Source organism: Bos taurus, chromosome 20 (genome assembly GCF_002263795.3).
Source record: "Bos taurus isolate L1 Dominette 01449 registration number 42190680 breed Hereford chromosome 20, ARS-UCD2.0, whole genome shotgun sequence".
In the NCBI taxonomy this organism is placed as follows: domain Eukaryota; kingdom Metazoa; phylum Chordata; class Mammalia; order Artiodactyla; family Bovidae; genus Bos; species Bos taurus.
This window is the reverse complement of record NC_037347.1, coordinates 69421070-69709427: the sequence shown is the minus strand read 5'-3', so window position 1 is coordinate 69709427 and position 288358 is coordinate 69421070.

The following is a 288358-nucleotide window of genomic DNA, read 5'->3' as shown; positions in this document are numbered from 1 at the left end:
TTCAGACCATCTAACACCAACAGCCTCCCCTTCTGTGCATGAGAGGAGAGATCCAGACTGCAATTTCCCTACTCGAATGATGCTTCCCCATCCAACCAGAGAGAGAAGAAAGCCCTGGCACCAATGAGCATGTACACATCTTTCTGACCCCAGAAGGTCCCAAGCCTGGTCCGGTGGACAGTCTACAGTCACCCCCGAGTTCCATGACTCCGTCAAGAGTGACGAACAGGAACCTGCCGTGCTCCCAGGGACAGGAAGGCTGCAGGGAAAATGGGGAGCCCATCAACTCCGTAGCACGCCTGTTCACCTCCTGTGGGCAGGACAGCACCTGCCTGGGCATCGCCGACAGAAAGAGAAGCAAAGCCTGATTCTGAACCTGGATGAAGACACAGACCTCCCCTTCCTCTCCTCTCCCTCCTACTTTCGCTGAAAATATGCACTCATCAGTCAGTGGCTGTTTTGTACGGGACAACTTGGTTCCAGGTCCCCTGGACAGAGCTTCCCCCTGATCTGCAGGGGGCTGAGTGCCCTGGGTTGCTGGTTAAGACACCACAGACTGCAGGTCAGCAGGTCCAGGCTGGGTCAGCCTGATGGCCAAGTGTGCTGGGCCTGAGGACAGCTCTGCCCTCCCAGCCTTGCACTCTCCCCCCAGTCCACCCCCCTGGCTGCCTTTGTCCTGAAGCTGCTACAAGCACCATGCTGCCCACCGTCGGCCAGGGCCCAGGTGAGCTGCCCACGCTGGGTGCCTCCCCACCTGCGGTGCACACACCCCCTGTGAGGGGAGAGTGCCCGGCAGATGCTGCAATGAAAGACAGTCATGAGAGACTTTCATCATCTCAAAACAGAATCTAGTTACATTTATCCATGAAGGGGAGGCTTCTATACTTCAGATGTCATTTCAACTATTGTAAATTTGAGTGGTAGTTTTCAAAAATTTAATTTCCAAAATTGCGTACCTATTGTGCAAAGCAAATTTCTCCTTAATGACAGAGAACGATCTGAGAAACACATCACCAGGTCATGAAAATAAATAGCAGGTAGCCATTTCAAGCAAGAAACTTGATTTTAAAAATATGTTTACTGAAAATAACAACAAATATCTCATTACCACAGAAAGAAAATAATTCTATTTGAAGTTATATGCAAAGCTATATGCAAATCCAAATGTGATCCGCTATCTAGTAAGCTATTATTTCTTTTTTATAATTTTTTAAAGTAACAAGTATTTCACAGACAAGTAACAAGTATTTTAAATCCACAGACATCATGTAAGTTCACTGTCTACATATTTAACATTTCCTATGGGCTTCTCAGGTGGCCCTACTGGTAAAGACCCCACCTGAGACATAAGGGACTCAGGTTCAATCCCTGGGTTGAGAAGATCCCCTGGAGGAGGGCATGGCAACCCACTCCAGTATTCTTGCCTGGAGAATCCCATGGGCAGAGGAGCCTGGCGGGCTACGGTCCACGGGGTCACAAAGAGTCGGACACGACGGAAGTACTCATGCGTATACAGGCTTCCCAGGGGGCACCAGTAGTGAAGAATCCAGCTGACAAAGCAGGAGACATAAGAAATGCAGACTCAATCCCTGGGTCAGGAAGATCCCCTGGATGAGGTCACGGCAACTCACTCCAGTGTTCTTGCCTGGAGAATCCCATGGACAGAGGAGCCTCGCGGACTGCCGTCCAGGGGTCACACAGAGTCAGACACGACTGAAGTGACTTAGCACACATGCATCTGTGACCTATCTTTTCTAAGTTTGGGAAGCACTGTTCTGTTAAAATATGTTACCTTGACTTTGGTAGTTTAAAATATCACTTCAGGGTGAGCCATGGCCACAGGAAAGCAAAATGTGGATCATCTTCGTGACGGATGGACAAGACTGGTCCAGTTACAGCGGGAAAGTGGGCTGAAAGGTGGCCCTCAGTGAGTGAGGACCAGTGGGGAGGAGCAAAGACTAGATGCCACCCTTGAGAGAAGGCCTTTTTCTGAAGCTATGATATGAAGGGCAGTCGGGGAGGGAGAAACACACAGAGTGGAAACCACACACTTGTGTAATAGTATACCTGAATAGAGGCAATGACAAAACAGCCGCTCTGGAACAGCAGCATTGTGGCTGCAAATTGTGGACCATATTGAATTCTAGCTGGGCCAGCTCAGAGATAAGGGGATCCCGTATACGTCTGGTGAGACACTAGAACAACATCAGTTCAGTTCAGTCGCTCACTTGTGTCCGACTCTTTGTGACCCCATGAATCGTAGCACGCCAGGCATCCCTGTTCATCACCAACTCCCAGAGTTCACTCAAACTCATGTCCATTGAGTCGGTGATGCCATCCAGCCATTTTATCCTCTGTCGTCCCCTTCTCCTCCTGCCCCCAATCCTTCCCAGCATCAGAGTCTTTTCCGATGGGTCAACTCTTCACATGAGGTAGCCAAAGTATTGGAGTTTCAGCTTTAGCATCAGCCCTTCCAATGAACACCCAGGACTGATCTCCTTCAGAATGGACTGGTTGGATCTCCTTGCAGTCCAAGGGACTCTCAGGAGTCTTCTCCAACACCACAGTTCAAAAGCATCAATTCTTTGGCACTCAGCTTTCTTCACAGTCCAACTTTCACATCCATACAAGACCACTGGAAAAACCTAGCCGTGACTAGACAGACCTTTGTTGGCAAAGTAATGTCTCTGCTTTTTAATATGCTATCTAGATTGGTCATAACTTTGCTTCCAAGGAGTAAGCATCTTTTTTTAATTTTTTTAAATTTTATTTTATTTTTAAACTTTACAATATTGTATTAGTTTTGCCAAATATCGAAATGAATCCACCACAGGTATACCTGTGTTCCCCATCCTGAACCCTCCTCCCTCCTCCCTCCCCATACCCTCCCTCTGGGTCGCCCCAGTGCACCAGCCCCAAGCATCCAGTATCGTGCATTGAACCTGGATTGGCGACTCGTTTCATACATGATATTATACATGTTTCAATGCCATTCTCCCAAATCTCCCCACCCTCTCCCTTAAGCGTCTTTTAATTTCATGGCTGCAGTCACCATCTGCAGTGATTTTGGAGCCCCCCAAAAATAAAGTCTGACACTGTTTCCATTGTTTCTCCATCTATTTGCCATGAAGTGATGGGACCAGATGTCATGATCTTAGTTTTCTGAATGTTGAGCTTTAAGCCAACTTTTTCACTCTCCTCTTTCACTTTCATCAAGAGGCTTTTGAGTTCCTCTTCACTTTCTGCCATAAGGGTGGTGTCATCTGCATATCTGAGATTATTGATATTTCTCCCAGCAATCTTGATTCCAGCTTGTGCTTCTTCCAGCCCAGTGTTTCTCATGATGTACTCTGCATATAAGTTAAACAAACAGGGTGAGAATATACAGCCTTGACGTACTCCTTTTCCTATTTGGAATCAGTCTGTTGTTCTATGTCCAGTTCTAACTGTTGCTTCTTGACCTGCATACCGATTTCTCAAGAAGCAGGTCAGGTGTTCTGGTATTTCCATCTTTCAGAATTTCCCACAGTTTGTTGTGATCCACACAGTCAAAGGCTTTGGCATAGTCAATAAAACAGAAATAGATGTTTTTCTGGAACTCTCTTGCTTTTTTTATGATCCAGCAGATGTTGGCAATTTGATCTCTGGTTCCTCTGCCTTTTCTAAAACCAGCTTGAACATCTGGAAGCTCACAGTTCACGTATTGCTGAAGCCTGGCTTGGAGAATTTTGAGCATTACTTTACTAGCGTGTGAGATGACTGCAATTGTGTGGTAGTTTGAGCATTCTTTGGCATTGCCTTTCTTTGGGATTGGGATGAAAACTGACCTTTTCCAGTCCTTTGGCCACTGCTGAGTTTTCCAAATTTGCTGGCATATTGAGTGCAGCACTTTCACAGCATCATCTTTTAGGATTTGAAATAGCTCAACTGGAATTCCATCACCTCCATTACCTTTGTTTGCAGTGATGCTTTCTAAGGCCCACTTGACTTCACATTCCAGGATGTTTGGCTCTAGGTGAGTGATCACACCATCGTGATTATCTGGGTCATGAAGATCTTTTTTGTACAGTTCTTCTGTGTATTCTTGCCACTTCTTCTTAATATCTTCTGCTTCTGTTAGGTCCATACCATTTCTGTCTTTATCGAGCCCATCTTTGCATGAAATTTTCACTTGGTATCTCTAACATAGTATAATATTATTAACAAAAAGGTGAATTTATATACAGAATGAAAAACCCAGCAGGTTTTTATGCAGAAGTTGACAAGTTGATTCTGAAATATATACAGAAATGGAAAGAACCTAAATTGGCCAAGACAAATTTGAACTAGAAGAATACAGCTGTGGGATTTACACTTTTTTTTCATTAAATTTCAGAGCTGTCTCTAAGTCTGCAGTAACCAAGGCAATGTGATGTAGAAGTAATGGGAGTCTAACAGATGAAAAGACTAGGAGAGAGTCCTGAAATAGTCCCTCAATCTGCACAGCGAAAGTTGATTTTCTACAGTGGTGCCAAGGGAATTCAATAGATGAAGGAAAGTCTTTTCAGGGAATGACGTTGAAACAACTGCATATACATATGGGAAAAAAAAAAACCCACCCCTTACCTGCCACCATACTTAATAATCATTTGAGATGGCTATAATAGCTAGATACAATAAGTATAATAGCTAAATCTACCAAGGTTTTGGAAGGAAATACAGAAGGAAATCTTCACAGCTGTGAGGTTGGTAAAGATTTCTTGGATGAGACACAAAGTGTATTAACCATAAAAGAAAAAAAACCTGACAAACTGCTTTTATCAAAATTAAAAATGTGTGATATTGAAAACATCATTAAGAAAATCAAAAGCAAGTTACAGTGCAGAACAGACCCCTATATCTGCCTAGTGACTAGCATGCAAAACGTACACACCAACTTTTCAACTTAACACTAAGCAGACGCACAGCCTAATACAAGGGGGCAAATAACTTGAAGATACACTTCAAAGAGGAGGATATGTGAACAGCCAATAAGGACATGCAACGGTGTTCAACAGTCACCGGGAAAATTCTAATCATGTGCGTAACGAGAAGCCACTTCAGACCCAGTGGAGCAGGTAAGTTGAAGAAGACTTCCACCACCACCAAGCCGGCTAACGTGAGGACACGTGGAACAGTCAAACTCTCCAATATTTTTGAAATTCTCATACTTTCCACTTTGGAAAATCATTTGGCATTTAAAAATCGAAGGCAAACATCTACTTCCTTCGTGAACCAGCAATTCTATTCTTAGATGATGAAACCAGCCCTTTTCTCGACTGAAGTGTGCGTCACACAGGCGCAAAGTGGTCAAGACTCACAGCACCAGACACTCACCGTCTGTATGTTCACTGCACCTGAGCACTGTGGGCAGAACGGATGAGGGGAGAGGCAGCCAGGCAGAAACTGTGCTTAGGAGATGCTGGCAGAGGCGGACATCACAAGGGCTGATGTCCTTGGTAGATGCAGCAAAGAGAAGGGTCCCTCCATGTCTTTCCAGGAGACGTCCTCGTCCATCTCCTTACTGAGGACAAATCACGTGGTCCGAAAAAGAGAAACAACTCTCGATGACATAGATGTTTCAGTCCATACTTCAGTACCCATTCTAAAAAGCACGTGTGTTAGTGCAATTGCACACATGCGTGCTCAGTCCTGTCCAACTATTTGTGACCCCTACAGGCTATAGACCGCCAGGCGCCTCTGTCCATGGGATTCTCCAGGCAAGAGTACTGGAGAGGGTTGCCATTTCCTCCCCCAGGGGATCTTCCCGATCCAGGGATTGAACCAGAGTCTCCTGCATTTCCTGCATTGCAGGAGGATTCTTTACCTCTGAGCCAGTGGGGAAGTCTGTTAGTATAATTAATAATATCTATATTAACTCCAACTAAACACACACACACAATTTCTAAATTACGTTTGCCTATCTTTGCATTCTTTTCTTCAAGCCAACTGAAATAAGGAAGCAAACTTCTTAAAAGGAATGTGCTAACTAATATGAAAAGTTTTATGACTAATTCCCCCATAATTATGCTGAGCAAACTGTGATCATGAAATCGTGTCTACATGGAAATTCTGGAAGCTGCTCTTCCCTAAACCCCTATTGTCCTACACACAGCATTCAGTGACCTCCACGCTTAAGTAACGTGACAAACGCCGAAGTTCCAGTCACGTGCCTGCCGTGAGAACAAGAAAGTCAGAATGAAGGCTCTTGCCCTGAGGAGGGGGGGTCCACTGTGGTCTTGGTGGGCTCGCAGAGTGGGCTGTGTGTCGTGGGCTGTGGGTATGAGACACCTTCAAGGACCAGACACTGGAGCCGTGGCGGGGATGCAGGACACGCCAGGCTCAGCTCTGCTCAGGCGCCATGGTTATTGTGTTGTGGTCACCCTGGCAGACGCGAGATGTGGGTACAGAGGAGGCAGTGGGGACAGGGACGGGGATCCCACCAAGGGCGTGGGGCTCAGTCCTGAAGACCCAGGTGCAAGGTGGAGCTGGCAGGGAAGGCCGCTGGACCAAGGCTGGTGTCACTCTGTGTGGGCAACACCGTGATGATCTCCCAGGCCTACCAGTGCCTGGGGTGTCCCGGGTGGTTGACGGGTCAGGAGCCTGAGGCGAGTCCCAAACCCCAGAGAACACAGAACTGGAGTCTGATTGCCAAGGGCCACCCCCTGGTCAGTGGGACTCCTCAGTTGCAGCTTGACCACGTCCCTCCAGCGGGAGCAGCTGCTGACCTCCGCGAAGACTCTGAGAGGCACCCCATGCAGCCCCAAGTAACCATTTTCATGAGGTGTTCCCTGGAAGTTCACGGACTAAAGTATCACCACGGTACTTAGGCTCTGCAATGGCATATGCCAATTGAAAATGAGCTGGAGTGCTGTTACTGAAATGTGCTCACAAACAAGAGGGAAAGCAAGGAAAGAAAGAAAAGAAAGAAAGTGAAGTCATTTAGTCGTGTCCGACTCTTTGCGACCCCATAGACTGTAACCTACCAGGCTCCTCCGTCCATGGCATTTTCCAGGCAAGAGTACTGGAGGGGGTTGCCATTTCCTTAAGGCAATAAAGACCTTTATCAGCGATGGTGGAGGCTGACCACGGCCCTGCTGAGTTAAGCCGTTTCCTCCGGATACTCACTCTGAATATACTGAAGTTAAAGTGTGTGTAGCTTTGCCAAACTGTGTTTCCACCCGCAGAAGGATAAGACCCCAGCTGATAGCCCAGGGCTCAAGACTGTGTGTCTGGGCCTTTGAAGCCTCCTGTGGCCACAGGGAGAGTGTGCTACCCGGGCTCTCGCATGGACACGACCCCACCCGTGGCTCTTCCTGGTCGGGAGCCCGCTGTCCCTGGCTCTCAGAATCTCAGACTCCTGGCTGGACATGAGCCCTGGGAACACAGTAGCAAACAGGGCATCAGTTGAAGCTGGACCACAGACAAAAAATGGTCAGTAAATATTACCAGGAGCCCCAAAGGAGAAAGGCTCTGCATTGATTTGCTCCAGTAAAAAGACACAATTTGACTTTCTAGCAAAGAATTCCAAGGCATAATACATGCTAAAACATACTAAAAGGGAACAAATGAATTTACTCTGAAATTTTACTCAACATGAATAGACTCTCCAGGGAGAGAGGGACGTCCTGGGTGTTATCAAATTTAAATAAAGGAATATTGGTTAATAAAAGAAAAAGATATTTATATGTGAAAGTAGACAAGAAATGAAAATAAGACCCCACAACAATACTGTTGACATTATTTAATAGGGCAAGAAACTATTTAATTTAAAAATTCATGCACCATGTAATCCCACATAATCAGACCGATTTGTTCCACTGCCAAGCTCGAGATCTGATCTATATTCAATTTTGGTCCAACTTGCCATGGAAGCTAAATTGGAGTTGCTCCACATTGTCGAACCAAGATAAATACCACTAACAAAAATTATATAGGCTTTTGAGGCTCAGTTTTTTAAAAATTAGATGGTTACTTTCTCCAATTTTTATGATGTTACAGTGAAACTGCCTAAGCGTGCCATTGTTGTTATGAACAGAAATCATGAATAAGACTGATGCTTGAGGATTACATTATTTTCAAAGAGATCAAAGTAATTTCTGAGCTACTAAAATGATATAAAGGCATTCAAGGTAAGTCATCACAGACTGGGGTTGGTTACCAGGAAAAGATGAATAACGGCTGGATGAATGTGCACGCGTGTGCATGATCGTGTTTACCAACAGAGAAGCCCATGAAATCTCGGTCTTGATGATGCTCGACTAATTGAAAAAGGACTTCATCTTCTAATCTTATAAAAAAAATCTTAGATCAACAGTTACGCTACACCTTGCTTCCAAGTTTGATGTCATTTTTGTCTTTCCCACTTTGAGTTTTCTACAAAAAAACAGGGTCAAAGTGTGAGCTCCATTCAGGAAGACTGTGAGCATGGGCCCAGTGAGCCCACTGAATTGAATCCAAAGAAGAACCACTGACCAGAAAAATCTCTCCTGATTGCCAGTGGGCACTGCCAGCTGCCAGTTCCACTGACAAACGCGACAGAAAGAACACAAACCCCCATGAGAAGGTGCCATGACAGGCATCTTTGAGCAGAGAACCCCCTGGTCAGAGACTGAAGGCCTCTCCCACCCCAGAAGGTCTTCACCGGTGAGCAACCAGGAGACCACACCCACAGTAGCGTCTCAACAAAACGCAGCAAGCAGAGGGGATGCTGCGGACCTGCCCACCTGCCCGCTGGGTGGTCGGTGCTGTCAGTTCTGGCGTGGTTGCTCCATCAGGCGGAGGTAGACCCACGTTCAGACGCGCCAGCTCACGGTTTGTCTCTGGACTGAGCCCAGGCACCCTCTGAGCTCCATGCGAGCAGCTCAACTTCTGTCAGCAACCGGAAGTGCACATGTAAATATGGCCCCAGACAGGAAGTGGGGGCCGCCGGATGGACGGCTCTCCCCCTGGACTAGTGACGGTATTTACCACACAATTCCAAGACAGAGACAGGGGAAGGACGGCCGGCTAACGACTTTTTTCATGAACTTGTCACAACGCACAAGACCAGTAGACCCTCCCTGGAGCCCGTTCTGAGGACACGCTGCTATGGCTGAGGAGGAATAAAATGAATTTTCCAAAGGTAAGACCTTGTCCTCGGGCCAAAGAGTTCTCCAAGAGGAGGAGGGGTTCTTTCAGTCCAGTTCAGTCTCAGTCGTGACCGACTCTTTGGGACCCCATGGACTGCAGCATGCCAAACCTCCCTGTCCTTCGCCAACTCCCAGAGTTTACTCAAACTCATGTCAGTTGAGTTGGTGATGCCATCCAACCATCTCATCCTCTGTCGTCCCCTTCTCCTCCTGCCCTCAATCTTCCCTAGCATCAGGGTCTTTTCAAATGAGTCAGCTGTTCACATCAGGTGGCCAAAGTATTGGAGTTTCAGCTTCAACATCAGTCCTTCCAATGAATATTCAGGGCTGATTTTTTATAGGATCGACTGGTTGGATTTCCTTGCAGTCCAAGGGGCTCTCAAGAGTCTTCTCCAGCACCATAGTTCAAAAGAATCAATTCTTCCACACTCAGCCTTCTTTATAGCCCAACATTTGCATCCATACATGACTACTGGAAAAACTATAGCTTTGACTATATAGACCTTTACTGGCAAAGTGATGTCTTTGCTTTCTAATATGCTGTCTAGGTTTGTCATAGCTTTTCTTCTAAGGAGCAAGCACCTTTTAATTTCGTGACTGCAGCCACCATCCTCAGTGATTTTGGAGCCCAAGAAAATAAAATCTGTCAGTGCTTTTATTTTTTCCCCTTCTGTTTGCCATGAAGTGATGGGGCCAGATGCCATGGGACCAGATGGTTTTAATGGAACCCCACAAACATTCATGGACTGCTTCCCGTGAGCTTCTCCGAGGAGTCAGAGCTTGGCACCGCAGTGCCCACTGTCAGAGTCGTGCAGCATAGGCACACCAGTGACCCTGACGTGGGACACAGGGCAGACAGGCAGCTTCCCTTTTCCTCTCTCTACGGGGTCATTCCATCAGCCTAGACACACCCTGCCTTCCTCATCCTAAAATAAAGCATACCAAATGTGAAAAGAATCTCTGTGGATTTCACTTGGCCCACCAGCCTCCACTCCACTTTTCTGCTTCATCCTGCAGCCAGACTTCTCCAGGGGTGGTCTATACCGGTCTCCAAGTTTTCTTCCTCCTGCAGTGTTGCCTCACCCCCCAAACCTTAAATCTCCTGTCCTTCATCCTGGAAATAGCAGCCCTCATACTTGTCCTGCCTTGGCCTCACCCACACTGTCTTGTTGGCTGCAAGGACTCTGCTCCCATGGTTTTGTTTTTAGTTATGTTTTTTCCCAATCATGTGAAACATTCCTTCACAATCTCCCACATTCCTGCTCGGTCTTCTCTTGAGCTTGGAAAGTTGAAGGGTCCTCTTCTCTTCTGTCTACACAGAAGCCTCAACCAGGGCAGGGAGCTTGTTAACACGTGAGTTCTGACCTGGTGGGGTGATGCTGATGTCCTGTATTTCTTTTTTTTTTTTCTCTTTTTATGCAAACTTTTAAAAAACTTTTTATTATTTTGGGATATAGTTGATTTACAATGCTGTGTTCATTTCAGGTGTGTAGCAAAGTGATCCCACTATACATATATTGTTGTTCAGTCACTAAGTCGTGTCTGACTCTGTGCACTCCATGTACTGCAGCACACCAGGCTTCACCTTTCGCTGTCTTGCAGAGTTTGCTCAACATGTGTCCATTGAGTCAATAATGCCATTCAACTATCTCATCCTCTGTCACCCTCTTCTCCGCCTGCCCTCAATCTCTTGCTGAGTTTCAGCATCAGTACTTTCAATGAATATTCAGGGTTGATTTTCTTTAGGATTGACTGGTTTGATCTCTTTGCTGTCCAAGGGACTCTCAAGAGTCTTCCAGAGCACCACAATTCGAAAGCATCAAATCTTTAGTGCTCAGCCATCTTTATGGTCCAACTGTCACATCCGTACATGACTACTGGAAAAACTAGAGTTTTGACTATATGGACCTTTGTCAGCAGCGTACCTTTTAATATACTGTCTACATTTGTTATGGCTTTTCTTCCAAGGAGCAAGTGTCTTTTAATTTTATGGACGCACTGGCCATCTGCAGTGATTTTTTCAGTCAGTTCAGTCCAGTTGCTCAGTTGTGTGTGACTCTTTGTGACCCCATTGACTGCAGCACGCCAGGCCTCCCTGTCCATCACCAATTCCTGGAGCTTGCTCAAACTCATGCCCATTGAGTCCGTGATGCCATCCAACCATCTCATCCTCTGTCATCCCCTTCTCCTCCTGCCTTCAATCTTTCCCAGCATCAGGGTCTTTTCCAAGGAGTCAGTTCTTCACATCAGGTGTCCTAAGTATTGGAGTTTCAGCTTCAGCATCAGTCCTTCCAGTGAATATTCTGGACCGATTTCCTATAGGATTGACTGGTTGGATTTCTTTGCAGTCCAAGGCGCTTCCAAGACTCTTCTGCAACAGCACAGTTCACAAGCATGAAGTCTTGGGTGCGCAGCTCTCTTCATGGCACTCGGCAGCGATTCTGGAGCCCCTACAATAAATGGCACCTGGCAGCGATTCTGGAGCCCCTACAGTAAAGTCTGTCACTCCGTTTTCAGCATCTATTTGCCATAAAGTGATGGGAGCAGATGCCATGATCTTAGGGTGTCACAGAATATTACAGTGGACCCTTGTTTGTTATCTTATATGTAGTACTACTACACATTACTGTATGTATCTTATATGTAGTAGTGTGTATCTGTTCATTCCAGACTTCTAACAGGCTCCCAGGTGAGGCTGTGCTGCTGTACACACCTGTTGGCTGGGACAACAGTCCCACCCCCGGCTTACAGTCGTAAGTGCTGTCCACGTGCTCGTGACTCCCAAATGCATCTGTTTAGCCCAGACCTCCCTTCTCAGTCCCAGCTGCCCTTGTGGATGTCTAACCAGCCCCTTGGGACCCTGCCTGGACCAGTTCAGGCCTCCACCTCAGAGGTGAAAATCATACCCTCTTTGTGGCTCATGTTAAATCCCAAAACCCCACGTAATTTCTCAACATATTCTCTCAGCTTTATGTCCAGGATGTTTCAGAAGCCAACTACTGCTATCTGCCCTCCACTCTTGCCGCCTGGACTGATGATTTCTCTGCCCTAACCAGTGGCCTGGCCTCCCTATCTGGGCAAGGTCCCCTCGTGATTGCCTGTCTCCCAGTGACCCATCAGCTGTGACCTTCTACACATAAGCCAGCCTGCCCTGCCCTGCTCAAGGTTCCCACAGCCCACAGTGGCCGTCTGCTCCTAGGGGGACTGCCAGTCTGACTTCCTCCCTGACCTCGTCTTCCCACCTCGCTCCTTGCCAGTCACTCTGGCTCCGTGGTTTTTCCAACATGCCAGACATGTTCCCACCTCAGGGTCTTTGCCCTGGCCATTCCCTCTGCCAGGAGTACTTCACACAGAGAAGACTTGTGAGCCTGACTCATGCCCTCTCCTGCTTCAGCTTTGCTCTCACACACCATCATTTCCAGAAACTCTTCCCTGCCCAGCCAGTTAAAATTGCAATCAAATTCCCCTCCTCACCACCTCAGTGCTGCTCTGGTTTTCTCCAGAGCACTTGCCATGCTCTTCCTTGGACATTGTTTGTTGATCTTATTTGTTTCTTGCTGGTGTCATGGCTCTTCTTGCAGACTATTAGCTCACTGAGGGCAGGGCTTGGTCAGTTCTGCGGGCTGGTGCGCCCTGGGTACCAGGGCTTGGTCAATTCTGTGGACTGGTGCAGCCTGGGTACCAGGGCTTGGTCAGTTCTGCAGGCTAGTGCGCCCTGGGTACCAGGACTTGGTCAGTTCTGCAGGCTGGTGCACCCTGGGTACCAGGGCTTGGTCAGTTCTGTGGGCTGGCACAGCCTGGGTACCAGGGCTTGGTCAGTTCTGCGGGCTGGTGCATCCTGGGTACCAGGGCTTGGTCAGTTCTGTGGGCTGGTGTGCCCAGGGTACCAGACACAGACCAGGCATTCAGTGACAGTGGAAAAAGGATTTTTTAAAACCTGAGACAAATTCAAGTTGATAGCTGGATTTGAGGCCCAGCAAGATGAATTAATTAGTGGAAAATTTTACCATGCTAGTTCTGCTTGAAAATGCTTAATGATTTCAGAAAGAAAAGATAAAGGGTTCTGATGCCATGCCAGACTTTCTAGGGAACCCTCCATCCCCTAGACAACCTTCTGTATCTTCCTCAGACCTCCTGACCTGCTCCTCTCCCAGTGATCACCTTGCTTCTTGTGTTTCTAAGAAAATCTGAGCAGAAAGAAGAGTGACTGTGCCCTCCCACCACCAAACTCTCCAGGCTGTAAGCATCACATCTCCTTCTCCACTCTTCTTCTTGGCCCAGGATGGACTCTCTCCTTCTAGCTATTGTTCCCTCCTGGGCCCTGAATCAGGGGGCACTTGACATCTGAGTTTGCCTTGATGATTCTTGTTTATGACTTGTTTGTGCGCCCTTTCACTCTCAAGAATATCTTGTTCTTTTTAAAAAAATAAAGTTTTAAAAGCTATAAAGGACATAATTCAGACAATGAGTGAAATTTTAATATAAATTAAGATTAAATTCTAGCATTGTATCCATGTTATTTTTTTGATTTTGAAAAATACCCTGTGGTTTTTGCAACAGAATAGGAAATAGACATTGAAGCATTTTGAGTAAAAGATCAAAATATCTCCAACTCACTCATGCATAGTTCAGGACAAGAAATGCACATCTGCAAATAGAGAAGATAAAACAAATGAGGCAAAATGTGGACACCCAGTGAATCTGCAGAAAGTGTATGAAGGGCTTAGAAGAAATGGGCATTATGAAACAACCATAAAATCTCTGTTTTGCTTCCAGAATCATGGAAGAGATACACTTCTTCCTATTCCCCGAAACACAACTGAAAACCCTGTGCATCATGTATAAGACTAACAAGAAGATTCTAGAAGACACAATCCACAGAAGATTGCAATCCAGCTTGAGTCCTGGGGATAAAAGATGGACCCAGGGGTGAGCTCTCCAGATGTCCTTCGGTCTCAAACACCCCAGGCTTGGGCATAGAGGTGCTCAGGATGGAAATCCCAGGGGCAGCAGACAAAGAAAACTCAGCAAAAACCTGCTGTCTCTGGTCACAGATCCAGGAGAGGAGCACCTTAGCAGGAGAGACCACATGGAGATAATAATCACTCCATCCGGCCAGACACGATACAGTAACAAAGCTGTGGCCCCATCTTAGCTACATGGGCAAAGGTCAGAACCCGGGAGCCTGAAACGAGGTGGTGGTGGCCAAGCCCAGACTGCCCCCCACAGGGGTGGTGACCCCCCCATGTTGGTGGGGACCAGTGAGGGCGGCAGTGAGGCACTGCTTCCTCGACGAGGAGGCACCGGGGGGCCCTGGGGGGCCCAGGACTCCCACGCGGGGCCACCACCCCACATGCCCTTGCAGACCAAGTGCGGAAGCTGGATGGCCCCCACCGGGCAGAGCCAATGTAGAGCCCGCCCTGCCCTGTGTCAGAAAAATCCACTTCCCACCTCGGGGGCTTATCTAAGCCTCATAACAGAACACGCAAATGCTCAGGCTTCAATCACCACTCACTGATCACACCCAGGACGAGGAGAGCCCCTGACTCAATGAAAACTATAACCAACAGATCCCAGTTTCAAGATAAATGATAGAGATGCTAGAATTATCTGACGAATATTTTAGAGCAGTCATTGTAACATTGCTTCAGCAATTAAAAGCATCTTTGAAACAAGTTGGGGAGAAAATAGAAAATCTTAACAGTGGGGCAGAGTTTCAACTGTGCAAAATGAAGTGAGTTCTGGAGACAGAGGGAGTGATGGCTGTCCAGCAGTGTGAATACACCAAATACTCCTGATGTGTGCATGGGTAAATGGTTTTAAAGGGGTGCATTTTATGTCTTGTGTATTTTACCAGGATTAATAATAATAAAGATGTCAAGGTCATAAAAATTCATAAGAGGGGGAAATGGTGTTGAAAGTGATGGGAAATTGAGTACTGATAAATTCATATAATCTAGTCACAATCCAAACACAGGATGATCACAGAGTAAAATTTCCTAAAATCCATGAAGGTCCAATGTATTGTTTATCCGCAAAAATCTTCAATCTTCTGATTGGCATCTCATGCAGTAATTTAACATTAATTTTCCTAGTTGCCTCTGTTTAAAATATAAATTAATGAAGTATCTTTAGTGATGGACTTCCCAGGTGGCACTTGTGGTAAAGAACCAGCTTAATGCATGAAACTTAAGAGATGCGAGTTTGATCCCTGGGTGGGGAAGATCCCCTGGAAGAGGACATGACAACCCACTCCAGTGTCCTTGCCTGGAGAATCCCATGGACAGAGGCTGCAGCCCATGAGATGGCAAAGAGTCAGACACGACTGAAGTGACTTAGCATGCATGCATAGCATCTTTAGTGACATTTGCAATGTTCCTTCTCCTTAGGAGTAGAAAGTGCACTTTAAGATCATGGGCAGACAGTCTTGGGCTTGGGGAGCTGGTATAACCTGAATGCCTAAAGGCCAGCTTTGAGCAAGGTTGTGGTCATTCCCGGCCTCGGGAAAATGGAGTTCTTATGCCGCATGTGCAGACTCTAAATGAGCAGGCACAGAGGTGTGCCAGGTGTTTCAGACCCACAGGGGCAGGTCAGTAAGGTCTGGGCACCTTCCCAGGGCTTTAGGAGGAGAAAGGAGGACCGAGGTGCAGGCTAAGGGCGCCAGGCTGAGGTCCCAACCTGACGCTCAGGCCCGGACAGATGGGAAGCTGCCAGCTCCTCCCTGTCCTGCAGTCTCCCCAGGCTTTGCTCGGCAGCCCCTCTCAGGATGGTTCGGGTCCCAGGCCCGGAGGAACAGCGAGGCTTTCCCTGGGCCGGGCCTGCAGGCTGACCGCGGCCGGGCTGTGCTGTGTTTGCAGGGCAGACACGTCAGTGCCGGTTTTGTGTGCAGCTGAAGCAGAACAAGAGCCCTAAACAAACAGCTCGGCCCCCTGAGCCCCCCATTTATCAAACTGCCCGACAGGCCCCTCCTCTGGGCCCGCCTGCGTCTCTCACCACCCCCCATCCTTTATTAATTTGAAGGTTTTATCTCCTTAAACCCCTTCTTTTCCAAACAAGTGTAGAACCCCGCCAGGTTCAGGGAGTCATTTTGGATAATCAAGGAGGTGAAACAGCGCTGATAGAGAAGTTTGAAAGTTCTCGGGCCGTTGGGGAAACAGGGAAATCACGTCCGTGTAGACACAACAACACCAGTCACCTCAGGGGAAGGACTTACTGGCTCCTTCAGGATATGAGTTTCCAAGCTGTGTAAATTTAGAAGCATTCAAATACCCCAGCAAGAAAAACATACAAGGTATAACCCTAATATTTAGCAGGAGCACAGAAAGTCCAACAGGGTGATGGTTAAAACGTGTGCATCTGTGCGTGCCGTGCGGACAGGTATGTCAATTCTGAGCAGGCAGGAGAGGTGCAGGGCTTGGTGCCCGAGGCAGAACTGTTAGGATGGAATTCCACGCTGGTGGTTCTCTTCCCAGGGCAGCTCTGCCCCCCTGGGGAGCCTTGGCACTGCCTGAATGGAGATATTTTGCTGGTGACCACTGGCATCAGACTTCCCTGGTAAAGAATCTGCCTGCAGTGAAGGAGACATGGGTTTGACCCCTGGGTCGGAAAGATCTCCTGCAGAAGGAAATGGCAACTTGGCTGGGAAATCCCATGGACAGAGGAGCCTGGTGGACCCCACGGAATCCATGGGGTAACTGACACGTTCACACTCCCACTGGCATCGAGTGGGTGGGAATCACGGCTGCTACGAGGTGCCCTCTCGCAGCAGAGCAGCCCCAGGACAGGTGACCCAGCCCCAAGTGACAGCGGTGGGCAGCTGGGAAGTCTGTCCCCAGGGAATTCCGAGAAATTCCAGTTTTGAGCAGCAATCAGCCTGACTGTGAGGTCTTTTTTCTCTTTTGCATTCAGCCACCAAACGGAATAAAGCATCAAGTATTTCTGTATCAGGAAACTAATAAAACTCTGCAAAAGTAGCAAAAAACTCATGCTGTTGTTCAACTGCTGTCACATCCGACTCTTTGCAACCCCGTGGACTGCCGCACGCCAGGCTTCCCTTTCCTTCACCGTCTCCCGGAGCTGCCTCAAACTCACAGCCATTGAGTCGGTAATGCCATCTGACCATCTCATCCTCTTTCATCCCCTTCTCCTCCTGCCTTCAATCTTCCCTGCATCAGGGCTCACTAAAACTGACCAAAACGGTCAAGAGACTAGCCAAACTTCAAGTGTTGTTGCAAAAGAAATGGCATACTCTACCGATTCAACAGATTCTAAGAAGTAGCCCACTCGGCCTCTGGACATCAGGGGAAGGACTCCTGTGGAGGCATTTACCCCGGGACAGACAGGTGGGGAGACCACAGTCACCCACACGGTGAATGAGGTGTCGCTGTGCATGGCGCCTCAGTGAAGGCCGTGACGAAGGCTCACTGGGGCCTGGTTCCTGCTTGGGAACCGAGAAGGTTCCCTGATGACCTGATAGTCAAACTGAGGCCTGGAGGATGAGAATCCAACCCCCTCTTTTAAAAGAATTAATTTATTTATTTTTTAATTGAAGGATAATTGCTTTACAGAATTTTGCTGTTTTCTGCCAAATTCTGAGGGTTGTGACAGCCACCCAGGAAGAGGGGAAGGCATGTACGAAGTCCCTGAGGCCCAGGGACCTTGACCAGGTGCAGGGCAGGTGGGAAAGGGGTCATGAAACTGAGCTATCAGCTAAGGTGGGGAGTGACTTGAGATGAGACAAGAGAGGTGAGAAGGAGATCTCCCAAGGCCAGCTGATGGTCAGCCCAGAATTTTAGCTTTTCCCAAGGCCTGTGGAAGAATTTTAAGCAAGAAAAAGGAAAGCTCAGACCTTCATCCTGAAAATGCCTCTCTAGTTGGGGCCTGGAGAAGAAGGGAAGCCATGTTGGCAAAAGCAGAGAAAGCAGCTTAGAAGGCTGTTCATCCAAGCCAGGGGAGGTGGTGACTCAGGCCAGGGTGAGGGCAAGGAGGTCAGTCTGACGTGCCGAAGAATAGGGGAGACAGGCACTGCCTTCCTGCCCCCTCACCCGGATAAGCTTGACGGGCGATGCCTCGGCTTCCCTGTGCCTGGTCCTTCCAGGACGTGGGTCAGGACAAACTCCGGACACCTTTCAGAAGCTCAGCTGTCAGTCGGCATGTGACGGACAGACACAGGCCGAGACGGCAGTTGGGTTACGTGAGGCCAGGGTTAGTAAAAGTCGGTGGCTGGGGGTCAGTCAAGGTCAAGCAGGACTTGAGCCAGAGGGTGCTCGGTGTCCAGGTCAGGAAAGCATCTCGGAAGCAGAAGGCCAGGCCCAAGGGTGGACGCCTGCTTCCCTGGGTCGGGGAGGGCGTTGGGGGGTGGGGGGTGCAGAGGCATGCGGTGGAGGTGGTGTCTGGACCCTGAGTTCAAGAGCACCAGCTCCCAGGCCCACGGCCTGGTCTGCCGCTGCCACCCCTCCCCCACGGTCTAGTGCTCCCGCCTCACCCTGGTGACAGAGGCCGTGCCGTGACTCACCCCTTCAGAGCATCGTTCTCTGCATCTGATGGGAAAGCCAGATTTTCTGACCTCTACGGGGCCGTGGAAGGCAGGCATTTGCAGACCAAACAGGAGGTATTCTCATCAGAGGTGATTCTCTGCAGCCCTTCTCCCCCTCTTCGGGGCATGGAGCCAGTGCAGGAAATGCCAAATGCTGTTGATATAGATGACTCCATCTCATGAGTGGACTTTTAAACTCAAAGTAAAGTTTTCCTTAGGAAAAAAAACAAAACTGAGTTTGGCTAAATTTTCTAAAATTTAGAAATTCTTTTCTAAAATTACTTCTGGTAATTTTCAAAAATCAACTCGATAGCCATTGAGACTTTTAAAAATCAACATCTTGAACTGTGAAAAGTGAAAGTAGAAGTGAAAGTCACTCAGTCGTGTCCGACTCTTTGTGATCCCCTGGACTGTCCATGGAATTCCCCAGGCCAGAATACTGCAGTGGGTAGCCGTTTCCTTCTCCAGGGGATCTTCCCAACCCAGGGATCGAACCCAGGTCTCCTGCATTACAGGCGGATTGTTCACCAGCTGAGCCACTAGGGAAGCCCAGGAATACTGGAGTGGGTAGCCCATCCCTTCTCCAGGGGATCTTTCCAACCCAGGGATCAAACCGGGGTCTCCTGCATTGCAGGTGGATTCTTTACCAACTGAGCTATCAGGGAAGCCCTCTTGAGCTATAATTTGAATATAATAAAATGTACTCATTTTAAGTGTACACTTTGATGAGTTTTGACAAATGTTTAAACCCAGATAATTACTATAAAGAAGACTTAGAACATTGCCATCCCCCCAGATTTCCTTGTGGTCTGTCTCAATCAACCCACGTTCTCACCCCCAGGTCATTTTAAATACACAAAAATGTATAAGCGTAAGACATTCATGTGACATAAATAAATACACACACACCTATAAACTATAAAGGTTTAGTACATTTATAGGTTCTATTTTCTACCTTTTTTACACAACTTAAAGTTGCATTTTAAATCTTTGGTCATAATGCAAAAAGGCAACAAATCAGACAGTTTTCTGAAATCCACATGAATTTGGAGAGGAGTAAAGGAGTCATGAGATTTGAGCTAACACCACGAGTGAAAATGTAAAGGGCGATTGTGTCCGCGGCCTGTCACGTTTGCTCCTTGTTACTCTTCCAGCTGTCCTGGGTTACTTATAGGACTGACCTCCCTGGGCCCTAAATCAGGTTACAGTGATGACTTTGTAGATTTATTACTATCCTAATGCTAGACACTTCACCATCTTAAAAATGAAAACTTTTCTACAAGTTACAGAAGCACCCTTCTAGAATCCCTGAAGAACACTGTGTAGAAGATTAAAATCTGATGCAGAAAGGGCATATTTTGAATGAAAGATCAAGTAGAAAAGTCAAAATACAAGAAATTGGATTTAATAAGAAAAGAAATGCTGATCATCTCCTAATGGATCCTACTGGCCATTTTCCATATTGTCTCTGAAGTAGCCCGTGTAGAATAAGCATATAATTTTGTTCCTAAGGGTCCTATTATTTGCATATCATTGGATAAGTTGGGGAAATATTTACATAAATCACAACTTATCCCATGATATGCAAATAAGATGACCCTTGGAAGCAAAAGTACATGTCTATTATACATAAAATGCATAATATGTATCATACATAAAACAGAGAATACAGAATTTATTTACATACATTGGTTGTGTAACTGAAGGAACATTACAGTCTGATGGTGAAAAGTGAGCTCTGTCCCCCATGGAGGGGCCAGAATGGACTCAGTCTGTCTACTGCAAGTCCACTCCTGGAGCCAAATCAGTAGAGAAACAGCCAGCATCCACCACCATTTCCAACATGCCTGAGTCCTTCTGGACCAACGAGCATGGTGCAAGTCCTGCTGACTGGCAGCTGTTGGGATTACCTTGCAGTCTGGGTGGTGAGGACTCATTAAGCACCATTGGTGCTCAATAATCTTTCGACTCGATTTAGGTCATATCTGAATGGTCTAGTGGTTTTCACTACTTTCTTCAGTTTAAGTCTGAATTTGGCAATGAGTTCATGATCTGAGCCACAGTCAGCTCCCAGTCCTGTTTTTGCTGACTGTATAGGGTTTCTCCATCTTTGGCTGCAAAGAATATAATTACTCTGATTTCAGTGTTGACCATCTGGTGATGTCCGTGTGTAGAGTCATCTCTTGTATTGTTGGAAGAGAGTGTTTGCTATGACGAGTGTGTTCTCTTGACAAAACTGTTAACTTTTGCCCTGCTTCATTCATTCTGTATGCCAAGGCCAAATTTGCCCGTTACTCCAGTTATTTCTTGACGTTCTACTTTTGCATTCCTGTCCCCTATAATGAAAAGGACATCTTTTGGGGGTGTTAGTTCTAGAAGGTCTTGTGGATCTTCCTAGAACCATTCAACTTCAGCTTCAGCATTACTGGTCGGGGCATAGACATGGATTACTGTGATATTGAATGGTTTGCCTTGGAAACGAACAGCAATCATTCAGTCATTTTTGAGATTGTACCCATGTACAGCATTTCAGACTCTTCTGTTGACTATGAAAGCTACTCCATTTCTTCTAAGGGATTCTTGCCCACAGTAGTAGATATAATGGTCATCTGAGTTAAATTCACTCATTTCAGTTCACTGATTCCTAAAATATTGATGTTCACTCTTGCCACCTCCTGTTTGACGACTTCTAATTTGCCTTGATTCATGGACCTAACTTTCCAGGTTCCTATGCAATATTGCTCTTTACAGCATTGGACCTTGCTTCTTTCACCAGTCACATCCACAACTCGGTGATGTTTTTGCTTTGGCTCCGTCTCTTCATTCTTTCTGGAGTTATTTCTCCATTATTCTCCAGTAGCATATTGGGCACCTACTGACCTAGGGAGTTCATCTTTCAGTGTCTTATTTTGCCTTTTCATACTGTTCAGACTTAAATGGGAGGAAGTAAGGAAAACCACTAGAGCATTCAGATATGACCTAAATCAAATCACTTATGATCATACAGTGGAAGTGACAAATAGATTTAAGGGATTAGATCTGATAGACAGGGTCTGAAGAACTATGGATGGAGGTTCATTACATTGTACAGAAGGCAGTGATCAAGACCATCCCCAAGAAAAAGAAATACAAAAAGGCAAAATGATTGTCCTAGGAAGACTTACAAACAGCTATGAAAAGGAGAGAAGTGAAAGGCAAAGGAGAAAAAGAAAGATATATCCATTTGATGGAGAGTTCCAAGGAATAGCAAGGAGAGAGATAAGAAAGCCTTCCTCAGCAATCAATGTGGGGAAAAAAAAAAAAAACAGAGGAAAACAACAGAATGGGAAAGACTAGAGATCTCTTCAAGAAAATTAGAGATACCAAGGGAACATTTCATGCAAAGATGGGCACAATAAAGGACAGAAATGGTATGGACCTAACAGAAGCAGAAGATATTAAGAAGAGGTGGCAAGAATACACAGAAGAACTGTACAAAAAAGACCTTCACGACCCAGATAGCCACAATGATGTGATCGCTCACCTAGAGCCAGACATCCTGGAATGCGAAGTCAAGTGGACCTCAGGAAGCATCACTATGAACAAAGTTAGTGGAGGTGATGGAATTCCAGTTGAGCTATTTCAAGTCCTGAAAGATGATGCTGTGAAAGTGCTGCACTCAATATGCCAGCAAATTTGGAAAACTCAGCAGTGGCCACAGGACTGGAAAAGGTCTGTTTTCATTCCAATCCCAAAGAAAGGCAATGCCAAAGAATGCTCAAACTACCGCACAATTGCACCCATCTCACATGCTAACAAAGTAATGCTCAAAATTCTCCAAGCCAGGCTTCAGCAATATGTGAACTGTGAACTTCCTGATGTTCAAGCTGGTTTTAGAAAAGGCAGAGGAGCCAGAGACCAAATTGCCAACCTCCGTTGGATCATCGAAAAGGAGAGAGAGTTCCAGAAAAGCATCTACTTTTGCTTTATTGACTACACCAAAGCCTTTGACTGCATGGATCACAACAAACTGTGGAAAATTCTTAAAGAGATGGGAATACCAGACCACCTGACCTGCCTCTTGAGAAACCTGTATGCAGGTAAAGAAGCAACAGTTAGAACTGGACATGGAACAACAGACTGGTTCCAAATAGGAAAAGGAGTATGTCAAGGCTGTATATTGTCACCCTGCTTATTTAACTTATATGTAGAGTGCATCATGCAAAATGTTGGACTGGATGAACCACAAACTGGAATCAAGATTGCCAGGAGAAATATCAATAACCTCAGATATGCAGATGACACAACCCTTATGGCAGAAAGTGAAGAAGAGCTAAATAGCCTCTTGATGAAAGTGAAAGAGGAGAGTGAAAAAGTTGGCTTAAAACTCAACATGCAGAAAACTAAGATCATGGCATCTGGTCCCATCACCTCAAAGCAAATAGATGGGGAAACAGTGGAAACAGTGACAGATTTTATTTCTGGGGGCTCCAAAATCATGGTGATTGCAGCTATGGAATTTAAAGGCACTTGCTCCTTGGAAGAAAAGTTATGACCAACCTAGACAGCACATTAAAAAATAGAGACGCTACTTTGCCAACAAAGGTCCATCTAGTCAAAGCTATGGTTTTTCCAGTAGTCATGCATGGATGTGAGATTTGGACTATAAAGAAAGCTGAGCACTGAAGAATTGATGCTTTTGAACTGTGGTGTTGGAGAAGACTCTCGAAAGCCCTTTGGACTGCAAGAAGATCCAACCAGTCCATCCTAAAGGAAACTGGTCCTGAATATTCACTGGAAGGACTGATGCTGAAGCTGAAACTCAAATACTTTGGTCACCTGATGTGAAGAACTGCTCATTGGAAAAGACCCTGATGCTGGGAAAGATTGAAGGTGGGAGGAGAAGGGGACAGCAGAGGATGAGATGGCTGGATGGCATCACCGACTCAATGAGTGTGAGTTGGTGATGGACAGGGAGGCCTGGTGTGCTGCAGTCCATGGGGTTGCAAAGAGTCACACATGACTGAGTGACTGAACTGAACCGAATCTTCCAACTTCTGTCTTGTACCTTGGGTCAGTGGGGAGTTAGAGAAAAAACATTGTTTCAGTGAAGCTCGATTGCTTACACCACAGAATTGTTTAACGCAATTGGTAAAGTGCAAACCCACAGGAAGTTTTTGTTGTTCACCTGTGACTCTTTGAGAGCCCATAAACTGCAACACATCAGGATTTCCCCTCCTTCATGATATCCCGTCATTTGATGAGACTCCTGTCCCTTGAATCAGTTATACCACCCAACCATGTCATCCTCTGTCGCCCCTTTCTCCTTCTGTCCTCAGTCTTCCCCAGTGTCAGGGTCTTTTCCAATAAGTCAGCTGTTTGCATCAAGTGGCCAAAGTATTGGAGTTTCAGCTTCAGCATCAGTCCTTCAGTGAATATTCAGGACTGGTTTCCTTTAGGATGGACTGGTTGGATCGCCTTGCTGCATTTACTGTCCTTGCAGACTCCACCCAGGACTCAGGTCCCTGCAGGAGAGCACAGGGGACTTGCTTTGTGTGCGCTCACCAAGTGACCGATGAGACTGCATACTGGGCGAGGAGGTGTCCTGGTCATCTCTATATGGTGTGCTGCACGGAGTCACCCCCAGACCCTCGGGGCAGACAGGCAACAGTAACTCGGTCCTGAGTCCTGAGTCTGACCAGACTAGGGAGCCCCAATCTTGCTGGCATGAGTGTCTCTGGTCAGGGTCACGTGGTTAAGTGGTGTTACCATTCTGGACTGGGCTTGCCCACCAGTAGGCTGTTCTAGGGTGGCCTAGCTGGGGTGTGGGTGACTTGGCTCTGCTGCCTGTGTGCCGTCTGCTAGCTAGCCCCCGCGGGCGTGTTCTTCCTGCAGGAGCGGACAGGAGGCCGGCGCTCTTCTCCCAACACCTCCCGCCACCTGCGCTTTTCAGACCCCTGCATCCGTCACCTCGCATACCATCAGCCAAGTAACTCAGACGCTGAACTGGGAGCAGGGAAAGAGGCCCCACTCCATTTTCCATTAATTTTTCTTGGACTATTGATTTACTGTGTTAGTTTCTGCTGTACAGAAACATGACTCAGTGATGCATACACTTATATCCACTCTTCTTTAGATTCCTTTCCCATGTAGGTTATCACAAAGTATCGAGTAGAGTCCCGGTGCTTATAAAGCAGGTCCTTATTAGCTACCTATTCTAAGTGTAGCAGTGCATGCATGCCAACCCCAGGCTGCCAATCTGTTCCTCCCCCCGTCTCCCCAGGAACCACGTTTGTTTTCTACATCTGTGACTCTATTTTTGTCTTATAGATAAATTCATTTGCACCCTTTTTAAGATTCCACAAGTCAGGATAGTAACCTGGGAAATGATGGGGTGATCTATTTAAACATACAGCTGCTGCTGCTGCTGCTAAGTCGCTTCAGTCGTGTCCGACTCTGTGGGACCCCATAGATGGCAGCCCACCAGGCTCCCCCGTCCCTGGGATTCTCCAGGCAAGACCACTGGAGTGGGTTGCCATTTCCTTCTCCAATGCAGGCAAGGAAAAGTGAAAGTGAAGTCGCTCAGTCATGTCTGACTCTTAGCGACCCCATGCACTGCAGCCTACCAGGCTCCTCCGTCCATGGGATTTGCCAGGCAAGAGTACTGGAGTGGGGTGCCATTGCCTTCTCCATTAAACATACAGAGGCTCCTCCAAAAGAATTTCTGTTGCTGTTAGGAAAAGTAAAAATAAGAAGAAAAAAGATGAATAAATTTGGCATTCAACTATCAGAGCCTGATATTTTCTTTTCAAAAATGCTACCGAAATCATCAAGATGATATACCAGGAGGCAGTTAAAATGAAGGGAGACCGCAAGCCCATTCTGCAGAGGTTTCCAGAGCTGTGTCATTGGCCACACGGCCTTATGCCAACCTGTCCTGAACACAGATTCAAACTTCTTACCCAGAGCAACCTGAAGGGCTGCACTCACTCAAACACCTCCTCTGAGCCCTGGTTCCTGGACTCGGCCCTGCTCAGAAGACAGGTGGCTGTCCAGCCCTCCCTTCTCCTAGGGCTGTGCCCTGGGGCAGCCAGGGTCCTGCCCTCCCTGCCCCGACACCCCAAGGCCGGCAGGGAATCTGGGCATACAGGACGGGATCAGCCTTGCCATGCGTGCCGCGGGTGGGGTCAGGCAGAGGGAGGCGTGGTTCTTTGTGCACCACGTGTCCAGGTACACGGTTCTCCAGAGTCAGAAGAGAAACGCATGCGAGTAGGAATAGATTTCACTTCCGGCCACTAAGGCCCCTGGGAGAGAGCACCTTTAAGGCACTACGATGCTTATCTGCCTCCATTCTGGATTGAGTGTGAAGGGTGCTCAAGGACAGAAGGGACAGAGTTATACGGTGCCCCCTGCGGCTGCAGACAGCAGTCTTCAACCTACCCACCAGTGCTCAAGGGTGAATAAACCCAACAAGAGGTTAACACGTGCTCCCAATAGTGGGCAGACTGTATTCTCACAAAAATGTTCCATTTTTTAGAGGAAAAGCCACCTCTAAAACAATTTTTTTTTTTTTGCAGGGAGCAAAAGACAAGATAGAAAGTGTCCTTCCCCCTGATTTGTCCATTTCCTCTGGGAGCAGGCAAAGACTACAGTTGCTGAGGAATGGAGATTTGTCCATCTCCTCTGGGAGCAGGCAAAGACTACAGTTGCTGAGGGATGGAGATTTGTCCATCTCCTCTGGGAGCAGGCAAAGACTACAGTTGCTGAGGGATGGAGATTTGTCCATCTCCTCTGGAGCAGGCAAAGACTACAGTTGCTGAGGAATGGAGCAGGCTGCGCAGGAAGAGAGAGGCCAGGTGGACACAGCTGTATGAAAAAATCTAAACTGAAGGAGGAAATATAAAAAAACCCTCAAACTAATCATGCAATTAAATTCCTATTCAGCACATGAAAAAGAAAGCTCCTAGGGCAGAATGCTGAATCAGTGATCTGAAGGAGAGACTTAGGATTCCTTCAGGACGTCCAGGAAAAAACTCCAAAGACCTGGGAGACAATGGATGACAAGGACACAGCAAGCGTTTCTACCACGCGAGCCCCTGTGACTATTAGAAGTCACACCTACCAGAGCAGAGTAAATTACCAACATATCGGTATTCACAGGGCTTCCGCTGGCCCAGCATTAAAGGACGCACCTGCAGTGCAGAAGACCCAGGTTGGATCCCCGGGTCAGGGCCATTCCCCTGCATAGAAGGTGGTAACCTGCTCAGGTGTTCTTGCCCCAGAGTCCCGTGGACAGAGGAGCCTGGCGGGCTACAGCCTACAGGGCTGCACGGAGTCAGGCGCGGCAGAGGCAGCCAAGCACGCTCACTGTTGACAACACCGACGGCAACACTCAGCAAACTACCTAGAAAACGCTCCTGGGCTGAAAGAAATTTTCTCTCTATTGTTGAAACAGTCTGAGTGTGGGTTGGAAAAGATTTTCCAAACAAAGAGCATTTCAGAAAGGAGTGAGTTTATGAAGAACAAAGAGCAGAGATAATGGGAGCCTGCAAGCACACTGGGCTGACCTCCTGACAGGCCAGCGGCAGCTGACACTTTCCATGGGTTAGTAGCCAGTTTATATAGCTTCAAGACAAAGAAAATTCTTGCAGGAAGGGCGGCATTAGGTGACCGGTTAGGGTGCTATAGAGTCAGCACCGGGCTGGGTATTTTTGCCTGATATGGGGTCAGGAAGCTGACAGGTAAGGAGCAGGGAGGCTCTTGGCAACCTTTACAGTGGGTCTTGGTCAGTTCCAGAGGTGACCTCGGTTCTGAGCTCCACGTCTGTGGCCTTGCTGAGAGGTCTTCACTCCAGATCTCTCCTCAGGATAATAGTGTCAAAGGAAAAAGGATTACGTTTAGGTCTCATCATTTTCTGCCCTTTTATTTTCAAGTATACAGAGAAAAATCCTATGAACTTTCAGAGAAAATTAAAAATAAAGCCTAAATCAGGCTGCTCTCAGAATTCTCCCCAGACCACGGCAGAAGACCGGGGTGGTATGAAGCCAGGGCCTTGGGAGGGAGGAGGGAGACAGTCTAAACAATGAGAGTGAGCGAGGACGGAGGGAGGAGGGAGACAGTCTAAACGAGAGTGAGCGAGGACGGGAGGGAGGAGGGAGACAGTCTAAACAATGAGAGTGAGCGAGGACGGGGATTTTTTTTTTTAAAGAATTCTGTACTCACTGGAGTCATCACTCAAATACAGAAGTAATACATTGTTACCAATTAAAGAATTAGAAAGTTCTATGTAATTATTGCAAAAATGTTTTTAAAGAATACTCCAATTATAAAAATCAAAATCACAAATTTAAGAACATAACAATAATATATTTATATAATTATGAGTAAATGGCTAGGCACAGTGATATGATCACTATGGTTTCAAAATTAATGCAAATGCAAACAATAATGCTTGAAAAAAATTGTGTATCAAAAGGTTGAGTATAAAATATGATTAAACTAATAAAGACTGGGAAGTAGAGAAGAGAGTCATAGACTAAATGAGATTAAAACATGAAACTTGTGACATGATTTGAAACATAAAAACCCTACATATAAACATATTTAAATTTTGACAATTAATTGAAAAGATATTTTAATTTTTAATTTCAATTTATTTAAAAACAAAGGATGATTTCTTTACAATATTGTTTTGATTTCTGCCACATATCAACATACAAGGGAGAGTTCTGACAAAACGTGGTCCACTGGAGAAGGGAATGGCAAATATTCTTGCCTTGAGAACCTGGTGAACAGTATGAAAAGGCAAAAAGATATGACACTGAAAGATGAACTCCCCAGGTTGATAGATGCCCAATATGCTACTGGAGAAAAGTGGAGAAATAGCTCCAGAAAGAATGAAGAGATAGAGCCAAAACAATGCCGAGTTGTGAATGTGACTGGTGATGGAAGCCAAGTCTGATGCTGTAAAGAACAATATTGCACAGGGACCTGGACTGTTAGGTCCATGTTTCAAGGTGAACTGGAAGTGGTCAAACAGGAGACGGCAAGACGGAACATTGACATTTTAGCAATCAGTGAACTAAAATAGACCGGGATGGGTGAATTTAATTCAGATGACCATTATATCTACTACTGTGGGCAAGAATACCTTAAAAGAAATGGAGTAACCATCAAAGTCAACAAGAGTCCAAAACGCAGTACTTGGATGCAATCTCAAGAACGATAGAACAATCTCTGTTCGTTTCTAAGGCAAACCATTCAATATCACAGTAATACAAGTCTATGCCCCAACCACTAATGCCAAAGAAGCTGAAGTTGAAAGGTTCTATGGTGACCTACAAGACCTTACGGAACTAGCACTAAAAAAGACGTCCTTTTCATCATAAGCAACTGGAGGGCAAAAGTAGGAAGTCAAGAGATCCCTGGATTAATAGGCAAGTTTGGCCTTGGAGTACAAAATGAAGTAGGGAAAACGCTAACAGTTTTGCCAAGAGAACACCCTGGTCATAGCAAACACCCTCTTCCAACAACACAAGGGAAGACTCTACACATGGACGTCACCAGATGGTCAATACCTAAATCAGACTGATTATATTCTTTGCAGCCAAAGATGGAGAAGCTCTATACAGTCAGCAAAAACAAGACCGAGAGCTGACTGTGGCTCAGATCATGAACACCTTATTACAAAATTCAGACTTAAATTGAAGAAAATAGTGAAAACCACTAGACCAATCAACTATGACCTAAATCAAATCCCTTATGATTATACAGTGGAAGTGACAAATAGATTTAAGGGATTAGATCTGATAGACAGAGTGCCTGAAGAATTATGGACAGAGGTTTGTGACATTGTATAGGAGGCAGAGATCAAGACCACCCCCAAGAAAAAGAAATGCAAAAAGGCAAAATGGTTGTCTGAGGAGGCCTTACAAATAGCTAGGAAAAGAAAATACGTGAAAGGCAAAGGAGAAAAGGGAAGATATACCCATTTGAATGCAGAGTTCTAAAGAATAGCAAGGAGAGATAGTAAAGCTTTCCTCAGTGATCAATGCAAAGAAATAGAGGAAAACAATAGAATGGGAAAGAGTAGAGATCTCTTCAAGAAAATTAGAGATACCAAAGGAATATTTCATGCAAAGATGGGCACAATAAAGGACCTAACAGAAGCAGAAGATATTAAGAAGAGGTGGAAAGAATACGCAGAAGAACTGTACAAAAAAGATCTTCATGACCCATATAACAATGCTGGTGTGGTCACTTACCTAGAGCCAGACATCCTGAACTCTAGTGAGCCTTAGCAAGCATCACTCTGAACAAAGCTAGTGGAGGTGATGGAATTCCAGCTTAACTATTTCAAATCCTAAAACACTTTTGGACATAAAATATATTCTATTAGTATAAGGCTTTCCAGGTGGTGCAGTGGTAAAGAACCTGTCTGCAGATACAAGAGATGTGGGTTCAATTACTGTGTTGGGAAGATCCCCTGGAGGAGGAAATGGAAACCCACTTGACTATTCTTGCCTTGAAAATTCCACGAACAGAAGAGCCTGGTGGGTTAGAGTCCATGGGGTCGCAAAGAGTTGGACAAGACTGAGAACACACACACACATCCTCAGCTTATATTTTAATTTTAATTATGTTCTTTTTTGTCATGACAAAGTTGCAAATGATAATGAAGCCAGATTAATTAATAATAATCTCTATGATTCATATATATATATATGTTTTTCTCATTCAAGAAATTCTTATGATTACCTTATATCTTGTTAGATTGTATTTGCAGAGATTTTATTTAGGATATTTACATATGTAATATCAATATAAATTGATACTATCAATATTGATCAAGGATTATAAAATATTAACATACTATGATATTGGGTAATATATTGTAAAATAGTATATGCAAGAATATATATTACAAGAGTGATTAACCTATGCAGTTTTTTTCCACACCTTTCCAGGTATAAGACCATGAGTGAATTATTCCAACATTCTGCTTCAGTCGTCTCACAAGTAAGACAGAGATTATAGTATTCATCCCTGTCTAGATGTCAGTATCAAATGAGATGATAAAAGTAAGGTGGTTAGAACAAAATGGTATGTATTACAAAGCTATTAAATTAAATAATTTTATGATAAGTACTATTTTTTTTTACTGTTTTTTGGCTTTGGTGTGAAGGTTATTATGACATTATAAAGTGGCATAAATTTTATTTTTGTGTGATTTAAAAAAAATTTCTAGTTATATTTCATCTTGAGATTTTTAAAAAAATCACACAAAAGATGTGCTAAAGATGATGCTGTTAAAGTGCTGCACTCAATAGGCCAGCAAATTTGGAAAACTCAGCAGTGGCCACAGGACTGGAAAAGGTCAGATTTCATTCCAATCCCAAAGAAAGACAATGCCAAAGAATGTTCAAAGACCACACAATTGCACTCATCTCACATGATAGGAAAGTAATGCTCAAAATTCTCCAAACTAGGCTTCAACAGTATGTGAACTGAGAACTTCCAGATGTTCAAGCTGAATTTAGAAAAGGCAGAGAAACCAGAGATCAAATTGCCAACATCCTTTGGATCATCAAAAAAGAGAGCTCCAGAAAAACATCTACTTCTGCTTCATTGACTACTCTAAAGTCTGACTATGTGGATCACAACAAACTGTGGAAAATTTTTAAAGAGACAGGAATACCAGATCACCTTACCTGCCTCTGGGGAAACCTGTATGCAGGTCAAGAAGCAACAGTTAGGAATGGACATGGAACAACAGACTGGTTCCAAATCGGGAAAGGAGTACTTCAAGGCTCTATATTGTCACCCTGCTTATTTAACTTCTATGAAGAGTACATCATGCAAAATGCTGGGCTGGATGAAGCACAGGTGGAATCAAGATTGCCAGGAGAAATGTCAATAACCTCAGATATGTGGATGGCACCACCCTTATGGCAGAAAATGAAGACGAACTAAAGAGCCTATTGATGAAAGTGAAAGAGGAGAGTGAAAAAGCAGGCTTAAAACTTGACATTCAAATAACAAAGATCATGTATCCAGTCCCATCACTTCAGGGTAAATAGATGGGGAAACAACAAAAGCAATTACAGACTTTACTTTCTTGGGCTCCAAAATCACTGCAGATGGTGACTACAGCCATGAAATTAAAAGACGTTTGCTCCTTGGAAGAAAAGCTATGACAAATCTAGACAGTGTATTCAAAGCAGAGACATTACGTTGCCAACAAAGGTCCATCTAGTCAAACCTATGGTTTTTCCAGAGTGATTGGGTGTATGGGCCCAGTCACGTATGGGTATGAGAGTTAGACCATAAAAAAGGCTGAGTGCTGAAGAATTGTTGCTTTTGAACTGTAGTGTTGGAGAAGACTCTTGAGAGTCCTTGGATTGCAAGGAGATCCAACCAGTCAATCCTGCTGAAGCTCCAATACTTTGGCCATCTGATGCAAGGAGCTGACTCACTGGAAGAGACCCTGATGCTGGGAAAGATTGAAGGCAGGAGAAGAAGGGGATGACAGAGGACAGTATGGTTGGATGGCAACACTGACTCAATGGACGTGAGTTTGTGCAAGCTCTGGCAGATGGTGAGGGACAGGGAAGCCTGGCATGCTGCAGACCATGGGGTCACAAAGAGTCAGACAGGACTGAATGACTGAACAACAATATTTCGTTTTACAATCACAATGTTATTTAAATATGCATTTTATCAGGCTTTTAAATGGTTGTAGATTATCAATCTTTTAGTGAAAAGATAGACTTTTTCATAAAGGTTTTCTTAATTTTGTGAAATTTAACTTATATTTATAAGCATTTTTCAAACCACTTTTCTTGAACTTTGCTGTTGCCCATTTTTCAGCTGTTTGCGTTGCTTGACGCTCACGCGTCATCCTCTGGTGGTGCTTGGATATTAGTGACAGCTTTCCCTCTCAGTGCTGTGTGTTGGTGGGCCTTAAAGTGTTTTCACTATCAGTTTTTGAAATATTTCAATTTATATTATAATTTCTCCTCAAAACATAAATTATTATGACCAGATTTTAATTTCTTTTTATTTTATTTTATTTTTAAACTTTACATAATTTTATTAGTTTTGCCAAATATCAAAATGAATCCATCATAGGTATACAAGTGCTTTGGTTGGTTATTATTTTGTGCTCCTTTCTAATGGTATGTTTTTGTCAGCAGAAAATAGCCTGATGTAAAAATGCTTGAACTTCAAATTTTTTAAAAAATTTCATTGCATATTAAATTTTCAGCAGTTAAATGTATCTAAAGGATGAATGAGAAATCTCTGATCATTGGGTGCAGAGTTCTATGTATTTCTGTGATCAAGGTTTATGGTTCATATATTCAATTTTAAAAAATAATACTTTTATTTGCTTGCTTTATATTCAGGATATCTCAGTAAATTTACCAATTATGATGATGGACTAGTTAATTTTAGTCAGTATATATTCTGAATCTATGTTATTATGTGCATTTAAGAGAAGCACTTTTACAGGTTTTTGGTGAATTATTCTCTTTATAACTGAGAAATGACCACAATCCTGGATGCTTGGGGCTAGTGCACTGGGACGACCCAGAGGGATGGTATAGGGAGGGAGGAGGGAGGAGGGTTCAGGATGGGGAGCACATGTATACCTGTGATGGATTCATTTTGATATTTGGCAAAACTAATACAATTATGTAAAGTTTAAAAATTAAAAAAAAAAGAAATGACCTTATTTTTATTTTTTATTATTATTGTTTTCATTGGTTAGTATTAGTGCTGTTATCATTTATTGGCTAGTATTTTCTCTGTGTACATCTTTTAGTATTTCCTCATCTTTAAATAGGACATGGAATTATTCTCATTTGTTTCTCCTGATAATATCTATCTCAATGAGGCCATTTATTATTTTTTATCAATTTTAATTGCTACCATATTGGGATAATTTCTGCCAAATAATGCTAATTTTTCATTTACTATCTATTTTTTCCTCTTTTTTGAGGTCTACTTCTACTTTGCACATTGTGCTAAATTAGATTTATTTATTCATTTTCTCCTTGTTGTTAATTTGGAAGTTTTGAGTTCCATTTGTATAAAAAATGAAAGTATTTTCTTAGTATATAAAATTGATCAATAGTTTTATGTTAATTTTATGATTAACTTCATTTCTTTCATTAACAAATGTTTAATATTTAACTGATAATTTCTTTTACCTTCAAAGATGTTTTGCTGTTATGCTATTTCCATATTGTTTTTCAACTCACACATGACTAATTCTATAAATAATAACTGAATTAAAAGAAATGATTTTTAATAATTTATCTATTCAGCAATGTGTTTTCTCAACATATTTTCCCCATCACACGTCTTGTTTCTATATTCAAGTTTACTACATTGAAGTAATAAATATTAATTTCCTCCTAGCCTTGGTGAGATAATGTAAAGATTCCTCAGTCTTGATTTTTAGTTATATTCTTTAATTTCTCAATGTCTATTTTATACTCTCCATCTATTCATTTTTCTGGGATATCTTCTCTGTAATTTCCTTCTCCCATCCTCCAGTGTAGTAATTCTCACTTATCCATACATAACCACTTATTTAATTATTGATTATACTTTAAAAATCTATGTCTATTACCGTATATACAATATAATCATCAATATCTTTTATTGTATCAGTGACATTCTATTTCACCTCATTTATGAACTCTTTGACATTCTCCCATTTCAGATTGTATTTCTTTTACCAAAAAGAATCTCCTCTTAGTATTTCTTTCCGTGTATGTCTGTTGGTAGTAAATTTTCTATGTTTTTTATGTTTATCTGTGCATATATTTATTTTGATTTGTGCAGGTCATTTTGGTTGGTTGTAGAATTCTAATTTCGCAATTATTTTCTTCCAGCCATTTAGACGGGCAGTTTAGAGGACACTTGCATAGCCGTGTCTCCTCCTTCATTTCTGCGAGGAGTCGGCCTCAGGTCCTGTAGGAAGGCTCTTCTCTGAACCCTTTGTGGCAGCACACCTCTCGTGTCCCGCGTACGACGTCCTGGGTTTATCCTGCCTGTCGTCTTTAGATGTTCTGAACATGTGGGCTCACGTTTGTTCTAAGTTTGAAAAAAAAATGCTAGTCATTATCTCTGCGAATATATGTATATTTTGCCTCTTTTTTTCTTTTCTAAGTCTCTAATTACATGTATGTTAGTCTTTGTCACTGTGTCTTATTTGTAGTTGTATTATTTTTCTCTATATTTTTTAGATCCCTCTTTCTCTGAGTTTTAGTTCAGGTACTTCCACCGACCCATCTTTTACTTATTTAACTCTCTTCTCTTCATTTAGTCTGCTCTTTAAGCCCATCAATTCAGTAATAGCATTAATATTATGCTTTTCGTTATACAATTTCTTCTTTCTTTTTATCTGAGTTTACCTTCTAGTAAAAATTCCATTTATTGATCATATTTTTGTCCAATGTTACAATTTTCTTGAAGATGTTACTTATATTTATTTTAGAGTCCCTAAATGACAGCTTCAAGATCTTGATTACTTTTGAGTCTTGTAATCTTTTTTCTCATAAGTTTTTTTTTTTCTTTCATAACATTCATTTCCTGCAGTCTTTGTACTTTCTGAGTGAATACCAGATCCTGTGCGTTAACCGTTGTGGAGACGCTGAGTGATTTGCATTTTTCATTAGATTATTTCTTCTTTACTTTGACAGGGAGAGGCCGAGGCCTAGTCACCTTTGTTCATTCAGGGACTAATTTAAAGTTGTCTTTATTATGTTTTTATTATCAAATATTATATTTTTCATTTCTAGAAGTTTTGTTTTTTCAAACCATTTCTTTCTCTTTAGTGTCCGTTTTTCCAAGACTGTTCCATCCCTTCTTATACCTGTCATAACTTTGAATACATGTGTTTTATGTGTATATGTATATATACACATAATGCTTCGCATCTGAAGCAGTCTGTTTCACACTGCTTATTTACTGACACTTTTAGTTACTTTGGAGGACCATTTGACTTTCAGCCATCATGTTTGTTTGTTTCATAATTTTTGCTGTGAGTTTACCTTCCTTTTCCTCACTGACAGCTTGGGTTGTGGAAATATCCTTACGGGACCATGATGCGTACCCCGGGGCTCCGGGAACTGTAGCCGCAGGTAACATGTTTTCACTTGATCAGTTAGGGAACCTTGCACAAACTGGTATAGCGTTTAACCCTCTGCCCACTCATTCATGGTGACAATGTGGAATTTTTTTTCCCTTGGGAAGGAAGTGATTCTAAGTAGTTCCAGGGGCAGTGAAGAGCTTCCCTGCTGCCTTCTTGAAACAGCGAACTGGAGGTTCTGTCCTCCCCTCCCTCCCCAACCCAGTCATCTAATGAGTGGTCCTTTCAGGGTCCTGGGTGAGTGGCAGATTGTCCAGTGTGCTCTCTGCTTTGAGTGGGCTTTTCCCCTGTGCCGATGGCAGAGGAGGCGGTTGTGAAGTCCATGCTCTGGGGTCTGAGCTGTATCAGAGTCTAATGCCTTCCCAGGTCACTTCCACAAAAGTCCCCCCCCCCAGCTTGTCACTCTGGCTTTGCATTTTAATTTACTTTGTGTTGCCTGGAGATCTCACTTTTTTTCTATTTTGAGGTCTGCCTTATTGGTCTATCTTGTTGTATTTCATCCATGCTTCATGTTTAAAATGAGAAGATACCAATTCATTTTCCACTACTTTTTTGGTCAGAATCCCCAGTCTATTGTCTGCTTCATAAAATTTATGCATTTATCCTTTGAAACTTAATCTTAAATTCTCAAAATCCAGTTTCGACTTTTTAGGACAACATTCTCCACAATGTGACTCAGAAGTCTTAAAATCTAAAACTTGGGAATGTTGTTATTTATAAATGAAAATCATAACTCTATGTCTAGAACAGGTAACACTATCCAGTGAACTGATGGAGCATGTTTATGCAACATTAACTAATACTTCAATGTATTATTGTTCTAAATGTGCTTTATCTATTTATTATGAGATTGCCATCAAATCAATAGTAATTCCCATATTTATTGTCATCTTGAAAAAGACAAACATAATACTCATCAGCTATCAAGTAATCAGTCTAATTTGCTTTATGCTGTGACTTTCAGATTACTAGTGTGTTTAAATAAAGTAACAATTAGCCTTGGGTGAAATGATTACTTTTTAGGACTATTCAACTCATGTTCATGTGTTAAATCCCCTTCATGAAAATTAGAAAAGTTAGGGAAAAAAGTTAGAAAAAATTTTTCATTAAAATTAGAGAAAAAATTATCCAAGAACGGACGTGTGAACTCAGGTACAAGTTAGTATAATTTATCCATATATTTTATTAGATATGAGGAAATATCACTACTCAGTTTCTTAGTGAAAAGAGGTCTTGTTTGTCTTATAATATTGAATTAATCACCTGGGACAGCAGAGTAACTCAGGCCAGCTGTAGTTGTATGCAACCTCTTGAAGCTTTCTGAGAAATGTGGTCACAAACGTGGAAGGTATTCCATTAAATCAAAATTAAACTAGAAAACTACATTACTGGAAAAGAGACTTCATGTGAGTGATAAATTGATGATAACGTATCCAATACACTACAGATACATTTACTATATGATAAATATGTGTGCATAATACATGCATTAAAAAATATACACACTTTAAGCAGAAGTGATCAAGCTATGCTAAGTTACTTCAGTCGTGTCCGACTCTGTGCGACCCCATAGATGGCAGCCCACTAGGCTCCCCCGTCCCTGGGATTCTCCAGGCAAGAACACTGGAATGGGTTGCCATTTCCTTCTTTCTCTAATTGGCCTTTTCCTTTTTAAAGTCCAAGTACTTTTAAAAGTTCCTCAAAGTCTAACTTAAAAAATAATTGAATAAAACCCCAAACAAGTAAAGATATGTGAGCCCTATTCAACAAATATGCTTTGAGGAATAAAGAACCTGCTAATATTTCTATGTATTAATTTAAAAATAAAATAAATTAATAACTCACTCACTTGATTTTTAGTATAAATATAGTTGACTTTTCTCTGCTGCATTTTACTTGAGGCAAATTTAAACTAGACAGAGCTTTGTAAAATGTTTCATGCTTTTAAAATACAGTTTCATTTAAGAAACTTGGAAGTCCCTTAGAAATAAAACCTGGAAGTCCTTAAGAAATAAGGACCAAAATTTCCCCGTGCTTGAACTTGCCAGACTCTGAGTCTTGGTTGTTACTGGCAGACTCTTGAGGATGAGTAGATGTTTGTACAAGACCCAAATTCCTTCTTTGATGAGGAAAAGAATGATCGCTATTAAATGATCATTACTGAATCCAACCTGGGGATTGGGAAGTTAGGGGACAGTCTTCCCTGACACAGAGTGAGAACCAGACCAGAATGGCAAGGAGAAGACTAGGTGTGGGGGGCCTTGTGAGGGCACATGGGCAAACTAGGCTTTGGGAGGAGCACAGCGGGTGGAGGGGGGAAAGTGAGAAGTGGAACCTTGTCTGGAGGTAAACTGGGAGGTTCTGCCCTGTGAAGCTGGGCAGTGGTGCCCCATCCATGCAGTCGCTGGGCCACACTGTGAAGCAGCAGGAAGGGTCACGTACTGGTCCAACCATGCGGCCCACACTCTGTACCTCACCCCTACCCCTCCTCAGCAATCCTTAAAGCTAAGCCCCACTTTCCTCCTTTAAACGACATGGAAACAGTTTCCTGGGAGGCAAAGCAGCTTGTCCAAAGTGAGATCTCAGCTCAGATTACTCGGACCCAAGTGCTGGGCTGGGCTCACCACCAGGCTCTTCCCAAGGGGACTGGGAGTGGGAAGGGAGGCGGGAAGGACTGGGGATGTGAGGAGGGTGGTGCGCAGGGCTCACCACCAGGCTCTTCCCACAGGGACTGGGAGTGGGGAAGGGAGGCGGGAAGGACTGGGGGGTGAGGAGGGTGGGTGCTCAGGGTGGCACGTCCCTGCTTACTGCCTGAGACGTGGAAGAGCCATCACCTCCCACAGCAAACCCTATGAGCCACAAAGTCCACAGGCAACTTGGCCTCCAGGACACGGGAGGCACGTTTCTTCTGTCCAAGGCAGCGCTCACCACCAGCCCCTGCCTTGGCACTCTGTAACAGGTGGCACGGGTAGGTGGAGAATCACAGGTGCATGCCCCAGCGAAAGACCCCAGGTAAAGCAGACAGGGCTCCCCAAGACGTCTGTGTGACTGTTTAATAACTATGCAGTTGTGAAGCAGACAAGTGATGGCTGTCCTGATTTAATTAGAAACCCCTCTAACCAGCCTCTTTCCTCCAAGAGCGGATTTGTCAGTTTCTCCTGCATCGGCCGCGCTGGTGAGGGAATCTTTCCCATATTCGCTGGCAAGCCCGCTGTGGCCGACACGTCGGGGGGTGTCAGCTTTTAATTGTAACTGTCTTGCAGAGCAGTGTTGTTTTAATATCCTGTATAGATTTTTATGTAATACACTCACTTGCAGGCAGCCCGAAGCAAGAATCAATTCTGTGAAGGGTTCTTCTTTTGTTAAAAGCCAATCTTGTTTTAATGATGCATGAAGAAATATTCGAGCATTGACATTTTTCTGTCAGGTTTCTTTTGAAAAATCAATTAAGATAATACTGCTTTGACCTAGTTATCTAGTTAATGCTTATTAGGAATGTAATATGATTTACTGTCAGCATAATAATTTTTGTATCTTATCCCATTAGCTTGTGCATATTTCAAAGTGTATTACACAATGGTCACTTCTTAAAACGTGATGTAGCAGAATACATTAATTAGACTGACTGGGATCATTAGGCAGAAACTATCTCATTGGTGGCTTGTATCAAATTTGTATACAGTCTCTATCAAGATACGGCTTTATTTGCATGGCCGAAAACCCGCCACGTAATCAGAGGGTGGACAACTGTGTCCACCGTCTTGAGGTCCATCCCCAGCAACTCTTGCCCAAATGACAGATGGCAGATAGCTTCGCTTAAAATGGATGGGTTTGGGATTGCTCATTATGCGTGGGGTTTAAGAAAAATACATTTTGGACACGTTGAAGCCCACCCTCTGGGGCTCAGGGCTCCATGCCCCGGGTTAGGAAGGCAGGCTGCTGCTCTGCGGTGCTCCGACCTGTCCACCAAAGATGCAGAACCTGACGCTCTTGCAGAAACAGACCTTGCGGTTCTTTGTTGACTCTGCACTGAGCGATGTCGATGGCGCTGTCGGGAGGGAGTGCTTGCAGAGACCCTTCCGGGGAAATTGTTGATTTCTGCCCGTTCGGGATTCACTGCTGGCTTCACCTTGCTAAGTAGAGCCTGATCAAACCTCTCCCCTCTCCCCTTAGGACAGACGACAACGAACGTCAGACTGCCCCCTGGTTAACAGACGCACCCTGAGTGCTGCAGGTCTGCCCGACACGTCAGAGGAGGCCAGGCGACGTGGCATCCTGCAGAAAGGATCTTAGAGAGCTGAGAACGAACCATGTGTTACCCGGGGCTGGAGCTGGCATGCTGTTTGTGTCTTTTGTCTGATGGGCACAGCCTCTCGCATATCCGCCACCTCGTCTGCCTCCTTCTTCACCTCTCGGAGAGTCGCCGTTGGCCCTTACATTAGCACGGTCCTTACCCTCTGCTGTCCATCTCTCCCCATCTGTATCATTAACATTCCACCCGGTAACATGCAAGTAAACACATCCCTGCTGCCCCACTCCATCACGGGACATTCAAAATAAGCCCACAGCATAGGAGAACTTAGGGTGTCGATTAACAAAAGAGCAGGGTGTCTAAAGAACTTCTTACTTGATTTGTCTCTTTCTGCCTGTTAACTTCTTGCCTCTTTAACCTTCTCACTGAATCACGGGGACCCAGCGATGGCATTTTGAGCTGTATGTCTGCCATGCATCATTTCAAGTTTACCAGTGAGAGACTTGCACTTTACAGAAGTGACCTTGTTTTCCAGACAAACATGATGAATTGATGTGGGCAGCTTAGTGGAGCTGTTCACTCTCAGCCTGGCAACATTTTAATTAAATAAATTTTTTAGAAAATCAATGGCTGTAGATTCAGATTTTACAATTTCCTCTTTAAAATTCCAAGGGTTTTAGAAAATTGTTTCATTTTTTTGTTGTTGGTTACATAATAGCTCGTGTGTGTGTCTGTGTGTGTGTGTGTTTCAAAATGTATTTCTCCAGGGGCATTTAGGGTCCAGAAGGAGGCTGACTGTTCTCAGACAGTATCTGAATCCTGTAGGGTCTTGATTTGAATAAAGCCAGGAGTTGTTGCACTAATGTGATGGCATCTTGAATTGCTAAGTGGGGAGGAAGCTGAAAGCCCAGTATGGCCGCGGAGGAGCACAGGAACACGCACAAAGGAAAGCAGAAGGAAGCAGGGAGCCGTCCAGATGCAGACTCAGTGGAAACTCCTTGTCGACCGGAAGGAGGAGCGCGCCGCTCCCTCGCGTGTGCCCGTGCGCACACAGCTCCCGCCTGGGACGCGGGTCCCCCGGCACCTTGCGCGCCCAATTAGTCGACTCGAGTTCGGGGAGATGCCTCCTTTCAGAGAGCTGCTCCGGCAGACTGCGGTTTTAATTACTGAGAATGCAAATCGCGGATTAAAACGGGAAACCTGGAATTATTGTTTCATCACCATTGATCAAACACGTAATCCGGATAAAGAAAATTAGGATGGTGGGCAGGAACGTGAGGACTCAGGTTTATATTATTATCTCCTGCCTCACTAGGCACTTTTCCTGGTATCTGAACTCTTTCGCCTTTTAACTGTGCTTGCAGTTGCTATAGTGATGGCATAATTTTGTAATGCTCTAAAAATGACACCGGCATAGATACTGACAGATAGGAATTAATTCACTAACAAGTAATTATGTCGCGAAATGTTGACTGCCACGCAGAGGGTGCGCGGTGACACATTCTCTGCTTTTCTGGGATGGCAGCAACATTAGCGCTGGTCATTAGTGGTAGACATCTCAGTAGTGTTGGGTACGGACTTATATGCAGACCTATTTAGTTACCTGTGTGACAGCCTTGTTCAGGACACCAGAAACAGCTGTCCCAGCCTGTATGAGCCAAAATAATTAGGCCTGTCATCTCCCCGCTCTGATTTCCCCTTCAACCTGCTCCACAAAATGCAAATATTTTGCTTTCATTGTCACATTCACCTTGACATGGATATAGCTTTGGCGCGTAACTGGATAAGATGACTCAGAATTTGCATTGTTCATTCTAATAAATTTGCTTCCCCACCACTGCATGGCAGGACCCATCAGATAAAGTCTCCCGGAGTGTCATCAATCACGCGTCCTGACACACGCTTTTGCCTTCATTTGTTACATACGAGAACATGCTTAATTATTTGTCCTGTAATTAGTTGGGAAAATGTCAGGAAATGTCAACTCTCTGTTCGCCGTGGAAGGACTCGGCTTGAAAGCCGGGATGACTGAAGTGTCATTAATGCTGCCTAACTAGAGGAGGATCAGCTGGAAAGTGAGCGCTGCTAAAAAAGTAATCACGGTGAGTTACGGAAAACGGGAAATCAGGCCCCAGAACGGGATGAGAGTCCTATTAGCAAACGGTTGTATTTTTCACCCGCGAGTCTCCACAATAAAATATGGGCAAGCAAACCTCAGAGCAGGCATATGGGGTTGATATCATTTCTGTCACATCCTTGTCGGCACCCCCTAAGCCAATCATGCTTAATGTATTACTAGAGGGGGCATCTAATATTTAATTTGCAGATTTAAAGCTCATCTTACCATCCGAACCACACGGCGCAAAATTCAGTGAATATGCAAAGGTGAACGGTTTTTGCATTTCATCTGGCACAGTGATGGATGGAATATGTGAAATTAAAACTGTCATTCTGCTTTTAGAAGCCTTTGCTAATAAGGGCAAATTGCCATTAATCATCACTTGGCAACCCTAAACCTCAAACAAACAAACAAAAAATATGTGTAAAAAGAGGCAGGGGGGACAAAACCGGGCAGGCACAGAACAAGTTCGCTAGATAGATGTCTCGCCCACACCCAGAATGCCAGAAAGAGCTCTTTGTTGATTCCAGCAGTGGGGCAGAAGGCCTTCACGCTATTTCCCAGCTAAATCAGAGAGAAACAGATGCATCGGGAAGAAAGGACAATTTTATCACATGACAGGCGATCTCATTTTGAAGTGGATGCGCCTGGGTTTCTAATTGTGCTCTGACGCCCTAGTACCTGATGGTGTGTGTGCTTGGTGGCACTCGGGGAAGGGCCTGGTGCCTCCCCATCACATGCAGGACTCCCGCGTTTGTTCCTAAAATGCCCCCAGCAAACTCCACATCACAGGCACCTGCTCTTTTCTGTATTGTTGTCAAAATAACATGGTCACGTGAAAGCTTCCTTGACTTAATTACTGACATCATTTTGGGTCTCCAGAGCAAGTGAATTATCGTTAGGCCTCTCAGGAAAGAAGAATTAAGATGGCATTCTGTAGTTGAACAGTTCACAACTTGTCACAGGTAGGGCTGAGCTAATTATCAAATGGTTAAACATCGATTCTGGGGTGGGAGGGGCAGCGGTGGGGTGTGGAAATGTGTGTGCAGCGCCATGCAAGCCAACTGTGCTTAAAACAAGGCCGCCCCAGCCCACAGAAGCTTCAGAAAGCATGGAAAGTTTGATCTACCGTGCTGCAGATCAGGCTTCAGAAAAGCAGATATATTATTTCATCTCTCCAAATCCAACAAATGAACAGAGCCAACCATCGGAAGCTGGGCGAAAGTTAGAGACACGGAAGGGCCATTCCTTCTTGATATCCCGATTTTTGAGAAAGATGAAAATGCAGCCACAGTTATTTTGAGTAGGCAGGATTTCAAAGCTTATTAATTTAACCTTTGTCCCCAAAATTCATCCATGTGAGGGACTATTACTAATTGTCCTGGGGGAAGGCCTTCATGTGGGCAGCGGGAATACTTCCATCCCCGCCTTTTTTTAAGAAAAGGCTCTGCTAGGCTTTCAAAGGCTCAGCCGTTGTGGGACTGATTTTGAAATTTCTAGCAATTAACCACACAGAAGAATAACATTTTCTTTCTAATATCCTGGGCTTTTCTTTCATTCCTTCTTTTTTTTTTTACAGGTGGAACCATCTTTAATGAATGTCAAGGGGACAGTTGTTTTTTTTTTTTTTTAAGCCTTCTTTTTCAGTTAAGTCTTTGGATATTCGTGTCTGGGAGGTGGGGATGGAGTGAGCGACAGAAGCAGACTGAAAAATCACTTTTGGTAACAGTGGGAATGGGAAGGTTAAAGCCTCCTGGCTAAACACCGGGAGGAGGTGGAAAGTGGAGAGGTGAGTTCTGCACGGTCCGCATTTACCTTGGACCTTTGGACTGGCCGCTGCAAACACAGACACCCTCTCTGAGGGTGGCAGGGAGCTTCACACTGACCCGGAGCAGCTTCCAAACCGCTTATCTTCCGGGAGGTGGAAACCGCTCCGATTTGGCTGGTCGGGGCTGCAGGGCAAGGGGAGTCTGTCCTCTGATGCCCTTCTCTGGCTGCCACCAGGAGCTCCGGTCCCCATCCGGTCCCCATCCGTCCTGGATGGGCTTACAGACTCGCGCCGTCTGCCACCGCCCCCCCACTACAACCTTGATGACCGCTGCAGATAAAAGACACTCGCTGTTCCTCGGGGAAGAGAAGACCCTGGGGATGGAGGCCCCCCAGGGATCTCCGCACCTTCATCCCTGCTGCGTGCTCGTGCAGGGCGGGGGCGGAGTGCCCCAGTGTGTGCCTGGGCCCTGAGCTCAGGGGTGGGGGGTGGGGGGTCCCCACCACACGGCTGAGCTCCCCCGGGCGGCCCTGGCTTGTCTTGGGGACCAAGGCTGTCCACTCGGGCAGCTGCTGGGCAGTGGGAGAGGGGCCCGGAAACGTTTCACTGACTTTTCCTCCAGTGGCCGCCCGTGTGCGGAAGCGACTGTTGCCAGCAGTTCCCAAAAAGACGAATGTCTTTTTTCGGGGGGAGGGGGGTTGATCAAATCACTCGCCTTCATGGGGACAAGGCACATCTTATTAGTGGCAGAAACCCACGGGTGAATTTGTTTTCCCTTTTTCTTAAATGCCCTGTCGCAAGGCAGGTTGTCACGTGTAAAGTCTGAAAATGGGATTTGCAGCCCCTGTGTTTACCTACATACCTATGTGTTGGTTTTACTTTCACCTCTAAAGCGAGTCTCTGCGAGGGGGAGTGAAGATAAGTGACTCCTTTCTTTAGGGAGCCGGCAAGGCCTTTTCTTTTTCTGGAGAAAGAGAAAAAAGCCGAGAGAATCGGTCAAGAGTCTTTGGTGCTTCAGAGGCAGGGGGGAAAAAAAACACGATTCCTTCTCTGGAGTGAAGGTATTCTGAATGTGCATGAAGCAAGATTCTTGCAGGGGGTGCAGGCACCAGTCTCCGGACGGAGATGCATCCGGGCCTCCAGGTGCCCGGGACAGAGCGTATATTTCACAAGATGATGAATGCGCAAGGAGCTCACATTTTTACATTAACATATTTAAGCCTACATAATAAATTGGGCATCCTTACAAACAGATAAGACGGGTTTCATGGCATTCTGGACGAATCACCAGGCCATAAGCTTGAAACAATATGTTTAAGAGGAAGAAAAAAAAAAAACACAAAGATGTAAGGTCAGACAGTATCTCCCGTAACATTTGGGAAAGGCTGCCAATTGTTTGGATAACGGAACAATGGCAAAGCCTCTTAGAACGTTGTTAAGTCTTTATTCAGTAATACATTATCATGCATATTTCATAGCAGGGATTACTAAGACAGAATTGTGTGTCATTTTTGCTGTATGTCTTTATAATTACACCTTGAAGCCACAACTCGATTTTTTTTTAGACTACATATTCATGAAAAGCGGACTTGTAATTTGATAAAGGGGAGCTTGTGTTCCCGTCTCCATTCAAACGGCATCGCGAAGCAGAATTAAAGTAGGCGTCTGTGTTCTCCCGCATTAATCTCCTCAAGCACATTCCAGCTGCTCTGATGTGCAGGAGGGAGATAAGTCCTGTGCGGACGGGCGCCGCGCGGGCCAGACAACTCTATTATTGGCTTCATAATTGCTTAATTAAACTTTTGTCACTAATCATTATGAGGGCAATAGAGTTGTTATACTGGCTTCTGTTAAGCAAAAATCAATAAACTGTTGGAGTTAATTTCGCCGTATTTTTTGTCCTGCAAATGAAATTCATTGCTGCCGGTTAGTGATCTGTGTGGCTGGCGCTCAGCTGATAGCAGCAGCCATCACCATTTGAATTGAGGTATTCAGTAGCACATGAATATGAACAAATGGCAAACATAAATCTCTTGCATGAAGTACACCTTCTATCCCTTTATTATGGAACAATTGACCCATCCAAAATGAATTCTAATGCCAGGAAAGCGTTTAGATTTAAATTACACCATGGTCTTCTGGATCTGAAAGATGGCGGCATAAAAAAGATTAATATGCTAATTATTTTTCTCCTTATTTTTTTTCCCTTCGACATCCATGGTGGGGTATTGTGAAGCGTGTAAATAAGATGACTGTTTTGTCAAGAAATGGCTCGAAGGCACACTATATTCCATTGCAATTTAATTTGTTTATTCAAAACCTCACTCCAGATTTTAACTGTGTTTGCAATAACACTTTATTTTTCACATAATGTTTTCCTTTCACCAAGAATTCCTGGAATAAGGAAAGCATGTTTTTGTTTATTGAAATAGATTTAATGGTATTATGAGTGATGATCTACTTAACCAAGGCTGTATTTATAAATTCCTGTCAAACTTTTATTTTCTTCCCTCTTCTCCAGCTCACAGAATTGATCTGAGACTGTGCTGTCTCTTTCCTGTGCCTTGCACTGGGCTGGGACGGGAGGAGGCGATCAGAGGCTTTGTTATTTACTCACTGTCCTTCAGCCAAGTTACCCAGGGCTCACCTCCCATACCCCTAGCCCCCCTATGTTCTTAAAACGAAAGATAAATGAACAAAACCTGAGCTTAACCTCATTAGAAGCATCAGCCTGGTGTGCAGCTAACACTGAAAATCTTATACGCCCGCATCAGCGTACGCTCTGAAGTGTTGGCTCTGTTTTTTCCTTTTCTTTTTCCTCCAAAATGGCCTTGATGTTGCCAGGAACCACTGCAAGAATGAGAGGAAGGAGAGGGCGCCTCCCTGAACCTTGTGCCCTTGGCTGGCATCTTTGCCAGTGCGCGCTGTGTGGGGCCCTGCGTGGACATGTAGAGGATGCAGATAAAGCGTGGACACCCCTCTGTTCATCTGGGAGCATCATTCAGAATGACTCCGATTCCCCTCTGGGACTGAAAAGTCCAGTCTGCTTGTGTAAAGGAAATTATTTATTCTCTGAAGCTGAAGAAAAGAGAGAAATTGTATTCTGAACGGGTGGATGCTATGTGTACTTAAAAGTGAAGAAAAATAAAAACAACAAAAGAGAAAGACTCCATCATTTTATTTCTCAAAGTTGTCAGACCATAGATTCGTGACTCAGTCTTCCTCTGTGCCTGAAAAATACTGAAAGTTGTGTAACTCGATTGTTGACCACATGATTCGAGTTCATTCTTTGACACAAGCAGCTTATTTTATGCTCATGAAAAAGGGGTGGCCTCAATCTTCCATGATGTCTATTAAAATAATTTGAACGTACTAGGTGTTCAGTTAATGGTTTACAATTAAGAGATGATAAATACGGCCTTGAATGGCTCCACCTCTAGTGAGGTGTGGATGGGCTGATCACTCAGGTCCCCGAAAGCTTACTGCTGTTGATTTTTTCATACTCAAATTTGTAATTCTCGGTTTTCCAGCAGGAATGGGGCTAAAATAGTGGTAACGTGAGACCAAATGTGCAGGGCAAGATACCTGATCTCAACGCAAACGGCCAGGAGTTTATTTCCTTGTTACTTTGGTCTGAATCCAGAGCTTTATTTGCCAGAATTATTTTTAGTTATTCTTTGTTATTCTCGGCCTGACTCCAAGAACCAGTTTTTTTATGTGAAAGGAGAAATGTAGCACAACTTATTAGCACGATCTCTGCCCTTTAAAAATTATTACTATTTATATAGTCTGTGAGAATGGGGAGCGGTGATAGGTCCTCTTCCAACAAGGAAAACATCTGACATCATGAAACCAAATACTTCGCTTTGAGCCCTCAAACAAGTTTCACCAAATGAAGGAATAGATTCCTAGGAAATACTGTTTAAAATCGCATGTGGATTAAAATCACATGCACAGTCGTGCAAACTGGGATTTTAATTTTCATTATTGCATTCATTATATGATTTAAATGAGATTACAGCATAAAATACACCGTACTTTGCGATTAAACAACATTTAAATACCCCATACGTCTTTTAGGGTATTCTTTTGTAGAATTGCAACTTATTCATTTCAACATGCATTATGCATTGAGTTTTAAAGCTATATAAAGCTTGTATAAATATGTGATTTTCCTCTAAGAACATCTAGAAGTAAAAGGGATTAGAAACCTTTTGACTGGATTGAAAGTAACCTAGGTGGCGGGGCAGAGGAAAGCCACCAGGGGCAACCAGACTAAGGGAGCTTGTCCTTCGGAATTTTCCTGACAGTCTGGCCCCGCAGGGCAGGTCCACAGGGTGATTTTAACAGATATCTCAAAGGTACCTTGAATTTCTACTTTGAGACCATAATTTTCGCTCTCTGTAAGCTGTCTTACAGAGGGACCTACGTCAAGCTGTGCATGAATGTCAGCATGTATACCTGGTTAAAATTAGGGTGTACTTTCTTAGAACTAAAATTTTTAAAAATGAGTATTTTTGTTGTTTAGCCAAACTCAACGTTTGAAAGCCTCTGATACCACAGTAGCTCTGTTTTTCATTAACTTTCTTCTTAAAGTGCACTTTTTCCCCCTGTGCTGCTCATCCTTTGACTGATGCAACTGACTTCAGTTTATCCTAACTTGCTTGTAGGATTATACAAAATTCAGTCATCACACTGGCACTGGAAGCGGGCTCATTTGCCTTGTTTTAAGTGTACGTCCGTTCTGTGTCGGGCTGGGTTATGATGTGCTCGACTGTAAGTGCTAGACAAACTTTATTAATAGTTCCTGGTGTTGGTGAACAATTAAAATACAAGGCCTTTCACTCCAAACAGTTTTTTTTTTTTCCTCCAGAATCCAAGTAGATAGAGGGATAAAAAGAGAAGAGAAAAGAGAGAATACACTTAAATGTAAGAAAATGAGGAACATATTTAAGCATAAGTGTATGAAGCTCATGTGCATTAAGAATATTCTTAAATATGAGAAAGGAGAATCAGCTTATTCAGATCACTTTTGATGACTGATCATTTTAATTTGGTTTTGGAATTTCAGTTATTTTGTTCTGAAGTTGGTGAGCATTGTTCTCTGTTAGGACTTAATACCTAAGGAAAATTTGAAAATTAAAAACTTAATACTTAAGGAACATTTGAAAGTTAAATTGAAAAATAAAAAGTCATCAATAGGCTCAGAGATAATGGAGGAAGAATATGGTTTTAAGAAGAAATTGCCTACGCATGTGACGGCCCTCACTAGCTCGGCACCTCTGCGAGGTCACCGTCGCTCCGAGCCCCTTGGCTTGCACCCAGGCCCAGTCTCCAGGATTCTGCTGTCTGGTACTGCTTTCCCATGGGCCCTGGGCCCGTGATGCCGTCTCTGGGCAGCACCCCGATGGCCTCGGGTCACACTGCCGCTCTTTGCCTGCGTCTCCAGCCTCCCACTCTCACTGGCACAGAACCACACGCCTAAGGTACTATTTATTGTGCTGTTTTCCTCTTTACTCTCCTCTTAAAATGTGCTTTTTCCCCACCCATATTCTGCTCATCCCTTGATGGATATAATTGATTTCAATCTGTCCTAATATTTTTTAGGACTATACTGCAATTCAGTTATCAGGCTGGCATCGAAAGAAAGGTCCCCTAGGTTAAGTACGTCAGTGCAGTTTATGTGTGTTCCCAAGATAATTATCTGCCTCGTTCCGTGTGTGGGTCCGTTCCGTGCTGGGCTGGGTCATGACGGCATCGGCTGTAACTACTGCGCAATGTTGATTGACGGTTCCTAGTGCTGGTGAGCAATTAAAACATAAGGGCTTTCCCTTCAAATGACTTATTAACTGTTCTTTGTGGAAAGTAATAAAACAAGGAAAGGGAAAACAAAGAAAATGAAAACCACCCATATTTCCAAACTCAGAAACAACCCCTGCTGGTGCTTACATGTACAGGCTCGTATGATCCACATACATGGTTCCATAAGCATGTGTGTGCATGTGTTCATATGAGTTTATGTTCTGATCGGGGAGGAAACACAGCTTGTCCAAGTTTGTGTCTCAGCTAACAGTCAGTACAGCGGCATGGCCTTTTGGGATCTTCTCCATAGATAGCTGTTATATAAATGCAAAAAAAGCAGATTTACAGTCTTCTAATTTTTTTTTTAACACAGTGACTTTTTTATTGTCTGGAATAGAAAGCACAGTTACTTTGTGCATGCCATGTGAAGTCATTGGATAGACCAGCATTCTCAGGAAATATGTGCACTTTTTGACTAAATAAGGGGCTTCCCTCATGACTCAAGCAGTAAAGAATCCCTTGTAATAGAGGAGATGCAAGAGACATGGGTTCAATTCCTGGGTCAGGAAGATCCCCTGGAAGAGGAAGTGGCAATCCACTCCAGTATTCTTGCCTCTTTCCACAGGAAGTTCCATGGAGAGAGGAGCCCTGTGGGCTACAGTCCATGGGGTGGCAGAGTCAGATGCGACTGAGCACGCAAGCTCGTCACATGTCTAAATAAACTCACCTGCCTTTGCAATCATCCCCCTGCGGCTGGGTTAGCTTCGCATCTCTGCCCGAGATGAAGAAATGCCTTTTATCTGCGTGAAGAATTGAAAATTTCATTTCTTAAAATACTTACCACAGGGAAACATCTGGCATTTTTGTGCACGTGGTGCTGTGACTGAGAACAACAGTTTAGAACATTATCTTTGTATTAATTTCCTAACTCGCGCTCGACCCCAATCAGTAACTGTTCATTCTGCAAGTGGATAAAGAAGAGAAGGTGCCTCTGCCATGAGAACGTGCACACAGGGAGTTGTCGGGCCTCATGAGGACCCTGGCGATGCTTTTATAACTTACAAGGAAGGAAGACTCGTCTTTAGCAAAACTGTCACCGACACGGCTGTCCCACGTGTCCCTTCTGACTTTTCTTGCCAGTGTCATGGCCAAGGCAGCTCAGGACAGACAGGAGGGACCCAGGGCTGAGGAGGGGAGGCCTGGCCCGTCTCCACCAGAGCGCGGACGGACAGCTGTCTGCACGGCTGTCTTACTGATGGACGGGATGTTTGAAACAGGTTTGGGATAATTGGATGTGACCTTTCGGTTTTCTCAAGCCGGGAGCGAACGGGAAGCTGGGTGTGTGAGGCTGGCTTGAGCACGGCCGGGGCCTCCGGGCAAGAGGCTGGCTCCCGAGAGTGCGCTTCCTGCTCATTAGGGAGAGAAGCACCCCACCACCTGCCCGCGCTCAACCTTCTGCTTCCAGACCATCGTCCCTGTGTCCAGCTCCCTCTCGGCCTCCCGTGGGAGCTCTTGCCTGGAAAATGAAACCACAAAATCTCAAGTCTTGTCTGAGTTTACGTGGCCAGACAGTTCTGTTTCCTTCAACCATGTACAGATTTTATGTAGACTTGAAGAGGAAGAAAATGGTTTTAAAGTTGGTTTGGTTTACTCACACAATTTCAAGAACGATAGCTTTCCCACCACGGGGGGTGGGTGCTGGAAGGGGGTTGTGTGCCTCTTTACGGAGATGTCAAAGCAAGCATGTCTGTTTATGGGGACTCAGAGGCCAAGGGGAGAAGGAAATGGCAACCCACTCCAGTGTTCTTGCCTGGAGAATCCCAGGGACGGAGGGGCCTGGTGGGCTGCTATCTATGGGGTCGCACAGAGTCGGACACGACTGAAGCGCCTTAGCAGCAGCAGCAGCAGCAGCAGCAGCACCTGAAGAGGAAGGGTGCCTTTTCCAGAATCAATCATGGATTTATAGGGTAATGTTGGTGCTTCTGGGTTAGACAGTTTCTTCAGTGAAAGCGGGGCTATTAAGGGACTGAAAATATACTTCTTCAATTTTCACTGAAAATCACAGGAGCAGAGTCTGGGGTTGAGACCGATGACCGTGCCCCGGCTGCTCTGGGTTTTCTTCGGGAGACAGTGGGGCTGCCAGGGGCCCTCTCGAGGCCCGGCTGCCTCTCCTCCCGTCTCCAGGGACGGGCCGCAAGAGGACCTTTGTCAACAAACCCTGTGCCCCCGAAGGTAGCCCTTCCTGGAGGCCCATTGATACCGCTGTTTATTCACCGAAGCTCCTGAGGCGTGGCGAGCATGAGAACACAGTATTCAACGTGGAAACTTTCATTTTCATCTCATTAGGCGGGCGCGGATTGAATACTAATGAGAAAACGGAAATAAAATAAAAACGGCTTCTCCTGGTGGCCCAGGGAAGCCCGTCGTTCTTTGGCTGCATTCCTCACAAAAGCAAGGATTTCCGGACCCTGCATTAGTGGCTGGGTTAAACGACTGCGTGCGTGGATGGGGACCGTGCCTTGTCCCAAGACCTCACCTAGGAGACCTCGTGGCTGTGAAGAGTTTCAGAATGCCTGGTGCCAGTCGTGAAGCCAGCCATCTAAATCCCCAGACGACTGTGGCAAGGCACGCGGTTCTGCAAATAGACTGACGTTTCTCTCAAAAGTGGAATCAAATCGTTTTGGAGGATGTTGGACATCAGTGCAGGGATAAGCGTGTGTTCTCTGGCCCCAGACAGGCATCCCAGGGTGTCTGGGGTGCATCTGACGGCCGGCTGGGTGTGGTGTGCTCCCTGAGGCTGCCGGGCGGGGAAGGCACCCCCACCCAAGCCCCAGATGAGGTCAGAGGTCACACTTGGCAGGGCAGCGGCGGGAGGGGTCAGAGGGGGCCGCCCCACAGGCCCTCCCCTTGGACCAGGCGCCGTGCCCTCTGCCAGGCCTCCCCAGGGTGGGTGGGGGGGGGCCGCCTTCTGTACCTCTGCCGGGTGGAGTCGGGCCTAAGAGACAACAGATCAAACGCTTCCCTCCCCTGCTGATGAACAGGACTTTGGAGTCCAGGAGCCTCTGTTTATTGTTTCAGGAAAACGAGCTAATTCCTGGGAGGTCGGGCCGTGGGGGCGCCTCCTCCCTCCCCCTGGGCGAGCCCGGCGGTTTTGCAGGACAGGCCGCCGCTCGACCCTGAGAACCCCGCGCAAAGCCGTGTCGATGTCTTTGTAAAGATGATACATGCGGCCCGTCTATCAGACAAACACCCAATAAGGACTGGTGTTTTCCGAGGGCCTGCGGACGCACGGGTCTGAAGCCCTTTCGGGCCGACGTGGGAAGGCCCGCTTGCCTCCTTCACACAGAAATCGCTTAATGACAGTTAATATCGCCCTGTAATCTTGGCAGCTCCCACTTAATTGCAACGTTTTGAAGTCTGTCTGCATCCCTTGGAGGATGGCGGATCCCTGGTCTTAGGCGCCGTTCAGGTGGTCCCGGCTCCCAGGGAGGCAGGGGTCGCCTGCCCAGAGCTCCTGGTCCAGGGCACGGCCTGGCCCTCGGGGCACTGCTCCTTCGCTGCCTGCTGGAGAAGACCACCTCTGGGGAGGGCCTGGGCATGGACGTGGGCTGCATTAGAAAGGAAAAGACTTTTTCCTTTAAACCCAAAACCTCAGCTTTTGAAAAAAAAATACACAGTTCAGTATGGACTTGTCTGGAAATGCCAATAAGAGTTGAAACACTTTTTCACGTGAGAGAGAGCCTGTGGTAAGCAGCGGGCTGGCCTGTGTGGGCTGGTGGGGGGGAGTGGGGAGAGAGGGGAAGATGGGGGTGGAGGGAAGGGTTTTGTGCATTTTCTTTAACCAGAAAATTTGTCTCAGAGAGTGTCCTTCTCCGGGCTGGCCTCACCTCTGACCCCAGGGGGAGGTGCCCCGTTCTGCACCTCCCAGCTCATCCAGACTGGATTTCCCTACTGCTAAGTCGTTTCAGTCGTGTCCGACTTTGTGCAACCCCACAGATGGCAGCCCACCAGGTTCCCCCGTCCCTGGGACTCTCTAGGCAAGAACACTGGAGTGGGTTGCCATTACCTTCTCCAATGCATGAAAGTGAAAAGTGAAAATGAAGTCACTCAGTCGTGTCCCACTCTTAGCAACCCCATGGACTGCAGCCCACCAGGCTCTCCATCCATGGGATTTTCCAGGCAAGAGTACTGTAGTGGGGTGCCATTGCCTTGTTCGGGATTTCCCTACTGGGCTCCTTAAATGAATCCTGAACAAACACTGCTGGTGTTGTCGTCTCTTGTTTTGATGACATAGAAGCAGACGTCATGGCCCACAATTGCTCAAAACACACACATAAGTGTCGAACTGAGCTTTTCCAATCCCATCCGTAAAACCCCCACCACTGAAGAGAGCCACCAGGCACCGAGCTTTCCTCAACACTTTGTAGGCCGGTTTCCTGTTTATACGCATGTATGTTAAGTCGCTTCAGTCATGTCCGACTCTTTGCGACCCCATGGTCTGTAGCCCACCGGGCTCCTCTGTCCGTGGGATTCTCCAGGCAATACTGCTGTGGGTTGCCATGCCCTCCTCCTGGGGATTCCCGACTCAGGGATCAAACCTGCATCTCTCATATCTCGGACATTAGAAGGTGGAGTTTTTACCATTAGCGCCACCTGGGAAGCCCTCATATTTACGTAAATAATTCATTTCTCAATGTGATGAAAATGCACTGTGGTGTGGGCCTACAAACCCTTGTCAAGAATATCAAAGTGTTTGGGTGAATTTGGTGAGATGTGCCGGTGAGAGTCACTGGACGCTGTAGATCAGACGACCAGCAAGAACAGGTTTTGAGGACAAGCATGAAGGCTTGATGTCTAGGATTCTGGCAGAAGCCTTAATGTGTTACATATTTCATTTGCTCTTTGAAGCAAAACAGTATGCAACTTTTAAAAAGTGTGAACGTATTTTTCTCAGAAGACACATGGCTTAGGGGGTCCACTGGTTTGGGAATTATCTTAATTAAAATTATTTATATGAGCTGCCATAAATTTCCAGTTCTTTGGCTTTGTTTACTTTTGTTGGGTTTCTGGATGAATCGTTTCTGTTCAAGTCTCTCCCTGGATTGAGCACAGTGTTCACACACATGAAGTGATATTCACTCTCGTCCGCACTCACTAGGAGTTTGCCTTATGGAATCTGCCTTTCTGAGGGAACCACCTTTCCATTCTCCTGTGTTAGAAACCATGCAGGCGAGGTCAGGAGGGGCTGGCGGGCTGTCTCAACTCTTGGACAGCATCTCGAGCCATGACTGTCTCCTTCAGCAGTGTCCTCCCCAGCACCCTCTGTACTGGGTGGCGAGTGGTACAGAGTTGAGAGCATCTCTCAAAGTTCCCATTTTTTTTCCTCCATTTTTTTATTGCAAAACTGATATCAGACCCAAGTGGTATCACACCCCCCAAATTCTTCAGGTAGGTGAGCAGCTATCTATCAGTTATCTCAAAGGATGAATACACAACTAATTGATTAAATGCCCACTCTCTACTGTACCTCTCAGGGCCCTCAGAGGAACAAAGGGCCTACCTGTGAAGTTTGTCCCAGGTTTGCAGGGCGGGGGGGGCACTAATTACCCTCGTGCTACGGGCTGGTATGTGTTTTGTTTCTTTTTGTCTTAGAGGCGACTGCCTGGACTTCAAAGGATGCTTTAAAACGAATCGCTTCTCCACGGCAAAAGCCAGTGTTAAAAGACTGGGATTACATAAGGTTCTGCAGCTAAATACCCAAGCTATTCTTCGCACAAACTTCACAACAGTTGATGACGCATGTAAAGCTATCAACATTTTCAAGACAACCTTCTTTTAGAGTTTAGCATGAGAAGTCCACACACATTATTTAAAGACTATTACAACACTCTTTTAATTTCTTCACCCTAAAAGCCTCCAGAGGCCCAGGTTTCCCCATCCCAACAGTGTTGCTTCTGAAACTCAGTGTCATGTTGACTGACGTCATCATCCACATGGAGCTATGTGGTTATTGACTGGCCTTTTGTCTAAACCCACACATTGGCTCCCTACACAGTCCCTGAATCAGATGAAAATGTTTATCAATTTCAGGATGCATCTTTTAGGAGTTATGCTTTTAAACTCTGCTTCATACGTGGGTAAATAGACTAAAGTGAAGGATGGAGATGCTTGGTGATTTATGTATAACTCGTCTGGTCAGACACTAACCACTGGTCTCATCACCACTCCTGACGGCTTCTAAGTGTAAGCGCCTTCATCCTGACTATTCTGATGCCCTTGCCTCCATCTTTCTGCTTCTTAAGAACCACTTTCTATTTTTTATGGCTCCTCATTGTTTTCTAGGGTTTCCAGGCGGTGCTAGTGGCAAAGAACCCCCCTGCCATTGCAGGAAGCATAATGAGATGCGGGTTTGATCCCTGGGTGGGGGAGATCCCCTAGAGGAGGGCATGGCAGCCCACTCCAGTATTCTTGCCTGGAGAATCCCATGGAGGAGGAACCTCCCAGGCTATGGTCCACGGGTCGCAAAGAGCTGGACACCACCGAGACGATTTAGTACTCAACACACACCTTGTTCTCTAAGACACTCCTTTGGCTGGTTTTGCTAATCGGGTCCTGTGTCTTGTACAATATTGCATAGCTATCCTCTGCGATTATCTTGTACATCAGCTGGTGCATATTTTACCCGACATAAGGGCTTTAGAGCTTTATTTTCTGTTTTGTTTTGTCCTGCTGTGCCGTGTGTGTGCATGCATGTGTGTGCGTGCGTGTGCGTGTGTGTGCGCATGCGCGTGTGTGCATGCGTGTGCATGTGTGTGCGTGCGTGTGCGTGTGTGTGCCCGTGCGCGTGTGTGTGCACGCGTGCATGTGCATACATCACCAAGGCTCTGCCTCTGATGTTCTCAATGGCTTTTGTTCATTATTTGGTGTTGGGTCCACTTGATTTCCTTAAGGATGAATCTGAAGAATACCCTGTTCTGAAAGGTGATTTCCTCTCCCGCACTTATCTTCTCAAGAGAGTAGGGGGACATTCAGGAAGCTGAGAGGCAAGTGTTGTCCCCACGCTCAGCCATTGTCCCTCTGGAGAGCAGATCATTTGCGATTCTGCCTTGTTCAGCTCGTCTCAGCGGGCTCGCACTCCGTCCGGCCACACAAAAGGCTGCTTTGCTCAATCTTGAGCTTGGGTGCTCGCGGAGAGGACCACTCTCAGCTGCTCCTCGTCCCCAGTAATTAGCCTGTGATGGCTGCTGCCTCTTGTGGCTCTGCCTGTGAGAGACATTTGACACAGCAGACATCAGAGGGATTTTTCAGGAGGCTCTCGTGGCGTCCGAATGGCTCTTAATTAACCACTTAGGTCCCCTCCTTCACTCCCCTGCGTGGCACTTTCCAAATGGTAGGGGTTGCACAGCGGATCTAAACTCCGGGGGAAGCGTGCTATCAAAAGATCTTGTAAATGGAGGCTTGTGTAAATTATTTTTAATGATTCCCTCCTGGCACATCATTATGTTTGTAGCTACACACAGGCACTTCAGAGATGGCTCGTCTTCCAAGAGGTCAGCTGCAGGACCACCGTAACTAGCTGCAGTCAGGAAATGGCTTATTAATTAGCGCCGTGGTTTTACATTGCTAAGAGCTCTGATGTATGGAGCTAGAATTGTAATTGTGTAGGCTCGAAATAATAAGCCATCTCCGGGCTCCTTATGCAAATTGGCATATTATAAAATCATTACCTATCTAAACACCGAGTTTTAATAAGAATTACAATGATGAATTTTATGATAATTGACACTCAAATTTTAATCTCTTGGATTTTTATCATTTTGGTGGTTAAAGTGTGTTTCTAATTAAATGTAGCTTAAAATGCAAAGGATTGTGTAACGATTCTGCTCCGTTCTTCTAGTTCAAATTAGGTTATTTTCTTTGGTCATAGGAAGGAGGCCTTCTTAGTAATAGGTGTGTGACTGTATGTAATACTTGTACAGAAAGATGTTTAATCAGCACTTTTTTATGAGCATGATTTTGATGACCATATAGTGTCAACCATGAGAAAAGAAACCCTAAATGGGGTTAGAAGAGGTTCCCATCATAGGAGTGACGTATAATGAAGAAGGAAAACGGGGGGAAATACTACATGAGCTCATAGATCTGGGATGGGGATTGAATTTTTAAATAACTACACTTTTAGAAGCAAAATATTTCCTAAAACCTACGCAATGCAATTTAGTTTTAATATATTGATTTAAAATCACCCATATTATGATTTCTGTAGGACATCATATAATAAACAGATATTGCTGTTGTTTGCAAATTAAACCCTAACGGCAAAAGGAGAAAAGTGTTTCTTTCATTTGATGAGGAATAAGCCATCACTTGTTACCACTATTACTTGTGAAGTGTACCTCATTGAAATAAATACCAGAATTCCCATCCATGATCTAACTAGAATTCACGTGCTGTTTTCTTGGAGCAGAATACAACGTAAGCATGGAAGAAGTATTTTTTATCTTTACGACATTGAAATGACCTCATAGGAAACCTGGAACGTGGACTAACGTAAGCTCGAGTAACCTGAAAAGAAAATTATTGGATTCAGAAAACAAAATCCAGTAAACCAGTTTTTTAAAAAACAATGTTACATCATCATTTTGGAAGTAAGAGACACACAGCTGGATCCTGATGACTTAATGGATCCATTGCAGATTAAGTAAAAATATTTAAATGGCTGCTTTCCTGTTAATCTCATGGGGAGATCTGAAAGATCTGTGTGGCAGTGGGAAGCACCCCAGCCCTACCTCCAGCCACCTGGAATCCAGGCAGTGCGGGATGTCCTTGAACCCAGGCCCGGTGAGGCTGGGGGGCCCTGGAGCCCCTCTTTGTGAATGAGGGCATCACCCATAGAGGCTCAGCTGGTGGCCAGAACGAAGGACAGGCATTTCCCCAGCTGGCGTCCAGCACAGCATGGGCTGGGCTTTCTACTTTGCTTCCCCTGGGATCTGGTCTCCTTGGTATCCCTTCATGCAGACGCTGAGCAGGGTCGGTCCACACCCAGAAGTGCCTCAGGCCTCTCTCCACGGACCACCTTGGCACCTGACCAGCTCACCTACTCAGTGGCTGGGGCTACACTGTCACCAGCCCAGGCAAGACATCTGTGATTAAGCTTCAAGTAAGCAATTTTAATTAAAAGATGCTTGGTCCTTGGAAGGAAAACAAGACAAATCTGAAAGTGAAAGTGAAAGTGTTAGTCACTCAGTCTAGTCTGACTCTTTGCCACTGCATGGACTGTGGCCTGCAGGCTCCTCTGTCTGTGGAATTCTCCAGACAAGAATGCTCGAGCGGGTTGACATTCTCTTCTCCGGGTGATCTTCCCAACCCTGGGATCCAACCCAGGTCTCTTGCATTGCAGGCAGGCTCCATCTGAGCCCCAGGGAAGCCCTGTGACAAACCTAGACAGCATATTAAAAAGCAGAGACATCACTTTGCAAACAAAGTTCCGTATAGTCAAAGTTATGGCTTTTCCATGGTCATGTACAGATGTAAGAGTTGGACCATAAAGAAGGCTGAGCACCAAAGAATTGATGCTTTCAAAGTGCAATGCTAGAGAAGACTCTTGAGAGTCCCTTGGACTGCAAGGAGAGCAAACCAAGATCCTGATGCTGGGAGAGAATGAAGGCAAAAGGAGACGGAGGCAGCAAAGGATGAGAGGCTTAGATGGCATCACTGACTCAACCGACATGAGTTAGAGCAAATGCCAGGAGATAGTGAAGGTCAGGGAAACCTGACGTGCTGCAGTCCATGGGGTTGCAAAGAGTCAGACACAACTTAGCGACTGAACAGCAACAAAGGAAATTTTAATTGCAAACAGCAAGACCACAGGCCTCGGCACGCCCACCCCCAGACCCTTTGGCCTTTATGCCATGTGCCCATCACAGGAGGTGGTTTGGGGCGTGAGTTTTGGCAGATGAGTCTCCCAGCTCCTCCTCCAGACCTGCGCCTGCACCAGGGGCAGAGACCCCTGACCCAGGCGCCACACGACGACTTCACTCTCTCGTGCATCCTGACCTGACCACTCCCTTCCCTGTCGTTCCCCTCCCTGCTCTTTGCAGTTCACCTCCTAGCGGTGTTCACAACAGAGGGCTTTGCACAAGCCTGTCACTTCCATCTGCACAGGTTTACCTTCTTTCATTGACTACAACTGGTTTATGGCATGAAGTGCTTTCCATATTGTGTATCCCCAGACACCAGAGAAAGACGGTGCCTGTGACGGTCAGGATGGTCCTAAGCAACACAACCAATAGGAGAAAAGTGTACACCAATCTATGTATGTATAATAAAAGATGTATTTCTATGTATATCATATAAGCTTACAAATATGAGAAGTAATAGTAATAGTACTAATGAGAAACATGTGCATGAATAGATATAGATACAGATAGGCTTCCCAGATGCTGTTAGTGATCAAGAACCCACCTGCCAGTGTAGGAGACGTAAGAGACGTGGGTTTGATCCTTGGGTCGGGAAGATCCCCTGGAGGAGGAGGGCATGGCAACCCACGCCAGTATTCTTATCTGGAGCATCCCACGGACAGAGGAGCCTGGCAGGTTACAGTCCACAGAATCACAAAGACTTGGACATAACTGAAATGACTTAGCATAAGCATATAGATACAGATGCAGATACAGATGCAGAGATCTTGTACGCCATATTACCTTACTTATTATGAGGAGCCGGCTCACACAGTTACAAACAGTCCCCCAATCTGACAGTCAGGTGGAGACCTGGGATCGCTGGCGCTCTTGCCTCTGAGTCTAGGATGGGAGACGGACGCCCTGCTGTCCCAGCTTTAAGTCAGCAGAAGAGAGGAGTGAGCTCCCGCTTCCTCTGTCTTTTGTTCTCTTTGGCCCCAGCGGATGGGAAGGCATTGTGAGCGTCAGGAGGGCCATCAGCTTTACTGGGTCCATTTATTCAAATGCCAGTCTTATCTGGAAACACTCCTGCAAACACCCCAGAATAACTCTCAGACAGACATCTAGGGCCCTGGAGGTTCACACATGGGCTTATCTTATCCTCAGTGTCTCCCTGGCCCTCACCTTAGTTCACACTCCTCTCACCTGGGTGATGGCCCAGGCCTCCTGACCCATGACCTCCTGGAGCCTGTCTTCTGCAGGCAGATATGACCAACATTTTGGACACAGTTACCTGCTGAAACAGTTTCCATGGAGCCTGGCTGCCGTGATGGGTGGCGTCCTGGAGCCCCCACCTTCCCTGAGTCCTGTGGTCCCCGACGAGGCTCACGGCGCTCCAGTGATGCTGCTTGCTGCTGCCGCTTCCTCTGCTGGGAGGCTGGGTCCTCAGGTCCACCTCCTCGGTCCTCAGCAGCAGTTCCGATGCTCACAGAGGCAGAAGCCACTGACACAGTCGTCACCGCGGCCTCGCTTCTCAGCTCAACAATGGGTTATAGTAGTTACCACCTGGATGAGAGAGCAGATGCCAGCACGTCCTGTAAGTGCTTCCTTGGTGTTCAGCAATCTCAACAGTATGAGCTATCCCATCCGTTTCCCCTTTTTAATCTTTTTAAACCTACCTTTTAAATCTTTCCGTTTTCCACTGTGACCACTGAGTTACAAGAAGTGATCCATATGTACTCACTCATGCGGTACTGCATATTGCATTTTATTTGAAGAAGAACCAACCACCAGATTATTTTAACAAGCATTACTCGTAACAGGAAGGAAAGAATGTGACTATTCAATACAAACTAGAAGAAATTATTTCTCCTATTTTAGAGTTCACCTTTGACCAAATGGTCCTGCTATAATAAAGCCAATGATTGGCCTCATCTTTTTTCAGAGTTTTTGTGCACTGAGGTCCATCCTTCTGGCTTCCAGAGAGGACCCTCAGGTCACTGTCTGCACCTCTCTCTCTGCATGCTCTGGGTATGTGTGTAGTGTGTTCCAGAACGTACCCCACCTGCTCACCCTTCCAGTGGATTATCCCGACACATGAACGCGATACTCGTTCTCGGTAGGGCTGGAGTGAGACTTGTGGCCCACACACACCATCATCCCGTCATCCTTCTGAGCGCTGTCTGCTCGGTCCCCAGGACCTTGGAGCGAGCCTCCACTAGGCTCCTGGCAGCTGCCGAGGTGTCCCGCTGAGGACGTTGTTGTGCTTCTTCTCGATGCTTCCAACGGCCCCTGCCTCCCGGCCAAGCACAACACGAACTGGTGCCCCAGTGTCCCTGGCCTCGCGCGCCTAACTTTTCTAGCAGGTGTTGTCCTGAGACCACCCCGATCCTGGCAGCCGGGAGGAGAACCCGGTGAGAGAAGCCTGGAGGAAAAGGTGAGCGGCCCAGGGGCCAGCTCCATGTGCGCTGAGGACTCTGGTCTCGTTTTACGTCAGGAGCGGAAACACTGCTGGAGTGCTTTCTGTCTTGTTGCTGCTGTTCAGCTGCTAAGTTGTGTCCAACCCTTGGCAACCCCATGAACTACAGCACACCAGGCTTCCCTGTCCTTCGCCATCTCCATCTCCATCCCGGAGCCTGCTCAAACTCATGTCCATTGAGTCGGTGACGCCATCCAAGCATCTCCTCTGTCCTGTAATAAATCCTCCGTGGTGTGGAACATAATGTGATGGTGGCTCCGAGTCTACTCGACTTTGGACGATAAACCCCCTTTTTTCGGGGACCACTGAAGAACCGTGAGCCACGTCTGGCCTCCCTGGTGGCTCAGACAGTAAAGCATTTTCCTGCAATGTGGGAGACCTGGGTTCAATCCCTGGGTTGAGAAGACCCCCTGGACAGGGTCATGACGATCCACTCCGTTACTCTTCCTGGAAAACCCCATGGACAGAGGAGCCTGGTGGGCTACAGTCCATGGAGTCGCAAAGAGTTGAACACGACTGAGCAACTTCACTTCAGTTTCAGGGTTTATTATGTGATGACAAACAACTGTGAGTGACTTTTGAGTTTGTTATTTTTAGCTCCAGAGTTGATTTTTGAGGCCAAGTGGAGCCCTTGGTCTGCTCAGTTCGCGGTCTCGTGGCCAGAGTCTCAGATGTCCCAGGCAGAGCTGTCTCCTCTCTGAGCCCCCAGGGGTGAGGCAGGGGCTGCAGGAGGGTCAGTCCAGGCAGCGCTTGTGCGGTGACGGGCACATGCCTTGTGACCCTGGGCTCACTGGACATGAGCTCGGGGCTCCCCCGGCATCTGTGGGCTCAGAGCTGAGGTGAGGGTTGCCTGGAGCCACACTGGAGGTGCATGTTGGGGTTTCGGGGGCCTCTCCCTCCTGGGGGTCTCCTCTGTCCTCCTGACCACAGTTCAGGACTGACCAACAGGTGGCTGATGGATCCCCGGATTCTCCAGCCAGCCCACTGCCTTTCCACATCTGCTCCATCCAACCCGCTGACCCAGGAGGTGCTCTCTGGGGGCAAGGGAGCCCGAAGTTGGTTTGCTGCCTCTCAGGGCATGTGTCCCCTGAAGGATCTCTTCTGAGAGGCCTGGGGACCAGGGGCCCAGCTGGCCTCTGAAGCATCCTTGGTCTCTGTGTCTGGGGGTCCCGAGGCCATGTGAAGACAGTTCTGCCTCTTGCTGCTCCGGGCATCACCAGGGGTCTTTGCTTTCTCTAAGACCTTCCCTGAGTGCCCATGGCCAACCTCCAACACACCCTTCACCCGGTCACAAATGGTCCTTTCTCCACCTCCACCAGGGTCCCCTTGCTGTCCCTGCCGGCAGGGGAGTCACAAGGGTCCCCATCCACTGAGGGCCAGGCTTCTCAGCACCCCGTCCACAGGTGTAGCCTCCTGCAGAATCCACGGCTGTCAACCCTGGTGTCCACTCTTCCTGAAACGGGAGACACCACGTCCTCCCCAGTTGGCGCCTCTGTCTTCTGGGAACTGGAGCAGCACCCCCTCGACCCCTGCCTCTTGGCCTGCCTGCCCTGGGAACAGCCCGTTTCCCTCCCTGTGATGCTCAGACGGGGTGGCAAGCTGGGCGGTGGGCAGAAGGCCAAGGGCAGAGGCTCCCAGCCCCACTGTGGGGTCCCTGCAGATGCCGGTCCACTGAGCCCCACTGGCTTGGCAGCAGAGGGAGAGAAACGGGTCCTGGAAATGGCTCCAGGAACCAGGGGTCTTACGTCTTATGTCCGCCGTCATCCGTCACTGGGGTCCTACCCAGTTCAGGAGGGGTTGGCACAGAGAGGACTGCCCCCCACGATGCCGTGGATCATGAACAGCATCCTCTCCAGCATCTGAGCAGGTTCCATTCCGAGCAACAGAGGGGAAAATCCTGCAGGTCAAGCACCACGCCTTCACAAGAGCATGAGACCGATGGGGTCCCTTTTCACTCTCTCACCAACAGAGCAGAGGGTCCTGGAAACGTGCGTGGAGCTTCCTGGGGCAACACTTTTCAGGTGTGAGGACGCTCCGCTTGCTCACTGTGCCTCTCTCCCAAACACTCCTTTGCAGTCTCTGTGGGGGACCCCCTCCTTTCCCCTGAGTTCTGGGGCCAGGGTGGTGGTGGTGGTTTAGTTGCTAAGTTGTGTCCGACTCTTGCAACCCCATGGACTGTAGCCTGCCAGGCTCCTCTGTTCTTAGGATTCTCCAGGCAGGAATACTGGAGTGGGTTGCCATTTCCTTCTCCGGGGGATCTTCCCCACCTGGGAATTTAACCCAGGTCTCCTGCATTGCAGGCAGATTCTTTCCTAACTGAGCTACAAGGGGGCAGGGGTAGCCCGAGAGAAAGCTGAGGTCCATCCCTTGCCCCATCACACCCCTGGAGAACCTCAAGGAGGCTGCGATCTCAGCCAGATGACATCAGAGTCCCCACTGGAAAGAAGTTGGTGAGCAGGACTCCAGTGTGGTATCACATAGACCGGTCTGCACAAAGCTTCCTCGGACTTTGCCTTCAAAGCCGCTCTGCTCAGCAGGAGCAACGGAAGGACGTTGACACAGGCAGACTCCGACCAGCAGCCTAGGAGATGAGGTGTTCCCCGCACTCCTCGGGAGTAAGTGGCTAAGCACGCCCAGGCCCATGGAGTGACTGCCCGCTTCAGCCACACAATGGTGGGCACCCAACACTGGGTTCAGGGGCAAATCTTTACCCTTAATTCAACTTCAAAGTGGCGAGCCCTAAAGCTGAGGTTTGCATTAAGGTGTTGTACGTTGTGCTTGGTCAAACGGAAGTCTGAGCTTTAATCTCTTTTCAAAGAGGAAAACTCCAGTTGCGCCATGCTGTAGATTATGGGATCCATGGTCCAAATAAAACTTGTTGATTAATCAGAACAACTTATGAAGATGATGAGAGTAGAATTTCATTTTATAAAAACTGGACAAAGAGGAAAAGAGGCTTGGGTTCTATGGAAATTTTTTCCAAATATTTGTATCACTTATGGAATATAAATTAATAAAAAGTGAATTTTATGCATCAGATGACCAACTTGGCTTTCGGAAAGTGTCAGGGCAGGTCATTGGAAGCATGAAGACAAAAAGTGAGGATTTCTGGTTTTCAGGGCTGTGTTCTCTATCATGTGGCAACCTTTAAGTATACACACTTTTTCTGCTTGTCTTTATTTTAAATCTCAATATTACTATTTTTTGCCTGCCTATGTGATTGTTTACTTTTATTTTAAATGTGAATACTGTTATTATCATTATCATTTTGCTTGCGTATGTGGTGCTCCTCTGAATACCTTTTTCCCTACTTACAACATGAGTTAAAGAGTTCAAAGGTCTGGGTTGTTCGTGTGGAATTATTATTAGGAGTACTGCAAGACCTGGGCTTCCCTGGAGGCTCAGCTGGTACAGAATCCATCTACAGTATGGGAGACCTGGGTTCGATCCCTGAGCTGGGAAGATCCCCTGGAGAAGGGCAAGGCTACTCATTCCAGTATCTGGCCTGGAGAATTCCATGGGTTGTATCGTCCACAGGGTAGCAAAGTGCTGGACAAGACTGAGAGACTTTTCCTGTATGAAAGAAGTTTGAAACTGTGTACATGCTATGAAAAAATGTCCTGGATGATGTATTTTTTAAACAGAAGTCTTGAAGACAGATTTTGTCCCAGGGCACCTGGAAGCTCTGAATCGTTCTCCCGGGAGTGTCTGGGTGACACTGGGCAGCTGCATGCCTCTGGCTCCAGAATGGCCGTTTGAGGCTCCCAGTGACCACATGCATCCTCCATGGAGACCACCTGCCTGAGCTGGCAGGCTCTCCCAGACCTGCTGGTGACCCTCACAGCATCAATTCTGGGGGGTTTCTAGTATTCTAGTCCTGGGTGAGGGGGGCGGAAAAGACTTTATTGGGATTTTGTGGGGGATTTCAGACCAGAAGTCCTATTCCACATGGAACCCAGGCTCCAAGAGGTCTCCTGGTTGGGCAGACATCGGCTGGGCAGTGAGCCTCCTCCCCAACTCCATCCTGGAGTCCCAGGAGGTCCAGGTGTCATCCATCCATGGCTATCATGTGACCCTATTTTACCATTTTAAATAAACCTCTGACTCAGATGATTTTGAACTGTGGTGTTGGAGAAGACTCTTGAGAGTCCCTTGGACTGCAAGGAGATCCAACCAGTCCATCCTAAAGGAGGTCAGTCCTGAGCGTTCATTGGAAGGATTGATGCTGAAGCTGAAACTCCAATACTTTGGCCTCCTGATGCAAAGGGCTGACTCATTTGAAAAGACCCTGATGCTGGGAAAGACTGAAGGTGGGAGGAAAAGGGGATGACAGAGGATGAGATGGTTGGATGGCATCACCAACTCAATGGAGATGAATTTGGGTAAGCTCTGGGAGTTGGTGATGGACAGGGAGGCCTGGTGTGCTGTGGTCCAAGGGGTCTCGAAGAGTTGTACATGACTGAGTGACTGAACTGAGCTGAACTGACTCAGAGCAGCCCTCACCCTGACAGCAATGAAGTGGAGAAGGCTCCCTTGTGAAACACACAAACACACATGCGATGTCATCCTTAGGTGCCCTCTACCCCATCACCCGCTGGGGTGAGCTGAGCGAGCCTGGGGTGGCAGGGTGAAGGCCCTGCAGGACCCAACTGCACAGCCTGAGCAGGGGCTCGGTCCCCAGGGGCATCATCAACTACCGCAGAATATGAACTTGGGTCGGGGGAGGATTTTTGCCTAAATATGGTCTTTGTCTCACAAAGTAGCGTTGAACATCCTGACAAAGACCCCCGAGAGACAGCGCTGATAGGCTGCCATATGGGTGGTGAAGCTCAGGAAGGGGATGGCTGGGCTAAGTGGAGTGGAAACGTCTGTCTGAGGGCAGATGGTGAAACGGGGGTGGGGGGGGGGGGTGGGCAGCAGGGGGTGGAACGGGACACCAACGTGCAGGCTGAGGTCTGCAGCCCTCGACCCCCGTGGAGGGGCTGCTGCTCCTCACCAGCCTGCTCTGAGGAGATGCTGTCACAGGGCTGGGGTCCCCTGGCCCCAGGATGAGGCGCAGGGGTGGGGCTCACCTGTGAGAACCATGCTGGGGGGCTTAACATGGGCTAGGGGGGTTTGTGTGCAAGCCAGAAGGCCTGACCTCAGGGAGCCCAGGCGGTGACCTCCATCACCCAGAATCCTCTGCTGCACCTTTCCAGACTCTGACCAAACTGGATGGTGTGGAGACGGAAGCTGCGGTCACAGCTGAGGGGAGAAGGGTGTCATTCCTCCATGGATGAGACTGGTACCACCCATCAGGTGAGTCACCCAGGCTCCCCACCAAAGGCAGGACTGGGGAACTGTTTCGATGGAAACTTGACTTGGGAACGACACCCCAAAGTCCCCAGAGCCTTTATCATCCTCAGGATGCATCTGGGGCTGATAGCAGGAGCCCCGAGTTCTACACCCTTCTCCAGCACCCTCACGTTCCCGGCTCCTGGCTTTTGCCTGGTATACTTAGGGCAGACTCTCGCCTCCCTCAGCCAAACCTTTCTTGGGCAAGCTCCGCCCATCACACACCTGGAGGACGAGTGGCAGGGCTTGGGGGTGCCATCCGTGACCACAGGTGCGTGCTGGAATGACCAGTCTCACACTCGAGGGCCCTGGGCCACTGGACTTGCTTCTTCCTCCATCCTCTGTCTCCACGGCACCTGGGACATACCTGCTGCTATGGATTGAGAGACAGATCACAATGACGAGACAGAGCGGTACGGGGCCCCAGAGTAATGGAGAAGGCGCTGAGTCCCAGAACACAGAAGTCATGTCCAGGTGTGTCTGAGGCCTCAGGGGAGGGCTGGCCTTTGATGAGGGCGCATCTGCTGGAGAGGATGGGGACCGGAGGGGCTGGGACATGTGAGCTTCGGCTGCAGTGAATGCCATGAGCAGAGACTTGGAGAACAGCCCCAGGTGGAACCAGCACTGGCTCCAGGCGGAGGGTCAAGGGGCAGGCATGGGCTGGCACCGGGAACGCTTTGCTGACACGCACACCCAGGGCTCCTCTCTACACCCGGCAGGACACCTGTTCTCTGTGGTTGCCTGGAGCCCGCTGGCTTCAGAAGGGCTTGAGCCAATGCTGGAAGTCCAGCCCTGCTGGGACTGAGTCCCTGGTTGCCTCCTCCTGATGTCACTTCCAGCACCAGCTGTCCCTCAGGTACCATTCACAACCCTCCCTGGGGGGCCCTTGGGACCCTCCGTCATGTTTTCTCATCTCTAAAAGGCAGTCGACCCCTCCACCCTCAGAGGTGTGCTATCAACGGCTCTGTGATGCTTAGTGCACAGCTGGAACTCAGGGAATGCTAACAAATGGTAGCTACTTGTGTTAACGTTAGTAATATTAACTTCAAGGGCAATTTATGACTAACTGCAACTCAGGATCGTCTAATATGAACTATAAGTATGCTGCTGGGACCGCCAACCTTTCCGTGCTGGGCAGCAAGAGCAGGAGTGGAAAAATACAGCCAATGGAACTGACATGGCACCAAGAGAGCGGGCCTTCGAACATCACTCGTTGCATCTGGAACTGTTTCTCCAGTCAGGCTGGGATTGTCTCAGATCCTCACTGGTCCCACTTGGCTCCCCAGGAAGCGGGCAGAGGGGCCCCAGGGAGGGATCTCTCAGCAGATGAGCTCCCGGCCATCCGACAGTAGTGGATGTTGGCAACAGTTTCAGCGGCTCATGGAGTGGATGGTACCCATGGTACCCAGGACTGCTGGGCAGGGGACGGTGCCCAGAAGCACTGCCTGGTGCTGGCATCGAGGGGAGTGCCTAGTTTGAAGAGCTCCAACCTTATTAAGCCCTATTGGAAAGTAGTTAGTGCAATGAAGTGTTGAGAATTATCTAGCTGACACAGGAGGTGTTGATGGCCAATTGAGATAATTTCAATCTTTAAGGGAAATTTCAGTCCTTAATTACCCTGAGTCACTTCATGTTCAAGACCAGCAGATATTTTCCAACTTTCTTTTTCCACTACCGGCGCACACAGAAGCAGGATGATGATAACTACAAAACAGGCAAAATTTGCAATAGACGTTTTCTACTCTGAGGGTTTTTTTTTTTCTTGTTCTTATTTTTAGAAAAGTGCATAAGGAAAGATGAGTTTCGGGAAAATGGCATGAGCCTCAGGGGCATTGTTTGGGGAATCATCACTCCAGTCCCCAGGTAGGAAGTGCAACAGGATGGGCACCCACGGCACGGCCACCTGGTCCAGGGACGGGGTGGCTAGGGAAGGCTTCCCCGAGGAGGTGGCGTTTCTGGGCAGCCTGGCAAGTAGAGTCATGGACAGAAACCCACTCAGGATAAATGACAGCTTAGTCAGGACCTCATCACACCCACTTGTTTTTGAAGTGGGAAGAGCGTTCCTTTACGTCTCCCCATTCACAGGTTGTCAAGTCATTGACATTGACTCGAAAAGTGGCATTTTCAAGTCTCTGACTCTTTCATCACTGGCCCAGTTGGTTGGGTTTTCTGGATGAAAACGAGACATCCATGTTTCAAAACACATATGCTTAGTAAGCATTTTTGATATCAGGTCCAAAGGTCTGATGACATGATTCCTGAACTACTGAAGAAAACCCGAGACGGGGTGGCCGGTGCCAGGGCAGGGCAGTGCCTGCGAGCGCCGGCGCCCAGCTCCCGTGCGGACAGCTGAGGAAGGTGTGGCCGCCGCTCCCATTGCGGGGACCCTAGCCCTGAGCAGAACAGGCTCTCGGATGACCAGATGGCCTTTCTGGGAGCAATTCTGCCATGGGATCCATCTGTCCACATAACATGATCACCTGGACGTGTGGTATTGAGTCAGGAAGGGCAGAAGACACCTGTGAGGAACGGTGAGTGGAGGACATGGGGATGGAGGTCCAGTGACTGGTTTCTTCCACACCTGCTGTGGGACATCCAGGGGCAGCACCCTGTGAAGTGGGAGTCGGGCCACACTGGAGGCTGGGGCAGGTCAAGGGCCAGGTAGCCGGTGTTCTGGGGGACATGGCCAGGGGTCCCTTCCTCATCATCATCCTTTCCAAGCACGAGATGCTCGGGCAACACAGCTGCTCTCAACAGTCTCAGAGTAGACAGGGCAGAGCCATCGATCCGGTCATCACAACTGGCAAGACACTGGAGCCACAGAGAGACCAGCTGGCCGTCCCGTGACACACGTGCCTCCCACTGTGATACAACTGGGAGCGGTGCCCCCGACACTGTCCCTCACCCTGTCCCTCCCACCTCGCCTGGGTCTGCAGTCCCCCCTCCTCTCCTGGGTTTCCCCCTCCATGCAAAGCAGCTCTTCCACGAGGATTGCCTGCTTTCTACCATCTCTGCAGATGCTCACAGGGTGCGATAGAAACCTACCTGCATGCACAGCAGGGTGGACAAGTGTTTGTCTTCCAAAGGGCTGTAGATGCACATGGCATCCATCTTTAACTCATCATTACACCTTTGCAAAGTGCAAAGAGAAGCCCTAAACCATTAAACTCCAGACTTAAAAATAGTGTGGGACTTTCTACCAGGGTGTATGGTTTGTATGTTTTAAAACAAAACATGTACCTTTCTTTTTCTTGGTGAGGCTTTTTAACTTTTATTTTGTAGAAGTAGGGTTGATTTACAAGGTTCTGTTGGTTTCAGCAGTACAGTGACTCAGTCATATATACATATAACTGAACTGATGCCTTTGAACGGTGTGTTGGAGAAGGCTCTTGAGAGTCCCTTGGACTGCAAGGAGAGCCAACCAGTCCATCCTAAAGGAAACCAATCCTGAATATTCACTGGAAGGACTGATGTTGAAGCTGAAACTCCAATACTTTGGCCACCTGATGTGAAGAACTGACTCCTTGGTAAAGACCCTGAGGCTGGGAAAGATTGAAGGCAGGAGGAGAAGGGGATGACAGAGGATGAGATGGTTGGATGGCATCACCAACTCAAAGGACATGAGTTTGAGTAAACTTTGGGAGTTGGTGATGGACAGGGAGGCCTGGTGTGCTGCAGTCCATGGGTTCGCAAAGAATCAGACATGACTGAGCGACTGAACTGAACTGAACTGATTTTTTTTTCAGATTATTTTCCCTTATAGATTTGTGGCTCTTTAATGTATATGTCCAGTTGGAAACAAAGGCAAAAGGCCCAGGATTCCCTGAACATTAGGTGTGAAATTGTAAATCCAGGTTGATAATCTGGGGCATGGAAGGTAAATGAGCATCTCTCTTAATAAGTTTAGGAAACGGCTGATTCGATGCACCTCTACTAGCCAGCCATGGGGATGACATTTATCTGGAGCTGGCACGGGGCTATGTCCTTGTGCTCTTAACCCCTCTTGCTTTTGCCACCAGGTTCCACGTCACAGCAGCTTGTGTGGCTTGGAGGAGGGAGCAGGTTGTCCAGGTAAGCGAATCTTTTTGTGGGTCCTGGGAAAACGTACCCCCCACGTTGCTGTGGGAATTGTGAGCTGATGCTTCAGAGGTTCCCATCCAGTGCCCGGCGCACAGCCCACACTCAGTGAGTGGCCGAGATGGTCAAGACTTACAGATGTTGCCCACTGTGTCCCGGGCATGATGTTCCGGCTGGACCCCTTTTGCCAGCCATCAGTGCCCTGAGCACATGCTAAGAGCCTGGCCCTTGTTCAATGCTGTGGATCCAAAATGAAGAGGCTGTGTTTCCTGGCCCATCGTTCACAGTCCAGGGAGGTCCTGCCGTGGAGAAGTAATGACACAGCCATGGCCTTACCGAGATATGAACATCGCTTCTTCCAGAAGAAACTTCATCAGCGGTTGCACACAGGCAGAGCTGTGTTCAGCTGGGTCAAGGTCCCGGGTGTGGGGACCCCTCCTGTTGCTCACGTCTCAGGCAGGGTGTGGGCTGACTATGGGGACCACAGTGCTCTGGGTGGGGCGGGAGGAGCAGGGGAGCCACATTGCCCTGCATTTGGAGCTGTAGAAGTGTTAGCTTTTGGTTTGTTTCTCCCTGAGGGTGTCTTATCAGTGGGATGGAGAACAGAGATGACATCTGCAACTAAGGAGGCTCCCCGGTCTCCTAAGGAAGCCTGTACACACTCAAAGACGCACAGAACTGGACTGATGGCAGCAGAGGAGAGGAGGGAGCCTTCTGTGAGGCGGGAAGTCCTGGCACCACACCTGTGTGTCCTCCCGGGAACCCACAGGAGGTCCCTGGACACGCGTGTCTGAGAGTGGTCCTTGCATAGGCTTGCCCCCACGTGGGCCCGGTCCTGCTCTAGGGACGGGCCACGTAAATGCAGGCAGGTCAGGTTTTCCGCCTTCATGGGCTGGGCTTGCAGAGCTGTGCTCAGAGCATCACCAGCTGCTCCTCTCCCTGCACTGACCTGCCGAGGAGACTTCCCTCGTTTAATGCTCTCCTGATCCAGCCACACAGACGCTGGCCCAGCTACACAGCACCCGGGCTGTTCCCACACAACCTGGGATGCTTGCTGCTAGTCCAGGGGAAGGACATTTCCCCACCCTCTAGACAAGAGTGGGTGTGGACAGCAGCTCGCTGGCAGCAGATGGGCATCTGGTTGACCTGGGATTCCTCTCTGCACACCACGGCCATGATGCTGTCATATCAGTCAGGGGGCCTTGGCCAGGAACTGGGGACCAGGACCGTGGGGGAGACCAGTGAGGGCAGTGAGCACTTTAGGAAGACATTTGCCGTGGGCACCCTCACTGGTGGCTTTTACTCGTAGACATCCACCTGCAGAAACGCCATCACACACGCGGCCGGGAGCAGGGCACATGCTTTTTCATTTCAAAGAGCTCGATGCGTTATGGCCCACTTGGAATTTAATGGCATAACACTCCATTTCAGCATCATATGACATCATTAGAGACACTTTCTGTTGTTTTTGTCTGTGGTTCAGAATGATGTCTGCTTAATCAATCCCATTTTTATGCAGTCAACTTCCACGACACATCAAAGGCCGATAACGTGTTTTTTTTTTTTAAACTTTGCTTGCTTAAAATGATTTCCCTCCAGATCAAGATGCAGAGCACAAAATATTAATCAGTTTAAATAAATATCAAGACTACCCAAATAATATGAATAATTGGCACGGAAGAGCACCTACTGCCCAGTTCCCAACAGCTGGGCACGCTGGCACGTGGCATCCTCTCAACAGTCTTTTAGATAATGACTTTGGCATCTGCCTATGTGCGCTTGCTACTGCCCACAGAATTTACAACTCACAAGTGGGAAACAGAGGCCCAGACAGAACTTTTTTATGCAAGGTCTTTGAAATTTATTAATGTAATGCAAACACAAGCCTTCCAACCCATTAAATTGTTGATGTTATGCGAATCCACTCTGGAATGGCAGGTTCTCATTAACATTATTTGCATGTTAATCTGCATCTTTTTAATTAGTGATATTATTTATGCACATAATTTTCACCTACTGGTGCCAAGGCTGAAGCGCATTAATTAATCTACTGAGATGCCAAACTGTTTATTTTCTCCCGACTTTTATTTGTTTACATGGTGTTTTGGATTCAGGGAAAATAAAAAAGAGCCCGAAGAATAAAAGCAGAAAGACAAGATTAACTAAAAGCTCTTTTTGTTTTCATAATTTAAATTGTAATATTAGCCAAATGTTGTGTTTCTTCCCTTAGAGATCGGTTATTCAGTTACATTACCTTGATGTATTATTAAAATTTATAATGGACTCCAGAGGCTTCTGTTAGTTCTCTCCTTCATTTACAGAATATACTCAATGTTATTTTAATCTTCCTACAACGCTTCCATGCATAGGCAATGATGAGCCTTCCCCAGCGAGTCACCGGCTCGGCTCCACTTCGCACAACTGATAAACATTTAAATAAGCCTTTTCAAAAGAGAATAGCACGTAAAATTATTAACCCTTGATGGAGTTCGCTGCTGCTCAGTGACTCTTCTTTCCTCTAAATAGGTCAATTGCAAAACGCATTTGATTTGGCGGCTTCAAGTCATTCCTGAAACCACTCGTGATTCCCAGGCATTATCCAGAATTGTGTGTCCACTCGCGTGCACGCAGGCAGCACCAAGTTTTTAAAGCGCATGATTAAAAATGTTCTGCCCTCTCCATGCAAAGTGCATGCACATTTGGAGCCGGGAGGAGAAAGGGAGACTGTACACCATTGGGCCTTGTAATAAATGGTAACATAATTCAGAAGCAGCTCTATTCCAGGGGAACGAAAGGAAAAATTGCATTCCTCTAACCACATATTTATTATTGATGCCACACCAGCGCGGGCACGGACAGCAGTGTGTACAGATCCTTGGGTCAGCCTCTGGCCCCTTGGCTGGGCCGACGTTGTGTTTCCTGCACCCGTTTCCCAGGGATACAGGGTGAGCACCCCTGCACCCCCGCATCACACCTGCCTTCTCGGGAGCACCCCCGGGGTTTTCTCCAGCTGAACACGACCCCGTGTCCCCCAGGTGACAAGCTCCATCAGCCTGCCTGGCGTAAATCACAACAACGGTCCCGGGTTTTAATGAGATGGTTGAGATCTATTGGGCGTGACAGCTCAGGGGAGGGAAGTTAGGCCGAGCTCCTGCTCTGTTTCATGTTATTTGAATAGCACAGAATACTGGGCTGTAGTTCATTTGTCAAATGACTTCAAGTCACGTGCTGCCGCCTGGTTCACCAGAGGGTCGAGGAGAGGCAATGGGGCCATGGTGTGTGTACAGATTCAGTAACGGGGAAGGGCCTGGGTCTCGGGATCCATGCTTCCCAAGTAGACTGGGGAAGCGAGACCCCAAAGCCAACAAGCTTTGTTTGTTTGCTGTTAGCTAGCAAATTTGGAATATAGCTTTTTCATTAGCCAGTTTTTATTTGAGGTGGCTATATTAAGTGCTGTTGATGAAAATGTAAACAGAAGAATTTAAGGCACAAGTGAAAGATAATCTTCCTAAGCCTTGATGTGGTATTGATTCTTTTTCCAGAACATTCTATGAATATGTGAGCATGTATCTGCTCAGGAAAGACAGGGCTACGTTACGCCTGCTCCTCTGCATGGTTCATCTCTCTGAACAGCACTCCCCTGGGCATCTCTCAAGGTGCACATGTGCGTGTTAGTCATTCAGTTGTGTTTGGCTCTTTGCCACCCCATGGACTCTAGCCCGCCAGGCTCCTCTGTCCATGGGATTTCTCAGGCAAGAATCCCGGAGTGGCTTGCCTTCCTCCAGGAAATCTTCCCAACCCAGGGGTTGAGGCTGGGTCTCCTGCATTGCAGCTGGATTCTTTACCCTCTGAGCCATCAGGGAAGCCTCGTGTAATTCTGAACTCCAGTGGGATATCAGCTGTGGAGCTCTGTCCACGGTAAATTGCATGACTGGGTGTGACGGGCGAAGGTTGGGGGTGTGTTTCTATCAGCCTGACTTGTGGGTTGATGAACTAGATTCATTAACATTTTAAATTTGTTATACAGCTCAGAAAACAGTGTGAGAAAATTGTTCAGAAAAGACTAGGTAGGTCAACCATGGAAAGACACTTCTTATAATTCTACAGATTACTTTAAAACTGCCGTTCATCAACGTTAATGTATATGAGATGAGTGTGGCATCAGTACAGAGACATATGAAAGCATGCAGAGAGTCACGAGATTGTAGGAATCGTGTGCATGAAAGCATGCAGAGAGTCACGAGATTGTAGGAATCGTGTGCGAGAGTGTCATGTGACATACAAAACTGGAGAGAAACAGCGGCCTTCTGGGGGGCACCTGGCCAGCGGGGTCTTGGCTGCTTCTGCAGGAACCTTGGAGATTGGAGGCCGCCACCCATGGATCCTGCAACCTGGGGCTGGATGTGAAGTCTCAGGGACCGAGTCCCTTCATGGACTAGTCTAGCATCTTGCAGGAGGAAATTGTTTGCACAATTTTCAATCAATCATTATATGTAAATGAGGTTTATGCTTATATTAATATAAATATTTTATACATGTGTACTATTCATGTTATATATATTGCTATGTATAACAATATACATTATACATACATCATATATTTTGGGTTTCCCTGTTGGCTCAGACAGTAAAGAATCTGCCTGCAATGCAGGAGACCCAGTTCAATCCCTGGGTCAGGAAGATCCCCTGGAGAAAGGAATGGCAACTCACTCCAGTACTCTTGACTGGAGAATCCCATGGACAGAGGAGCCTAGCAGGCTATGTACAGCCTTTGGTGTCGCAGAGTTGGACACGACTGAGCAACTAATGCACACATGCCTTACACGTTTATTTATGCCGCCACACTGTGTGCAAGGCAGCTCCCTGAGTGGGTCAGCGGTCGGGGCTTCTCTGCCTCCCTCCTCCCGGGCTCAGGAAGCCCTACACCAGGGACGCTTTTCCCTTTCGCCCTCTTGGACTGCCTCCCCAGCCCTGAGGCAGAGAGCTTTAAAATCACAGAGACCAGGCCTCACCTGGATGAATTCTATACCGTTGGTCCAGGTTGCGACCTGGGCTATGACATTTTTTAGAACTCCCTAATGCTGGCCGGACAAGAGCCACTCACCTCTGAGAGTTCAATGCAGAGTCTCCAGCCAACTGGCCCCGCTCCGAGGCCTCGCTCCCCAGAGCTTCGCCTTGGGACTTGCCTCTCCCCAGCTGTCCCCCAGCCAGACTTTCTGGGCCACCTGTGAGGGCCCCGCCCATGGCTCACATCTCACGGGCGCTCCAGGATGGTGGTTATAAAGAGCCCTGGGGTCTTCGGAGCTCTACCTGCTGCGAGGCCACTCTACTTGCGTACTTTCTGCAAAGGCCACGGTCAATCCCACAAGCACATGACATGCATTTGGTAGATCTGATGCGTCCAAAGGAAGATTTCTGTTGACCTGAGCCCTCATGCTCCCCTGCTCCACCCCGCCCCCTGCCCTGGTCTAGGGCTCCTCCTGTCCACCCCCACTGACCCCTCTGCTCAACTTGCTGCCCAGCTGCTTTCAAAGAAGTTGTGTGAGCTTCAGGTCCAAAGAGAACTGAGAATTTTTATGAAATATTCTGTTTCAACATTTAAAATAAGATATATACACACATTTGTACATATATATGTATAATCTGTGATGTTTATGCATATTATATATATGTATATATATGTGTGTATATATATATATTTTTTTATATAAAAGAAGAATTCTAACCCTTCCTGAAGAGGAAATGTCACTGTCATGGTCCTTGTCCCCGGCTGACCTGATATGTTTGTTCCTCTTAGGGTCCATAAGGGCTCTTTCTTCATTTCTGACTCCTATGCTTGCTCTGGGGTCGTGTCCTACAGCCACGCTGAGCGGCCCCCTGGGGCCCTTCAGCCTGGGATGCTCACCCATCACGTTCCTTCTCCACGTCTTCCACAGCCCCAGAGCCTGGTGGTGTTGAGGACGCAGTGACCATGGGCTGGGCCCGTGGCCCCCTCAGCTGTAAGTCATGCTTGTGTTGATGCGGGAGGCACTTACCTGCCTCCTGTTGTCAGAGCAACAAAGATGCATCTTAGAGGAGAAGCGGTTGATGGCTGCCTGTTCTAGGTTAGCCAGTGGCCAGAACATGGTTGTCCCTCCGAACAAAACTCCCAGCTTCTCCCACCAGTACAGGATGTCTGAAAAGGGCACCCTAAAGGCGATGGCACCCCACTCCAGTACTCTCGCCTGGAGAATCCCATGGACAGAGGAGCCTGGAAGGCTGCAGTCCATGGGGTCACTAAGAGTCGGGCAGGACTGAGCGACTTCATTTTCACTTTTCACTTTCATGCATTGGAGAAGGAAATGGCAACCCACTCCAGTGTTCTTGCCTGGAGAATCCCAGGGACGGCGGGGCCTGGTGGGCTGCCGTCTATGGGGTCGCACAGAGTCAGACACGACTGAAGCAACTTAGCAGCAGTAGCAGCAGCAGCAGGCTGTGAGCAGCCCTACAAGGTGTTCTTAGGTGCTGCTTCCAGAGCAGTCACGGCAGAGAGGAGAAGACACAACGAGTGAGAATGTGCTCAGTCGCTCAGTCGTGTCTGATTCTTTGTGACCCTTTGGGACCGTAGCCCTCCAGGTTCCTCTGTCCATGGGATTCTCCAGGCATGGATACTGGAGTGGGTTGCCATTTCCTCCTCCAGGGCATCTTCCTGACCCAGGAATCAGACCTGTGAACCTGTATCTCCTGTGTTACAGGTGCATTCTTTTACCACCAAGTGATCAGGGAAACTTGTATGAGAAAAGGGTGTAATTTTTGATCACCAAGGTATTTTCTGTTTCATAAAAATGTTTTTTTCTTGCAGCTTTCTGGCTATTTATTTCCTCCTTCACTCATCCTCTGGCCATCTGAGCATTGACGATGTTCTAAATGTTGGTTAGGAACTGGGACCTGGGCGGATCAGGCTGACACCTCTGCCTCCAGGCAGTTCTCGGGGGGTGGCAACTGGAAATAGGGGCATACTATAGGGTTTGTGTCCAAGTCTTTTGGCAAAACTGATGTCAGGCTGGACCAGGAACTGAGGGTGAAGCCATTGGACACGCATCCACACGTGGCCTGAGTCCCAGGCTCCCTGTGTCCAGCTGGAAGGCTTCCTTGCGAGGGGATGAGTGAGTCTCGCTCCACAGCCCTGACAGGCACACTCAGAATTCTCCAGACGTCTGCTCAGCCTTGCTGGGAAGCCCACCTTCCGTTAAAGAGCCTTGTGTCCTGGCTGCTGCTGTCCCGCTCCGGGATGAATTCTGCCCGTGTCCCCCGTTCGCCGGGCACACTCAGGTGAGGGTGACATTTGTGCTTGGCATCTTAGTTTACAGCCTCCTTAATTACGCCCGGTCTCCAAAGCACTTACACGATGCTCTTAACTAGAGCTGGCCCTTTTTGTTTAATTTCATTTGCCTGTTAGTGTTTGGAGACGCTCCAGCAAAGCACTTGGGTAAATTCAATAAAGTTCAGGCCACAATTAATACAGGAGCCGGTGACAACAGAGGCCAGTCCTTTCAAAGAAGCCTCGAGATTCCGTTGGAGGTGCCGATGTTTCAGTGAGGTAAGTGACAAAGTCAGAGTGAAAAGATGAAGTCAAATATGCTTCGTTGAATTAGGGAGCCTGAAACGCAGAATAGTTTACTACCAAATCCAGTCAAATCTGGAGCCTTGTTTGTGTTGTGAAGCTATGCATTGTGTTGGGACGGAGGACTGGATCTCTGCTCCCACCAGGCCCGAGCCTGTCACACACATTGATTTAGGGTGGAGTTTCATTTTAGATGTTTTTTTTTGTTTGTTTGTTTTTTAACTCTTCCGTTTGCTGTAATTTGGAACTATGGATGGAATCCATGCATTAAGTACTGACTGTTCCTTCCACTTATGGTTCTAGAAATGGACATTTCTTTTTTAAAATGCCCAATATTAGGTATAGATTCGATGATAACCAAGGTTAAATGAACTAAGTGAAGCTGAAAAAGAACAAAACACAGCGTTGGCCGCGATCTCAGGGAAAAACCATCCCTCCGTATTCACTGTGGGCAATCCGAACTGTGCGCAGCACGCACACGATTCCACATTCTTCTCTGCCAGGATCATGCACCGCGAGGAGCTCCAAATAGAAAGTGAGGCTCTTGGTTCTGAAAGAAAAGAAAACTCTGCAAATCAGTTTGCCCGCTAAGATGCTGCCAATGTTATTATTTCATTAATAATGCATTTTTGGTTGTCAAAAACAATCAGCATGTGGTTCTCTCCTAGATACTGTTTATTATAAATCACTTTGCAACAATACACTGTTTTGCAGAGAATGAAAAGCAAAACCATTCCCTGTCAGCCAGAATTAACCGTCAGGAAGCTATAGTCTTTCAGAAAGGGAAATAGGTAAATTAGCATATGGAAATCTGCTCAAAACATCAGCCTATACTTGTTGACACAGGAAAATGCAATATGTGTATCCAAGCACAGAGATTAAAGTTACTTGAAATAATTCCTAATTGTTCTTGTTGGTTAATAAGAAAGGACTCTTTGAGTAATGTCAAGTTGCTGTTGTTCTTTAAAAAAATCTCAGTTGGGGCTTGTACTACATATAAAATAGATAGTTCAGGAGGAATCCTCATAAGAACTCAAAATTGTTTAAATCAGAGTGGAACGTTATAACAATATGTTAATCCTATTCTCAGACCTTTTAAAATCCTATTGTCTACCAGTTGCAATGAGATTTCAATTTGCCCGTGATGTTTGTTTATGTCAAAGGGAGGGATTTCTGCAGCGAGGCCCCTCTGCCGGCACAGATGGGCCAGGCGGGCGGGTGCGGCCGGTGGTCCCACTGTAGCCCCAGCACCGGCCACTGGCGGCCAAGCCTGCTCTGTCTCGGCGAGGGGGACGGGGTGACCCCTCTCCCGGTGCATAAACGTGCTTGTGTCTGAGCCCCTTTGGCTTCCCATGAAATGACAATCTCCCTTAATGGATGCATACTTCTGACCTTTGCCACCTGCAGAAGCATACAGGCCCGTCTGGGGTCTGCTGTTTGGGGTCCCCTTTGTGCAGCGAATTTCACACTCGCCTGAAGGAAAACGTTGAGGAAGAGGTTGAAACTTGTCCGGAGGAATGCTGTGGCTGCCTGCGTGCTTAGTCGTGTCCGACTCTGCGACCCCGTGGGCTGCAGCCCTCCAGGCTCCTCTGTCCGTGGGATTCTCCAGGCAAGAAGACTGGAGTGCGTTGCCATTTCCTCCTTCAGGGATCTTCCTGGCTCAGGGACTGAACCTGAGTGTCCTGCATCTTCCTCGTTGGCAAGGGGATTCTTTTTGCTCTGAGCCACCGGGAAAGCCCTGTCTGGAGGAATGGTTGCCTGAAAGTTACAGCCGCAATGTACTCCTGAGTATTTAGGAAGCACTGACAACAGGTTCTTCTCTCTGAAGCCTGAACCCGGCCCTCCAATGACTCTACAGTCCACCTTTTGTCTGAGTGATGAGATAAGCAATGCAGCAACACACCCGATCTTACATGGAGAACACGGGATCTGTTGCAAGAGGATATATTTTCAAGACACTTACACAATGAAGAGGAGGCTGGCAGGCCCAGCTCAGGTGTCAGGACAGGGTGGCATCCGTCCTCTCTAGTCATCAGTCGATCCTCAGGGTGATCTTTATTATCATCTAGTTCAGAAGGACGCCCTCATCAGGGGGAGAGAGAAAGCGAGGGTTAGAAACATCCAAGATACCATCCCTGACAATCCACCCTCAATGCAAGACACCCTTCGGGGCAAGTGACCAGCCTTCGACCTCTCCTGCATCTGCAGACAGATTGCAGAAGATCAAAGCCTCCACATCCCTGGTGGCTCCGATGGTAAAGAATCCGTGTGCAGTGCAGAAGACCTGGGTTCAATCTCGGGGTCAGAAAGCTCCCCTGGAGAAGGAAATGGCAACCCACTCCAATATTCTTGACTGGGAAATCCTATGGACAGAGGAGCCTGGAGGGCTATAGTTCGTGGGGCTGCCAAGAGTCAGACACAACTGAGCAGCTCCGTTATCATATTATTATGTTATGCAAAGCCTTGTCATCCATGCCCGCTGACCTCCAGGGGGGAGGGAAGGCAGGACTCTCGTGAAGAGGGCTCCCCCTCCACCTTCCCAGTCCTCCAGTAGTTTGAGGGAGCTCATAGCCCTGGCCTGTGAACACGCTCCCAGTACACACTCCCAGGATGGTAGGAAGCATGGCTGGCGCTGTGGGGCTGCAGGGAGGGGGCCACAAGCACACAGTGACCAGGATATGTGCAGAAAGGGCAGGCTGGTGCTGCAGGAGGCAAACAGCTTTCTGTCTTGGCGGAGCCCCCTGGTCTAGATTCTGCTTGCTCTAGCAAGCTGGACCCTGTCCAGCTCCAGGATACCAGAGGAGCGCTTTCCCTGCTGAAACGAGGCTGAGCGCTGGACATGAAGACGGCCTCTGGACTGGGGCTCGTCTCTTGCCATTTGCTGGCCGTGAACTTGGAGCTGCTCCCCTTGCCTCGTTTTCTCTCCCTCCTCATTCAGCACACCCTGGCCTCACTCCTGGTATGAATCTGCTTCCTCCCAAATGGATGCGTTCCATCCCATCCAGCAGTGAGGACAGGGCTCCGGGAGCAGGTGTGAGGCACCCCGCAGCAGGACTCAGCTCCGGGGGCCCTGCCCTGGAGATGTCCCAGGGTGTGCTCCCTGCTGTTGTCTGAACGTCCTGGGTGCTCAGTCTCAGACCTACCGCTTCAGGGCCTGAGGAGCCTCCAGAGACCTGCCAATGGTGCCCAAGGAGGGCCGGGATGCATGCTTTGCTGATCCCAGACTCCACAGCCAGTCAGGGGGCAGGGGCCAAAACTGCTCCTAGAGTCACAAGCCTGGCTTCTCCCCCTCCCAAACGTGCTGTCCAGACCAGTGCCCAAAGTACCAGTTCTGAGGCTGATTCGTCACCACCATCAGGTTCTTCTCATTCTGGGGGCCATGCAAGCTCCCTCAGCTGCATGACTGTTGGGGGAGGTTGCTGTTGTTCAGTCGCTCAGTCGTGTCTGACCCCATGGACTGCAGCACGCCAGGCCTCCCTGTCCTTCACCAATTCCCAGAGCGTGCTCAAACTCATGTCCATCGAGTGGGTGATGCCATCCAACCGTCTCATCCTCTATGTCCCCTTCTCCTCCCGCCTTCAATCTTTCCCAGCATCAGGTTCTCTTCTAATGAGTTGGTTCTTCTCATCAGGTGGCCACATTATTGGAGCTTCAGCATCAGTCCTTCCAATGAAGATTTGCGATGGGGGGCTAATTGAGCAAGATATCAGGCCCCTGGTGACAGGAGAGGTGGGGAGAGTTTTCTCTTCCACACCTGCAGCCCTGAAACGCCCCCACAAACACCATGCCAGACACCTGCAGGACATGGATGAGGCTATGGAGACGGTAACCCAGCGCCCTGAACTCTGAGCTGTGGTGCCAGTCGCCCAGGAGGTGACCAGGGCCAGTTTCACTGGCCAGGATCCTGGCTTGGGTGGAGCCTGTCCTGCTGGCAGGGTGGGGGGTCCCTCTAGGCTGCCAGACTCTGGTCACCAAACAGCCCAAGGCACCAGTGACCCTCCCTTAATTCAGGTGAGCTTGGTCTAGGGGCAGACTCACCATGCAGGAAGGGCTACATTAGAACAAAGCACAATTCTCAAGTCTACGCTCTGCAGACTTGGCTGTAGTTGTCGCTGGTAATGGCTTTAGAAATCTGAGGCTTCAGGAATACTGGCCAGAGAGAGACCTGCCATTGGAATGAGGCCATTGGAAGTCTCATGGTGCTCCCTGGTTGAGTCCCCAGCGGGAAACAGGACAGTGGGCCTTAGAGACCAGCGATGCCAACTTGGGGATGGCCGGTCCGCCCGCAGCTGTCACCGCCGGGAGTGCTGTGGCCTCGCAAAGCCACTGAAAACAGAAGAGCAGCCTTGTGCCGGCGACACTGGCCTTTCTGGGTCAGCTGCTACCACAGGGCCCGACCTGCAAGGTGGACCCAGGTCCCCGGCATCCAGAGGGTGCTGTCCTGGGCAGTTCCTCACCTGGAAAACTGTGCCAGCCTGCTGACCACCCTGCTGGGGTGGGCATTGTCAGCATCAGACCCAAGGCTGATCTCAGTAATTACCTGTAAAAAGAAACAGGTGCACAGGCCAAATGGGAAATTTCAAAGAAGGGAAGACATGGATGCTGCCTTTGGTAATGGCGCAAGCACAGCAGGAACTGCTTAGAAGCGAAAACCATGTATGTTCAACAAGCGTATGTATATGGGCTTCCCGGGTGGTGGTGGTAGTAAAGAACCTGTCTGCCAATATGGGAGACATAGAGACGATGGCTCAGTCCCTGGTCGGGAAGATCCCCTGGAGGAGGGCATGGCAACCCGCTCCAGTATTTTTGCCTGGAGAATCCCATGCACAGAGGAACCTGGTGGGCTACAGTCCATGGGGTTGCAAAGAGTCGGACATGACTGAGCAACTTTACTTACTTTTACATACATACATACAGATGGACTTGAAGACAAACGACAGCTTACTGTTTTTGAATATATCACTCAAACATAAAATTAGTAAAATGAATGGAAACAAGGCCCAGCATTATAATAAAAGAAATGGAAATGTTCAAGGAAGTTTTTCCTAATTCTAAGAACACTCACCTCTTTGTTACCTTAGGCATTTAACTTAACATCATCATTATTTGACATGTTTGTTTTTAAAATAATTCTAAAATGATAACTAGTCAGCATTATGTAATTGATAGATAATGTATAGAAATTTTTAATTTCTTTTAAATATCAGTATCCTACATAATACCAAGGGAACATTTCATGCAAAGACGGGCTCAATAAAGGACAGAAATGGTATGGACCTAACAGAAGCAGAAGATATTAAGAAGAAGTGGCAAGAATACACAGAAGAACTGTACAAAAAAGATCTTCAGGACCCAGATAATCACAATGGTGTGATCACTGACCTAGAGCCAGATATCCTGGAATGTGAAGTCAAGTGGGCCTTAGAAAGCATCACTACGAACAAAGCTAGAGGAGGTGATGGAATTCCAGTTGAGCTATTTCAAATCCTGAAAGATGATGCTGTGAAAGTGCTGCACTCAATATGCCAGCAAATTTGGAGAACTCAGCAGTGGCCACAGGACTGGAAAAGGTCAGTTTTCATCCCAATCCCAAAGAAAGGCAATGCCAAAGAATGCTCAAACTACCACACAATTGCACTCATCTCACACGCTAGTAAAATAATGCTCAAAATTCTCCAAGCCAGGCTTCAGCAATATGTGAACTGTGAACTTCCAGATGTTCAAGCTGGTTTTAGAAAAGGCAGAGGAACCAGAGACCAAATTGCCAACATCCTCTGGATCATTGAAAAAGCAAGAGAGTTCCAGAAAACATCTATTTCTGCTTTATTGACTATGCCAAAGCCTTTGACTGTGTGGATCACAATAAACTGGAAAATTATGAAAGAGATGGGAATACCAGACCACCTGACCTGCCTCTTGAGAAACCTATATGCAGGTCAGGAAGCAACAGTTAGAACTGGACATGGAACAACACACTGGTTCCAAATAGGAAAAGGAGTACGTCAAGGCTGTATATTGTCACCCTGCTTATTTAACTTCTATGCAGAGTACATCATGAGAAACGCTGGACTGGAAGAAGCACAAGCTGGAATCAAGATTGCCGGGAGAAATATCAATAACCTCAGATATGCAGATGACACTACCCTTATGGCAGAAAGTGAAGACCTAAAAAGCCTCTTGATGAAGGTGAAAGAGGAGAGTGAAAAAGTTGGCTTAAAGCTCAACATTCAGAAAATGAAGATCATGGCATCTGGTCCCATCACTTCATGGGAAATAGATGGGGAAACAGTGTCAGACTTTATTTTTTGGGGCTCCAAAATCACTGCAGATGGTGACTGCAGCCATGAAATTAAAAGACGCTTACTCCTTGGAAGGAAAGTTATGACCAACCTAGATAGCATATTCAAAAGCAGAGACATTACTTTGCCAACAAAGGTCCGTCTAGTCAAGGCTATGGTTTTTCCAGTGGTCATGTATGGATATGAGAGTTGGACTGTGAAGAAAGCTGAGCGCCAAAGAATTGATGCTCTTGAACTGTGGTGTTGGAGAAGACTCTTGAGAGTCCCTTGGACTGCAAGGAGATCCAACCAGTCCATTCTGAAGGAGATCAGCCCTGGGATTTCTTTGGAAGGAATGATGCTAAAGCTGAAACTCCAGTACTTTGGCCACCTCATGAGAAGAGTTGACTCACTGGAAAAGACTCTGATGCTGGGAGGATTGGAGGCAGGAGGAGAAGGGGACGACAGAGGATGAGATCGTTGGATGGCATCACCGACTCGATGGACGTGAGTCTGAGTGAACTCTGGGAGTTGGTGATGGAATGGGAGGCTTGGTGTGCTGCAGTTCATGGGGTCACAAAGAGTTGGACACGACTGAGCGACTGAACTGAACTGAACTGATTCTACATAATGCATAATAACATTATAGAATTTTCAGGAAAAAAGAATTAGCTCACAAAAATGCTATCACTTAAATATAGTTGCTGATAAAATTTTATTGCATCACATTCTTTTATTCCATGTGTTCTGTTGTTTTAATGTTTAAGTAAAGCACTAATCTGGTAAATACATATTTTACATCTTGCCTTTTTTCTGAAACTTAAGTGTATGTAATTATGTACCGTATGTAATGTCTTAACTGAATAGTGAAGACATTTAAAGCTGTAATTTTCCTCTGAGTATGACTATAGCCATACTTTGTAAGCTTTGAGTGAAATTTTCTGACTTTAATTGATTTCTAAATAATTTTCTATCTCAGATTTCAGTCCAATTTGACCCAAGAGGCATTGAAGGCGGGCCCTCCACTGTCTTAGTAGACGTGTTTGGTCCTGTTTTTATTACTGACTCCAGTTTCATTGCATTGTGATAAATGCAGCCTATGGTCTTTATACTTGCAGAAATTCGCCAAGATGGTCCATATGATTAGCATTAGTGTATAAGTAAAATAAAAATATTGTGTCTACGGAATGCAAAGTTTTTAATATGTTAATCTCTATTGAATCAAATGCTTTCATTGGTATTCAAAATTAAATGTGTATGTCTGTGTAGTTGCGATCACTGAATTATTCACTGAAATTCCAAGGAGGTGTTCAATTTTCTCCCATCATTGTAGTTCATCACCTTCTCCTTGGAGAATCTTTGTTAGAGATTTTGCCTTTTCTATTTTGCTATCGTGTTGCTAAATGCCTGGAGTCCGTAATGGCATCATTTACAGATTGTACGGTTACCACCCTGGATGGCAGTTTGTAGAGATTCTACTTTGTGACACCCTCTAGGTGTTTTCACATTTATTGAAGTCACATTTATACTTATACTTTTTTCTCAATGCTAAAATTCTCACTTTGTTCCCCTCCCTCTCTTCTCTGCAGCATTTAGAACTCTTTTACCCAGATGTTCTCCTGTTTGTGCTGATGTAAAGTGGAATGCTATTTTAGGTATTTTTTAATTGAAGCATTTTAATTTACTTCTAGAGTTGTTTCTTAACCACTGGATTATAGTCATAACTACATTATAAACATACATTAATAGTTACAATCACCGGGTATGCTATTTTCTCTCTTACAACTTTGTCTTGACACTTCATATTTCTGATTCAGTTTTTAAATTGGGATCCCTCGTGGCTTAGCTCGTAAAGAATCCTCCTGCAATTCAGGAGACCTGGGTTCGATTCCTGGGTTGGGAAGATCCCCTGGAGAAGGGAAAGGCTACCCACTCCAGTATTCTGGCCTGGAGAATCCGATGGACTATTCATTCCATGGGTCGCAAAGAGTCAGACACGACTGAACGGCTTTCACTTTCACTTTTCAAGAATTCCCTTATATGATTTCTTTCCCCTGAAGTTTACACGAGTCTCTGAAACCACATGCTGTGGAGTCCCACCACAAGGTCACAGACGCAGAGCCCAGAACTAAGGTCACCTCCGGCGCTGACTAGCACCACTGTAACGGTTGCCAAGAACCCTTCTCTGATCCTTACCAGCCAGCTTCTTGACCCCATATTAGGTAAAAATGCCCACCCTGATACTCACCCTATAGAACCCTAACCTAATCACCCAGTGCCACCTTTCAGTAGGAATTTTCTTTGTCTTGAAGCTGTAATGTGTGTGCCCGAGTGCTCAGTTACTCAGTCATGTCTGACACTTTGTGACCACCAGGCTCCTAAGTCCATGTAATTTTCCTGGCAAGGATCCTGGAGTGGGTTGCCATTTTCTCCTTCAGGGAATCTTCCTGATTCAGGAATCAAACCCTTGTCTCTGTGCTCCCTGCATTGGCAAGTAGATGCTTCACCACTGAGCCACCTGAGGCTATAATAAGTGGCTGCTAACCCAGGAAGTGTCTGCTCTCGCTTGAGCTGACCCGCTATTCTGACAGCGTCCTCTTCACTCTCCCTGGTCTGTCAGGAGGTCGGCCCACTGTGCTCGCAGTGCCCACACTATTTCTGCTCTTTGGTCTTCATAAGCACTCCTTTCTGAAATACTCTACGTCTGTCTCTGGAAATTCCTTTCCAGTTTGCACATGGACCACCATGACACAAGTCACACAAATTCTTTCTTGCTCTACATGTGAATAGTAATCAGGATGTGTGTGCAACTCTGCGGTCACGGTCCTTGTTCACGGGTTTCCTAGATTTCAGTTTTGCAGATTACAGGTCCAGACGCCTTTGCACTGTGGCATGAGGTGAATGGAGGCTTGTTGTCTTGCACCATTTGTTGAGAAGATGATCCCTTCCTTATTGAAATGCTCTTGTGCCTTTGTTGAAATCGGTTCATCATACATGTGTGGATCTCTTTCTGGACTCTATTATGTTCCATTCACTCATAATTTACCTGTATGCAGATTCAACACTATCTTGATTCCAGGTAGCACAAGATATCCAACTTTGTTCTTTTTCAAAATGGCTTTGACTATTCCAGGTCTTTCACAGGTCTTTATAAGTTTAGAATCAACTTGTCAAATTCTACAAAAAAGCCTGCTGAGATTTTGACCGGATCTGTGCTAATGAAATGATGAATTTGAGAGGAAATGATGTCTTAGCAATCTTGAGTCTTCTGACCCATGAGCATGGTGTATACACCTCTTCACTTACTTAGGTCTGTACTTCTTGCCAGCGAAGTTTCCTGGTTTTCTGTGTACACACAATAACACAACTTTTCTCAAATTCATCTCTTCTTTGTTTTAATACTTTTTAGTACACACTGGAAATTTATTTTTTTCAATTTCTGATGTTTCTTGTTGCATTAAGGTCTTGTAGACCTTAAGTCTACAGTCTCGCTAAACCTACTTATTAGTCCTAATATCTTTCTGTACATTTCTTAGAATTGTCTGCATAGTATGCTATTTTTAAGTAAAAAGAGTTCTGCTTCCTTATCCATCCCCCTCCCCAGTACACATGCCTTTATTTTGCTTTTCATCCTGTTTCACTGTGAAGCTCTCTGTAACACTGTGGAGCACAAGACGCTGAAACCGGACCCTACGGTGCTTCCCGCTCCGTGTGCTCTGCTTGCCTGCTGTCTGTGGAAAAACTTTAACCAAAGTTAATCAGAGGAGTGAAAAATGCAGAAACAAAGGAGAACAGTCAGAGGGGATTCATAGCAATAGTTTAGTCATTAAGCAAAGTCAAGGACTTTATTTCCTCTTCAAGGGCTATAGATTCTAGTCTCGTCCATATCCTGTGAGTTGTCGTATAGATACTGAAATCCCCGCTAGGTGGAAGAAGTTAACTACATGATAACCAGACTGTGGCCATGACATAAGGTGCCACAGTTCTGAGAACCGGCCCCAAGAAAATGGGGAAAAACCACCCTGGAACTGAAGATTAATTGTACTTAAAACAATCAAGATGATGCTGATTCGACCTCTGATGACCGTTTTCAAGATGACTGTTAGAGCTGACTATGCCGTTTCTGCATGTAGCCCTGTCCTTTCGTATATAGAAGCTCTTGCCCACTGGTTGTCAGTTGGGTGGGGGAAGAGTTGGCCTTTGGACAAGACTCTGTCTGCATCCCCCAATTTGTTGCCAGCATCCCTAAGAAAGCAAACTTTCCTTTCCACCAACCTTGCCTCTTTAATGGATTTTGAGGGTGAGCAACTATATTTGTCTGAAGAAGGAAATGGAAACCCACTCCAGTATCCTTGCCTGGAAAATCTCATGGACAGAGGAGCCCAGTGGGCTGCAGTCCATGGGGTCACAAACAGTCAGGCACAACGGAGCGACTGATACTCACACTTAGCTGTACTTGCACTCTACTTTCAGTTACAACGTGAGAACGGAGTCCCTGCTCCTTTCCTGATCGAATGGAGAAAATGCTCAGTTTTTTGCTGTTAAAGTTAGCTATTCGTTTTTAAAATTTCTGTTATTAGGTTGACTTTTTTTCCATTTCTATTTTGCTGAAAGTTGTAAAATGAAAATATGTTGAGTTTTTTCAAACTCTTTTCTGCATCTGTTGAAATAATTCTATATTTTAAATGTTCATTAATTACACAGAATATTTTTGAAATTAAAAAACAAACTTGAATCCCTACTTAGTCATGATCTTTTAACATTTGTATATTTTGACTTGATTTTATAAAATTTTATTAAAATAATTTTTATTCAGTGTCTTGAATGATGGAAAAGTATAGTTTTTTTTAAATTTCTAGTACTTTTGTCTGCTTTTGGTATCGAAGTGATGCTGATTTTATGCTAGATGAGTTGGTATAGAAGAGACATTTTTTCCTTCTTTAATATTTTAAAAATTTCATCAGCAAAGCCATGTGGACCTGGAGTTTTCTGTATGTAAAAACTTTTAAATACAAGTTCAATTTCTTTAAAAGATATAGGATTGTTTAGGTTATGAATTTCTTCTTAAGTGAGCTTTACTATTTTGTGTGTTTCAATAAACAGGCTCGTGAGTCTAAGTCATCACACTCATTGCTGCAGAGTCATCCACAGTGCTCCGGTATATCTCGATGTTGTTTGCTGGGTCAGTCGTGATGCCCTCTCCGTCATTCACAATGTTACTAACTTGTATCTTTTCTCTTTTTCTAATCATGTTGTTAGAGATTTATCCATTCTAATGATCTTCTCAAGAAACCAGCCTTTGGTTTAATTGATTTTCCTTACTGCGTTTCTGTTTTGTTTTTTTTTTAATTTTACTGATTTTTGCTCATATGCCTACAATTTCCTTTTCTCTGCTCTTCTTTGGTGTTATAATTGTTTCCTTTGTTGCACACGAATGGACCCAGATGCTGGCCCTTGATTTCCAGACCCCCGATTCTCCACGTTCCTTCACTGGGGGGCCTGCCTCCCACTCCACCTGCCATCATTGGCAGTTGGCAGGTTGCTGCCCTCATTGGGCTGCTGTCTTAGTGAAGGGCTTGCTTATTTGAATGTGTCTGCTTCTGTGCCTGACTGACATAGCTTCCCCAGGTGGGGGACACAGATGTAGGGAGTGTCCAGATAGTCCAGAGCTGATGCTCCTACAGTATTTATTTCTGATAATTATTACTTGATAAAAAAACATGAACCACACATTGTGAAGACCTGAGAGAGTCTGAGGAAAAGTGCAGAGTGACAATTATTTTAAATAAGAAAATTTATTAAAAGGAAGGTTAAGTCAAGTCACACGTGAGACAGATCAGTGATCATAAATATCAAGACTGTAACTGACTCAAATTTACATCCTTTCACACAGAGGCTTCCTGGGACTTGCCAGGGAAGGAGAAAGAGACACTTGTCTTCCCTGGGAGCCCGGAGCACCACACCTTCTAGAGACCGGTGGGGTTTCTCTCCGGGGCCGTTTGTGTTCTGACCAGATACCCTGTCCCAGGCAGTGGGAGACACTCAATAGAGTGTGAAAAGAGTTGGCCTGAACATCAAGTCCAGACAGAAGCTGGTAGAGGAAAGAATGAAGACCTGAGAGAATCAGCGATGGAAATTATGAAACTGAAATGGCAAAATACTCCTGAGGCAGCATCAGAGACGCAATGTTTAAGCATAAGTGTGGCACGGCAGATGTATGGTCCACACTGAAAGTGGCAAAGCATCGTGGAAAAAAAATAAAAGGTCTAAGTAAGTGAAGAGAGGTAGCACAGTCTGCTAAGAATCTCCGTGGTGCGAAGGAAGAAAAGGAGAGAGAAGGTGACTGAGCCTTGGGAAGCAGGCCATCAATTTTGAGCATCCTGAGTGCAGGATGTGGAGGTAAGGGGTCTGCTGGCAGGACTGAGGGAGGAGAGGAAAGAAACCATTCGGGCACATGAAACACTGCAGAAACTCTGGGGTTTGGTTGTGGGGGGTTAATAGGGCTTCCTCAGCTGAGGCAGGACGAGATGCCACAGAGGCATGTGAGTGGCGCTGTCTGCTCTCCGACGACCAGGGGTAAAGGTCCATCGGCTGCCCTGCCCTTCCCCACGCCCACCTTCCATCGTCAGGGCTCCTGCAGAGACTGGGGTGCCCGTCTCCAGTTCCTCCTCTTCACCTTTGCTCAGGGAACGTAAAGCTGGTGCCTTCCTCTCATTCACGGGTGTGGGATCATTGGGGGCGGGCTTGGGAGGCTGGTCTTCCTCTCACCTTGAGCATTTCCCAACAGGTGCTAAAATAAAGACCCTCCTGATTCACTCGGGAGAGGGCCCACATCCAGGAGATGACGCGTGGATAACGTCCTGAGCCTCCATGTCCATGCACCTGAGGAACCCACGGGAGTCCATCTCTCTTTCCAGTGTTTTATTCTTGATGCAAACAGCGCCAGCATGGAGGAACTCATCTGCAAATAATTAGGGAGAGAGGCCAGCAACCAGGCTCCAGAAGAAGCAAACTGGAGAAGGAACACACTCCAGACTCCAGAAAACAATGCTGAGTGGGTACAAGTCAGGACGCAGTCAAGTCTCAAGACCATACGCCTTGGTGTGAACGGCAGCTGAGTCCACAAGGCCGTACGCCTCGGTGTGAACGGCAGCTGAGTCCACCTGAACTTACACAAATAGCTGAGTTGTTTGATGGGTGATGAAAAAACATGATTTATCTTTCAGTTCAGTTCAGCTCAGTCGTGTCTGACTCTTTGTGACCCCATGAATCTCAGCACGCCAGGCCTCCCTGTCCATCACCAAGTCCCGGAGTTCACTCAGACTCACGTCCATTGAGTCAGTGATGCCATCCAGCCATGTCATCCTCTGTTGTCCCCTTCTCCTCCTGCCCCCAATCCTCCCAGCATCAGGGTCTTTTCCAATGAGTCAACTCTTCACATGAGGTGGCCAAAGTACTGGAGTTTCAGCTTTAGCATCATTCCTTCCAAAGAAATCCCAGGGCTGATGTCCTTCAGAATGGACTGGTTGGATCTCCTTGCAGTCCAAGGGACTCTCAAGAGTGTCCTCTAACATCACAGTTCAAGAGCATCAATTCTTTGGCGCTCAGCTTTCTTCACAGTCCAACTCTCGCATCCATACATGACCACTAGAAAAACCATAGCCTTGACTAGACGGACCTTTGTTGGCAAAGTAGTATCCCTGCTTTTCAATATACTATCTAGGTTGGTCATAACTTTCTTTAAGCCAAAATTAAATAAATATCAATACCCACTCAGATGTGATGGTCTCCAAATAGTTTGCAGCTTTTAAAAACATATTAGATGTTAAATATCATTTAGATGCTTTGTTGAGCAATCCTACAATTCTTGAAAAATCCCAAGCAGTTTTGTGGCAGGGCAGGTGGGGGAGGGGTGGTGTGAGACAGCCTGGCTGAAGAGAGAGCATGGGCTGATATTTCCACAGAAAAACAGAAAAAAATAGACTTTGTAAGAGGACTTAGGGAGCAGTTCCTCCATCTGTCAACTCTCCCTGGCTTTTGATTCACAGAGAAACGCCAGTGTCAAAGGTGAGCACAGACAGTCACATGCGTGACTATAAAAGATGAAGCACTGGACGCGAGCGGCTAGAGTGCCCCACTCGTGTGCAGGGTCCCCCGTCACCAGGGAGGAGGCCCGCGTCCCATCAAACGCATCTCCTTCACGAAGGCCAAGGTTAGATCCATTCAGCTGGGGATTTTGATAAACTCTTCTGATCCCCTCGATCCACTCTGCACGGAAAACTGGACCTAAAGCAGCTGCCAGGCTCAAGTGGCTGCACTCGGAAGTCCAGAAGGAAGCAGGACAAGCCACAGACCAAGGTCTCCCCTGGTTGCCCCCACCTCTTCCGCGCATGCTCTGAACGAACATCGCTCGGAGGACAAACCCTCAAAGGAACACCTTCTCTTAGCCTCGCTAGTCTGGCTTTGAAGCCAAGGTCGGGTGACAGTGAGGTGCTGACCTCACTCGCTACCCACCTGAAGCCCGTCCTGGGAGGGTGTGCCCTGTGAACGGCAAGTTTGTGGCTGAAATACCCCAGGGGTCAGCTGTGTGTCTCATGGAGGATGGACGGCTTTCTGTTTTCAGGTTTTGCTTGCTTGCTGTTCCCCTTAAACAAGGCATCTGGACACGTTTCCAGCAGGTGGGAGCAACAGGAGAGAATCAGAATGTGGTAAAGTTGGCGGGTGCTGGCCTGGGTCTGGAGATGCAGGGAGACCCACTGAGAGCGCCATTTCAGCCTCTGCCTCTAACCTGCCCGGGGTCGGGGTTGGAGCACTGGGCCTCGGGGGCCCCGTCTGAGGTCATATCTGACATGGTTGGGAAAGAGGTAAACTCAGCAGAGGCTGGTGGGACGGGAGCTTTTCTTGTGTGTTTCACACCCATTTAAAATCAGAGGATGACGCCGCAAAGCAGAAAATAATGATACAGTCATAGAAAACAAACATATGGACATCAAGGGCGGAGGGAGGTGGAAAAAATTGGGAGCCTGGGACTGAAGTATATACACTCTTATGTATAAAACAGATGACTAATGAGAAGCTACTGTGTGGCACAGGGAACTCTATTCAATATTCTGCAATAACCTAAAGGGGAAAATCTGAAAAAGAGCAGCGTGTGTGCGCTGAATGACTTTGCTGTGCACTTGAAATGAACACGACAGAGTAAATCAGCTATACCCAGTGTAAAATAAAAGGTAAAACTTAGAGTGTTCTGGCTTCCCCGGTGGCACCAGTGGTAAAGAACCCGCCTGCCAACGCGGAGGCATAAGAGATAGTGGTTTGACCCCAGGTTGGGAGGAGGAAATGGCAGCCCACTCCAGTATTCTTGCCTGGAGAATCCCATGGACAGAGCAGCCTGGTGGGCTATGTAGTTCATAGAATTGCGGAGTTAGACAGGACTGAAGCAACTTAGCATGCACAAAACATAAAGTGAGATGGTTTGGGCCCAATCTACGGGCATAAAGTCCAGTCTTCAGAGCTTCCCTTCGTTTCTGTCTCACCTGATCGTGGACCAGTGATGGGGAGACATGGCAGGGCTGGGTCTTCTCTCTGGGAACATGGAGTGGCAAGCCTCTGCTTGAACAGAGATGCCTCCGGTCAGGGCAGCCTGCTCTATCTAGCAGCTGTCACCCAACACTGAGCGACAGGCAGCCGCTCATCTGATCTGAAAGAACGGCGTCTAATCTTCTGAGCGAAGGCTTTGTGGCTCCCGGACTGGCAGTGGAGATAAAGCAGCACATCGTGTCCTGAAATCAGATACCAGGAGGGCATATGAACAAATTGAAACCTCTTGTGGGAGAGAATTTTACCCAATCTCAGAGTCCCATGCAACAGCCCGGGGAGCTGGTCCGATGCGTCTAATCCGGCTGGGTAATTTTCACCCAGGCTCTTACTAGACACAAAAAGACAGGAAGATGGAAAATGGAAGCCTCATTAGAGAGGAGAAACCCTACAAGAGACCACTTCGGGGCTTCAGGGGACTCAGCCCAAACCTACACTGGGACAAGAGCTGAAGAAGCGTCGTGCAGAGCGGGAAGATCAGACTGGGCTCGATAACTTACCCGCCAGTCTTTGTGGAAAGCTCATTTTCGGTTTTCGAACTAAAATGTATATTCAGATTTTATCTGCCAAGAGAAAGCCACATACTCCACACTAAAAATAGAGTTTTCATGATTCATGGTCACCTACTTAGACCATCGTAAACCACCCAGTTTGCCCTGTGAAAGTCAAATAATTTCATTCTGACTGAAAAAAAAATGATTGACCTAAAAAAAAAAAAAACAGCTACATGATCTATGCCTGTGTAAATCAAATTGTGCGTTAAATAGCAGAGGAATCTTTTTTTTTAAAAAAGGAGGAGGTAAGAGTAGATATGACTAACATAATTATTCAAAATTCTTTCAATTCAGTTTTCTTTCAGAAATAAAAATCAAAGACTCCCTTGCTTCACAAAATTCGTAATATTTACCACATGTGACTAAAGAGGAATCACATCAGATAAGATCCTGCTTAGCACGTTCACAGCACTAAACCAAGTCAACTTACAGCAAGTGGTGAGCTTTCCTTTTAAGCCTTATACGTGTGTTGTTACATATGATATTTTCAAAAGCCTCAAAATCTAACCATCACAGGCGCTTGCTAGGAGCAAAGTACCCCCGCTGCCAGGACCAAGTTCTCAGTCACAAGAACAAAATCTCCGCGTTCCCATGGAAATTGATTTAAACACATCCCCTGTCTGCCATCAATACAATTAATAGCAGGAAGGCACGTTTTTGTGGAATATGGCGGAGCCGATCTGTTGGGAAGATTCTGGGGTTCCCCGGGAGCTCCGTTCTCTATTTCGTGAGCCGTTATCACAGTCTGTCATATAAGGAACCGGTTTTCAATGCACTTCTCAAAATTCCTCATCTGGTTCCTCATGTTCAGGGAGAGCCTAATTGGATTTTTAATCCTTGGATAACCACGGCACGCTGGGCTTAGGTGGACACTGAAAAGTGCTTTCCACCGCCTATTCTCTCAAGGCCAGCTCGCATGTAACCCGAATCACTAGGGAAATAACGCGGTAAAGCCCTCCTCCGTATAGACGTTACAGGGAGACAATGCGCTTCTTTCTTCACCGGGAGGGCCGCCCGGCTTTGAAGCGGCTTTGAAACAATGGACAGCCACAGGCTATTTTCTTCTGGTCTTCCACGTCTCAATACCAGGCTTGTCTCCTCGGTTTGTTTCAGCTAATTGCCTGAAGATCTAATAAGTTAGTGATGACGGCCACGGCACCTGGGACCCTGCCAAGAGGACACGGCATCCCCACAGGTGGGTGGGGGGCAGTGCGGGGCGGTCCTGCGACCTGCGTGCCGCCAGAGCAGCATCGGCAAGGGGCTTGGGGTGCAGGCGTCCGCCCGGCAAGGTGTGTTGTGGGGTGAGCTTCCCTGCGGAACCCGTGGACGCCCGTGTCTCCAGCTGGCTGGCTGAATGTCTGGCCTCCATGGGCCCCCACCCTGTTTTCCTGCAGAGCCATCACGCCATCCTTTTCTGAGATCCATTAGAGGAAAGTTCAACTTTGATGAGAAGGGTAATCTGGTTGTCTCCTTCTTCCCGAGGGACACGCTTTCCCGAAGTTTTATCCGATGTTTTCCCTCCTCGGGGCAAACTGAGCTCATGAAGGGGGATGAGCCATGGTAGGGGCTGAGGTACTCCGTGGTCCAGGAACCCTGGAGAAGGCTGGCACTGATCAGGGAATGGGCGTCTTCCATTAAAAGGGAAAACCGAGGCTCTTAGACAAAAGTACAGCGTTTAAACACACAAGCCCGGCTCTGGGGAAGAGCAGCCTTGGGACCTGAATACTAAAAGCCCAGCCTCGAGTGAGGCTGGGTGTGTGTGTGTCAGGCTGCGGTGTGAGTGTGACTGCCGGCCTTGTCCACACACCCTGCGTGTGTCCCAGGGCTGCAGGACCAGGGGCCTCAAACTGGTATGGGGAGGAGAGGACTTAACACAGCAGACATGCGTCATCTCCTAGCTCTGCAGACCAGAAGTCTGAAATCAAGGTTTGGGGGATCCTGCTTCCCCCAGAAGCTCCAGGGGAGGGTCCTTCCTGCCCCCTCCCCTAGCAGCGGGGACCCCAGGCGTGCCTGGGCCCACGGGCCCGCACTCCCTTCCCTCCAGTTGCTGATTTCTCCCCTCAGGGAGTCTTCCCCTCTCTGTGTCTCTGTGCCCAGATTTCCAGTCTTGTACAACACCAAGCCACTGGATTTGTGGCTGTTGTCTAGTCTCTCAGTTGTGTCTGACTCTTCGGTGACTTCATGGACTCACCAGGCTCTGCCATCTGTGGGATTTTCCAGGCAAGAATACTGCAGTCAGTTGCCGCTTTCTCCTCCAGGGGAATCTTCCAGACTCTGGGATCGAACCCATGGCCTCTGCGTCTCCTGCACCAGCAGGAGGGATCTTCACCTCTGAGCCACAGGGAAAGCCTGTCCCTGGATGAGGCTCCACCCTAGTCAGGAGGAACCTGAACTGGATCACCTGAGCAGAGACCCTATTTCCAAACCAGGCACACTCACAGGTACAGGTTAGGGTGTCCACGTGCCCCCTGGGGACATGGTTCACCCCAGCACACCCTGCAGGGAGGGCTGCTTGCTTGTCCAGGCAATGTCCCCAAGGGCTCTGATGCAGTCATGGGAAGAGGCCAGGCTTGGCTGCCTCTCTCCTAAAATTGGTCCTCTTTGGATCCCTGTTGCCACCTTGGGCTTTGCTTTGTCCTCAGACCACGTCCAGGGTCTGGAGGAGTGTCTGGGGGTCTGACATGCTGACTCATCCTGCATTTATATCTAATGATAGGAAGCTTATGATCAGAATGGGAGTGGTCTTTCCTGGTCTAGCAATTCTAAGTGTCCCTTACAAACACTCCAAAGTGCTGGCGTTTTCTCAGGAGGTGATCCTGGGAGTAGAGGGGTGCTTGATGGGAAGACAAGTGCCAGAGGGCCCCACACAACTGAGATTTCCAGAAACCCTTTTCCAGGCAGCACTCCATCCTCATGCATCCAGGCGCCCCTTGACCAAGCATCTCCTGATCTCTGTCCCATCCCCACATGTGCCGGTCAGTGCAGGGGGGCAGCTGGCACCTGTTCCAGGTGTGACTCAGGCACATTGTAACCCTATGTGGGTGCAGTAATTCAGTCTTCCATCTACTTCTAGGCTTTCAATTCAAGTGACCACTTCTCAATTTTACCATCATTCTTCTCAGCGTTAGACATATACCCAGATTTAGATGCCCAAGTCTAATCTGAAATATGTACTGAACTACATTTAGAATCTTCACATCAAATAATGTGCTTCACTATTAAGATTTGGATGGGGTGTATGCTCAGGAAAAAGAAGCAATAATTTTCTTAATAGAAAATATTGCCCAGTTTATTCTGGAAAGAAGCTTCCAATGTAGGAGGTATTTTAAAAAGATTTTTATGAATCGAGTCATGCTTCAGAGTCTTTGGTGATGTAATACATTCTCACAAAAGAAATCATAAAATACAGCTTTGAAAGTTGTATTTGAGGAAGACTTAACTCTTTTTCTGATTGAGATCATGTTTGCAGTTCCCTTTGTTTAAAATGTCTAAGAATTCTACTTCTACTGCAAAAATAAATCATAAATTATTTATACATACCAATTATTTATTATTATTTGTGCAAAGCTTGCCACATTATGCATGCATAAGGGGCTTAGATCCCCGTTAACCCCCAGTGCCTTTAGGGCCATCAGACGACCGACAAAAGGTGGCGAGTGGGTATTTCCATCAGCAAATACACACCTTTGGAGCCAACACAGTGTTTATATACATTGCTGCTCTGATGTATTTAATAGGAAGGGAACTACGATGCTACAACTGTATCAACCAATAATGCTTATCCACCTAATTCTAAATTTGATTATCTTGGCACAAAATAAACAACTCACCCAAGGAAACGCCATGTGCATTGTAATGTAGACAGAAAATGTCCCTTAGTTTAAGCTTGAAACTAAAGGAAACAGAAGAGCTCAACTTAAAAAAAAAAGTGTACTTTTCCCAAGGCAATGCTTTTGTCATATAATAACGACATATTACAATCAAGAAATAGAGATAAATCAGGAAAATACCATGATATTATTCTTGTCATGGTGCTTCCTGATAGCATTGTGAATTTCAAGGCAAATTTAGTGAAGGTATTTTTTTTTCCAAAATACTAATGCATATAAATGAAATTATTAGCAGCATTCATTTTTAATGGGAAACCTAATGGAGGGCTTGCAAAAACGATATAACTACCCTTTGATCCAATGAAGGAGCATTTTCCCAGTTCCTAGGGCAAAAATTATATTCAATATGGTGATGCAAAAAAGCCACACATCTTTGGTACTGCCAGCTCAGAGATGCACAATATTTTTAACGTTCTGCCTAGAGCAGAAGTGGTATCGTGGCCGGGAACAGCGCGTGACACCACCGCTACTGAGGACATTCACTTGCCTGCAGGATGTTCTGGAGGGGTCAGCTCCTTGACTATTTTTATTGAACAGAATTGTCTGTCCATCTGTAGTTGTGTGACATTTTAAAACAATTTTTATGAAGCTGATTTACAATATTGTGTTAATTTCCACTGTACAGCCAAGTAATTAGGTTATTCATATGTACGTGCATGTTAGTCGCTCAGTCATGTCCGACCCCGTGGACTCTAGTCTGCCAGGCTCCCTCTGTCCCTGGGATTTCCCCAGGCAAGAGGACTGGAGTGGGTATCCATTCATTTCACCAGGGGATCTTTCAGGCCTAGGGATTGAACCCAGGTTTCCCACATTGCAGGCAGATTCCTTACCCTCTGAGCCATCAGGGAAACCCCCTCCCACCACCCCCCGCCACACACACATATACATTCTTTCCTGTGTGGCTTGTCACGGAATACTGATTATAGGTCCCTATGGTGTACAGGAGGGTCTTGCTGTTGCTCCATCCTTACATACAATAGTTTGCATCTGTTAATCCCTAACTCCCAGTCCATCCCTCCCTCAGCCAGCTACCCCTTGGGTAACCAGAGGTTTCTTTTCTGCGTCTCTGTTTCTGTTTCACAGATAAGCGCAGTCGTGTTGTATTTTGGATTCCGCCTGCAGGAGGCATGATACGGAGTCTGTCTTTCTCTTTCGGAGTCACTTCACCCAGTGTGATCATCTCGGGCCTCATCCTCACTGCTGCAGGTGCTCACTGCTCACTCTGGTCCCGTTTAGAGTCACGCTCACTCATTCTGTCCACATTGGTGTCACACAACTCCCTTGACGCTACACAATGACATTTATAACCTTGACAAATGCGCTGCTGTCAGCTCCAGAGACAGGTAAGCTAACGGGCACTCCTACCACATCACAACCTTGCTGTTTGTCCAGCCGTGCACGTGGCCTTCTTGCCCAGATGCATGTAGAAGCCCTCCATCCAGCCCGCGTCTAGACTGGGTCAGCCTGCCCTCATGTTTACACACTCCACAAGGGGAGTCTGCAACCCTCTGGCGCTGCACCTCTTCATACCCTCCTGAAGCTGTCTCTGGTTTATAATAAACCCATTTCCTTGTTTTAACTTCAGCTCTGTCCTCAGACAACAGCTGTTCAGATGCACCACACTTTTTACGTTCATGGCAGATACATTCCAAAACCTTGGTGAATTCCCAAACTTGCAACTCTCACTATGGAGTATAATCCCCTTCATAAAATGAGATAAATGCAGCTGAAAAGCTTAAATGATATTTTAAGACCATCAATGAGTCAACCGAGTGCCAAAGGTATTTATGAAATGATTAGAATCAATTCTCTCCTGAAAAGAACGAGGCTTACATGTCGCTTGAGTCATTTTAACTGTATGTTTCTCTCAGTCAGCAAAACGGAGGCAGAGGTGGGCTTGCTTAGGGTACCATGGGGACGCTCCGAGGATGAAGGCTTGGGAGTACATCCTCACTTTACCTGAAGTAGGATGTGGGTCTAGATGCCACTGATGGGACAAGGGCTGTGTGAGAGAACCAAACGGGACATCAGAACCAGTGTTCTCCAGTGCAGTTACCCGGGAGTTTAGAATCCTGTTACTGGTGCCCAGCCCCAGAGGTCTCCTGTAATTTGTCTGGTGCAGGGCTCAGGCACTGGCATGGCTTTAAATGCTCCACGTGAGTCTCATGTGCAGCCAGAGGTGACAACTGGACCCATGAAAGACAGCCCTCAGGTAGCCGTTGTTTGCTTTACTTCAAAATTGTAACAGGTTCGATCATAGGACAGAGTAGTAAAAAGCAGAGACACCACTTTGCTGACAAAGGTCCATCTAGTCAAAGCTGTAGTTTTTCCAGTAATCATGTATGAATGTGAGAGTTAGACCATAAAGAAAGCTGAGTGCCAAAGAATTGATGCTTTTGGACTGCGGTGTTGGAGAAGATTCTTGAGAGTCCCTTGGACAGCAAGGAGATCCAACCAGTCCATCCTAAAGGAAATCAACCCTGAATAGTCATTGGAAGGACTGATGCTAAAGCCCCAATCCACTGGCCCCCTGATGCAAAGAGATGACTCATTGGGAAAGCCCTTGATGATGGGAAAGATTGAAGGCGGGAGGAGAGGGGGACAACAGAGGATGAGATTGTTGCATGGCATCATTGGCTTAATAGACATGAGTTTGAGTAAATTGTGTGAGATAGTGAAGAACAGGGAAGCCAGGCATGCTGCAGTTCATGGGGTTGCAAAGAGTAGGACGTGACTCTGCAGCAATGATAGATCCGCCTCTTGTCGTAGGTCCAGCCTCTGTGCCATAAACACTTGTAGGTGATGAAGACGTGGATGGCCCTGCAGGCCACAAGCCAGCAGAGGTGCTCAGACCCTCCCTTAACGGGGCCAGCTCCGTTCCTGCTGAGCTGCACACCTGCCAGACCCGGTTCCAGGGTGACTTCCCGGCTCTCACAGTTATGACACGGTGCCTGGCACCTCTGGGCCTCGCTTCCCCTTCGGTAAAAGGAAGACAGCATGACTCGCATTTCAGAGGGTTGCAGTGGTTCTTCTAAGGACACAGGACATACTCTCTTTGATGGCTGAGTCTGGGTACCTACCCACCACCAAGGCAGGCTCCTTCCTGCCTCACTGCTCCAGGGCTTGGGGCCAGGTGCACCTGTCAGGGGAAGAAACGCCCAACGACTCGCATCCCACAGCGATGCCACAGACACGCCCAGGAGCTCATAACGCAGGTGGTCAGCTGGATACTCGCTGGGTCATGGGCTTGGACAGCGGACGGGGCTTGGTGCCTGAGTGTCTGTCCTGTTGCTGTGTAAGCAGCTGGTGTTGCTTGCTTCAAAATCCTTACAAGCCACATAGAACCTCCCAGACATTCAGCTGCACACATCCATATGCACACGCGTGCATAGACATGCATGCACTCACAGGAACACAGCCACATGTGCATACACGCCTGGACACACACACACAGGCACACAGCCACATGTGCACACACGCCTGGACACACATACTCACAGGCACACAGCCACACATGCATACACACACATGGACACACATATACTCACAGGCACACAGCCACATGTGCATGCACGCCTGGACACACACACACTCACAGGCACACAGCCACACGTGCACGCATGCCTGGACACACACACACTCACAGGCACACAGCCACACGTGCACACACGCCTGGACACACATACTCACAGGCACACAGCCACACATGCATACACACACATGGACACACATATACTCACAGGCACACAGCCACACGTGCATACACACACATGGACACACATATACTCACAGGCACACAGCCACATGTGCACGCATGCCTGGACACACACACACTCACAGGCACACAGCCACACGTGCACACATGCCTGGACACACACACTCACAGGCACACACCCACACGTGCACACACGCCTGACACACACTCACAGGCACACAGCCACACGTGCACACACGCCTGGACACACGCACTCACGGGCACACAGCCACACGTGCACACACGCCTGGACACACACACTCACAGGTACACATCCACACACACACATGGACACACACATTCACAGGCACACAGCCACATGTGCACGCACACCTGGACACACACACTCACAGGCACACAGCCACATGTGCACACATGCCTGGACACACACACACAGGTACACATCCACACACACACATGGACACACATATACTCACAGGCACACAGCCACATGTGCACACACGCCTGGACACACACACTCACAGGCACACAGCCACACGTGCACACACGCCTGGACACACACACTCACAGGCACACAGCCACACGTGCACACACGCCTGGACACACACACTCACAGGCACACAGCCACACGTGCACATACACATGGACACACACACTCACAGGCACACAGCCACACGTGCACACACACATGGACACACACACACTCACAGGCACACAGCCACACGTGCACACACACATGGACAGGCACACCTCCTGGCCACGCTGACGTCCTCTACATCTGGGATGCACTCTTTTGCATGGCAGTTTCATTCGTGACTTGAAGACTCCATCTGGAAGTCTAGGGAGATGTTTCCACCTCCAGCCCCTGCCTGTCTGGCCCATGGCACCCCACACAGGACCTGCCATCTCTGCTCCCAGACAATCTGTGGCCCTTTCCCAGGGTTTGTACACAGGACTCAGTCCTGAGCTCCCTCAGGACAGACAGAGCAGCAGAGGGAGTGAGGTGAGCTTTTCAAACTCCGTTCGGTTGGAATCGCCCGAGGGGATGGTTAAAAACTCAGATCCCAAGGCTGCACCCCGACCAGGTGGACCTGAGAGTCAGGGCCTTTCAAATGCCAGGGAGGAGGGCGTGTGTCCAGGAGAAAGGGGTGTGGGGGCAGAGAAGGGGAGACCTGCTCCAGAGGATGTCCCCTCAGCCTGCCCAGAGTGCGGATGCAGGGCTGTCCTCTTGGGAGCGGGGCAGACAGGAGACTGAGGCTGACTCACCTGTTTGGTATGGTGACTTGTCCTTGTGGTGCTGGAGAAGACTCTTGAGAGTCCCTTGGATGGCAAGGAGATCCAACCGGTCCATCCTAAAGGAGATGAATCCTGAATATTCATTGGAAGGACTAATGCTGAAGCTGAAACTCCAATACTTTGGCCACCTGATGCAAAGAATTGACTCATTGGAAAACACCCTAATGCTGGGAAAGATTTAAGGCAGGAGGAGAACGGGACGACAGAGGATGAGATGGTTGGATGGCATCACTGACTCAATGGGCATGAGTTTGAGTAAACTTCAGGAGTTGGTGATGGACAAGGAGGCCAGGTGTGCTGCAGTCCATGGGGTCACAAAGAGTCGGACACAACTGAGTGACTGAACCGAAATCTGGCTTCAAGGAGCTCAGAAAACCCCGTTGGACATTAGAAAAAGCGTTTTCCCTACAGATGGAGCCCAAACGGGGCTCCCTGCAGATCCAGCCTACAGAGCTGCCCAGGCCCAGGACGTCCGACCCTTCGTGTCCTCGGGAGCACCCATGGACAGAGGCACCTCTGGCACAGACTCGCCACGGCTCAGAGGGGAGAGTGGGCCAAGGGCTGCCTCTCAGCATCCCCCGGATGCCCGTGTCCCTGGCCAGACGGCCCTGCGTGTGCGTGCGCCTGCATGCATGCAAACGCGGGAGGGTGTCCGTATGGGGGCACAGGACTCAAAACTGTTACAAATACAAACAGGTCGTTCTTTGTAAAACCCACTCCCAGGAGCATCCACCCGCCTCCCCGCCCCCCTGCCCCCACACACGCAGACGCGCAGGCCCGGCATCTTCAAGTCATTGAAATGGGTAATTAGCGCGCGGCATCTGTCTGGGACCCTCTGAGGGTTAGTGTCCATCCTGTTTGTCACTGTTTCTCTCCTAATCCGCTCTAATGAGGGTTTATGTTAACACGGATAAGCCCTCGCTGTGTCCGCTGCTCGGCCAGCTGAGCTGTTGGGGGATGCACTGCTCCAGCGTCACCGCCCTTGGCTCTCTGGCTACGGCCAGACGTGAGCGGGCGTCCCCAGGAAAGGGTCAGGTCTGGACTCTCCACCTTCACCAGCGGGGGTGGAGGGAGCCCCTCCGAGGGGTTCGCTTGCAGCTGTTTCCTCTCCCACTCTTCTTGGGATCCTATTTGTATTTAATTTCTGCAGCCGCTGGCTGTTAATGATGTTCTATTTTGCAGGGAGATGCCCTGGGCCTGGCTGCTCTGGGTCTCAGGAGGCACGTCTGGGCCCCACACAGGTGGTGGTGACAGCCCCAGTGGGCGGGAGTGAGCCAGGCTGCTCTGGGGGTCCCAGGCCTCTGTGGAAGCCAGAACCAAGATTGAGGCTTCCCTGGGCATGGCAGCCAGAGTCAGACAGCATCAGCTCTCAGAAGTGGTCCTGGGCTTGGAGAGGCTCAGGGATAGGGAAGTGGGGGAGACTACCTCTCGTCCTTTAGATGGACGAGGAGCCTTCTGTAGGTTCATCCTTGCTATCCTGTTTTTTTAGATCTAAGATGCTATTGCAAAAAAAAAAAGGAAACAGAAAATAATAATTACCACATGCTCAATTGCTTCAGTCATGACTCTTGGCGACCCCACGGACTATAGTTCACCAGGCTCCTCTGTCCAGGGGACTCTCCAGGCAAGAATACTGGAGTGGGTTGCCATTCTCTTCTCCAGGGGATCTTGCCAACCCCAGGATCCAACCTGTGTCTCTTATGTTTTCTGCATTGGCGGGTGGATTCTTTACCGATGGTGCCACTTGGGAAGCCCAACTTAATTTGAAAAGGACACTCACAAGGTTTACAAGTCCATGTATACGTGTGCTGTTTATTTAGTCCGTAAAAGTATTCTATGTTGAGTGTAATTATTATGCTTATTTTACATGGAGACCCACGTTCTGAGGCTCAGAGGCTGACGCTTCCCCGAGACATTCTACAGGGGCTATGGCTATAAACCTGCAGTCTTGCCCGACAGTTCCCTCCCCCAGACCTGGACACTGGGTCGCCAGATGCTTCAGGACGAGAGCCTGAGCCCGCTTCAGGGACGCAGTTTTCAGTTGGGTTACTCTAGCACTTGTTATCAGGTTGGAGGGGCAGAAACAGCACACGGTGTCTGCAGGACTCACAAGTGGCCCCAGAACATTCCAGGTCTCTGTGGCTCCCTGGGGAGCAGTGCAGTGTGGAGGGGGCAGCTGGATCAGGCAGGCAGACGGGGCTGTGCGAGGTTTTGCCTTGTGGCCTGCAGGGTCTGCATGCAGGAAGCTCCTTAGCGGGGTGCTGAGTGTGATCTGGGCTCCCCCGGAGCAGTGGCTGGGGGTGGCACCTGGCTGCATCCCGGCCCTGCCGTCCTCGGGCTTCTAGCCAGGCCCCCTTCAAGCCTCCTCTGACAACTCTGCAGCCTTGAAGAAGCCTTCTGTGAGATTCTGGCCAAGAGCAGAGAGACAATAGGAGGAAGGGCTCAGAGCCCCCTGCTTGCAGCCCCGGACCCACAGAGGTGGGCTTTTATTCGTGATCATGTGGGGGTTGTGGAGAGAGACAGAGTCTGGGGGAGCCAGCGAAGGTGATCACCTGGCCTTGAGGAACGACCCCACGCCCCGCTGAGAGCAGGTCACCAACCAGTCGCCGTGGGATGGACTGGACGGGTCTGCTGAGCAGGTACGAAGAGACAGTCCCCTTCTCAACAGAACCCCAGTGGTCTCACTTGAACTCCAGGCCATGGCCTGGGCACGGGGAAGGGGTGACGATGGACGTCCGGTGACCACAGTGGAGACATGGATGCGGGACGCTCGCAGTAGGACCCTCGGAGGAGCCACTGAGACAGCACCGGGAGGTGGTGACCAGCTCTGCCATCTTCAGGCTTGAGGGTCTTTATTAGGGTGACGCATACTCCAGGATGGGCTTCCCTGAGGGCTCAGTGATAGAGAAGATGACTGCAGTGTAGGAGCTACCAGAGACGCAGGTTTAACCACTGAGTCAGGAAGACCCCCTGGAGGAGGGCATGGCGACCCACTCCAGTATTCCTTGCCTGGAGAATCCCATGGATAGAGGAGCCTGGTGGGCTATGGTCCACAGGGTCTCAAAGAGTCCGACACGGCTGAAGTGACTCAGCAGGCACTCACGCTCCAGGACATTGAAGGCTTTTGTTGTACAATATTTTAAGGAGCTGTTTTAAAGAAGAAACTAACTTTGCCACTGGGAGAGAAGCTTTTGAAAGGATGAAGGCTCCATGGAACGAGGCAAACCCTTAAAGAAGGATGCTCTTTTAGGTGAATGTTGGAATTTCAGGAGGTCACTGCAGGACGAAGGGCCCGTTGACCTGTTCATGTCCCCACAGGACCGGGGCAACATCTTTTGTCAGGAGAAAGGGTCCAGCAGGTTCGGGCTTCCCCTGGGGACATGCAGCGTCAGCTTGGACCTGAGCACGAAGAGAAGGAGATGCTGACGTTCCCGGGCACTGGGCCCAAGGATTTTCTCAGGACGGTCTCAGAGACACGCAGCGAGGTGACAGGCCCTTCTCCACCTTCCAGGTCAGCTCCACATTCCACGAGATCCAAGCCGTTTCTGTCTGTCTGTTGCGGGAACCAGCGCCCCCCACCCCCCCCAACACAGGGTGGGCAGGGTGGTGACCCCCAGATCATTGTGTGGATTAGTGAACAAATGAGCTGGTCAGTCTGGGCTTTGTTTGGAGTCAGGACACGGCAGCACTGAGTCAGGGAGCTGGGTCTGAAAGCAGGCACGACCAGGAGCCCACAGGCTTTGTGGGGTGACGGAACCTGTCCCAGATGTGCTTGGGGCTCCGTTGCTCCCAGGGTGCACCTCTGCCTGCCACAGGACCCCCTGTGACCTTAGGCAGGCCCCAGTACCTCGGACAGGCCACATGGCCCGGGCAGAGCCCCCAGGAGCAGCCCTGAGCTCCCTGGACAGGAGTCAGCCAGGACGTTAGTCTCCTGTGGGGCTGTAACGAAGTGCCACAAGCTGGGGACTTGAAACAACAGAAATTCATACTCTCAAAGCTCTGGAGGCCAAAGGTCAGAGACCAGGTGTCTGCAGGGCTGTGCTCCCTCTACTGGCTCCTGAGCAGGATGCTCTTGCCTGCCTGTCAGGGGGCCAGTGATCGTTGGCTTGTAGCCGCATCACTCTCAGCTCTGCCTCCATTTTCCCAGGGTGTCTCCTCGGTGTGTCTGGGTCTCCTGTCCTCTCCTCTTCAGGACACCAGTCTTACGGGCTCTGCACCTATACTGTCATCAGCTCACCTGAACTAACTGTATCTGCTGTTCAGTCACTCAGTTATGTCCAGCCATTTGCAAATCCATGGACTGTAGCACGCCAGGCTTCCCTGTCCTTTACTCTCCCCCAGAGCTTGCTCAAACTCATGTCCATTGAGTCAGTGATACCATCCATTATCTCATCCTCTGTCATCCCCTTTTCCTCCTGCCCTCAATCTTTCCAAGCATCAGGGTCTTTTCCATTGATTCAGTTCTTCACATCAGATAGCCAAAGTAATGGAGCTTCAGCTTCAGCATCAGTCCTTTGAATGAATATTCAGGACTGATTTCCTTTGGGATTGACTGATTGGATCTCCTTGCAGTCCAAGGACTCTCAAGAGTCTTCTCCAACACCACAGTTCAAAAGCATCAGTTGAAATTCACCTTCCTTTCTCTGTTTTCATTTTATTGCTAACGGATCATCTTGAAGAAACACAGTTCGTAATGTGCCGTCTTCCGTCACACCCTGGGTTGAGGTGTCCATCAGGACAGCAGAACTGTGCCCATGGTGTGTGTCATCTCCTTCCTCCATTCACCTGAGGTGGGCAACAGGTGTGTGAGAGGCGGTCTTGGAGCACAGCCCAGTGGCCTGCCTGCCCTGTGGCCACCCCGCTCTGGGCAGGAGGTGCCCTGCAGTCTCCCTCTTTACCTGCTTCCAGGTCCAGGCGCCCAGAGGCTTCCAAGACCAACCAGATGATGCAGGATTCCTTACAGTGGGCGAGACTAAAGCCACCCTGCGTCCTGATAGGGGCTTTGGGGTCTTAGTTTTGTTTAACCATAGAGCATCGTGGGGCTTCCCTGGTGTCTCAGACTGTAAAAAACATGCCTGCAATGCAGGAAACCTGGATTCGATTCCTGAGTCGGGATGATCCCCTGGAGAAAAGAATGGCTACCCACTCCAATATTCTTGCCTGGAGAATTCCATGGACAGAGAAGCCTGAAAGGCCACAGTCCACAAAGAGTCATACGTGACCGAGCGACTAGCACAGACACACGCACACACACACACACACACACACACACACACACACGCACACACACACGCGCGCGCGCGGAGCAGCCATCCCCGGAGCCTAAGGAGGGCATGCAGACAACACTGGTGTCCCCAGTGCTTTCCAAGGACGTCTTGTCTCCGCTGCCTGCCCCCAGGCACAGCCCACCAGGCCAGGGGTGGACCTTGCCCCACAAACACTCACACATGGAAACCCAGCCCCGGTATCTGAGATGTGGCTTTATTTAGAAACAGGGTCTTTGCAGACTTTTCTTAAAAAAAAAAAATCAACCAGCCCCTTTAAAAATAAAGGAATAAAACTGCTCTAAGCATGGATATAATGCTTGGGGTGAAGTCGGTGGTGAAGGTGGTAAAGACAAGGCCTCTGGGCTCACTCTCTGGACACGGTTCAACCTGGTTCCTCTCAGATCAGGAGGCAGCGCACACTGTCCCCTGTGTGGAGAGACAGGTGGCTCTGTGCACTTGGCATGGTTCTTCCTGGGAAGGACGTGGGCCGTGGCTGGCTCACGGACCCTGGACACTTCCTGCAGCAAGCCCTGTCCTGTCCTGGAGAAGAAGCGGCAGCTCTGGATCCTGGTCCAGGGCTGGTTCCAGAAGCTGCCATGGTCCTCAGAGCTCAGCCCCCAGGTGAGCTGGAGGTGGGATGGGGGTGAGTGGACCCTGTCTTCCTCCTGCCTTTCTCACCATCGAGGATGGCCTCTCCTGCCTCGGGTGACCACTGCTCAGCTTGCCCTGACTGGTCCAGGTCTCCAGAAGCTTTCTGCTAGTTTCAGATGCCCACTGCGCCTGGTGGCTCCACTCCCACCCCCTCCCCAAGGGTCTGGCCCTGCAGAGAAGCTCTGTCTTCTCCACATGGAGCAGCTGCATGCCTTTCTGGGCCTCTTCTTGGGTTCTTGGGAGCCACCTGCTTCCAACTCTGCTTGTGAAACCAGCGGCCATTGCTCTTATTGGGCATTGGCAGTGGCCTTCCCAAGGCATGGGCCTCAGCCAGTCCAGGAAGGAAGACGCATGGACGCACGTGCCCAGAGGATGACCCCCCCGCCACCTGCTGCTTGGGGGGAAGCACAGGTGTCCGAGCCGCCTGCCACACCACCGTCCCTCGCCTGCCCCCGCTCAGCCCTGCCTGTTCAGGTGCTCCTGGGTCAGCTCGTGTGCATTTTCTGGATGCTCTCACAGTGATGTGGCTAAAACACAGGAGCAGTGGCCAAACAGCCAGGTAGTGCTAGTGGTAAAGAGCCCACCTGCAGTGTAGGAGACACTGGAGGTGCGGGTTCCACCCCTGGGTCGGGAAGATCTCCTGAAGCAGGAAAGGCAACACACTCCAGTAGTCTCGCCTGGAGAGTCCCATGGACAGGCGCCTGGCGGGCTACAGTCCATAGCGTCACAAAGAGTCGGACAGAACTGAGCGACTTGGCACGTGCGCGTGCTCTATTAAGTGGCCCTTTCCAGTACTTTTTTTTATTTAGCCAAAGATGGTTTGGGCTTCCCTTGTGGCTCAGCTGATAAAGAATTTGCCTGCGATGCAGGAGACCTGGGTTTGAACCCTGGGTTGGGAAGATCCCCTGGAGAAGGGAAAGGCTACCCACTCCAGTGTTCTGGCGCGGAGAATTTCATGGACTGTACAGTTCATGGAGTTGCAAAGAGTCAGACACGACTGAGCGAATTTCACTTTTTTTCCAAAGATAGTTTGTAATTCAGAACAAACGTCCCTGTCCAGTCCAAGAACACCACGTGTTATCCGCTCTGAGAATGTATTCTTTTTGCTCAGAGAAGCGAACTGCAAAATCCGTGACCACCTGCCTGACCCACACCAAGATCTTTGCTAGTTCATGCCCGAAATATACATATCACCTCTATCCCAGCATTGCCAGGTCGGGCTTCAGGTGAGAGACAAGGGATCCCAGAGGTTCCCACCCGAATCCTGCAACCTCAACTCACCAGAGCAGCAGAGCTGCGTGAGACCCCTGCAGAGCCATGTGACACAGCCGTGGAGTTGTGTGAGACCCCCACGGAGCTGTGTGGGACCCCTGCAGAGCCCTGTGAGACCCCCACGGAGCTGTGTGGGACCCCGCGGAGCTGAGTCAGACCTGGCAGGTTTCTGAGAAGCAGATGCCAGGTGGGTTAACGTGCTGCAATCTGGTTCAGGGGAGACGCTCACGTGAACAATACAAGGGGGGCGGGGCTCCTGGGGGAGCCTTCTGACCTCAGGGAAGAAGGGGAAGGAGGGAAGTGGGTAGTCACACCCCAGACCCTTCTGAGGTCCAGACAGATTCAAAGGGGCCAGGGACTGGTCTCCCAAGACTAAGCCTGCCTCAGTGTCCCCGTGTGCCCTGGGAAAGGTGCCCGGCACCCCCAACACTGGGATCCAGACTCCAGCATGAGGGCCCTGCGGCAAGTCCTCCTGGGTCCCTGAGGCTTCAGGAACATCTGTTTGGATGCCACAAAGGTTATTAACTGCCCTGGCAGGGGGTTGGATGTCAGCAGACTCAGTGAGTTGTGAAGTGGGACTCTGGGGGTTACACAGCTCTGCAGGCAGGATGAGGGCTGTGGGCCTTCTTCCCTCTGACACCGATGATGACCTGGCTGCTTGGAGACCCTCCACGGTGCCGTGTGTCAGGAGCCTGCGGGGCCGGCACTTGGTGGCTGGTGTTGGGGGCTCCTGGTTATTGCAGTGGGAGTCTGGGGGAGGGGACACAGGGACACAGTGGGGGTCTGGATGACCCAGCATGTGGGGTGCCCTGCTGCCCACCCCAATGTCCCATTGGTATGAACAGGGCTCTGACCTCATGGGACCCTCAGGTGAGGAGCAGTGATCCAGGAGACACCAGTGACTCACAGGAGGCCTGGGAGGTGACAGGCCGGGAGCTGGGTGAAGCTGGCGAGGGATGCTCGCTCTACTGCAAAGGCCTGAGCAGGCAGGGAATGAATGGAGGAGGCCCTGTGTGTGTGTGTGAGTTTTTTCCTAAGTTTCAAAACTTTTGAAGATAAATGCTTTATTCATTGCTGAAAATGAAGGTAAAGAAAGTAGATTAAAGTAAAGAAAACAGGGCAAAGTACTGGAATCGAAAGATGAAAAAAGAAGAAAGAGATGAGAAAGAAAGGGAAAGAAAGTGAGAGAGAAAGGGGAAAAAGGGAGGAAGGAAGGAAGGAAAGAAATTCCACAAACAATACCTGTTGGAGACGGTGTGAAGAAAAGGGGACCCTCCCACGCCTTGGTGGGAACGTGAGTTGGTGCAGCCACTATGGAGAACAGTACGGAGGTTCCTCAAAAAGCTAAAAAACGAGCTACCGTGTGATCCAGCAGCCCTACTCCTGGGCACATATCCAGACAAAACTGTTGTCCTAAAAGATACCTGAACCCCAATGTTCACTGCAGCACTGTTTATAACAGCCTAGGTGTGAAAGCGACCTAAGTGCCCACCGACAGAGGAACGGGCAAAGGAGACGTGGCACATGTATCTGATGGAGTATTACTCAGCCCCGATAAATGAAGCCGTGCCCCCTGCAGCAACATGGACCGACCTGGAGGTCATACGAAGTGAAGTAAGTCAGACAGAGAGACATAAATGCCATATGATACCACTTCTATGTAGAATTGAAAACATGATACAGAGAACTTATTTATAAAACACATTGACTTACAGACATAGGAAACTTATGGCTACCTACGGGGAAAGGAGGGGAGGGACAACATGGGAACTTGGGACTAAGATGCACGAGACTATATATAAAACAGAGAAGCACCAAGCTCCTCCTGTGTAGCACAGGGACCTGCATTCAGCACCTTGTCATAATCTATGATGGAAAAGGCTCTGAAAAGAATACGCACACACGTACATGTATATATATGTGTGTAACTGAATCACTTCGCTGCACACCTGAATCCAGCAAGACATTGTAAGTCAATTCTACTTCAATTTGGGCTTTCCCAGTGACTCAGTGGTAAAGAATCCGACTGCAATGCAGGAGACGCAGGAGACATGGGTTTGATCCCCAGGTCAGGAAGATCCCCTGGAGGAGAGCATGGCAACCCACTCCAGGATTCTTGCCTGGAGAATTCCATGGACAGAGGAGGCTGGAGGGCTACAGTTCATGGGTTGCAAAGAGTCGGACATGACTGAGCATGCATACACACACACACACACACTTCAGTTTTAGAAAAGGGGACTGAAGGAAGAAAGGGGGAGGGGGAAGAGGGGTCCAAGTGGGGGAAGCTGTTTCAAGAAAGAGAGAAGACTGAACAAGCAGGGAAAAGGAAAGATATACAAGGGTATGAATTTGATGGAAAATCTCCCGTATGTTGAAAAGCCCCACTGTCGAGCAATTTTTTCTACAGAGAAGTCCTGCTGACTGAGGCTGTAGGAGGAACAGGTGTTTGTCAAGGTGCCCTCCGGCTGTATGGGTGCAGCCTTGCAAAACCTCAGTCCCTCTTCTCAACCTCCCCTCTCCTTCTTATATTTCCTGTAATTAGGGGTTGCCTGCAAAGCACAGGGATCCCAAACAAAGGGCAATGTGCCCCTCCAGGGGCAGAGCTTCCCCAGAGCCTGTGGTCCAGGGCAGCCCCCACACCCGTGATGAGCCCTCAGACAGGAGCTGTGCAAGCCATTGTCCTTCAAGCTGTGAGTCTATCCCCCCAAGAGAATAAAATGGGACAAATTTCCCCTTCGATGTGGCTGACTGCCCCAGTGGGACAGGCTGAAGTCACATACTGATAACTCTTATAATTTTCATACCTTAAATAATTTAACGTGAAATCACATAAATAAAACGCTATAACTGAGCATAATTCTTTATACATTTTCTAATAATCCTAGCCTTTTAAATTAGCATAATAACACTTAGAATAATTGAAGAATTTAATTGCATGGAGCACTGGAATATTATCTGCTGAGCTGGGTACCTCGATGAAGCTCTGATTAGCTTTAATTTAGTTGGTTTTCTCAATTTAGTTCTCATATTAGATAATGCAGCGAAGGTACAGACACACAAGTAAACCACAGGGCACATAATTGTTCATAAGTGCCTACATGCTTTGCTGAAAGTCTCTAGACATGCCATTCTTGAACTTCAAATGGAGGAGAGGAGTCAGCAACTTACACATACTGTGCTGCTTTCTCCTCTGCGCCCTTGTAATTTTCCATACACACTGATGTTTAAATTCTTGATTGCCCTAGGGTGGACGCGATCTCTTTTTTTCCTCCTTCTCCCCTCCCTCCCTCTCCACTTTTTTCTTTTTCCTTCCTTCCATCCTCCCTTCTTTCCATCCGTCCATAATTACACAAGGATGGTTATGTTCAAAACATTCAAGTTCATTTTCTTTAGAGCAGAAGTGTGCAGTTAATCTAGAGACAAATTGTATCCTGCATCCATTTCACAAACATAACAGGAAGAAATCATATTCTGCATGAATCCTAGCTGTTTAAGTGTGGGTTTTAAGGCCATTTCAAAGTCCCATGAGAAATAAACATCACCAGTGGAAAAAGTATTTTTCTATTAGGAAAGCGAATATTTGAAATTCTTGATGTCCAAATCAGACACACTTGGGAGCTTAGCGGATTTTCACTTTCTATGAGGATTTAACTCAGAATTTCTTTAATGATCCAGCTTTTCTGAGAGTTTTATTCTGACAGCATATTCATTGCCTATTGCTGCATGAAAATTTACCAGAAATCTAGCAGCGTCAACAACACACTTGCGCTACTTCACAGACACTGGTCAGGGGTCCAGGCGCAGCTTGCTGCAGCTGGGGTCTGGGCCAGGGCTGGTCTGGGGCCGGACTGGGGAAAGAGTGCTGGCAAGCCCGCTCAGGTGGTTGGCAGAATTCATCTCCGTGTCGTTCTAGAACTGGGGGCCCGGGCTTCTCTCTGGTGTTGGACAGAAGCTGTCTCAGCAACTAGATGTCACCTTCAGTTCCTTGTCACCTGGGCTTCCACACAGTGTCATCAAAGCCAGCGAGGGGACCAGACTCTAGAGCAAACCCAGAGCACCAGCCCAAGAGTCCCCCGTGATGTGATGTATCCCAGAGGCCTCATCCTGACCCCTGGCCAGGCCCCAGGGCAGGTCAAGGGGAGGGAATTACACACGGGCAGGCCAGGGATTCCCAGGCGGTGCAGTGGTAAAGAATCCTCCTGCCAATGTAGGAGACGCAAGAGACACGGGTTCCATCCCTGGGTCAGGACCGTCCCTCGGAGCAAGAAATGGCAACTCACTCCAATCTTCCTGCCTGGAAAATCCCATGGACAGAGAAGCCTGGTCAGTGACAGTCCACGGGGTCTCAAAGAGTCAAACACGACTGAGTGACTGAGCACACACACAATCAAGGCTTTACTCAGACATGCTCAGGACCCCAGGAGGCAAGCATCGCGGGGTCACCTTGGTGTCTGTTTGCACATGTACCTGGTAGGCACCCTGATTTGACATCAGTAAGATGCACAAAGCCTTGTGTTTGTTTTAAAGAATCATAAACGTACTCCAAGTTCTGTTTATTGTATTTTCAGTGTCTAGTGAGGACTTTTGGAATTCAGAGTCCATGCATATTCTCAAAGGGACAACAAGGTATCTCTAAGGTCGGACAGTTTCACCCACCCAAACTTGCATCTCTTCTCAAGGCGTAGCTGCACACACGCAGCGCACAGAGCATGCACGCACATCCGTGGACGCACACGCTTCTGGTGGGAGTGAGGTTTATAGGGCCATGTCTTTCTGCCCTTGATTTTGGGATTCCAGAGGGCCACCCTGTGTGTGCTCTGACAGAGTCCAGCTTCCCTGCATGTTCCGTGAACCTTTGAGCTTTGCCTGGCTGCGGACTGTGGGTCGCAGGCCCTGCTGTACGGCACTGTGTACACCCAGCCCTGGGTGTACTAACCTCCGTGTGGTCAGGGGTTGGCACACGGGCTCCACAGTTTCACAGTCCCTTGTTTTTAGAGCACTTCCCACTAGATATTTTTCCAGAGACTTGGGCAGTAACTTCCACACCTGGACCGAGGCCACGCATCTGCAGGGATGTCTGCGAGGCTCCGTAGGTGGAGACGTGGTGCCTGGGGGCCAGCGGGTGTGCCCAAGGGGTCGAGCTGGGTACACACTTGTGACTTTCCATGGCATCAACTTTGGCGCCAGTGATGACTGGTGAGCTGGATTCAAACCCAGCCTGACGACTCTTTCTAATGAGGAGAAGGTTGCCAACTCTCACCCAGTGAGGCCAGTGGTTGACTTGGCAGATTCCAGACTTGCTGCCTGCCCACTGTTCACTGGTGGGCAGTCGACAATGAACACCAGGGCCCCGGGAAACCATGAGGAGAGACTGGGCAAAGCCAGCCCTCCTTCGACAAGGGACAGCTTAGACCACGCGCCCACCACTGACCATGCATGTGTGTTAGGCAGAGAGGGCTGTGCTCTGTTGCCCTGAGTGACAGGTCACATCCTGGGGCTCCTGGCCCCAGAGCTCCATCCATCCATGTGGTCACGGGCCTCTGTGCCCTCCTGAGAGAGGCTGGGTCACAGAGTGTGGAGACCCTGGGCCCACCTTCCAGGTGCATATGCCATCACAGGGAAAGACACCACGTGGACACCACGTGAGGCTGAAGCTGAAGCTCCAACACTGGCCACCTGATGCGAAGAGCGGACTCATTGGAAAAGACCCTGATGCTGGGAAAGATTGAAGGCGGGAGGAGAAGGGGACGACAGAGGGTGAGATGGTGGGAGGGCATCACTGACTCCATGGACATGAGTTTGAGTAAGTCCCAGAAGTTGGTGATGGACAGGGAGGCCTGGCGTGCTGCAGTCCCTGGGGTCACACAGAGTTGACTGAACAACAACAAAACGCACAGTTGGGTGTATGTGTTCATCTCAAACTCCTAATTTATCCCTGCACTTTTTCCCCCAGAAAGCTTTTAATCTTAGGAAAACTGGTGTGTTTTTGCTCTTACAGGCAGTTTGGTTGGGATCTGAAGGCGTGAGTCGTCTAAAAGGGTAACGGCCCCATGGAACTCCATCAGGTAGATGGAGCCCACAGGAGCTTCTGTGAACAGTGATTGTGCTGTTCACATCTGACGTGACAGTCAGTGATGGTAAAAAGCTTAAGTTTAAAGACACGTGTAACTCGGCAAAGCCTCAGCTTTGCATCAGACAGGATTTATGCGCCAAAGTGGACTTTTAGGCCTGACTAATTTTGTTAGCAGTCCTTCGAAGTGTTTCTCGACTTGGGGAAAAAATATAGGCTTATTGGTTTATCTAACTGAGGACAGGTCAAGAAATTTCCTCAGGTTTGTCAAAAACAAAACAAAATTCTAACACTTCTCCTTTAACACACGATCTGGGAAATGTGTGATTTCTGGAAACCCACTGTGTGATAATTTAATAAACATGGAGACTGTTTTAAACTTTTATCGATGCTCACTAGTAGCAGATGTGAAAAGCGACAGGCCCAGCACAATTTTAGGTCTGTGTTACGAAAACAGACTTGCAAATCCACCCACTGACCCCTGTTCCCATTTCTAATGTGAAGCTCAGTGAATTCTCCTCTGGAAACCCCATGTTTCAGCCTCGGTCAGAATAAGAGTGTGGGCCTTTTCCTTTTTGAGAGAGAATTCCAAGGGTGTTTTACTCACTTGTCCTGCCTTTTCTTGGCTGATTCTCAGGAATAAACTGGGGTCTCCCGCTTTTCCATAGCACTGACGACCAGTGATGGGGAGGGCTCTGCACACAGGGCTCTGACTCCAGTTTATTCCTGGCTTCTTTCTCATTTAGATGAGTTTGTACTGACTAGAGCATACATACAGAAAGGCTCCCACATTACAAGTGCATGGTAAAATACGCTTTTGGGAAAGTAGGAACAGAGCAACCAAGCACAATCCAGGGCCCCGGAAGCCTTCGGCCCCAGCTCTGGGCCTCAGAGCTCCGCCCCACGAATGCAGTCCGTGTTTTCGTCTCCGAAGCTCAGCCCCGCCTGCTGGTCACGCAGCGCCTGGTCTGCCTCCTGCAGGTGACGCTGTGACTGTGGCTTGTTGGTCTCAGTCGCTGTGGGCTGGTCCATCCAGATCAGAGCTCTCTTTTCACAGTGCTTCTCGGTGCCACTCTGGCTGTTTAGACGTGCTGGAGAAAAGGAAGATATAGGTTTAAGATGAGAGCAGGCCTCCTAAGAACAGAGAAAATACCCCAGGAATAGGAAACAAATTAGCCAAGTTACTATATGTTTTCTTCCTGTGCCGTATAAATAGAGAAAAACAGAGTCCAAAAGGGCACATGAGCCCCGATGTCCATTGCAGTGCTGTTTACAGTAACCAAGACACAGAGACAAGCTAGACGCCCATGGACAGAAGAATGGACACAGAGTGTGCAGCGCAGCTCCACGATGGACTGTTGCTCAGCCGCTAGAAAGAATGAAATAATGGCATTTGCAGCGACATGGATGGACCTAGGAAACCTCAGAGAGAAGAAGAGAAATATGGTGTGGTACTGCTTATTTGTGAAATCCCCCCCCCAAAAAATGATACAGAGGAACTTATTTGCAAAACAGAAATACACGCACAGACACCGACGTAACACTAACAGACACCGACGTAGAGAATGGAGCTGTGGTTACCAGCAGGGAAGGGCCGGGGGACGCGTAGATCGGGAGTTTGGGATTGACATGTACACACTCGTGTACTTTAAATGCACAACCGTCAAGGACAGACTGCACAGTACAGGGAACACTGCTCAGGACTGTGTAATAAATAACCTAAACGGAAAACACTGAAGGGCAGATATGTGTGTGTGTATAAGAGAATCACGCTGCTACATACCTGAAATAAAGATGACATTGTGAATCAGCTATCAGATCAGATCAGTCGCTCAGTCATGTCTGACTCTTTGCAACCCCATGAATCGCAGCACTCCAGGCCTCCCTGTCCATCACCAACTCCCGGAGTTCACTGAGACTCATGTCCATCGAGTCAGTGATGCCATCCAGCCATCTCATCCTCTGTCGTCCCCTTCTCCTCCTGCCCACAATCCCTCCCAGCATCAGAGTCTTTTCCAATGAGTCACCTCTTCACATGAGGTGGCCAAAGTACTGGAATTTCAGCTTTAGCATCATTCCTTCCAAAGAAATCCCAGGGCTGATCTCCTTCAGAATGGACTGGTTGGATCTCCTTGCAGTCCAAGGGACTCTCAAGAGTCTTCTCCAACACCACAGTTCAAAAGCATCAATTCTTTGGCGCTCAGCCTTCTTCACAGTCCAACTCTCACATCCATACATGACCACAGGAAAAACCATAGCCTGGACTAGATGAACCTTGGTTGGCAAAGCAATGTCTCTGCTTTTGAATATGCTGTCTAGGTTGGTCATAACTATCCTTCCAAGGAGTAAGCGTCTTTTAATTTCATGGCTGCAGTCACCATCTCCAGTGATTTTGGAGCCCAGAAAAATAAAGTCTGATACTGTTTCCACTGTTTCCCCATCTATTTCCCATGAAGTGATGGGACCGGATGCCATGATCTTCTTTTTCTGAATGTTGAGCTTTAAGCCAACTTTTTCACTCTCCACTTTCACCTTCATCAAGAGGCTTTTGAGTTCCTCTTCACTTTCTGCCATAAGGGTGGTGTCATCTGCATATCTGAGGTTATTGATATTTCTCCCGGCAATCTTGATTCCAGCTTGTGTTTCTTTCAGTCCAGCGTTTCTCATGATGTACTCTGCATATAAGTTAAGTAAACAGGGTGACAATATACAGCCTTGATGTACTCCTTTTCCTATTGGGAACCAGTCTGTTGTTCCATGTCCAGTTCTAACTGTTGCTTCCTGACCTGCATACAAATTTCTCAAGAGGCAGGTCAGGTGGTCTGGTATTCCCATCTCTTTCAGATTTTCCACAGTTTATTGTGATCCACACAGTCAAAGGCTTTGGCATAGTCAATAAAGCAGAAATAGATGTTTTTCTGGAACTCTCTTGCTTTTTCCATGATCCAGCGGATGTTGGCAATCTGATCTCTGGTTCCTCTGCCTTTTCTAAAACCAGCTTGAACATCTGGAAGTTCACGGTTAACATATTGCTGAAGTCTGGCTTGAAGAATTTTAAGCATTTCTTTACTAGCGTGTGAGATGAGTGCAATTGTGTGGTAGTTTGAGCATTCTTTGGCATTGCCTTTCTTTGGGATTAGAATGAAAACTGACCTTTTGCAGTCCTGTGGCCACTGCTGAGTTTTCCAAATTTGCCGGTATATTGAGTGCAGCACTTTCACAGCATCATCTTTCAGGATTTGGAATAGCTCAACTGGAATTCAATCACCTCCACTAGCTTTGTTCGTAGTGATGCTTTCTAAGGCCCACCTGACTTCACATTCCAGGATGTCTGGCTCTAGGTCAGTGATCACACCATCATGATTATCTGGGTCGTGAAGATCTTTTTTGTACAGTTCTTCTGTGTATTCTTGCCATCTCTTCTTAATATCTTCTGCTTCTGTTAGGTCCATACCATTTCTGTCCTTTATTGAGCCCGTCTTTGCATGAAATGTTTCTTTGGTATCTCTGATTTTCTTGAAGAGATTCCTAGTCTTTCCCATTCTGTTGTTTTCCTCTATTTCTTTGCATTGATTGCTGAAGAAGGCTTTCTTATCTCTTCTTGCTATTCTTTGGAACTCTGCATTCAGATGTTTATATCTTTCCTTTTCTCCTTTGCTTTTTGCTTCTCTTCTTTCTCAGCTATTTGTAAGGCCTCCCCAGACAGCCATTTTGCTTTTTTGCATTTCTTTTCCATGGGGATGGTCTTGATCCCTGTCTCCTGCACAATGTTATGAACCTCATTCCATAGCTCATCAGGCACTCTATCTATCAGATCTAGGCCCTTAAATCTATTTCTCACTTCCACTGTATAATCATAAGGGATTTGATTTAGGTCATACCTGTATGGTCTAGTGGTTTTCCCTACTTTCTTCAATTTAAGTCTGAATTTGGCAATAAGGAGTTCATGGTCTGAGCCACAGTCAGCTCCTGGTCTTGTTTTTGCTGACTGTATAGAGCTTCTTCATCTTTGGCTGCAAAGAATATAATCAGTCTGATTTTGGTGTTGACCATCTGGTGATGTCCATGTATAGAGTCTTCTCTTGTGTTGTTGGAAGAAGGTATTTGTTATGACCAGTGCATTTTCTTGGCAAAACTCTATTAGTCTTTGCCCTGCTTCATTCCGTATTCCAAGGCCAAATTTGCCTGTTACTCCAGGTGTTTCTTGACTTCCTACTTTTGCATTCCAGTCCCTTATAATGAAAAGGACATCTTTTTTGGGTGTTAGTTCTAAAAGGTCTTGTAGGTCTTCATAGAACCATTCAACTTCAGCTTCTTCAGCATTACTGGTTGGGGCATAGTCTTGGATTACTGTGATATTGAATGGTTTGCTTTGGAAACGAACAGAAATCATTCTGTCGTTTTTGAGATTGCATCCAAGTACTGCATTTCGGACTCAAATATAAAACAAAAACTTTAAAAAAAGAAAATTAAGCAATTAAAAATGTTTAGTATAAATTATACATTTAAATTATATTACTATTTATATAACAGATACATATTGTGCCACATACAACACGTCACACATCTGTTGTTTTCAAGTCGCTCAGTCGTGTCCAGCTCTTTGCAACCCCATGGACTGCAGCACACCAGGTTTCCCTGTCCTTCACCATCACCTGGAGACTGCTCAAGCTTGAGTCGGTGATGCCATCTAACCATCTCATTCTCTGTCATCCCCCTTGTCCTCCTGCCTTCAATCTTTCCCAGCATCAGGGTCTTTTCTAGTGAGTCCGCTCTTTCCATCAAGTGGCCAAAGTATTGGAGCTTCAGCTTCAGCATCAGTCTTTCCAATGAATATTCAGGATTGATTGCCTTTAGGATTGACTGGTTGGATCTCCTTGCAGTCCAAGGGACTCTCAAGAGTCTTCTCCAGCACCACAGTTCAAAAGCATCAATTCTTTGGTACTCAGCCTCCTTTATGGTCCAACTCTCATATCCATACATGACTACTGGAAAAACCATAGCTTTGACTACATGAACCTTTGTCACCAAAGTGACGTCTCTGCTTTTTAATATGCTGTGTAGGTTGTCCTAGATTTTCTTCCAAGAAACAAGATTTTATTAATTTCATGGCTGCAGTCACCATCTGCAGTGATTTTGGAGCCAAAGAAAATAAAGTCTGTCACTGTTTAAAATGATAAAGCATAATATTATAAGCATATTATTAAAAAGCAGAGACATTACTTTGCCAACAAAGGTCTGCATAGTCAAAAGTGTGGTTTTTCCAGGAATCATGTATGGATGCGAGAGTTGGACCATAAAGAAGACTGAGCACCAAAGAATTGATGCTTTTGAACTATGGTGTTGTACAAGACTCTTGAGAGTCCCTTGGACTACATAGAGATCAAACCAATCAATCCTAAAGGCAATCAATCCTGAATATTCATTGGAAGGACTGATGCTGAAGCTCCAATACTTTGGCCACTTGATGAAAAGAGCAGACTCACTAGAAAAGACCCTGATGCTGGGAAAGATTGAAGGCAGGAGGAGAAGGGGACGACAGAGGATGAGATGGTTGGATGGCATCACCAGCTCAATGAATTTGAGCAAACTCCTGGAGATAGCAAAGGACAGGGAAGCCCAGAGTGCTGCAGTTCATGGGGTCACAGAGTCGGATGTTACTTAGCGACTGAACAACAGCAGCTCGTTAATAAGTCACTCTGGAGTGTGTATGAGAGGGTGAGTGTGTGTGTGAGGGTGAGTGTGTGTGTGAGGGTGTGTGTGTGTTGTGGTGTGTGTGTGGTCATGTATGTGTGCTCTGTTTTTGTGTGTGAGGGTGTGTGTTGTAGTGTTGTGGGTGTGGGTGTGCATGTATGTGTGGCATGGTTTTTGTGTGTGTGTGTGTGTGGTGTGGTGTTGTGTGTGTGTGCATGTGTGTGTGGCATGTTGTGTGTGCATATGTACGTCTATGTGTTTGGTATGTGTATGAGTGTACACATGTGGTGCGTGCATGTGTGTGGTGTGTGTGCATGCAGCATAGCATAATTTTATTTGTTGATTTTTTTTCTCTCCAAATGCAATGACTTTGAACTCCTTCCAATAGAGAAAAGAAATGCAATCTCAGAGCCATGGCTGAGATGGCTCCCTGGGCAGCATCTTAGTTAGGAGAAACCAGGAGAATCCCTCAGCCTGTGATTTCCCCGTGGTGAAGCTCCGGGTGCGGTCTGTGCGGTGCTAATGCAGAAAAACAGACCTTTAAGGTGGGTACCGTTCCACCAGGGAGCAGGGCAGGGTCGCGCCCACGCCCTTGACCCCTTGCTCCTGCCGTCAACCAGTGTGATGCCCAGTAAAGGGGAAATCGGAAAGATGAGGGGGGTGAGGACCCCTCACATCTGTGAGCGTGACCTCTGCCTGGAGCGGGAAGGGCTGATTCCTGCAGGCCTGTGGGGAAAGGTCCCTCCGCCAGTGAGACTAGGATCACCGTGGGATGAAGTTAATGTTTAGTGGGATTTACAGCCTCAGATTAATGGTTCTCTACCAGACACTCTCCCCTGACTTCTTCGCTTTCCCCTAGATTTTTTTTTTTTTTTGACCACAATAGAAACAGGGCAATGTGTGAAGGCTCATTAATTCTCTTTAGTTTTGATCCCCCCCTCTCCTTCTCGCACCCCTCCTCCTGGAGGTTAAACAAGAGGCATGTCAGGGGCCCTTCCAGACGCACTGGTTCACCCGAGGGTGAGAGGGAGTGCCTGGAAGGGGCGGCCCCTCCAGTCCCGGCCCCCGGTGCCCACCGCTTGCTTTATTGCCTCCTGGATCAGCAATTACACCACTGGGACAATGGACCTCCCGCTCTGGTGACAGGGGACTCAAATCTGCCCGATTTGCCAGTGTGTCTCATAGCAACACTTCCTTTGCCGTCGGGGAAGCCTACTTGCAGGATGAAGATGGATGGGGTCCGGAGAAAGGCTTGCCCGGGGGACTGGATGCCGGCCCCCTGCCCCCCGTCCCACTGGATCCTGACCCCTGGCTGCCCCAAGCGCCCACCTCACCGGCTGTGGAGAGGGTGCAGCGGCTCCTCAGGACCTCTCAAGTCCCTCTGGGGACGGGCTGGGTGGATGCAGGGACTCTGGGCTCAGTGTCCCTGGATCACGCTGCCATGGAGACCTGTGTTCATTGCAGGGGAACCACAGCCTCCTCTGTCTCCCTGCCCCATGTACGTGTCCTGAGGAAGTGCTACGAGGTCGTTCTCACTCCCTTTCAAGTTGTGAGGAAAACAGGGAAACTGAAATGTGATTTCCAAATGAGGAGGCCAATTCTGGCTGACAAAAATTGACACACAGCCCTTCCTTAAAGAAACATGCTTTCTTACAGTACAGCTGTGCTATCTCCCATGCCTTCATCCACTGCGAGAAACCACCAGCTTGGATATCAAATCTGCTGCTCGCCCTGCTGCATGAAGTCATCTTAGGAGCCGGGGACCAGGGTTGTCCACCCTTCAGCACTGCCAGATCTCTTCCTGGGGAGCAGAGCTTCCGGGAGAGGAGCCCAAGTGAGCCCAGCCACCAGCCTTCCCCAGCGAGGCGGTGTCTGTGTCTTAGGCCTGCTAACACAGAGGACCACGTCAGCTAAAAACAACAGAGGTTGCTTCCATGGTTCTGGAGCCAGAACCATGAAAATCCCAGACATTGGCAGGGCCACGCTCTCTGAGGCACGGTGTGTGGGGGGCCCCTCCTCCAGCTTCCCTCGAATCCCTTGGCTTGTAGAGCGTCCATCCTCCTCTGCTCCCTTCTCCTTCCATCCATGTCTGTTGTCTCTTTGTAATGACACCCGTCACTGGGTTAGGGCCCAGGCTACTGCAGCATGATGTCCTTCTACCCCATCGCACTGGCAGAGACACAGTCCCAAATAAGGCCTTGGGGTTAGGACCTGAACACAACTTCTGGGGGGACACTTTCCACCCCCAGCAGGTTCCGACTTTGATGCTAAACAGAGGCTAGTCATGGAGAAAAAGCCTGAGGACTCCCATCTCAGGACTCCCCTTTCCAGGTTCCACCAAGCCCAGCAGTCCTGTGGCTCTCAGGTCTGTGATGGGAGCTCTGCCTTCTCTGCCCCCTCCCCCAAAGAGCCCCTGCTCCTCTTCATCCTTGGGAAGCTTCAATTCAGCGACACGGTGCTGTATCCATGGATATTTTCCTTATAAAAGGTACTATAAAGGTTAAATGATGACAACCACATAGCAAAACCTGTTAGCAAAACTACTTCCTTCTTCCTTTGATTTTTCCACCTGTGGTTTAAATGTATCTACTAAGATACCGACAAAGGTCTGTATGGTCAAAGCTGTGATTTTTCCAGTAGTCATGTACAGATGTGAGATTTGGACCATAAAGAAGGCTGAGCACTGAAGAATTGATGCTTTTGAATTGTAATGTTGGAGAAGACTCTTGAGAGTCCCTTGGACTCCACAGAGGTCAAACCAGTCAATCCTAAAGGAAACCATTCCTGAATGTTCATTGGAAGGACTGATGCCGAAACTGAAGCTCCAATACTTTGGCCACTTGATGTGAAGAACTGACTCATTGGAAAAGTCCCTGATGCTGGGAAAGATTGAAGGCAGGAGAAGGGGACGACAGAGGATGAGAGGGTTGGATGGCATCACTTACTCAACAGACCTTAGTTTGAGCAAACTCCAGGAGACAGTGAAGGACAAGGAAGCCCGGTGTGCTGCAGTCTGTGGGGTTGCAAAGAGTTGGACGTGGCTTAGCAACTGAAAAACAAAAGGTAACGATGGCCCCTCCTGCCTGAAAGGTGAGGAACATTCTAAAAGGTACAACCATTATGAGGGTAGATGGTATTGATGGCATCTTTTCTCTTGGGAAATAAAAGCAGCCCAGACACAGTTGGAGTCCATTAAGCCCAGTTTCCATCCTAATTAGCATTGTATGCGATAAACTCCAATTTTCAGAAATATGATATTTCTTCATATTTTGATGCTAGAGTTATAATAATAAATTCTTCAGTGCTCTTTACCCTAAAAATATTTTGAGCCCTGGAAGAAATAAAATTATTCCAAAAAACCCCAGCAAAACCGTGATTTTGTTCCAGTTCCAATCCAGGGAAAGAAATTGCTGACTTCCTTGCATGTTTCTTGCCAAGGGAAATCTATGCCTTAATTCAGGGCAGTTGTCATATTTTGCAATCTCTCCGAAAGTTATTCAAACTATCTGGGAACAAATGTACAGAAAAGGAAGAATGCATGTTAATATTCTGTGGTCTCTAAATCTTCAGCAACAGACCCCATGGCTGCTCATTCATTCAGCCAAATCACGTTTTTTCCTTTTCATCTCCCATCACAGCCTCAGTGCAGACTCTGGGTCACGGAAGACTGAGCTGATTCTTACTGCAGTGTAGACAACTGAAAAGTGTGTATGCTTTTACTTTATTTTACAAAGGTTTGGGGGCTTCCCTGGTGGCTCAGTGGCAAAGTGAAACTGCTAATGCAGGAGATGTGGGTTCCATCCCTGGGTCGGGAAGATCCCGTGGAGAAGGAAATGGCAACCCACTCCAGTATTCTTGCCTGGGGATCCTACCGACAGGGCAGCCTGGCCATAGAGATCGCAGAGAGTCGGACACGACTTGGGTGATCGAACAACAAATCTTTTGGTCTTGGTTGTTCTGGTTCTTTTGTTCTCTGAGCAAAAGTGTTAAATAGGACTTGATGGGTGGACCGTGGGTGGGAAGCTGAGTCACTGTCTCTGGAGGAGTGCCCCCAGCAGCCCAGGCTCATGGCCGGTGCCCAGGCTCCCCTCCCCTGGCGTGGGGCTCGGGAAAGGACCCTCAGGCCGGAGGGGCTGTGATGCGGTCCTGGACTACCTTACTTGTCCCTTTTCCTCCTTTACTGTCTGGCCGTTTCCTGTCTTGATTGTCCACCAAGTGAAGTACCAACAGCCTGCTCTTGGCTGAGCTAGAAGTGCCAGAGCAACATGGTGCTGACTACAGTGGGCGGTGTTGCCATGAGCAGCACATCAAAACAGATGGAAGACCTTGGGGCCATTCAATTTCATGTTATAAATATCATGAGGTAGCAGAAAATGGCACGTGAGGGGTGGCTGTCGCTGAATCCCACGTGTCATCTCTGTGCCATGCAAAAACCATAAATACCCGCAGGGTTCGGCCGTGTCCTCCTGTGCGGCTTGACCCTCCATCGCGAGGGGTTTCATCTCCAGATGAGAATGCAGACTGGAGAGGTGCTGTCTCTGGGATAGGGGGCTTGGGCTCTGGGAGGCAGCCCCGGACACGGTGGGTTCCCCCTCTGCAGGCTGCAGGCTCCCATCTTGCAATCTCCTGGGGCGGAGGAAGGACACACCTCCAAGACTGCCCGGCCTCCCCCGGTGGGCACAGGGGCTGCTTGGAAAGGAGGCTGCTTGGGAGGGAGGCTGGGTTGCACAGAAAGACCACTGTTCCCACTTGAGGCGGGTTCTGAGGTCCCCATGGGCAGGGATCTCCTTGCAAAGACCCCTCTGTCTTGCTAGGAGTGGTTTTGACAAAACAAAGAAGTTATGCTTTGTCTTAAGCACAGGATGAATTTATCAAAACCTCCTCAGAAAAAGTGACAACAGACAGACCAATCCAGCAAAGTGTGAAACTAGGAAGGTGAGGCGTCTTTTAGGATGAGGACTTGGGGTTGCCTTTGGGGCTGAAAAACTAGAGTCTATCAGCCAAAAGGATTTTTAGCATTTGATGATGTGTACTGAAGATACGTCAAAGATGAAGTTTAAGAAAGATCCTTTGAACTGATGATCTTGACTCAGAGATTCCAGCTGACCTCAGGAGCAGAAGGCAGAGGTATGGTTGCAGCAGGGAGGCTCTGGCCACGTGCTGTCAGTTGCTTGGTGGTGTCTGACTGTCTGCAAACCCTTGGACTGTAGCCCGCCAGGCTCCTTTCTCCATGGAATTCCCCAAGAAAGAATACTGGAGTGGGTAGCCATTCCCTTCTCCAGGGGATCTTCCCGGCCCAGGGATCAAATCCATGTCTACTGTCTGAACCACCAGGGAAGCCTGGTCCATGAGATACCCCCAAATGTCAAGGTCACTTAGCAAAGCGGGATTTAGACCAAGTGGACCTACATTGTCCCGTGTGTGAGGCAAATGGCCTAGCAGTCAATTTCTCTATAAGCTGAATAATTATATGCTCAACTATCAGCTGAGCAGTGACAGACTTTATCTTCTTGGGCTCCAAAATCACTGCAGATGGTGACTTCAGCCATGAAATTAAAAGACACTTGCTCCTTGGTAGAAAAACTACGACAATCCTAGACAGCAGGGACATTACTTTGCCAATAAAAGTCCCTCTAGTCAAAGCTATGGTTTATCCAGTTGTCATGTATGGATGTGAGAGTGGACCATAAAGAAGGCTGAACGCTGAAGAATTGATGCTTTTGAATTGTTCTAGAGAAGACTCTTGAGAGTCCCTTGGACTGCAAGGAGATCCAACCAGTCAATCCTAAAGGAAATCATCCCTGAATATTCACAGGAAGGACTGATGCTGAAGCTGAAGCTCCAATACTTTGGCCACATGATGCGAAGAGCCAACTCACTGGAAAAGACCCGGATGCTGGGAAAGATTTAAGGCAGGAGAAGGGGACGACAGAGGATGAGATGGTTGGATGGCATCACCGACTTGATGGACATGAGTTTGAGCAAACTCTGGGACATGTTTATCCTTTGCTAGCAAAGAACAGGGAAGCCTGGCACATTGCAGTCCATGGGGTCACAAAGAGTTGGACACCACTGAGCGACTGAATAACAACAGTCAGCTGATACTCACTAGCAGGTGAGCAGTTTTGAAGAGGAAATACACTGGCTAACTTTTTGAAGCTGGAGTTGTGGAGAAGAGAGTGATATAGCATTTCTTCACTGAGCCAACGCCTTCCATGCTGGCCCAGGGCTGACTGTCTTACACCCTCTGGTTCACTTCTCCTGGTTGGTATGAATACATCCGCTATGGAATGGAGAGGCTGAGGCTCAGAGATGTTCAGAAGCTTGTCCTAGTTATCACAGCTAACCGATGGCAAAGCTAACTGATGGCAAATTCCAGCCTGGGTCTGCCCAGACTCCTTTGTCCCTTTCCCCACAACTTGCTTCTGAAGTCAAGAGGAAACTGGAGGTTCATTAGGGCCCCCCAGTGCCTGGGGAAGAAGGGCAGAGACCTTTCCCTGGAGGGAAGTGGGATCTGATCACCGTGACGTCCTGGTGGGACTGCCATGCCCTGCACGCCTCCCGCATGAACTGCACGGAAGCCTCTGGAAACATGACTCCAGGGAGGTGAACTGAGCCAGGACTGGGAGCAGCTGGGGTGAGTGAGCGAAGAGCCAGGTGGGTTCTTCCAGCAGTAGAAGTACGGGGCGGGCATGTAGTCAGAGGGGCTTTCCCAGAGGAGAGTCCAGATGCAGGGCTGAAGGGGTCAGTAGGGTGAGCTTAGGAAGGCAGGGGAGATACTCCCTGGGGGTCACCTAAGGCCTTCGGGGGGGCAGTTCCTCAACAAAGCAGCACTGGAGGAGGATCTGTCTGGCAGAGGACATCATCCTCGACTTTGGTCCCAGACCTGCTCTCTGGTTGGGACTAGTGACACAACCCAGGAGGGCTGGGTGCTCAGAGCAGGGAGGGGGAGGCGGGGGGGGGGCCGGGAAATACCTATCCATCTGTTTCCAGAGACGCTGTCTCCCCGGTATCTGAGTGTGGAACATGAGACCATTGCATGAGCGTCTCCCTGCACGAGAGATAAGTCTTCCTACTTACACCAGCCGGTGCCATGGCTCCACGCGGCCCTGGACCTCGGGGCTTCTGAATCGTGGAGATCAGGATGGGTCCGGGCGTGCAAGGGAGGCTCCCAGGGCAGGCAGACCTCGCCCTCTTGCGCTTGCCTGAGCCTTGGGCTTCCTCTGTGGCTCAGATGGTGAAGAATCCGCCTGCAGTGCAGGAGACCCGGGTTCAGTCCTTGGGTTAGGAAGGTCCTCTGAAGAAGGGAATGCTTACCCACTCCAGTATTCTTGCCTGGAGAATTCCAAGGACACTGGAGCCTGGAGGGCTACCATACATGAGACTGCAGAGTCGGGCACGACTGAGCACCCGGCACGATGGGTGTCCACAGAAGAGGCCAGGCCTCAGGTGACCCTGCAGGGCCAGGTTCCAAGGGCCAGGTGGAGGGCATTCTGCCTCACACCAGCTCTTCCAGGTGGAGGAGTCCCAGCCATCCCGGGCCTCCCGTCTGCCTCCACGCAGACCGTGCCTTCTCCCCACCTATTCCTGTTCACGTAGGGACCACCTGACTGCGTTGTGATCTAGATGCACCAAAGCCCCCACCCCAGGGACTAGAAGGGGAGACCCAGGAGAAGCCCTTGGTCCCTCAGCTTCTGCTGGACATTGCCGAGGGGTCTGAAGGCAGATGACTGCAGGGGCACTGGGGCCTGTGGCCAGAACAGCTGTTGAGCCTGAGCACTTTTCCCGGACATGAGTCCCCCCTGCAGCTTCTGTGGGGAGCACACATCTTTTCCTCTTCACACATTTGGGATGATGCCCATGAATCCTCAGCCATTGCTCCTCAGCTGTGAGTTCTAGAAACAGGGAGGCCTTTCTTATTCTTGGAGAGAGGTCCTGAGCCTCCCAGGGGTGGGTTTGGGTGGCGTCCAGGGGCCTAGATGAGCCCTCTGCCCTGTCGGAGCTGAGTGTCCACTGTGGTGTGACAGCCATTCTGTGTCTGCGGATCCTTCCTTTCCTGAACAGATCCCAGACAGAAGTTAGAAGCGGGGTGACCTCCTCAAGTGAGTCCCAAGGCCTCTGTCAGAGGACTGGCTCTCCTTTTCCCTGGATGATGGACCTCAAAGCATCATGATTGCTCCAAGCCCCCACTCCCCCTCGGGGAGATGCAGACCAGGAATCCTACTAGTCTCCAGGAGGCCAAAGGGTGAAGATGGAGTTGACACAAAAGTTGGGAAATGCAAGTCATTATCCTTCACACCTAGGGAGGACTAGGGTGCCGGCTTCCCTCTGGAGAAGGAAATGGCACCCCACTCCAGTATCCTTGCCTGGAGAGTTCCATGGACAGAGGAGCCTGGCGGGCTACAGTCCCTGGGGTCCCAGAGATTCGGACATGACTGGGTGACTGAGCACAGCACAGGGTGTTGGCACGGCCAACCCAGCGGCCAGTAGTCATGGTGACAGCTCAGCATCAGTCCAGGCCAGGAGTGCCTGGGTCTGAAGGGCTCTGCTCAGCTGTGAGTGACTTTTAAAGTCCTGGGAACTAAGGATAACTCAGGTACTTCATCCTTACTTGATACAGAAATCATTGTTTCAGATTTGTACTTATTTTTTCGATGTAAGTGGATTTATCCTTATACAAACCAATAATTTCCATGTGGGTCATAAGAGAGTTCACCTCCACCTACCATGTTGAAAGAAAAGCAACATTGAGTGGGGAGGAACCCTGAGTCCCCACTTCCTGGTTCTGGCCTTTGGTCACTGGTGAACCCCAGAAAAGAGGTGGGACATCTCCTCACACAGAGACCAGTGGGCTGGGAGGAAGCGTATACACTGACTTCCAAATACAAAATTCCAGTCTCTACCACGACCTCTCCCGGTATAGACATCTCCGCCTGTCTTGAATCACCTGAAGAGTGGGCAGGAAAGACTCAGGCAGTCATTTTCAGAGTGACTGGAGCAGGGTGTCTTTAGAAATACCAGTAGGTAAACATCACAGGTGTCATCGGCTCGTGTTCAGCTTCTGTTTTACTCAGCCATTCATGCTAGGCTGAAGGTCTTTGGGAAGGAAAGACGCTGGGGTGTTCTGCCAGGGGCGCTGGCTTCCTCTGGGGGGTTCTGCCCTCGCTCACGGCCTGTGACATGCACACGTGCCTCTGATCCGCCTGCCCAGGTCTGGCCAGTGGATCCCAGCTCTGTGCGTGGGGCAGGGGGCCAGCCACTGAAGGCAAGAGGCGCGTTCCTTTTGCAAGGCGACGGGTGGGGCTCCATTTGTCTGAACAACAAGTTCAAAAGGAGAGGTAGTCCTTCAGAGGGAGCAATGTGGAATTTCCTGCCCCACAGACTCAGCCGTGCCAAGCGTGCCAAAACGTGGGTGTCTGCCCTGCTCTTCTGTGCCAAGCGTGCCAAAGCATGGGTGTCTGCCCTGCTCTTTGAAATCAGAGCTGGGTCTTTGTCAGTCACCCCCAGTGACTGCCTGGCACCCTCGTGCATGTCTGAGGACACTCCGCACCCTGTGCTCATGGGGCAGGGATGCGGAGCACCCTCCTCTCCTCCGTGGGATGACAGCTGGCCGGCCCGGGTGCGGAGGCCTGTCTGTCATCGTCGCTGTGTGCACACCTGTGACCTTTGAGGTCCTCTGGCAAGCATGCCCAGAGCCTGTCCCGTCAACAGTAAATCATTTTGTGAGCACATGTAGCAATTATCACCTGGAATAAAGGTGTTGGATCTTAACAAGGGGGTGTGCCCAGGGCAGATCATCACACATGGGGGCTGCTGGGAGGCCTTGTGGCTTCGCTGAGTCACCTGCTGAGCACTTGGGTGGTGGTTAACTCACCGGCAGCCTGCGCACCCAAGCCCACGCTTGGAGACAATGTGAGTGCTGTCAGCAGCCTGGGAACAAGGAACACCTGTGTCCTGCACCTTAGCACGGATTTACTGGTGTTTCCACTGATGAGGGGCAAGCAGCGACAGGCAGCCAGCGAGCGGGTTTGCACCTCCGGGACCCAGCGCGGGGGTGCCTTGTCTGGGAGTAGCTGGGCTCTGGGGCCCGGGACCCCAGCTCCCCACACCTGCCATCCGGTGCCTTCCAGGTGGAAATGCAGTGACACCTGCCATGAGGAGAGCATCTTCTCTGTGAGGCTGCTTCCAGCTGGGAATGGGCCATCTGAACCCAGACCAACACACGTGAGTCGCCAGACAGCCCCAAAGTCATCTTTCCTCTGACCAGTTGTGATGTCCGGAGAAATGTCTGGAGCCCCCATGCTCATGGCTCAGACATCCCCTCCCCCCAATCCCCAGTCTCTCTTTCCCTTGCTCTCTCCGTCTCTACCGATCTCCCTCCACAAGGCCCTCCTCCCTCTCCCCACACGCCCACAGTCTGCAAATCCACTTTTGAGATGTGGCTTGGAGACCCCAGCTCCTGAGACCTGTGTCTCTCTGCCCCAGCCACACCTCCCCTCTCCTCGGCCCTTTTCTCCTCCACGAAGAAGGACAACTGGGCATGAGTGAGCAGGCCCGCTTTGCATCCACCTGGGCGGAACAGTCACTTCGCTTCTAAGCAGATCTGCCAGCCCTAAGACAACCCTTTGTTTTCCTTTTGTAAAAATATAATTAAAATCTGATAACTGAGTGATTTGGAGGACCTGTCCGAGCCAGCTGAGGCACCTGAGGATTCCTTCTTTGTTGTGTGAAGCCTGTGAGCTCTGGAGCTCTGTGAGTTCCCCCTCTATGAAGACAAGCTGTCTACACCCACTAAGGGTTAGCAGAGCTGTGAGGCAGAGCACGTGGCCACGCTGGGAGCTGCCCTCAACAGCTGGCCCCACCTCCGGAGCCCCAGCCTCCAGGCCTTGACCCTATGAGACCCTCCCCAAGAGGGAGTCAACCCTGGACCTGGGCAGGTTCCTTGAGAGCTGGCCCCAACCCTGGCCTCAGCAGCATCTTGCCTTTCAGAGCCGCATTATCACAGGAGGCTCTGGGTCGTTTTGGTGTCTGGCTCTCAACCACTCAATGGACATGAGTTTGAGCGCGCTCTGGGAGATAGTGAAGGACAGGGAAGCCTTTTGTGCTGCAGTCTGTGGGGTGGCAGAGTCGGGCATGATTTAGCGAGTGAACAGCAACAGCCCAGTAGATATCCTTTGACTAAACAACTGTGACAGGGGTGTGGATGGCATAGGTGAGCCCCCGGGGGTGGGGTGACTCTGGCCGCAGGGCTGCGGTCTAATGTCCACCCAGCAACTACACCAGAGGCGAGTGTGGTGAAGGTGCAGGTGGGGCTTTGCTGCCTCTCCTGGGCTCAAGCGGTGCTCCAGCTGCCCTCTCCCTCTCTCTCTGCATCCTCAGTGAAAACGCCACTTAGGTAGAACCATGAGCATGGAGATGGCTGGTCACAGGGTGCCTGGGGGAGCGTGAGCCCCATCATGCACAAAGCTGGCAAACCCATGTCCTGCCTCTGGCGCCTCATTCTGAGCTGTGCCTAAGCCCTGAGGTCATTGGCTGGAGTACCAAGCACCATGAACAAGGCTGGTCACTGTGGCCAGGCTCCACACTGCCCACACGTTTGCTGTGTGGTCAGAAGCACAGGCCAGTATAGTATACACTGAACAGGCTTTCTCGTGAGACCCTCTACCAGCCAGAGCTCATCACTTCATACTTGCCATTTGTTTTTCCAAGAGATGATAAATCCCACAAAACACATTCTATCCTAGAACCCCTGGTGCCTAACAGTAGTTATTTCTTGAATAATTGGAAAAGACTCTGATGCTAGGAAAGACTGAAGGTAGGAGGAGAAGGGGGTGACAGAGGATGAGATGGTTGGATGAAATTACCAACTCGATGGACATGAGTTTGAGCAAGCTCTGGGAGTTGGTGATGGACAGGGAAGCCTGGCGTGCTGCAGTCCGTGGGGTCGCAGAGTCAGACATGATTTAGTGAGTGAACAACAACAACCCAGTAGATATCTATTGAATGAGCAACTTGTTAAGACAAAATATAAAATATTTCCAAGTGATTGGGGGTAGCAATGAACCACCAATGGATAATCAGAGTGAGAAATCCAACAGTGGGTGATGACCCCCAGGTCAAGCTGCCTTCTCACAGTATGCAACCACATATCAGTTATTTTATTTTTGCAGCTGTTTGTGGTTGCAACAAAGGTCCATCTAGTCAAGGCTATGGTTTTTCCTGTGGTCACCTATGGATGTGAGAGTTGGACTGTGAAGAAGGCTGAGCACTGAAGAATTGATGCTTTTGAACTGTGGTGTTGGAGAAGACTCTTGAGAGTCCCTTGGACTGCAAGGAGATCCAACCAGTCCATTCCAAAGGAGATCAGTCCTGGGTGTTCTTTGGAAGGAATGATGCTAAAGCTGAAACTCCAGTACTTTGGCCACCTCATGTGAAGAGTTGCCTCATTGGAAAAGACTCTGATGCTGGGAGGGATTGGGGGCAGGAGGAGAAGAGGATGACAGAGGGTGAGATGGCTGGATGGCATCACTGCCTCGATGGACGTGAGTCTGAGTGAACTCCGGGAGTTGGTGATGGACAGGGAGGCCTGGCGTGCTGCGATTCATGGGGTCGCAAAGAATCGGACACGACTGAGCGACTGATCTGATCTGATGTGGTTGCTACATCCAAATCAGCACATGCCCCTGGTTCCCATGCCCACCTAAAGCTCCCCTGCCCACACAATTGCTCTCTTCTAAGCAGAAGGGGCTCAAGTACACCTAATCTAAGTCCCCTTCCACCCTTTTCACAGACTCAGCAGTTTTCCACATCAAATGTCAGTAAAACAGACTCAGCTTATATCCAACTTGGTAAATGACAAGCTGGAAATCTGACCTAAACTGAGAAAACATGGTTAACAATTTTTATATGATTTCAGGTTTTAAATAGTGATTACATAGCTACCTGCCATAAAAAAAAATGTGCTGAAGAAACACAACAAAACACAAGCTTAATTGACTTTTCATCCCTGAGAACTTTCCAGAAAACCCACATTTTGCGTTGGATGGGCTTGTAGGAGACCTCAGATCAGGTTCCACCTCCAGGATTACCTAAAGGCAGAGGTGAGAGGTTTAATCTACAAAACCCCCGCTCTCACTGTGGAGCTGGTTCTCAAACCGCGAAAGCCCTGCAGATAAGCCTTAATAGTTTGTGGAGCAATGCCCCAAATGATGCAATCTTGGTTTCCCAGGTCAGCCTGGTTTATTTTGCTAAACTGAGTGTATTGTAATCTAAAATCTCATGCGACACAAACATCAATTAGTTAGCTGCTGACCTAATGAAAATGATCTTGCTGCATATTAGAGTCAGCTGATACTTTCCCTAATTAGAGAAGGCCCCAATTAGAGTTAACCTGAAGGTCAGTGCTCCCGGCTCTCAGGGCTGCGTGATGCTGTTGGTGCTGATGTCGGGCATCATGGAAATGAGCCCTGCAGAGACACGGCCGCTGCCGCCACCGGAGGACAGACTCCACACCGATGGACATGGACGTTCCTGATCCGCCAGGCCTCCGGCGGCCAGCTCACCACCCGGGCCACGAGGGCTCACCTTTCTCTCTTTCTTCCTCAGTATTCCTCCAGCCATTCTTTCTCTTTTCTGGATTGAAAAAGCTACACTTAACCACTTCATACATTACACGGAGGCCACCATCCTTAACCAATGATTCACATGGATGCTGTTTCCAATGTTTTGTCGCAATTAGAACATTTAAATAAAATATTCATATGCATTTTCTTAATTAAAACATTTTTCTCAACGTATGTTGGTGAGCTTGGCTTTTAGCCTCCTCCTCCACGAGGCTTGGAAACGTTGACTTCTCATTATCTTTTCATTTCCTTTTTCCATTAACCGGTTCAAACCCTTTTTGTCAAAAGCATTTTCTGAAAGCCAGACCAGAGATGCTATGTATTTTGGAAAGAAGAAACTTAACCTCACAATTAGCGGTCTCACCCCAGATGATATTCTTGCCAGCACATGATGGTCACTTATTCACAAAACAATTCAACAGCCATAAAACTGAGTGAGAGATAAAAGTGTGCATCTTTCATTAAAACAAACAAGCAGCAGTGGTATTTTACTCTTGACACAATTATTTTCAATAAGACAACTGTCCTGAAGTCAAAAAGAAAAAAAAAGAGAATATTTTACATATGTATGCAGCGTTCACGGTCAAACAATGTTGCTTTCAAAATAAGGCAAATACGGGCGCAGCGAATACAGCTCAGATTTGAAAATGCCCTCATCCAGTGAATTTTATTCTAGTGCACATTCCTAGCTAAGCAAATAATCTTGACCCTAAAGCTTAGATTTATTCAGTGGATGGTGTCATTCTTTTATTCCTATAAAAGTGAAGTAAATGTTCCCTTCCTGGGAAGCTAAACAGAGCAGCAAAAATCACTCCCACGACACATTCTCTGGAACAGAGTGCATGGCCTCCGCATCCCTGTGCTTAAAATACGTCTAAAGGGTCAGCACCCAGCCGTAAGCAGACGTTTTAGACAAATGTTAACTATGCAGTGATGCTGGCAGAGACGGCGACAAAAAAATGGCTCGAAGAATTTATCAGAGGAAGTCGTTTCAGCATCCTCAGCTGCAGCAGCAAGCTGGCTCCGGCGTGTGGCCCTGAGCCTGCCACCTTACAGGGACATTTTTCGCCACAGGAGGGCTCCCATATAAAAAGTGAAGCAAACCATTAATCAAGAAATTGATCATAAAAATAGAGCTCACACAACATGGATTATTTTAATGAAAGAAACATCTGCTGAGCAGGAGCCCCAAATAACTAAGAAACACTCAAAGTCTTTTAATATCCCGATGGCCCCCAGATTCATGCATGACTTAATCCTGCAGTGACGGAAACCATCACCCACCCAAATACACATACACAGTGTGTGCTCTAAAGCCACTCCTCACATTTTTTGAAGCAGAAGAGAATCATGAATGGCTTAATAGCATTAAAAACATCCATCCACCCATGCATGAATTAATCCATTTATTTATTCCCTAAATTAATCCACATGTATTGTGTATGTTACCTGGACCCCAAGCTCCCAGGAACTGGATATTGGGTGACTGGAAATCTTTTCTTCTGGGGGGACATGGATGCCCTCTGTATTTTTATTCCTGAGCAGGGAGTTCCACTGCAGGACAGACTCCTGTGTTTTGAGGAACATCACCTGTCTTGCTCTCTGACCAAGGGGAACATAAGCCAGGGCTTGAAGCAGGCACCACCCGGAGACAACGCTCCCCCAAGTGCGAGGGCTCTCGTCTCCAGAGTGGATACAGTGCCAGGCAAGCTTTCTGCAAAGGCGAGGGCTGTGCAAGCAGACGTTTTTACCCTATGAGTGAAGGCTGACACCAGAGATTTTTATGTTTAATTCTGATTGCACATGCGCTGCCTGGGTGAAGTGACAGGAACTGAAATCCGTGGGCCTCATCGACTTCAGAGACACAGCAGTCAGCAGAAACAACAGTCCTGGGTCCTCTGAACCTTCTCCAGGTTCTTCTCTACAGAGCAGCCTGGGTCTGAGGAGGGCAGGGGTGCCTTTCAGTCTCGATGGGCCGATTCCAGAGCTTTCCATCAAGACAAACGTCCACCTGGGCGAGGGCCGATCCAGGTGACATGATGTCTAAGAGCTGGTTTTGTTGTTCTGGCATCTCCTGGACCAGCGCTGTCCTGGAAGCTTTCTGCCACGGGAGCTCAGTCAGGGCGCTACCCCCACCCGAGCTTTGCGTTTCCAACAAGGACCAGCGCTGTCCTGGAAGCTCATCTGCCACGGAAGCTCAGTCAGGGCGCTACCCCCACCCAGGCTTTGCCTTTCCTACAAGGACAGAACTCTCGTCTTCGCTGTGGGACGTTCACAGTGGAAACAGATCTCCTTGTACAGGCTGAGCGCCTGATAAGGAACACCGCCTGCTTACCAAAGTTCACAAGACCTGAATTATGATACACGGTGTTCTGGCTGTTCTCACGTTTTGTCCCATCACGAGCGTCTTTGTAAGAGTGAAATCATTCCGGAAATTTGTGGACAACATCACCGTGACGCTCCCATGGTTCTGTTTCTCTTCTTCAAAATAGCCACTTGCAGGTGGCTGTCCCCGTCACCCTCAATTCGGCATCCTGAAGCGTGCCGTGAACTGGCTGCTCTGTGTTCTAAACACACTTCTACCTCAACCTTCAGATCTCAAATCTAAACCAGGCGTTTAAAGACGATGGGAATGTGTGTGGATCCACATAAGCATGTGCAGACACATGCATGCGTTTTTGATCTTCCATTTCTCTCTAATATTTTTAGAGAAACTTGATATCTCAGTCACAGGGTTTGAAGGGATGGTCATGAGTACTACACACAATAACATGTTTTCAGGCTTTTCTAGAAACCTGCTTCTGTCCTGGTTTTAACCAAATGCAATTTCAGATATCAAAAATGCAGAAAATAGGAAGAGAACAGGATTGTGAAATACATTGCCTGCATCTTGTGCGAAATGTATAAATTCTTGGATTGGATCAAGTGTCCAGGGCTGCTCACTTGTCTTTAGAGAATGGAGTTCCCCAGCTGCTCATTAACTGCCTGGGAAATTGTCTGAAATTGCATGTTATTGCCAGATTCATAAAACCCATAACACATATTAAGAAAAATGAAGTTAATAATGAAGTTGATCCTTACCACACACCACCTTACAGCCACTGTCAGCGGCTCTTAAAATGAGCAACTAAAGACCACAATGAGCCCTGCAGTAAAAATTACTAGGCCCATATGCATGTGACAGGCAGAGATTTGCTCAGTGTAAATCAGGTTTTCTGGGACCTTTTGGGTTCGTCAGTTTGCACTTCTGGTCCTTACCCTGCCCGGAGCTTCAGGGAGAGGAACGGCCCAGCACGCACGGTGGCAGGTTTATGTATGTGTGTTTACATATGTGTATGTGTGCATGTGTGTGATATGCTTGTGTACCTGAATGTGTATATGTGTGCGTGATGTGCATGTATGTATGCATGTGTGTGTATGCCTGCATGTTTATATATGTGTATGTGTGTGATATGCTTGTGTGCCTGAATATTTGTGTGTGCATGGTATGTATGTTAATACATGTGTTTACATATGTGTACGTGTGCATGTATATGTATGCGTGTGATATGCTTGTGTACCTGAATGTGTATATATGTATGATATGCATGTGTGTATGTATGTCTGTATGTTTATGGATGTGTGTTTACATGAGTGTATGTGTCTCTGTGTGTGATTTATGTGTGTACCTGAATGTGTATATGTGTGTGGTATGCATGTGTGTGTGCGTGTGTATATGTATGCCTATATGTTTATGTGTGTGTCAATGTTTGTGTGTTTACATGAGTGTATGTGTGCATGCATATGTGTGCATGTGTGTGATATGCTTGTGTGTACCTGAATGTCTTGATGAAAGTGAAAGAGGAGAGTGAAAAAGTTGCCTTAAAGCTCAACATTCAGAAAAAGAAGATCATGGCATCCGGTCCCATCACTTCATGGGAAATAGATGGGGAAACAGTGGAAACAGTGTCAGACTTTATTTTTCTGGGCTCCAAAATCACTGGAGATGGTGACTGCAGCCATGAAATTAAAAGACGCTTACTCCTTGGAAGGAAAGTTATGACCAACCTAGATAGCATATTCAAAAGCAGAGACATTACTTTGCCAACAAAGATCTGTCTAGTCAAGGCTATGGTTTTTCCAGTGGTCATGTATGGATGTGAGAGTTGGACTATGAAGAATGCTGAGCGCCGAAGAATTGATGCTTTTGAACTGTGGTGTTGGAGAAGACTCTTGAGAGTCCCTTGGACTGCAAGGAGATCCAACCAGTCCATTCCGAAGGAGATCAGCCCTGGGATTTCTTTGGAAGGACTGATGCTAAAGCTGAAACTCCAGTACTTTGGCCACCTCATGCGAAGAGTTGACTCATTGGAAAAGACTCTGATGCTGGGAGGGATTGTGGGCAGGAGGAGAAGGGGACGACAGAGGATGAGATGGCTGGATGGCATCACTGACTCGATGGACGTGAGTCTGAGTGAACTCTGGGAGTTGGTGATGGACAGGGAGGCCTGGCATGCTGCGATTCATGGGGTCGCAAAGAATCAGACACGACTGAACGACTGATCTGACTAATCTGATCTGACCTGATATGCATGTGTGTATGCATGTGTGTATATATGCCTGTGTGTTTCTGTGTGTGTGTGCACGTATATGCGTGCATGTGTGTGATATGCTTGTGTGCCTGAATGTGTAGGTGTGTATGTGTGTGTTGTGTACTGAGTGGTGGGTGTTTATTAACCGGGATGGAAGTACTCCCACATCTGAACCCTGGGCGTGACTGTACCAGGGGTGGGACGCCAGCCGCAAGGCCAAGGGCCTCTGTCCCCCTTTCTTGGCATTTTCACCTGAACACTGGTGAGAGGCTTTGGGGTCCCTGGAAGCCGGGTGCTCCTGTCCCCACTGCATTGACTTCAAGCTCCCTTGACCACCTGGAAGACGCCCCTGGCCTGTCCCGGCCTCAGTTTCCCGGCCTATGACTGGGCCCCCTTTCCAGGCTGTCAGGATGACTGTGAGAGGAGGCAGGCTGTCTCTGGAGCGTCAGCTGGCACGAGGCAGCCCCATGCTGTCTGCTCCTGATGATAGCAGAGGAGACACCGGCAGGGCTGGACCCTCCCCACGTCCTTCATACTGAGTGCCCCACTCCGCCCAGGCCCTTCAGGGGTCCTCACTGCCCAGGCCAGGACCCCATCCCGGTTCTCCGCACAGGGGGTCCTTCCCGCCACACGCACAGGGGGGCTTGTCTCAGGGTTCATCCTTGTCTATGTTGACGCCTCCCTGAGTGAAATGGGGAGTTCAGTCCTGAAATGGCAAACAAACTTTGTCCACCAGGACCTGCCCGGATCCCGTGAACCAGAAAGCAGCCACGTCTTCCTGACTCTGGGCTGTGCCCACCTAGCCTCTGTCCTCTCCGTCATCCCCATGCTGCCCAGAGCTCCTCCTGCTGCAGACCACCTCACCAGGCCGTATCTGACAGACCCTGGCTTGTCCTCATGTGGTTTGCTGTGTCCCGCAGACCACACAGTTTTACAAGGATATACTTAATTTCCGTGATCCGACCAAAGTCCCTTTGTAAGCCTGGTCACCCAGGTTCCCAAGCCCTACCGACTCTGCTCCTGCGTGCATGCTATTTTAAGTGTTTCTATGATCGCACTCTGCTTGGAAAACAAAGTGGTCTTCACGCGTTTATGAGCCGTAACAACAGGGCCTGCTTGGAGCAACAGCAGCTTGACTCACGCCGCCCAGGAGCCGACTGGCTGATCGTTGCAACAACCATCAGGAGAGCCTCAAAGCAGCACGGACGTCGCTGTGGGACGCACAGAGGCCAGCCTCGTCACTCACAGGCCAGCCAGGGCGCGACCCTCCGGCAGAGGCCCGAGGTGGATGATAAGCAGTCTAACCATTTTCCAGGACCATAAGGCAAGAGACGTGCATAGAGGCATTTCAATATTTCTGCAGACTCACAAAGAATGAAACACTTCCCTTTCATATTTAATAAAGATCTTCTCCGTCAGCTGCAGCCAGTGATAAGCGTAATATCCTTAAATGGCTCATCCCCGGATCACAGCTCAAGTGCTTCTGCCGGTCAGAGCGGGGAAGCTGTTAGGAGCTGCTGTGTGCATTTCAGAAACCCAAGGAAAAAAAAATTTTTTTTTTTTGATTTGGCTTTTTACTCTATCTTAAATGCTTTATTTTTCAGGGGCGAGATAAGGCCTGGTTCTTCCCATAAAACCAGAGCTTAGCCGTTCCCACGTCTCCCTCCGTCCTGGAGAGGGGCTGTCTCTGCACAGATGGCTCAGATTAAATTGTATCTCGCAGTCCTTACAGCGCAAGCACTAGATGAACTGCCAGAAGGGCCGTAGGCAAGAACTAAATTGCTTTGGTTTCAGTACACAGTGAATTTGGCTCAGACAAGCTGAATCAGTACATTGAATGCGAATCCCTCACAGATTTGAAAGCAGCCTTTAGCACAATTATTGACTGTGAGTGATGATTATGTCTAATTGAAGGAGACTTCTGCTACCTGTAGCTCGGCTGGAGTCCGCCCGAGCCGCGGCCTCTTAATTCACTGTTCCAGCTTGAGAGCGGCCGCAGAAGCTAAATCCTGACGTGTGTACACACGGTCGATAAACTTTAATAAACTTTACAGGGTCCGTAACGAGGCTGAGTGTATAATTCAATTTTTTAATTCAGGGAAGGAAAATGGCTAACAAGTCTGCCAGGCTGCAACAATGCATCACTTCACGGCACGCAGGGAGCGTCCAGGAAAAGAGAGCCCGTGCTCCCCAACTCCTCGGGGACCATGCTTCTCACCCTGGAGTGCCCTGAGGGTGCCTGGGTCTCAGGCCAGCCTCTGGGCTTGCACCCGCTCACTGCAGATCTGTGAGGAAAACAGAATGGGGGGACAACTCGTGTCTTTGTCAGGGAGGTGCTGCCCCCCACCCCCAGGAGAATGGAAAGGACCTCTTCCCACATCCCACCCGCTTGCCTGGACTGGCAGGTCCTGACCTACAACCCCAGCCCAGCCCGTCACACGGAGGCTCTAGGGATGGCCAGTCCTTCCCCAGAGTTATTTTCCTCAGAGAACAGAAGGCAGCTTTCTCATGGGTCTTGTGGTTAGAATCTTATTTTTTGTGCTTTTTGAAAAAGACACACACAATAGCAAATCCTGTCACTACTAGGCTGTGGGGGTCTCTTTCCCCAGGTTTATATATACGTGTGTGTGTGTTCTCAAACTTATATATATATATATACGTGTGTGTGTGTGTGTTCTCAAACATTATATATATATGTGTGTGTGCGTGTGTTCTCAAACATATATATACGTGTGTGTGTTCTCACACTTATATATATACGTGTGTGTGTGCGTGTTCTCAAACATATATATATGTGTGTGTGCATTTTCTCAAACATATATGCATGTGTGTGTGCGCGCGTGTTCTCATATATATATATATATATATATCTGTGTGTATGTGTGTGTATTCTCAAACTTATATATATATATATATATATATGTATATATATATGCATGTGTCTATGTGTCCCCAAGAGTGTATATATATGTGTGTGTATGTCCCCAGGTTTATATATATATATGGGTGTGTCCTCAAGCTTATATATGCATGTGTATGTGTGTGTGCCTTCCCAAACTTATATAAATATATATATATGTGTGTGTATGTATATATGTCCCCAAGTTTATATATATGTGTGTGTGCATGTGTGTGTGCCCAAGCTTATATATATTTGTGTGTGTGTCCCCAAGCTTGTATATATATGTGTGTGTGTGTGTCCCCAAACATATATATATATATATATACATATGTATGTGTGTCCCCAGGTGTGTGTATATATATGTATATATGTCTGTGTGTGTGCCCAAGCTTACATATATTTGTGTGTGGTGTGTGTGTGTGCCCAAACATATATATATATATATATATATGTATATATATATGTGTGTGTGTGTGTCTGTGTGTCCCCAAGTGTGTGTATATATACGTATATATGTCTCTGTGTGTGCCCAAGCTTATATATATATATGTGTGTGTGTATGTCCCTTAGTTTATATATATATATAGGTGTATGTGTTTGTGTGTGTCCCCAAGTTTATATATATGTATGTGTATGTGTGTGTGTGCCCAAGCTTGTATATATATGTGTATGTGTGTGTCCCCAAACGTATATATATATATACATATATATATGTATGTGTGTCCCCAAGTGTGTGTATATATATGTATATATGTCTCTGTGTGTGCCCAAGCTTATATATATTTGTGTGTGTTGTGTGTGTGTCCCCAAGCTTGTATATATGTGTGTGTGTGTGTCCCCAAGCTTGTATATATTTGTGTGTGTGTGTGTGTATGTGTGTGTGTGCATGTCTGTGTGTGGTTTCAGCCCACTGGCAGTTTTCTGGTTGGAGTAAATTCATTCCAAATGAGCACTTAGGCCACTTGACATTATTTTAAAGAGCATTTATGGCAGGATTTGTAAATAAATTCCCTTCCAGCGCTGCAGACGCAGAGCTCAGCTGCACTTCCCGTAAAATCACCCCTCGAGTGTTGCACAAGCCTCGTCACTGGGCCTATTGGCCATTAATTTTCCTCATGAGGAATGGGCCAACGTCCTCACGGGCTTGAGTTATGATTTCCGGTAAACTGGAGCATTTGTTAGAGAGTAAAAACACAGCCCTCAGAAGGACTGCATGGACTCTGGGTGGCGGGCAGCTATGGGCGTGGGGAGCGGGTTCTTAGCACCGGCGGTGAGGGTGTGCCGTGCCCCTGAGCTCAGGGTGGACCTGCTGGCTCACACGTGGCCCCCGAGCCTCCATGGCCTGCACCACGTGCCAACCAGGGCACCATTCGTGGCCACGTGTCTGCTCACGTGGCCAGTGAGCACTCGGCAAGACGCCCTCCTGCTCGTTGGCCAACAGCTGATGGAGCTTTCGCTCAGTGTCCACGCTGAGATCAGAATGCCTGCTCTCTCTTTCTGCAGCGATGGAAACTTCTCTTGGCCCCGTCCTTGGTTTGGGAAATTATCTTCAGCGTGTCAGGAGTCCCCCAGGGGTTCTCGAGGTGCTCTGTGCTGGGGGATGCGTGCAGCCAGGCATCTCCAGACCCAGAGCTCTCCTGCGACCTTGGGCAGGTCCCCTCCAAGGCATTTCCCCCTTGCACCACGAAGACGACATTAGTGCTGGAAGGGTGCTCCTTCCAGCTGTGGTGTGAACTTCAGCACACCAGCATCACCATTTTCTTTCTGTTCCCATGCTGGGCAACCAGTGCTTCCCGAGTCCATCGACATGGGAGATGCTGATGGGGAGATGCGCTCTAAGAAGCACGGACTTGCTTGAAGGGGGCGCAAGGCCAGCACATGGACTCCAGGTATTGACATGACGTGCCTTCAGTGACTGGGCGCTCAGAACAATGACAACTCCCTGAAGGAGACGGACTGCCAGGACTTCAGAGGGTGGGGTGTGGCCTCCAGCTGGGGCACCGAGATGCCTTCAAGGCAAAAAAGAAAACGGAATGATTAAGGCTGGATGCACTGGGCTTCCCTTTACTTCCTCACCTATCCCAGCCAGGGAGAGGATTTGGTGAAATTCTAATTTGGGCGAAATCAAGATTGACTAAAACAAGCAAAAAGCTCTTCTAGGACATTTCTAGACAACACTGATTCAAGAAAAGAAAGTTTGGATTTTCCTAAGAGACTTACTCTTGTGCAAGCACCAGCACGCATACATGGCGTGCTTTTATCTGGGGAACATACGCTGATTGGCAAGATACTGAGGTTTTCAAAGGGACTACTGTATGGCTTTATGGTTCTCTTGGAAAGTGAATGTTAAGGTTCTACATATATAGCAGAATTAGAGGGCTCTTTGCACACTGAGCTTGTGGGGCCCGGATCTGAACACGATGCCAGAGAGATGAGGTGACCTGTGAACTGAGAGGTGAGGTCTTGCTTCCAGTCCCCCCAGAGGTGTGTGCCTGGCTCCTGTGGCCTCGATTCCTGACCCATGTGGCCCAGAGTGACCAGCAGGGAACAGGGGTCTTGGCCCAGCCTATTCTGTAGAGGACGGGCAAGTCCCCTCTGATCTGCGGGGCCACCTGCTCTGCTAAGACAGCCAGATGTGGTGAGCACCCCTCCAGCCTCCTGGGGCCTCTGGACGCTAGGGTGTGGCCCACGCATGTCACCCCTTTTCTTTGCACCTGTTTCCTCACCTGTGAAGTGGAGCCCTGCCCCGTGGGATCACCCAGGAGTCATGGGATCACCCGGTCTACACAAGTATATTCGGCATGCAGTGAGTTCTCCAAGCCTGTTACTTGGTATGCTCATTAATGCAATCACCTGTTAGTTTACTACGGCTCCTGTGACAAGTGACGACTGACCCGTGGCTTAGAACACACATTTGTTATCGTACAGTTCAGAGATCAGAATTCTCAAATCACTTTCAGTGAGTAAAGTCAACTTATTGGCAGGGCTGGCTCCTTCTGGAGGCTCTGAGGGCAGAATTCATCCTCGGCTCTGCTCAGGTTCTAGAGGTACCCACACCCCTTAACCTGCAGCCCCTCCTCCATCCTCACAGCCAGCACCGGGTATCTTCTCTCTTGGTGCCCCATGCTTCTGCCCTCCCTTCTGCTCTTTCTCTCTCTGACACCCCACCTCCCTCTTCTGGGAGCCCTAAGATGACACCGAACCCACCCAGATAATCTACAGTAACCTCCCACCTCAAGGTCCGTAACTTACCTCGTGGGAGGCCGCACACCCACAGGCTCTGGGAATTAGGGCCTGGGTCTCGGGAGGCTCATTCACCAACTCGCCAGGACTGCCACCCCTGCTGCCTGCTGCCACGTTCCGCCTAGTGGACCTGACCCCCCATGACCCCACCTGTCCATTTTTATTTCCCTGCCCAGGATGACTGGTTCAGGGACGCACGTGACCTGACCCAGGCTGATCCAAACATTCTTCTTGGAATCACTGCAGAGGATGGAAATACAAGCTGAGAGAGGAAAGGGACAATGCTTTCTAAGAGGTGGGAGGTCTTACCTGAGGATGAAGCCCCACAGAAGAAGACAGAGCTGGGAGACAGTGAGAAAGAGACGGGGCCTCTAGGCTCACAGCTGGAGTTCCTGGGCCCAGCCATTCCTGAAGCCCATGTGTCCCAGGACTCCTTGCTCACGAGCACTGAGAAATATCCTTGATTGTATAAACTAGTGTATGTTTCTACCATTCTTATCAAAAGCAGTGTTGTGTCTGACATGGCAGAGAAGACATCTCACTGCCTTCTAATCCCATGAGCTTTTCCCCTTCCAGGGGAGAACCACCCCTCAACCACCCCACGTCAGGGGAGGTCTCACACTGCACACCGCCTCACACTCCAAGCTTCTTGGCGGTCCCTCTGAAATTTGAGAAAGTAATTTCCTTCTGGTGTGTATTTACAGGGATCCATTAGATCAAATTCACCCTTGTTTTCCCGAAACGCGGTGAGCATGATTGCTGTGGTTTGTTCTTTGTTGTTCTGTTGCTAAGTCATGTCTGACTCTGTAACCACGTGGACTGCAGCACACCAAGCTCCTCTGTCCTCCACTGTCTCGTGGAGTTTGCTTGAATTCATGTCCATTGAGTCGACGATGCCCTCCAACCATCTAGTCCCTGCTGCCCCCTTCTCCTCCTGCCCTCATGTTGCTTGTCCAGGCAGCGTTTAAACAGTTCTAAAAACACAGGCACGTAGCCCACTGGATTACGAGTGTGTGTTCCCAGCCAGGGATGGTCACAGTCCTGACTTAGTCTCACTCCTGTTGCACAAGCAGTTTTGCACTCGGAACTTCTGATGTGCAGCTGCTCTGTAATTCACATCCTTCATGTATTTCCAGAAGTCCTCCTGGAATTGGTTTCTTTGTGTGTCTTTCACGTTGTTTTAGAAAATTGGAATGAAATGTAAATATTCAACAGGGAAAGACAAACAACACAAATTCAATTTAGGAATGGTTTTGATGAGAGTGGAGTGGAAAGAAAGCGTAAGTTGAGTAATCGATCCTTCTTACGCACACAGGACCTGGTTACCACTGCCTCTGACACAATTCCCACTTTTCTAACTTGATGAAAGTCACATCAATAAACAATGCGGGGTCCTTTTCCTGGGTCATCACTGGTATCATCCTGCCAGAGATAAAACCCACACGTGGAGGGTGGTGGGGCAGGACCCCGATGGTTTTGGTTCTCTGGAGCACTGTCTTTACCACCTTGGGCTTCTGTAGCACAAATACTAGAGACTGAGGAGTGCAAACAGCAGACACGCATTCATCAGAGTCTGAAGGCTGGGAAGTCCAAGATCAAGGGTCCTGGTGAGGACCCTCTTCCCGGTTTGTAGATACAACCTCCAGCTGTGTCCTCACATGATGCAGAGAGCTCTAGTCTCTCGTGTTCTTTCTCATAAGGACACTAATCCCATCCACAAGGGCTCCGCCCTCATGACCTCATCACCCCCAAGACCCACTCCTGATGCCACCACATCAGAATTCTGGGGGGGCATGGGGCACAGGCTGTCAGTCCATGGCAGGAGCCCATGCCGGTGATTCTGAGAACTGTGAAGTTGGGAGTGCATCTCACCATCAGCCCTTCAGCCCAGCCCTCCCTCTGCACAAAAGTCATTGAACTCAGATATCTGGAGACATTCAAGGGTTGAGAGGGAAAACATTCATCATTTCAAAGGTGGTTTCCCCCTTAAGTTCTGTGTGCCCTGCATTCCTGGAAGAATGAGAACCACCATCCTATCTGGGGCAGTAAGGAAGGCTGGGAAGTCCAGGATTGAGTGAGGAAAGACGGGAGGCTGGCTTGGGATGGAAAGGCTGAAATGGGGGCAGGATTGTGAGCAAGAGGCAGTGCCAGGGCATCTGATTAGAAGGTCCATGGGCAGTCCAGTCCCACTGGCCGTCCTCGGCAAATTCTCCCCAACGCCGAGCCCCAGCCTGGAACCCCCATTCCTGTCTTCACATCCTTCAGTGCTGCTGACTTTGATTTTGCAACCCTCTATCACACCTTTCTAAACCCTGGAGCCAAGAGTGTTCTGTTAAAGCATATTTCCATGCTTAGTGTCAGACGAACAGGGGTTGGAGAGGCAGCGTAGTTTAACCTTCTTTGCAAGGGGGGCATTTCTTAAAACTCCATCTTCTATGATCTTACTGGGGTAGAGGGTTAAGTCAAGCCAGGTAAAACAAAGCAGGCTCCACCCTGCTTCCTGTTATACAGAATTTAAAAGTATTTTCTAAAGAATTAGGTTGGCATTTCTCTGCCCTTGGGAAGATAGAAGGCACAGTCACAGTGAGTGATGCTTGAATGAGACGCTGAGGACGCTGTAGGCTGAGTATTTAAAGAGTGGAGAGTGGCACTGAGGTTGGTATCTGGATTTCTGCTGACCTGACGAAGGTAAAGGGGGCTGCTGAGGTCATGAACGTGGGTTCTGGGGCGGCAGCAAGGAGGGGCCAGCCGAGTCTGCAGGGTGGCCCCTGGGGTGGGAGCCAGCCGAGTCTGCAGGGTGGCCCCAGGGTGGGAGACACACTGCTGCCATCTTGCTTCTTAAATGAGCATCTGGGACCGGCAGCTCCATCAGCAAAGTCGTTGGAGCCGCTGCCTCCTGGGCTCAGGAGGACGGCGGGTACCTGCCCAGGCGGCCTGCTTCCGAGAAGAGACCCCGGAGCCCCCGCGCTCAGACCAGTCGAGCTCACCCACGGACCCGAGAAAGAGGCTCAGTGGGGTCTGGCTCCTCTGAGGGTGAGGCGGCCGGGAGGCCCAGGCGGACACTCAGGCTGGAGGCCCTGCTCGTGGCCACGCACCTCCGTGTCCCTTTCTCGTCTTGGAATCATTTCATTTAAAAGTTCGTTCAATTTTTTTAAATATAATTTTATTTTTTATTTACACGTGGGTCTTCACTGTTGCTCAGCTTCTCTCCAGCCGCGGTGCGCAGGCTTCTCAGTGCAGTGGCTTTTGCTGCAGAGAACAGGCTCTGGGGCACTCGGGCCTCCGTAGTTGCGGGTCCTGGGTGCTAGATCACAGGCTCAGCAGCTGGAGCGCTTGGGTAGACAGGGATCGAACCCATGTCTCCTGCTTTGGCAGGTGGATGCTTTACCACTGAGCTGCCAGGGAAGCCCTCAAGTGAAGTTCACTTTCGGGCTTCCTCGTGATTTTTCACAAGCATCACTGGCCAAGTGTTTTCCAGGGAACGTCTGTGAGTGTGCGCCATGATCTGGTCTGATGTTTGTGAAGTCATGCATGGCGCCTGGAAGCTGGGCGAGGTGGTCAGATTGGAGTCGGTTAATTTCGCTGCAACACTATGAGTCCGTAGACATTAAAGCTTCTTTTTAAAGGAATCATCTGTTAGTATAAGCAGAGCCTCCATCTTCAACCAGGCTGGACGATACCCAGCATGTCCAGAAATCCAGGACGTGCTGGTATCCTAGTCCTCGGAGCCCGGAGTGGCCCCCACGAGTGGGGTGAGCAGGGGTCAGCGCTGTCCCTCTATCCAGCTGCTGGGTGAGTCTGCATCTGCCAGGACAGGGCTGTGCTCAGCTCCAGCGGTGATCCTTTAAACAGACCAGAGAGGCGATTTTTAAAATTAGTGCAGGCACAGACAGACCACATCAAAAGTGTATTGTCTCCACTTGTTCTTGGAAACCGAACTGGCATGCTTGCAGAGATTCTTAGCTGCTCGTATTTCCCCTCCCTCGTGGCTTCAAATGGTGACAGCATCCATTTGGTTAAAATCTGTTGTTGAGAAAGAGAGTTCTGAAGTGTCCACAGTCTGCGCATGTTATTGTGCTGAGCTTTGAAAGACATCAAGCAGTTCAAGACCAGCATGGTATGCACACACACACACACTCTCTCACAGTAATCACTGTAGTTTCATAATATATAGGATGTGTCTTTTATATGCAAAGTGTATCACACAACTCAGATGCATCATTGCAGTGTTCTGTAATGTGATGGACAAATTCTATATAATGTACAGAGAGGATGCATCTGTGGTCTGCACACACTGTTGTTGCTGCTTAGTCATTCAGTCAAGTTTGACTCCTTGAGACCCCAGGAACTGTAGCCCACAGGGCTCCTCTGCCCACGGGGTTCTCCAGGCAAGAGTACTGGACTGGGCTGCCATTTCCTCTCCAGGGGAACTTCCTGACCCAGGGATCGAATCTGAGTCTTCTGGCCCTGGCGGGTGGATTCTTCAATGCTGACCAACCTGGGAAGCCTCCATAATACTGTGGTTTAGTCGCTAAGTCATGTCTGGATAAATATATACATATAGAAAGACTATAAATATATTGTACACACAGAGCGTGTGCACACGTGGGCTCACATATTCATTATTGTAGTATTTTATAATATACAGAACACGTTTTGCTTTTTAAAAATATGTCTTATTCTATATAGAGAGAACATACATATATACACACACACACACACACATATATATATACACACAGATATTCTGTATTCAGTCATGTTCAACTCTTTGTGACCCCCATGGACTGTAGCCCACCTGGCTCCTCTGTCCATGAATTTTTCAGGCAAGAGTATTGGACTGGGGTGCCCTGTCCTCCCCAGGAGAGCTTCCCGACATAGGGATCTAATGCACGTTTCTTGCGTCTCCTGCATTGGCAAGGGGATTCTTTACTCCTAGTGCTCCTGGGAGCTCTTATATGAAGAATGTGTATAATTCTATATACAAAGAATATATACATATACACACATATTCTACACACAAAGCACACACACGCTTGTGGTACTCACCGTGGCATTCTATAACATTTAGGACACATGTCTTTTACATGCAAACCACATCGCTCATTCTCATATACTGACCACTCAGTATTCTGCAGTACATAATGGATATTGTGTACCTTATTACATCACATAAGAAGAGATCGTATGTTTTCTGTTTACATGTATATGTATGGACTCTGTATACATATGCACATTCTGTACACAAGCCACACACCACTCACTCATGCCTCCATCCATCGCAATAAGCTTTCCACCGTTCGGATAATGTGTGTGTTTGTATTTTCCTAACCTTTTGAAGGCTGACCCCCTAAGCCTCCTCTGTGTAAATAATGCATTGGAGTGAAATATGGACTGTCAAACTCAGGCAACAATTAATTATATAGCACATAAATCCTTCCTTCCAAATGACTAATACACAGTCCTTTGTGTATGAATGTTTCTCTGAATTTTGTTTGAACTACCAGCCTCATAACATCAGATGGTGCAGTCAGGATAATTTTCATTAGAAAAATAATTATAGGCTAAATATGGTTAATAAAACATTAACTATAAATTTGAATATTTTAAAAGCATGTCCTTCTAGAAGCAGCTTCTAATGAATTTTGATGAAAATACCAAGATTACTTAAGGAAAAATAAATAGACGTGATTATTACACACAATTGTGAGATGGATGAATTACAAAAAAACAATTTTAACTTGGAAATAATTATTCTGGGCAATATGCTTCATAAAATTGATGATGATAAGAAGGAAGGAGAAAAAAAATGATAATTCTTCACAGATGACAGAACATTGGGTCTAATTTCGATCCTTTCTAGAGTCATGAATTTGTAGTTATTAATCATAAATTCTTCAAGCTTAAAGTTTAAAATAATACCAAAATATAAACTTCCCCTGAAAGATTTCCCATTGATTGAAAGTCCAACAACGAGGCTTCTGGTCGCCCATGGGTTAGGCTGTCTCCATCTGGGTATTACCTGGAGAGACACCCCCGAAGCTGACCTGCTCCGGGAGAGTTCAGAGACAGCTGGAGTGTGGACGCGTCCCGCGCAGGAGCCGCGCCCGACGGGCGCAGCTGCGTATCCTCATAGCACAGAGGAGCAACCTGAGGCTCACAGAGGCTCAGGACGTTGGCCAGATGCCTCAGCTCTGACAACGCCCGCTGCCCCACGCTGCCGACCAGCCCGTGTGGGCTGAGGTCTGGCTTCCTGCTGCAGCTCTGGCCTCCGAGCCCATAATCACTGGCCCTCCTCAGCCTCTCCAGGCCTACCGCACCAGGACCCCCATCTCTGCCCTTTGCTTTCCCTGCAGCCACAGCGGCGCCCCCCTCACGACAAGTCCAGCGGGCACACAGGACCTTAAGATCACGGTCCCGTGCCCCAGACCACCTGGCGTCTTGCACTGAAGCCCCCGCCTGGCGGCTGCCCGGCCATCACATCAGCCCACGTGGCCCGAGGTGCCCTCCACCCAGCACTGGCGCCCCAGCTTGATGATTTGAGCCCAAATGAATGAGAAACACATGGATTACATTTCCCCGAAATCACATGTGATTTGACAAATGAGTAGAAATCTCTGGCAAAACACATTTAAGCATTTTTTTTCTTGCTTCCAAGTATGAGAAATGAGTATGAGAAGCCACAGAGACCTGGACACAGTACTCCTGACTCATCCATGCCGTGGGGCTGAGGGATCCGTGTCTGCGCTGAGCTGGATCAGCCGGAAGGGGGGCCCTGCCCTCTGCCCCGGGGCGGTGGGAGTTTGGGAAGAAGAGGGCTCAAGTCTTTCTGTCTCCTCCTCTGGCTGGGAAAGTTCCTCCCTAAAGGGACCAGGCTCCAGGACGAAAGCGTCAGGCCTGCAGAAATAAATGCTCACGAGAACAGAGATAAGAATATCTTTAAGGAAAGGGCGGATGTCCTTAGAGGCTCTCACCTCTTGAGGAGGACAGGCTTCATGACCCTTTAACTCGTCACCTTAAACTTGGCACATCTCCCAGCAAATGACATCTGACTCAAGTCAACGAAAGTGTGATTTTAAGGTGGGGTGAGCTTTGGGCTTCTCTTGTGGCTCAGCTGGGAAACAATCCACCTGCCATGCAGGAGACCTGGGTTTGATCCCTGGGTTGGGAAGATCCCCTGTGGAAGGGAAAGGCTACCCACTCCAGTATTCTGGCCTGGAGAAGTCCACGGACTGTACAGTCCATGGGGTTGCAAAGAGTCGGACACGACTGAGTGACTTTCTCACTTTTGCCAGCTTTGTCCACTTGTTTCCCACCATCGGGCTGGAAGGACGTGTGTGAAGTTGGGCGGGTCGGGGACTCTCCTCCCACCTCCTCCCCAGCTCCCTGAGGCGGCGGAGACCTGAGAGTGGGCAGTCCAGGCTCTGGCATGGCCTGCCCCGGGCCCTGGCTCAACCCCGAGGTCCTGAGCCCTCTCACTCAGCAGCCAGGGCCAGAGTGACTCAGTCCCCTTCCCCAAAGGGAACTGGAGTTACTTGGAGCTGAGACTTCAGGAGCCAGGCGGCACTGGGGAGGGGCTGCTGGGGAGCTCTCTGTGTCTTGGAACGGGGCAGGGGGGCTTCATCCGCCCCCACCTGGAACAGAGTGATGCTTCCCCAGGTGAGAGGAGCCTGCAGGTGAGGGCGCCCTCGTGGCTCAGCCCGCCCACGTTGGGGCAGGTGTGGGCCCCGCTGCCTCTGCATCTGCCTGCCCAGGCCTCTCTGCCCCCTCCGGGCATGGGGCAAACCAGCCTGGGGCGGGCTGCTGCCCACACGCCCCCACCTCCTCTTTCTTTGATCGCCCCCAACCTTGGCAGGATTCCAAGTGATGCAGAATCCACAGCCAATGCAAGAGGCTTAGGAGACACAGGTCTGATCCCTGGACTAGTAGGAAGATCCCCTGGAAGAAAAAAGGGCTGTGCACGTGCGTATTCTTGCCTGGAGAATCCCAGGACAGAGGAGCCTGGCGGGCTCGTCTCTTGAGTCACAAAGAGTCGGACACAACTGAGCACGTACCCTCGGCAAGCTGCTGTTTTCCCCCGAGGGTGGCTCCTCCTCACCTCGCTTCTCTCCCAGGATCGAGATGGCTCAGGAGGCCCGTTTCTCAGCCTGGCCTCCAGGGAACGTGCCCAGCCACAGCTGACCGCAGAGGCAGATCGGCCTCCTGCCCCCTGTCCCTGGCCTTTTCAACTGGAAGACTTCTGCCCCAGGACCCAGGCGTCTCGGGCCAGTGTCTTCCCAGACCCCCAGGCAGGGCTGGGCCCTTCTCCTTTCCTCTGGCTGCTCCAAGTAGCTTTGGGCTGGTGCCACTAGGGGTGCGCCCACCGAATCCTGCATCTCCTAGAACTTGACGTGCGAGCAGCAGGTGCCCACAGACTCCTGCTGCATTAAGTAAAGAGTTAGAGACACACACGGGAGCTCTCTTGGGGAAAGCTCCCCCGATGGGGAGAGAAAGCCCCGCTTCCTCAGCGCTCCACCTCGCCATCTATGAGGGTCCTAGAGAAGCCACCTCCAAGCACACCCAGGGAAGAGTCTGGTGGCATGCCGTGGGGCTGAGCAGGGTGGAGGGAGGTAGTGGTGGGCGGGAGCTCATAGCAAACATGGTCTGGAAAAACGAGAGCCAGGAGGAGGGACCAGCGAGCCCTGGTGGGCAGGTGAAGCTGCAGGTGAGCCTGTTGGCACGATCACGTTCCAGGTCAGTTAAGACGGCTCGATTCTGTGAACAGAAAGTCCCAGGGGATTCCCCGCATTCCAGTGCAAAGCCGAGGGCCCAAGGATTCAGGTCGGTTATGCGGTAATTACCTCGAGGCAACAACAGTCATTATCAGGACGTAGCATCTGCAGGCTGCCGAAGAGGCAGCCTGGGAGACACCCCTGCTTCCCTTTCTGTCTGAGGTCCTGGGCCTGCAGGGTGAGTGGCCGGGCCCCTGGCCCCCTCGCAGGTGCCCCCAGACCCTCCTGTGACCGCAGCGGAGACGCTGGTCACCAGACCAGAGGACACCGCCAGGGCACGAGGCCTTGCTCCTCTTGGCCTTCCTTCTGCCTCTGAAGTCTATGCGTGTGTGTGCGTGTGTGTGTGTGTTGTGAGAAACAGCAAACGCACAGAACACTGAGAGAGCTGCCAGGATGTCCAAAATGCATTGCCAAAAGTTCTGGTGAGTTCACTATCAGTGACTCAGAAACACATGACTTACATTAGTATAGAAATTCTTGTTTGGAACTTAATGAAAGCTGTCTTTGCCAAACAAATGCTCAGTGTCATCAGAGAGGAGACTTGACAAGGACCCAGGGGAGGTCCAAGTGCAGGAGGGCCCCAGGACTGGACTGCAGTGGAGTTGGGGTGCCCTGCCCTTGGCCCCCAGGGGGCCCTCCTCTGTGGCTCCTCCCGCCTCGTGGCGCCCCATCGTGATGTCTTGATGGGATTGCCCAATCCTTGAGGTCCTGCCGGACCCTCATTCCCGAGGCCCGCCACGCAGCCTGCTCACTCACTCAGGGTCCTCTGGCAGGGGACTGGGGTACCAAAGGGCACCCACAGTCTCCCCCACTTCTTTCAGAAGTTGGGACAAAGATGGGCCACGTGTCCACCAGTTGAAATCCTGTGGACAGAAGAGCCTGGTGGGCTACAGTCCTTGGGGTCACAGACAGTCGGTTACGACAGGCACCCAAGAAGTGCCAGGGCACCCAACTTCCTTTACACTGTGCTTATTTCTCATGAGATGAGAGAGTCCTCCTACTGGGCAACCGCTGTGCCCAGCTCATCACCTCGATCTTCACGAGAGCATCGTCACCGGCTTCATGGAAGATGCTCGGTAAGCACGTGCAGAGTGGCCCCGCTGCACAGACAGGAAGGTGAAGTCAGTAAGCACGTGCAGAGTGGCCCCGCTGCACAGACAGGAAGGTGAAGTCCTGGGCATCACAAGTGGTCCTTCTCTCCCCGTCAGCCCAGCCTGCGTCTCACTCCACATGCATTCTGCGCTTCCTGTCTGTTTTGATGCTCCGTGGGCCTCCGTGGGTCTCCTTGGGAGACGCTCGTGCCAACTAATTCTTCTCAGGAGATCCACGTCAGGAGGCCTTGCTCTGCCTTGTCAAGGCCTCTCCCCACCTGTTCCTGCTCAGCACTCAGAGGGGTTTGTGGTTCCACTGGCCACTGTCACCATCCCGCCAGCGCCTCCCTGAATCACAAACAAGGCAACACGGAGCGTCACTGTCGTGAACTCAGCGGCCAGGTCCCAGGGGCAGGCCTGCCCAACAGCCGCAAGGGAAGGGCCCGTGAAGGCTGTGGTGGGCCCCGCACCAGCCTCAGAGATGGATGCCGTGCCCCTGGATGGACGGGGCTGGAGCGGCGGGCGTGTGCGGAGAGGAGAGAGACCCCACTTTGCCTCCATCAGGCTCTTCAATACAGCGATTCTGGACTCACTGGCCTTGCCCCCCATCGCGCCTGCCTGCTTTCAACTTTTCTCCTTCTTTCGTGCTTCTATTTGTGGTTCTAGAAGTAGAAACTGCCCCCAGTATCCCCAGGAGCTGCCCATGGTGGTCGAGGAACATTTTACAATAGGAAATCCTTTCTGGTTTTCTCAAATTGATGTGTAAGATAATATAGCAGTCTCCCGGGGCTTCTGACACAAATGACCACAAACCAGGAGGCTTAAAACAACAGAAATCTACTCTCTTGCATTCCTGGAGGTTGGGAGTCTGAAATCAACATGTGGGCAGGGCCATGCTCCTCTGAGGGCCCCATGGGAGGACCTTCTGCACTCTTCAGGCTGTGGGGCTGCAGGAGTCCTGGGCACTCTCTGACTTGCAAATGCGTGCCTACTTGCGCTCAGTCGCGTCCAACTCTTTGCAACCCCACGAACCATAGCTTGCCAGGCTCCTCTGTCCATGGCGTTTTCCAGGCAAGAATACTGGAGGGTTGCCATTTTCTTCTCCAGGGGATCTTCCTGACCCAGGGATGGAACCAGTGCGTCCTGCATCTCCTGCATTGGCAGGCGGATTCTTTGCCACTGAGCCACCTGGGAAGCCTTGCGAATCTGTCTTGCCAATCTCTGCCTGTGTCCTCACAGGGCCTCCTTATTGTAAGGACACCAGTCATTGAATTTACAGTCCACCTGAATATGACCACGTTCTAACTTTAGGACATCTGCAAAGACCCCGTCTCCAAGCAAGGTCGTGTCCACAGGTATCAGGGGTCAGGACTTCAGCATGTCTTCTGGAGGGACCCTGAACAGACGGTCAGTAACAAGTGTTCAGTGTGACACTGCCTCCTCACGCTGACAGCTAGATGGATGTAGAATACTAGATTATTAAATAAAATACATTTCTAGTCTTAAAAAATACCAAAGCTAAAGCAAATGGAAACTAGTTTTTGAATCATTTTGTTTTACATTGTTGATCTTCTTGAATAACAACATGTATTTTCATTTTAATAAGATTTAAATATTTTTTAGGAGAAAAAGACCTTGAGAACATAGGTGAATGAGTTTTTAGTTTTAAAATTCACTGTATTTGAATAAATTCAAACTTTCTACTTTTTTGCATCTGACGAAAATTCATTTCCAAAGACTTTTTAAATCTTTACTGTTAGCAGAACGGAAAATATGTGACTATCCCGATTACAACAGTGAGACTAATGATTTTGCTGAAATAAAGGCAAGGTAAAATAATCTTATGAAATAAACATATAATTTATGAATTATGGAAGTTGTTATTTTTTACTAGGATGGCACGCCAGCCCACTTGCAGATCCCCCAGACGTGTATAATGATAATAATTAAAATGTCTTTGCTATCGTGCCAACTTGTAGTTTTGAAATAGTTTAGCTCTAGGGCTAGACTTCAATGCTGCTATTTGGTAGGTGTTATTTGTCATGCAGAAGAACAGAACATGTCTATCAATATTCTAGCTTTTGTTTCTGACTGGTAAATAATTAGACATTTGCTACGCGGGCCCCCAGTGATAACCTTGCCCTGAGCCCTTCAACGCCAGGGACAGGCCTTCTGGGGGGCAGTCAGAAGGGCGGGGGCTCTGAATCCCATGTTCTGAGTTTGGCGGTGAAGAGAGAGGCTCACCAGGCGGTGGGCAGAATGCCCCCCAACCCTGCTGTATCTTCACAGGGAATTTGCAGAAGAATTGTTAAAATCAGCCCTGAAGTCCTGCCTGCTGGAATATCCATGCTGTCTGCATCACCCAGCTTCTGACTTCTATTCCGTTGATGTCCCCCGGGATGAGCTCACCTGCTGCACCCCTATCCACCTCTCAGGGTGATTCTCATCATAGCAGCGATCGACATCCTTCTCTCTGCATGCTGATGGCACCAGAAGTCAAACATGCCATCTATCGCTTCATTCTCCACAAACCTGTTCTAGGGACCAGGACTTTGTTCCCAAGGCCCTTTCACATCTGTGAGGCCCTTGCCCCCGACAGCTCTGTGAGTTGCTCAGCTTGGGAGAGGTGGGGTGAGTGGTAGAATCCCCTCTGGGCAGACACGGTGTGAGCATCAGGTGTCCTAGAACTGTGGGGAAGGAAGGGACCCACCCCCCTTCTGCTCCCCAACTTCTGCTTCCTTGGCTCTGCCTCCCAGTGTCCAAAACCAACCAGAAGTCCAGAGTCAGGGAGTCTAGATGCAGTCCCCCTGGGTGAGCTTCCCTCCTTGCCCAGAGCCGGACATGGACTGGGATCCTGCTGTTTGAGATGAGGTCCACCTGCAGCATCCTTGCCTGTGCCTGTCCACGTAACGTGCAACCCGTGCAGCCATGGGGGCTCACGCCTTCCTCTGCAGATGGCATTGACTATTAGACATGTCTTCTTGCCTTGGGCTCAAGGGTTTTCTCAGCAGCAGCACCTGCCAGCCCTGTTCATCTTTTTGAACCCGTTCCTGACTCCCCCACCTCTCCTGCCTCCTGCATTCCTTCAGGTGTCTGGGGTGGCGCCCCTGCCCTGTGAGCCTCTCTTTGGAGGCCCTCAACTCTGGGTCCAGTGAGTGGGACCTCAGACGTCGCTGTCCCAAGCATCCTCAGTTCAGTTCAGTTCAGCTGCTCAGTTGTATCCGACTCTTTGCAGCCCCATGGACTGCAGCACACCAGGCCTCCCCGTCCATCACCATCTCCCGGGGTTTACTCAAACTCACATCCATCAAGTCGGTGATGCCATCCAACCATCTCATCCTCTGTTATCCCCTTCTCCTGCCTTCAATCTTTCCCAGCATCAAGGTCTTTTCCATGGAGTCAGTTCGTCGCATCAGGTGGTCAAAGTATTGGAGTTTCAGCTTCAGCATCAGTTCTTCCAGTGAATATTCAGGACTGATTTCCTTTACGATGGACTGGTTGGATCTGGTTGCAGTCCAAGGGACTCTCAAGAGCCTTCTCCAACACCATAGTTCGAAAGCATCAATTCTTCGGCGCTTAGCTTTCTTTATGGTCCAACTTTCACATCCATACATGACTACTGGAAAAATCATAGCCTTGACTAGATGGACCTTTGCTGGCAAAGTAACGTCTCTGCCTTTTAATATGCTGTCTATGTTGGTCATAGCTTTTCTTCCAAGGAGTAAGTATCTTTTAATTTCGTGGCTGCAATCAACATCTGCAGTGATTTTGGAAGACCCCCCCGCAAAAAAAAGTCAGCCACTGTTTCCACTGTTTCCCCATGTATTTGCCATGAAGTGATGGGACCAGATGCCATGATCTTAGTTTTCTGAATGTTGAGCTTTAAGCCATTTTTTCACTCTCCTCTTTCACTTTCATCAAAAGGCTCTTTAGTTGTTCTTTGCTTTCTGCCTTAAGGGTGGTATCATCTGTGCATCTAGGGTGATTGATACTCCTCCCGGCGATCTGGACTCCAGCTGGAATCAAGCGTCCTCAGCATCCATTCAGCTCTGACACCTACCCCATATGTGGCACCAGGCTGCCGGGTGACGCTGAGCGAGCTGCCTCCTCTTGGGGGCCCAGCCCCTCACCTCGGGCAGGACTGTATGAGCTGTGTCCTGGCCCCTCCTGTTCCTCCAGCATCAGGCCCTCCATCACAGAGATGGGGCTGAAGACCCCTCCTCAGCGTTTCCCGTTAACCTTCTAACTAAGCCAACACCTCGCAGGCGCTGCTTCCAGCCTCACTCGGTGCCTGACAAAGCCCAGGGATCTGCCCATGGGCTCTGCCCGCTCTCTTCCTGCCCTGCCCCTCCCCGCCCCTCTTCTCCTCCTCCCCGCCCCGCCCCTCCCTTTTCTTCTCCCCCCTCCCCACTCTTCTTCTCCCCCTCCCCCCTCTCTCCCCCCTCCCCCCTCTTCTTCTCCCCCTCCCCCCTCTCTCCCCCCGACCCCATCCTCTCTCTTCCTCCCCTCCTTCTCCCATTCTTCCTCTTACTCCTTCTGTCTCTTTCATAAGCACTTATTTTTTTCTTTTCTTTCTTTTGAAACAGGAATAAAAGAAGTCAGTTTCCTTGAAGGAGGGCTTTGGTTTGAGAATGAATGAGGTTTCCAGGGGCCAACACCCCTTTGCCCGCAGCCCCCTTTGCCATGATGGGCACTTGACTCATGTGGATGGAGATGTGGCCCGGAGGGCACCAGCCTTTTATCCAGACCTCCCCTTCTTCTCCTGTGACATAGATAAAGGGGTTTTGCTTATGGCAAAGGGAAATATCCCTGAATCACCGAAAAGCTGCTTTTGTATTCTCTTGATAGTGATGCAAGCAACAGAGTCCCTGGTCTTCCCCATCCCGGTTTTCTTTGGTCTCATCCATCTCAACTTCAAAGAGTCCAGTCGGAAGGATCCTGGCCAGTCCATCTGCCTCGAACACACCCGACTTGCTTCTGGACCTCAGGGTGCTCCAGCTCCATCCTACCTCTGAGGTGGGGTTCTCGATTCTGGCTGCAGGTGGAGGGGCTCCTGAAACACCAGGCTGGCCAGAGAAGGGAGAACAGGATCGTTTTGGTTCATCCTAAATGGGTGGGGATAAAGAAAAGCCATGACAAACTAGAGAAAGTATCAAAGAGACATCATTTTGCAGACATAGGTCCGTGTAGTCAAATCTACAGTTTTTCCAGTAGTCACATATGGATGTGAGAGTTGGCAGGATGAGAGGGAGGTGACAGAGAATGAGATGGTTGGGTGGCATCACTGACTCAATTGACAGAAGTCTGAGCAACCTCCAGGAGATAGTGAAGGACAGGGAGACCTGGCATGCTGCAGTCCATGGGGTCGCAAAAAGCCAGACACAACTTGGCCATTAAACAGCAACAACGAAAGTATGTATTCAAGCTGGAAAACTCAGATCTAAATTATGCTGGCTCAACACCACCAATCTTGCCCCAAGGGAGCAAACATTGGTTTTCAGGGAGCAAACGTCTTAATCTTCTTATTCATCAAGCACAGACATACATGCTATGCAAAGACAGCTGGGCTGTATCTATGCGTTGTTACCATTTCATGAATGGGGAGCAATTAAGTTAAAAAAAAAAAAAACTGGTCTGAGAAGAGCCTTTAGGTGGATAGTAATGAGAAAAAGTGGTGATGTACCAGTAATGTCTCAGAGGGGTGGTTCATATATTTGTCTTTTAAATAAAAGTGTGCGAAACCAGACCATCTCAAGGCATCTGGCCCCACGGGGCTCAGAGTAATCTCGTCACCAAATGCCACTCCTGGGTGGCTTCTAGACCACATGATCACTTTATTTCATAAATGATCCAACAAGCCTTTGGGTCTGAAATCTTCCGAGGAGAGAGGTGTTGGCACTGGGGTAGCAGATCTGGGGTTAGGAGGGGCCCCAGGGTTCCCTGGGCTGCAAGGTTACCCTGAAGACAAGGGGACAACCCTGCAGAACCAGTCTCAGGCTTTGAGCATCGCCTTTCACACACTTCTTCTGCCTGTAGCCCCCCAAGGGGACTCATGCAGTGGACCCCACAGCCCACTGCCCCCCAAGACATCCCACCGACCCAGGAGCCCCTGGGAAGCCTCGTGGGGCTGGTGTTCTTGGAGGCCAGCTAAGACCTGTGACGTTTCAGCCCACCTGTCCTGTCTGCGCACAAGGCCCAGCACTGCTCACATTTGCTGCAGCTCGGCCTAGGAGGCCGTCACCCCAGCTCCAGGGAAAGCGGTGTTCCGGGGGCCGCTCTCTCCCGCCCAGGGCTCGGCTCTCAGGCTTGCTACTGTTCTCAGCTTAGCCACGATCGCCTGGATGCTAGCTCTTAGGGTCCCCGGGGTGGTGTCCTTGCGATCAATCTGCACCAGCACCAGCGAGGGGGGCTGCGTTCAGAGCTCTGAGGCCTCCGCGTCCTGGCCCAGAGTGGACGACGCCCGCCACGCTGCCAGTCCTGGCTCACTGTCTTCATGCCCCTGAGGCCCCGCTCTGGCCTGCGGCTCTTGTGCTCACGCACTTCCTTTCTGCCACGCCGTTACCGCTGCATTTCGTGACTTGCGCATCTTTGATGATTTTATTTAGCATTTGCTTTGGATTACGCTCTTCGGTAAGAATTTAATGTTTTTCAAGTTATTGTCCTTCTATATCATGTCTTTCTCCATTGATTTGAAATATATACAATTTATTATATATATATATATATAAGATATAGTGAATATATATATGAATATATGTGAAATATATATGAAGTTAAGTATAAGACAAAAGGCATTTCAAATCAATCAAGAAATACTGATTATGTGGAGGATAAATAAGATTATATAGAAAGACACCTATATATATATGAATAGAGAATAAATGCATATATAATATATATGTGCTTAATCACTCAATTATATGAAGGATAAATAAGATTATATAAGACACCTATATATATACCTATGTATATATATATGAACAGAGAATATATGCATATATAATAGATACATGCTTAATTGCTCGATTATATGAAGGATATGCAAGACTATACAGAAGGATACGTATGTGTGTGTATATATAAGAGATAGAGAATATCTGTGCATCAGTTCAGTTCACTTGAGCCTGTCAGTCGTGTCTGACTCTGTGACCCCATGGACTGCAGTTTGCCAGGCTTCCCTGCCCATCACCAGCTCCCAGAGCCTGCTCTAACTCATGTCCATTGAGTGGGTGATGCCATCCAACCATCTGATTCCCTGCCGTCCCCTTCTCCTCCCACCTTCACTCTTTCCCAGCATCAGGGTCTTTTCCAATGAGTCAGTTTTCCAGTGAGTCATACGTATACATGTCTATGTACATATATATATATATACACATAATTCTCCTGTGGTAAATCCCACTGTGTTTGGTGTCTTGCATGTGATAAACTTGGGCCCCCCATTGCTCTCCCCTCTCTGTACACACCTCTGTCCCCCTCCCATCTCCAGCTCTCTCTGTGTCTCTGTGCTGGTCTCATCGCATTAGTATATATTACATATTTTTCATTTGATGTATATCCATGTCTTGATCTCCTAAGCTGTTCAGTTTATCTGTCTAATCTTTGTCAGTATCACAGGTTTTGCTTTATTTGGTACCAAGTATGTTTGGTAGATCTTTGGTCATTGCTTACTGAAGCATTTCCTTGGCCATTCTTACACGTTTATCCTTCTTATACTCATTAGAAGTATGATGCCAGGTTCTTATAGAGAAGCTTGCACTGGAAGTAGAATTGCATGACACTTACAGCTGGTTTGAGGGAAGTCCACCTTCCCCAGTGGAAGCCTGTGTTCCCAGTGTCAGTTCCCCCCACTCCTTTAAGGAGAAGAACCCCACCCTGAGTGGAAGTGGTACCTCGCTCCCCAGGGGCCCCTTGCAGTTGACTCAACGTGGGGTGGTGTGATCTGAGAGGAGGTGAGCAAGGTGACTCCCAGGTGGTACCCCTGCCATCAAAGTCACTGCTCTGCCCCCAACTCCCTTCCCACAGACGGGTCTCACTGATGCAGAGTCCTGGCATTTCCATTTCAATGTTTTGACCTATTCTTCCAACTACACTGAAAGAGAAGGGCAGAGAGCAGATATGGGTTCTTCTCTGCGAACTGCACACCACGGGCTCCCAAAGTAAAGTAGAGTTGAATTCAGCAAATACTCACTAGATTCCCCCTCACGGGCCAAGTGTGGGGACAGAGTCATCTGTCATCCTCAGAGGGGAAGACACATCTCAGCACTTAAGCTGTACGATGGCAGTCTCTGGAACCGTCTCTCTACACAGGGCAACAATTGGTGGTCTATTACAAAGGGTACATAGTGAAGTGAAAGTCGCTCAGTCATGTCCAACTATTTGTGACTCCACAGACTACAGAGCCCATGGGATTCTCCAGGCCAGAATACTGGAGTGGGTAGCCGTTCCCTTCTCCAAGGGATCTTCCCAACCCAGGGATCGAACCCAGGTCTCCCTCATGGCAGGTGGATTCTTTACCAGCTGAGCCCCCAGGGGAGCCCAGAAATGGTATCGAGCACAGTCTAACCTCTGAGCTGCAAGGCGGAGTGCAGCCTGCGCTGTGAGCCGTGCGGAGTCGTGGTGTCGGGAATCCCCTTGACCTCTTTCTGCTCCCCTATCTTCCTGGAAACCACCTCACCTCCTCGGCCAGCCCCCACAGCTTCCCTTCCCCCTTACACTTCTGGAGATGTCTCGAGGATAAATGAGGGGCTGAAGAAATACTCTGAGGAAGACACTGTATAAATGTGGTGCAAAGCATCACCTGCTCTCATCAGCTGAAAGTGCCGCCGAGTTGATGCTAAATGGATGTGTGTGCTGTTTCCTAAGGGAGCTCCTTTTGCTTCCACGGAAGGTCCCTGTGAGGCTCAGGCTTTTAAAAGGAAGGTGAAAAAACAACAAAAAACAATGGAAGGTGCCTTGGTTTATAAATGGCTGTATTATTCTTAGAAGGCACGCCTAGCATGGAGCCGGTGCAGTTGCTGATGTCGCATAACCGGGCAGGATAAATGGCTCCTCAGCCCCGGGTGCTGGGCCAGGCTTCCCCGTGGGCTCCTCGGTGCTCGTGACTCGCCACGGACGTTGGTGCCACTTCGGGTTTGACTGATGGTCTTTTTAATGATGGGCTCCCCAGGTGGTGCTGGCGGTAAAGAACCGGCCTACCAGTGCAGGAGACCTAAGAGACACCTTCAGTTCCTGGGTGGCGAAGCTCCCCCAGAGGAAGGCACAGCAACCCACTGCAGTGTTCTTGCCTGGAGAATCCCATGGACAGAGGAGACTGGAGGGCTACAGTCCACGGGGTCACAAAGAGTCGGACACGACTGAAGTGACTTAGCACGTATGCTTTTCAAAGATAAACTCTGAGTGAAAAAAGTCTCTGGAAGCACAAAATAAAATCATAAAATCAGTGATAAGCAGACAAAAGCCTCATGTGTTGAACATCCCAGGCCAGCCCTCTCCCAGGGCCCAAGGGGTCTATCTGGCCCTTTAGCAGATGCCCAGATCCCAAAGGAGTGGGTCCCCAAGACATTAGCAACTCCACCAGAGAAACCATTCATTTCAAAACGGATGCATTAAAGCAGTGTGTTCTCCATCCCACGTGCTCAAGAGATCTGATATAAAACAGCCCTCTCCATGTCATAGTTCAGGTCCGAAGGCCCCGGGGCCAAGGCTGTGCTCAGTTTCCTGGTGGATTTGCACCACCGGCCACAACGCAGCAGTGGCTGCAAAAACCACAAGGCATCAGCAGGAAGAGGGCGAGGCCAGACCCAGGAGAGGGTCCCACTTGGCACCGGCAGGCTTTTGCTCTGCCCAGGAACCCAGGAACCACCTCCACCCGCCACTCCTGCTTCCGGTCAGGGACTGGCCTGTGGTCAGTGTGTGGGGCCTCTTCTTCTGGTGTCCAGACAGCCTTGGGAACTCAGACCGCCAGCGGGTGTCTCTGGTTTTCTCAGGACGCTCCTCTCCCAGAGCGATGCCCCTATTCCGTGGTCAGTATTCCATGCCGTTGGAGATCCTGACTGTACAGTGTGTCTGCTGTCCACCGTGGCTTCCCCGGGAGAGCCAGTGACTGAGGCTCAGATCCACGTGTGTGGGAGACACCTGACAACCATCCACCCTTCCTCCTGCAGCCCAAACACAGGAAGCTAATCTCAGATCCGAACAAGCGAGGGGAACATCATGGATTCCCGGGTTGGGGGCTGCAGTGGGCCACCATCCTTATAGCCATCCTGCTGACTGCCTCCCTGGAAGAGTCATCTTCATGGATCAAACCACACCATCTTTCCCAACTTTGAATGTCCTTCCTACCATGTTGGGTGGGTCCCGGTGGGCTGGACAGGTTCTGAGAAGTAGGACAGGCTCAGCCCCTGGATGACCGGGTACCCGGAGCTGCATCAGTGACCTTCCCATGGCAGGCACATCAGGTCATGTAAGAGCATCTCCATCCTTCACATTCATCTCTGGCCCTTGTCTTAGAGGAGAGAGTCTCTCCCATCATCCAGGGCCAGTCATGTCTGAGACAGGGTATCAAGGAACAGCTATCTACCATTCAGTAAGTAGGTAGATAAGCAAAGCTTCCTCTGTCAAGACTAAGGAAGCTGGCCAGGTTCTCCTGTTGCTAAAATCTGGTTTCGGACCTGTGACGCACCTATTTCGGGGGCAGTTCCCCTGGAGCTCACACACAGGTGGCGCTCAGCATTAAGGCTCCCCATCAAGGGGGCAGCCTGGTGAGAACCCTCCGAAGCGTGCTCACCTGACTCCTTACAGGAGACCCTCAGGCCACGTGGCCCCAACCCTTGGTCACTCCAGAGTTAATCAGGGCGCACAGTTCAAATGCACAGTGACATCACGCCCCGCGGGTGGCACAGTCTCCACAGCACTGAGCAGCTGCAGTCACGTTGATGTGGGTCTTCTGACGTAGGTGAGGACCAAGTCAAGACAGCTACACACATGAAAACCCTGCATGTTTTCTTCTGATGGGATTACCAGCAAATGACTTTTTAGAGTTAGAAGGTAAGAAATCTACCTAAGACTACCAAAATCTCAAGAATCCTGGGCATATATTTAAACAGGACAGGTTATATCACTCAATTATTTAAACTCTGTAACTGCACTAAATACAGGAAGACGGATGAGCACTTTTGATATGCCTCTCAGGGCTCCCTTTGTGGACAGTTGAGGCCAGACGCCAGGACCCCTCTCACGGGGTTCTGCGTCTCCCACAGCTTGACAGAGAACGGGCTCACGGGAGGAAGGTAACAGGGGAGATCCTGGACAGAACTGAGTTCCTGGAAGCCATAGCCTCTTCTTTCTGTCCAATCTTCCCTGATTCTAACCACTGTTACCTCCTCCCAGCCTGGGCTCCTCATCCCTCCCAAGGGAGTCTGGGGGACCCTTTGCATTTGGGGTCTCCTTAGCTGGGGGCCCCTTCGGGGGTGTCTACACTCAAGCTTCGCCTCCAGCTGGTCAATGAATTTGGTGAAAGGGAGCTGGTGCCGTGAGGGGCCATGAAAGTGAAGTTCGAGGTCAACCACGTGGATCTCCGGTTATAAGTCAAGCTGACCCAGCTCAGAAACCACCCACTCACAACTATGGCACGGGGCTTCTGGATAAAGAGCAGCTCCCAGGAAAGCCTCGCCTTTGCTGTGAAGTTGGGGAAGTCTCCATTTCCATCACTTTCCTTCAGATCTGAGCACAATCTGCTGCCCCCAGGGTGGGGAAATTCTCCAGCAGCCTAGACATGGCCCCTTTGCTGGCCTCCTGTGGCAAGTGCCTCCTCCTGGAGTGAGGTGGAGGTGCAAAGAGCCGGATGGCTCCCAGTCGCTTGTGCTGAAGGGCATAAGCCTGCTAATGTGTCGGACGGCGTCTTCCTCTCTGACTTGGCTGTGGAGACCGCATAGCAGCCAACCTGGCCAAGCGTCATAGATGAATAATGATCGCTTGGTGGGGCAAGAAAGTGAAAGTGAAAGTCGCTCAATCATCTCCGACTCTTTTCAACCCCACGGACTGTAGCCCGCCAGGCTCCTCTGTCCATGGAATTCTCCAGGCAAAAATAGTGGAGTAGGTAGCCTTTCCCTTCTCCAGGGCATCTTCCCAACCCAGGGATCAAACCCAGGTCTCCTGCATTGCAGGCAGATTCTTTACCACCAAGGAAGCCCTGAGGGGCAGAAAACAAATGCTCAATTATCTTGTTTCCTCCAGAGGGGAGGCTCTGCAGAGAACAGAGACAATCCAGAGGCCAGCTGGATTTCTGGGGCACGGGTCGGGGCACACAGGCCGGGGGGGCTGCCGTGGATTCGGGACACCGGGCTCCTGGCTGGGCTGGGGGTGGGGAGCGGGGACATCCCTCACATAGGCAGGTGCTCAGGGTTTGTGCCTTTTGGTGGGCATGTCTCCAGAGCTTGCTTTTCTGCTCAGGGTACAGTTCCATTCTTTTTCTTTTTTAAGATTTTTATTAGAGGATACTTTCTTTACAATTTTCTGTTAGTCTCCACTATACAACAAGACAAATCTCGAGCCTCCCTGCCTCCTCCCATCCCATCAGCTAGGTCACCACGGAGCACCGCACTGAGCTCCCTGTGCTATATAGCAGCTTCCCACTAGCTATCTCTTTTACATGTGGAAGTGTATGTATGTCCCACTCTTCCGGAGAGCTTCCTGACCCACTACAGAAGTCTCTGTGCAGCTAGGATGCTTACGCGGGAGGTGAAACAATAGCCGGGATCACCTGGGCCAGACTCCCGACGTGGTGTGTGTGCTCAGTTGCTCGGTGTCCGACTCTTTGCACCCCCACTGACGGCAGCACGCCAAGCTCCGGTGGCCTTCACTGTCTCGAGTTTGCTCAAACTCATGTCCATCGAGTCGGTGATGCCATCCAACCCTCTCATCCTCTGCCGCTCTCTTCTCCTTTGTCTTCAATCTTTCCCGGCGTCAGGGCCTTGTCCAATGACTCGGCTCCTTCATGGATCCTGTTCATGGATCACAGCCTTGCCGTGGTGAAGGGACTTGGCAACTCAATGAAGCTATGAGCCGCGCCATGCAGGGCCACCCAAGATGGACAGGTCGTCGGGGAGAGTTCTGACACAAAGTGGTCCACTGGAAGAGAGAATGGCAAACCGCTCCAGGTGTTCTTGCTGTAAGAGCCCCGTGAACATGAGCAGTTTGAAAAGCATGACATGCACAGCCTCAGAAATGTAGCGCGAGGCAGTTAATCACACGGGCAGCGTGAGGGTCGTGTACACGAGGGGTGTGGTCACCGGGGCTGCGACACAGCACGAAGACCCGGCCACTCCGGAAGACACTCACAGGGGTCCCCACGGGCACTCCTGGCAGACCAGGACACACAAGTCAGGGGACCCTTGGGAGTAGGACTCTGAGCATCATTGGGCATTTATGGAATCAGGTTTCTAAGGGAGACCTAGGTGCTGTTCTGCAAATTGTAATCCTATTAGTAAAACTGTGCTGCTTTTACTACATAAGACTCCAGTCTTTACAGATGTCCATATTGAAGATAGTAAAAATGAGTCTAAGAAAAAGCTGCCAATGCCAGTGGATTGTGGATATGTATGCTGTATTCTCTTGCATTTTTGATGATACAACAGATGTTGAAAACTTGATCTATGGTTCCTCTGTCTTTTCTAAATCCAGCTTGAACATCTTGAAGTTCCCACTTCAAGTACTGTTGAAGCCTGGCTTGAAGAACTTTGAGCATTACTTTACTAGCGTGTGAGGTGAATGCAGTTGTGCGGTAGTTTGAACATACTTTAGCATTGCCTTTCTTTGGTATTGGAATGAAAACTGACCTTTTCCAGTCCTGTGGCCACTGCTGAGTTTTCCAAATTTTCTGGCATCTTGAGGGCAGGACTTTCACAGCATCATCTTTTAGGATTTGAAATCGCTCAGCTGGAATTCCATCACCTCCACTAGCTTTGTTCATAGTGATGCTTCCTAAGGCCCAATTGACTTCAGACTCCAGGATGTCTGGTTCTAGGTGAGTGATCACATTGTCATGGTTATCTGGATCATGAAGCTCTTTTTTGTACAGTTCTTCTGTGTATTCTTGCCACCTCTTCTTAATATCTTCTGCTTCTGTTAGGTTCATACCATTTCTGTCCTTTATTGAGCCCATCTTTGCATGAAATGTCCCCTTGGGATCTCTCTACTCTTTCCCATTCTATTGCTTTCCTCTATTTCTTTGCATTGATCACTGAGGAAGGCTTTCTTATCTCTCTGGGCTATTCTTTGGAATTCTGCATTCAAATGGGTATATCTTTCCTTTTCCTTTTTGCCTTTAGCTTCTCTTCTTTCCTCAGCTATTTGTAAGGCCTCCTCTGACAACCATTTTGCCTTTTTGCATTTCTTTTTCTTGGCGATGGTTTTGATTCCTGCCTCCTGTGCAATGTTATAAACCTCTGTCCATAGTCCTTCAGGTACTCTATCAGATCTAATCCCTTGAATCTATTTGTCACTTCCACTATATAATTGTAAGGGATTTTATTTAAGCCATACTTGAATGATTTAGTGGTTTTCCCTACTTTCTTTGAGTCTGAATTTTGGAATAAGGAGTTCATGATCTGAGCCACAGTCAGCTCCCAGTCTTGTTTTTGCTGACTGTATAGAGCCTCTCCATCTTCGGCTTCAAAGAATATAATCAATCTGATTTCTGTATTGACCATCTGGTGAAGTCCTTGTATAGGGTCATCTCTTGTGTTGTTGAAAGAGGATGTTTGCTATGACCAGTGCAAGAGAATTCCAGAGAAACCTCTACTTCTGCTTTACTAATTATGCCAAAGCCTTTGATTGTGTGGATCACAACACACTGTGGAAAATTCTTAAAGAGATGGGAATATCAGACCACCTTACCTGCCTCCTCAGAAATCTGTATGTAGGTCAAGAAGCAATAGTTAGAACCAGACATGGGACAACGGACTGGTTCCAAATTGGGAAACGAGTACACCAAGGCTGTCTATTGTCACCCTGCTTATTTAACTTATATGCAGAGTACATCACGCGAAATGCTGGGCTGGATGAAGCACAAACTGGAATCAAGACTGCAGGGAGAAATATCAGTAACCTCAGATACGCAGATGACACCACCCTTATGGCAGAAAGAGAAGAGGAACTAAAGAGCCTGTTGATGAAAGTGAAAAAATTGAGAGAAAAAGCTGGATTAAAATTCAACATTCAGAAAAAGAAGATCATGGCATCCGGTCTCATCACTTCATGGTAAATAGATGGGGAAGCAATGGAAACAGTGACAGACTTTATTTTCTTGGGCTCCAAAATCACTGCAGATGGTGACTGCAGCCATGAAGTTAAAAGATGCTTGCTCCTTGGAAGAAAAGCTATGGCAAAAGATTGAAGGCAGAAGAAGAAGGGGATGACAGAGGATGAGATGGTTGGATGGCATCACTGACTTGATGGACATCAGTTTGAACAAGCTCTGGAGTTGGTGATGGACAGGGAAGCCTGGCATGCTGCAGTACCTGGGGTCACAAAGTGTGACTGAGTGACTGAACTGAACTGATGCTGTATTAGCTTTCTGTGGCTGCCATAACACATCACCACAGAGTGACTTAAAACAACAGTAATTGATTGTCTCACTTGGAGCCAGAGGTCCGAATCCAGTGAATCAACAGGACTGCGCTCCTTCCGAATGTTCTATGGGAAACGCCTCCTTTACCTCTTCCAGCCTCTGGTGTCTCCAGGCGGGGTGTGGCTGCATCACATCCATGTTGGCCTCTGTCTTCACATGGCTTTCTTCTCTGTGTGTCTTTGTCTCGAGTTCCCTTTGGATGATCTGAGGTCAGCAGAGGCCACTGCCTGTGCTCATCTCCAGGAATGATGTTTCCTGGAACCTTCTCCACCATGGCCTTTAAAGCCCAAATTTGAATACTCCAGACTGCGGATCTAAACCCAGCTTCCTTGTCAATGATCTCCGTTCCTGATCCTTCACTTAATTATAGCTACAAAGACCCTTTTCCCAAGTGAGGTCCCGTTCCAGGCTTCTGCTGGGCATGTTGTTGGGGAGCATGGAAGGAGGGTTCACTAGGTGTCTTCTGGTGACTCCAGGGAAGTCATCCTCACACTGAGCCCCGAGTCCGTCTCTCGACTTGGAGTCAGTGCTAAGCTGGCACCAAGGAACCCTCCGCCCCTGCAGGGGCCGCCCATCCTTGGCCCTTTCTGCAGGGTGTCCCAGAAACATCTTTGGTGTGGACTCAGGAAGGGTCTCAGGGGGAGCATCTGGGCCCTTTGAGAGGGCAAGCAGATGTTCTGAGCATCTGAGGGGCTGTGGTCTGGCCAGGCGTCTGCAGGGTATTGAGTTATAGACACGCCATGAGAAAGATGAGAAAGGAGCGAGGAGGAAAGGAGAGTTAGAAGCTCCTGGGAGCACAGATCAACTGAGGTTTGGGGAAACTAGTGCTCAGAGTTGCCAGCAGCAGGTGGTGCTGGGTAATTAATGAGTATCTCAGTCCACACAGGGTCTGCCCCGTATCCACAGCCCCGCTGAGAAGGATACAGGGGAGGAAAGGGAGAGCAGGTGAGAAAGGACAAACAGGGCCTGAGCAGGAGACAGGTTTAATAACAAAGTGTTTGAGCTTATTTTTCCACAATCATGGCGGTCTGAGTTCAGTATTTCCTGAATGACTGAGAGGAAACGAAGTCCATCCAGGTAAGTCACCTGGACACAGGTCAATGTCTCAGTCACGTGTGGACACAAGGAGGCGGAAAGGCGCCATCACACAGCGCCGAGAAAGCAGTGGTGGGGGACGGGGTGGGGGCGGGGCTGGGGGCGCTGACCGTGCAGGCTGACGAGCCATCCAGCTGACACATTCTGGCAGGTCTGGAGCGAAGGTCCGAGGAATCCTAACAGTCGCAACTTGGTGGTGCCAGCCACCTTTCTCCCGAGGTTCACAGGCTTCCCAAGTGGCGCTAGTGGTAAAGAACCCACCTGCTGGTGCAGGAGACATGAGACTCAGGTTGGATCCCTGGGTTGGGAAGACCCCCTGGAGGGACATGGCCACCCACCCCAGTATTCGTGCCTGGAGAATCCCGTGGACAGAGGAGGCTGGCGGGCCACAGTCCACGGGGTCACAGAGAGTGGGACATGCGTGCACCTTTCACCCCAGAGTTTTGGTGACATACAAGTCTTGAGCTTAAATTTCCCTTTGTGGACTGTGAGATGTGTCTTCAGGTTGAGAAGCATTTGGAAATCATCAAAGTTTGTGTCTCTTTATGTATTTTATGCAAATATTTTCCCAATAACACATGCACTTTCCAAAGTAAAGGAATATGTTGGGGTCCAATGGAGGGTCTTTTGGAAGCCACAGGAGAGCAGAGGAATGTTATAGATGACAACACAAGCCGTTTCCAAAGGGCTCCTCTGCTCACATGGGAAGATGTTTTGGCAACACCCACGCAGCAGGCAACTATTACTGTAGATTTTTAGGGCTCTGTCTCTCCTCATGTCCCAACTCTACTGAGCAAGAAGCTCAGGTCTATTCAGGAACTCGATCTCATCTTTAAATATTTTAAAACTCCTGGGAGAATATTTATCATTAGCACAAATTAAGGGCAATAAAACATCTAAAAGAGCCTGACTAATAAATGAGCTGAGCGGCTCATTTACGGCCAAATTATTAGAATCCCAGAATATCATAGCTATCGAGTTTCTGCAGCTACTGCATAAGGTGCCCCGTGACTTCAGTGCAAAGCTTCTAACGTGGATCTGTTATCTGAGCTGCTCCTGTCCTATGAGCCGTTTTCCTCACTGCTTTTCCTAAAGTCCGTGCTCAAAGCAGCCTGTCTTTCCCAGTGACGTTCAATTTTGGAAAGAAAACAAATTGAAATGCGCAACTCAATTGTTACAGGATTAGGGCTATTAAAATCCAGAAAGAAGGACTTCAAGTGTGTTAGAAAACACTTCACTAAATGCACTTCATGGAAAAACCATTTCATATTCCTTTTAAGGATTGACTTTTAGCCAGAAATGTCTTCCAAGTGACATCGCTTCCAGCCAAAGTTTGGGTTTATAAGAAGGATGGATTCTTAGAGCATGACCGGCTTGTCACCGGTCCGTTTAAGGAGACACCTTGGCCACGGTGCCTCCTTTAAGCCCCGAGGAGAACAGGAGAGCCTGGCCCTGCAAAGAGCCAAGTTCCCACAGGTTCAACTCAGGGGAGGGACGGCCTTTCTGCAGACCACCAACCCTCTGCCCGAGAAGGTGTCTGCAGCCCCAGGCTCTCCACAAGCTCTCCACCACCTCCTTGCTCTCAGCAGCGGTTCTTCAGATGGGAAGCGGATGAAGCAACCTCCTAGCATCAGGGCAGGCAGTCTCAACTCAAAGTGGTCCCATTCTCAGTCAGACAAAGCTCTCCTGTTCAGAGAGCAACCAGGCCGCGTGATCCGTGATGCTCACTCTTCTGTGTTACGGAGACCAGGCCCCAGGCACCCGAATATTCACTAGCACACTCTTCCGGTGTGTCTGAAGGTGCTTCAGGTGAGATTTGCTGGACTGAGTACCACAGATCGTCCTCCCCAAAGTGTGTGGGATTCGGCCAATATGAATGGAATACAAAGCAGAGTAAAAAAGAATTCTCTCTGCTTGACTGTCTTGGAGCTGAGTCACTCGTCTTTTCCTGCCTTTGAACTTGGACTGGAGGCACACCACCAGCTCTCTGGAGCCATGCCACCAGCATTCCCGGGTCTATAGCTTGCAGATCTGAGGACCTCCCAGCCTCCAGAAGCAAGTGAACCAGTTCCCTATGGTGTCTTTCTCTTGGTACATAGATGATCGACAGACAGACAGACAGTAGTCTCCTGATGGTTGTTTCTCTGGAGAAGCCTGATTTACACCCCACCCTGAGGTCCCCAGCGAGGCACCTCCCTGAGCATGGCCTTGCCCTGCATCTCGGGAGAGGAGCTGGTCCAGGTCCTCTGGCTGCGGAGGGCATGTTAGCCCCACCTGCATCAACCCTGAGGAAGAGAGCATGTCCCACATCGTTGGGGTGGGAGCAATGACTTTGTACATCAGGGCCAGGGGGCCACTTAGGAAGAACTTACAAGCACTGCTGTTCTTACTTCTGGAGAGAGTTTAGAGACATCAAAAATGTTATAAAACCTATTAACTGTGTCCCCATTATTGACGATAACCTTCAAGCATGATATTTTAATTGAGGAGGATTCATTAGATCTAGGGCTTCCCCAGGGGCTCAGTAGTCAAACATCTTTCTGCCAATGCAGGAGACACATGTTTGATCCCTGGGTCAGGAAGATCCCTTGGAGAAGGAAATGGCAACCCCACTCTAGTATTCTTACCTGGGAAATCCATGGACAGAGGAGCCTGGCAGGCTACAGTCCATGAGGTCGCCTGGTGGGTCACAATCCATGGGGTCACAAAGAGTCAGACACAATTGAGCACGCACTCACACAGCATTAGCTTTGTTTTCTCTCCCATTTCCAGCCTTTGATCTTCTCTCCATCTCCGTGCCTTTTTTTTAAAGTCTTTGTTGAATTTGCTACAATACTGCTTATGTTTCATGTTTTGATTTTTTTTGGCCATGAGCTATGTGGGATCTTAGTTCCCCGACCAGGGATCAAACCTGCCTCCCCTGCATTGGAAGGTGAAGTCTTAACCAGCGGCCACCAGGGATGTCCCTCCATGCCTTCTTAGGGAAGAACCTTACAATTTATTTTTTTCCCCACAAACTGCTCTTGTTCCTTTAAATGAGAAAAGAACCACTAGAATCCCCCTAACTCCACTGCTTGCTCCCCATGGCTCATCTCTCTCAGTCTGGGTTGGAACTGCTCCTCAACTTCAGTATATCTGAGGACGTCAGCATTTACCAGCTTTTAACTACTGAGAAGGGAAGTGAGTGCCAGCTTCCCCTCCTCAGGGGCAGCGTCTCCTCAACACTTCTGCATCAGGCAGATCCGAGGGAGCAGGAGGCCGGTCAGGGGAGTTGAGGGGGAGGAATGTGGAGGGTCCAGGTGGTGGCAACATCTTCAGTGTCACGGCAGGCCCAGTAGGCTGGACGGTGGTGCTTCTGTTAATTCAATTCCTGCCTAAATTGTGAGATAGAGTGGACAAGTAGTTGGCAAAAAATTACACCCCCCCCCCAAAAGGACCCACCTCGCGTCACCAGTCCGTCATGGAGGAAGTGTCTGTGCATCTTATTGAAAAGAGAGGCACAGTTTGGAAAGAAGAAGAGACAGCACGGAGTGGAAGCTGATACTCTCCCCGATAACAGATAGCCCCGAGTTGTAGAGGCCATTATTTCTTGCATTTTCAGAGCAAATGAACTTGACAGATGGCCGTGTCACCCAGACCCCCACCTACTGACTTGATTATGCAGAAAACAATACAATAGAAAAGAAATCATTACTGAAGGAACCTGGTTAGTCCACAGAGGGCCGGGGAATGCAGAAGAACAGAATTACAGGGGTGGAATTGAACAGCAAGAATGCATTTAACATAAAGTGGGTTACAGCGAGGCAATCAGTCATGGCTAAAGCTATTGTCTGGGCTTGCTTGCATGGTATATGAAGTCATCTGTCATCTCCCACAGAATTTATGCTTCGTTCACAGAAGAAAGCGAGAAAGGTTTGCCAGGGCGTGTCTCGGCAGCCTTACGTGGCCCAAGGGTTGACCCCCAGAGACGAAATGTCGGCCCCTGTCGGGGGCTTCCGTGCCATCTGGGGTCAAGGCTAGGGTCTTATCATCGAGGGCGCTCCCATCAGACACTCGCATGACCTGATGCCATCTGGGGAGGTGACAGACACAGCTGTGTTCAGTACAAACCGAGTACCAGCTCCCTGATGCCAGCATCGGGAACACAGAAGTACTGGTTGAGAAGGCAGGAGGCCAGAGGCCAAGAGGACTTTTACAAAAATCAGAAAAGTATGCTGCTGTGGGTGCAGACAGCCAGGCCCTTCCTGCTTGTGGCAGTAGGTGTTGCTGGCACAGGGCGGGCTTAAATGCATAAGCACCATCATCCGTGTGCCAGCCAGTCAGGAAGAAACCGTCAAATTGCTGGATTAGCCGCACAGAGCGAATCCACCCCAGATGGAGAAAGGAGCTTCAAGCCAGCCCCGGCTTCAGAAGAGTGAGGCTGCTTTCCTCCCTCCCGCTTCCTGTGTGTCTACGGGATTCTGTGCCTGCCTTTCTCCTGGAGTTTGTCTCTGCTGGGAACATCCCCTGCTCCACCCTGAGGCCAGCCAGCCAGAGAGCCCAGCAGTAAACCTGACCCCTGGCAGGCAACCTGCTCCCCACGTGGTCTCACTCCCCTGATCACAAGACCCCACGCTTCCCGGCACTACCTGTGTTTGTGTCTGTCCTGATTCAGCCCCCAGGGGACCCCGCACTCCCAGGCATGTGTCTGTGTCATTTCTACCCAACCAAGGGGCGCCCATGCAGACTCCTACTACAACCTCCCTCGCACAGGTGTGGCCCGTGGCTGAGGGTCTGTCTACGCACTGTGTCTGTATGGTGACCTCTCCTGCGTGGCACAGCTCCTCCTGGACCCTCAGGTCAGATGCACAGACACACAAGCATTTCATCACTTAATCACTTGATTTAGTATAATTTCAAATATAATTGAAAGGCAGACCTAATCGTATTGCACTTCAAAGACACCGTTCTTTTCACAAATGGAAGGTTTGCTGCAGCTCAGAGTCAAGCAAGTCCATGGGCACTCTTTGTCCGACAGCATTTGCTCGCTTCCTGTCTCTGTGACACGTTTTGGTAATTCTCCCAACACTTGAAACATTTGCATTCGCATTATATTTTTTTGGTGATCTGCCGTGAGTGATCTCTGACGTTACCTTTGGACTACGATTTGTGAAAGGCTCAGATGATGGTTCCCTGGTGGCTCAGACGGTAAAGTGTCTGCCTGCAATGCAGGAGACTCGGGTTCGATCCTTGGGTTGGGAAGATCCCCTGGAGAAGGAAATGGCAACCCGCTCCAGTACTCTTCCCAGCAAAATTCCATGGACTGAGGAGCCTGGTAGGCTACAGTCCACGGGGTCGCAAAGAGTCGGACATGACTGAGCGACTTCACTTCACTTCACTTTACTTCAGATGATGGTTAGCATTTTTTAGCACCGAGATTTTTTTTTTTAATTATGTACATTGCTTTTAGAATGCTTTTGCACATTTAATAGACTACATCATAGCAAAGCATGTGTAAACTCAACTTTTATATGTATTGGGAAACCAAAATTTCTCATCATTCACCTTTGTGCAGGATTTGCTTTGTTATGGTGGCCCAGAAATGAGCCCATGATATCTCTAAGGTCTGCCTATATAATATGAATGTAATTAAATAGCACACATTACATATAGTAGGATATTATAATTTGAGATATTAAAATGCAATATACATAATAATATTTGGAGTTTAATTAAAGATAAACCTTGTTAAAAATTAACTCAGAAGTTATTTTGCAGCTTGGAATAAAATGAAGACATTTTTCCAAAACATTCATTGCATCTCCTTATCTGGGGCTGAAGTTTTCAGATCATTTATAACTAAGGACGTAGGTCTCTCTTTTACATTTACTTGATGAAAGATGAACATTCGGCACCCCATTAACAATAATTTATTTGTACTTTATGTGAGACTATAGAACAAGCAGAAAAGGGTCTGAGACTGCTCTAGCTTTTAAAGAGTCCAGGTTCAGAGTCCATTGTTCAAGCCTTGAGGACAAATGTACTTTCCTGGTTTCAAAGCCAGTGAGCAGAGGATGGATCCCATCTACCTGAAGTGGCTCAGAAAGTCTCCCATGAAATCACATTTGCTGGTAATTATGAGGCTCACAGCCCTTGGATTCGGTTTACCCTGTATGGAAACGCCCCCATCCCAGTGCGAGAGTAGCAGCTGCATTTCAGGATAGTCACAGATCCAGTGGCTTCAGGGACTCAGCCTTTAAAATCAGCGGACACGGGGGCCTGACGCCCGATGCAGGCAGGACTCGGGTTTTCCCTTCCAACTCTCTGGTGAAATGACACTCTGGGTGATGTCTCAGAGCTTGGACTCTCAGCGGGCTTTATGGGGACAGTGCCCCGAGGGCTTGTTTCCTAGGAAACTGGCTCCTCTGTGGAGCCGCCCCCCACGCCCAGGCCAGGTGGGATGGATGAGCCGGAGGAGCACAGGGGCACAGGAGGGGGTTACTGAGGGAGTTGGGTGGGTCTGGGGTGCACGCCGATTGCAACTGGAAAGAGCAGCCTGCCCGACGCCTTGACTCTAGCCGAGGGAGACTCACTGCTGTGTCTGAACTCCAGAACTACAGGAATGCATCCGTGTGGTTTAAGCCACTTGGTTTGTGATCAACTTGGTCCCCTGGGTCCCAGCTTGGCGGGACCACGTGGGGTAAAGCCTCGCTACTCCAGGGAGCAGTTTCCCTTTCTCGTTGAGACTCATTGAAATAAATGTCCGAGGAGAAGAAGCACCTCGGAGGCACTGAACGCCTCGGTGGGTGGACTGCTCTCTGGAGACAGGGGCCCTCTCTGAACTTCATTTTCACAGCCCGGGCCAAGTACCTGGAGTCACTAGATGTAAGTGGGCACAGAGCTCCTCAGATGCCCCCCGATGGCTGTGCGTGTTCTAGAAAACACCCCCAAGAAGGTAGCACCCACCACAGAAGCAACGGAAGGGACAAGAGCAACCTCTGTGATGATGACACTGGGAAATCAAGAAAGCCGGGAGTGGTGGGTGTGCAAGGCAGCACAGGGAGTGCAAACCTCACATCTCTAGAGAGCCTGGCCCAACGAAATAGTGGGGTTTTAGACATGGGAGAATCAGGGTCATGCATTCAAGTATCTGAGGTCATTCTCCTGGGCCTGAGGAATAGACATGCTGTGGATGTAAGCTGCAGCCTGTTGTTCAGTGGCTCAGTTGTGTCTGACTCTCCACAACCCCATGGGCTGCAGCACACCAGGCTTTCCTGTCCTTCACCATCTCCCAGAGCTTGCTCAAACTCATGTCCTTTGAGTCAATGATGCCATCCCACCATCTCATCCCCTGCTGCAGCCTGAGGCTCACCCGACCACTGTCACCTTAGTGAAAACACCTCTAGCTCACCTGAGTGAGGACACCTCTATCTCACTTCGGTGTGTGTATCCTTAAATTGCTCAGTTGTGTCTGACTTCTTGCAACCGCATAGACCGTAGCCTCCTGGCTCCTCTGTCCATGGGATTCTCCAGGCAAGAATACTGGAGTGGATTGGCATTTCCTCCTCCAGGGATCACCTGGGTGAGGGCATCCCTATATCACTTATATGAGGGCATCTCTATTTCACTCCTATTATATCCTCTTTAAGTTTTTCCTTCTTCCTTTGCACTAACTGGGAGCTCACAGCACCACTGAGGGACAAGCTGAGGGTGATCCGTGCCTCTGACAGAGGGTCTTGTGGGAGGAAGAACTGGCCTTTATTTACCCAAAGAAGAATCTCCCAAGGAAGTCGGATCCAGTTCCTGAGCTCTTCAAAACTGAGTCTGACACAACCTGGGGCATATTGGCAGGAAGCAGACCCGATGACCAAAAATCCAATGTATGTATTTTTAAGGCTTCAAAATTCATATTTGAGGAGTTCAGGGCTAAGACTTTCATTTGGAGATACCCACTGATTAAAGGTCCATATAGTCAAAGCTATGCTTTTTCCAGTAGTCATGTATAGATATGAGAGTTTGACCATAAACAAGTCTGAGCACTGAAGAATTGATGCTTTTGAATTGTGGTGTTGGAGAAGACTCTTGAGAGTCCCTTAGACTGCAAGGAGATCAAACTAGTCAATCCTAAAGGAAATCAGTCCTGAATATTCATTAGAAGGGCTGATGCTGAAGCTAAAGCTCCAATACTCTGTCCACCTGATGCAAAGAGCCTACTCATTAGAAAAGACCCTGATGCTGGGAAAGATTGAAGGCAGGAGGAGAAGGGGGCAACAGAGGATGAGATGGCTGGATGGCATCACCGACTCATGGATATGAATTTGAGCAAATTCAGGAGATAGTAGAGGACAGAGAAGCTCAGCATGCTGTAGCCCAAGAGGTCGAAAAGAGTTGGACATGACTTAGCAACTGAAGAACAGCAACAACTGATTATAATAGTGAGAAAGCCTCAAAATATAACTCCACACGTCAAGGCTGCAAAGTTTGACGCTCACCAGTCTCCAAAGAGCATGGAGTCTGAGTGCACAGGGCAGTCTCTCTGTGCATGGAGCACTCCTCGGCTCCATCCTAACCATCCATCCCTCACACGGGGATCTGAAAGCGAGTGTGGGTGCCCAGCTGAAATGCAGACTGAGTGAAGGGGGAGACCAGCCTGACCCAGGGCAGTCAGGCTGCCGCTTTAGGAGTCTCCATCGCCCACCTCGTTGCTTTGGAGCACAGATTTATTTTTGGAATAATTTTAATTTATGGGAAAGTTGCAGGGTAGCTCAGAGAATCCCCATTCATAGCTCAGAGACCCTTCATTACCTGCCCCAAGTCTCCGTCTCTCTTTTGCATCTATTGTCTTGCCTTGAGGCAGTTACTTGGGGGTCCAGAGAGCAGGGTGCAGAAGTCGACGGGCTGACTCACTCAGGTATGTCCTGTCCTGATGCCGAGTCTTGAGGCATCTCAAAAGGGAATTTTAAAGCTTTCCGGGAATAGTCTAGTTCTTACCAGTTACATAACCTCAAAACAAAAGTTATGACCAACTTAGACAGCATGTTAAAAAGCAGAGACATTACTTTGCCAACAAAGGTCTGTCTAGTCAAAGCTATGGTTTTTCCTGTGGTCATGTATGGATGTGAGAGTTGGACCATAAAGAAAGCTGAGTGCTGAAGAGTTGATGCTTTTGAACTGTGTACTGGAGAACACTCTTGAGAGTCCCTTGGACTGCAAGGAGATCCAACCAGTCCATCCTAAAGGAGATCAGTCCTGGGTGTTCATTGGAAGGACTGATGTTGAAGCTGAAATTCCAATCCTTCGGCCACCTGATGTGAAGAACTGACTCAGTGGAAAAGACCCCGATGCTGGGAAAGATTGAGGGCTGGAGGAGAAGGGGACGACAGAGGATGAGATGGTTGGATGGCATCACCGACTCCATGAACATGAGTTTGAGCAAACTCCGGGAGTTGGTGAGGGACAGCGAGGCCTGGCGTGCTGCAGTCCATGGGGTTGCAAAGAGTCGGACATGACTGAATGACTGAACTGAACTAAACTGAACCTCAAGGCCCTTCAACTCTGGCCTCTGATCCGTCTATGCAGTGGAGGCGCCAGCGCTGCACTGACAACATCCGCGGGCTTGGAGGCACCAGCGCTGCACTGACAACATCCGCGGGCTTGGCGGTGTTGACGAGCATCCCTGTGCTGTGCTCTTGTCTGTGGAGGGAGGAGAGGCTTCCGACCTCACTGCCACCCTCTCCACCCTCCCGTCCCTCTTGGCTGCCTCTCTGAGCTGGTGGACCTTCCCCTTTGAGTAGACAGTTTGGTGTGTGCCTACTGCACTAAACCTCCGAGCTGTCAAACAAGCTGGTGGATAAATGCTGCTCTTTGACTTTACGTGTTCCTCCTCCCCCATTTGCTGTGAAGGGTCCGTGAGGTTCTCTTGGAGGCCCTTCCCCACACTTTTCTACAGCCAGGCCCTCGGTGGACTCCCTCCCCACCACCACCTTCCCGTCATCCTCTCTTGCATGCACCACCAGCTGTGGGCTGGCAGTCTCACACCCTTCTCAGTGGATTTGGGGTATCCTCTTCCCCCAGAGACAACATCCATCACTTCACACCGAGAGTCAAGGGCTTCTCCAAAGATGCTCATTGCTGTCTTGTCACCTGCTCTGCCCCCCTGGCCCTGGGGAGCTCTCCATCTTTTCTTACTTTGAGCTCACCTCCTTCTATGACCCTTCACCTGTCAGCTTCAGCAAGTGTTAGCTGCTCAGTAGTGTCCAACTCTTTGCAACCTCATGGACTGTAGCCCACCAGGATCCTCTCTCCATGGAATTCTTCAGGCAAGAATAATGGAGTGGGTTGCCATGCCCTTCTCCAGGGGATCTTCTCCAACTTCAGTGTAGAAATCCTGAATTCATTTCTCCCATCTGGTTCTGGCTTGGCTGTGGAACTCTTCAGACCTGACCTGAAGGCTCTTGAATTCACCTAAATGTGCAGTGTCTCTGCAGACCCCAGACTAGACTGGAACACGTCAGCTCTGATGTCAGGATCTCTCTGCTGATGCGTCATGGTCATATCAAAGTAAAGTGCAGGTCGCTCAGTCATGTCTGATTCTTTGCAACCCCATGGACTATACAGTCCATAGAATTCTCCAGGCTGAACCCAGGTCTCCCACTTTGCAGGGGGATTCTTTACCAGTTGAGCCACGAGGGAAGCCCAATGGTCATATCAGAAACCCCCAAACCTGGACTTTTATCACAGATCAGCTTCAGAAAGCCTCTGGTATCTTAGGCAAACTTCTGTGTGCAACTGTATTTTTCGTTGGAAAGGGTCCAGAACTCACATCAAATCTTAAAAAATCTAAAAATATCTGCAACCAAAGGATAAAAATTGGTGTTCTAGAGTTGGAGTGTGATGCCAGGTATGATTAGGGACTTAATAGACACCTTGCAAAAATAATGGGCTGAGAGTTTTGTTATGATTTGTCTGCTGTTTAACTTTCTTTACAACTGCAGCCCAGAAATGACCAAAAAGGCCGTCTGGCCTCCTGGGCTTTCCCCTTCCATTGGTAATGACGGCCACTTCCATTTTCTGCTCCACCATCCAAACTGGGATAGTCAGCGGGACAGGGCTGCCCAGAGCCACCACTCAGCACCCATTATCCCCACGGGAGCGTTTCCAGGAGGACAGCAGGAGGACGGCAGCCAGAGAAGGAAAAGGGACGGTCAAGTGACCGGTGGTCAGCTCAGAGCTGAAGGCCGTCCTGCAGGAGGCCAGGATGGGGTCAGTCAGATCAGCATAAATTGCTCTTCAGGGCCCCTCTGGTCCGAACCCACAAGCCCAGCCTGTTTACCTGCAAACTGTCATTTCAGACATGCTTGATGGAAAATTCAGCAGCTTTCTGAGATCCCTTCGCCTCCCTGACTGAATGAAGGTGTTGCCCATCTGTAGAGGCATTGATGGTGGGTTCTTCTTCTGGACCCCAGCCCAGGCCCTCTCTGCTGTGGATGTGGTCTGGCTTCCATTTTCGGGCATTTATGTCAATGTGACCCTCACGCACTGACCCCAGTTGTTCAGAGCAGATTCCATGACGGTGACTCCCAGTGATACGGTATAATCTGTGGGCTGGCTCTGTTTAAACCACAAACACATTTGTTATGTTAAAAAGAGTCTGTCTAAAGTGGTACCTAGGACATTCCTGGTGGTTCAGATGGTGAAGAATTCACCGGCAGTGCAGGAGACGTGGGTTTGATCCCTGGGTGGGGAAGATCCCCTGGAGGAGGGCATGACAACCCACTCCAGTATTCTGGCCTGGAGAATCCCATGGTCAGAGGAGCCCCGGGGGCTACAGTCCATGGAGTTGCAAAGAGTCGGACACGACTGAGCGACTAACTCCTCTCTTCAAAGTAGCACCTGTTTGGCATTTAGTTGCTGTGTTCGTTTCCTGTGGCTCCCATACAAAATGACCTTACACTTGGAAGCTGAAAGGCAGGAATGCACCTCTTGGACTTGTGAGCCAGAGTCTGCTGTCAAGGTGTTGAGAGGCTGCTCCCCCTGAGGCTCTAGGGCAAGGTCCTGCCTCAGGTCTGGCCACCTCTGGGGGCCCGGGGCCCCCGGCCCAGTCTTCTTGCGTCCTCCCCACTGCGTCCCTGCCCTCTTCTCTGCTTCCTGTATGGACTGCCATGGGCTGAAGTATGTCACCTCAAAGTCACACTCTGTCTCTCCCACAGTGATACATTTGGAGATGGCCCTTCAGGAGGCAGTTAAGGTTAACCGAGGTAGTTAACCTTAGTTAACCAAGGTAGTCTGTATGTGAGCGTGTGCTCAGTCATGTCCGACTCTGCGACCCCATGGACTGTAGACCTCGGGGCTCCTCTGCCCATGGGATTCTCCAGGCCAGAATACTGGAGTGGGTTGTCATTTCCTTTTCCAGGGAATCTTCTCAGGACGGGGATTGAACCCAAGTCTCTTGCACTGGAAGGCAGATTCTTTACCACTGTCACCATCTGAGTGGGATCTAATAGGGTTTATGTCCACATAAGAAGATGACCTGAGCTCCCTCCCCACTCAGACACACCAAGGAAAGGCCGTGTGAAGATGCAGGGAGAACACAGCCGTCCTCGCCGACTGCCAGACTGAGCCGCACCCTGGCCCGGCCTGCTGGTCTCCGAAGACATGAGAAACACATCTCTGTTGGCTTCGCTCAGTCTGTAGTATTTATTTTGGTCACCTGAACTGACACCACCACTTTTCATTGGATTTAGGGTCCCTGAAACCAGGATGACCTCATCCCCAGGCCCTGAATGAGAGCTGCAAAGACTCTTTCCCCAGACAAGGTCACGCCCTCGATTCCTGGGGAACATACCATTATGGGGGTCACCATTCAACCACTACACTTGTGAAGAACAGCACTTAGAGAATGTGATGAATACATCATCTTTTTTTTTTTCAGATACAACAGTGAGTATTTAATTAGATGAAGAAATCACAATATCATACATTTTTTAAAGTTGAAAACAGTTACCAATGATGTAAAATGTCTAAGTAACATTTTTATTAATTAAATGTCAGGCACACCCCTCCATACTTTTCCCCCACCTTTTATAGCTATGCACTCTTTATTTTCACTATGACTTTTTGATCACCCCCTTGTTTTTCCCTCACTTTCTGGGCAGTATTGCCAGGTCGCCTGCAGAGTGAAGCGCTTTTCTCTGGTGCCCATAACCAAGTCTCTTGCCGACTCACTTACTTGCCAGCGGCCTGGCTTTGGCGACCCTGTGATGAGGGTCCACATTCACCACACCCGTGTGACCCTGTGGCCAGTCCCTCTCCACCTGTGGGTGGTCTCGAACGGGCTTGGATGAAGAACCCAGGAGGTCTGCCAGCAGGGCTCCCCGCCGAGGGGGCTGTGGTCTCCACGTCCTCAGGGAAAGCCTTCCTCTCCCAAGCGAATGGCAGAGTTCCTGTAAGTGGAGCCCTGACTACGAGGCTTCACTTCATCTCTGCTTTCTCATCCTGTGTGTCTCTTGATGTTATGACTGCTGGGGTGAGCTTTCAGCTGTAGGATCTCATCAAGACGTGTGTGTTTGTAGTCTAGCAACGTCTCCACAGTTGCTGGGAACCCAAAGCATCCTGGACTTCATGTTCTGATTATCAGAGAACTCTTATGGGAACGTGGTCCCTCCTGCTCATGGAGAGAGGTGGAGGATGGGCTCCATTGCTGAGGTCTCCATCACGACCCCACTTCTGGGCCAGAATCCACGAGAAATGCCCGAGTCACATCATCCAGAAAACAAACCAAAAACATGCTGGAGATTGTTACTTGAATCAGTCTTCAGCTTTACATTTTGGAATGTCTCCTTTCCTGTTTGAATTTGACACCACGTACATGTTTCCAGAGGTTCCCGGAAGGCGGCTTTGCCTCCTTCTTTCGCAGGGTCCAGTTATGCTTTTGATCATTCAACTTGCCCCACAAACTCTTCAAAATGACTTAGGAAATCTTGAATAAATTTAAGTTATTTGGAGTTTAACAGCTTTCCCAGAAACAAAGCATATTGTAGGAAATGTACATTATTCTTCTGATGTAATATTTTCAAATGCAAATAAAGTTCAGTACAATTGAAACAGTGACAAACTTTATTTTCTTGGGCTCCAAAGTCACTGCAGATGGTGACTACAGCCATGAAATTAAAAGATGCTTGCTCCTTGGAAGAAAAGCTATAACCAACCTAGGCAGCATATTAAAAAGCACAGACATTACTTTGCTGACAAAGGTTCACATAGTCAAAGCTATAATTTTTCCAGTAGTCATGTATGTATGTGAGAGTTGGACCATAAAGAAGATTGAGTACCGAAAAATTGATTCTTTTGAACTGTGGTGTTGGAGAAGACTCTTGAGAATCCCTTGGACTGCAAGGAGATCAAACCAGTCAACCGTAAAGGAAATCAACTCTGAATATTCATTGGAAGGACTGAAGCTGAAACTCCAATACTTTGGCCACCTGATGCGAAGAACTGACTCATCTGAAAAGACCGTGATGCTGAGAAAGATTGAAGGTGAGAGAAGGGGACGACAGAGGATGAGATAGTTGGATGGCATCACCGACTCAATGGACATCAGTTTGAGCAAACTCCAGGACACGGTATAAGACAGGGGAAGCCAGGCATGCTGCCATCTATGGGACCAGAAAGAGTTGGACACAACTGAACTGAACATCTTTCAGGATTTGAAAGAGCTCAGCTGGAATTCCATCACCTCCACTAGCTTTGTTCACAGTGATGCTTTCTAAGGCCCACTTGACTTCACATTCCAGGATGTCTGGCTTTATGTGAGTGATCACAGCATCGTGATTATCTGGTTGTGAAGATCTTTTTTGTACAGTTCTTCTGTGTATTCTTGCCACCTCTTCTTACAGGACTGGAAAAGGTCAGTTTTCATTCCAATCCCAAAGAAAGGCAATGCCAAAGAACGCTCAAACTACCACACAATTGCACTCATCTCATACACTAGTAAAGTAATGCTCAAAATTCTCCAAGCCAGGCTTCAGCAATACGTGAACCATGAACTTCCTGATGTTCAAGCTGGTTTTAGAAAAGGCAGAGGAACCAGAGATCAAATTGCCAACATCTGCTGGATCATTGAAAAAGCAAGAAAGTTCCAGGAAAACATCTATTTCTGCTTTATTGACTATGCCAAAGCCTTTGACTGTGTGGATCACACTAAACTGTGGAAAATTCTGAAAGAGATGGGAATACCAGACCACCTGACCTGCCTCTTGAGAAACCTATATGCAGGTCAGGAAGCAACAGTTAGAACTGGACATGGAACAACAGACTGGATCCAAATAGGAAAAGGAGTACGTCAAGGCTGTATATTGTCACCCTGCTTATTTAACTTATATGCAGAGTACATCATGAGAAACGCTGGGCTGGAAGAAGCACAAGCTGAAATCAAGATTGCTGGGAGAAATATCAATAATCTCAGATATGCAAATGATACCACCCTTATGGCAGAAAGTGAAGAGGAACTAAAAAGACTCTTGATGAAAGTGAAAGAGGAGAGTGAAAAAGTTGGCTTAAAGCACAACATTCAGAAAATGAAGATCATGGCATCCAGTCCCATCACTTCATGGGAAATAGATGGGGAGACAGTGGAAACAGTGTCAGACTTTATTTTTTCGGGCTCCAAAATCACTGCAGATGGTGACTGCAGCCATGAAATTAAAAGACACTTACTCCTTGGAAGGAAAGTTATGACCAACCTAGATAGCATATTCAAAAGCAGAGACATTACTTTGCCAACAAAGGTCCGTCTAGTCAAGGCTATGGTTTTTCCTGTGGTCACGTATGGATGTGAGAGTTGGACTGTGAAGAAGGCTGAGCGCCGAAGAATTGGTGCTTTTGAAGTGTGGTGTTGGAGAAGACTCCTGAGAGTCCATTGGACTGCAAGGAGATCCAACCTAAAGATCAGTTTTGGGTATTCTTTGGAAGGAACGATGCTGAAGCTGAAACTCCAGTACTTTGGCCACCTCATGCAAAGAGTTGACTCATTGGAAAAAACTCTGATGCTTGGAGGAATTGGGGGCTGGAGGAGAAGGGGACGACAGAGGATGAGATGGCTAGATGGCATCACCGACTCGATGGACATGACTTTGAGTGAACTCCAGGAGTTGGTGATGGACAGGGAGGCCTGGTGTGCTGTAATTCATGGGGTCGCAAAGAGTTGGACACGACTGAGCAACTGAACTGAACTGAACTATACATCTTGAATTAATTGCTAACATCCAAATCTGTGCCAAAGAGTGACAGCAATGCAGGTTGGCCAACTCTCAGGGTAAGGGTGTGGTGGGCAGTGGGGAGGAGGGGGACTCTGATCTCGATGTGGCCTCCTTGTGGTGATGCCCCCATCATCCCAGCCCTTCAGTCGGCTGTTGGCAGGGGTTGGAGAACGTCGAGGGAGAGGGAGGAGACCCCCAGCTCCCATCAGCACTGGCTGCCGAGGCTGCCCACCTCCACTGTGGGGAAGGGAAATGGGCAGTCCCTTGCAATATTCCCTCTCTTCTGTGAAGAAAAGTGGGCCATGGGGGTCCCCACCATGCATGCAGGCAGCCCAGCTTGCTGCAGGGTGGGAGGGCATCACTGCATCTCTGCCCACACACGGGCAGAGAACCACGGCCAGTGCTTGGGGGACAGCCCGACCGGGGCTCTCTGGCCAGTGGGGGTCCTCTGTCCCTGGTGGGGTCCAGGAAGGACTCCAGACGGTGCTTGTGGAGTAACCAGAAGCACTGCTCAGACATAGGCACTGCCACCTACCCTCTCCATGGGGGGCCAGATGCAGCTGACCCTGCCCAGGGGATCCCACCCTGGGATCTGCCGCCCGGGGGCCCAGACATGCCATCAGTTCATGGGGGACACTCTATGCCCTCACCCATCACCACGTCCCGCCACCTCCGGGGTCCCTCGCTGCCCTCATGGGGCCTGATCACATTGCACGCAGACCCGGCCGCGGTCACCGGGGAGACGAGGTTGCAGTGGCTCCGGGCAGAGGGCTGGGCTCTCCGCACAGAGCCTGCCTTAGTGGGCGGGCAGCTTGAGAGCACGTCTGCACATGCAGGAAGATGCGCGTCCTTCGCCAGGACCCGGGGCCAGCTCTGTCGGCATAACTTTTTAAATCAGTGACATAAGTATCTATCATTTCACTATATATGAATTTTTTAATATTTCCAATATAGATGATGCTGAATGTGGGATTTCATGAGATATGATTCCACTTAGCCTGGGGGCCTTTTGATTCCTCTGACGTTTTTTTTTTATCAGGTTTCATCAGCTTTATTGGAAAACGGGCTGGGGCCTTATTGGAAGATGGGTAGAAATTTGTCAAACACTTAGCCATGCTCAGCATCCTTGGCTGCTCAGACATAACATGTGCAGCAGGCTTTGGACATGGAGAGAGCCTAGAATGTTCTCTGCTAGGGAAGAATCTGTGGATAAGCATAAACACAGAATAAAATGCTTCCTTACATATATGGCACCTCATACAGGAGAATGGGAGTTTGGCCAAAAAAAGGCAGGTATGATTATAATGCCTCTATTAGAATCAATGAAAACCACAAATATTTTCAAACTGGAATTAGGGAGAACCGAGACAGGCTGAAAATCTTTCTTAAATGAACAAGCAAAGGAGAGAATTTCTTTAAAGGGAAGAGGCAGGAAAGACCTGAGGGTGAATGGAAATTGTGAGACCATATCTAGGTTTAGAATGTGGGGTGAAGCGGAGACCAGGGGGTGTGGGGCAGGACAGGGCGAGGTCTCAGAAAATGCCCCTGGAGTGGGTTTCAGGGGACGGGTCACCAGCCTCAGGCTTAGAGCGTGGGGTGAAGTGGGAACTGGAGTGGTGAGCAGGCCACAGCAAGGTCTCAGAAAATGCCCCTGGGGTGGGATTTGGGGACAGGTCACTAGCCTTGAGCACTGAAGAGAGAGCCCTACCTCCCGCCCCTGGGGAGACTGTTTAGAACAGTGGGTCTCTGAGTAGGGCCCCTGACCAGCAGCATTGGCTTCCTGGGAACTTGCTAGAAATGCAGATCCCCCGGGTCCATATAGACCTGCGGGATGAGAAAGCAGGGGTGGGGCTCAGCAGTCTGGTAAGCAGCCATTGGGTTTGGGGGGTGGGTCCCAAGATGCAGTCCATTTGAGAACCCATGTCCTAAAATGGCATTACTCCAGGACAGTGAGTGTGAGCCCAGCAACCTGCGCACGCGTGTGGTGGGGGGTGGGGGCAGGGGATGAGAATCGGAGTACAGAGTAGTATTTCAGTGGTAAAACATATTCTTCCGAGATAGAGGGCGATTGACCACACGGAAGGGTGGCTCTGAAGGGAACGGTGAGCTGAGATGGGTGAGCAGGGAGCGTCAGCACAGCTGGGGCAGGGCTCCAGGTGGGCACACCTGTCCTCCTCTGAGGAAGGGAAGGGGGGCTGAGGATGGCTTGGGGACGCAGGCTGATGGAGCGAGAGGAGCAAAGACATGGTCCCCACTGGCTTTCCTGGATGTGACTTCTAGAACTGGCTTCCCGAGGCTGCAGCTTCACGCACGCCTGCCCGCAGTCTGCAGCTTTGCCTGAAGCTGGCTGCGGTCAGACCTGGGAAAGGTCCGATCAGGTCTTTAGAGAGTCTGAAGACCTCCTTTATTAGGAAAAGAGCCACTCGGAGCAAGGCTGCATGATGTAGCTGAAATCTTCTGTCCCGTTTCCGATGCCGGGAGCTGGGGGCTCCTCCGAGGAGTACGGGGGCTCTTCTAAGGAGACTGGGGGAGTCTTGGGCACCATCCATGGCGTCACCAGTGTTGGGGCACTGCAGAAGCTAAATATTCCATGCAAAGCGACCAAAGGGACTTTTCAGTGTCGATTTCTTTGTAGCAGGAGGGCATGATTAATCATCTACCCTTGGGATCCCCGTAGAGGGAAGACACAGCTCAGACACTAATTCTGGAGCCCCTTCTCCATCTGATAGAGGATATGATACATGGATGGGAGAAACAGAGACCCAAGCCACTGAATACCGGGAAATGATTCATATCAAACTGGCCAAAGGCTTTTTTGAATGTCTGAACATCTTCAGTCACCACAACAGACCAAAAGATAGGCAACCACCCCCTTTAAGGAAAAAATGAGCAAAGGCTTCCAAGAAGACCTTGTTCAAGCAGGGACACGTTGGTCTGTGGAGTCCCTCACCGCAGGTCCCCTCGTCTGCCTGGGCAGGTCCCCCCCTCTCAGAGCAACAGCTCTGCATTCAGGCTGCCTTGCACATCAGTGGGAATGTGCTGCACTCAGTGCCCTGGTCACTGACATAGCCGACACTTCACTCCTGAGCCCGGTCAGGAGGAAGTGGATGGATCCTCGGTTAATGACAGCAGCAAGTACGAGGGTCTCACATTTAGGAGCTTTAAGTCCAACCAGGACATTCTTACACAAGTAATGTGTGGTTTCTGCATATTTAGTATATCTCTGCAGTAAGCCAGAAGTTAAATAGAACTAATGAAAAAAGAGAGACACAAGACCAAGGAAAAGGGGAGAGAAGACAGAGCAGAAAGACAGGTGACCACAGGTAGAAATGCCCCAGCCTGTAATAAATGGGGAAGAGATGGTTCTGCAAGGGAAGAGGCCTTCCAGGGGTCAGCATGCCTCCTCCAGGGCCCATGGGGGCTGGCAGCTGGGCCAAGAGAGAGCGACATCATCAACCACAGGCTTGGCTCCCCAAGTCCACAGCCACATGGCCCGCTGCCTGCTCGTGGCATCTCCCAGTCAGCTGGACTCACATCCCTGAGGCCGCTCTCCTAGCCTCACCCACAGATCCTCTTCCCCCATCCCCTGCTCAGTGGGAGTCACCCTGGACCCTTCCCTCTCCTCGCCCCCACACTCAGGGTCACTGGCCAGTCACCACCCCTCCTGCATGTCTTTTAAGTCTGCCTGGCATCTTCTCACCTGACTTCTGGCATGTGTTCCAGGACGTGCGGTGCCAACCTTTGCTGCATCTCAGCCCCTCACGTCTGCTGCCAAATCTCAGGGAAGAGCTACCACACTGGCCACCAGGGACACTTGGTGGAAGAAATGCTCTTTTTGCTCACATGATGGTGACAAATGTTGTTGTTGTTCAGTCGCTCAGTCATGTTCAATTTTTTGTGACCTCCATGGACTGCAGCATGCCAGGCTTCCCTGTCCATCACTGACTTCCGAAGCTTGCTCAAACTCATGCCCATTGAGTAGATGATGACATCCAACCATATCATCCTCCGTCATCCCCTTCTCCTCATGCCTTCAATCTCTCCCAGCATCAGGGTCTTTTCTAATGAGTCAGCTCTTCGCATCAGGTGGTTAATGTATCGGAGTTTCAGCTTCAACATCAGTCCTTCCAATGAACACCCAGGACTGGTCTTCTTTAGGATGGACTGGTTGGATCTCCTTGCAGTCAAAGGGACTCTCAAGAGTCTTCTCCAACACCACACTTCAAAAGCATCAACTCTTTGGCACTCAGCTTTCTTTATAGTCCAACTCTTACATCCATACATGACCATGGGAAAAACCATAGCCTTGACTAGACAGACCTTTGTTGGCACATTCTCTGCTTTTGAATATGCTGTCAAGGTTGGTCATAACTTTCCTTCCAAGGAGTAAGTGTCTTTTAATTTCATGGCTGCAGTCACCATCTGCACTAATTTTGGAGCCCAGAAAAATAAAGTCAGCCACTGTTTCCACTGTTTCCCCATCTGTTTGCCATGAAGTGGTGGGGCCAGATGCCATGATCTTAATTTTCTGAATGTTGAGCTTTAAGCCAACTTTTTCACTCTCCTCTTTCACTTTCATCAAGAAGCTCTTTAGTTCTTAGCTTTCTGCCATAAGGGTGGTGTCATCTGCATATCTGAGGTTATTGATATTTCTCCCAGCAATCTTGATTCCAGCTTGTGCTTCCTCCAGCCCAGCATTTCTCATGATGTACTCTGCATATAAGTTAAATAAACAGGTTGACAATATACAGCCTTGATGTACTCCTTTTCCTATTTGGAACCAGTCTGTTGTTCCATGTCCAGTTCTAACTGTTGCTTCCTGACCTGCATATAGGTTTCTCAAGAGGCAAGTCAAATTGTCTGGTATTCCCATCTCTTTCAGAATTTTTCACAGTTTATTGTGATCTACACAGTCAAAGGCTTTGGCATAGTCAATAAAGCAGAAATAGATGTTTTTCTGGAACTTTCTTGCTTTTTTGATGATCCAGCGGATGTTGGCAATTTGATCTCTGGTTCCTCTGCCTTTTCTAAAACCAGCTTGAACATCTGGAATTTCACAGTTCACATATTACTAAAGCCTGCCTTGGAGAATTTTGAGCATTACTTTACCAGCATGTGAGATGACTGCAATTGTGCAGTAGTTTGAGTATTCTTTGGCATTGCCTTTCTTTGGGATTGGAATGAAAACTGACCTTTTGCAGTCCTGTGGCCACTGCTGAGTTTTCCAAATTTGCCGGCATATTGAGTGCAGGACTTTCACAGCATCATCTTTCAGGATTTGAGATAGCTCAACTGGAATTCCATTACCTCCACTAGCTTTGTTCGTAGTGACGCTTCCTAAGGCCCACTTGACTTCACATTCCAGGATATCTGGCTCTAGGTCAGTGATCACAGCATTGTGATTATCTGGGTTGTGAAGGTCTTTTTTGTACAGTTCTTCCGTGTATTCTTGCCACCTCTTTTAATAGCTTCTGCGTCTGTTAGGTCCCTACCATTTCTGTCCTTTATTGAGCCCATCTTTGCATAAAATGTTCCCTTGGTATCTCTAATTTTCTTGAAGAGACCTCTAGTCTTTCCCATTCTATTGTTTTCCTCTATTTCTTTGCATTGATTGCTGAGGAAGGCTTTCTTATCTCTTCTTGCTATTCTTTGGAAATCTAGACAGTATATTAAACAGCAGAGACATCACTTTGCTGACAAAGGCACATCTAGTTACAGCTATGGTTTTTCCAATAGTCATGCATGGGTGTGAGATTTAGTCCATAAAGAAGGTTGAGTGCTGAAGAATTGATACTTTCAAACTGTGGTATTGGAGAAGACTCTTGAGAGTCCTTTGAACAGTAAGGAGATCAAACCAGTCAATCCTAAAGGAAATCAACCCAGAATATTCACTGAAAGGACTGATCTTGAAGCTGAAGTTGAAGCTGAAGCTGAAGCTCCAATACTTTGGCCACCTGATGTGAAGAGCCAACTCATTGGAAAAGATCCTGATGCTGAAAGATAGAGTCTAGGAGAAGAAAGGGGTGACAGAGGATGAGATGTTTGGATGCCATCGCTGACTCAATGGTCATGAGTTTCAGCCAACTCCAGGAGATAGTGAAGGACAGGGAAGCCTGGTGAGCTACAGTTTATGGGGTTGCAAAGAATTGGGCACGACCTAGAGACTGAACAACAACATCCTAGCTCCAGCGGCATGGCGTGACTTCCCATCACTGAGTGGATGTGGACCCACACCTGCTGAGTACACCATAGTTTTGAGCCTCATGAGGCAAGAAATCCTTGATATCTCACCTACTTTTGTAACTCAAATATTGTACCCAGAACATTGTGTTTAGAAGACACACATATCTGTTGACTGAAGTCATGTGTATCCTTTTGCTGTCTCTTCTATGTCAGGAAACCAAATTGTTGTGTGATTCTGACGAGAAGCCTTAACCTTTTCAGGTCTTTGTTCCTTTGTCTATTTGGGATAAACTTTAACCTTCTTTCTGACTCAAATTTCTCATTAACTCAGGCTTAACTATGTTTAGCAAGATGATATCTTGCTAAAAGGGTTCACACTTCTGTTCTCCTCCCCAAATCTCCTAACACATTCTATTGTCCACAAATCTTTTCACTCCCTGAAGGTTACTAATGAACAAATGAATATCTAACTGAAAAAAAAATTAATGAATATATTCACTCTTTGAATTTTTTCAGATATAAAGATGTAAATGTTGAGGAAAAGTTCATGAGATTATTGTGTTTACAAAATGATGACAATGTACTTTCTCCTAGTCATGATAGAGTAGCTAGCATCGGATGAGCCCTCCTGCTATAAAATAAGGAAACTGGATGGTTTTGAGGCACCGGGGAGCAGGCACAGTCTGGGGTCTCTGTGGGGACCTGTAGCTGTGGACTGGTCCGAATATACTCAAGGTGAAGTTTATGTTCAAGCACCAACTACGGGGTTGAAAGCAGGGTTGAAACCTTGACTGTGAGGTTAAGCAGTGCAGAGAGACAGTGGGTTTCCAGACCAGCAGAGTAAAGGGACTCAAGGACTTCCAGCCTCCTGCTGAGGCATGAGAAAGACCAAGATGTAGAGGTAAAGACGTAACTTAGCTGAAGGCCTTCTCTCGGCCCATATTAACAAAGTATTAATACAAAGTTAAGCAGCACAAGTCACAGGAAAGACAGTTTGGAGATTTAGTCATGTCAAGTTAGACAGACTTAGTAAATACCTCACCTTTCCATCTGTCTATTCACACAAAACATAAAACCAAGTCTAAAATCTTCACAGTAACAATCAACAACTAAACAGGATTGTATAAATGAGGTCTTTACCACTCAACACTGTCCAGAGAAAAGTAGCAAAGAGACTTTATCATCCTCAATGAAAAATGACTTGTCATGTATAGAAATCTAAAAATGTGACCCAGAGTCAAGAAAAATGTCAAACTATAGAAACACACCTTGATATGGTCCCAGTGTTGGATCTGGGAGGCACGAGTATTTAAAGCAGATATAAATATGTCCAAGGATGTAAAAGAAAATATGGTCCTACTGAGTGAACAGAGAGTGAATCTTAGATGAAAAATAGTAATTAGTAAATAAATAAAAAACCTAGAACTGAAAATAACAATATCTGAAGTGAAAACAGTTGCTATTACAGATTGCCTTAGCGTCAGATTAAATATGAAAGGACAGTGGTCAGTGCCCTGAGATAGAGCAATTACGTAGTTACCCAATGCGAAGAAAAGCAACGAAGAAATTATTGGATACAGTCTCACTGATTTCTCAAACAATGGTAATAAAATACACTAAGTTGGTGTTCCCAATAGAATTTCAAGGATGGAGCAGAAGGAAAAAAAATGACCCCAAACTCTCCTATCTGATGAAAGCACCCCAATACACAGAATCAAGAAGATTCACTAAACCCAAGTAGAATAAACACAGAGTAAGCCACACCTGGGAACATCAAAGTCAAGTGGATGAAACTCAGTATATAGAAAGGAATTTTGAAACCAGCCAAAAAAAAAAGTATAAATAGGAAAACAATGATACAAATGATGCCTATATGCTCATCAAAAACACTCTAAGGCCAGGAGACTAAATGACAGTTTTAAATTGATAACAGAAAAATCTGCTAACATTCTGTAAGCAAAAATATTCCTCAAAAATTGGAATAAGATAAACACATTTTCAGATGAGAAAAAAAAATGAGATAAACTGGTGTGGAAGCTGAGTTTCCAGAATACCTGCATTACGAGAAATGCTAAAAGATAATCTTTAGGTTGGAGGAAAGTCCCACATGGCAACTTATGTCTAAAGGGAAAAAAATAAAGAGCATGAAGAATTTGCAACTGTGCAAATACAAAATAATGATGTAAGTAATTGAAATTTTCCAGTGTACAGAGCAAAGATTTTGGATGCTTCTGAAACTGCCTTTCCTTATGCTTAATGGTATGTGCTCAATCGTGTCCAAATCCTTGAGACCCCGTGCACTGCAGTCCTAACAGGCTCCTATGTCCATGGATTTTTCCAGGCAAGAGTACTGGAGTAGGTTGCCATTTCCTACTCCAGGCGATCTTCCTGACCAGGGATTGAACTGGTGTCTCCTGTATCTCCTGCACTGGGAAGCAGATTCTTTACCACTGAGCCAGACGTCACACTAAGTTTATCCAATCTAAAAGGAAAAAAAAAAATCAGATTATTTTTAGCTCTAAAAAGAGAGCAATAAAGATTATATAGCCAGATGCTCTAGTTTTTCAGTTTGAAAGTAAGCTGTCACTTTAAAAGTCATCAATTACATAGAAGTAATGCTGGGCTGGAAGAAGCATAAGCTGGGATCAAGATTGCCTGGAGAAATATCAATAACCTCAGATATGCAGATGACACCACCCTTATGGCAGAAAATGAAGAGGAACTAAAAATCCTCTTGATGAAAGTGAAAGAGGAGAGTAAAAAAGTTGACTTAAAGCTCAACATTCAGAAAATGAAGATCATGGCATCTGGTCCATCACTTCATGGGAAATAGATGGGGAGACAGTGGAAACAGTGTCAGACTTCATTTTTTTGGGCTCCAAAATCACTGCAGATGGTGACTGCAGCCATGAAATTAAAAGATGCTCACTCCTTGGAAGAAAAGTTATGACCAACCTAGATAGCATATTGAAAAGCAGAGACATTACTTTGCCAACAAAGGTCTGTCTAGTCAAGGCTATGGTTTTTCCTGCGGTCATGTATGGATGTGAGAGTTGGACTGTGAAGAAGGCTGAGCACCGAAGAATTGATGCTTTTGAACTGTGGTGTTGGAGAAGACTCTTGAGAGTCCCTTGGACTGCAAGGAGATCCAACCAGTCCATTCTGAAGGAGATCAGCCCTGGGATTTCTTTGGAAGGAATGATGCTAAAGCTGAAACTCCAGTACTTTGGCCACCTCATGTGAAGAGTTGACTCGTTGGAAAAGACTCTGATGCTGAAAGGGATTGGGGGCAGGAGGAGAAGGGGACACAGAGGATGAGATGGCTGGATAGCATCACTGACTCAGTGGACATGAGTCTGAGTGAACTCTGGGAGTTGGTGATGAACAGGGAGGCCTGGCGTGCTGTGATTCATGGGGTCACAAATAGTCAGACACGACTGAGCGACTGAAGTGACTGATTCCTTATATCAGGCTTCCCTCATAGCTCAGTTGGTAAAGAATCCACCTGCAACGCAGGAGACCTGGGTTCAATCCCTGGGTTGGGAAGATCCCTTGGAGAAGCAAAGGGCTACCCATTCCAGAATTCTGGCCAGGGCCGCAAAGGGTAGGACAGGATTGAGTAACTTTTACTTTCGTTTCACTTTCGTTTGCTACATCGGGCTTCCCAGGTGGCTCCAGTGGTGAAGAACCCCCTGCCAGTTCAGGAGACGTAAGAGATGTGGGTTGGATGCCCAGGTCAGGAAGATCCCCTGGAGGAGGGTACAGCAACCCACTCCAGTATTCTTGCCTGGAGAATCCCACGGACAGAGAAGCCTGGTGGGCTAGTCCATGGCAAAGAATCGGACACGACTGAAGAGACTTAGCAGGCATGCACCCCTTTCTTATATCAGCGTTTTCCTGACTCTCACATACAAGCTCTGCCTCACATGGATTTTCCCATCATGAGGTCAAACGTAAGAAGATGCTGCACAGAAATGATGGTGCGCCTCAGGACAGCCCCACAAGAGCTGGGACTCTCGTTCCTGAGCCCTCTCCTGCTCTTCTAAGAGAGGTCACCACTCTTGCCCCTACACATGATGCTAACAGTCCTTCCCTGGGCTCCCACATGTCACCACCCGCGGGATGTAGTCTCCACTCTTCCATTTATTTAGGAATGCATTTTATTCAATATATGTGCATTGAGCACTCACCATAGAGCAGGTATCGTGATAAGGAGGGGAGGCATCAGGTGGGTAAACAAACAGGCAAACCCTGGCTCTTCTGGAGACTGGGTCTTCCGAAGGCCGCTCCCACAGCTTCTGTTTCGCTCCATCAATCCCAAACACTCACCCTGTTTGGAAGCTTCCATTTCTGGGCCATCCTGAGCAGGAGGAATATTGGGGCCACTCCCTGCCTCTCCAGGATGGCACTGCAGGGAAGAAAGAAGAAAGGACCTGGGTAAGACTTTGCCATGAGTGGTGGTCACTGACATTGTTGGGGCCCTGTGGACTTCCTCTCAGCACTCAGAACTTCTGTAAACCTTGAGGACTTTGTTCTGCAGAAGCAATTGTGCCTGCCTGAGAGCTTTCTCTGGCTGAGGGCATGCTCAGTCCACATGTGGTGGGGCGAGAGGTGCCTGAGACCTAACTCCCCGGGCAGCCCTTGGAGACGGATGGGAGCTGGCAGGTAAGGACCCCGCCCTCTGCAGCGATGCACAGAGTGTCCCAGTCCCCAGGCCTGCAGGGCTCACTCATCTGTTGGTGCATCCTCCCCTGGAATATCCCCCTCCCCTGGTATATCACTCCTCTCTTCTCCCCAAAGCACTTACATGTACTCAAACCTTCGTCTCCAGTTCTGCTGCTGGCGAGCTCACACTCAGACCCCTCCGTGCTCACGGTTTTGCACTCCCGGCTCCCTCTTCTCAGTGGTGCTGTGGTGCTTTTACTGCTTTTCTGCCAGGTAACATGCTTTCTCCCCACCGTGGCCCTTTCCCCAGCAAGCGGGAACCAAGCACAAGTTTCCCAGCTGCTATGTGAATAAGGCTCCCTCTTGTTTTCAATCCTGAAGACACAGTTGCTGACTCCCAGCCGATGCCCCAGGCCAGACCCGAGGATCAGTGAGATCACTCCTTCTCAGTGAGTCCATGTATCGCCCGGGGGTGTAGACAGTGGTCATTGCTCCTCACACAGGCAGGGTCTTGATCACAGACTCCAGGTTGTAACAACCGAGCCACTTTCTCTCCCATAGGCTTGTTTATTTCCATCTAATTCTCAATAGCTCAAATGAGCAAAGTCAGATTGCTGGTGCCCGCCGCTTGGTCTGCTGCCCAGAATCCTCCACACATCTTTTGATAAGAAATTCTAAACCCTGTGAAATTGGCTGTGTGGTGGCAATTGGATGGATATTTGCATCCTTGTCAAGCTCAGCCCGGCAGCAAGTTGCAAGTGAGCTGCAGGAGGTGGAAACATTTTCTTTAATTTTTTTCAGCATTTTTGTGCATTTATTTCAGAGTTTGCAAAAGCTCTGTAATACAGAAAAGGGCCTCTGGGTGTACATAAAATACTTAAATATCACATATCCAGTATCAGCCAAACTGGAAGCTCCCAACAAATGAAATCCGCTCCTGTGATTTTTGACAAAGTACCCAGGAACATACTTCTTCAGGTGCTTTTTACTACTTTAGAATTCATTTATTTCATTCAAAGACTAGAGTTTCGATAATATCCAGTGTAGGAATGATGGTGAGGGACCAGCCAGGGAAAGTTGTAAATTAATTTAGCGAGAAGGAAAATCAAGATTTTAAAATATATTTACATTCATTTTTGAACTTCATTCTGAAAAGTTTTTGTCTTAGTAATTATTGACTGCCAATAGATGACCCCCAAATTTAGTGACTTAAAACAATGAGTATCTATTTCCTTGCTATTTCTGTAAATCAGCCATCCACGTTCAGCTTAGCTAGACCCCAGCTCGTGGTTTGTCACAAGTGTGATCACAGTGTCGTCTGGAGCTGGGCATCTCATCCTCACTGGTCAGCTGGGACTGGATGTCCTGGTTATCAACATGACTCAGATCTCAGTGGCTGCTGTCTCAGGTCCCAGTCCTCAGGGAACAGCATCCTAGGTACCAATCAGCACAGGGGCCAACTCTATCAGCATAGTTGCATGGTGTGCTCTGTTCTGTAATCAAGTAGTATTTAGCCATACACTAAATACTATTTAATCAAAGAGTATTTAACCATAACTCCAAAATCACTGCAGATGGTGACTGCAGCCATGAAATTAAAAGATGCTTGCTCTTTGGAAGGAAAGCTATGACCAACCTAGACAGCATATTAAAAAGCAGAGACATTACTTTGCTGACAAAGGTCCATATAGTCAAGGCTATGGTTTTTCCAGTGGTTATGTATAGATGTGAGAGTTGAGCCATAAAGAAGTCTGAACACTGAGGAATTAAAGCTTTTGAACTGTGGTGCTGGAGAAGACTCTTGAGAGTCCCTTGGACTGCAAGGAGATCCAACCAGTCTGTCCTAAGGGAGATCAGTCCTGAATATTCATTGGAAGGACTGATGCTGAAACTCCAATCCTTTGGCCACCTGATGGGAAGAGCCGACTATTAGAAAAGACCCCGATGCTGGGAAAGATTGAGGGCAAAAGGAGAAGAGGGTGGCAGAGGATGAGATGATTGGATGGCATCACCAATTCAATAGACATGAGTTTGAGTAAATTCCAGGAGATCATGAAGGACAGGGAAGCCTGGCATGCTGCAGTCCATAGAGTTGCAAACCAGTCCATAGAGCTGCAGACACAACCAAGCTACTGAACAACAAATCTAACCATAAATTAGTTTGAAAGACATTTATTTTCACATTGAAAACAAATTCTATTCTGTTGTTGAATTCTTAACCAAACTCTCCTCTGGACGGTTAAAGTTTCTGGTGCCACCATCTCAGTCCATTTGGGAATGTCAGAATATCACAAGCTGGGTCACTTGTGACCAGATGGAATTTGGTTCTTATAGTTCTGAAGGTTGGGAGGTCCCAGATCAAGGTGTCGGTAGCCGCAGTGTCAGCTGAAGGTCCCGTTCCTGGTTCACAGACTGATGTATGCTTTCTGTGTCCTCACATAGCAGAAGGAATGTGGGGGCTCTGTGGGATCTCCTGGGCCACTAACTCCATTCCTGAGGGCCCCAGCCCCCTTGACTTAATCACCTCCCAAAGGTTCCACCTCCTAATACCATCGCTGTGGGTTAGGCTTTCAATACATGAATTTGGGGCAGGGAAGTACAAATATTCGGTTGTCAGCAGCCATCTACAACCAACTGTCCATGTGATTTAAGAATAGAAAGCCTCTGTGTTCAAAGGGATGAAGGTAACTCCTAACCCATGACTGTTCAGCAGGCAGGGCTAAGCTCTGTGTGTGTGATGGGGATACAGAGCCATTCCTCTGCTCAGGAGAACAGATTACAGGTGTGCACCATGTGTGGTAACTTTGTCTGATGCTATCCAAAGTTAAATTCAAGGAGCTCCTTGGTTCTGAGTCCTCTCCCCTCCATCCAAACCCAGGAATAAGGACAGGAAGAGAAGGATGAGCTGAGGACCCAGCCCTGGGGGTGGAGCATCACACACAGGCAGGGCGTCTCGGGCATGCATCGAGGCGGGGAGTTCTTCATTGGCATGCGGCCGGTGCCTTTGCTGTCTCCCCTCCTCTGGCCTCACTCTTGACTCCAGAATTACCCTGAACCCTGGCCCCAGAGAAAGCTCTGCGTCCCTTTTAACCTGCCATCAGGAGAGGCAGCCTGCAGGGAGAAATGTGCCCTCTGTTTTTCTCTTACTAAGCCCACGCAATATCCACACTTGCCTCTTCTGATTGAATCAGAAATCACTCTAAATCTATCATTCAATTTCAAAGCAAAAAGCAGTTAAATCAGCAGGCAGAGAGCTGGCGTATTCTCCATCACAGCCTTCCTCAGCCTCCTCTGCCCTCTAGAAAAGACCTAAACAGTCTCTCTCTATATATTTCTGTCTCTCTCTCTCTCACTTTCTCATCATTTATGTGTGATTCGCTTTCTCATCATTTATGCAATACTTCAAGACTACAGAAAAGTACAAAGAAAAATAGAAGCAATGCTTTTATTAATCACTTGCTTTCCAAAACCTCTAATTTCCCCATATTTGTTCCAGGGTTTTTAAAGAATTAACATCTGTAAATATTATGTTGGAGTCCTTCTCTGTATCCTCCGTGTTGAAAGTTCTAACGTGCAGTTCGGCACCTTCTCTGCACACGCTGCGCCAACCCACTTTCACAGCCCAGCGTCACTTGCTTTACAATCGCACACGAGCACAGGCTCCTGTGCCCCTTGTTTTGTGGCTCAACCCTCTGTGTTTCGAGGTACATCCCTTGGTAGCTAAGCTTTAGTTTCTCTTTGTATACTTTCACTTTAAAATTCATTCATTTTGCCTTCTTTTTCCGCCCTTAAGTTTTATTTTGAAAAGAATTAAAAATCCCAGGAAATTACACGAACAGTAGGAAGGAGTCCCCTGTGCTCTTCATCTGGTTCCCACAACGATTACGCGCTGCACAGTCACACAGCCCCTGACCCTGATGTGAGCACGTGTGCCTATGATCTGTGCCGATTGATCACAAGTGTAATCCTCGAGGCCACGTCACAATCCGGACCCCAGACTACGGCAGCACCCCACCCATCGCCCCTCCCTACCCCTAATAGTCAGACTCTTGCCTCCTGAATCTGGACCATCACTGGCCTGTTCTCCTTCCATCATAGTGTAATTTCAAGAATATCATCAAATGGAGTCATGGAATATGTCACTCTCGATGATGGGCTTGTTTTCACTCTGATGATACCCGGAGGGTCCGTGCACATAGCGTGCACACCAAGAACTTTGCCTTCTGCGTCGCTGAGTTGTGCTCCAGGATTCCAAGTGTGATGGACACAGTGTGTGACCGTTCACCCACAGAGGGACATGGGCGTTGACAGGTGGGGTTGCTGCAAGTGACCCCGCTTCACGTGGGTCTGCAGTGCTTTGTGCGAATGTGGGTTTCCTTAGCTTTGCACTCGGTGCCCTGGAGTGCAGCTGCTGGGTGATGTAGTCAGTGTGTTCTGTTTGTTTTTAAGAAAGTGTCCCACTACTTTCCAGAGAGCTGGCCCACCTCGCATCAGCGCCCCCCCGACACACACACGACTCAGGACGCGCTCTGTGTCTCACTCACAGACACACCTGGCTCATCGAGGCCAGTGACGTCAACCCTCTTTTCACCTGCTTAGTCACCCTCCACATACGCTCCTGCTGAAACGCCTCTTCATAGTTGGCTTGTTTTCCAAAAAGACTATCTGGTTCTAATGGCTGACCTTTCAGAACTCTCTATGTATTCTAGGTATGGGTTCTTTGTGAGATACAGGCTTTGCAAATATTTCCTCCCAGTCTGAAGCCTGTTTCCTCATCTGCTTTACCCCAGAGCAAAAATATTTAATTCTGATGAAGTCTAACGTATTGGTTTATCTTTTAAAAGCTGTGCTTTTAATCATGTCCAAGAACTTTTCACTCAGCCCTAGTTCCTGAAAACGTGCTCTGTACTATCTTCTGAAAATTTTATACTTTTATGTTTTACATTCATGATCCACTTTGAGTGAATTTTTGTGTCAAGTGTGTGGTGTAGCCTAGTTCATTTTTTTCCGAGAGGCTCTTCAGTCACTTCTGCAACATGGGCTATAAAGGCTTTACTTCTTCCATGGAGCTGCTTTTGAATTTTTGTCAAAAATCAGGTGGCTGGACTTGTAGGGGGCTGTTTCTGAGTTCCGGAGAAGGCAATGGCACCCTACTCCAGTACTCTTGCCTGGAAAATCCCATGGACGGAGGAGCCTGGTGGGCTGCAGTCCATGGGGTCGAGAAGAGTCGGACACGACTGAGCGACTCCACTTTCACTTTTCCCTTTCACGCATTGGAGGAGATGGCAACCCACTCCAGTGTTCTTGCCTGGAGAATCCCAGGGACAGGGGAGCCTGGTGGGCTGCCGTCTATGGGGTTGCACAGAGTCGGACGAGACTGAAGCGACTTAGCAGCAGCAGCAGCCATTTCTGAGTTCCCTTATTTTGTTTTATAAATTGAAGCTCCGTTCCTCCACCAATGTCACACAGTCACAGTCTTACTATATATTTGTGTATGTTTATATAGATATAGTCAAGAACGCCGGGAGTTGGTGATGGATAGGGAGGCCTGGCGTGCTGTGATTCATGGGGTCGCAAAGAGTCAGACATGACTGAGCAAATGATCTGATCTGATCTGATCTGATCTGATATAGATATATACATATGTGGAAATACACAAACAGGGACAATCTTTAAGTAGGATAGAGTGATTCCTCCTACTTTTTCTTTTTTCAGAATGACTCTAGCTATTCAAGTACCTTTTTGCTGTTCAGTCACTCAGTGATGTCCAACTCTTTGTGAGCCCATGGACTGCCTCACACCAGGCTTCCCTGTCCTTTACTGTCTCCCGGAGCTTACTCAAACTCATGTCCATTGCGTAGATGATGCCATCAAACTATCTCATCCCCCGTCGGCCCCTTCTCCTCCTGCCCTCAATCTTCCCAGCATTAAGGTCTTTTCCAATGAGTCAGTTCTTCCCATCAGGTGGCCAAAGGATTGGAGCTTCAACTTCAGCATCATATAAATTTGGGGAAATTCTTGTCTGTATTTACAAAAAGAATCGTAAGGCTGTGTATCAATTTAGGGAGAATGGACATTGTTAGAGTGCTGTCTTTCAATCCTTGAACAAGATTGTCTCCCGTTTATTTAGGCCTCCTTTGATTTCTTTTCTCCGCATTCTGTATTTTTCAGCATATACCCGCCTCCCCATCCCAGCTTGACCACACCTTAACTAATCACACCTGCCATCAGCCTATTTTCAAATAGGTCTTCAACACATATATTCAGGGGATTCACAATTCAAGCATAATAGACCCAACAATGGGAATGGTTTTTCTTTCTTTTCTTTTTGTCCAAACTCTAGCTCTTCTCTGCTTTAGAATTTTTCGAATTTCCTCATTTTTCAGACAGTAAACTCAAAGCTGCCAGTCTGTGGCTTCCAGAGTCGGAAGTGAAAGTGGTAGACTCTCAGTCGTGTCCAACTCTGTGAGACCCTGTGGACTGTAGCCCACCAGGCTCCTCTGTCCATGGGACTCTCCAGGCAAGAATACTGGAGTGGGTAGCCAGGCCCTCCTCCAGGGGATCTTCCCGATCCAGGGATCAAACCCACCTCTTGCATTGCAGGCGGATCCTCTACCTTCTGAGCCACTGGCGAAGTCCAGTCCAGAGTCAAAGTGGCCTGCTTTCCACCCACAGCTCCCATGACTTTTTCCAACTCCCATGTCCCCTTTGCCCTTTGTCTGCACGAGAAGCCAATCAACAAACACGTGGGCCCACCAGGACCCAGGTCCTTGTGGCCCGAGGGGTGAACAAGGATGCAGTGAAGTCAGATTCTTCTGCAGCTACAAAATCCACGGGTATTTGCACATTGTCTAATGCAGGGACTTCGCCTTTTCTGTTTGTTTAAAGCCATAAAGTGAACACAGTTCCAAACAATCAAAATTCTGTGAACACGAGGCTCAGTGACAGTGCAAAGTCAGCACATTTTGACAGTATTCACCGTGATTTATGCTAAGCCTATATTATACTCACAAAAAGTAGAAAAACAAAGTTCACTAAGACACACAATAGGATTTTGTACAAAAAAATTAATAAATCATGAAACCCTTTGTGAAGAATTAATCTTCCTCCTTCTTCGCTCCTGGATCTAAGGCACCTATTAGGGTGCTTTCTAGGGCCAGAGGGGGTGACTCACCTGTGCCCCCCTCGCCTCTCCATGAACCAGTTTGCTCAGATTGGCTCATTTCCTCAGTGTCTCCAAAGGCGTCTTCAGTGGATTGAGTGATGGCCCTTAAAAACTGTGTCCAAGTCCTGAACTGATTTGAAACAAGGGTCTCTGTAGATGGGATCCAGTTAAGAATTTGGAGAAGAGATGGTCCTGGATTATCTAGATGTGCCTTAGAAGCAGTGACACATGTCCTCACAAGAGAAAAAAGAGGCAACGTGAGACACTCAGAGGAAAGACACGGATGAAACCGGAGGAGGCCCGTGAGGGTGGAGGCAGAGGCTGGAGCGATGCGGCCACAGCCAGGGGACCCCTCACACCCCAGAAGCTGGGCAAGGGAAGGGGGACTTCCCCGGAGCCTCAGTGCGAGGGCGGCCCTGCTGACCCCTGGGCTCAGGCCTCTGGCCTCCAGGACTGTGAGAGAATAAACCCATGGCCCTTGCTGTAGGCCACTCCGTCTCTGGCGCTTTGATACCTCAGTGCCTGGAAACACACAACTCTACAATCATCCTCTGAGTCAAAGCCAAGATGGCAGCGCAAAAAATGATGAGGGTTAGGGTTAGGGTTGGGGTTGGGTTTAGTTAGGTCTCCCAGCCAAGTCGCCCCTGGCCTGTCCCTGGAGGAAGCCCCACCGTGCACTCGCTGTCGGTTGAGCAGGCCCTGGGGCTTCTCCCGCAGGGCCCACACCACTGCAACTGGACCCTGAGGGTGCAAACCCCTCCCTGAGGACAAGGCTTGTCCAGCGGGCCGTGGCCTATGCCGGGGACAACTCGATACCCTGTGGCTCCCTTGACGTGTGCAGCCTACACTGGTCACTGTCAGGAAGTGCTGAGAGCCCCCAGGAGCATCCGCCCTGTGCTGGTTTGGCCTTGGGAGAGCCTGTGAGGCCAGTGGGAGCCGTGGATCCCCGGGGTGCAGGGCCCAGGCGGAGAGCGCCCGGACCAGGAGCAGCAGGATGATGCTCGTGGAGGGGCTGCCTCCAGGGGCAGTGACACAGCTATCTCTGGGCCCTTCCTTCCAGAAGCTTCCTGGCACAGACTCAGAGGGGTGCAGGTAGGGTCAGGGGAAGGGTGTGTCCATCCAGGCTGCCCGTGTTGGCTGAAGCCTGTCCTTGGGAGGTGGACATCCCCCCCAACCCCGCCCGCCCCAGTGCCTGGGATACCTGCAGCTCCAGGCCACGAGATTGGGCTGCAGCCTCACCAGCTGGAGGTCATGTGGGGGCACTGGAGCCCATGGGCACACGGGCTTCCTCCAGGGCTGGGTGGGGACTGGGGGCCTCTCCGAGCCCCTTTGTGCCACCCAGCCAGTTGGCCCTGCAGCCTGAGCGTGTCAGCGAGCTCAGCAACAGGCACATGGACGAGAAGACACACAGGGCCATCACTGACGAGTAACCGTGTATCTGCTGTGTGTCATCCCCACCGGTCTAAGTACCTCGTCAGATATCATCAAGTCACTCAGAGAAGACGGTCTGATGGGTCTGCTCGCAGCGAGAACGCTGAGCACAGAGGCACCTGCCCACCGTGGGCCAGCACCGGAGCCGGGTGCCCACAGACCCAGGCTGCACCCACAGCCCCTCACCCACCCGGGGTTCCCTGAGACCCTCAGGGCCAGTGGGCTAGCAGACAGATCCGATGCGGGAGAAGCACATGGGAAGGGCTCGGGAAAGGGAAATGAGATGCACCCTGGGCCGGGAAGAGTCAGCCTGCGGGGACCCGGAGGGGCAACGCTCCGGCGCCCATCAGGGGTCTCCCCATCACAGGTCCAGGCCTCCTGCTGCCCAGGTGACTGCTCAGCTCTACCCCAGTACCATCTCACCCCCATCGCCAATGCTCCCAGCCCGAGCGCTGGGCAGGCAAGGGTGGAGAGCCACCTTCTCAAGGTCAGAGCCGTCAGGCCGGGGACAGTGGCTCCGGAGCCAGCGCTCCATCCTACCCAGGGCTCACGTTTCCTGTTCTGGCCCCTCAGCCAAGCTCCCCAGCCCCCTCCCCAGCGTGCTTGCGGATGCACTCCTCTGCATTTACATACTCCTTCTCTGTCTTATTTGACCTTCCTGAGACACAAGGTCCTGAGATCCAGTTCCCAGGGCAGGATCCGTTTACCTGCTTTCACTTCCCCCACCGGGATCGGGAGCCGTCAGCAGTTTTGAGCACGGTTTGCTAAGCAGATGCTGCCCCAGGCAGCGCTGGCATCACGCGCCCAGTGGGGCACAGAGGACACGCGGGCCCCTGGCTTGGCTCTCCTGCCATGTGATCTGCTCTGCCCCGGGCGGTGAGGGTGGAATCTTTCCATCTCAGACTCGGAGACTCAGGGAGACAACCTGCCCTCTAATTGGAACACACAGATGAGATAAGAGGGCTATTTGTCAGGGGCTCGCAGGCTTATACCGTACGTGCGGGAGGGTGTGGTTCCCAGGTCCAAACAGACCTGGGAGTCCTCAGCAAGCACAGCATCAAAGAGGAACACACACAGGAGACCACAGCCGGAAGGGGACGGCTCTCTGCTGGGAGCTGAGAGGGCGTTTCCTAGTCCTCGGGTCAGAATTTCCGGCATTGGGCAGGGGTCACTTCTGAGATGATCCACAGGAAGTTAAACGGGGGGCTATCGCACAAGGAGACCCATCCTCTGGGGAGAGAGGGGACCGAAGATCCAGAGGAAGAGACCAGGTGGAGAAGGCTAGTGACACCCCTTATGGGTTCAGAATCGGCAAGAGGTGGATTTCAGAGGTCCCGAAACTGCCTGCCGTTATCCAGATGATCCCGAGTTCTAGGACTTACGAAAGTGGTCGGTGCGATGGCTTTACAACTAAGGAAAGGATAGTGCATTCACACAAGCCGAAGGCAGCGGGTAGAGCTGCTGGGGCTCTAGGACAGACATGTGAGGCGCCTTCGTTTGCTTTTTGGAAAATAATCTCTAGACCCTTCAGACGCCTTAGCACTGTCATTGTGATCAGAACTTAGGTGCAACTGGCGTGCTGACCCAGAGGCACAAATTACTTCCGAATCACCAGCAGCACAGCAGACTCTTAAGGAGGCTGATGTCTATTCTCCTGCTCGAGCATCTAAATCTAAGGCAGCAGCCAGGGCTGGCTCTGAGCACCTCCTCACGCCGGCGCCTGTGACAGAAGCCAGTCCCCAGGCTGCGGCAGCCCCCTGTGCTGGAAGGGGGGCTCCGAGAGCCGGAAATGTCACACCCCAGTGGGAGGGAAACAGAGGCAGAGAGCGGAGCTGTGCACGCAGGGACTCTGGAGAGCCTGTCTGCAAATGACTTTGGTCCCCCGGCGTGATGAATCGCAGAGTCGCAAATCCTTTTTAGCTAATTGCTATCAGCTTGTGAGGTTCCCCTTCCATGTTCAATATCAATTTTCATGGCCATGGGAGATAGCGCCTCTCCCCTGAGCCCGCTGGCGGCCGGCCGATAACAGGCGGCGGCAGCACTTAGAGCTGAAAGGGGCGTCCTCTAAGGCGCAGCTGCTGCCTGGACGGAAGGGACGCTGGGGCCAGCGCAGCGCCCCCGCCCCCCAACGCGCTCGCGGCCGTGACCTTCACGCAAAGACGTCCTCGGTGCCGACAGGCTGTCCACACACGGCCTGGGCCCATGCGGATTGGCCTTCCCGGGGACGAAGGCGAGACTCTGAACCATCCTTCGCCGGTCTGCAGTACAGCACAGAGAAGAAACTGGCTTATGACACCAAGGTGATGCAGTATTTCAAGACGCAGGCGTGGGCAGGCCACAGGCCCTCAGCATGGAGTGTGTAGAGCTGCTCTACATGAGGAACTGAGCAGGTGTCGGTGCCACCATGCCAGCAAAACAAACACAGGCTTGGGATCGAGTTTGATTCCAAGGAGTTCTTCAGATTTTCCAGAAGTGGCAGAATTTCCCTGCATGTCAAAAAGTGCTTTCATGACAAGGCAGTCACACCCAGATGCGTATTTACCCTATAAACCCATGGGGGACATGACACAAGACACCATGCAAAGGACGCTGAGCTAACATCAAGATCTGGACCGGGTCATCTTAACTGAGCATCTTGGCTGTAAAGATTTCAGACGTGCAAGTGACACAGTGGTGAGCTGCAGGAGACACATGTGTTTGCTCCCGAGCAAGGACACAAGTCCGTCATGGTCTGCAGATCCATCAGCAGGGAGAGGGGTGGAGTACCGCCAGGCGGCCATGAATCGGGTACCCGGCCGGCAGTCTCTCAGCAACCCCTGGAGGGCCCACAGACGGTCACGCAACAAGCATTCCCGGGACAGCCCTAGTCCCTTGGTAGACACAGCAGAGCCCAGAGACACTGGGGGCTCAGGGGGCAGGCTTAACTCCGCCCGGCAGAGACGGCGTGGGTGAGCCAGCCGGGCCTTCTGGAGGAAGACGTCTTGGGGCCCTGAGTGATGGAGATGGTGGCTTTGCACCACGGCTCTTGTTTGTATCAGATGAACATAATAAGAACAGGAATATATGCAATTTTTAGATCATTCAGGTTAAATACTGTGTCTCATTGGTGGACTGTCTATGCAACCAAGACAAGACCCAGGGCTGGAGACTTGCCTCATATCCTGCGTCAGCACAAGGGGCCTTCTCACCTGTGTCCACCTCTGTCCACGGCGGGGCCACGGGGCCCAGCCCTGTGCTGTCCCCACCAAGGCCCATGACCCACGTGGGCCCCGCTCCAGTCCCCACACCTTCCAGCCTGAAAAGCCAGGTCCTGCTGTCAGCAGACCCAGTACTCAGGTTGATCTCAAGGGGAACACACTGGCCTTCTTCATCTTTTCTCCAAAAAGAACAGCAGTGCGTCTTCAGGGAATGTTGAAGCCGCTCTGTCCACTTCTGCTTTTATTTACGCGGACGGCCCCGGGCCTGTGGTCCTGGACACCACAGATCTGTAGAACTGCAGGGCTGAGGACAATTCTCAGGCCAGGAATGGACAGTTTCAGACAGTGGTAATTAATCATCCACACAACTGCTATCATTTTCTTCATCTGCTTCTAATAACGTGTTCTGAAAGCACAAAATTCATAAAGTATCCTGAATTTCCTGAATAGGATTAATGAGCTTATCCAACAAATATGCAGCATGAGTATATTAATGTGAGTTTTTCTACACACTTTTGTGTATTTCACATTATTCCATTAGATCTTGAATCCTTACCTTGGTTATACAGATGAGACAATGTATTCATACTTATTAATTATATCACTTTAAGTTATTGGAAAATTACCACTAAATCTTTTTTTTTTTTTTTCACTTAACAGAAATTTATTTCCTCACAACTCTGAGGGTAGATATCCAAGATCAAATCTAGAATTGCTTGTTAGCTTGAGATACTTGTCTTTTAATTTTACAGCATGCGAGCTAAGTAACTTCCATCATGTCTGACTCTTTGCGACCCCATGGACTATAGCTGCCAGGCTCCTCTGTCCATGGGGCTCTCCAGGAAAGAATACCGGAGTGGGTTGCCAAGCACTCCTCCAGGGGATATTCCCAACCCAGAGATAGAACCCATATCTCTTGATTCTATTAAAACATAAAGCCTATAGCTAACTGATACGCTTCTGTTTGCACTTGATTTATATTTACCCAAAGATCTCCTGTGGGCTTCCCAGATGGCTGAGTGGTAAAGAACCCACCTGTCAAAGCAGGAGACGTGGGTTTGATCCCTGGGTCAGGCAGATCCTCTGGAGAAGTAAATGGCTACCTATTCCAGTATTCTTGCCTGGGAAATCCCATGGCAGAGGAGTCTGGCAGCTACAGCCCGTGGGGTCACAAAGAGACATGACAGCACCTAAACTACAATAAAAGATCTCCTCCGATGTTATGGTCAGCCTAAGCCACAGGGTGCTGTTTCTCCATGGAACTCAGGGCACAGATGTTGTTATAACAGAGTGCCAGCCCCGCTCAGGACTGAGCACCATGTCCCCCTGTGCCACCTCCACCCAGGACCCACCACCTACTTACCCAGTGCCACCTCCCTGGACACATGAGCAGGCTTTTGGCCACCCACCCTGCAGGGGGGCTGAGCTGAACCGTCACAGCCTGGACACCTGGACTTGCTGAGGCGAAGGCTCTCCAGTCCACACTCCTGCTCTTAGAAGGCACGGGGTGGTGCCTTCTAAATGCCAAGGCACAAGGCACTTGGCCTCGAAACCGTGGACGCTTCAGGGCACCCCACATCCTCCAGGCCTCTTTGATGGCTCATCAGCAGACTCCTTGGGCTTAAGGCACAGGAAGAGACACGTAAGCAAGGTGATGAACCGAAAGGGTGACAGAGTCTGGCGGGCTCCATCTTCAGCATCTCCTTAGTCACCCATCCCCAGGGAAGTCGGTTATGAAGGGCGAAAAGCATTAGAAGCAAGGCCTGGGCTGGACTCGGGTTCATCACAGGAAATGGAGGGTTTCTGCTCTGGATCCATGTGCCAGCCTGATGCCTGAAAGTCTGCGTGAGCCGGGGGCCACCTGGCAATGCCGCAGAGAACAGGTTCCTGTGCTGGGCCCCCGCCTCCTGTATCGGAAGCCGCACAATAGAGTGTCTTGTCCCCCATGTCTGGGGTCATCTGAGTGGACTGGCGCTCCTCCTGCAGTGGCTCCACCAGCAAGCCGGGAGCCCCACTCAGCCATCCGTGCATCCCTCAGCCATCCGCGCATCCTCAGCTATCAGCGCATCCCTCAGCCATCCGCATGTCCCTCAGTCATCCACGCATCCTCAGTCATCTGCGCATCCTCGGCCATCTGCACATCCCTCAGCCACGCTCATCCTCAGACATCCACGCATCCCTCAGTCATCCACACGTCCCTCAGCCATCCACGCATCCTCAACCATCCACTCATCCTCAGCCATCCGCGCATCCTTGGCCATCCGCACATCCCTCAGTCATCTGCGCATCCTCAGCCATGCGCGCATCCCTCAGCCATCCGCATGTCCCTCAGCCATCCGCGCATCCTCAACCATCCGCTCATCCTCAGCCATCTGCGCATCCTCAGCCATCCGCGCATCCCTCAGCCATCCGTTCATCCTCTGGCATCCGCGTGCATCCCGTCCCGTGTTCTCAGGCCCCCTCCCCACCCCGGGTATGCCGGGCTGCCCCGCTCTCCTAGGCACTGGCTCCATCGCAGGGGGTGGTCTTCTCTGGTGGGGCTGGGGACGGGGGCGGGGCCTCCAATTGGTTTAGAGGGAGGGGACGGTGAGGCCCTGAAGCAGAACGGGACAGGCCGGCAGGGGCTGGGGGCACAAGCCTTTCCTTAGGGCAGACGTTGAGTTCCAGAATCAGATCTGAAAGGCTGCTGTCCCAGAAATGGGGCGGATGGCAGGCTTACACACACTCATATGCACTCACACCTATGCACACTCACACACGTGCTCACACACATGCACTCTCACTCTCACACATTTTACACACTCATACACACATGCACTCACATTCACACACATTCACATGCACTCTCACGCATTCACACACACTCACATACACATGCATTCATACACATTCACATACACTCTCACACTCATACAGAAATGTTCTCACAGTCATACACATTCACACATACTCATACACACCCACTCACTCACACACATTCTCTCTCACATGCACTCTCACACTCACACTCATACTCACACACACATGCACTCTCTCACAGACTCACACATATTCATACACATTTACACACACTCTCACACAAATACACACTCATTCACACTCACACACACACATGGACTCACACACTCTCACAAGCACATTCACACACACATTTACACACTCACATACTCACAAGATGAAGGAAATCAGCTCTCTGAGCCAACCTGTGCTGAGGATTAAGAAGACTGCTTACTCTAAATTGAAATTATCTACTTGGGTTGTGGAGGTCAAATTACTAATGATACACAGCATTCTTTCAAGGCACACTGAAATCCCATTTATTTCTTTACAAAAATGCCCCGACGCACTGATGAGCAAAGGCTCCACCCTTCCGGAGCGTCCTCCCATCCCCAGCCATGCGCTCTTCATGGGCTCCGCCCTATGCCTCTCCTGCACGGGCCAGACTTGGCGATTCGGAGAGGACCTCATGAGGTCAGGCGTCTTCAGGGTGACCCTCGGTGTGTCCTGAAGCCCCAGAGCATGACTCGTCACAACTACACGGCAACCTCCTGTGTGCAGCTCAGGGCGCTTAGGGTTTTTTTCTCACTAATTTTCCCGAGAAGTGCAAGCCCCCTCCAACACCCTCATCCCACCCACCCCCGCGCCCCCCTGCACCCAGTTTAAAAAAAACATCCCCTCAACAGCTGGAGATAGAGAAGCAAGGGAACGCCAGCGGAGCTGTCCGACAGCTCCTTGCTTTTATTCCACGTATTTATCTGATCCACTTTGCTCCCCTCCTCTCCTTCCTTCCTGGCCACAGATGGGCTTCACCCCATGCGAGTCTGTCTTCCCAACAATATGAAATCCTCCTGAACTCCTTAACCCCTTGCTCATAAAATCACTTACATCTGGAGCTGGTTTTCTTTATTTCCTATCATTTGAGCTGAAGAAAGGCACGTCCAGATTGACGGGGAAACTGCAGCGTGCCCGGGGCCAACACAGACGCGGCCCCGTCAGTAAAACTTCACCGGCAGAAACACACGCGTCAGAGGCAGGGGACCAGGGACACCGGACTTTGTCCTCCTGGCGTGTTTTTCCAGAGTTTTGTGAGGCAGAATCAAAGGCAGAGGCTCGCCAGCGTGAGTCAGGGCAGAACACCGGAGACCGAGCCCAGCTCACAGAACGGAGGCTCATTTCAGGGCCCTCCTGCCAGCGTGGGTGCGTTTCTTAGTTGTTCATTTTTAAATGGCATCGCCCCCGCCCCCTTTCCGGGGTCCCCGGGGGGTGGGGGGGAGACGTTCAGGCTCCGGACTTTTGCCTTTGAACATATCTGGATTCGAGCATCAACAAGAGGTGGCAAGAGCTGGGAGGACCCCGACACACAGAGCGCCCGCTTCAGCCACTGTGGGTACAGGCCGGTTCCCGCAGACGGGAATTGAAAGCGTGAACCACACGGGCGACGCAGCGGCCACAGACGATGCTTGGTGCCCCCGCGGCTGCCGTCCTCACGCTCCGCGTTTCACCTTTTTCCTGCTCAGCATCACGACTTAATCCACTCTAATGAGGTGACTCCACTGCCAAAACCCAGCAGCCACGCGGCTGTCTTCTGGCACTTCGCTGGGGGGTTCCCGGAAAAGAAGAAGGGACTTTGTCAACCTTCCAGGGGACAGAGCTTCCTTTCTCGCAGCCGGTATCCCCCACCCATGCCTGGGACGGGCCGAGCTGCCGGCCGGGTGCATCCCAAGGTGGGGGACCGGCACAAGGTGGCTCGCCCGCGCACTTAACTGATCGGCGCTTGAAGGACACGGCTGGTGGCCACATGTCACTGTCTGCAAACAGCAGGTGACGGCCAGCAGCAGGGAGGGTGTGAATCCTTTGCGGTCCTCACCCATCTGTCCACGCAGCCCCGGTTGGAATGGGGGCGCCCGTGGGTAGATGCTGCGGCAAGGAACCGCAGAGGCAAGACGGTGTTGCTGACAAAGACAACACGGAGAAGCGGGGAAGAAAACAACGGATGGCGTGTCTATGTGGGGCTGGTTGGAAAGGAGAAGACCAGAGCCGGTTTAGCTGGGGCATCCCATATGTTTCCCCGGCTCTGTCTTGGAGCTCCGCAGCGAGGCAGCCAGGCCAGGAGATCAGATGTCACTGGGCTGCGCTCACACCTGCCCCACCGCCAGCCCGGCTGCGTGGCGGCCTGTGTTCATAATTAGCATCATCTCTTCCGCCGACTTCACACTGCTCAGCCGTGTGTCTCAGAGCCCCGGGAAACACCAGGCCCATGCCCCTTTCCCTCCTGGGCTGCATGAGAGAGCCCACGGGCTGCATGGCATGCTCCGATCCCTGGACTCGAAACCGGGGCCACCCCACGGGCCCTCAGTGTGCATGGCTCATATTTTTACAATCAGTACAATATTTCGCTTTAATGGCTGGTTTTTTTTTTTTTTTTTTTGGTTGAAAAGAAGGGGGAGAGAAGAAGAAGAAAGGCAAGCACAATGCACTGAGAGCTCATGGGATTAACCGCATGGCCTTAATAAATGTACACACATCCCAGGGAAGGGAGAAAAAATGTGCCTGTTACACGGCTCGAAACTCCCCCCTCTTTCTCCAGCCTTAATCTGATTTTTGCCAATTCCTTTTGATCTATCAGGGGCCGGCGAGTCAGGTCCACCGGTACAGATGGGCTAAATATGGAGATTAGCCCTTCTCCTCCTGCCAGAGCGCCTAATACCTGATTAAGTCTAGAATCGCGCAATTGTCTCCGAGCCGGCTATCAGAGTGGGGGGCTCGGAAGGGGGCAGGATGAAGGCTGATTTTGTAATGGATACTTATTTTATCCCGGTGCTCTAAGAAGATTAGGCCTGGGGGTGTCACATTAGCCGTGATCTCTGGGCCCCTGGTCTTCTCCCGCGGTTTTCAAACACCTCTCCTCGGCCTTAGAACAAACAGGGAGCTTGGGCCCAGAGACCCCATGTCGGGCATGAATAATTGCCCACTGCAAACTGTTTGAAGATCACAAAGTGCTGTGTAAATTACTCAGTTTGGGCTTCAGCTGGGGTGATTTGTGGTGACTTATTGAATCTTTTCACAGTTCAGAATTAAACTTTCTCCGCTGCTAACTGCAGACAGCATGGAATGAAAGTTGGGTCTTAACTGACAGCACTCTGCTTAGATCAATCTCTGCAGAAGCCCAGAGGAGCAGGGCGTTCCGAGCCAGCCTCGCTGCATTTCAGAGGGAGGGCCGGTCGCCTATTCTTAGCTGCTCTGCCAAGTTATGCCTATTCAGCCAGCGACTTAAAATAGCTATTGAAAGCAAAAAAAAAAAAAAAAGGAGGGGAACTGCTTGTTTTGAATTACCCACACACGTTTTTGGCGTGGTCTCTTGGGCAATTTTCCTAGCAGCATATCCAATTATTTTTTGTTTGTTTTCAAACATGGCACATTTCTTTAATTAGTGAGGGCAAACAAGTTAGAAACAGAAAGGGGAAAAAAAAATAAGTTTAAGAATGCTAGTCGGGGAAACGATGTGATTAAATGACATTCAATTAGAGGGAATTAGCCGGCTGCTCGTTCCCATCTGAGTTAATTCTGGGTAAGAGTAACTGACCCTGGGAGTTTACGGCCCAGGTGCCAGCACCACTGATGGCCATTTGAACAGAGAGCCTGAACCGCTTTTGTATTTCGAATGCATTTGTGCTGCAGGTTATGGCAGGCTCTGTTACCTGGCATTCTGCCTGCCCTGGTTCTATCCAGGAGGTTGCTTGGAAAAATTAATTACTCTGTATTTTTTCTCCATGTTTACCTAGTCTAAGTTGCTTTTGGTAAATAATAATTATAACATCAAAAATAGATTCTGTACTCTCAGAAATAATCATGTTTTTTTAATCTTGATAAATATTTTGGAAATAACATAAGAATATAGATAACTGCTTTATGGTGAAGAACCTCAGATCATGTTTGTGTGTTTTTACTCTTCTATTGGAAAGTAATAATTCTAACAACCTGTCTTAAATTATCTAGAAACTTATAATCAGCTCTCTGAACATATAAATATTTTTAACCACAAGCTATTAATAAAAACATCCAAATTAGAATGTAGAAGAAAAAAAAAAGTGCAATTATCTATTTAGTGGAAAAGGTTATTATGGTTCTTTTATATAATTATTTTCTGATTAACTTTTATTATGTTATATTTTTAAAATGCTGACTAGATATTCATAGCAATTAACACTTTCTGAGTTGGTTTCTAAAAATGTAAAAGAAATCAATCCACCTATCTACAGAGCCCCTGTATACTTGTTTTTTTTTTTTTTCCCAAAGGTGCATTTATCACCTAGTAAAGATTAAAAAAATAAAAAAACTGAGAGGACAAGCCCAAATATGCCACGCTTTGTTTTCCAATAGGATTGGGGCAAACTAAGAAAGCAGAACTGATATATATACACGATGATGTGTGAAACAGGTAGCGAAAGGGAACCTGCTGTACAGCACAGGGAGCTCAGCTCAGGGCCTGTGGTGGCCTAGAGGGGTAAGATGGGGGTGACGTGGGGGGGAAGCTCAAGCAGGAGGGGGTGTTTGTACACATGTAGCTGAATTCACTTTGTTTTACAGCAGAAACTAACACAACATTGCAAATCAACTCTACCCCCAATCTGAAAAAAGAAAAAAAATGGGATTAGTAAATGGAAAAAAGTCAATAATACAATTTGTGTTGTAAAGGCAGGTAAATTTTGTGATCCCTGTGGAAGCCAGCCTAGGTAACGACTGACCCTAGCATTTACCTAAATTATGGAAGCAAATGTGATGCTTAAAAGGATAAACTGCTCTCAGTTCCATACTGGTACATTTCACCAGGCACATTTTTTGTGTTCACTGGAGCTCAAAAATCCCCAACTGATAGGCAGAGAACAAACTAACAGAATATTAGAAACAAAGAGGCTTTTGCCTGGTGCCATATAAGGTGGTAGGAACAACCTAGGTCATTGTTTCGATGCTCAAGTTCATTCAGACGTCATTTACCTAGATTTAACCAGGTGACTTCTTGTAGGAAGACTGTATTCTCATAGAAACCATGCACGTCTCTACATATTTACTGACTACCATATTCGAGGCATCACGCTAGGATCATGGTGATATGTCGGTAAGAAACATCTAGAAAGTTTAGACCTGCAGTGAATAATAGCAATGTGGGCACGTGTGTGCAGGAGGAAAGCAGGAAAAAGAGCCACATAATAATAACAATTTGGGCTTCCCTCATAGCTCAGTTGGTAAAGCATCCGCCTGCAATGCAGGAGACCTGGGTTAGATCCCTGGGTCAGGAAGATCCCCTGGAGAAGGAAATGGCAACCCATCCCAGTATTCTTGCCTGGAGAATCCCATGGAAGGAGGAGCCTGGCAGGATACAGTCCATGGCGTCCCAAGAGTCGGAGACGATTTAGTGACTACACCACCACCAATAACCAATAACAAACAGGTTCTGCCTCCGTACTCTCACTTAGTCTGTTCTAAGTGCTTTATTTATCCTTATAACATCAGGAGGTGGCATCACACTGACTGTTCCACGCAGGGCAGGGCAGGCCGAGGTCAGGTGGCGTGTCTGGGATCACACTAGGTAGGAAATGGCAGAGCTGCCAGGCTCTGGAGTCCTTTCTCTTCACCACGCCGCCTCTCCCTCATCCTGAGAGTGGCAGACATTCAGGGAAAGCACACTCTCCCTTGGCAGCCAGGGAGCCAGAGTAAGGCTTTTCAAAGCCGTGGCATTTGAGCTGAGCCTTACAGTGTTTTTATGGACACAGCTGGGGATGCAATTTCCAGGCAGGGCTAGAGCCTGCCATTTCAATGCACCAAGTGCTGGAGGCCTCCTTCAATGTGGCTGAAGCACAGGGCGGATGAGGGGTGCAGCTAAGGAGACAGACACCAAGTAGAGCTGAGGTCTGGCTGCACACAAATCCAGAAGCGTTTGGAGGCAACTCACCTCCACCCAGCAGACAAACACAAGCCATCCGAAGGACTCCACGCTGGAGTTCAGCTTAAAGTCTAGACGTCTGGGTCAACAGGAATGAGTACTAAGGTACATAGAAGTGTCTTTACAGCAGGGAGTGCACCAAAAATGGCAGAAGCTTGTGGATCACTTTCTAATGATAATGTGTCTGTGTGGTTACAGTGTGAGCCTGGGCTACCTTCACTAAGTTTGTGAAGCTGATTTAGCTTTCTGGTAAGTTTTATTGAGGGCTTCCCTGGTGGCTCAGATGGTAAAGAATCTGCCTGCAATGCGGGAGATCCAGGTTCGAGTCTCTGGGTCAGGAAGATCCCTTGGAGAAGGGAATAGCTACCCACTCCAGTGTTCTTGCCTGGGAAATCCCATGGACAGAGGAGCCTGGTGGGCTACAGTCCACGGGGTTGCAGAGAGTCAGACATGACTGCCCAACTAATACACAAACACACAAGCTCCGAGTTCTTGGCGGAGGAGGGGACGAGGACACAGTGCAGGAGCAGTTTGGTGTGGTTAAGGAAATCACCAAGCACCTGTAATCCGGATCCCACGCTCCAGATTGGTTGGCCCGTCTTGCTGGGCCCATTTGCCTGTAGGGCCTGAAGCCTTCAAATGCCACTCGTGGGATGTTTCTGTGACATCCAGAGCTTTCTTAGATGATAAGGGAAGACTGGGTACCATTCCTTCCTACACTGGCAAACCATATACATGGGGCCCAGAACCCACATTTTGGCCCTTCATTCTGCTTCAGGATGACTTGGCCAAGCCAAGGAGCTGTGCTGTGGATTACGAGGGAGCAGGACCATGACGGGTCAGTATCGTGGGGAAACCTCCAAGTTCATGCTCTCCTGGGGGTGGGCCCCTAGTGTGCCCTTTTCACAGCAAAAACAGGATTTGATACAGATCAACTCATGAAAATTGATGATCTAATGAACATAAGGAGATTAGATACTTGATAGTCACATTCCCAGCTTGGAACCCCAGTTTCGCTCCTTTTATTGTCTAGTGTTGAGACTCGAGGCAAGCTACTTAAGTTTTATGTGCCTCAGCTTCCACATATGCAAACGAGAATAATAACAGCACCCAGCTTGTGAGGCTGACATGAGCCTTAGTGCCAGGAACAAAATGAGCTCCTGTCAACACTGAATTATGTATTTATCAGTTGCCACGTGTCAGGTTCTAGTAGAGATGACATAGAAAATGTGGAAAAATGAGACAGACCCTGTCATCACGGATGGGGGACAGACATGAAAGGAATCAAGAGAGCAATATAAGCAAGAGCATTGCAGGTTAACGGCCAATAAAGGAAGAAGGCAAGGCTGGTTTGATCCTGGGACTGCTTCAGAGAAAAGTCAAACTGAGGAAGACCTTGAAGAACGGGGAGGTCTCTGAAAGAAAAGAGGCATTTCTTTTTGACCGTCAGCTGTCAAAATCATTTTGACAGTCATTTCTTCTTCTTTTTTTTTTTTTTTTTAGCTACAAGTTGATCCAAACTTGCAGCTGGAGGACTGCACTGTCAGAGGACAAGTGTCTGAAGCTGAAGGTCTGATATGTGAACATTCAAAAAGGTAGGTGAGGCAAACTTTTTCACTGCAGTGATCAGTGCACAAAGATGAAGTGCTAGAGCAAGGCAGAATTATGACAAATGCCGCAGGGAGAGCTTAGCTTAGCACTTTGCACAACCCCCTGCCCCCCACCCAGTTTAGCATGTGTAGAGCTCCAGAGCCTACACAGGAATAGGAGGTGGCTGGGGAAACTAAGGTCGTGGCCAGGGACCCTGTGAGAGACAGTAAGACTTTAAATGGGGCAGTGGCCGTGGGGAAAGAATTATAATAGCGACTGGGACAGCACTGCTAACAGCACTGCAAAATGACGGACTACCCTGGGCAAGTATTGCAAAGCGCACACAGCTGATTCCAGTGCTTCTACTCTCGCTGTTACACTGGAGCTTTCCCCTTAAAGCTACTGTTCTGAGCATTTACTTGGTACCAGACACCATTCTAGGCACTTCGCCTACATACACAATCTGACGTATTCCTTCCAGTATCCCAGAGATGTATGATGATCACTTCACTATTATTGAATTATCCAATCTCTGCAAGTAGTCTTTATATAAGTTAAATAAATGGTTACCTAGACTTTACAATGGCACCCCACTCCAGTACTCTTGCCTGGAGAGTCCCATAGGCAGAGGAGCCTGGTAGGCTGCAGTCCTTGGGGTCACGAAGAGTTGGACATGACTGAGTGACTTGACTTTCACTTTTCACTTTCATGCATTGGAGAAGGAAATGGCAACCCACTCCAGTGTTCTTGCCTGGAGAATCCCAGGGATGGGGGAGCCTGGTGGGCTGCCGTCTATGGGATCACACAGAGTCGGACACGACTGGAGCGACTTAGCAGCAGCAGCAGACTTTACAAACTTTGACATTAGTAACACTTACCGAAAACAAATCTGCCCAAGTGTGATATGATTTGTTCTCATCAGCCTTTCTCATCCAGGGACTGTGATAAAAATCCCAATTTTCACATCCTGTTTCCAGAGATTCGGAGTTAGTAAGTCTGGTCCAGGGCCACAGAACCTGCATTTTAACACGTTTCTGGGTTATTCTTGTGCAGTTTGAGAACCTGGATAAGCTGCTCAGATCTTGACCTGCTGAATCTTCTCTCTTGATGGTGGCAACTCGTGGTGAAACAGCATTAGGAGCACAGAGTAAAAGAAGGACAAAAACAAAAATGAGATAAGAAGGCACGTCAGCATTGTTAACGCTTTGTTATTTGAGGTGTAAACAGACACCTATTCATCTATCTCACTTAACTCTGAGGTCGCAAATCCCTTCATTTAAGGATGTTTTCCCATCTCTCTCTGCTGGAGAAGGGATAGGCTACCCACTCCAGTATTCTGGGCTTCCCTGGTGGTGATGCAGGAGACCCTGGTTCGATCCCTGGGTTGGGAAGATCCCCTGGAGAAGGGAATGGCCTGGAGAATTCCATGGACAGTCCATGGGGTCGCAAAGAGTTGGACACAACTGAATGACTTTCACTTTCACTTCACTTTCCCTCCCTTTGAGGCTTCCCTGGAGGCTCAGAGGGTAAAGCATCTGCCTGCAATGTGGGAGACCTGGGTTTGATTTCAGGAGATTGGGAAGATCTCCTGGAGAAGGAAATGGCAACCCGGTCCAGTATTCTTGCCTGGAGAATCCCATGGACAGAGGAGCCTGGGGTCGCAAAGAGCCGGATGACTGAGCAACTTCACTTTCACTTTTCACTTTCCCTCCCTTTGCATCTCTGCAGAGCAAATGTATCGGCCCTGCCTTTTGAATCCCACCCATCTATGTGACCACCTCACAATGCCCCTATAATTCTTACTGCTTCATTTGTGTAATGTTGTTTCCAATACGGAGATTTACCAAAGTCACATTTCATTGCTTTGCAGAATATCAGACAACCCCGCTAGGTAAGCTGAGTGTAGTGTCCTGATTTAGCCTGGGCATGTTTATGTCATTATCTTATGAAGCTCTGACGTGATCCCAGGACCACCTGCGGGGAGGGAGCCTGGAGCCCAAAGTGACTCTAATTCACAGACTCATCCTCTGGTTGGGAGAGGGCTCCCAGACTCAGAGTCCACGACAAGACCTCCCCCGGGTTGGGAGACTACTGTGAGGAGAGGCAGGCAAAGGTCACATTTCAGAAAGGAAGTGATGGTTCTCTGAAAACTGCAAGTGTCAGTTCAATAATTAGCCAGCTGAAGTGAGCCCACGCCCCCGTTACAGAACACACCCCAGGCTCTCTAGTAACGACTCGGGGCCTCAGTCAGGGGTGCTGGTGGTTTCCTTAACGCCTACGGCCACAGTCTCCCGGCCAGCCCTGCCGCGTGCCTGCCAGTCCTGCAGGGTTATTAATAGGAGCCAATCAATAAAGCAGACATGGGGTTCTGGTGCAGCAGGCAAGGTCAGCCAACTTCAGGGCAACCTCCGCCCTCTCAGTAAGCCCCTGATCTCTAATTGATGTCCCCTGGCACAAAGGTGCAGCCGTTCCAGAGGCGACAGAGGAAGAGTGCAGCCCTGCAGTAAATCCTGTCTTTCTCCAGAGTTTAGGGGGAGGCCCAGAGGGAAGGCACGGGGCAGGCAGGGCCGTTCCGGAGGCGACCGGGCCTCTGCCTTCCGGGACGGGAGCACTTGCCTGGGGAGGGGCGCTCTCACTCTGATGATGTCACGGTTCTCACCAGGACCAGGCTTGCTCAATTTCATTTACTGGGTGCCTGTCTTTCCCCTTCCCTTCCCACAGGTGGCTTTAAAGTGTCACCACATGTGATTTTAAAGTTAATTGAAGCTGGCTGTAATAATGTTTATTCAATTATCAAATTATGATGCATGCAGGCTAAGTCACTTCAGGCACGTCCAACTCTTTGTGACCCCATGGACTGCAGCCCACCAGGCTCCTCTGTCCATGGGATTCTCCAGGCAAGAATGCTGGAGTGGGTTGCCATGCCCTCCTGCAGGAGATCTTCCTGACTCAGGGATCGAACCCGAGTTTCTTACATCTCCTGCATTGGCAGGCTGGCTCTTTACCACTAGTGCCCCTGGGAAGCCCATAAAATTATTATACTATCTTATGAAGTGGAAGAATCTTTCTCAGAATTAATCGTGACTCATATTTGAAATACTCCTCCTTAATCTCGGTAATGCACAGATGTCTCCCGAGCACAATAAAATCACAGCTGTTGTGGGCACCTACTTTCCCAGGACGCACTCTCCCACACTCATGTTTCTCAGACCTGAACACTTGCATGGATGTGTTTTTCACTCTTACAGACAAGGCTGAGACCCTGATCTCAGCTATGACTGCTCACTGGATTGCTGAGTCTTCTCCTTAGAGACGTTCCTTCACTGGAATCGTGGGGCTGAAACTGTAGACACGCTAAAGCTCTTACTACATGTTGTCAAAATGCTCTATGAGACGTGTGCCAAATTGAAAGTCTCACCAAAAATCTAAGAGAGGTGGCTCAGGGCTTCCTGGATAGGACTCAGCATTTCCTGCTGATTCTGATGGACCAGGCAAAGTTTTAACCTGCATTTATCTGGAGGCAATACTGTTGGAAAGTGATTTTCTAACTACATTGAGTATTTTTGTTTTTTCTACCTTTTATTTTCATGGTCATCTTTTCTCCATAGATTTTTTTAGTAGGAATTACACCTTAAGAATAATAAATTTGAAACAAGCATTGTGAAACCACTTGAAAAAATGGCTTTGTAAAAATATAATTGACTCGGTGGACATGAATGGACATCACCTACTCAATGCACATGAGCTTGAGCAAACTCCGGGAGATAGTGGACGGCAGGGAAACCTGGCCTGCTGTAGCGATGGGGTCGCAGAGAGTCGGACAGGACTTAGCAACTGAACAATAAAAATACGTATATATGTGTTCTCCATTTGGATGTTTTTAACATAATAATCTTCCATTGTAATAGATTTTCCATTGTTAAATGTACTTTATTTTTTTGAATTTTCAGTACAGATAATCAAGTCTTCTACAAACAAGGAAAATAGTATCTCCTCCTCATCAATGCCTATTCATCATATTTTTTTATATGAGACATTTTTGAATTGGGAATCATAAAAAATGTTACATAGAAGAGAGCGATGATAGGCAACTTTGATTTCTTCCTGACTTAATAAAAATGTTTCTAATCTCCCAGTGCTAAGGAGGATGAAGCCTTTAGCGGATGGATGGGCTTTAAATGGCACCCCACTCCAGTACTCTTGCCTGGAAAATCCCATGGGCGAGGAGCCTAGTAGGCTGTAGTCCATGGGGTCGCAAAGAGTCGGACACGACTGAGCAACTTAGCAGCAACAGCAGGGCTTTACTGCAGCAAGGATGTCTTCCTAGCTCCCCTAAGACTTTATCTTGAATGACTACTGAATTTTATAATTTTTTCTTCTTTCTAATGAGATTACTTGTTTTATTTTTTCTCTTTCAATATTAATCGGAGTGAATTAGGTGTTGATAGATTCCCTAATGTCAAACCATCCTCATATTCCATAATTTTTAATAGTTTTTCTTTTTCCCCCAGTTCTATGCCTTTTTTTTTTTTTCTGGAATCCTTTTTCTTTGATCCTGAAGAAGGCTTCTTCATGTTTTCAGTAGTGTGAAATGTGATGGAAACAAACACTCTCAGCTTTTGCTTGTCTAAAGTGTCTTTATTTTCCTTTAATTTTGCAGCAATTCTTTCATTGAGGATAGAATTTCAGAGCTGTAGGCAGTCATGCCTCCCCTTTTCCTGAGGTTAATGGGTGCCCCATCCTTCACCCCTAGTTCTTGTAATATTTCCCTTTATCTTTGGTTTTAAATACTCAGACAATCATGTGATTAACTGCAGTTTCCTCTTCACTGTGTTTTGTATTTGCTGAGTTTTTGTAAACTGTGATTCAGTGTGATTTACCATTTGGAAAGTTCTGGGAAATTATTTTTCAAGATTGTTTCTGTTTCATTCTCTCATTCACATCTTTACTCATAATTCTGTCATGTTCTGTTCTGCTGTTTCCATTTTCTTTTATCTTTAAAATCAAGCCCAAGCACTATATTCAGAATTAGCTTCAAGTTTCCACATTCTATCATCTGCTTTAATTTTAAAATTAACTCAACATATGTATCTTTTAAATTTTAGATACTGTAGTTTGTATTATTCTAATACAACTATTCTAATCGTTGTAGAATGCTTATTTGATTACATTTCACTCACTCTTGTTTATCTATTTGTAAATTTCAGTCATGCTTATTTTGAAGTCTTTACCCACTAATAATGATATTTATCTCTTCATCTGCTTCTATAGAATATTTTATCTCTTGATTCTTTCGCCACTTTTTCTTGCTTTTTGCACATATTTTTTAAAACGTACTGAGTCACCATATGATCTACTGCAGGAATTCTGGCTTATGTTCTCCTCCTCTAAAGAGTGCTGATTGTTTTTCTGGATTTTTCTCCTAAGTTTAGTTTGCTATCCTTTTATGTATGTTTGTATATGTGCTGTCACTGCTCCATTGTGATTTCTTCTTTAACTGGTGAATTGCATGTGGGCTGTTTGATTTCATGGGTCGGGACGCAGGCACTTTTCGCTGTTGATTTTGAGCTTGGCTCCGTCGCTGTCGGTGCCCAGAGGAGGTCAGGCCTGTTCTCTCATGCAGCCTCCATCCCCAAGGACGAGGCCCTCTCCCAGAGGCCCGAGCGTACGTCCTCCTCTTGCGTCCTGTACAGGACTGGTCCCTGGACTCCCTCACTGGCAGAGAGGAAGGGACCACCCTGCAGATCCTTCAGAGTCAGGTGCACAGCCACCCAAACGCAACGGTTCAGTCAAGAAAGGAGGAATCAGGCTGGTCTGCTACGGAGTGAGCTCTGCCACAGACACCGCGCCGGGCCACCCCGTGTGCTCTGACCAGGGAGCGCTCCTTTGCCAGGGCTCCTGTGACCGAGACCTGCCCCGGCCCTGATGGCCTAGACAGCAGCGATTCACGTTCTCACAGACCTGGAGGCTGGAAGCCCCAGATGTCAGCAGGCGTGGCTGCTTCTCAGGCCTCTCTCCTTGGCATGTGGACGGCCATCTTCCCTCTGTGTCTGCTCCTAATCTCCTCTTCTTAGAAGGATACCAGTCATACTGGGTCAGGGCCCCACCCATATGACCTCACTTTATCTTAGTTACCTTTCAAAACACCCTATCTCCAAAGGCAGTCAGATTCTGAGGTTCCAGCAGCTTGACTTCAATGTATCAATTTGGGGCAAACACATTTCAGCCCAGAACATACACCAGTGGGCAACTCTCTGATCTCAGCTTATCTGAGCTGTTAATAACAGTCAAGGCATTCAATCATTTGCTCTTTAAAAAAAAAAATCTCCTTTCCTGGCTCTTGAAGAGTCACTCCAGTTCTTCTACCTCACCGAGTGTTTCTTCTACTTGCACTCCTTAGATGACAACACTCGCCCATCATTTAGAAATCCCATCCATACACAGACGATTCACAAGTTATCCTTGCCCTCCAGGCCTCTCTTCTGAACTACAGTCCTGCTGGTCCAGCTGCCTTCCCAGTATTTCCACTTAGATGTTCAGGAAGCATCTCAGTCTCCATGACTTCACACTCACTCAGTCTTTACCCCCAAGTAGTCTTCTCCTGCAGTTTTCCCCTTCCTGGTAAATTAACCCCATGTTGTTGTCGTTCAGCCTTCTCATGTCCTCCCCTCTGTGTCTCCTGCCCCCTTCTCTGCTTCTTGTGTGGACTGTCCTGGATGAATTGTTGTTGTTCTGTCATTAACTCATGTCTGACTCTTTGCAACCCATGAACTGCAGCACACCAGGCTCTGCTATCCTCTGCTCTCTCCCAGACTTTGCTCAAGTTCATGTCCATTAAGCCAGTGATGCTATCTAACCATGGTATCCTCTGCTGTCCTCCTCTTCTTTTGCCTTCAATCTTTCCCTGCATCAGGGTCTTTTCCATACCTTCTTCAATTTGCTTCAGCGGAGATCTTGGAGTCATAGTTAGAGCCTCTCTCTCCCTCTTTTTTCACCCAACACGTAACTTAAGAAAAAAAATGCTGTCGTTCCTACTCTAAAATATATCTGGATTCTGACTACAATTCTGAATCCCACTGTTGGGACTTCCCATCTCCCTGAGCCTAGAAACCCCGCCCGCTTCCTCTCCAGCTTTATCACCTGTTCATCATCCTCCCTCCTTCTGCTCCTGCAATACCACCTCCTCCTGTCCTTGAACTTGCAGAAGACTTTGCCAAGAGCCCCTGCCCTCCCTCTGCCTGGATGCTCCCTTAGCTGATTTTGGTCTGGTCCACGCCAAACTCCAAACCCAGGGCCGCTTCTCATGACACCTCACTCTGCTTTCTCTCAGTCACTAGGGTTTTCTGTGTTTGCTTGTCCATAGTTCTCCACTGGAATAGGATCCTTGAAGGACAGACACTTTTCTGATCCACCTCTGTATCCTCAGAATCTGGAAGAGTGCCTGAGAATAATTAGTGCTAATAAATATTTTCTAAAGGCAACTGGACGTGTGTCTTTGTAACTCTCATCTACCTGTTAATAAGTTTAAATATGTTTCTCTTGTGTGGGCGACTTGTTCATGTTTGTGTCCTTCTCAGCTTCCTGATATTCTTCCTTTAATTTCAGACCATCACTGTTAGGAAGCTCACTTCGTTTCATCCCATGAGAGTTGGGGTCTCCTGGCGGTTACCCCCACTTCTGTGAAGAAGGACTCAGAGGGAAGCCAGGTCATGGATCTCGTCACCCCAGAAGTGCAGTTTCCTGCAAGCATTGAAGCTGGAACACGCCCCTCTGTGGGCTTGTTTATTCCGAACAGAAGAAGCCGCGTCTGCCTTGAATCCGAGAAGCCTGCTGAACGCAGTTCCCTTTGGGTCATGAGAGCAGAGCCATCGCAGATGCGCCTCCCAAGTCCGGGAGCTGGGGACCCGTCACGGCGAGCTACCTGTCGGTGTGGTGGCAGCAGCTTCTAATAAGCCACCTCTTCGAGGGGAGCTTGCGCCCCGGCCCCCTGGTGAGGTGTTTATGGTTTGTTCACGGGCATTAGCGATCTCTGCTCAAATGTGCACTGGACCGTGTTTCTGCACATTTCATGAATAATTAAAAGTGGAAGTCTAAACAAGTCACGTGTGGGGGTTTGTGTATGATTCTGACGCCAAGGTCTTAGAACTTCATCAAGAGCACAGGATGATTTAAGAGCCGTTTGCTCATGATGTAGGCTACATGAGAACTTTAAGCCCTCCTCCCTTTTTGAAAAAAGGTGATTCATGGGGTCTGCATTCTTGACAATGGTGGGTTTTTAACAAAAAAGAAAAAGAGGGCTTTAAAATATTCAGATGATGCTTTCATCGTATAAACCCAGAACACATTCAAACAGGCCAGCATTTTCCATGCCCTTTATCTGTTTTCACTATTAAGGCTAATGTGGTTTCTACCCTGTGATGAATCCATTTTGTAGAGTGTTCACTTTGGCCTCTCTGCCAAGAAGCAAATCATGCAGTGTCCCGGAAGGAAGTCGTTCCCCAGGAGTCCAGTGCTGAACGTTTCTGCTGAACGCTGCTCAGAGTGGACGCACCCTGAGGGCCCCTCAGGGCCAACACGTGTGCAGAGCCTTGGGGCCGTCCCACCAGGACCACGGCCACCTCTGCCCTCTCCCCTGCACACCCTCCCCAACTCCCAGGCTGGGGCTCTCCCACAGCTCGGTCCCTCTTTGCCCCCACCGTCCATTCTCAGCCCGAGTCCCCTGCCCTTCCCCCACGCCCTCAAGGCCCCCTAGTCGCAGAGGAGAAGCAGGGTCCTGATGTGCCCAGTGGGTTGTGCCCAGTGGGTTCTGGCCCCTCCTACCCTTCCTACCTGGCTGCTCTTGACTGGTTCCAAACGTGACCAGCCTGGGGGCCCCGGCTTGCTCTCCCCCTTCTGGAATCTTCCTGCTCTCTTACTCTGTCCTCTGGTTTCCTGTGGCCACGCCCAAAAGCAGGGAGGTAGCTCACACTGGGCCCACCCCAAGGTTTGCTTCAGGGGGCACCATGTGGAGGGTGTTTCTGGACAAAGAATGCGGCTAAGTGTAACCACACGTAAAACAGACAGCCAAAGGGAATTTGCCATATGACGCAGGGAACTAGGCTCCGTAACGAGCTACAGGGGTGGGATGGGGAGGAGGTGCGAGGGAGGCTCGAGAAGGAAGGGACATGTGTGTGCCTGTGGCTGATTCATGTTGCTGTATGGCAGGAACCAGCACAATAAAACGATCATCCTTCGATTAAAAATAAGTAAATTTTAAAATTTACCAACTGAGCTATGAGGGAAGCCCCTCATTCACTTCACTAAGTGTAAACAAGTCATGTACAGCACCATGTAGAGAATCCCCACTTTTTCCAAAATTTTCTAAAACCTTTAACTTTTCTGTGGCAGCTCACCTAGTATGGTTCACTGTTCAAGCAGCTGAAATAAGAACAGGCCCTGCAGGCTGTCCGTGGAGTGCCCTTGTGGAGTCAGAAATGAAGTGTGTTTCCTGAGAATAAGGGCTTCCCTGATGGCTCAGTTGGTAAAGAATCCGCCTGCAATGCGGGAGACCCCCGGTTGGACCCCTGGGTCAGGAAGGTCCGCTGGAGGAGGGAAAAGCTACCCACTCCAGTGTTCTTGGGCCTCCCTGGTGGCTCAGCTGGTAAAGAATCCGCCTACGATCAGGAGACCTGGGTTCAATCCCTGGGTTGCGAAGATCCCCTGGAGAAGGGAAAGGCTACCCACTCCAGTATTCTGTACAGTACACTCCAGTATTCTGTACAGTCCATGGGGTCAGCAAGAGTCGGACACGACTGAGCGACTCTCGCTTCACTTCCTTTCACTTTCCTGTGAAATGACTTCACTCTGATGGGGAGGGGGCCGTGGAAAGGAGGGTCAGGAGATCTGAGAACCCTTGTTGGGAGCTGGAGGAGCGCGGGGCTTGGATTCAGAGGGAGCGGACCTTTGGAGCCGCAGGGAACGTGGGCACCGAGACTTCTGGTCGTTTCTCCCTTGGGGCCTGCAGGGTAGGGCGGGCGCTTGGGCGGCGCCCTGGCCAGCTCCCCAAGGCGCTCCCGGGCTCGGATGTCAGGGCGGAGCTGGCCTGGGCCATGCGCCCTGGGACAGGGGCCCTGGAAGCAGGTCCTGCCCACGGGGCGCCTCCCCTGCTGAGGTCGGGGGCCCACTCCCTCACGTCTTCCCCGCACTCCGGGCTCCACCAGACCCCAGCTCGCGGTTACCAAAGGGCTGGTCCTGAGCTGGTGGGCGCAGAGGCCGCCTCGGCCAGTGTGCACACGTCTCCCTCCACCCTGGTCCTGACCCGCCTCCCGCGCCTCCAGGCAGCCTTCACCCCGCAGGTGGGCGCTGGGCACGTGTGTGGTGGGCGAAGGGGTGGTGTCACCCTCCCAGCCCGGCATAGGCGACAGAGGCAGAGGTGGCCTGCGGCCCCACGGAGCCCCCGACCCCTACCTGAGGGCCTTATCACCGGCCGCGCCTCCCAGGGCACGTACGGGGCCCTGCGCTGCGCTCCCAGAGCAGCTGCCTCGCCCATCCACGCTGTCCTCCGCACTGTGCTGCGTCCTCATCCAGACCCTCGGATACAGGCGAACTGTGCTTCCCTCTCTTCCCTCCATTGCCCTTCGCCAAGATGCATATGCGAAGCCCTCAGCCCAGGACCTCAGAATGTCACCTTGCTTGAAAATTGGGCCATTGCAGACGGAACTAGGAGGTGCGAGGTCACAGCGGAGCCGAGCCAGCCCTCATCCAAGAGGACGGGTGTGTGTGTGTGGGTGTGTGTGTGTGTGTGAGTTGTGTCCGACTCTGCGACCCCATGGACTGTAGCCCACCAGGCTCCTCTGTCCAAGGGGTTCCCCAGGCAAGAGTACTGGAGTGGGTTGCCATTTCCTTCTCCAAGACGACTGTTACTCTTATAAAAATGAGACATTTGAACACAGACCCACAGGGAGAGACTGTGTAGAGGCGCTCTGTGACCCCCGCCCGAGACAGGGACAAAGACACACCAAGGGGTGCTTTTGCTAAAGAGACTTCAAGCTCCCTAAAACCGAAATCTCCTGGTGTGTGTTCTGCACATCAAACGCACCAGTGTCTTGAAAGTTCCAACTGAAACCCAAATCCCCTTCTTCTCAGAGGGAGGTGTTGGTGTCCGGTCTCTCTAGGGGGTGGGGGGGCGGGGCCGAATGGAGGGGGACAGGAAGGGTGCCCTGGGTGGAACAGAAAGAGGAGGCAGCTCAGAGGGTGGCAGCTAGAGAAACTTGGGCTCCCCAGACCCAAGGGCACGGTGACCGCCGTGAGTGTATATGAGGTTTATCCCTCTGCTCTCAGAGAAGGGGCGCTGAAGATGCAGGATGTGGAGGGGGTAGAGCTGGGATGAGAGGGTGTGGGTGCAGCAAGACTCACTCCTTTACACTTGGATCAGCTCAGAAATATGGTAGGGCCGGCCTTCAGCCAGACGGAGGGGAGCTGGATCAGGCTGCTGGCAGGTGATGCTCACACGTGTGACGGTGTGGACAGAGCCCAGCATTCGTGTGCTGCAGGATAGCTTGTGTTTCCAGATTTCTCCAGCAGGTCCATCAATTCAAACCTCAACAAGCCACACAGAGCTCACTGGGTACCCTTTAAAGGAAACAAGTGATCCAAAACAACTCGGTATTATATGGTATTTGTCCCTCTCTGTCTGACTTACATCACTTAGTATGATAGCATTATTTGGTTCTTTTTAATGGCTGAATAATATTCCATTGTATATATGTACCATGAAAGTGAAAGTCGCTCAGTCGTGTCCGACTCTGCGAACTAATGAACTGTACAGTTCATGGAATTCTCCAGGCCAGAAAACTGGAGTGGATAGCCGTTCCCTTCTCCAGGGGATCTTCCCAACCCAGGGCGTGAACCCAGGTCTCCCGCATTACAGGCAGAATCTTTACCAGCTGAGCCGCAAGGGAAGCCTTTATATGTGGAATCTAGAATACGGCACAAATGAGCCTACCCATGACATAGAAGCAGACTCACACACCTAGAGAACAGACTTGTGGTGGCCAAGGCGGGAGGTGGGGGCGGGATGGACGGGGAGTCTGGGGTTAGCAGAAAACGGGTGTGTATGGAATGGATACCTAACAAGGTGCTGCTGCGTAACACAGGAAACCGCATTCAGTGTCCTGTCATAACCCATAATGGGAAAGAATATTAAAAAGGATATATAAATGTGTAACTGAGTCACTTTGGTGTACAGCAGTAATTAACATTGTAGATCAACTATATTTATAAAGAATAAATTTTAAAAACAGCTAAGTATTTATCATGTACTCATTGTGGGTGGGGAGAAGGGTCTTCCCGGTGCCCATGAGAACTCTGATGTGTAGACGGCCTGGCAAGTTCTTCTTCATCTGCGTGAGAAGCCCCACTCCTGGGCACAGGGCTGGGCCAGCGTCATCCCTGCAGCCTCCAGCACTTGGGTGCCTCCAGCACAGCATTTGGGTGCCTAGGAACTGCCTGCAGTATTTGGAAAGCTGAGGAAATTGTGATTGGCAAATGGGCTGAAAAATACGATGCGATATGAGGCCTCACATCGGGTAGATTCAGCAGTGTGGCAGCTGGAAGGGCAAGGTCACGTGACTTCTCCCACCCTCACCACTGACCATTTTGCATAAATAACCTCTATATTCACACATCCAGCCAGACACCGGGGCATCCGCTCCTCTCACTGGACTCTGGCTGTTGCCACTGGAAGGCAAGCCAGGCCCGGGTCTTGCAGCACAGGTTTCTGGACCTCTCCTTAAGGGGCCTTGGTGTGTCCTGGTGACATTTCTGCATAAATTATTCATGGGGATGATGGCGGGGAGGGGAAGAAGAGGGAATAAAGGAGAGAGAGGAAGAAAAGGGGAAGAAAGAGACCAGGCTTCTTCTGCCAGGGATTCAATATTTCTTCTTCCTGTTTTAATAGTAAATGGAGCGAGCCTTCCTGACAGTTGTTTCTTTTAAAATGAAATTATTAGACTGCGAATTGCAGGGGCTGGAGAGCAAATCAAACAAACAAACAAAAGATTATTTCTATTTCCTTGCTCGACGGTCTGTCCAAACCAATGAATGCAATTTAGAGGCAGGGCTCCGGGAAAGCGGAGTCCACATAATACACACGGAGGCCCATTCCGTGCTGGTACAAAAGACTAAAAATAAGAAAGGCGAAAGGGGAAAATCTATATAAAAGAGGATAATCTCACTCCCGGAAGCACAGGGGAATTGCCTTTACTGCAACAACCAGAGAAAAGTAAAGAAACAGCATCTCTGGGCAACGCGGAGCGGCCAGAGGTGTCAGCGGCAGCCTCGTTTGGCTCCAGCCTGACAGCTTGGAGGGGCGGGCGCCCCCTCCGCGTCCCTGGGAGACCCTCTCCTCCCCTTGCTGCTCCTCTGTGCTGCCTCGTCTCCTTCCCTTCCGCTACCTGGCCGGCCTGTAATGTGTTTTTTCTCTCAGTGTTCGCTCCGTAATGATCCCTGTCTCCCACAAAGGCCACAGTGTAAATGAGATATGACACCACTGCAGAGAGGCAGTGTTTAAATTGAAATATTATAGGAAGGGCAGCACACTGCAGACCTTTGATGTAACAGCCCCTGTCTCCAAGGGGAGCTGTGAATACAGAAGCCATTGTCGGCTGCCCAAAGCTCATCGTCATTGCCAAGGGGGAGAGGAGAGCTCAGACAGAGTCAATAAAAATAATTCCAATTGGGTCAGCGAAGAGGGGTCTGCGAGCTCGCGGGGCTGGACATACGCCCTGATGGCCCCTGGCTCTGGGAAGTAAAGCCAAGGAGGACTCTTCAGTATTTAAAGCAGTTTAAAACACATTTATGGGGGCGGGGGGCGGCAGTGGTCTTTTTTGCTGCTGTAGTTAGAAAAAGCAAACACATAAATCCAAGCTATGAACGAATTGAACCTGTATATTAAATGATAGAATTGTTTGAAAATGACCTGTTAACGCTTAGCATGGAGAGGACCTCTGAGACGGTGAATTATCTCTCATCAGGAGCAGGGCCCCCACAACAGGGTGCTTGCGCCCTTTGATTTCTTTTACAACATGCTGAAGATTAGTTTCAGTAAATATAACTGTGTTCAGCACTAAGAACATTCTTGCTGTGGATGACATGATCTTATACTAAAAAAACCCCAAAAGAGTCCATGATAAAAAAAAAAAAAAACCTGTCATGATCAGTAGATGAATCCAGTGAGGTTGCGGAATATAAAATCAACACACAAAGTTCGGTTGCATTTATATATACTGACAATAAACAATCAAAAAGGAAATTGTTTCTAAAAATTCCATTTACAGTAACCTCTCCAAAATAAAGTACTTAGGAATTAATCTAACATACAAAATACTTGTACATTGAAAACTACAAAACATTGCTGAAAGAAATTAAAGATATGAATGGAAAGAAACACCTTTCTCATAGATTAGAAAACTTAATATTAAGATGTCAATTCTATCCAAAGCAATCTACAGATTCAAGAAAATTCCTATCAAGATCCAAAGTGTTTTACAGAATGAGAAAAATTTATTCTTAAATTCCCTATGGAATTTCAAGGGGTGCTGAACTGCCAAAACGATCTTGAAAAAGAGTTACAAAGTTGGAAGTCTCACAAGCCCTGATTTCAAAACTCACTACAGAGCTACAGAAATCAAGACAGTGTGGTGCTGGCCTAAAAGCGTAGAGATGAGCAGAGAGCCCACAAATAAGCCCTCAGGTACAAGGTCAAATGATTCGCAACAAGAGTGTCAAACCTTTCAGTGAGGAAATGAAGGTATTTTCACAGAATGGTGTGGGGGAACGGGACGTGTTAGTCGCTCAGTTGTGTCTGACTCTTTGCAACCCCACGGACTGTAGCCCTCCAGGCTCCTCTGACCATGGGATTCTCCAGGTTGTTGGAGTGGGTTGCCATTCCTTTATCCACATGCAAAAAACCCCCCAAATTGGACCTTTATCTTACACCATATGCAAAAATTAGCTCACAGCGGGTCAGGGATCTCAGTGCAAGAACAACTATAAAGTTCTTGGGAGAAAAGCCAGAGGCAAAGCTTCATGACTTTGGACTTAGAGATGATCTGTTGGATATGACCCCAGAAGTACACAGAACAAAGGAGAAAAGGTAGATGATTTGGACTTCAAAACTTAAGTCATCAAAATTTAGAAACATTTGTGCATCAACGGATACAGTCAGCAGAGTGAAAAGCCACCTCACAGAATGGGAGAAAGTATGTACAAATCTGATATGTGAGTATATAAAGAGCTCCTACAGCTTAGTAGCAATCGACCCAATTAAAAATAGGCAAAAGCCTTAAGGAAACATTTCACCGAAGACATGCAAACAGCCCTAGCACATAAAAACATGCTCAACATCACTAATCACTAAAGAAATGAAAACAGAACCACAGTGAGATACCACATCACACCCACCACAATGGCTATTATCCACAAACATAAAAAATAAAAACCTTGGTGAGGATGTGGAGAAATTGGAACCCTTGCACACTGCAGGTGAGATTGTAAAGAGGAAAACTATACAGTGGTTCCTCTAAAAACTAAATCTGGAACTACCATGTGATTCACGATTCCATGTCTGGGTTTACACCCAAAACGAACAAAGTGGACAAGTAAGTTGAGATGTGTGTTCTGTAGGAGGAGAAAATTCACAGTTATGTGCAATCTTCCAAGAAGTGGTTTTTCTGTGGTTAGAAAAGTGATTGTGAGCATATTTTTATGTTCCATGAGTTTCTTGTGTATCTTTGGAGAAATCTCTGTTCAAGTCCTTTGCCAGTTTTTAACTTGGATTTACTTCTGTTACTGCATTGCAGCAGTTCTTTATATGGCACAGTTGCTCAGTCTCCAAGTCATACCCAACTATTCGTGATCCATGGACTGCAGCACACCAGGCCTCCCTGTCTCTCACCATCTCTCAAGTTCATGTCCATTGATCAATGATGCCATCCAACCGTCTCATCCTCTATCACCCTCTTCTCTTCCTGCCTTCAATCGTCCCCAGCATCAGAGTCTTTTCCAATGAATTGACTCTTCACATCAGGTGGCCAAGGTATTGGAGCTTTGACTTCAGCATCAGTTCTTCCAATGAGTATTTAGGGTTGATTTCCATTAGGATTGATTATAGTTAAATATCAATACCCCGTCAGATACCATAAATATTTTTCCCATGCTGTGAGTTGTTTCCAGTTGTAGGATTCTTTGTCTTATTTTATTGCAGAATTAAATGATTTAATGATCCAGATAACCACAGTGGTGTGATCACTCACCTAGAGCCAGACATCCTGGAATGCAAAGTCAAGTGGGCCTTTGGAAGCATCACTCTGAACAAAGCTAGTGGAGGTGATGAAATTCCAGCTGAGCTATTTCAAGTCCTAAAAGGTGATGCTGTTAAAGTGTTGCACTCCATATGCCAGCAAATTTGGAAAACTCAGCAGTGGCCACAGGACTGCAAAAGGTCAGTTTTCATCCCAATCCCAAAGAAAGGCAATGCCAAAGAATGCTCAAACTACCGCACAACTGCACTCATCTCACAGACTAATAAAGTAATGCTCAAAATTCTCCAAGCCAGGCTTCAATGGTACGTGAATTGAGAACTTCCAGATGTTCAAGCTGGATTTAGAAAGGGCAGAGGAACCAGAGATCAAATTGCCAACAACTATTGGATCATAGAAAAAGTAAGAGAATTCCAGAAAAACATCTACTTCTGCTTCATTGACTACAGTAAAGCCTTTGACTGTGTGGATCACAACAAACTGTGGAAAATTCTTAAAGAGATGGGAATACTGGACCACCTGACCTGCCTCCTGACAAATCTGCATGCAGGTCAAGAAGCAACAGTTAGAACCAGACATGAAACAACAGACTGACTCCAAATTGGGAAAGGAGTATGTCAAGGCTGTATATTGTCATCCTGCTTATTTAACTGATATGCAGAGTACATGAGAAACGCTGGGCTGGATGAAGCACAAGCTGGAATCAAGATTGCCAGGAGAAATATCAATAACTGCAGATATGCAGATGACACCACCCTTTTGGCAGAAAGTGAAGAAGAACTTAACAGTCTCTTGATGAAAGTGAAAGAGGAGAGTGAAAAAGTTGGATTAAAACTCAACATTCATAAAACTAAGATCATGGCATCTGGTCCCATCACTTCATGGCCTATAGATCGGGAAACAATGGAAACAGTGACAGACTGTATTTTCTTGGGCTCCAAAATCACTGCAGATGGTGACTGCAGCCACAAAATTAGAAGATGCTTGTCATTGGAAGAAAAGCTATCACCAACCTAGACAGCATATTTAAAAAGCAGAGACATTATTTTGCCAACAAAGATCCATCTAGTCAAAGCTGTGGCTTTTCCAGTAGTCATGTATAGATGTGAGAGTTGGACAATAAAGAAAGCTGAGCACTAAAGAATTGATGCTTTTGAACTGTGGTGTTGGAGAAGACTCTTGAGAGTCCCTTGGACTTCAAGATGATCCAACCAGTCCATCCGAAAGGAAATCATTCCTGAATATTCATTGGAAAGACTGATGCTGAAGATGAAGCTCCAAAACTTTGGCCACCTGATTCGAAGAACTGACTCCTTGGAAAAGACCCTGATTCTGGGGAAGAGTGAAGGCGGGAGGAGAAGGGGATGACAGAGGATGAGATGGTTGGATGGCATCACCGATGCGATGTACATGAGTTTGAGCAAGCTCTGGGATTTGGTGATGGACAGTGAAGCCTGTTGTACTCCAGTCCATGGGGTCGCAAACAGCTGGACATGACTGAGAGACTGAACTGAACTGAGATACTAAATTACCACTCAGTAAATTACCACTCCAATCAGTTCCTTCTTTCACAGGTAAAGGTACAGAGAGTTGAACAGATTCTTCAGGTGCCATGGTCAAGGTCATTGTAAAGTTGGAGTAAATGGAAACGCCCAAAGCAAAGCTTGATTTTCTCTCATAGGGTAGTAAATCAAGTAAGGAGGCACACAAGTATCCTGAGAGTAGATCCCAAGGTAAAACACCTCTCCTGCAGTTGTTCACTTTGTTTTGAAGTACAAAGAGCAATAAACCCAAAATCCAGACTTTCGGTCTTGTCTGTGCCTGTTTCTGTCCTTAATTCCTTCATGCGAAAAGAGAGAGAGAGAGAGAGAGAGAGAGAGAGAGAGAGAAAATGAGGCTAATTACTGAAACTTGGCACATTTCATGGGGGTGCTGAAAAAGTAACTTGAGATCATGGACAAAAAAGCACTTAAGAGTTTAAACATGATGCACATGGGTTATTAGTTTTATTACTAAATGATGTATCTCGTCAGAAGGATGGTTGTTCAGTGTCTTTTTCTCTCTTAAATTATACCAAGAATAAAAGGAAATAAGTTTATCAGAGGAATAAGCTGACCTTGTTCTCTTAGACATTTACTATCTGCTATCATGCTTCCCCTGAGCACTCAGACAGTAAAGAATCTGTACACAATGCAGGAGACCTGGGTTCAATATCTGGGTTGGGAAGATCTCCTGCAAAAGGAAATGGCTACCCACTCCAGTCTCCTTGCCTGGAGAATCCCATGGAAGAGGAGCCTGGCAGGCTACAGTTCATGGGGTCGCAAAGAGTCGGACACGACCGAGCAACTTTCACTTTCACTTTAAATAGGTTTTAGACTTTTCAGTGTGGGTTGATGGCAGTTAATAGTAAGGGAAAAGACACAAAAAGCATTGTCAAAGTCTGTCTACACTGTGGGGTGTTCTGCTTGGAGAGCCCTTTGATTCTGCCATGTGATGAAGGAAGCATGCATGAGTTTGAGGCCGGCAAAGACGCTGATTCCATCACCCTCCATCCTGCCTGTCCCCCAGACTGCTTCTGTTGGGACTTAGATTGGACTGGGGTCTTCACACGGGGGTCTAAGCACCTCCCTTCCCACGTCCACCAGGCAGTGTGTAGTGAGGGCCGGGGGTGGGAACTCTGGCTCACCTCACGCCCTCTGCTTTTGATTTTATATACTGGGCATCAGATTAAGACATTTTACTTTTAAGTAAAGAGTTATGCTGCTTTAGGAAGAACAAGGTAGAGATAAAGAGATTTAGGTGGTGATTGGGCTCCACCAGAAGTAGTTGTCTGCTTCTGTGCTCAGTAGGAAAGTCATCTTACGAGCACCTGACCATGACTGAAAGCAGAGGATGAAACTGGCATAAACCCAGCAGCAGCCAAAAGTCTCTTCCCTGGCAGCCGGGCCTCTGTTTTAATCCCCAGCCCAAACCTGGTTATGCTGGTTTAGTCGCTCAGTCATGTCCGACTCTTGCAATCCCATGGACTGTAGCCTGCCAGGCTTCTCTGTCTATGGGATTCTCCAGGGAGAATACTGCAGTGGGTTGCCATTTCCTCCTAAATACGTACAATAAGCTGACCCAGTCCCAGGGTGACTGCTGTTCTCGGACTTAATACAAAGAGCAGTTCACTGGCTTATTTGGACTCGGGGAGGACGAAATCCCATTCTTCCAAGGGGAGTACCCTTTCCATTCCTGAGAAAATAGATCATCAGCTAGCAAATCACTTGGAATAGGCGGAAGATCCTATTTCTGAATCTTTCTAAATGATAGACCAGGATGCCGCTTGCTGGGTAGACAGCACACAGCCGCTGTCACTCAGGTATTGTGTCTTCAGGGTGACTCGCTGTCTCAGTTTCCCCAAAATGAGGGGGTGCGGGGATGTGGCACCATCATTGACAAATCTGGGCGGTCCCAGGCAAACTGGGGCTGTTAACAGACCCCCACTGTGTCTTGTGGCCGCATGTCATCTTTTCTTTCCTCTTGGTAATTTAAGTGTAGATGAGATGAGGCTTCCCTGGTAGCTCAGCTGTTGAATCTGCCTGCAATACCCAGGTTCAATCCAAGGGTCACCCAGGAGACCCAGGTTCAATCCCTGGGTAGGGAAGGTCCCCTGGAGAAGGAAATGGCAACCCACTCCAGTATCCTTGTCTGGAAAATCCCACGGACAGAGGAGCCTGGCGGGCTAAAGTCCACGGGGTCACAAAGAGTCAGATATGACTTAGCGACTAAATCACATAGATGAGATAGAGGTGGTTAGATGGCATCACCGACTCAATGGACGTGAATCTGGTGACTGAATACCACCACCAACACAGTTACAGTGTTTCAGATACATAGCACAGTGATTCTGATACAATTTTTTTTCTTTTTCAGATCCTTTTCCATTATAAGTTAGACAGTAAATAGAGTTCTGTGTGCTATAAGTTGTTTTTCAGTCACTCAGTCATGTCTGACTCTTCGTGACCCCATGGACTGCAGCACATCAGGCTTCCCTGTCCTTCACCATCTCCCAGAGCTTTGCTCAAAGTCATGCCCATTGAGTCGGTGATGTCATCCAGGCATCTCATCCTCTGTCATCCCATTCTCCTCCTGTTCTTAATCTTTCCCAGCATCAGGGTCTTTTCATCCCCTGACATCAGGTGGCCAAAGTACTGGAGCTTCAGCTTCAGCATCAGTCCTTCCAATGAATATTCAGGACTGATTTCCTTTAGGATGGACTGGTTTGATCTCCTTGCTGTCCAAGAGACTCTCAAGAGTCTTCACCAACACCACAGTTCAAAAGCATCAATTCTTTGACAATTAGCCTTCTTTATGGTCTAACTCTCACACCCATACATGACTACTGGAAAAACCATAGCTTTGACTAGATGGACCTTTGTCAGTATAGTGATGTCTTTGCTTTTTGATACGCTGTTTAGGTTTGTCGTAGCTTTCCTTCCAAGGAGCAACCGTCTTAATTTCATGGCTGCAATCACCATTTGCAGTGATTTTGGAGCCCAAAAAAAGAAAACCTTTCATTGCTTCTACTTTTTCCCCTTCTATTTTCCATGAAGTGATGGGACTGGAAGCCATGATCTTACTTTTTTGAATGTAGAGTTTTAAGCCAGCTCTTTCACTCTCCTCTTTCACTTTCATCAAGAGGCTCTTTAGTGCTGATGGCTACCACAATTTTGGACTTTTGTGCAAAACATTGGGTATGTGAGTTTGAAGTTATTTTATCCCCTCTGGGAGAGAATCCATAGGTATCATTAAATTTTCAAAGCAATCGATGGCTCAAAGCAAAGGTTAAAACAATCACACATCATAAGGTTTGGAGTCCCCACCGCTTTTGCACTAATCCTCAGACTCTTATCATCAGTTAAACATCACTTGACAAAACAAACCAGTGTCTGAGCCTCCCTTTCCCTCCACCAGCAAGGACAAGCCCCCACCTTTCCCCAGATCAGTATCAGTGCCATGGTACTGCCTATCTCATATTTTCTTTAGAACTTTCTGTAACGACTAAGATTAAAACCAACAAACCACACTGTGCATTTTGGGTTTTACTTGGCTTTGAAGCCAGAAACTGTTCAACTGACAAGCCATCCTTTGTTTTCACAAAGTCATCGGACATGCCTGTCCTTGGCTCTCCAAGAAACCTAGGCTTATTTATAAAACACATAATGCTTATCTTGAGACTCCAAATGAGGAATTGAGCATAGAACGTGCTAATTTTGCCAATTCTCTGGATAAATCCAGTACTAGTCAGAGACAATGGAACCCTATTGTACACACATGACTTTTCTCACCTCCAGTCTGCCATCAGAGTCTTATCTGTTCAAAGATAAAACAAATCAGATCGAAGTTGAATGCATTAAGGATTTGTTGGCTAAAAGGCTACTGTACTATGTAGATCAGGTGACCTGCAAGCACGCTAAGTCATGTCCAACTCTGTGCAACCCTGTGGACCGTGGCCCACCAGGCTCCTCTGTCCCTGGGATTCTTCAGGCAAGAGTACTGGAGTGGGTTGCCATTTTCTCCTCCAGGGGATCTTCCCAACCCAGGGATCAAACCCGAGTCTCCTGAGTTTCCTACTTTGGCAGGTGGGTTCTCTGCGACTCGCATCACCTGGAAAGCACCAAATCGGGTAACACACACTAAGCCTGTTTGATGAGAGAGAGCGCAGAAATGAAGGCAAGTGGCATCACGTTGGACAAATGTGAATTTTCACCCCACATATCATCCAGCACCCAAGTCTTCACTCACCCCAGACTCGTAAACCAGTGGAACTGAGAGGAGGTTTAGAGATGAGCCATATTTATACTCTCGCAGTCTACAACTGTGTAAATTGAGCCATGGAGAAGCTCAACAATTGTTTCAAATTCACAGGAAAATTACTACGTTTCAGCTCTTTCTGGTAGACAGCCTTGTCATTTGCTTCTCCCGCTGCCCTGCTGCGAGGATGTTATCAGTGACTTCCTTTCAGCATTCTGACTCATCTGGGTTTGTTGTACTCACGCAAGCTGTAGTCCGCGTAATGGGGGGTAAGTCAGAAACACGTCCCTACTGAAGATTTATTTTTGGAGGAGTCTGGGTCTCTGAGCCTTATTCATGACGTTGATGCATAATGCTGTTCTTGATTCATACAGATAAGGCAGTCTGAGGGAAGAAAAGAGAATCAGCTCCCCGCTGAGCCGTCGAGGACAAACACACCGACTGTGATGGGAACCACCAGACTCGCCGTGGGGAAGATGGAGTGCTCACTGGTCACAACACTCAGAGACGACAAGCACACAAACTGCTGTTGGGCTCGCAAAGTTTTTGGGTGAAAGTTTATGTGCTTGAGAAAAGCAGTCTGGGCCGGATCAGCCCTGGGTGATTTTGCTCCTGTCGTGAAAGGAGACCCCTGGGACTGCGGCCGTCCGCACCCGTAATGAGGCATTCCATCCCGGGCAGCTAGCTGCCACCTCACCTGTGCCAGCCCATCCGCAGGCCAGAGAAATTCTCCAATTTAGCAAGCAAACTTAAGTCATTATTAGAAATGACAGGGAAACCTGATGAAATTGTACTTTCAATTGGAAAACAAAATTGCAATCAGACCAACATGATTTCCTCATGGTCTGACCATGCTAATGCCAGCCGAGACATGGGCAAATGTATTTAAAAGTCATAATGGAGCATTACCATGCGATCTCCTTTCACTGGCCCTTATTAATATAAAACTTCAATTTGCATGTAAATGTGGTCAACTTTCATATCATCAAAATACATGAGGCCTGGGAAAGTAATGAATTGAAGTTGGATGCAGCAATTACTGACGTTTATAAAGAATTTTAAAGAGGTCAGTCTAGCCTTGACTGAGAAAATGAGGAAATCAACAGGGAATATTGTCAATATAGCAACCGGGGGACTTGGAGTCAGTCCCAGGTGCTGGGAGCAAGATGCTGATTAATAGAGAGGGATGCAGGCGGCTCTCACCCAGAAGGGCTCGGCCAGACCCCCGGCCAGCGCGGCTCGGCATGAAAGGTTCCTGCTGGTCCTCTCTCCAGCCGCCTTGCGGAGCATCCCGGGGGGAATAGAGGAGCAAGTGCTTATGCGGCAGAGCAGGGCTGAAGGTTTAATTGGACTCGCTCTGCTTTCGCTCTTTCAGAAGCTGATGTGCAGGTTAACCTTCCTCCCCGCCGCAGCCACTCCAGAGCCACGGGGTTTTAATGAGGCCCCCGCGCGATGGCTGCGCTGAACGTTGACTTTGTTGCTAAATCGAGTTAAACTGCCTCTGTGTGTTGTAGTGGCAGTTTATAAGTGGCTTGATTTCTTCTTTTTTTTTTTTAAACAGGAGATATTTATCCGGGTTGCGTATTTCGTAAGTCTTCAACCACATGGAGTGATTTGGGGAGATTTTCTTTGCCTTCTGGTACAAACAGCTTCACAGGCAACATCCTTCCAAACATGCCCAGAAAAAATCAGTGCAGAGATGACGTTGCTGGTGGTGGTGTTTGGTCGTTAAGTCGTGTCTGACTCTTGCAACCCCGTGGACTGTGGCCTGCCAGACTTCTCTGTCCATAGGATTCTCCGGGCAAGAATATGGGTTGGATTGCCATTTCCTTCTCCAAATGATAGACATACCACTCTAATTTTGAAGTGTTTTATTGCATGTAAAGCAGGTTCAGGGTGTCTCCTTTGAATGTGCCAGACGTGTGTGAACCATGCGACATGACCAGTCAGGGCCTCTCACGGCTTCCAGGTAGACAGAAATCACATGGCCTCTTGAAGGAAAGAGACAGACGTGGAAACCCAGCCAGGCACGTGGACGTGGTGAGTCACATGCAGACTGCAGTGCTTGCAGCTTTCCATCTGTTCCTTGCATATTTACACGTTGCATCGCTTCCCTGTTTCAAGATTTTAGAGGCATCGACAAGCCTGTTATAAATGCAGCCACCACAGAATTACCCAGGCATGTGAGAAATCCACATGTGCACCGCCTACTTTTATTCACGGTGCTCGGCTCAGGGGGGACTGGTCTGTCTAGGCCATCCTGTGCTCAGCTTGCCGGTTTCCCTGTCGGGCAGGCATGATCGCTTTTGCACCAAATTCCTCACTTGACATTTTGTTGTCTCTATGGTCTTTTCTTTTTTGGCTTTTCTTTTTTTTTCCCTTCCTTCCTGAGAATGTACATAAATATAGATGCTCAGCTGCTTTTAGAGCTACACAAATATATATTTGCATTGACATGAGCATCTGCCAGCACTGAAGCCCAGCGTCCAGATACCATCACATCAGTGCTGCAAGCTGGCAATGGTAAGTCTTTGAATGGACAGTATGCAGTTGCAATGATCTAATTATCAGCCATGAAATTAAAAGACGCTTGCTCCTTGGAAGAAAAGCTATCACCAACCTAGACAGCATATTAAAAAGCAGAGACATTACATTACCAACAAAGGTCCATCTAGTCAAAGCTATGGTTTTTCCAGTAGTCATGTATAGATGTGAGAGTTGGACAATAAAGAAAGCTGAGTGCTGAAAAATTGATGCTTTTGAACTGTGGTGTTGGAGAAGACTCTTGAGAGTTCCTTGGACAACAAGAAGAGCCAACCAGTCCATCCTAAAGGAAATCAGTCCTGAATATTCACTGGAAGGACTGATGCTGAAGCTGAAACTCCAATACTTTGGCCACCTGATGCGACGAACTGACTCATTGGAAAAGACCCTGATGCTGGGAAAGATTGAAGGTGGGAGGAAAAGGGGACGACAAAGGATGAGATGGTTAGATGGCATCACTGACTCGATGGACATGAGTTTGAGAAAGCTCTGGGAGTTGGTGATGGATAGGGAAACTTGGCATGAGGCAGTCCATGGGGGTCGCTAAGAGTCAGACACGACTGAGCAACTTCACTTTCACTTTTCAGTTTCATGCATTGGAGAAGGAAATGGCAACCCACTCCAGTGTTCTTGCCTGGAGAATCCCAGGGATGGGGGAGCCTGGTGGGCTGCTGTCTATGGGGTCTCACAGAGTCAGACACGACTGAAGTGATTTAGCAGCAGCAGTCACTAAATCATGTCCAACTCTTTGGCGACCCCATGGGCAGGCTCCTCTGTCCATGGGATTTTCCAGGCAAGAATACTTGAGTGGGTAGCCATTTCCTCCTCCAAGGGATCTTCCCCACCCCGGAACTGAACTCCCGTCTCCTTCCCTGGCAGGCAGGTTCTTCACCACTGAGCCACCAGGGAAGCCCAATTATCACCGTTTACCTGCCTTTAACTACCAGTAGTATTTTAAATGCTTTTAAGAAAGCTCTCTCCTTCCAGTTAATAAGTAACGTTCCTCTCTCCCAAGAACTGCAACATGGATGGTGTCAGGGGTGTTTACTGAGCAGGGGAAAGTGCAGCCAGGTACTGGGAGCATCCTCCAAGCCCAGACTTGGGAAGCCTGTGTCTTAAGAGCCAGTGTTTTCCTAAGGCTTTAAGACTAAATATGTGTGCTTCCCACACATGTTATCTCCTTCATGAGCTACATCTTAATGCACTTTGTATTGTGTATTTTTACTGAGATGTAATCAACACGTAACAGTGTGTAAGTTTCAGGTGTACGTGTGTTGGTTTCATGCATTTATATGTTGCAGTATCATCACCACTATGGCGTTAGGTAATGCTTCTGCCACGTCTGTGATTCCCAGTTCTCTTCTGTGGTGAGAACAATTCAAACGTAGTCTCTTGGCAGCTCTGGAGTTCCTAATGTGGCGTGGTTGACTGGGATCACTATGCTATGCGTTAGCACTCCAGAACCAGTTGCAAGTTTGTAGCCTTAAATATCTTCTTCCCACTTCCCCCAGCTCCCAGCCCCTGGTAGCCCCCATTCTACTCTCTGTTTCCATGAGCTTGGCTCTTCTAGATTCTACTTATCAATGAAATCCCACAATATTTATCTTTCTCTTTCTAACTTATCTCACTTAGCATAATACGCTCAAGGTCTATCTGTTTTTGCAGATGGTAACATTTCATTCTTTCTTATGGCTAGGTAGTAGTGCATTGTGCACGTGTGTGTCTGTGCGTGTGTGTGTGCGTGTCTGTGTGTGTCTGTGTGTGTATCTGTGTGTGTCTGTGTGTGTGTGTCTCTGTGTGTGTGTGCATGTGTTTCTGTGCATGCGTGTGTGTGTGTGTGTGTGTGTATCTGTGTGTGTCTGTGTGTGTGTGCGTGTCTGTGTGTGTGTGTGTCTATGTGTGTGTCTGTGTTAGTGTGTCTGTGTGTGTGTGTCTATGTGTGTGTGCGTGTCTGTGTGTGTGTGTGTGTGTGCGTGTCTCTGTGTGTGTGTGTGTGTGTGTGTGTGTCTGTGTGTGTGGTAGCTTTCAAAGGAAACTAAATGTTGCTTTCCATCATGGCTGTACCAATTTACATTCCCACCAGCAGCGGGTTATTTGGGTTATTTTTGTATATTGAGTTATATGAGCTGTTTGTAAATTTTGGATGCTTGCGTGCTAAGTCGCTTCGGTCCTGTCCAACTCTTTGAGATCCTGATAGACTGCAGCCCACCAGGCTCCTCTCACTACAGGATTCTTCAAGCAAGAATACTGGAGTGGGTTGCCATACCCTCTTCCAGGGGATCTTCCGCATCCAGGGATCAAACCCAAATCTCTTGTATCTCCTGCACTGACAAGTGGGTTCTTTACAAGTAGTCCCACCTGGGAAGCCTATAAATTTTGGATATTAACCCCTTATCATTTGCAAATATTTTGTTGCATGCAGCATGTGGTCTTTTTGCTTAGTAGGTGATTTATTTTGCTATGCAAAAGCTTTAAAGTATTTATTTGTTCGTTTTTGCTTTTGTTTCCTTTGCCTTAGGAGGCAAAAAAAAAAAAAAAAAAAACTACTGCTACTGCTACAAATTATGTAAGTGTGTTGTGATGATCTTTTCATCTAAGAGTTTCATGGTTTCCAGCCTTATATTTAGTTTTTTTAGTCCATTTTGAGTTTATTTTTGTACATGATATGAGAAAGTGTTATAAATTCATTTTTTACACGTAGCTCTCCAGTTTTTCCAGCACCGTTTGTGAAGAGACCTGTCTTTTCTCCATTGTATATTCTTACCTCATTTGTTGTAGATTAGTTGACCTTAAGTGTGTGTCTTTATTTCTGGATTTTCTATCCGGTACCATTGACTTTTGTGTCTGTTTCTGTGCCAGTACTTTGATTACTGTAGCTTTTGTGGTATAGTCTGAAGTCAGGAAGTGTGATTCCTCCAGCTCTGTTCTTTCTCAAGATTATTTTGTCTATTCAGGACCTTTCGTATTTCCATACAAAAATTTAAAATTCTTTGTTCTAGTTTGGAGGAAACTGCCATTGGTATTTTGAAACAGATTGCACTGAATCTGTAGACTGCCTTGAGTAGCAAGGTCGTTTTAGCAGTAGTAATTCTTCCAATCCATGAACATGGTACATCTTTCCATCTGTTTATGTTGCCTTCAATTTCTCTCATCAGTGTCTTACAGATCTCTGAGTACAGGTCTTATATCTCCTTAGGTAGGGTTATTTCTAGTATTTTTTGACATACTTGTAAATAGGGTTATTTCCTTAATGTCTCTTTCTTATGTCTTCTGATACTTTGCTGTTAGTATAAAGAAATACAATAGATTTGTGTATACAAATTTTGAATTTTTTTTACTGAATTTACTGGTGAACTCTAGTAGTTTTTTGGCAGCATCTTTAGGATTTTCTATGTATAGAATCATGTATTCTGCAAGCAGAAACAGTTTTACATTTCCTTTCCAATTTGGATTTTTTTTTTTCTCTGACTGGTGTGGCTCGGATTTCCAATAATATGTTGAATAAAAGTGGCAAGAATGAACATCCTTGTCTTGTTCCTGTTCTTAGAGGAAATGCTTTCAACTTCTCACTGTTGAATATGATGCTAGCTATGGGTGTATCATATATGATCTTTATTCTGTTGAGATATATTCCCTCTATGGGCTTCCCTGGTAGCTCAGCTGGCAAAGAATCTGCTTGCAATGCAAGAGACCTGGGTTCAATCCCTGTGTTGGGAACATCCCCTGGAGGAGGTCATGGCAACCCACTCCAGTATTCTGGTCTAGAGAATCCCATGGACAGAGGAGCCTGGCTGGCTAAGTCCCATGAAGCTGCAAAGAGTCAGACACAACTGAGTGACTAAGCATATACACATATCCCCTCTATGCCCAATTTGTTGAAAGTGTTCATCATAAATGGATGCTGAATTTTGCCGAAAGCTTTTTCTGCATCTATTGAGATAAGCATATGATTTTATCTTTAGTTTGTTAATATGGTTTATTACAGTGACTGATTTGTGTGTATTGAACTCTCCTTGCATCCCTGGAAAGATCCCCATACAATGATGGTGTCTAATTTCTTTAATGCATCACTGGATTTAATCTGCTAATGATTTGTTGAGGATTTCTGCATCTGTGTTCATTAATGATATTGACCTGTGATTTTCTTTTTTTGTGATAACTTTTTCAGGATTTAGTATCAGGGTGATCTTGGCCTCGTAGAATGAATGTGTTCCTCCCCCTGCAACTTTTTGAAATACCTTGAGAAGAATAAGTGTTAATTTTTCTCCAAACTGTTGCTAGAATTAACCTGTGAAGCCATTTAGTCCCAGGCTTTTGTTTGTTGGGAATTTTTAAATTACTAACTCAATTCCATTACTGGTAATGGTGTCCATCTATAATTTCTATTTCTTTCTGGTTCATTCTTGGGAGAATGTACATTTCTAGGAATTCATCCATTTCTTCTAGGTTGTCCATCTTATTGGCATATATTACAGTTTCTTTTAGTAATTTAGGATCTTTTGTATTTCTGTGGTGTTGGTTGTAACTTTCCCATTTTCATTTCTGACTTTGTTGATTTGGGCCCACTCTGTGTTTTGTTGATGAGGCCAAATGTTCACCCACTTTATCTTGTTACAAAACCAGCTCTTAGTTTCATTGACATTTTCAGTGTTTTAAAGTATCTATTTCACTATTCTGCTCTGATGTTTATGATTTCTGTCCTTCTCTTACCTTTGGGTTTTGTTTTTCTAATTCCTTTAGATGTAGGGTTAATTTGTTTATTGGAAATGTTTCCTGAAACCACTCCTGTCTCATCACTAGAGCTTTAAGTTCTTGGAGTACCGCTATGTGGGCTGCATGGGTCCTTCTCCTATGGTGGACTGACTGCTGTGGGTGGTCAGGTAGGCTTGGTTGGCCCCGGTCAGGTTGGCCGCTGGGCCCTGCCTTGTATGGAGGCTGTTCACCACTGGTAGGAAGGGCCGGGTCACAAGGTGGCTGGCTGTAGAAACCCAGGGGATCTGGGGCTACTGTTGGCTCACCGGTGGGTGAGGTCAGGGTTCAGAAAATCCCGTGACTGGTGCCTGCCCGCCAGTGGGTGAGGTCAGGTCCTGGGTCAGTGCTGGTCCACTAACAGGGATAGGTGGGTCCAGGGGCTGGCTGCAGGGAACAGGGGTACAACATCTGCAGGGGCGTTAGGTCCCAGAGCTGACGGAGGGGCCAGTTCCTGACACAGCTGGCTTGGTCCAGGCTGTCCTGAAGCTGATGTTGGCCCACTGGTGGTGAGGCCAGGGCCAGCTGGTCCCAGAGCTGGTGCTGGCCTGCTGGTGGGTGGAATGGGTCCTGGAACAGCAGGCTGTGGGTTTGTAATTGTCCTGGAGCTGGTGTCCACCCGCTGGAGGCTGAGGCGGGGGCCCAGGGCTTCTGAGGCTGGTGCCTGTCCGCTGGTGAGCAGAGCTGGGTCCCAGAGTCTCAGCAGCTGCAACCACAGGGATCCCAGGCCCAGTGCCTACGTGCTGGTATGTGGGGCCAGGGCCTGGGCACTCCGTGGGTGAGGCTGCATCCAGGGGTGTCTGTGGGCTCAGGGGCTCTAAAAGCTGTCTGTCTGCTGGTGGGTGAGGCTGTGCCCCTGACCAGTTAGTTGCTTGGCCAGTATTGGTTCCTACAGCATGGTGGACATGGGCAGGCCCTGGTCCTGAAGCTCATAAGCTAGAAGGAGGATTCCAGGATTGCTCATGCTGGCACCTGTGTCTATGCGGTACAAGGGCTCCCCAAAGGCTGCTGCAGTGTCCGTGCCCCGAGGGTGACCTGCAGTGTCCGTGCCCCCGGGGTGACCTGCAGTGTCCGTGCTCCCAGGGTGACCTGCAGTCCCCGTGCCCCGAGGGTGACCTGCAGTGTCCGTGCCCCCAGGGTGATCTGCAGTGTCCGTGCCCCCAGGGTGACCTGCAGTGTCCGTGCCCCCAGGGTGACCTGCAGTGCCCGTGCCCCGAGGGTGACCTGCAGTGTCCGTGCCCCGAGGGTGACCTGCAGTGTCCGTGCCCCGAGGGTGACCTGCAGTGTCCGTGCCCCGAGGGTGACCTGCAGTGTCCGTGCCCCGAGGGTGACCTGCAGTGTCCGTGCCCCCGGGGTGACCTGCAGTGTCCGTGCCCCGAGGGTGACCTGCAGTGTCCGTGCCCCCGAGGGTGACCTGCAGTGTCCGTGTCTCCAGAGGGACCTGCAGTTGCCTCCTTCCCTCCACGAGGATCTATGAGATCAGCAGGGGGTCTGGGCCAGGCTTCCCTCGAATCACTGCTTCTGCCCTGGGCCACAGAGTGGGTGAGACTTTGTGCATGCCCTTTAGGAGTGGAGTCTCTTTCTCACAGCCCTCTAGGTGTCCCCAACATAAGCCCCTCTGGCCTTTAAAGCCAAGTGTTCTGGGGGCTCGTCCTCCTGGTGCAGGAATCCCAGGCTGGGGAGCCCAATGTGGGGATTAGGCCCCCCACTTCTTGGGCAGAACTTCTGCAGTTTAGTTATTCCCCTGTCTGTATGCTCAGTCGCTCAGTTGTGTCTGACTCTCTGTGCCTCCATGGACTATAGCCCACCAGGTTCCTCTATCCATGGGATTTTTCCAGGCAAGAATACTGGAGTGAGCTGCTGTTTCTTTCTCCAGGGGAATCTTCCCCACCCAGGGATCGAACTCGAGTCTTACACCTCCTGCATTGGTAGATGGGTTCTTTACCACAAGTGCCACCTGGGAAGCCTTTCTCCATTTGGGGTCTTGCCTATATCATGACCCCACCCCTTATGGTTCCTTCTCTACGTCTTCAGTTGTAGAAGATTCTTTCTGGGAGATTCTGATCTTTTCCATCAAGAGTTGTTCTGTGAATTGTTGTGACTTTGACGTGAGAGGGTGTGAGTTCAGGGTCTTTCTACTCTGCCATCCTGTCTTATCTTCTTGATAACAGTCGCCCTAACAATGAAGGCCACTCAAATGCCTCACTGTTCCTTCAAACCTCACTACCCGACCCAGCCCCCACCTAAGAGCTTTTGGACACTCAGGAATCCTGCCCTCCCTTGAATACATTTAATTTGATTTTAAAATGTAGAATATATAATTTAAAAATACAGAAAAAAAATTTTAATGTTGAATGTGTCTGCCTTCCTTAGACTGTTAGTTAGTGCTTTTCTTGCCTGGGTGGCTTTTCTCTTCCACATTGATTGCCATAGTGTATAAAGTTGGAACTCATAAAATCATTTTTGCTACACTGAAGAATTCATGGCTGATGTTCAAGATCAATTAGAAGAGGAAAATGCAGGAAAATCTAATCATTAGGAGAATCAGATTGATTTGAAAGATCGTTGGATTTCTGTAACTCTTTGGGTTTTTCTCCTTCTGTAAAAAAAAATGTCTAATTGTTAATGATACTAACTCAGATAAGTCACTCGATCAGTTGCACTGCCGTAAGAAAGCAAAAATCTTCTGTTTATAGATAGAAAATAGTTCGCTAAGTTAAACAAGTTAATTCACGTCACTCCAGCAATTCCAAGTTATCTGTGACATTCCCAATTCTTCCAGGTTTCTATAGAATCAGTGCCATAGTTTTCCAGTAATAGTGGGGCCACAGAGAGGCACGCTGGCTGTGTGTCTCTCTTTGGAGGGAGTTCATAGCTGCTAAAATCCACATTCCTGATGACCACTTGTTTCGGCCTCCTGTATGCCAAGCGTTGTATATGCCATGGGGTGGAGTGAAGTTATGCCCCTCCATCCATGATAAAGTAGAAGTTTAGAGGCAAAAAGCTTGTCAGAGACCCCACTGGTGACAGACAGGTCAGCTGGATGGAGGTACCGCAAACACTTGTTCGTCTGCTGCTTCACTCCAACTTGGTTCTTCTATAATAGCAGCTAACAACCACTCCATCCACCTTAGCTCCCTCCTGCCAGTACCCCTGTTTCTGGGGTAGCATCTCACAGACTGCTGGACCGTCCTGCACACTGACCACTGACCAGCCACACAGATGCTGCCTGGGCACCAGAGCTTGCATCCCTTTGGTCGCTAGGTGGTGAGGAGGTCCTGTTGACTAAAATGGGGCATCCAGTTCTCATAACAGGGGGAGTGAAAGTGAAAGTCGCTCAGTCACATCAGACTCTTTGCCACCCCCTGGACTGTAGCCTGCCAGGCTCCTCTGTCCATGGAATTCTCCAGGCCACAATATGGTTGGAGTGGGTAGCTGTTCCCTTCTCCAGGGGATCTTCCTGACCCAGGGATCGAACCAAGGTCTCCTGCATTGCAGGCGGATTCTTTACCAGCTGAGCCACCAGGGAAGCATGGGCAGGGCATGCCTCCAGTTGAAACAAATAAATAAGATTAAAAATAATAAGTGCAATTAAAAAATTAAAAAGCACTCATCTGAAAAGTAAAACCATTATTTAGCAGCCAGAAACCATTTGTTTTGTTTAATAATATTATGTTAATTCTGATTTTAGATAAGGTCTGCTCAAAGGCTTTGTTTCTTTTTCTTCTTAATACTAGTGACCTGTTTTTAAATATGTTTATGCTCCTCACTGGGCTTCCCTGGTAGCTCAAACAGTAAATAATCTACCTGCAATGCAGGAAACATGGGTTCGATCCCTGGGTTGGGAAGATTCCCTGAAGAAGGGAATGGTAACCCACTCTAGTATTCTTGCCTGGAGAGTTCCATGGACAGAGGAGCCTGGCGGGCAACATTCCATGGGGTCTCAAAGAGTCAAACACGACTGAGCAACTAACACTTTTTCACACTGCTTTCTATCCAAGTGAATGAGCGCCCTGAGGATCACCTTATCACCCAGATGAGGAAACAGGTCATATCAACCATCTACATGTTATTTTTCCAGGGAAATAAAACCTTTAATGACTGATGTTCCCAGATTGTTTCCGCCCGTATTAAGAAGAACTCGCTTCACATGGTCAGCCAGATCCTCCTTTTAGAGGACCTTGTTCATACTGGCCTAGAGGAAGAGGTCCCTCTACCCGCCCCACCAAGCTCCGTGTCACTGGTGTCTGAAGCATACCCAAGGAATGGGTTCCTTCTAGGAGGAAGCCCAATCCCAACCACCAGTTTCTCCTTCTCCCCAAGTTTTCCTGGGCTGAGTGATTTCAAAGATTTCTCAAAGACCTTTGCTTTCTTAGTTTGTAATCACTCCTTTGCGTCTTCTCTGAGGACACCATAGTCTCTGCTCAGCTGAGAGAAGAAAGTTATAAAAGTACTATGATAACTCTCTCTGATTATTTAAAGACCTCTGGATGGAAAGAGGAAATATACTTATTTTAAGACAGAAAGACGACCAACGGGTGACTTTCTATTTGTCCCCTCTTTTATGTATATCAGTAATGGGTGGAAATTATAAGATGGCATATTTTAACTGGATAAAAGAAGACACGTTTGATAGTTCCATAATTAGGCTAAAAGAGAATATGCTGAGTGGCCCAGGAGGCTAGAAAGCTTCCAATAGAAATTGGGTTACTTTCAGATGGTTCAGGGACTCCTCCATGGGATGGAACTCTGGACTGAATGAGGCTGGGAGTGGGTCCTAGGAGTTTCCACCCAGACCCCCGCTTCAGGACTGAGACATCCAACCTCCCTGGGATGCTGGGATTGTAATCTGCTTGAAACTCAGAGGATTGGACGCCCAAGGCCACGCCCCTTCCAGGGTGGCCAATCACCTACTTACAACAAAGCAAGCCCTGCCCCTGGGAGGAGTCTGAGGGCCCAGATCCTGTCTGAGGGCACAGGACCTTGGCTTGCACTGCGGAGCAGGTGCTTCTGCCCAGACTGTCCTTCATCTGTTCTCCCCACTTACCGGGCCAGTCCCCCAGCTTGTCCCGGTGACATCTGCACACAGCCTTGCCAGCCTGGGGTCTCCAAGGAGCTGAGACAGTTCCTCCGGATACTTACTGCTTGTGAGTGTTTATAATCTTCCCGATTCTTCTCTGTCTAGGTGAGAAACACAAGTCACCAGGTATTCCTCACCTGCTCCAGGTATGTAAGCATGGAGCAGGCAATGGTCATTGCAGCCCTCAGGTCCACACATCCCATGTCACGTTCTCAGGGGCTTCTGGGAAGCCACAGGAGACTCCCCTGGAGTAAGCCCTCAGGTGAGAAGCCAGAGTAAATACAGATAGAACCCTTTTAGGAACCACCAGCACATCCTACAAAGGCTGGTGCCTAATTGGAAGGAACCACACTCTCCTGACCAACGGCCTCTGAGTTCCAGCCCCCACGTTGATGTTACCGGAAGGGGGGCCTGCAGACAACGCTCCTCTGCCTGGTGGATGGGGGGAGGCTGGCTCTGGCCGTGGGTCAGTTAGGCCATTTAGCTAAAACCTGGAGCTAATGAGACCAGGATACAGACCTGAGCCCCTTATGGCCAATTAACTCTGAGCAAAGCAAAAAAAAAAAAAAAAACTCCATTCCCTGGTCAAAAGCTACTCTCTTGAATGCAGTTAGTGAGTCCATAAATGTGTGAGGCTGACCCCAAAGGGAAACGGAGGGAAAGAGTAGGGAAAGTTCAGTGCTCGATGCCGTCCCGTCCCAGGAGAGCTGCTGACAGCCGCAAGCTGCTTCTGCAGCTTGGGGGAGCCGCGCTGTCAGGATGACGGGGAGGAGCCTCCCCAGCCAGAGACAGACGCTTGGTTCTGTCAGGTCCGGGTGCTTCAGCAAGAAGCAGCTTGGGAGATGCTGTTTCTAAACCTTTGGCTTTCTCGAGCCACTGATTCCACTGCTCTGTTGGCTCCCCACGACATAAACAGGGGTTTGGGGATGAAACTTTGCTTTTATCCGCACACCATTGTATAGAATCAGATTACTTTTAGCTTTAGAAGGAACCACAGAGGTCACTTCAGCGAACCCACTCAAGCTTAATCTGCTTGGAGAAAGGCAACTGCCCAACTCTACTGCAGGACAGGAAGGCAGGACCTACTGTCCTGGAAACTGCTAGAAAGCTCTGCCTAATTCATAAAACTTCATAGCTCGTATGTGTGGGTGTCCTTCTTTAGATTAGTTTTACATGTTGTTCATTTGCTAAGCTGTGTCTCTTTGTGGACTGCAGGACACCAGGCTTACCTGTCCTTCACTGTCTCCCAGAGTTTGCTCAAACTCATGTCCATTGAGTCAGTGATGCCATCCAATCTTATCCTCTGTTGCCATGATGCTGGGAAAGATTGAGGGTAGGAGGAGAAGGGGGTGACAGAGGACGAGAATCTTACATGTCAAATCTACAAATGGAAACAGAACTTTCATTTCATGAAAGACACCCTAGAATGCCTCTACAGCACCCTCTTCTCAGGGCACTTGCTTCCCCAAACCCTATGTCAACCGATCTCCAAGGACCTTCCAACATGGAAGACACACGGCCTCAGCTCTAGGAGGACATCTGAGTCTCATCACACATAGTGGGTTCAACATAGACTCTCCCTATGCAAGTGGACCCATTGTGATGCCTGCAAAGTCCTCAGATATTGCACTTCCTTCTGTCTGCATGTTTGTCTCCATCCACAAGGCCACAGATCACGTTAGGAAACTGGGGCTCAAGACTTACCTCTTTAATCTCCACAGACCTCCAGGAAAATTATATACTTAATGCAGCTCAGTGTTGGGTTGAAGACATCTAGGGATCAAACTTCAAGACATGGTTTTCATGAAATTCACATGAAGCTTGTATGTTCTAAACTGACAGATTCATAACTATATGTGTGTATATACATATGCTTTCTAACTACATAAGCATATTTCTAACTATAAGTTATATATAAACTTTTAAGGATTTAAATATTGATAACAGTCAACATATTTAAGGCAAATCTGTTAAACGAATTGCCCCGAAGATTTTAAGCGGCATACAAATGACTGTGAGGACTTGTGAAAACCCAATATTTTGGGGCTGGATGAATCACAAGCTGGAATCAAGATTGCTGGGAGAAATATCAACCACCTCAGATGGACAGGAATCTTGCATCTTGCTTTTCTGTTTAGACAAACAGTAATTTGTGGCTGTCTATAACATGCAGACTAAAATAGACTTGGGCAGGGTTGGGTCCTGGGCTGGCCCTGCAAGCCCCGCTTCCCTCCTGCTTGCTTGTTCCATCTCCACCTTCCTGCAGAGCACAACCCATCAAGAGACGCATTTCCCTGAACCAGACACAAGTTCCGTGGTTTTTCAATTTCTCCAGAAAAAGGATAATTTCTGCCTTGCTTTTACGCAGCCAGTGGAGACCACTGCAGTGATATTTCCCATAAGGACAGCTTGCTGCGAGGTATTTTAGGATCCTTGAACCCACGCAGAGAAGCAACATGCTTCAAAGATGCCCCCTGTTCCCCCAAATGGGCAAAGCAGCTCATACCAACTCTCTGTCTAGACTCTGGACTCTGGGAAGATGCAGAACATGTATTTTCATCTTTCAGTCCCTATTCTTGGCAAAATATGAAGCTTTTGATAAATACTGTTTCATGAATTAGCCGATAACTTATCCCCTATTTTCTCACCTGAAACCTGTAAGGTCACAGGAGATAAAGACGTAATAATAGCAGGTTTCTGTCCCTGTTTCCACCTGGGCTTCTCTCCAGGACGTCACTGTCCACACCCTCGAGCACTGGACTCCTCTCTAGGATTTTCACAGAAACTCCCAGAGGGACTGAGAGCTCCTCAGAGAAATAGAGAACATTTCTTTCTTCCTCATAGCACGTCTCTCCTGCAAGAAGCACCATTCATTTATCCCATCTATGATATGGTAAGATGCAATGGCATCCAAGTCCCTCTGGAGTGGAACTTCCATTCCAAAGGTATTGAAGGGAAATAAGAGGCCAGTGATCTTGAGCCAAGTATTTATCCTTTATGAGATGACATGAAATGAGGCAGACAGTGATGGAATTAATTAGAAAAGAAACTTATTTTTACAAGAAAATTAGTCAAGCTGCAGATATTTTAACTGTGAGTGGTTAAGCTCAAGATTTGCTGTTCCCTTACTCTGGTGGATGAGTGCAGAGCAAAGCTCATGGCAGCCCAGGAGGTGGTGTCATCTGACTTTGGCCCACCCTCTCCCCTCGGAGGGGACGGCCATCAGCTGTGCAGAATAGATGGTCTCATTTCGACTTTATGCACAGCACGTGTTTATTGAATGAATGGATAAGAATTTTTTAAGCTACATAAATATCACTTCAAAACCTCTTCATTATATCATACCCGTGATTCAAAATAAAGTGTGACATCTGTCCAAATAATTTCAAAGCATTGCTTTTTTTTAAACAGTAAAGTATCATATGTTTATACTGATTCTGAAGATGAACGTTAATCTATTTCTCAGATGTCAATATGAGGAACATTAAATGATCACATCTGGGACTCTCACAAGTGTGAATACTTAAAATAATTTTTTTGAGCTTTCACTAGACATTCAGTAAATAAAAGCTCACTTTATGCTTCTTTTGCTTAAAATTAAGAGTCACAGGGATTCTTACCAAGCATGAACTTGTTGACTGAGTTTGAATCCAGCTTCTAAGAGGTGTCCACATAATCCCACTTCAGTTTCTCCATCAGCTTTCCTTTCTGGGGACAATCTTGCCTACAAGAGGGAGAGGTGACCTCTTTTGGTGGTGAGTAGACTAAGATCATGGCATCCAGTCCCATCACTTCATGGCAAATAGATGGGGAAACAGTGGAAACAGTGGCTGACTTTATTTTTCTGGGCTCCAAAATCACTGCGGATGGTGACTGCAGCCATGAAATTAAAAGACACTACTCCTTGGAAGGAAAGTTATGACCAACCTAGACAGCATATTCAAAAGCAGAGACATTACTTTGCCAACAAAGGTCTGTCTAGTCAAGGCTATGGTTTTTCCTGTGGTCATGTATGGATGTGAGAGTTGGACTATAAAGAAAGCTGAGCGCCGAAGAATTGATACTTTTGAACTGTGGTGTTGGAGAAGACTCCTGAGAGTCCCTTGGACTGCAAGGAGATCCAACCAGTCCATCCTAAAGGAAATCAGTCCTGGGTGTTCATTGGAAGGACTGATGTTGAAGCTGAAACTCCAATACTTTGGCCACCTGGTGCAAAGAGCTGGGGAAGATTGAGGGCAGGAGGAGAAGGAGAGGACAGAGGATGAGATGGCTGGATGGCATCACCAACTCAATGGACATGGGTTTGGGTGGACTCCGGGAGTTGGTGATGGACAGGGAGGCCTGGCGTGTTGCGGTTCATGGGCTCACAAAGAGTAGGACATGACTGAGTGACAACTGAACTGAGACTTGTAAGAAGACATCTCTCAGCCATACTGGGATAGCTGGTCTATCTTGGACCTGATGAAGTGCCACCTGGAGCGCCTGGCAGAGCTGCACCAGCATACTAATATGTTTGCTAAACTGATCAATAAGAAGATTGATAAGTCCTCTACTTGGTTAAGTTAATCTTCGTATTGATCAGCTCAGCCAACATATTGCTTCTCTTGGGCAGCCTCCTCTCCAGCTTCTCCCCCCACCTTGCTGCCCTGGTTGTCTGATGCCATCAGGAAGAGAAATAGAGCAACATTTTCTACATTAAATGCTTCCATTACATCAGGACCATCTTTGCCAGCAACACGTATCTCCTGGAGCAGAGGATTTATGCCTGGTAGGGGCCTGACTAATTTTTCTGTGGGTGTTAGAATGTTGATAATGATCTGGGCTTCTCGTCACCTGTAGATTTTAAATTAATAAGAGTTACAAATGGAAGGCAGTAAGTGCTTCTCCCATTACAATGCCCAGAGCAAAGATCTTAAAAAATAAGACTACAAACAAAGCTGAAACAAGGCTCACACCCAATCTATTCCTGTGTTGTCCTTTTTCTTATTGAAGAGGGATAAAAAAGAAGGGTGGCTAGAAAGTGATCGCATCAAATAGAAAGGAGCCAGCCCCAAGTGAGGAGGGAAAATAGGGAAGCCCTCAGCAATGAGGCTCAGTCTGATTCAGGGCAACACCTTCACTCAGTGTCCACACTCCCACCAGGTGACTCGGGGCAAGTCACTCACCTCCCATCACCTTGGCCAGTCCCTCTGCGACCTTGGACAATGACAGTGGCCTGTGCCCCCTGGATGTTGTGAGGATGGATGACAGCAGGCTTCCCAAAGGCCCCACAGCAGAGAAAACCCGAGGCTGAAAACAGAAGCGCTGCAGTCAGGCATGAAGGGCGGTGGACGCCCCGGGGTCGTCAGAGCCCAGACAGGGCGGGTCACCTGCCGGCCCAGGTGTGATGAGGGGCCGGCACGGGGGGTCCTGCGGCCTCCGCGGAATCTTGAGGAAGGGGGCAGGGTAGCACTCTGAGAAGTCTTAAAGGCTTTGAAAAGCACGTGGCAAAGCTGGTGCTTTAGCAAAAGAGGGTCCACGGTGAACATCACAGGGCCATGGAGTAGTGAGATTGGACGAGACCAGCCCAGCCACAGGCGGCCCCGCTGGGCTGGGAGGCCAACCAAGTCAGCTGCCTCTGCTTGGGTGTGTGAGTTAACAGCCTCCCGGAGAGGAGAGCAGAACTCGGGGAAAGAGGGCCACACTGGGGGGAATCATTGTGTTCTGTGTGTGCGTGATCAGTCACCAAGTCATGTCTGACTCTTTATGACCCCATGGACCGTACCCCACCAGGCTCCTCTGTTCATGGAACTTCCCCAGCAAGAATGCTGGAGTGGGGAGGCAGTCCCTCCTCCAGGGGATCTTCCTGATCCAGGGGTCGAACCCAGGTCTCTCGCATTGCGGGCAGATTCTTTACCGTCTGAGCCACGAGGGAAGTCAGGGTGCCAGCTAAACACAGAATCTCTGGACTTTAAAGTCTTGGGGGAAATGCTTGGTCAGCAAACAAGAATCGGTTTACCCTTACCTCCTCCACCAACCCCCTGAAGCCCTCTCCCGGGATGCCCCCCTCAGTCGGATCAGTTCTCTCCTTCCGTCCCCCCAGCAGGTGGGCTTTGTCTGCTGTGACCTTCCTGGGAGGCAGGTGCCTTAAGCACAGGAGAACGCATCTCAGGAATCTCTCGGCATCTTGGTAACAGGGCTTTGTGCCTTTTTCATCTTTTTTTCCCTAGCTTTTCCCAGGACCCAAAGTGCTCATCAACAAGCTTTTGCTGAATGATGTTCGAATAAAAGCAAGCTAGACACAGTCCCAAACGTCTCCTTTTCCACGATCACTGGTGGCCAACGTGAGGTCAGCTTTCTAGAGCTGCTTTTCTAGGATTGAGTATCGAGACGTTGGCTGCTGTAGAGGCTGCTGCGGCTCAGGACCACCTCTCGTGTTTCATGCCAGCGCACGTTCCTGAGTCAGGCGTTATTACAAGACACATGTGTGAGGAAAGCCACCCTCCCCCCGATCCCATGGGTCAGGGAGGCTTTACACTGTGCCTTAGAGCTGACAAAGGATACCCGGGTAGAAATTCTGCCTCGGACCATGTAAGTAAATGTTCCAAAGTGAGATCCAGTGGTTTGATGAAACAGAGAAGTTCCTCAGTTCTGGGATGCTCTTTCAAGTGATGAATGTAGATTTCTTTAAGCAGGAAAAAAGCTTCATGTCATCAATTAGGATGGAGGCCGAAGCAGGAGCCTGGGGACAGAGCTTCAGGGATTCATCCCTCCAGATGGAAGGACTGAGCTGCTTGGGGCCCTGGTGGCTGGCGGAGTTCTGCCAACTTCGGCATCCAGACGACTTCATCTCACCACGCTCAGACCGGAATGCGCTGATCTTTCTGCCATGGCAGGAACTGAGAAAGGACTGAGAACAATTTTTCTGCCACCTGTATCAGATTAAAAGGCAGACTCAACGAGCCGGAGTCTGAAGGCTCTGTGAGCTGCCTTGTGGGGTCAGTGGCGTCCAGAGACCAGCTGGGAGCCTTGGACATGTAGACAGAGGAGCCGCTTCCAGCACTGGTGACAGCTGAAGACCTGGGCCATCTCCGCCTTTCGCGGGGGTGGGGCCAAGCAGAGTTAGGTATTTAAGCCCGATTCTGGCCGTACAGCCCTGATTCCTTTGCCACTGCTTTTGAATGACAGGCAGGCACCTCCATCCCATTCATTTCTGCAAGTTAACTGAGGTTTCTGCATTTTTTGCTGCAGAGGAAAAAAATGTCCTCTTCTTAGCGCTCTGGGACGTCTTTCTGCACACCATCTGCAACCGAGAGCTTGGGCGTTCGTCCTTTTCACTTGTCTTTTGTGAAATATCAATACTTTCTTCTGAATCTGAGAAATCCCTAGTGGCCCAGAAGTGAAAAAAAATAAAAATAAAAAGGAAGGGAAAAAAACCCTCCCTTTACTGTCAAGAGAAAAAGAATTCGAAGTCTTTCCAGGGCAAATACTGGATACGATCCTCTCACTTCTCCTTTGGATAAATTCTCACTTCAAGCAAAACTATTTTCCTTTGAAATTGCTGTTAGGCAGACACATACCAAAATCACTCAAAAGGAACGTTTTGCATCGGAATAATGTGATGCATTTACTGTATTCTGACAGTTGTCAACATGCTGGACTCTAAGATCCTTTGATTTCCACGTGTTGCTCTTTCTATATATTGGCCCCGGACACCTGTCCTTAATTAGTACCTCATCTTAGATCAATGGTTCTCCACCTTGGATGACCTTGCCACCCCCTGGGGGCATGTGGCTGTGTCTGAAGACACTTGGGTTTGTCATACAGGAGAGGAAGAGGTAGGTAGTGGTGTGCCCTCGAGTAACTGAAGCATTCTGCCTTAGGGCAGAAATAACGGGCAGGTGTGTTTGTAGTCATCTGGGACCTTGTGAAATGAAGAACTTGACATCCTAAGCTAAGAAGTCCACGGCTGGCTTCTACCATAGTTCAGCGGGGAGCCTGTGGTCCCCCCTGCCCCCAGCACCATGGACATTGAGTCAGGGGTCTTTCCCTGTATTCCCAAACCACGTCTGCTTTCTTTGGCCTGACTGGGGTCCAGCATCTGTCCTCTCTCTAAAGCATGAGGTTGTTGAGACTAGGAACCTTGCCTTAGTCCTTATCGCTTCCCCAGAAGCAGGGTTTTGGAGGATGAGCTGACTCACTAAGAGGCCCCTCCCCCGCCGTCACCCTGAGTGCACCACGCATCCAGGCAAAGGGCTTCACGGGCTCGTGGCTCAACGATTCTTTCTGCCACATTCATCCATCTACTCAGATGCCTCATGACATCAGAGACTCTTCAGACCTCTAGAAACAGTTATGCAAACATGATTATGAATAGATACCCAGGCTTGCCCGGTGGCACCAGTGGTAAAGAACCCACCTGCCAATGCAGTGGATGTAGGAGACGTGGATGTGATCCTGGGGTCAGGAAGATCCCCTGGAGGAGAGCATGGAAACCCACTCCAGTACTCTGGCCTGGAGAATCCCATGGACAGAGGAGCCGGGTGGGCTACGTCCATAGGGTCGTGTCGCACAACTTCGCACATGTGAACCCAACACACAGGACAGAAAACACAGCCGCTCTCGCCCCACGTGACACGGGAAGAAACTCCCAGATTCAGAGAGTCCTCCCTTAGCTCTCCTCCAAGGAAGCTAAGGACTCTGTAAATCAAGGGCTGAAAGGCTAATCTTATCCTACAAATGAACAAGCAAGATTTACTCTATGTCAACAATATTCTCTATACAATCAAGTTGCTGAGCTATTTCTCAGTCCAGACCATGGCAGATATGTGCCTCTTATAAACACATACAAAAAAAAATCCTCAATTAGTTTCATTCACAGACAACTGACAAGACAGTAAAGATGTGACTCACAGAATTGCATATCTGTTCTACCACTTGGCTGCCGCACAGCGTATGTATTATCATATTGACTGGCACCAGCTAATAAACAGCATTACAGAAATAAGGCAACCATAATAAATGAGATTGGAGTCAAACCAAGAGACTTTGAAAATGAATACTTTAGTAATTATGACCCTATCTATAAATATAACAGACACGGTAAAGAAGCAATTTCTAATTTATGATAGTGCCAAGACTTATACGTAGAACTGCAAGCAATAAATCGAAGGAAATTAAATAAACTATGAAGTCTTGCTTACAATATATTAGTTTTACATTAAAATGTTATAAAAATAAATTGTGTAAATTTCCAAGGGGGGAGGAAATGCAAACAGTAAGTAAAGCAAGGCAGGAATCTTAGTAAAGTGTACATACATAATGAGGTATTGAAAAGTACTGTTTTGTGGAAATAAAACATGATTATATTATTCTCTTTACCATTCCAATTAAATAAAGTTGAAATTATAACTTGTCCTCCAGAGAGGCAAACTCAGATACCTTCACCTAATGTCAGAACTGCTTGGTTTCCCAGGTCGGCCCTTCAGTATGTGGGTGGTGCTGGAAGCAGATCAAAGGTCCTTGGTTTTGGCCTCATGCTGATATACTCATTCCAGGAAGGCACTAAAGGTGATTACGATCCCACCAGATCAGGGTCAGCAAGGTCAGTACCATTCTCTAACAAGAGTACCTGCTGAGGTCAATGAGATCCAGAGCTGTTACAGGACGAGACGGGACCACAGCTTGGTTCACACCTGCTGCAATCTGGGTAACATGATTTAGGTAGTCACAATGGCCAAGGCTGTGGTATTGGAAAAGACTCTTGAGAGTCCCCCTGGACTGCAGGGAGATCAAACCAGTCCATCCTAAAGGAAATCAGTCCTGAGTGTTCATTGGAAGGACTGATGCTGAGGCTGAAACTCCAATACTTTGGCCACCTGATGCGAAGGGCTGACTCACTGGATAAGACCCTGATGCTGGGGAAGATTGAAGGCGGGAGGAGAAGGGGTAACAAAGGATGGAATGGTTGGGTGGTGTCACCGACTAGATGGACATGAGTTTGAGCAAGCTCCAGGAGATAGTGAAGGACAGGGAAGCCTAGGGTGCTGCGGTCCATGGGGTTGCAAAGAGTTGGACATGACCGCGCACTGAACTGAATGGCCGAGATAAAGCCAATCAGTCTCCCAGTGCTCCTAGGAACTGTGTGTGCTCAGATGCTCAGTCGTGCCCGACTCTTTACGACACGTGGATGGTCAGGCTCCTCTGTTCATGGGCTTCTCCAGGCAAGAATACTGGAGTGGGTTGCCATTTCCTACTCCAGGGGATCTTCTCAGCCTAAGGATCGAACCCGCATCTCTTGTGTCTCCTGCATTGGCAGCTGGATTCTTTACCGCTGTGCCATCTGGGAAGCGCCCTGGGAACTATACACCCATTTATTAATCTGCAGCTAGAACCATATCATCTTACTTAACTCTATAGTTCAAAATATGACCTGTGCGTGCAGCTCCCAATCTGCAGATCTAATCCATTCCCTGTATGCAACCTTGCGTCTGTCTGTGTTAGAGACACAGTCTCTAACTGGGTATATCATGAATGGTTTCCCCTGCTTTACAGGCATAGCCGAGGTGAGAGAGTCTTCTCTCTCTCTCTCTTTTTTTTCTTAATGTTTCGATAGACTGTAAGCTTTGCAAAGGTAGAAACTGAGTCCTCTGGAGTATAACAGGATACCTCACTAGCACTGCTATTTTATGAGAATTAATAGATAAACTTCACCTTGGTGAGTACCCGGCACATTTGGGGAGGATACATCTATCATAATTCTTTTTTCTGCAGACTTGAGTGTATAAGAATTATCTGATTTTTCTAGGTAGATTGTAGTAAGTCATGCAAGCTAGTATTTCTTTATAACTATCAAAAATAAATGATAAAAGTGAAAGCCATATTTTGAAGATATCTGAGAGCCGTGAACACACTAAGGATAAATGATCTACATTCACAGTGAAGGAACTCCCCTTGTGATTTGATAAACACTGTGTTTTTTCTTCTCTAGGTCCAGTGCAGCCTGGGCCAGTGCAGAGGACTGTACTAGGGTAAGTGAAAACCTGAATCAGTTTGCTGGTCACTGGGAAGGAGTAGGTGGAACACTTTTTGGAGTTTACATGGGGCTAAGAATTGTTTCTTTCCCAACAACAACTCTCATAATGGACAAGGCATTTGACAGAATGCTCAGGGTTATCACCCCAGTAACAGTGCTGACTTAACACTGAGGAGGCAGCTCATCTGAACATAACTTAACCAGCCGCGCTGCAGGGAGAGAGAAAATCAGCCAAGACGGTGTGTTCAGGCCCTCTCGCCCCACGCTTTATAAATAATGACTCTGTAGCAGCTGAGGTCATCTACTGCGCTGCACATGCATGTCACCAGGCACCCACTTCACTGTTACCGGCAAAGTGCAGCGTGTCTTCACCACGAAAGCCCTGGCTGCCGCTCTGGGACCACAGCGGAGCGGCGTTGTGGTGTTACGTGAGATTTTGCTCTGGCTCCGTCATGACTCCACTACGGCTGTGTTGTAGCCGCTGCTACGGCTGCCGCATCACCAAGGTGAGAATAAGCACGTCTGCAGTTCCTAGGGCTCCCTGCGTCTTCTTTCAGCCTTTAGCTCGCACCTTGCCTGCCCTGGGTTTAGCGAACAGTGCAGACAGTATGAATAACAGGACAACTGGCTCATGAACAGCATCAGCAATACAGCCCCCAAACCTGCAAAATCCAACCAGTCTCAGAAAGATCTAACTGATCCATATTTAACTGTGTACCAGAAGCAAACTCAAAACTATTTAAAGGAATACAACAAAATCCAGCAGTCCAAAATAATTTAATAATATCTGGCAATCTATAATCACCAGACAAATAAAGAAATTGGAAAATATGACTACTAATTAGGACACTAATTTGTCAATAAAACAAACTCAGAATTGACACATACGATGGAACTAGAAGAAAAATGAGTTTGAAGCAGTTATAAAAAAAAATATGACCACAAAAGTAAAGGAAAACATAAGTGTAATAGAACAATGGAATGTCTCCAGAAGACAAATGGAACTGTCATAGATAGAAAATCATCTAAATAATAAGTCTGCTGGGTTTAAATACCAGCATAAGTGGTACTGCAAAAGAAAATACCATGAACTTGAAGACACGGGGATAGAAACTGTACAACATGAAGCAAATAGACTAAAAAGCCTAAAATAAAATGGATATAGTAGGGTAATCTGTGGGATAACAATACAAAAAATATATATAAAATCTCAGAAATAAGAAATAATGAGGAAAATACTTGAAAATACAGTAGTCAAATTGTTCTACGTTTGATGAGAACCAAAAATACATTGATTCAACAATTTTATTAACCTTAAGGAAAATCAACCTAAAGGAGAACCACACTGCAGAATATTGTAATCAAAATCCTAGAATGGGAAATAAGTCTTATAAGTAGCAAGAGGAGGGAAAAAATACATTGCATAAAGAGGGGCAAACATGAGGAAAACAGCAGATTTTGTTAAAAAATAGAAATTGACAGACAGTGAAGATACCTTTTGATACTAAAAGAAAAAATAAAAGAAGGCTGAATGTTTTAGACAAAAATAACAATATTTTGTGGGTGGTTCTTATACATATATACAAGTACAAATATACAGTAAGAGTTTTTTTTTAAAGGAGGACATTGGCACATGATGTTAAACTGTTGAACGTTTCTCATATTGTTTAGGATTTTATAAAAACAAAAACTAATTCAAAGATGTGTATTGAAATATACAAAGTTATATATGGCTGTATAACTTAACAGATGATAGAGGAGAATAAATGAAGCAGGAATACTTGATTAAACACAAAAGAAGAAAAATAAGAGCAATAAAGAAACAAATAGGAAAATTAGAAATAAACAATGAGATGGTAGATTTAGGTCCAGCTATATCAATAATTATTCTAATATGCATGTACTAGATCTTATTTAAAAGAAAAAAATAGGCTTAATGAAAAAGAAACAAGATGCAGATATATCTTCTTCATCAAAAAATGCACTTTAAATATAGAAACAAACAGTTATATTGACAATGAAAAAATAAAGGAAGACATATCCTGTGTTTTAAGGGAAATAAATTGATGTAGGATCACTAAAAATAGACAAAGAAAATTTTATGAAGCAAAATTTTACCAGAAGCAAAGAGACATATTTCCAGGTAATAGGTCAGGCTTCGAACACACAAAAGCCTTAAATTCCTCATTTCCTGAAAGCTAGCTTCAAATTATTTAACACAAAAATTGATGCAACTCAATGGAGAAAGATAGAAATACACCATTTTTATTCATAAATTTTAACACATTTCTCATTGGTTGATACAACAATACAACCAAAACATCAGCATCATGGAGGTTTGAAGGATCCAGTGGAACAACTTAGTCCTAGATAATATTGTCTCTAAGCTTAACAACTTCAGGAAAACTTTCTTTTTAAGTTCATGTAGGAGGTTTTCCTAAACAGACCATATTCTGGGCCATAAAGCAAGGATCAACATATTTACAATGACTGAAAACATCCAGTTAAGCTACTTGAAAACAGTGGAAATAAACTAGAAATCAATAGCTAAAATATAACCAAGACATCCACAATTATTTAAAATTAAGCAACACTTTTCTAAATAATGTATGGATCAAAGAAGATCCAGTAGAAAAGTCAAAATATTTTTAATTGAAATGTGTACATTATCAAAGCATTTTGCATGTGCTAAACAGAAACTTAGACATTGATAGTTTCAAGTACAATATAGGAGAAAACCACACGTATAAGATTGATGGATAAGCTATTATACCAGCCAATGTATCTAGAATATATAGATTAAATTGATAGTTTCAAATACATAAGAGAAAACCACACGTATAAGATTGATGGATAAGCTATTATACCAGCCAATGTATCTAGAATATACAGATTAAATTGATAGTTTCAAATACATATGTAAGAGAAAATCACACATATAAAATTGATGTATAAGCTATTATACCAGCTAATGTGTCTAGAATATATAGATTAAATTAAAGAAGCAAAAGTCAGTTAGATAGAAAACTGTCATATAATAGAGTAAATCAGTACTCTACTAAAGGTGGCTATTTGAAGATTAGTAAAATCAATAATCCATAAAACCATATTTTTAAAGGAGAAAAACCAGATTATAAATATAAAAACTGAAAAAGGAGCTAGTGCTACAGATTTCCTAGATATTAGAAACATGCAATAATAAGAGGATATTATGAATATTTATGCAAATGAATTTGACAACTTAGAGGAAATGAACAAATTCCTCTAAAAAACACAACTAATCTGAAAATCCCTCAAGAACTTGAAAACAGAATTTCCATATGACCCAGCAATTCTACTCCTGGGTATTTATCTGAAGAAAACAAAAATACTAATCAGAAAATTTATATACACTCCTATGTCTGTGGTAACAGTATTTACAATAGCCAAGATATGGAAGCAATCTGAATGCCCATCAATAGGTGAATGGATAAAGAAGATGTGGTAGATATACAATGGAATATTACTCAGCCTTAAAAAGAATGCAATGCTGCCATTTGTAACAACACGGCCTTGAAGATATTATGGTGAGTGAAATAGGTTAGACAGAGAAAGATGACTACTGTATGTTTTGCTTACTTATGGGTCCTAAAACACAAAACAAATGAGCAAACACAATAAAACAGTTATAGATTCAGAAAACAAGCAGGTGCTTGCCAGAGGGAAGGATGTGGGGAGAAGAAAAAAACAGATGAGGGAGATTAAGATACACAGACTTCCAGCTGCAAAATAAGTGAGTCACGAGTGTGAAGTGTACAGTGTGGGGAACATGGTCAGTAACCAAGCAATAACTTTATATGGTGACATATTGTAACTGGCTTTCTCAAGCAGGTCATTTTGAAATGGACAGAAATATTAAATCACTATGTTACATAACAGGCACTAATATAGTTTTGTAGGCCAGTTACTTTTCAAAAATGAAAAAAATGCATAGAAAAGAGATGGAATTGGTGGTTACCAAGGGCCGGGGATGGGGGAGGAGGAATTGGATGATGGCAGTCAACAGGTAGAAACTTTCAAGTTTATTTAAATAAGTTAAAACTTATGTAATTTACGAGATACATAAGTACTAGACATGTACACATGACAGATTTAACCAATACCGATGTATATTATATATGAATGTCGATAAGAGAGTAAATCCTAAGTGTTCTTATCACAAGAGAAACTTTTCTTTCCATTGTTTTAATTGTGTGTCTATACAAGATGATGGATGTTCACCAAACTTACTGTGATAAGTTTTCATGATGTATGTAAGTCAATCAATATGCTGTACATCTTAAACTTATACAGTGCTATATGTCAACTATATCTCAGTAAGACTAGAAGAAAAGTAAATGAATGGTTGGTTAAAAAGCACAATTTACCAAAATAAAAACAAAAATAGGAAAAAAATATTACTATGCATGAATTTTAATTGACCACATAATTTCAAAATTCCCATAGAAAATGCTATAGGGCCTGATGTTCTTACTGAAAAAATTCTTCTACTTATATAAGAAGAAAATACTGTCAGTTCAGTTCAGTTCAGTTGCTCAGTTGTGTCCAACTCTTTGCGACCCCATGAATCGCAGCACGCCAGGCCTCCCTGTCCATCACCAACTCCCGGAGTTCACTCAAACTCACGTCCATTGAGTCGGTGATGCCATCCAGCCATCTCATCCTCTGTCGTCCCCTTCTCCTCCTGCCCCCAATCCCTCCCAGCATCAGGGCCTTTTCCGATGAGTCAGCTCTTCCCATCAGGTGGCCAAAGTACTGGAGTTTCAGGTTTAGCATCATTCCTTCCAAAGTACACCCAGGGCTGATCTCTTTTAATGGACTGGCTGGACCTCCTTGCAGTCCAAGGGACTCTCAAGAGTCTTCTCCAACACCACAGTTCAAAAGCATCAATTCTTCGGCACTCAGCTTTCTTCACAGTCCAACTCTCACATCCATACGTGACCACTGGAAAAACCATAGCCTTGACTAGACGGACCTTTGTAGGCAATGTAATATCTCTGCTTTTCAATATGCTATCTAGGTTGGTCATAACTTTCCTTCCAAGGAGTAAATGTCTTTTAATTTCATGGCTGCAGTCACCATCTGCAGTGATTTTGGAGCCCCCCAAAATAAAGTCTGACACTGTTTCCATTGTTTCCCCATCTATTTCCCAGGAAGTTATGGGACCAGATGCCATGATCTTCATTTTCTGAATGTTGAGCTTTAAGCCAACTTTTTCAACTTTTTCCAATTTTTCCTCTTTCACTTTCAACAAGAGGCTCTTTAGTTCCTCCTCACTTTCTGCCATAAGAGTGGTGTCATCTGCATATCTGAGGTTATTGATATTTCTCCCAGCAATCTTGATTCCAGCTTGTGCTTCTTCCAGCCAGCGTTTCTCATGATGTACTCTGCGTATAAGTTAAATAAGCAGGGTGACAATATACACCCTTGATGTACTCCTTTTCCTATTTGGAACCAGTCTGTTGTTCCATGTCCAGTTCTAACTGTTGCTTCCTCACCTGCATGTAGGTTTCTCAAGAGGCAGGTCAGTTGCTCTGGTATTCCCATCTCTTTCAGAATTTTCCACAGTTTATTGTGATCCACATAGTCAAGGCTTTGGCATAGTCAATAAAGCAGAAACATATGTTTTTCTGGAACTCTCTTGCTTTTTCGATGATCCAGCAGATGTTGGCCATTTGATCTCTGGTTCCTCTGCTTTTTCTAAAACCAGCTTGAACATCAGGAAGTTCACAGTTCATGTATTGCTGAAGCCTGGCTTGGAGAATTTTGAGCATTACTTTACTAGCGTGTGAGATGAGTGCAATTGTGCAGTAGTTTGAGCGTTCTTTGGCATTGCCTTTCTTTGGGATTGGAATGAAAACTGACCTTTTCCAGTCCTGTGGCCACTGCTGGGTTTTCCAAATTTGCTGGCATACTGAGTGCAGCACTTTCACAGCATCATCTTTCAGGATTTGAAATAGTTCAGCTGGAATTCCATCACCTCCACTAGCTTTGTTCATAGTGATGCCACCTAAGGCCCACTTGACTTCACATTCCAGGATATCTGGCTCTAGGTGAGTGATCACACCATCATGATTATCTGGGTTGTGAAGATCTTTTTTGTACAGTTCTTCTGTGTATTCTTGCCACCTCTTCTTGATATCTTCTGCTTCTGTTAGGTCCATACAATCTCTGTCCTTTATCGAGCCCATCTTTACATGAAATGTTCCCTTGGTATCTCTAATTTTCTTGAAGAAATCTCTAGTCTTTCCCATTCTGTTGTTTTCCTCTATTTCTTTGCATTGATCACTGAGGAAGGCTTTCTTATCTCTCCTTGCTATTCTTTGGAACTCTGCATTCAGATGCTTATATCTTTCCTTTTCTCCTTTGCTTTTCGCTTCTCTTCTTTTCACAGCTATATGTAAGGCCTCCTCAGACAGCCATTTTGCTTTTTTGCATTTCTTTTTCTTGGAGATGGTCTTGATCCCTGTCTCCTGTACAATGTCACGAACCTCCGTCCATACTTCATCAGGCACTCTGTCTATCAGATCTAGACCCTTAAATCTATTTCTCACTTCCACTGTCTAATCATAAGGGATTTGATTTAGGTCATACCTCAATGGTCTAGTGGCTTTCCCTACTTTCTTCAATTTAAGTCTGAATTTGGCAATAAGGGGTTCATGATCTGAGCCACAGTCAGCTCCCAGTCTTGTTTTTGCTGATTGTATAGAGCTTCTCTGTCTTTGGCTGCAGAGAATATAATCAATCTGATTTCAGTGTTGACCATCTGGTGATGTCCATATGAGAGGAGCTACCCCACCCCTGAGGTCAGGGGTGGTGGCCGAGAGGAGCAACCCCATGTCCAAGGAGCGGTGGCTTTGTGGGCACAGGAGGGCCGAGTGTAGCAACTCCACGTTCAAGGTCAGGAGGGGCAGCCATGAGGAGATACCCCTTTTCCAAGGTAAGGAGCAGCAGCTGCGCTTTGCTGGAGCAGCCGTGAAGAGATACCCCAGGTCCCAGGTAAGAGAAACCCAAGTAAAATGGTAGGTGTTGAGAGAGGGCATCAGAGGGCAGACACAATGAAACCATAATCACTGAAAACTAGCCAAACTGATCACATGGACCACAGCCTTGTCTAACTCAATGAAACTAAGCCATGCCATGTGGGGCCACCCAAGACGGGCAGGTCATGGTGGAGAGGTCTGGTGGAACGTGGTCCACTGGAGAAGGGAATGGCAAACCACTTCAGTATTCTTGCCTTGAGAACCCTATGAACAGTATGAAAAGGCAAAATGATAGGATAATGAAAGAGGAACTCCCCAGGTCAGTAGATGCCCAATATGCTACTGGAGATCAGTGGGGAAATAACTCCAGAAAGAATGAAGGGATGGAGCCGAAGCAAAAACAATACCCAGTTGTGGATGTGACTAGTGATGGAAGCAAGGTCCAATGCTGTAAAGAGCAATATTGCATAGGAACCTGGAATGTCAGGTCCATGAATCAAGGCAAATTGGAAGTGGTCAAACAAGAGACGGCAAGAGTGATCATCGACATTCTAGGAATCAGTGAACTAAAATGGACTGGAATGGGTGAATTTAACTCAGATGACCATTATATCTACTACTGTGGCCAGGAATCTCTTAGAAGAAATGGAGTAGCCATCATGGTCAACAAAAGAGTTCGAAATATAGTACTTGGATGCAATCTCAAAAATGACAGAATAATCTCTGTTCGTTTCCAAGACAAACCATTCAATATCACGGTAATCCAAGCCTATGCCTCAACCAGTAATGCTGAAGAAGCTGAAGTTGAACGGTTTTATGAAGACCTACAAGACCTTTTAGAACTAACACCCAAAAAAGATGTCCTTTTCATTATAGGGGACTGGAATGCAGTAGGAAGTCAAGAAACACCTGGAGTAACAGGCAAATTTGGCCTTTGAGTACGGAATGAAGCAGGGCAAAGACTAATAGAGTTTTGCCAAGAGAATGCACTGGTCATAGCAAACACCCTCTTCCAACAACACAAGAGAAGACTCTACACATGGACATCACCAGGTAGTCAACACCAAAATCAGATTGATTATATTCTCTGCAGCCAAAGATGGATGGAGTATTATGCAGCCATAAAAAGGGATACTGCATTGAAATATGCCACAAAGCAGACAAACCTCAAAGACATGATGCTAAGTGAAAGTGCAAGACACAGAAGGAACATATTATGTGATTCCATTTATATATAATAAATCCTTAAAAACAGAAAGCAGATGTCATTGCCGGGGAGACTGGGGCAGGGGAAAATGAGGAGAAACAGCTTGATGGGTGTGGGGCTTTATTTGGGGGTGATGAAAAAAAGCTTTGGAACTCGGTGGAAGTAGATGGTGATTATACAACATTTTGTACTTGAATGTACAGAATGCCACTGGACTGTACACTTTTAAGTGGCTAATTTTATGTTATGTGAATTTCATTTCCATGAAAAGAAAAATCTGCTATAAGCATGCAGCCCCCACCGCTAAGGCAGAGAGAGTCACAGAGGGACGCCCCGACTTCACCCAGATGCTGGCCTTGGCGTGGACCCTGCCCTGCGAAAGCCTTTGGCTGTTACTGTGTTGCTTTTGTTTATGTCTTTACCTTTGTGTTTGCTTTGTGAAGTCAGGTTGTTGTTCAGCCACTAAGTTGTGCCTGACTCTTTGTGACCCCATGGACAACAGCACGCCAGGCCTCCCTGTCCCTCCCCATCTCTCAGAGTGTGTCCAAGTTCATGTCCATTGAATTGGTGATGCCGTCCACCAGTGGAATCAAAAGGCTCTAGAAAACCAGCCCTGGCTTCACACAGCTCACAGTGTTCCTGGGCAGCTCACCTGTACAGGTTCCTGAGTCAAAGGCAGGCACTGAGGCCAGTCTGCACTGAGACCGACTTTCCAAAGGAGGACCTGCATGTTTATGGACGTAGAAACAGAGGATGGGAGCGGTGTATACAATCTGAGAGTCATTGACAACCTGCAGAAACCACCGCAGGCAGAACGAGCCGAGGATGAGATAGCAAAGCAAACACCCTGGAGCCACGGCTGCAGAGACGCAGGCAGCAGAAGGCAGCTCCAAGGGCAGTAACCCAAACGTGATTGCTTCTGGTGAAGAGAGGTCCCGCTGAGCCTGAGAACCTGCCGAAACTTGAACTCGAGCTGCAAACAGTCACCAAGATGGACAGTCTCTCCTAACACCCAAGGAGAATGCCCGGGGTGACTCACCACCCTCAGGGCCAGCGTCCTGGCCAGCTGCAGCCTTCCCTGGTCTGCTAGGACAGCTAGCCCACGATCCTCAGGTCCAGGGACAGCCTCTCCGTGAGAACCATCATGGTTTTGCTCAGAATGACACGGTATACCCAACAGTGATTTTTAGCAGAGTCCAGGCTTCCCTGGACAGGGACACAGAGGTGACCCTCCAAAAAAGGAGCTGGAAGGACTCATGACAGAGGAGGAGAGTGCGGGAGGCGGAGCCCAGTGTCCTCGGCCAGCTGACCCTGCCCCTTATCGTCACCTGTGACACCTGAGCTGCAGCCTCAAGGCTTTCCCCGCCCCCAGGGCAAATGCCACCTGTGCCAGCATCAGACACTGGAGGGTCTCCACTGCCGGCTTCTCCTTCCTGCAGCGTTGGCGCCGTCATGCCTGCCTGGGCTCCGTTTTGTCTGTGAATATCTCCTCTTTGTCTCCTAAGAGAGTGGGCTGCTTCTACGTTGCCCACTTCCCCTCCTGCCCATTTTTTTTTAAATTGAAACAGTAGGTGTGCAATGTTGCGTTAGCTTCAGGTGTGCATCAAAGTGACTTATACACACACACGCTTTTTCAGATTATTTCCCATGACGCTTTATCACAGGGCATTGTCTGTCTTACATACAGTAGTATATAGGACTGATATATAGTGTATACTATACAGTATATAGGACTGATGCTGAAGCTGAAACTCCAATACTTTGGCCACCTGTTGTGAAAAACTGACTCACTGGAAAAGACCCTGATGCTGGGAAAGACTGAAGGCAGGAGGAGAAGGGGACGAAAGTGGATGAGATGGTTGGATGGCATCACTGACTCAATGGACATGAGTTTGAGTAAACTCCAGGAGTTGGTGATGGACAGGGAGGCCTGGCGTGCTGCAGTCCATGGGGTCGCAAAGAGTCCAACACGACTGAGCAACTGAACTGAACTGAACTGAGTGTGTATCTGTTTATCCTAAATTCCTGATTCACCCCTACCCTCTCTTGGGTAACCCCAACTCTGTTTCTGATGTCTGTGGGACTACTTTTGTTCTATAGGTAAGTTCATGTGTGTGATTATTACTATTTTTTTTTTAGATGAAAGCTGGATGTGACAGTATCCTGTCCCCAGCACACTGCCCAGTTTGTCTGAATGGCTTTTGGCAGCGACAGGCCTGGGGGTCCCGTCTGTCGCCCTCCCTGGCACCCCCTCCCCGCACAACCAGCCGGGTCTTCCCCTTCAAGGTCCTCGCAAGCCCTGCATCGGCTGGCGATCAATAGGTTCGGTGAGGGCGGAAGGAGACCCTCGAGGACCGGCACAGCTGAAGCCTCGCAAGCAGGCACTTGAGACGCAGACTGTGTAATTAAGTGCGGGCTTGCCGCCCAGGTCCCGGGACACGGGCCCTCTCGTTAGCGGTAAAGGGCGCCCTGGCTGGCCACCGCGGTCAGGCCCCTGGGGCCCCTCTGTCGCCGCTCTGGAAGCAGGGCGCACTCCGGTCGGAGCCGGCTGGGTCGACTGGCAACGTGTTAAGAGCCATGGAAGAGAGGGAGCTGGCCTAGGGGTAGACACAGCCCCAGATGCCAGGGACAGGGAGGGATACACGTGTAATTCTGGACTATTAGAGTGACGCAGCAGATCACTTCTGCCCCGGAGCCCGAGACGGCTGAGGCGATTACGCCCGGCAGGCTGTCAGGCAGTGAAATTTTCAGAAACCCGTTAACCCCAGCTCAGATCCGCTGAATATTTGATCGCTTGACACTGAGAAAAAAGGTGTGTTTGTTAACTGCAGAAGGACAGAGGTGAGAGGCTGGGCAGATGAAAGGGCAGGGGCTGGACACCCCGGGAGAGGCGGCAGACGGCGGTGGGCAGGAGGCAGGATTGGGAGGCTGGGCCTCTGGGAAGCTCAGCCCCCGGGGCTGGAAACCTCAGAGGGGTGGGCATGGGGAAGCGCGGGGGAGGGGGGTACTCTGGAAGGCCCCCCCTCCCCCTCCCCACCGTGGCCCTCCGCCCCAGCCCATCTTATCTAAGGACACCTAGGGAAGTGATTGCACCCTGTCTGATGCTGGGAGGGTCAAGTGCCCTCGGAGCTGGAAGGAAGCAGATTTTCTTCACAAGTGTTTTCTTTGAAAAGTGGAAAGCCATGCCCTGTAATGGGACTTCGACCACTTTTAATTATAGAAGAAAGCAAAGACCGTTTTTATTTTGAAGGAAAAGGTGAAACAACACGTGATTCCGAGTCACGAACCCTAAGAGAAAAGCTGCTGCTGGCTCTGTGTGATGAGCTTAGAAGGAGTCAGGTGAAGTGAAAGTCGCTCAGTCGTGTCTGATTCTTTGTGACCCCATGGACTATACAGCCCCTGGAATTCTCCAGGCCAGGATACTGGAGTGGGCAGCCTTTCCCGTCTCTAGGGGATCTCGCAGGATCCCAGGTCTTCCATAATGCAGGCTGATCTTTATCACCTAAGCCACAGGGAAGCTCAACAATACTGGAGTGGGAAGCCTTTCCCTTCTCCAGGGGATCTTCCCCACCCAGGGATTGAACCCAGGTCTCCTGCATCGTAGGCGGATTCTTTACCAGCTGAGCCACCAGCGAAGCCCCATCAGAAGGGGTCAAGGTCATCGCCACATCCCCCAATGACAGGACTGTAGATCTCATACCTGCGGGGCAGCTGTGTTAGTCAAGACCTCACGCGTGGAGCTGGGGGTGTTTTCCCAGCTTGGGGAGGAGAGAGATGGTGGAACGAGTGGGCCCAATGAGGACTGCTGGGCACCTGGCCTCTGGAAGCAGAAGGGAAATGGGGTGCTCCCCGGGGCCTCCCGTTTCATGCTGCAGCGGGGGCGGGAGGACCGACACCCAAAGCCCCTCCCGGCCGCTGTCAGGACCACAGGGGGCCCCTTATGCAAACCTGCCCCTTTCCACGCCATCTCTCCCATCTTGCCCAGGGAAACGGAGTCAGGAGTGACTCAGGTTGCAGACTGAGGTTTTATAATCCAAGATACCTCTTGTCCAGAACTCGCTAAGCCTACGACAGCGATCCCCGCAAGACGGATGGAGACTAAAGCACCCCTGGCAGGGTTCGGGGGAATAAACTCTGTTTCACCCAATAAATTTCTTTCTACATCAATTCAACCCCTGCATTGTCCTCGTTAAGGAGGCAACTGATTAAAAAAATATGAATAAATGAATATACTTGAGGCCAGATGTATAGGGACGCAAAACTCAAATCTGTGGTGTATTTAAAACAGCTCATTCATGGCATCCCCCACCCCAACACACACACACACACACTCACTCAGACACAGCAACAGAGAAAGGGAAGCTTGGCCGGCTTTTTAGCAAGTCGCCAAGATGATTGAGATAAGGTTTGCCCAACTGTGTCATAAGGTCATGGAAAAAACCAACACAATATGTTTCTCCAAACCCACCCCATCCGAAGGCCAGCTCCCGGGGACACAGAGCCCAGGGCGTGCGGGGCCGAACAAAAGCAAGCCTCTGCTAATTGACTGAAAAATCAGCCCGGGGCCCCCTGGGAGGCACGGCAGGCCGCAGCAGATGGAGGCTGCCCGGCACGGGAGCTCAGAAGCCCCTGGAAACCTGCTGTGGGTCTGCTGCAATTATGGGTCAGACCCTTCCATGCCCAGCCCAGCAGCCAGCCGCGAGCAGCCGTCACCCGGAGCCCTCCACCAGCCCGGGGCTCCCGGGGTGCCCCAGCTCTGGCGGGGGTGGTTGGGGGTTTGTTCTGTTTTGTTTTTTATAGACTCAGCCTCTCAGCCAAACAGATGCTTTTCTCGGCTTCCTTTGATTCCGCTGATCTGAGTTAATTTGATTTCTGCATCTCAGCCCCCGGCTCGGGGCCTGATGGGCGTGCAGCAGAAGTGGCCCCGCATTTGCTCACCGCAAACACGCGAGTCCTCGCTCACGTACCCCGACTGCTCCAAGCACGACATGGTCACAACGGCCAGGAAGATTTATGCTTCTAACAGAGAGGAACTCATGTGGCCATCGCTGGGTTTTGCGACTTAGAAGTTGTTTTAATCACAGGGCTGCCCTGAGTCTCCTGTGCATTTGACTAAAACTAACCGCGTTGTCTCACGCAGACTGCAAGCAGAACACTCTCGGCTGGTTAGAGACATGATGTAAGTTAACTGATAGATGAATGACTGAAAACTGACTCTACACTACCCACACACCTTTGTCTTTTATGCAAAAACTAAGCATCTAGTGGAATAAACGAGGCACTTTTCCCACCTCCTGTCTAACTTGGGAAAAAAAAATAATAAAGCAGGTTTGCTTTTATCACATAATCCTTAGATCAAAAAAAACAAGCTTCAGTTTCATTTAATTTCACAGCTGTTAAAAGTGCACGTTTTAAAACTGTTAATTCAGGCACAATATCTCATCTGGTACAAATGTCTTCATTTTTGTCCCAAGTAAAGTTCCTCTAGAAGGTGCTTCATTGGTAAATCTGTAACTCCTTCACTGATGTGAAAAAAAATCCAATCTGAGGAAAAGTGAAGACTTTCAAGCCAGCCTACATGTAGATGATGACTATTTTTAAATATAGGGCACACTTCTTCTGTTTGTGCACTTCTCTATGAGATGTATAGATATTCTATCACTAACAGCAACACTCAATTATTTACTTGTGTCAATAAAAAATTGTATACTGTTATAACACTTTGAGAAAACATAGCATCAAAAACACCCGTAGTCTGCAAAGCAAACGTTTTCATCACTTTGTCTACTCCCTTTTATTTTTTCACACCAATTTTTTATAAGATTAAATGTATTCAACAGCTTTGTAGTATAACCCGTTTCACTTAACATTATTGCAAACCTGCTTTTTAATATTACTGCAACTTTTATGATCATCCCTTTAATATTCTAGCAAGTGACATCCTCACAAATGACCTAGCTCTTCTGCTATTACTGGCCTTTTGGGCTTTTTCCTCGATTTTAATTTTTACAATACCATACAGTAAGATTGTCCCATTTTTTAGTGTATAGATCTGTGCCAAGATTATTGCAATCATGGTACAGGAGCATTATATCAAACATCTCGTGAGTCTCTCTCCCTCTGTCTTCATTGTCGTGTCTTCTCTTCACTCTGACCCTCAGCACTGTGATCTCTCCTCCCATCATCGTGGCTTCACCTGCTTGAGAATGTCCGAGGAATATAAGCAGGATCAAACAATAATCCTGACACTGGCTTCTTCCACTCAGTACAATGTCTCTGAGACTCACCCAACCTGTGTGTATCACTGATGGAACACCCGCCTCTTTACTGAGGAGCGGGGATCAGCTTTGACTTCCCTGGTGACCCAGGTGGTAAAGAATCTGCCTGTAATGTGGGAGACCCGGGTTCGATCACTGGATCAAGAAGATCCCCTGGAGAAGGAAATGGCAACCCACTCCAGTATTCTTGCCTGGAGAATCCCAGGGACAGAGGAGCCTGGTGGGCTGCCGTCTATGGCGTCGCACAGAGTCAGACATGACTGAAGCGACTTAGCAGCAGCAGCAGCCAGTATTCTTGCCCTGGTGGGCTGCAGTCTGTATTGTCACAAGGAGTCAGACACGACTGAGTGACTAACACTTTCGCGGGGATCAGGCTGTGGCTGCAGGGCCTGAGAGTCCATCCAGCTGGTGAAGGATATTCGGACGCCTCTGCCGTTTGCCTGCCACAAGCAGAGCCGCTGTGCGTATGCACAGGCTTTTGTGTGGACGCACGCTTTCACTTATCTGGAACAACCCAAGAGCGAGTTGCTGGCTCAAGTGGTAAATAGATAATTAACTTTGCAAGGAAATGCCTACTTATTTTCCAGAAAGACTGCCTCATTTTTCTTTTTCTTTTAAATTGAAGTATAGTTCATTTACTATGTTGTGTTAGTTTTAGGTGTACAGTGATATAGATTATAGATAGATATAATTCTTTTTCCTTATAGGTTACTATAAAATACTGAGTAGCCTTCCCTGTGCTATGTAGTAGGTCCTGGCTGGTTATCTATTTTATATAGTAGTGTATGTTCATCCCAAATTCCTAACTTATCCCTCCCCTACGTTCCCCATTGGTATCTGAGCTTGTTTTCTATGTCTGGGGTCTCTTCCTGTTTTATGTATAAATTCGTTTGTATCATTTTCTAAGATTCCATATATAGACGATATCACATGATACTTGTCTTTCTCTGCCTGACTTCACTCCGTACGATGATCTCCAAGTCCACCCACGTGGCTGCAAATGGCATTCTTCCATCCTTTTGATGGCTGTGGAGTATTCACTTTTCATTACCCTCAGCAGTGTACACCCTGGTTGTTCCACATCAAAAGCACTTGAAGCGGTCAGGACTCTTTACTGTAGTCATGTTGGTAGACGTGGAACACTAGCTCACCACGGTTTTATTTTGCTTTCCACAACAGCCAAGATAGAGCACATCTTTTCATGTGCTGTTTGCTATTTCTATTTTGGGAAATCTCTGTCCAAATATTTTGCCCAATTTTAATTGGATTATTTTTCTCGTTAGTTTTAAAGATATATATTTTTTCATATATATGTATTTTCCTATATTTTCTGGAGAATAGATAGATAAATAGATGGGTGATAGATAAAGATACATATATTCTGGACAAGTCTATTTTCAGGTATGTGATTTACAAATATGTTTTCTCTATATGTAATTTACATATCAGTTTCTTAACCTTGTCTTTCAGAGTGAAGGTTTTCATTTTAACGATGTCTCTTCTGTAATTTTTTTCAATAATTACACCCTATTTGCTAAGTTGTTGATATTCGTAGTGTAGAGTTATTTGCAGTCTTCCCTTATTATCCCTCTAATGTTGTGAGGTGGTATCATCTCTTTCATTCTTGATATTGATAATTTGCACTTTTTTCTTTTTTTGTCAATCTAGCCAGAAGTTTATCAATATTATTGATCATTTCAAAGAAGCAGCTTTCAGGTTTTTTTCATTTTCTCTTTTTTTTTTCTGTTTTGAATTTCATGGATTTCTTTTTATTCTCTTCTCCTTGTGTTTATTTTATGGTTTTTTTTTTCTGACTTCTTAAAAAAGAAGCTTGTATCTTTGATTTGAAATTTTTCTGAGTTTCTCATGCACACTTTTAATGCTATAAATTCTCAAAGCACTGTTTCAAGGGCATACCATAGATCTGATATGGCATATAATCATTTTACTTTTATTCAAAATATGTCTAATATCTCTTGATATTATTCATCGCATGGATTATTTAAAAATATGTTGGTTAATTTCTAAGTGTTTGGAAATTTTCTTGATATCATTCTGTTATTGGTTTCCTGTTTAATTCTATTAGAGTTCAAAAACATGTTTTGCATGATTTCAACTTTATTGAATTAATTAAGATTTGTTTTGTGATTAGGAACATGGATAACCTTGGTGAACGTTACATATGAAAAGATATGTATTATCATCTGGAGTGAAATGCTGTTTAAATCTTTAAGTCCTCTTGGCTGATGGCACTACTCAGTTCTTCCATACAGTCGCTAAGCTTCGTGTACAAGTCATATATGTTACAGAGAGGTGAGCTTGGAGCCTCCAGCTCTCACCGTGCGTTTGTCTACTTCTTTCAGCCTGTCAGTTTTTACTTCATGTTGTTAGATACATACATAATTAATATTTCTATGTCTTCTTAGGGAATGTATTCATTCATCATGCTATAATGTCCCCCTTCAGTTCAGTTACTCAGTCATGTTCGACTCCTTATGACCCCATGGACTGCAGCACGCCAGGCCTCCCTGTCCATCACCAACTCCCAGAGTTCACTCAGACTCACGTCCATCGAGTCAGGATGCCATCCAGCCATCTCATCCTCTGGCGTCCCCTTCTCCTCCTGCCCCCAATCCCCCCCAGCATCAGAGTCTTTTCAAATGAGTCAGCTCTTTGCATCAGGTGGCCAAAATATTGGAGTTTCAGCTTCAACATCAGTCCTTCCAATGAACACTCAGGACTGATCTCATTTAGGATGGACTGGTTGGATCTCCTTGCAGTCCAAGGGATCCTCAAGAGTCTTGTCCAAAACCAAAGATCAAAACATCAGTTCTTTGGTGCTCAGGTTTCTTTATAGTCCAACTCTCACATCCATACATGACCACTGGAAAAAACACAGCTTTGACTAGATGGACCTTTGCTGGCAAATGATGTCTCTGCTTTTTAATATTCTGTCTAGCTTGGTCATAGCTTTTCTCCCAAGGAGCAAGCGTCTTTCAATTTCATGACTACCGTCACCATCTGCAGTGATTTTGGAGCCCAAAAAATAAAGTCTGCCCCTGTTTCCTTTGTTTCCCCATCTATTTGCCATGAAGTGATGGGACTGGATGCCATGATTTTAGTTTTCTGAATGTTGACCTTTAACCCAACTTTTTCTCTCTCCCCTTTCACTTTCATCAATGTCCCTCTTAGCCCTGGTCATTTTCTTGGCTCTGGAGTCTCTTTCATTTAATATTAGTATAGCCACTTGGCTTTCTTTTAATTTGAAGGTGTATCTTTCCCCATCCTTTTACTTTAAATAGCTTCTATGGTCACCGTTTAAGTGAGTTTATTATAGACAGCACATAATTGGGTCATTTCTTTAATCTATTGTGATCATCTCCGTACTTTTAACTGGAATATTTAAACCATTTACATTTAAGGTAATTACTGACATATTTGGATTTGAGTCTTCCGTTTTTTCATTTGTTTTCTTTTTCTTCCTTTTGTTACTGTTTCTCGGTTTCCGTTTTTGCCTTTGCTGGTTATTTACACTTCAGTACCCCACCTTAGCTCCTCTGCTGTGATTCTTAAGTTTTGGCGGCTCTGGGTCTTCGCTGCAGCAGGTGGGATCTTCGATTTCTGTTGCACGTGCAAACTCATAATTGCGGTGTGTGGGATCTGGTTCCTGACCAGGGATCAAACCTAGGCCCCCTGCACTGGGAATGTGGGATCTTAGCCACTGAACTGATAGGGAAGCCCCCATCTGTTGAGTTTGACACCCTATCTACATCTATATATCTATCGATAGATACTAGAATGTGTCTAGGTGTATGTGTAACTTCTAAAGTTTTTCTAAGGATTATAATATGCATACTTCACTTTTCACAGTTTATTTAGAATCAACATTTTACCTTGCAAACATATAGACTATCTTCTTCTGTGTTCTAGTTGCCTTGTAGTGTTATGTCAATATATACTGAAAATGCCATCATGAGATGTTATAAATTTTGCTCTTGGGCATTCAACCTATTCTAAAGATCTGAACAGGAGAAGAATCAATTATATTCACTCAGACATTTACGATTTCTTTTGTTTTTCCTTCATCCTTATACTCAAATATTCCTTCAAGTATCTTTTCCCATCTACTGAAAGGTTTCTTAGTAATTCTGTTAGAGTAGGTTTTTGGCACCAAATTCTCTCATGATTTCTCCGTCTGGGAATGTCTTTATTTTGCCTTCATTGCCGAAGTATGTTTCTCAGGTTATAGAATTTAGGGTTGACAGTTCCTCAAAACTTTAGAAATGGTCTACATCTTCCTCCTGCCTTGATCATTTCTGATGAAAAATCGATAGTCCTTCTAACCATATCCTAACAGACAATGTATCATTTTCAATGGTGCTTAAAACATTAAAAAAAAATTCTAGCTTTCGGGTTTTTTTATTGTGATGTATCTTAAGATGGATTCTTTTGGTTTACCCTGTTAAGAAGTCACATAGCTCCTTCTGTCTGTAGAATTCTACCTTTACTCTTTCAGTTATTTACAAAATTTTAACCCCAAGCTCCTTCTCGTCTGCTCTAGGACTGCTCTGGTTGCATAAATGTCAGTTTTTGCTCTTG